Here is a 288,358-nt window from a genome sequence, read left to right on the forward strand (position 1 = left end):
TTACTGGACAGGCATTTAAATTCCCTCTTTTTTTTTTTTTTTTAATTTGAGTATAATTGACATACAATGCTACATTAGTTTCAGGTATACAACTTAGTGATTTGACAAGTTTATACATTAGGCTAAATTCCCTCTTTTCTTTCTGGTAATCTAGGTACTGTACAAGGGAGGGCTTGTGGTAACCCTTCATTGTGATAGAATTCTCAGTAGGGGTAGATATTCTATGACGATATGCCCCCAGAACACTATTCTTTTTTGGTGACTATTAATTTTCTCCATGTCCCCTAACTTTCTTCATCTTCTGCCACTGTCTTACTTTCTCTTTTTTTTCCCAGTGAATTCTCCAGTACTGTCTGCTTCACCTGATAGCCTGAAGGTGGGTCATTGGACCCCACAGATAGATTAGGTGATATCACCTTACACATTAGCATACACTGAATATAAAAGAACAAATCTACTCCTACTTGACCAGTTTTAAAGATGATGATGATATTCTGGCATTCAGACCTAAGATGAACCTGAGAATTTGAATTCATTCGATGAAGTTCTTAATGACCTGGATATCTGTACTAATAGTGTTCATCATTGAATGTTTGATTTCGGGCACATAGTTTCTTCTTTAAAAATTGTTCTTTTTTTTTTTTTTTTTTTGTTAAACCAAGGAAAGGAGTTATAAGGGATTGTTCAGGGGGATAGAAAAGGTCTGTCTTTTTAATACTTTAGTTTGGAAGTTAGAACTGTGGAAGCACTTAATAATTATTGCTTTTAGCTGCAAAATATGTTCACTCAAACCATTCTGGATCACCCTTTGGACACTGAAATGCAAAGACCCTGCATTGGAAGTCTTTGAAAGAGTTCATATCATTGACCAGTAGATGGCAGTCTTATACTATATTCAGAGAAAGCAAGCAGCAGAAGGTAAAGAAACATTTCAGAAATTTTGAATTATCCATTCACAGTGCCCTTCCTCCCTTACTGATCCCCCCCAAATTCCCTCCCACTTACTTTCTACCCCAGACAACTATCTTACCCACCCAATCACCTCTGTTTAGGTTCCCAGGGATCTCTTGCAGACAGTCTCTATTTGCTCACAAGAAGTATCTTTCACATTTATTCATAATCAGCCGACAGGAACAGGGCCAGCTACATAATTTGCAGGGCCCAGTGTAAAATGAAAATGTGGGCTTCTTGTTCAAAATCTATTGAGATTTTTAAGACAGTAACAGCAGCAGTTAAATCAAACACAAAGGCCCTTCTGAACCCATACAGGGTGTACGTGCAGGAAGCCAGCTATGCTTTCATGAACTTAAAAGATCTCTTTCTCTGCCCACTCCTCCCTCTGTTATTTCAGTGCTGTCCTGTTACACACACCAAAGGGCTAGTCAAAGGAAGAATCACTGAATGTTATTCAGGCATCATAAAATTTTCTTTCTTTCTTTTTTTTTTTAAGTAGGCTCCACACGCAGCATGGAGCCCAGTGCAAGGCTTGAATTCACAACCCTGAGATCAAGACCTGAGCTGAGATCAAGAGTCACATGCTTAACCAACTGAGCCACCCAGGCCCCCCAGACATCATAGAATCTTAGTACTGTGAGAGAATTAGAGATCATCTAGTCCAATTGCTTTATTTTAAAGATGACTAAACTAGGATACCTGGCTGGCTCAGTTAGTAGAGCATATGACTCTTGATCTTGGGGTCATGGGCTCAAGCCCCACATTGGGCATAGAGCCTACTTAAAAAAAAAAAAAAAAAAAAGATTGAACTCAATTCTGAAAAGACGAAGTGGCTCACCCAAAGTCCCCAACTAGTTGTATCACAGACTGGAGCGGAACTAAGAGTTCTCACCCACTAGGCCAACGCTCACTCTACCATATAGGCTTGGAGAGGGATATTTTGCGAAGAGTTGTCCTGTCTGTTCAATCTACCAAAGATTTCTTTGTTCTGTTTTCTCTCCAAGAGAAGGGTACAGGTTTCTATTACTTAGATTTATTGAATACCAGCTATATTCTAAGCACCATGTTAAATGTTTTATATATTATGCCTCAATTTAAAACAATTGCAGAAATTCATTACAATTTTCCTCATTTTTCAAGTTAAGAAAAAATTGAGGCTCAGAATTTGACTTCTAATAAGTAGGAAGACAAGAGTTTAAGCAGGTCTCTAGGATTCCAAAACCCATATTCTTTTTACCACATCATTCCTCAGTTCTAGGAATGCTGAGTCAGCCTGTAGTTCCTAACCCTTGCTCCTGTTTTTGGTCAGCTTAGATGATCTTGGAACTCTTTCTAGACTTTCTTTCTTTCTTTCTTTTTTTTTTTTTTAAAGATTTTATTTATTTATTTGACAGAGAGATAGTAAGAGAGGGAACACAAGCAGGGAAGAGGAAGAGGGAGAAGCAGGATTCCCGCTGAGCAGGATGCCTGTCTTGATCCTAGGACACTGGGATCATGATCTGAGCCAAAGGCAGGCACTTAATTAACCAACTGAGCTACCAAGGCGCCCCTCTTTCTAGACTTTCTGTGTTCTTCAACCTTACGTCTGAATACTGCCTCAGGGCCCTTGCTACAGGGTGTTCCCTCCATTTGGGATTAATCCCCTGGACAATCCATGAAAACAGGAATGCATGTCAGCTAATTAGGGGACCTGATCTTGAGCAACTGTAAGGAGATGGGCTTTTCCTCTGAATGAAATGGGAAACACTGCAGGGTTTTGTTGGAGTGGTATGATCTGATTTAAATTTTTAAAGGATGCTTCTGGCTGCTATGTTGGAAAGAGACTAAGGGGGTAAGGAAGGAGAAGTGGAAGTTGGGAGGGTCTTTCAGGGAGTTATATTAATCCTGGGGAAAGATAATGGTGATTCCAATCAAGGTGATAGCAGTGCAAGTGATAGGAAAGGCTTGGCTTCTGGAGTTATACATGTATTTAAGTATAATAATTTTAACTGTTGTGTTACAGAAAGTTTCAAATATACGAATGTCGGGAGAAAATTATAATGAATTCCCATGTTCCTACTAGGCACCCAGTGGAACTGTCTTGTATTAGGTAGTTTCCAACAGCTGTAATAATTGTGAACTTGTAACCAATCCTGTTGGACATATTACACCTCCCCTCCCCCGTCTCCCCAATCCTAGATTAGGGAAGAAGCAATTTGAAGCAAATCCCAGACACCATATTTCTTGTGTAAATATTTCAGCTTTTACTACTCCAACCACTTCTGATTGCCCTTTTTGCTTTCTGCTTGATCGTTCTTTGGCATACTTATGACTTTTTACTTATTGTCTGCCCTCTTTAAACCGTTCTCATTCCTACCGGTTACATATTTTGTATTCTCAAATTGAGACTCCCTAAAGAAAGATTTTTTCTTTTATTTAATGTAAGCTCTATGCCCAACATGGGGTTTGAACTCACAACCCCAAGAGTTGCATGCACTACTGACTGAGCCAGCCAGGCGCCCCAAGAGAGGTTCTTCTAAAGGTTCAGTTTGTTGTATCATTCTCTCTGCACAGAGGTTATAAACTGTTCTTGAGTCTGGCTCCCTCTCTTGGTCAGTCAAGTTGGCATAATATTAAGGTCAGTTTTTCAAAGAGGGGTAACGGCAATGGCACTCCATTAGCAAATGATAGGCAGATCTCTAATACTAATAAATAGTGGAAATGTAATACTAGAAAGGATATAAATTGTGAAAAAATGTGAGCCTGCACCAAAGCTAGAAAATGGTAAGTACCTAACCACTTAATTGCCATTATTTTACTGTCTGACTTGACTCATTTAGAGTGCTATTTCTGGGTGCCCCTGTGGAATTAAGGGGTGTTTTTTTCTGAAGGTGTTTTAGTTTATAACAGGCTGAGTAATAGCGAAGATCATAATGTACTGGATTGAAAGTCAAAAGGTACATTTGATTTCTGCGTTCATTATGGACTCTGTACATTAGACAAGCTAATAAACTCCTTTGTGCCTTAGCTTTTCTACTTTCAAATGAGATTAATACTTGCCCTTTTCTATTTCACATACATTGACAAGTAAGATTAGAGAGATAAAAGTGAACATTTATTTTTTAAAAAAGTGAACATCTAAGTAATTGCTATTTTCTGTGTGAATTTTTTTTTTTTAAGATTTTATTTATTCATTTGACAGAGATCACAAGTAGGCAGAGAGGCAGGCAGAGAGAGAGGGGAAAGCAGGCTCTCCACTGAGCAGAGAGCTTGATGTGGGGCTCGATCCCAGGACCCCGAGGTCATGACCTGAGCTGAAGGCAGAGGCTTAACCCACTGAGCCACCCTGGCGCCCCCATGTGAAGTTTTTAATGCAGTTATAAAACAGTGGATTTCAGTTCTTACTTTTGCAAAAGATTACATATTTTCTAATCTATTTCTTTTTATCATGTGCTCAAATGTTCTTCCCACACTGTATCTGCCATATATATGTACCACTTAAAACAGTGCCTGATACTTGGTAAGAACTATATAAATGTTAGCTGTTGCCTTCATCGGTATGAAAAAGAATTAGTCAGAACAAGAGTTCATAGAGTTAAATGCCAAAAAAGTTGACTCCCCTCTCTACTGTGTAATACCCACCTTCTTAAAATGTAATTGCTTGAGGTATATAACATAGTATACCATATGAGAATATGAAGAAAATAAGACTTTGGGGACCCTAGCTGATTGTCAGAATCAGTGTTTATGAAAAAAAAAAAAAAAAAGGGAGGAGGTGGTAGTTGAAGGTGACACTTTTGGTATCTGATAGCCCTTTGTTCTCAAAGACCCCAAGACCCACTTAGGAGCTTTCTGAAATCTCTGGTTCCCTTTGCAGAGATTCTATCTAGTAGGTTAACAGTGGAGATCAAGAAAGTAAAAAAAAAAAAAAAAAAAAAAAAAAGTTTCTCTGGTGATCTTGATTCTCTGCCAGGTCAGGAATCTCTAGTGTAGAAAAAGATAATAGAATTCCTTAACATAGTATATCATTTATTTCTTACATTTATTTGAAGTGGTATTTATAGGGAAATATATGTATCTACACTCAAGGAAGGGGACTAGGAAGATATCTATCAAAATCAGAATAGTGATGATCTCCAGATTGTAGGTTTATGGAAATATTTATTTTGCAATTGTTTTTCTTATTTCTGAGTTCTGGTTGAGCGTATGTTATTTTTATCATGATAGATGTTTCTAATGAAAATATTTACAACCAGTGCAAGATTTGTTTTTATTGAGGTATAATTGGCATACAGCATCCTATTAGTTTAAGGTATATATTGTAGTGATTCTGTATTTTTTATACATTATGAAATGATCCCCATAGTAAGTCTAGATTCTGTCACCATACAAAGTTCATACAGTATTATTGACTGTATTCTGGTTTTGTATGTTACATTCTTATGACATTTATTTTATAGCTGGAAGTTTGTCCCTGTTAATTCCCTTTACCTATTTTGCCCAACCCTCAACACCTCCCCACTCTGGTAATCAACAGTTTATTTCCTGTATTTATGACTGTTTCTGTTTGTTTTATTTCTTAGATTCCATATGTAAGTTAAATCATATGGCATTTGTTTTCCTCTGACTTATTTCATTTAGCATAATACCCTCTACGTCCATCCATGTCACAAATTACAAGATTTCATTTTTTTATGGCTGAGTAATATTCCAGTGTGTGTGTGTGTGTGTGTATGTGAGTGTGTGTGTGTGTGTGTGTACCACATCTTATTTATCCATTTGTCTATTGATAGGTTGTTTTCATGTCTTGGTTTACTATAAATAAAGCATAGTAGTGAACATGGAGGTGTATATATCCCTTAAAATTGGTGTTTTTGTTTTCTCTGGGTAAATATCAGGAAGTGGAATTGCTGAATCATATGGTAGTTCTATTTTTAATTTTTGAGGGGAACCTCCATGCTCTTTCCATAGCAGCTGTACCAATTTACATTCCCACCTACAGTATGTGGGGGTTCCCTTTTCTCTACATCCTTGCTAATACTTATTTTTTGTCTTTTTAATAATAACCAATCTGACAGCTAAGAGGTAAAATTGTGGTTTTGATTCGCAGTTCCCTGATTTGCATTTTCCTGATGTTGAGCATCTTTCCATGTGCCTGTTGACCATCTGTAAGTCTTCCTCTGAAAAACCTCTATTCAGTTTCCCTGACCAGTTTTAAATCAGGTTGTTTGGGCTTTTTAAAAATTTTATATTAAGTTGTATAAACTATGTTTATTTTGAATATTAACCCCTTATCAGATGTATGATTTGGAGTTATTTTCTCTCATTCATTAGGTTGTCTTTTCATTTTGTTGATGGTTTCCTTCTCTGTGCAAAAGCTTTTACTTTGATATAATCCCATTTATTTATTTTATTTTTGTTGCTTTTGCCTTTGGAGACTTGTCCAAAAAATATTGCTAAGATCGACGTCAGATGGTTTACAGCATATGTTTTCTTCTAGGAGTTTTATGGTTTTAGGCCTCACATTCAAGTCTTTAATACATGAGGAGAGATAGTGGTCTAGTTTCACTCTTTTGCATGTGGCTGTCCAGTTTTCCCAACAGCATTTTTTGAAGAGATTGTCTTTTCCCCATCATATGTTCTTGCCTACTTTGTCATAGATTAGTTGACCATATAAGCATAGGTTTATTTCTGGACTCTCCAGTCTATTCTATTAATCTATGTGTCTCTTTTTTGGCAGTACCGAACTGTTTTGATTACTATAGCTTTGTGGTATAGTTTGAAGTCAGGGAGCATAATACCTCTAGCTGTGTTCTCCTTTCTCAAGATTGCTTTGGCTATTTGGGGTCTTTGTCAATTTCAAATAAACTGTAGGATTTTTTTGTTTTAGTTCTATGAAAAATGCCCTGCTATTTCGATGGGGATTGCTTTGAATCTGTAAATTTCTTTGTGTAGTATGGACATTTAAACAATATTAATTCTTCCAATCTATGAGCACTGTGTATCTTTCCAGTTGTTTTTGTCAGCTTCAATTTCTTTCATCAGTGTCTTATAGTTTTCAGAATACAGGTCTTTCACCTATTTGGTTAAATTTATTCCTAGGTATTGTATTCTTTTGATGCAGTTGGAAATGGATTGTTTATATCCCTTTCTGATAAGTTGTAAGGGTATAGAAGTGCAACCGATTTCTGTATATTAATTTTGTATCCTGCAACCGATTTCTGTGTATTAATTTTGTATCCTGAATTAATTTATTAGCTCCAATTGTGTTTAGGATTTTCTGTATATAGTATCATGTCATCTGTAAACAGTGACAGTTTTACTTCTTCCTTTCCAATTTAGATGCCTTTTATTTCTTTTTCTGGCCTAATTGGTGTAGCTAGGATTTCCAATACTATGTTGTATAAAAGTGGCAAGAGGAAGCATCCTTGTCTTATTCCTGATCTTAGAGAAAAAATTGAATGTAATGGTATGTGTTTGTCCTATGTGGCCTTTATCTTGTTGAGATACATTTCTTCTATACCCACTTGAAGAGTTTTTATCATAAATGGATCCTGAATTTTGTCAAATGCTTTTTCTGAATCAATTAAGATGATCATGTGAATTTTACCCTTTGTTTTATTACAGTGGTGTATCATGTTGATCGATTTAAGGAAGTTGAACCATCCTTGTATCCCTGGATTAAATCCCTTGATTGTTTTCATGTGTAAAGATGTATGTGTAAAGGTATTTCACGTGTAAAGGTATTTCATGTGTAGAGGTATATGATCCTTTAAACATATTTTTAAATTTATTTTGCTGTTATTTTGTTGAGGATTTTTGTATATGTGTCCTTTAAGGAATCTATGCCTTTAATTTTCTTCTTTTCTTGTGTCTGGTTCTGGTATTGGGTAATGCTACCTTTGTAAAATGAGTTTGGAAGCATTCCTTCCTCTTCAGTTTTTTTTTTGGGAATAATTTGAGAAGGAAAGGTACTAACTCTTTTTAAATGTTTGGTAGAATTTACCTGTAACAACATCTGGTTCTGGACTTTTGTTTGCTGCAAATTTTTAAATTGCTCATTCAATTTCATTACTTGTAATCAGTCTACTTGAGTTTTCTGTCTTTATGATTTGGTCTTGCAAGGTTGTATATTTCAAGGAATTTATTCATTTTTTTTTTAGGTTTTCATTTTGTTGGTATAGTTGTTCGTTGTAGTCTCTTGTGATCCTTTATATTTCTGTGGTGTCAGTTGTAACTTCTCTTTCATTTCTGATTTTATTTGGGTCCTCTGTCTTTTCTGGATGACACTGGCTAGAGATTTATTGATTTTGTTCATTTTTCAAAGAACCAACTTTCAGTTTCATTGATCTTTTCTTTTCTTTTCTTTTTTAGTGTCAATTTCTCTATGTCTGTTAATATTAGCTTTATATATTTAGGTACTCCTATACTGGGTACATTAATATCTATAAATTAATTGATTCTTGGATTGCCCTCTTTATCATTATGTAATGTCCTTCTTAGTCTTTTGTGACAGTCGTTGTTTTAAAGTCTATTTTATCTCTGGGGCACCTGGGTGGCTCAGTCAGTTAAGCTCTGGTCATGGTCCTGGAGTCTTGAGGTCAAGCTCCACATTGAGCTCCCTGCTCAGTGAGGAGTCTGCTTCTCCTTCTCCTTCTGCCCCTCCCTGTGCTACTTCTGTCACTCTCTCTCTTACTCAATCTGTCTCTCAAAATAAATAAATAAAATATTTTTAAAAATGAAGTCTATTTTATTTAATATGCTATTGCTACTCTTTCTTTTCTTTCCATTTTCATGGAATATCTGTTTCAATCTCTTCACTTTCAGCCTATGTATGTCTTAGATCTGAAGTGAGTCTCTTGTAGACATCATATTGGTGGTCTTCTATTTTTATCCATTCAGCCAACTTGTGTTTTTTTATTGGAACATTTAGTCCATTTAAATTTAAAGTGATTATTGATAAGTATGTACTTATTGCCATCTTGTTAATTGTTTTCTGGTTATTTTTGTAGTTCTTCTCTGTTTACTTCTTCCTCTCTTTATCTTCTCCCCTATAGTTTGATGGTTCTCTTTAGTGTTATGTTCGGGTCTTTTCTTTTTAATTTTTGTGTCTCTGTTATAGGTTTTAGGTTTGTGGTTACTATGAGGTTTATCTCTGTTCATCTATTTATATAGCAGTTTATTTTAAGTTGATAGTCACTTAAGTTTGAATGAATCTAAAAGCACTACATTTTGTACCTCTTCCCATGTTTTGTGTTTTTCACATCATATTTTATATCCTTTTATTTTGTATATTTTTAAACTAATTAGGTGGTTATAGTTATTTTTACTATTTTTGGTTTTTAACCTTCATACTGGCTTCTAAGTGGCTGATCTACTGCCTTGACTACATATTTGCTTTACTAGTGAGATCTTTTCTTTTATATATTTTCTTATTTCTAGTTTTATGGCATTTTCTTTTCCAATTAATGATTCTTTAACAGTTCTTGTAAGGCTGGTTTAGTGGTGATGACCTCTGTTAGTTTTCGCTTGTCTGGTAACTCTTTCCCTCCCCTTTAATTTTGAATGATACCCTTGTATCATTGTAAGGTAGGGTAGGGTATTGTAGGGTAGAGTATTCTTGTTTGTAAGTTTTTCCCTTTTAGCACTTTAAATATATCCTGCCACTCTCTTTTGGCCTGCAAAGTTTCTGCTGAAAAGTCATGACCCATATAAGAGTTTAAAGACCCCTCATGCAACCTGTCTTTTTAGTTTACCAAATGTGGAAAAAAAAAAAAACCCAAAACCCATACAGTCTATCAATGTATATGTCACATAGCTTTTTTCTTTTCTTTCTTTTTTTTTGAAGATTTTATTTGTTTTATTTGACAGACAGAGATCACAAGTAGGCAGAGAGGCAGGCAGAGAGAGAGGGAGGAGGAAGCAGGCTCTCCACTGAGCAGAGAGCCTGATGTGGGGCTCAATCCCAGGACCCTGAGACCATGACCTGAGCTGAAGGCAGAGGCTTTAACCCACTGAGCCACCCAGGCACCCCCTTCTTTCTTTCTTTCTTTCTTTTTTGAAAGGATGAAGCTACTTATAAAGCATTGTGGAAACAAAGTTTATTTGTCCGTGTTAAAAAAAGTCACCAATTCTTTTAGAACACCAATACAGCAATAAATGTACATCTTAGAGAATGTAAAACAATTGAATCCTAATTAGCTTTTACTTGTTTTGCCTTGGTAAGATTAGAAATGTGAGTCACTGGTTATGTTTACAAAAGGACTAATCAGGGAGAGAAAAACAGTTTTAGTACAATATAGATTTTCCATTCATTTTGTGTTCTGGGCTGTGCTCCAAAAACAAAGCTCATTCCTTTTTGAAGATCCTCTTGGCTTCTACTCCTTCATATGTGAAAGTCTGCAAGGTGTTAACAAACATAGAAGAATTTGCCATTAAGATTTAAGGCTCCGTTAAGAAAAATATTAGTATTGTTATAGCTTTGAAATGATTATAATGTTTTTTTCTTAATCTTGATAGCAACGTTTTATACAGATAGAAGATATACCCACTTAAAAACACATTTTTTTATTTTTAGTCACTTACATTTTTAGGTAAAATAAGTAAGATTTATGAGAAAAGTGATAGTTTATTTGTTGAAGATATAACTCAGCAATCACAAATATAAAATTATTATTATGTAATTATTTTTATCTTTAGGAAACAGCTATGATCTTTTTACCACTCACCTGAACCAGTTCACCACCTATAATTTCTCGGACAGTATTCAGTGCATTTCCATTGTCTATCCGTTTGAATTTTCCAACAAGTTTATTTCCCTCTAGGTTCCAAGTACCCTATAAATGTAAAATAATAATAATAAGTAATAATAATAATAACAAATAGCTTTTTTTAGGATCTCACATATATCAGGCACTGTTCTGAGTTTTATAGGTCTACTTCTTCAATCTTCACAATGACCTTATGAAGTAGATATTACTGTCTCCATTTATGGTTGAGAAAACTGAGACACAATAATTCACCTAAAGTCATAGAGCCAGGATTGAACCTAGCTTTTGGGGCTCTAGAGTATATGCTGGTAACCCTTTTGCTTATCTTACTCAATTGTTTCCAAATGCTAAATTTTAAGGTAGATGAGCAATGCTTCCCTTTTCTAAATCTTTCATGTTAAAAAGAGTATCCTAAATTTAGTCATGGTTCAAGTTAGTTTCATGAAGAGCCTAACACCCCTGTGTATGTTGTAATTTTATAATTATTATAATAATTTTAAAATGACCATTAGGATGCCTGGCTGGTTCAGCTGATGGAACATGCAGCTTTTGATTTTGTGTTGCAGGTTCAAGCCCCATGTTGGGTGTAGAGATTGCTTACAAATAAAATTTTTAAATAAATAAATAAATAAATAAATGGTCATAATTGATAAAATATTTGACAGTTTGTCATTACAAATATATAATTTAACTGAAAAATGCTAAGGACAAAAAAGATTTTAAAAAATCAGTTGAAAAATATGACTACCTAAAATTTTTTATCTTAAACATTAAAAGGTATATTCCCAATGACCTACAATGTAGCATGCATCAGACTTTTCCATTTGGTCACTCATTCATTAACTAATTTATTCATTTATTTTATTATTTCAGTGTATTTATTGAATGACTATTATGTTTAAGTTAGATAAATCTAAAAGCTTTTGCTGCTACCAGGTATGTAAAGTTGAAAACACTGAGCTTTAGTTTTCTTTATGAATAATGGGTCTATACTTAATCATCCAGAGGATGTTCCTCTAATTCTTATTGATCATTCCAGATTATTTACAGATGTATGAAAATAAAAACATTAGATTTAAATATCCTGCCAATTTGTGTGATGTATAATGTGGATAAACTCTATTGGCTGCTTCAGTAAAATGAAGGAGGTTTAACATTAAACCATTCAGTGACAGAGAACAGATTATTTTAGTATTGTGTAGAAAAATCAAGAATGCATTGCTTATAAAAAGTGTCTTACACTGAATTCAGTTCCATCTGCTAGGCTGTAATTAAAAGTGACACCAAGCTCGAAAACAATCTCAATGGTACGAAAAGTGCTTGCTTCTTTGACGGTGAATTTATTTCCTTCTTGTGTAATAGTAAGTTTCAAATTGTCATGAGCTGCAAGCTTTCTTTTCACCATATTAATACCTGCAAAGCAAAAGATTTTGGAGGAAATAAAATCAAAATGCCATAGAAAGCGTTTATTTCAATATGTTCTGTTATATTTATTTGTTTATGTACATTTGAAGGGTAGGAAGGAAAACCTGATAGCATTGCCTTTGCACAAGAGCATTCAGAATGCCTCCTACAGAAAAAAATTCAAGCTTAATCAGATCAAAGGTAATGTTTCAAGCTATTTTTCCAAAACTTATGAAAAATTAAATGAAAAACAGAATTGTAGAATCTTAGAACAAGTAATTTAACATGATTATCAAACTCTTTGCTTCGGTGTTAAGTAAACTAAATTCCAGAAATGTCAAACAAAGGATTAAATATATTAATATATTTGTAAGGAACTTATAAACATAAACTTTTTAACTTTCCATAATAGCTTTAAAATTTAGAACCATATTCTCTTTGCTTTTTGTGGCATTTCCATCACAAAAATGAGAAAATTGGCAAATATTGCAGTCAAGTTCATTATTGTAAGAATGTGCAAATCCCATAAATTTCAATATGGAATTCTGGAACTATAAGATATAATGATGCAAATTTTGTTTTGGGGGAATGACTCCAATTTTTTGCACATCTCGGGCAGTGTATGAGCTGCCAGAGTATTGGAATAGATATTAAATTTATTAAATTAAAACCCACATAGAAACCACATGGAATCATGAGATTACTCCCAAAATTTTATGTCAGAGGAAATGAGAATTAAGTCTTATTTAGAGCTGGGAATCATGATAGAATTTTTTCCCCATTACTTTACTATATGATCTTTGTTTTTCCATCCCCTAGAATTCAACGTTTTAAAGTTTTGACATTTTCATTATGCACTTCCCTTTTTTACTCTCTAAACCAAAAAAAAAATTAAGTTTTCAATGACATAGGCCCAAGCAGCAGTTGAAGAGTGAATGAATCATACCTGAATCTTTTTTGTTTCAGAGAACTCAAAGAAACTTTTCCCCCACTAATGAAACTGTAGTTTTCCTAATAGAAGAAGTGAGAGTATTGTTTTCCCTACTTTGAGCCTCATACATTCTGGATCCTCACCACCAGAACAGGAACCATTCCCTAAACCCTGAAGTTTAGAAGGAATTAGAAAGAAAAATGTCTGTGAAGAACAAAATAACAAGCCACTGAAGAATTAAGCCCTTACCCATTTTTTCCATGAACTTGTCATAGTTCTCATTCTGGTCTATCTTCCAAGTACCGTCAAAAGCCATGATCTCCAGTTGAGTCAGCCTCTAAGCGATCAGAGATCCAGGTCTGTCCTTAGGAGACAATTTATCCTACTTCTTATCTTAGAACCAGCTTCATACTGTGATGTGGAAGTTTAAAGTTTAAAAGGTCACTTAACTACACTAATGCCCAACCATTGTAGTTTATCTTTCTATAAATTTCTTAGATCCTCTCCTGAAATTCAACTGAATTACAGTTGACCCTTGAACAACATGGATTTGAATTGCATGAGTCCAATTATATATGGATTTTTTTTATAAATACAGTACAATATTGTAAATGCACTTGCTCTTCCTCGTTTTTTAAATATTTTCTTTAGCTTTAGTGTAAGAATACAGTATATAATACATATGACATAGAAAATATATATTAATTGATTGATTATGTTATTAGGAAGACTTCCGGTCAACAGTGAACTATTAGTGTTTAAGTTTTTGAGGAGTCAAAAGTTATACAAGGATTTTTGACTGCATGGTTGGGGGTGGTGCCCCTGACCCCCCATGTTGTTCAGGAGTCAACTATAAAACTATAGTTTTATAAAACTATGAAACATGATGAACAATAGAATAGGTATTGTTTATTACCACCCCCCCCCATGTAGTCAAGCTACAGCTTGTGAGAACATTTATTTCAAAAACTAGAATGTGTGCTCTCTTAAAATAGGTTTTCTGTTTATAAGTTCAAAGTGTGTACTACATTGGTGGTAACACAATTTAGAACATACATCAAATAACATCTGGGAAATGAGACTATTAATGACCCATCCCCTTTTTACAATAGCAATTACCTTACAAAGTAAGATTTTATGACCAAATATGAATAAAAAGTTAAAGTTAATATGATATTGAGACTGAAGATTTGTTTATTTTACTAATATGTTCTTTTGCATTGTGCTTTTGAGTTGCCAGGAGTTTGGTAAATATCCTGACAACTGGTATAGTTCATGACACATAGGTGTTCACTAGGTTTTGGTCTTGAATGGTGACTGGCCACTGAGAAAAATTTTAAGAGGTGGAAATGTAGCTAGATAATCTGAAAACTTCCATTAGAGAAACAATCAGGTTTAAACATCCTGCTATGTACAGAGAAAACAAAAACCAGATACCAGCTATGCCATTAATTAAAACCATTCCTTTGTTTTACTCTTATTCCCTCTCTTCCCCAATCCTGATGCAATCAGAAGCTGAAACTCAATGTGTATGTGGGACAAGGCTATGGAGAATAGCTAAAAAGGTAAAAAGACAAGGAGGTCACCATATCTCTCCCTTCCCCCACTGTAGGCTTCTAGCCTGGAACAGAACTGAGCTGGTGGAGGAAACACATTAACTTACATGAAGTGCAGAGTTTTCATTATTAACTAATCTGAATATATCACTTGCTAAAAAGAGACCATTATTGTGAATAAATGTGACCAAAGAAAGTCTTCTTAACTCAGGGTCAATAGAGAAACTAAAGAGCATGCTTGCCCAACATTTCATTCAGAGTTAGAGGAAGGATATATCTAATGCATTTGAGCAGGAAATTGGGGGAAGAGAATTAAGTCTTTAATTTTTAATTAGGCTTCATGCTGGGGAATGAACTCATGGGGCTTGAACTCACAACTCTGAGATCAAAACTGAGCTGAGATCAAGAGTCAGACGCTTAACCAACCAAATCACATAAGCATCTCTAGTTTTTAATTTTGATTGTATCCATTGGGCACACTTTTTCAGTGGAGTTGCCCATTATTTTATTATTTTTTATTATTTTTATCAAGTAAGCACATTAAAAATCTAACTTCCTTCTACTAACTCCATTATTTCATTAAGAGAGAAAAAGATACCAGAACATAGAGAGAGGGAGAGGGGTATTGGGGAAGAGAGATTGTAATTTTAGAATAATAGAAGTCCTTTACATCTGTAACTAACTTTATGAAAAAATGGGTGGAGCCACCCAGGGGGGGACAAGATGGCGGGGAAGTAGGAGGAGGCGCCTTTTCTACCTGTACCCTAAAGTGAGCTGATTACCTACCAAAGAATTCCGATCACCCATGAAATCAGCCTGAGATCAGAATTATACACATCTGGATCTCTACAGGGGCAGAAGACGCCAGTGGGCAGGTAAAGCGGAGTGGGAAAGGCAGACTGATAACGGAAGATAAACAAAAGGGGGAGGGAGCCACCAGAGGCGACCGGTTGGAAAGTAATACCCCTAATACAAGCGAGAGTGCCCTGCATCTGGGGACCAGCATTAACTTGGAGACTGGTTGAAAGCACTCCAAAAGAGCAAAAGATCGTGGGGGGAAATTGTGGGAATCGGGGTGGCTAGGGACGGGGCTTAAGTCCCCGGTCCCAGGACAGCTTCCCCTGGCGCTGAGCCAGAGAGAGTGTGGCGGAGAAACCAGGTCTTGGTCCCTGAGCCGCCAGTGCACCGGAGATTGCATGGGTTCTGGCCCCTGTGAGGGGATGGGAGCCACGCCATACGGCAGAACACTCGAGCCCTGCTACAGAGCCTGAGGTGCGCGCGCCCCTCATCCTCCCCTGAGAGAGGTACAAAGGCCCAGCCGGCGCTCTTTGACATGCGCCATTGTTTCAGAGCCTAAGACGCGCGCCCCAAACTCTCCCCTGGGAGAGGTGCGCAAAGGCCCAGGCCTGGTGCTTTTGAACCTGCGCCCCGTTCTCAGAGCCTGAGACGCGCACGCGACCCACAGCCTCCCCTGAAAAAGGTGCGTGCAAGCCGGGTGCTCTTAGACCCAGAAAGACCAGGCACTCCCAGCCCGGGCCAGCGGGAAAATCTCAGTGTGTGATCGCTGCTTGGAACCTCTCTGGTGGTCTGGAGCTGCCCAAACAGTTGCAGCAGAAGATCCTGCATCCCCAGGGACCGCGACTCGGAACCTGCTCTGCCAGCCGCCGTGGGGGAATTTATATGGGCTCTGCAACACCCACAGAAGAACAGACTGAGGCTTCTCTCTGAGAAGGAGGTCAGGGTGCAGTTTGCTTTCCTCTAAACCTACAAAAACCATCAAAAGCGGTCAAGGCGAGAGGGGAAAAAAAAAAGGTGAACAAACATAAAAACCTCCAGAGAACAAAAGCCTGAAAAAACCGGTTTCCTCAGAGCCCACCCCCTTGAGGGGGGTGGGAGGACTTAACTAAGGGACCATCATTGACTGAAAACCCACGTGGCAGGCCCCTCCCCCAGAAAACCAACCAGGAAAAAAAAAAAAAAGACTACAAGAGAACCACCACCACTACTTCATAAGACAGCTTTTATTTTTAATTTTTTCCCACTATTCTGGCTCATTTTTTTTTATATAGATAATTTTTTAACCTATTTACCATCACAGCGAGCTGTCCAGTACATCAAATTCCATAATAACATTCTAACCTGAACTTTTTGATACATACACCTGTGTTTTTCTTTCGCAATTCTATTTTTTAAATTTCTTTTTTTTAATTTTAGTTTAGTTTAGTCTAGTTTATTCCTTTTTTATTTTTATTTTCTAATATTCATATAGAGTTAAACTTCAAAGTAATCCCTTTTCCCCAATCAATACTACCCCTATAGGTAAACCAATTTTTAATCCCCCTTTAGCATAGGAAAGTTGAGTCCTTTAACAAAGATATCAAGATACATCCAGGAAGAATCAAAACAACCTTCCTCACCCACACTGAGAATTTATAACCACTCTCCCATCTTTTTCTTCCACCAGTGTTTCTGTGTTTTTGTGTTTGTCCTGATAGTATATAAATCTTACACTTGGGGTTCTTTTTGACAAGGTTCTTCCTTTATTTGCATATATATATATTTTTTTCTCTTGTTATGTACTTGTATCAGTCTTTTTGTTTGTCTGTTTTTGTTTGTATACCTCATAAATCTTACCTTGGGGCCCATTTGGGCTGAACCTTCTCTTTCATCTTCCCTTTCTTTCCTGTCTCTCTCTCTCTCTCTTTTTTCTTTTTCTTTTCTTTTTTCTCTCATTTGGGTGGGGAATCTTGATTGCTCAGAAGTGTTCCAGGTTGCACCCAGACTGTACCACAGTCGATACAACCAGCTAGACCTGTTCAGTCAACTCTCACCAAAATGACTAGGAGGAGGAATGCCCCACAGAAGAAAAATACAGAGGATGGACCTTCTGCAACAGAGCTAATGGCTATCAACATAGACAATATGTCAGAAAGAGAATTCAGGCTAACAATTATCCAGGCAATAGCTAGGTTGGAGAAAGCCATGGATGACCAAAAGGAATTGATTAGGGCCGAGCTGAAAGCGACCAGACGGGATGTTCACAATGTTAGGGCAGAGCTAAAAGCTACCAGGGCTGAGGTTCACAATGTTCTCAATGAGTTCCAATCTAATCTAAATTCTCTCAAAGCTAGGGTAACTGAGACAGAAGATAGAATTAGTGATCTGGAGGAAAAACAGATAGAAAGGATCAAGAGGAAGCCTGGAACAAACAGCTTAGAAACCATGAAAACAGAATCAGGGAAATAAATGATGCCATGAAACGTTCCAATGTCAGAATTATTGGAATCCCTGAAGGGGAGGAGAAAGAAAGAAGTCTAGAAGATATAGTGGAACAAGTTCTTCATGAAAATTTTCCCAATCTCGCAAATGGAACCCGCGTTCATGTACTAGAGGCCGAATGGTCTCCACCCAAGATTATAGATTCCAGAAAAACATCAAGGAACCTGATAGTCAAATTGAGGAATCATAATTGTAGGTATAATCTCTTGAAAGCCGCTAGGACAAAGAGGCTCCTTACTTACAGAGGAAAGCCCATCAGAATAATGTCAGACCTGTCCACAGAGACCTGGCAAGCCAGAAAGGGCTGGCAAGATATATTCAGGGCACTAAATGAGAAGAACATGCAGCCAAGAATACTTTATCCAGCAAGACTGACATTCAAAATGGATGGAGAGATAAAGAGTTTCTAAGACCGGCAAGGCTTAAAAGACTATGCAACCACCAAGTCAACACTGCAGGAAATATTAAGGGGGGTTCTATAAAAGTGGAAAAATCCTAAGAATAGCACTGAACAGAAATATAGAGACAATCTACAGAAAGAAAGACTTCAAAGGTAACCCGATGTCAATAAAAACGTATCTATCAATAATCACTCTCAATGCGAATGGCCTAAATGCACCCATAAAATGGCACAGGGTTGCAGATTGGATAAAATGACAGGACCCATCCATATGTTGTCTACAAGAGACCCATTTTGAACCTAAAGATACACCCAGACTGAAAGTGAAGGGATGGAGAAGCATCTTTCATGCCAATGGGCCTCAAAAGAAGGCTGGGGTAGCGATTCTCATATCAGATAAATTATATTTTAAACTAAAGACTGTAGTCAGAGATACAGAAGGACACTACATAATTCTTTTTTTTTTTTTAAAGTAAAGAGACACTACATAATTCTTAAAGGGACTATCCACCAAGATGATCTAACAATTGTAAATATCTATGCTCCCAATATGGGAGCAGCCAATTACATAAGAAAACTGTTAATCAAGATAAAGAGTCATATTGATATGAATACATTAATAGTAGGAGATCTTAACACGCCTCTCTCAGAAATAGACAGATCATCGAAGCAGAAAATCAATAAAGAAACAAGAACATTGAATGACACATTGGACCAGATGGACCTCATAGATATATACAGAACATTCCACCCTAAAACAACAGAATACTCATTCTTCTCAAGTGCACATGGAACCTTCTCCAGAATAGACCACATACTGGGTCACAAATCAGGACTCAACCAATACCAAAGGACTGAGATTATTCCCTGCACATTCTCAGATCACAATGCTTTGAAACTGGAGCTCAATCACAAGGAAAAGTTCAGAAGGAACTCAAACACCTGGAAGCTAAAGACCACCTTGCTTAAGAATGCTTGGATCAACCAGGAGATCAAAGAACTGAAACAATTCATGGAAACCAATGAGAATGAAGACACTTCGGTCCAAAACCTATGGGATACAGCAAAGGTTGTCCTAAGGGGGAAATACATAGCCATCCAAGCCTCCCTCAAAAAAATTGAAAAATCCAGAACACAGCAGCGGTCTCTACACCTTAAAGAACTGGAGAATCAACAACAAGTCAAACCAACTCCACACGTAAGAAGGGAAATAATCAAGATTAGAGCTGAGATCAATGACATAGAAACCAGAGATACAGTAGAATGTATCAATGAAACTAGAAGCTGGTTTTCTGAAAGAATCAATAAGATCGATAAACCATTGGCCACACTAATCCAAAAGAAAAGAGAGAAAGCCCAAATTAATAAAATTATGAATGAAAAGGGAGAGATCACAACTAACACCTAGGAAGTAGAAACAATCATCAGAAGTTATTATCAACAGTTATATGCCAATAAACTAAGCAACCTAGATGAAATGGATGCATTCCTGGAAAACTATAAACTCCCAAAATTGAACCAGGAAGAAATCGACAACCTAAATAGACTGATATCTAGTAACGAGATTGAAGCGGTGATCAAAAACTTCCCCAAAAACAAGAGCCCAGGACCTGACGGATTCCCTGGGGAATTCTACCAAACTTTCAAAGAAGAAATAACACCTATTCTCCTGAAGCTGTTTCAAAAAATTGAAGCAGAAGGAAAACTTCCAGACTCTTTCTATGAAGCCAGCATTACCCTGAACCCCAAACCAGGCAAAGACCCTACCAAAAAGGAGAATTACAGACCAATATCACTGATGAATATGGATGCTAAGATTCTCAACAAGATCCTAGCAAACAGGATCCAACAGCACATTAAAAAGATTATCCACCATGACCAGGTGGGATTCATTCCTGGGCTACAAGGATGGTTCAACATTTGCAAACCAATCAATGTGATAGAACAAATTAATAAGAAAAGAGAGAAGAACCACATGGTCCTCTCAACTGATGCAGGAAAAAGCATTTGACAAAATCCAGCATCCGTTCCTGATTAAAACGCTTCAAAGTATAGGGATAGAGGGAACATTCCTGAACTTCATCAAATCTATCTATGAAAAACCCACAGCAAATATTATCCTTAATGGGAAAAAGCTTGCAGCCTTCCCGTTGAGATCAGGAACATGACAAGGATGCCCACTCTCACCATTCCTGTTTAACATAGTATTAGAAGTCCTAGCAACAGCCATCAGACAACAAAGAGAAATAAAAGGTATCCAAATTGGCAATGAAGAAGTCAAACTCTCTCTCTTCGCAGATGACATGATTCTTTATATGGAAAACCCAAAAAACTCCACCCCCAAACTACTAGAACCCATACAGCAATTCAGTAACATGGCAGGATACAAAGTCAAAGTACAGAAATCAGTTGCTTTCTTATACACTAACAATGAAAATACAGAAAGGGAAATTAGAGAATCGATTCCATTTACTATAGCACCAAGAACCATAAGATATCTGGGAATAAACCTAACCAAAGAGGTAAAGGATCTGTACTCGAGGAACTACAGAACACTCATGAAAGAAATTGAAGAAGACACAAAAAGATGGAAGACCATTCCATGCTCTTGGATTGGAAGAATAAACATTGTTAAAATGTCTATACTGCCTAGAGCAATCTATACTTTTAATGCCATTCCAATCAAAATTCCACCAGTATTCTTCAAAGAGCTGGAGCAAATAATCCAAAAATTTGTATGGAATCAGAAGAGACCCCAGATTGCTAAGGAAATGTTGAAAAACAAAAATAAAACTGGGGGCATCATGTTACCTGATTTCAAGCTTTACTACAAAGCTGTGATCACCAAGACAGCATGGTACTGGCATAAAAACAGACACATAGACCAGTGGAACAGAGTAGAGAGCCCAGATATGGACCCTCAACTCTATGGTCAGTTAATCTTTGACAAAACAGGAAAAAATATGCAGTGGACAAAAGACAGTCTCTTCAATAAATGGTGCTGGGAAAACTGGGCAGCTATATGTAGAAGAATGAGACTCGACCATTCTCTTACACCGTACACAAAGATAAACTCAAAATAGATAAAAGACCTCAATGTGAGACAGGAATCCATCAGAATCCTAGAGGAGAACATAGGCAGTAATCTCTTCAATATCAGCCACAGCAACTTCTTTCAAGATATGTCTCCAAAGGCAAAGGAAACAAAAGTGAAAATGAACTTTTGGGACTTCATCAAAATCAAAAGCTTCTGCACAGCAAAGGAAACAGTCAAGAAAACAAAGAGGCAACCCACGGAATGGGAGAAGATATTTGCAAATGACAGTACAGACAAAAGATTGATATCCAGGATCTATAAAGAACTCCTCAAACTCAACACACACAAAACAGATAATCATATCAAAAAATGGGCAGAAGATATGAACAGACACTTCTCCAATGAAGACATACAAATGGCTATCAGACACATGAAAAAATGTTCATCATCACTAGCCATCAGGGAGATGCAAATTAAAGCCACATTGAGATATCACCTTACACCAGTTAGAATGGCCAAAATTAGCAAGACAGGAAACAACATGTGTTGGAGGGGATGTGGAGAAAGGGGAACCCTCTTACACTGTTGGTGGGAATGCAAGTTGGTGCAGCCTCTTTGGAGAACAGTGTGGAGATTCCTCAAGAAATTAAAAATAGAACTTCCCTATGACCCTGTAATTGCACTACTGGGTATTTACCCCAAAGTTACAGATGTAGTGAAAAGAAGGGCCATCTGTACCCCAATGTTTATAGCAGCAATGGCCACGGTTGCCAAACTGTGGAAAGAACCAAGATGCCCTTCAACGGATAAATGGATAAGGAAGATGTGGTCCATATACACTATGGAGTATTATGCCTCCATCAGAAAGGATGAATACCCAACTTTTGTAGCAACATGGATGGGACTGGAAGAGATTATGCTGAGTGAAATAAGTCAAGCAGAGAGAGTCAATTATCATATGGTTTCACTTATTTGTGGAGCATAACAAATAGCATGGAGGACATGGGGAGTTAGGAGAAGGGAGTTGGGGGAAATTGGAAGGGGAGGTGAACAATGAGAAACTATGGACTCTGAAAAACAATCTGAAGGGTTTGAAGAGGTGGGGGGGTGGGAGGTTGGGGGAACCAGGTGGTGGGTATTAGAGAGGGCATGGATTGCATGGAGCACTGGGTGTGGTACAAAAACAATGAATACTGTTATGCTGAAAATAAATTAAAAAATGATAAAAAAATGGGTTATTTTGTCCTTGTTTTTCTCCCTTTTATCAAAGATAATGAAAACCACATCATTTGGGAACCACCACCCTAGTACACTTTCTACTTGAAAAGGGATTAGTTAAGTAAATAGCACTTGGACGCATGCCAACCTACTAACAGAATGGGGATGTTAAACTTTTCAGTCGTCTATTTACCAGTGGCAATATCCTAATTTAAAGTCAATGAGGAGTCCCTGTTGTCTGTAGCATGTCATCATTTTTTCAATGAGTAGATCAAATTTTTAACATTATACTTTTCCAGCTTCTCAGCTCTGTACCTTCTTAATTCTTCCCACTCACCTGGACCCCACCTAGAAAAGATTGTATAGAACCTATAGAACAAGTTCCCTGCAGATCTCTTCTACTAATGATACAATTGGACCATCTGGCTAAGGGCTGACCCAGTTCTTTGTTTTCTTCTCTGATAAAACTGGAAGACTTAGGGTCCTGCTGCTTGGGAGAGTGGGTGGATCGGGTTATATGTGCAGAGATGCTCTCTTTCTCTCTCTCTAGGCTCTTAGTCCCCATTAGTCATGGAGTGATATGGAAGAAATGGAAATCAACAGAAGCTCCTGGTGATCCATATCCCATTCCTGAAGGGGATTATACAAATTACATTCCTAACATGTCTTACGAGACCCTTATTCATATTTTCAGTCTCTTGCCATTTCTTACTGTATCCTTTAAGGTCTAACACTAAGCTGCTTTCAGTCTCTGCTCTCCTGATTGTGCATGTTTTCTGTTGCTTTAGGTCCCAGCTTGGTCATTGACTACTCTGAGAAGCTTGTCCTGAACTACCACGAGTGAGTGGGTCAGGTAAGCCTACTTCTCCCAAATGTAATGACCTTCTAAATGTCTCATAAAAGTCATAAAAGACAAAAACAGCTGATTCATGATAGCCAAGGAAATATTAGTATCATCATGAAGACGGAGACATCATGAGGAAGGGCAGTACAATGTTCCAAGCTCATCTCAAAGAAATAACTTTCTAGAGATCACAGAAATCCTTTCACCACATTGTTTAGTAGGAGGGAACATTTTCCAAGAGTAATTAAAAAATATATCATTTATGGAAAATGGCATTTCCAGGCCTGTTCTTATCACTTCAGAATTTCAATCCCAACTTCTTTAACTTTTACATGTCAGAGAAAACTAGGGTCTCTATTAGGCCCTTGTAAGAGAAGGATTTGAGGGACAAATTCAGGGAGCAACAAGAAGTTTTAAGATTATTGTCCAATCCCTAGCAGTGAATGGGGAATGAGAAAGAATTCTAGTGTTTGCTTACAGAGACCTCTTCATTCTGTTTTAACCGTAGTCTTCTAAATTTTAGAAATCTTAAGACCTGCTAAATTATGTCTTAGATTTTGCATCTGACATGGATGGTTGGTTTTCTTCCAGAAAGACTGTAGAGTTACAACAGTGCATAGCAGGACATCTGCCACTTAATGGCCAGCATGGGTTGCTGATTGTCCTTGATAACAGGACAGACTTTTATGGGACCTGCATGTGTCAGTTGAATAATCTTGCATGAAGGATTTTTGTTTTGTTTTGTTCTATTTTTTACTTGAGAGAGAGAGAGAGCACAAGCTAGGGGAGCAGCAGGCAGAGGAAGAGAGAGAAGCAGGCTCCCCACTGAGCAGGGAGCCTGTTGTAGGGCTTGATCCCAGGACCCTGGGATCATGACCTGAGCTGATGGTTGAAGCTTAACCAACTGAGCCACCCAGGCGCCCCTTGCATGAAGGATTTATAACTCCTTCATCTTCTGCTTTCTTTGTAGTCTAGGTCTATCCCCAAAGTGATCAGTCTCCCTCAAGCAATTTGGATGGAAGGTTACTCATCTCCTATGCTCCTCATACCACAGAAAGTGGAAGATGGGTTTGCGTTATCTCAGCTCTCCATGTCCCATCCAAACCATTATGTTTCTGCCCCTCTACCTTTTTTAAAGAAAGTCTTTTCTTTTGGGACCACTGTGGCTATCGCCTTCCAGCCTACTTCATCATAGTTATCTGCCATTTACCTTACCTATCATTATCTATCATCTGTCCCCATCTAACATTACTATCTACCATCTATCACTGAAGATCTTGGCAGCTGGCATCATCATCTGTGTCCTGCCATCATCCTGGATGACCTCAAAGTCCATATAGATAAATCATTTGTCATGCAGGCTTCACAGTTCCTTAATCTCCTCATCTCTAGTAACCTTTACTTCTGTTATACTTGATTCACTTAAATCCAGGATAATAACCTATGATTTGCAATTGCTAGAGTTGTTCCTTCTATAAAATTTAGCAAGGGACTCTCTGACCACAACTCTCCATTCTCTCAGCTTCTTTACTTTCTCCCAGATCTTGGGATATTAGGAAACCTTGGCTTGGAGAGAACATCAGTCAATTCCCTTTATTTTCTCCCAGATTGGAGCCCCTCCTGGTTTCTTTACATTCTCTAATCAATATCCTATCGCCAGTAAAAAAAAACAAAAACAAAAAAAAACCTCACTTGCACATTTTTCCTGCACCACCCCCTGTGCTATTACACAGGCATGGTTCCTAGTCTCAGCTGAATTGTCTGTACTGCCTGGCAAGACTTCTCTGTGTCCCAGTCAACTACCTCCTCATTTCATGACAGCTTCTTTAATAATTTTTTTTTCTAGTAAAAGCAGAGCTTTATTCTTTTTAAAAATTATTTTATTGAGGTCTGGTTAACACACAATGTTACATTAGTTTCAGGTGTACAACATAGTGATTCAGCAACTCTGTCATTTGTGCTGTGCTCAGCACAAATGTCACCATCATCTGTCACCATACAGCACTATTACAGTGTCATTGACTGTATTCCCTCTGTTGTGACTTTTATTCCTGTGACTGATTCATTCTTGAACTGGAAGCCTTATCTCCCCTTCACCTATTTTGCCGTCCTCCCAACCTCCTCTCTCTGGCAATGACCAGTTTGTTTTTGTATTTATGGGTCTGTTTCTGCTTTATTTTATTTTTTAGGTTCTCCATGTAAGTAAAATATCATAAGTCTTTCTCTGTCTCTCATTTCACTTAGCATGATATGACCTAGGTTTATCTATGTTGTCTCTAATTGCAAGCTCTCATTCTTTTTTCTGGCTGAGTAATATTCCACTATGTCTAGCCCATTATTATCTATCTATCTATCTATCTACATCACATCTTTATCCATTCATCATTCGATGGACACTTGGGCTGCTTCCCTATCTTGGCTACTGTAAATAATGCTGTAATAAACATAAGGGTGCATATATCTTTTCAAATTAGTGTTTTTGTTTTCTTTGGGCAAATTCCCAGTAGAGGAATTACCATATTGTACGATATTGCCTTCTTTTTTAAGGAGTTGTTTTTTTTTTAAAGATTTTTTTTTTTTTTAATTTATTTGTCAGAGAGAGAGGGAGAGAGAGCAAGCACAGGCAGACAGAATGGCAGGCAGAGGCAGAGAAGCAGGCTCCCCGTCAAGCAAGGAGCCCGATGTGGGACTCGATCCCAGGATGCTGGGATCATGACCTGAGCCGAAGGCAGCTGCTTAACCAACTGAGCCACCCAGGTGTCCCAGGAGTTGTTTTTTTAAGTGATCTCTCCACCCAACATGAGGCTCAAACTCACAACCCCAAGATCAAGAGTCACATGTTCTAACAACTGAGCCAGCCAGGTGCCCCTCATACGACATTTCTAGTTTTAACTTTTGAGGGACCCATACTGTTTTCCATAAGGGCTTCACCAATTTACATTCTCCCCCAAAATGCACAAGTGTTCTTTTTTCTACATATCCTCACCAACACTTGTTATTCCTTGTCTTTTTGATATTAACCATTCTGACAGGTGTGAGGTGATAATTCATTCGGTTTTGATTTGCATTCTCCTGATGATTAGGGCTGTTGAACATCTTTTCATGTGTCTGTTGACCATCTTCTTCTTTAGAAAATGTCCATGCAGGTCCTTTGCCCATTTTAATCAGATTATTTACTTTTTTGATGTTGGATTTAATCATTTTCTTATACTCTTCTTCCCTGGCCTCTAGCAGATGACCTACACATTACTCCACAGGGGAAATAAACCATCAAATAACAATTCCCTCAATTTTTGTGCCTTCTGATTTTCAATATTACCTGTTAGTACTTTCTTTACTTCTATAAATTCTTTTACCCACTTACTTACTCAATGAATATTAGAATTCCTACCATGACCCAGGCACTATGCTAAAGTATTAGAAGAAGAATGAATACATACAGTTTCAGTCAAGAGGAAGCAAGGCTTAAAATTGTAACAGTGAGGCACATGCAAAGACTTTTCCCCCCCTGCATCTTCATATTTACCCCTCCCTTTCTCTCTGATTTATTAAGCTGAGGTGGCATCGTCTCTCCTTCGTATCAAGATGGTCAAGTCTTTTCCATTTTAAGAAATGAAAAGACTCTCTGGATTCTTTTGATGTTACTAGAAACTATTCAGTCTTTCTCCTTCCCTATATAGCCAGGCTTTCTGAGAAAATAACCTATGCTTGTCTCTACATTCTTCCCGTCTATTAGCGCCTCAATCTACGGCAATATAAGCTTTCATGTTCACCACTCCACTGAAGCTACTCACTGAAGTCATAGATGAATTTTTTGTTGCCAAACAGTATGCACACATCTTGGCCTTTATTTTATGTCACTGCAGACTTCCAGATCATTGACTCTCCCCCCCTTTGAAATTTCTCCTTTTCTTTTCCTGACTTGATTCTTTCTTGACATTCAACTTACTTCTTGGAATGCTCCTTTCTAGACTCTTCCATGGGCAAATTGTTCCTCACCTGACTCCTTAAAGTTGTATCTTAAGATCTTTTTTCATTCCACACAGTCTACCTGGGCCATCTTTTTTGTTCCCATGTCTTCAGTTCCCATCTGTGTGATTCCAAATTCAGAGTTACAACCCAGATCTCTCTCCTACCAGGTACTTATTCCTTACTGGGTTTCTCTACCTGCATGCGTTATCAGGACCTCAAACTCCACACAACCAGAAAGGACCTTAACTTTCCACTCAGCCTTGTTCTCTTCTATTTCCTGTGTCAGTGATTGATTCTGCCATTCTAGGGATAATTCTAACATCTTTCCTCTCCTTTATTCTCAGCTTTCTATTTTATCAACAAATCAACTTTTACTCCCTACTATCACTTAAATATAACCCCTCTTTGTATTTTCTAGTAGTTGTCATCACTGACTTCAATTGCTACAATAATCTAAATGGTGTTCCCCTCCTCCGGTCTCTCAGAATCCATTTTGTCTAGAGAATTACCTTCATAGAATGCACATGTGGTCATGTCCTGTCTTTGCATATTATCATTCAGTGATTCCTTATTGCCATCAGCATACAATTCTATATTCTTTACCTCTCCTGTTCACCTCACTTTATTCTTCCCCTATCCAAGGTGCTCTGGTCTCTCCCATCTCTATATTTTTGTACATCTTCTTAACTCTGCATGTAAATCCACCCCTTATCACGTACTGTCCCAGCCTAACAGCCACTTAGACTTTCAGAGTCAGCTCAGTGTCACCTATCCAACAGACTGCCTTGCCTTCCCCTTTCCTGCTGGTCTGGGCTAACTCTTCTTTGTCTGTACTCCAGTATCACCATCAGAACCCTTTTACACTTACTGTATTGATTGTAGAATCTGTTAACTGTTGTTTCCTCTAAGAGATTTTCAGATTTAGGGGCAGAGACAATTCAAAATGGGTACAAAAAAGGCACAAAGTAAGCTTATGTATCCTAATTAAAGCCTTTGTTGCCTGGCTAGAAGTGCCATTTGTTTCCCAGTCTGGGTTCAGTGTGTGAGAGTTTGATCAGCTAACAGTTTGTTTAATAATGAATAGTACCCCACTGCCTTCTAATTTGATGCTAGGGTCATGGATTTATCCAGTGTAATATTTTGACTCCCTGCCTATTTTGCAACCAAATTGGGGAGCCTCCATCTGTAGGCTTTCCAAAGGAAAGTTAATTGCAGATCATAGGCTCCACAGCTATCTGGTTGGCAGAATACTACAAGGGACTTTGACTCCTTGATGGAATGAAGCAAACTTTTATCTCAGAGTGAAACAATAATGTTGCCAAAGCACTACTTCTCAGGCATGGCAGAAGTAATCCTGTAGAAATCAAGAAAAGGTTACCAATGTTAGGAAAAGCATCAGTTGTCTTTGCTATACCATAGCTTTACATCCTTGCCACAGAGAAACACACTTAGTGGGCAGACTATCATAACTGTGTATATCACTATAGAAAATTTTGAAAATAAAGCTCAGCTCAAAGAAAAGTAAAAGTTACTCAAGGTTTTATCTCTCAACGTAGTTGGTGCTAGCCTTTATATATATATTTATATATATAAATGAAATATAAATATTTCATCTATATTATAAAATAAACATAATATTATAATTTATATTAAATATATACTATAATTTATAATTATAATTTGTATTATAAATGTGGGGCTTAATTCACAACCCTGAGATCATGACCTGAGCCAAAATCAAGAGTCAGATGCTTAACTGACTGAGCCACTCAGGTGCCCCAAGAATTTTTTTTAATTAATGAGCAATTAATGCAGGTAACTTAGAAAGTACAAAAAGGCATAAAGAAAAAATTACTCAAGGACTTATTATCCCACCAACTGTACATAATTAATATTATGTTTGTATACAATTCATCTAGTTTTAAGCATGTTTGAATACACTGATGCATATATTTGTGTGTGTGTGTGCGTGTGTGTGTGTGTGTGTGTGTGTGTGTATTTCTATGGACCCATATGTATGTATATGTACACATAGGTATGTATATGTGTATACTCCTATAAGTTTGTTTGTGCATAGAGACCCATGCACATGACCCATGCACATATCTTCATTTGCTCAAGATTCATATTTTAGAAGGCTTCATTTGGCACCAAGTAGAGGAGGGATTTGAGGGACTCATCTGGAAAAAAAAGCTAATTAAATATTGCTATAACCTTGCTGAGAAATGAGAACTGAAAATAAGATGGTGAAAGTGAGACTGGAGAAAAGAGAAATACAGAGATGTGGGAATGCTCTAGATGGCTGTCAGACTAGATTAGCGGACAAGATAGCAGACGCCAGTTGTGCCAGATGTGTATGCTGTCTCCCAAGGGCATAAGGGCAGTCTTCTCTTTGCAGCGATATTATCTATATGGAAGACCAACCTTTGAAATACAGATAAAGTCCCTAAACAACCTCAGTCAGTCAGACATTGAAATTTGCCCCCAATGAATGTTTGTTCCTTTTTCAGTAGGCATTTGCTTCTTAAATCATTTCCCTGTTAAAGAAACAGATTAATTTAATAGAATCACTCTCTTTAAACTGAAATTGAACTTTTACAGTCTGTTTATTCATCCATTCATTCCTTTGCTTATCCTTCTGTAACTAGGGGTTGAATGAGCACAATTTATGGAGTTAAACTAAAATGCAGATTTATTTTTGTCTTCATCTTTCACTAGGAATTTTTTCCTGTGACTGCTTAAAAACCTAGGCAGTCCCTTGTGTTTTTCTGCCCATTCAAGTAATAAAATGTTCTATCAGGGCCTTGGAGTCACACAGCTCCAGGGGCACCACTTGCATTGTAGTCTTCGTGTATGAGTCTCCTAGAGTTTAGCTCCAGTAGATTCTAATGGGAATTGTGCCCCTGGAATTTTGCAACAGGACCTTGAGTTCTAAAGCCACATTTATATCAAAACCATAGCTTTAATTCAATATTTAGGAATGTTTTGCCTTACATATTAAAGAATACTTTACTCTTCATTCAAAGGTGAGACATATCATCTACACTCTACCTTCATTCCAGGGCCGGGCCCACAGGCAAGCCAGCAATCTTTTGGGGAAGAGTCTTCCATAAACCTTCTTGCTTCTGACCTCTAGGACTGGGTGGCAGAATGGAAGGTAGAGAGAGGTGGGGCCCCTTTTATTGCCCTGGCCCTCAGTCTAGCTCTCCAGATGTGGCAGTGCCTCATCCTCAGTGCTCCTCAACTTCTGCCTGCCAGCTGCTTCGTTGTCTTCAATCCTCTCAGACCATCCTCTTGGACAGGACCCTTTTTTAAATGACCCCAGGATAATATTCCTACCATTAGTTTTCATCTAGTTCCTAGAATTCCCATACTTTTGACCCACTCTGAGAGGAGCGTGCCATACCTTCCTAGTCACCTGGCCCTTTCCTGCTGTATTAGTGTGCTTTAACAGGCACAGGTAAGAGGCAGACATCATTACCTGGTACCCCTCACTCAGGACTGGGACTAGGGTGAACCAAGTTAGGCACTTGTCTTAAGAGCAAAATTAAAGGGGATGCCAAAATAATCAGCAAGGTAAATAATATTTTCATGAAACTTTTGAAAAAATAAATATTCATGGAAACAAATATGATGGGCAAGATATCAAATTTTATTTTTTTTTTAAGATTTTGTTTATTTGAGAGAGACAGAAATAACAAGAGAGAACAGGAGTGGGGAAAAGAGGGAGAAGCAAACACCCCACTGAGCAGGGAACCCATTGCAGGGCTTGATCCTAGGACCCTGGGGTCATGACCTGAGCCAAAGGCAGACATTTAACTGACTGAGCCACCCAGACACCCCAAGATATCAATATTTTACATAAAGACAGGGTTAGTGCAGGAGATAGTGAATTCTATGACTGTCTTGAGGTACATTGCAAACAATTCTGATCATTATTCACCCACAGTGCATCTATCTTTCCAATGAAATTGTCCTCAAAAAAAAAATTCTCACAATCCCGCCATGATTCTTTATACCTATGTTGAAATTTGAGCTCTGTGGTTTTAGAGCTCCCTTTGAAATGTATTTTGTGTATTGTTGTATTGGTCAAAATTTCCAATTTAAATTATAGTCATTCATCTGTCATCCATCTATCTACCCATCAACCCATCAGTCCACCCATTAATATACTAGGGTTGTATATGAAGGAAAATAAAGATGATCTTTGGGGGCACCAGGCTGGTTCAGTCAGAAGAGCATGTGACTCTTGATCTTAGGGTCATGAGTTCAAGCCCCACATTGGGTCTAGAGATTATTTAAATAAATACATAAATTTTTTTAAAGGACAGTTTTTAAAAACTAATGACTAATCCATTTTAAGAGACGGCTAAACTAATGGCTGTGAAATAGAAATATTTATAGTTACAAAGGGAATATGAAATTGGTCTGCCTCACCAAGTAGGCCCTGAGGCCATATTGATGTATAAAATTAAAGGGAGTCACAGTACATTTTACTCTCCTGTTAGAGATGTCCCTTAAAACATGCTTGTTACCAGCTTCCCTATTCTGCTTACATCTCCACCTCTACAGAGTCAGTTCTTATGGGCTCTTCTGAAACAGCTCATTCCGTACTTTCTGATCAGTTTGTTGGGAGTGTAAATAGAGACTCACCTTCAGAGGTAGAACGATGAGCTTGTATTGTTCAGAGGAAAATGAGGGACCTTCAAGCTACTAAATTGTCATTTCCTTTGTAAAGAGTGTTTTCAATTGTTTTAATATAGTGGATTAAGTCAAACTTTGTGTCAAAGAATACAGGTATGCCTGTCATTGTAGGCGCTGAGATTCTTTTGAAACATATTCAAAGTTTTTTTTTTTTTTAAGCTGACGTATCAAAGGGGTAATTTAGTCCATAAACAGGTGTTGTCTATATAGCTGACTTCATACAGAGCTATTGGCTCCAATGATTCTGAGTAGTTAGGAAGAAGTCTCTAAAATCAATTAAGGAACCGTTGGCCTGTTTGTGTAACCCAACACGGATTAGTAAGGTAGACCCTAGAGTCCAGCTGCCGTGTATGGTTCAGTAATATCCAGGTGTCAGCTGTCGTTGCCTTGGTCCGTTGAATGACCCTGTTCTGTAAACACAGCCTAAAATGCACCTGGCTCACTAAACGGAACTGTAATATGCTGGCCACAGAAAAGAGGATTTTGCAGAACTGTTCCTGCTTGGAATAACATAATTGAGAATTGAATTAATCATGATCCAAAAAATTGTCTTAGCCCATGGCATAGGAATTCTAAAACCCCACACGCCAAAACCTTACTATGTAAAAATAATACAAAAACAGACACATAAATCGAATTTCACAACATGTTGTTTTCCTAAAATATACTGTCTGAAGAGTTCTTGCAAATCAGTTCCTGCTGGTTTGTAAATGACCAGACAACAGCCCTCCTGCAGTGGAGGCCGGTTTGTTCAGAGAATGAATTAGGGCCCAGTGACACCAGGGACTCTACAGCCCCATCATGGCAAGTGAGCAGAAGGCCAGTGAAAATGAAGCATCTATGAAGTTCACATTTCTTTTTTTTTTTTTTTAAGATTTTATTTATTTGACAGAGACAGATCACAAGTAGAGAGAGAGAGGGAGGAGGAAGCAGGCTCCCTGTCTAGCAAAGAGCCCGATGTGGGACTCGATCCCAGGACCCTGAGATCATGACCTGAGCCAAAGGCAGAGGCTTAACCCACTGAGCCACCCAGGCAGCCCTGAAGTTCACATTTCTTAACAAACATCTTCCAAAGAACAAAATGGGAATTCAAGAAACATGTACAAGTTTACTTAATATTCTTAATTAACATGAGCATTGATGTGAAAGAACACATTATACATACATATTTCAAATAACCAAATAAATCCCATTTTAGCCACTTCTAATTTAAAAAGTAGAATAGTACCATAGGAGGCTTACTCTTTTCATGCTCACTATTCCCAAAAGCACTAATGGCTCTCTGCCCTAAGCCCCGGAGAGGCTTAGCCTACAGGCTTTCCTCTGGTTGAGAACCATGCTCAGTCTCGGCTAGCAGGGCCTGCTGGAGGTGCCAGGGAATGAAGCCATCAGGAGCAACCCTCAAGTAATAATGGGCAGGAGCTGATAGATATCTAAGCGTCTTTGTCCCTCAGGTGGGATGACTTTGACATGTATTCTCTACAGTGTTCAAGAGGTCCCCAGTGATACTGAGCCTTGGTTGCTCACAGTAATAATCAGCTTATAATTCACCCTGTGTAGACTTCCTTTCTCCTCCTTCCCTTCCCATGTGACTTCTCTACTCCCTTACCAGTACCTGCTGGGATAACTTCCTACTTACACTCAAATTCTTGCATCAGAGTTTGCTTCCAGGGACTCTAACAATTGCCAGTACTCTTGAAGATCCTTATTTTCATCCCAAATTTTAACGCTCTGTTTCTCTCCAATCAAGGGTAACTATTGCTTTGATTTTTTTGTTTGTTTATCACTGCTTTGCCTTTTTAATGGTTTAATTAGATATATTAAAGATATCAGTAATTGACAATACATGTTTAGGATTTCTTATTTTGAACTGAACAAATTTATTTCATAGTGTATATATCCTTCTGTAATTTTTAAAGAACTAACCATTATGTTTCTGAGACTCATCCATGAGTTACTTTTTGTTGATATGTCAATAAAGCTATGAATATTTCTGCCCATTGCTGCTGGTACACATGGACCAAGAGTTTACCTAGAAGTGAAATTACTGAGTAATAGACTCTGTGCATCTTTCTCTTTTTAAAGTCCCGTTTCCTAGTAAAGACAGTAGTTCTAATACATATATCTAATTTTGTTTCCTTTTAAGGTCTCACTAAAGCTTTTAAAAAGACAAAAATCCACAGAGATGGGGAAAAGAGATGAAGCAGTATCAATAAAATTTTTAAATCTGGACAGGACAGGAAAGGATGATGGATGAATGGTAAACGGCTTGGTAGAACTGAGAAAGCCAAACCTAAGTTAGGGTAAGGGGTGAAGGGAAGGAATCGGAGAACAAACTTAATTTACACTGCAGAATCTTCAGAAGACCCCATAATTGGTGGGATTAAAGGAGCTAGCTGAAATATAGTGAACTGATTGAAAGTTTAAAGAAGCAGTTAAATTCTCAAATCACCTTCTCTATGATAAGCCCGTGAGCAATTGTCCCTCATAGTCAGCTGAGTTACTCTCCAGAGAAGCTAGGACAGAACTGACTGAGGAAAAGTAGACACAGCTGAGGACAAAAATACTGTAAAGAAACAGGAAGATTAATTGAATGTGTGCCTATTAACTATTAAGAGATCTACCCTGTTCACTTTTAGAACACTGGAAGCCAGGCCTTTACTCTCTGTATAAGATTTTAGAAGAGTCTTCTCTGTGGGATCTGACCAGCCCACGGAGAAAGACCTGAAGAAAATGTCATTGCACTTTCCCCAATAAATGGCCCACCTAGATCCCCCAAAGTGAAGTTCATAGTTGACAAGCTTACCAGGGCTTTAGTCACAAACCTTGAAAAAGGAACATTTAATTAAGGATAAGAAATTTATTTGTTTTTTTTTTTAAAGATTTTAATTATTTGACAGAGAAAGAGTGAGAGATCACAAGCAAGCAGGCAGAGAGAGAGGGGTAAGCAGGCTCCTCAGGACCCCGAGATCATGACCTGAGCCAAGGCAGAAGCTTAACCCTCTGAGCCACCCAGGCACCCCAAAAAGAAATTTATTTGTGAAAAGAAATCTAATCTGAAAGAGAGAGCAAAACAAATTGATGAAATTCTTTTAGTTCTATGTTGGAAGAATAAAACCTCAAAAATAAAAGTAAGAGTGCAGGGCGCCTGCATGGCTCAGTTGGTTGGACGACTGCCTTGGGCTCAGGTTGTGATCCTGGAGTCCTGGGATCATGTCCTGCATTGGGCTCCCTGCTCAGCGGGGAGTCTGGTTCTCCCTCTGACCCTTCCCCTTCTCATGCTTTCTCTCTCTCAAATTAAAAAAAAAAAATCTTAATAAAAAAGTAGGAGTGTAACCATCATTAATATTTTCAGAAATTTAGGAGAATATGTTTCTTTGGAACAAAAATAGTATGCCATGAAAATCAAACAGAGAACCAGAAACCACTCTTAGAAATTAAAAATAAGATGGAAGAAATGAAATACTTAACAAAAGAGTTGGATGATAAAGAAACATCCCAGAAAATATATTAATAAGACAAAAAAAAAAAAAGAAAATTAGAGGAACAGTCTAGGAGTCATAATGTTTAAGAAACAGAAATTCAGAATGTGAACAATGGAAGGTAGGAAGCCATGTAGCATGTAAGTCACAAGAAAATTCCCCAAACTGAAAGATGATATTTTCCACACTGAGTGGGTCCACCAAGTACTTGGTACAGTGGGTGAGAATAGGACCACACTCAGGCACAAAGTGAAATTTCATGTATGTGGGGAAAAACAAATGATTTTATAAATTTCTGTGATTCTGGGGGGTAGGGTGAGGTGACAAGGACAGGTGCCATACACATCATAATCATAATGGGTTTAAATTTCTCAACAGCATACTGAAAGTTAGATGATCAAGGAGCATTGCTTTCAAAATGTAAAGGAAATTGTTGCTTACTTTTCTAATTTAGAATTCTATCCAAATTATCAACTGAGTATTAGGATGTTTTCCAGTTACACTGGAATATTTTCTCAAAAAATTTATCTCATAAACATCTTTTCTGAGAAGCTACTGGAGGACAAATGTGCATTTGAAACTTGGATTTAAAAAAACCCTTAAGACAGATTTAAAAAATAGGGGAAAAATAATACCAAATAACTTTTTCAAAGTGGTATATCAATGTCCCATCCATAAAACAGTGTATGTAAGAGTACCTTAGCCACATCTTCATTAATAATTATTTTTCCTCTAAAAATTTGATAGTGCTAATTGTGAATCTGTCAGCCTGACACATCATTTTTGTCTTATGGGAAAAGTTTTAAAAGAGCAATTTAATTCCTTTAATTATAATAATATATATAAAGATATAGTATAATAATATAATATATAATACATATATTATATATTATATTTAATACTCTAATTTTTACTACTATAAATACATATTTTATATTTTTAGTCCGTTTCAATCAATTCTTTGTTTCTAGATGTTTTTCTATTATCTGTTACTAAAATTTTTTTCACTAATATATAAAGTCTGTCTGTTTTGGTTTTGTCTCCTCTTCTTTTTATTTTCTTGGTCATTAAACATGAAATATTTACTCACACTCACTAAAACTAGAAAAATACAAATTTAAATAACAATGTGATAAAATATTCTTTCCTCCAAGTATCTCCTCTTCATTTTGTATGTTGTAGGTCACTCACACCTAAATGGCTATTTTCCCCCTGAACTTAATGACTCTAAGAAACTTTATATGTGTGCAACGTGTATGTATGAATCTATAGCTCTTACTACAGAAGTAATTTATGTTTATTGTTGAGAATCAGAAAATGCAGATAAGCAAAAAGGAGATAGGAACCTTCAATAATCCCTTCATTTAGGAATTGCCACTATTCATATTTATTTTAGGTTGGGTTCCCTGAGAGACAGACTTGAAGACAGATAACTCAGTGCAGCTTACTGGGGCACTCTTGGGAAAACCCCGGTAAGTGAGTGGAGGCAGCAGGACTGGGCAGTGGGGAGAAGCTAGTCTGCTTTGTCATAGCAACCAAGTCCTTAACCAGTCCTCTGAGGAAGTCTGGAACTGGAAAAGCCCTTCAGAGTTGTGCCTCACTTAGACGAGGGGGCTGGAGTTTTGTTCTGAACTCTCATTGCGCAGGGACAGGACACAGTTTGCCTCTGGAGAGAAGGTGCAACCAGGGGCTGGGCAGCTCCCTTAGGCCTGGGACAATTTCTTGGCCCAGCTGTAAGCTGACACTGGCAGCTGCCGATGGTCCCAACAGTGAGTTCCTTGAGCATATATACATGGTGTGGCATGTGTAGGGCTGGGGTGGAAGTAGATGGGGTGAGAGGTCAATCTTGTCAGTATATCCAGCATCCAGTAAAGTCTACCTCTTGCCTTATGTGGATCAACTTGCTTAATATAATAAGTCCACTTTATCTGGAAACAGTTCCTTGGGGCGCCTGGGTGGCTCAGTGGGTTACAGCTTCTGCCTTCAGCTCAGGTCATGATCCCAGGGTCCTGGGATCCAGCCCTGCATCGGGCTCTCTGCTCCTCAAAGAGCCTGCTTCCTCCTCTCTCTCTGCCTACCTCTCTGTCTACTTGTGATCTCTGTCTGTCAAATAAATAAAATAAAATCTTAAAAAAACCAAAAACAAAAACAAAAAAACCCAGTTCCTCGAGGATGCTGATGGGTCTTTCTTTCTGGGGAAATGTGGATGGTTAGTGTGGAGAGCTGTTAGCCCCAGGAAGGCAGCTCTCCTTGGGAAGATGACTGAGTTTATAATCTCTCTCTTCCATTCCGCATTCTAGATTTGCCTTGCCTTAGGAGATTTCCCCGAGGAGCCTGGGACTCTGGCTCACACTGTGGCAGCCGTACTTATCCATTTTCCTTCAAAGTTTAGGAAAGAAATACTAAAGGACTCTTCAGTGGATCATCAGGGTACCAAACCTATTTTTTCCTGCTCCCACAGTGCGAGAGCAACCCTATCTTCTGACACTCTGTCATTAATTATTCCTGCCATTTGGATGGTGACTTCTTTCCTTCTCTATTGGCCTCTTGGGAATAGAGCTCCTAATTCATAGAGGCCAGAGCTGGGCTGGGAAATGGTGGCAACAGGGCAACTTTTACTTTTACTCTTTATTTCTCAGAACCCTGTATTCTCCATGTTGAAGCCAGAGCACCATGTAATGGTTATTTCTAAGTATATGCTGTATCCCGGAGGCTGGTGCCCCTTTCTGCCAGTGTGTGCACATATCCATTCCTTAGGCAAAATTCCTGATTTAGATTTGATGACCAAATGCCCATAGTAAAATCAGCTCACACAGATGAAAGTACGTATTCCTTTCAAGGTCTAGGCCACGACAGAACACCCTGGGCCGTCTACAAATGCTCTCCGCCTATTCCATTCCAAATTGTTTGCTCTGCCTGGCAAGTAGCAGCCTGGGTTAGTTCTGCCCAGGAACCCTGCTCTGGAATGGAAGAATGGATTCTGATGTGGAATTGTCCTGGCAAATAGCTTGTAAAAAGAAGGATGTAATTGTAGCCGGGAAACGCAAAGGGAAACATCCGTTAATATCTCACTGTCCTATAATAGTTAAAAATCCCTAGTGGGGAATAATAAACTTTATATTCCAAAAAAATAAATTATATCTTCCAAGAAGAAAGGAGTCTGTTTCTGAAAGAGGTCAGTTTGTGCAACTTGAAAATGGTAATACAAACTTCAAAGAAAACAGTTCTTCCGACATAGGTAGCCTAATGAATGATTAACTGGCTGAAATGTCACTGATGGTTATGACTGTGCTGTCTATCAAGCTTGTTTAGGGCAAATAAAAGAGCACTTAGAGGATTATGCTGGAATAAGCAGATTCCAGCAAATGCTGTTTGTCCTCCTTTGCAATAAAACATTCACCTCAGCCTTTCTTTTTTTTTTTTTCCCCCTCACCTAAGAGATAACCAAAAATTGGTGATGGCTTTCTGTTTAATTGGTAGGCATAGGGGGTAACATGGAGGAAGGAGGTCTAGAAGGAGAAAGAGGAATAGATAGACTAAGTAAGGATCATCCACAAGAAAAACTCCCAGCTGGGCTGTCATTGGATCTCCATCCCCTTGCTCGGTGGTGGGAAAAGGGCATGCTGCTTCTCCAGCAGGACAGCAGAATGAGGATGTATGTTTGTGGGCCAACAAAGATGGTGCAGGTGATGTCCACACTGTGATCTCCATTGATCTGGGGTCAACAGCTCACATAGAAGGGCCTGAAGTGACCTTTGCTCAGAAACAGGTGGTGAGCCCGTTGGGGCCCTTCTGCTGTGACAGCACTGTCAGGGACTTTGCCGAAGGGACTTTGTAGCCAGACCAGAGTTCATCTTCTGGCTCTGCCAACTGCAAGCTGTATGGCTTTGGATAAGTAACCTAATTTCCTCTGCTTTGTTTTCTTGTCTGAAAAATTGGGACAAAATTATCTACATGATGAGACTTGTAAGGATAAAATGAGTTAGTGTATGGAAAAGGCCTGGCACATAGTTACTGCTCAATAAACGTTCACCTCCTTCTCTCCACTCTGCTAGGAGGCCTTGCTACAATGCAGAGGATGATTCTCTGGTAATTCTATAGAAGAGTCCTCCATAGGCATGAAATCACCTGCCAGTGGTGCCCAGGACCCAGGCATTACGGCTCTTGCGGGCCGACTAAGGTGCAGGGCTCAGGGCAGAAGGATGTTTACTATACCTGTGGCAGGGCAGTCATCAGGATCTCTTCCCTGACCAGGGTAGAGCTCTTCCCCTGGAGAGTTGGAATAGCCCTCTTCCCATCTGGAATGTACCCCAGGGTTTGAAGAAGCTCCAAGCTACAGCAACAAGGAAGGTACCTCTTCTTCTAAATCTCCTTGAAATGTTTGCTGTCTGTGATAGACATGAAACAGGCTGCTTTTCCTCAGGGACGCTTTTTTGCCTGTCTTCCCCAGGGCCTCTCTCGAAGCTGGACTGATCCCTTGGTTCTTTTTTTTTTTTTTTAAAGATTTTATTTATTTATCTATTTATTTATTTATTTGCCAGAGAGAGAGAGAGAACACAAGCAGGCAGAGTGGCAGGCAGAGGGGAGAGAGAAGCAGGTTCCCTGATGCAGGACTCGATCCCAGGACTCTGGGATCATGACCTGAGCCAAAGGCAGCGGCTTAACCGTCTGAGCTACCCGGCATCCCTGATCCCTTGGTTCTGATACTGAACAGTGATCGTCAGACCTGTGGTGTGGCAACCTGAGGAACCTTTGCCCTCCCAAATTGCTCCTGGATGTTGAGTCAACCCATCAGGACATAGATGATAAATCAGAACAAGAACCTTTGCCCTTACTCCCAGATCTAGAAACAATTTGGTGAATTACCAGTAAGCAATATTTATCACATACAGAATGTCAGCTCTCCCTTTGCCCCTCTCGGCCTAGGGCATGCCACATCCAATTTGTTTTTGTTCCAACCATGAGAGGACTTAATTTCATCGTTCTGGCCTGCTGCAGTTAAGTGTTCTCCAAGCATATGATCTATGAGGAGGAGGAAGAGGACTGATAGTGGATCTAATCTTTTAAGGTCTTTCTTAAGCAACTGTAGATAATATAGAAGAATAGGAAATTCTGGAAGCCATCATTTATTTATTTATTTATTTACCCCACAACTTATTTTTTTAATTTTAATTCCAATGTAGTTAACATACAGAGTTATATTAGTTCCAGGTGTGCAATATAGTGATTCCACGCTTCCATATATTATTCAGTGGTCATTAAGATAAATGTGTTTCGATTTCACCAATCCCCCCACCTACCTCCTTTCTAGTAACCACCCATTTGTTCTCTATAGTTGAGAGTCTGTTTTTTGATTTGTCTCCTTTTTTTTTTTATCTTTGCTCATTTATTTTATTTCTTAAATTGTAAGTGTGAATGAAATCATATGGTATTTGTCTTTCTCTGACTGGCTTATTTAGCTTCGTTATACTCTCTAGATCCACCCATGTTGTTATAAATGGCAAGATTTCATTCTTTTTAATGGCTGAATAATATTCCATTGTATACATATACTACATCAAAATCAAATGCATCTGCAAACAAAGGTAAAAACCAACAAAACTAGAAGAAAATCTACTGCATAGGAGAAGGTATTTGCAAATGACATATCCAATAAAGGGTGCAGAGCTTATGCAACTCAACACCCAAAAAACAAATAATTCAATTAAAAAATGAGCAGAAGACATGAAGACATTTCTCCAAAGGAGACATCCAGATGGCCAGCAGACACATGAAAAAATGCTCAACAGCACTCATTTTCAAGGAAATGCAAATCATAACCTTATGAGACATCATCTCCCACCTGTCAGAATGGCTAAAATCAAAAACTCAAAGCAACAAGTGTTGGTGAGATGTGGAGGAAAAGGAACTCATTCGCTGTTGGTGTGAATGCAAACAGTATAGCCGCTGTGGGAGACAGTATGGGGTTCCTCAAAAAGTTAGCAAAGAACTATCCTACAGTCCAGGAATTTGCACTACTGGGTAATTACCCAAAGAATAAAAAATTTGAAGGTGTGTATGCACCCCAATGTTTACTGCACCATTATTTATATTAGTCAAACTATGAAAGCAGCCCATGTGTCCATCAATAAATGACTGGAAACCATCATTAGCCTACTTCTCTCACTGTTAAAATTCAATCTTTTACTTCTCTCTTTCCTATGTAGATGGAATATGTTGTACTTTTGTTGAGATGAAAAATCCAGGTAATTAGAGAGAGGATAGAGTTTTCAACGAGTTGCTCTTCCAACTTCTAGGAGTCCTTCTAATAAACGTGTTCATCACTGAATCATTACTTCAGTGGCTCTGTGTGGCTAGGCCTTTAGTCTTAAGATCGTAAGCAGTTAGACGAAAAGAGCAATGTTTTAGATCAGTAATTCCAAAATTCAGCGTCCATCAGAATAACCTGGAGGGCTTATAAGAAACTCATCTTGCTCAGCCTGACCCTTGGCAGATCAGGCCCAGGGCCTGAGCATCTGCATTTTTAACAGATGCTGCTGGTGCTGAGGTCCGGGAACCACACTTTGAAAATTGCCGATTTATATAACAAAAGCCTGACCATTTGGAACTGTTAGAGAGCAGAACTATTTTGTAATGCAAAGTATGGCATATGTGATGGGGGCAGACTACTAATAATGAAGCAGCTGAGTCATTGAGACTCAGTTTCATCATCACGAAGTCAGGAATGAGAATAATGCCTGTATCACAGAACTGCAGGCAAGATGGGAAGGTCACGTGTGACAAAGAGCTTGGTAAATGGCAAAGCACAGTCTAAGTTTAACAGATCCTGGATGTGGCTTCAATAGTCAGGTTTTCTCTTCTTGAGAATAAAAGCTTTCATTTTAACTCCTGGGATAGAAATCTTTCATCATCACCATCATCGTGCTAATAGTAATGATAATCGTGGTCTTCTAGTCTCCTAGTGTACTTTCTGGGCTGGGCACTTAACACATTTTGTTTATAGCTTCCGAAAACCTTATGTATTTTATCATATAAATTTTTAATCATATTTTATCACATAAGTATCATATTTTATCATATAAATTTTTGCTTACTTAAAGGAATATAGACAGAATTTAAATTTTTTTCGAAGATGGAGGAAGAGACCACGAAGTAAGCAGCGCATGCAGCCAAAAGCTCAAGAGGGCAAGGAAGTGGCCTTTAGCAGGAAGGCAGCTGTGCTGACCCATTTTAGACTGTGGATCTCCTGTTTTAAATCCATACATTTGTGGGTAGGATTTTTCCTGCCAGTGACAGGAAACTAATACAATGTCTTTGCAAGGAAAATTTTAGAAAATTGAGTACAGAAGGGATGTTGACATATTTCATTGTCCAGGTGTACATGTGAAAATCAATGCCCACCGGTAGTGTCCAGGTACTGTCTCTTCGTGTTCAAGTTCAGGAATCGTCTGCTTGTGTTTTTCATTGTCATATGTGATTCTCCTCTCCTCCCAAATTTCATAATCTCTGCTGAGAGAAAAAGAGAGCAACTCTCTTATACTCACAGTGTTGTGGCTCTTTAGAACCTGTTTGTATGAAAATGGTATCTTGTTGGTTTTGCAGTTCCCTGACACCATTTATCTGTGTTGGTTATATTATTTCTCTAGCACCAGCACATCCCATGTACTGCTTACGCATCCCGGCTATCAGTGAGCCGACCGTCATCCGGGGGTGATCAGCATCAATGCAAGTCTTAGAATAGGCAGAAGAAAAATAGGAATGATAATTTTTGGTCTTGTTAAATCTGCTTTTTCAGAAATTGATAATACAAAATAGGACAACATATCTTACAACTACGTTTTTCCTGAATTCTTTAGGCCACATTTACTGCATTACTCCCTAAAATGGGACCTCATTCAGTGTTGACTTCACTCCTGCCTTCTCTACACCCACTGGCAGGTGAGTAAGAAGAATGTTCTGACTCGTACATTACGTCCTTCCAACAGCACAGCCTATGACAGACTCGGGAAAGCAGATTTACTGCACTGATCAGAAGCAGGAGAGGCCATTGATAGAAAAGGCCCATTTTGCAGAACGACAGTCTAGAAATACCTTCTAGGAGATAGGCACAGCACTCCGAAAAAACCTTGTGCTGCTGGCTGGTGTGGAGCATTGTGGAGATGGTTAGGTAAGTGAAGTGTTCGAAGCAAATGCAAAGGTTGGAGAACATGTTCTGGTTAAATGGGTTTGCTAACAATCCCTGCCTCAGCCCCTTCAGAAGCTTAGATCTTGAGACAGGCCGCATATCCAGACACTTACCTAGGATTTCGGACTTAAAATGGATCAGGATTAGAAAGGTAAAGAAAAGAAATTTCCAGCATTCACTGCTTTTTATTGGATCCATTTAAACCACTTAAGGACTGTGGAGTGATGTGGCCATCACTCTCCAATTGGGTGTCTGACTGAGTTGAGTGAGAGGTGGAACAAAAGGCTGAGTGTTGGGGCACCTGGGTGGCTCAGTGGGTTAAAGCCTCTGCCTTCAGCTCAGGTCATGATCCCAGGGTCCTGGGATAGAGCCCCACATCCGGCTCTCTGCTCAGCAGAAAACCTGCTCCCCGCTCTCTCTCTGCCTGCTTCTCTGCCTACTTGTGATCCCTCTTTCTGTCAAATAAATAAAATCTTAAAAAAAAAAAAAAGGCTGAGTGTTGTTTTAGGGGTGTTCCTTCATTTGGAAATACAAGAATGAAGTATTAATGATTTCTCCCAATAGCCTCCATCAAAGAGTTCTGTTGTCTGGATTTCTTGGGGATCTGATCCTAGTCTTGCGGTTTCTGACTTCATGCACTATGAATTGCTTCCTCTTGTGTTTTGCAGTTTTGAATTAGGAATTTGTCTTTAGTGGCATAACTTCTATAGAAATTTTATGGGTCTATTTGGGGTTATGTTCTTCCAAAGACAATTTACCTTTGTTTTTGCCTGGTATCTAGGGATATTACTGGCTTGAGACTTCTTTTGTGATTGTAATCTAATTTGGGTAGTCCTGGCTCATATTCAAATGTCAAATCTGTGTTAATGAGGATGGACCCAATGTTATTATTAGCCCAGATTAACACAGGCATGCTTCCTTTGTTTTTCTATGTCTCCAAGTAGATTTCTTCTGTCTCCCACAAGCCCCCTTCCACCTTCTTAATGTTCAGTGAGGGCGTAACTCTTCACATGTTTCAAGCCTTACTTGGAGAGCCAGTACCCAAATACTGTTTCCTTCTTGGGTGGGTATTAAGCCCCCTTCATGATTTGGTCTGCAAATATTCCTAGATCTGACATAATATCAGTTCATATGCTGACTGATTTATTTCTTAAGTAGCTTTATTTTGGTCTCTGGGGAGTTCTCTTTCTTAAGAGTTCAAATATACATTTATTAAAACACATTTTAAAATTTTATACACTTATATTTATGTATTATGTTATAATATTTATACTTAAGTATTATATTAATACTTCATAAATAGTTTAAATCATCATTCATAATTATAAAACATAATTATTTAAATAAATAGTGGGAAGACCTTCAACTTCTCTGGTCTGCTACATTTAGATTTTCACACATACTGTTTCTTTTGCCTAGAATGTTCTTCTTCCTTTTCATGTGGCTAAACCAGATATCTCACCCTTAAAGAAGTCAACTGTGAACCCTCAGGTTGGAATTAAGTACCCTCCACTCCCCACGCTCAGTGCACAGATGTAACTATCCATTGTATTTGGCCTCCACTGGGCTAGAAGCTCTGTGAGGCCATGCTTGTTTAGTTTACCCCAGCTGGATATGGAGTAGAGAATCAACTATTTGTGAATGAGTGAGCATCTTCTGCTTACTTTTGTATGCTTATTATTATTTTTATTTAAAAAATTACTTAAATTTAATTTAGTAAACATGTATTAGTTTTAGGAGTAGAGTTTAGTGACTCATCACTTGCTTACAACACCCAGTGCTCATTACATCCAGTGCCCTCCTTAATGCCCATCACCCAGTTACCTCATTTCCCCACCCAGTTCCCCTTCAGCAACCCTGTTGGTTCCCTATAGCTAAGAGTTTGTTATGGTTTGCTGTCTTCCCTGTTTTTTTCTTACTGTATTTTTCCTTTCTTTCCCCTTTTGTTTTTTAAATTTCTTAAAATTTCTTAAATTTCACATGAGTGAAATCATCTGGTATTTGTCTTTCTCTATTTCATTTAGCATAATACACTCTAGCTCCATCCATGTCCTTGCAAATGGCAAGATTTCATTCTTTTTGAAGGCTGAATAATATTCCATTGTATTTATATACCACATCTTTATCCATTCATCTGTTGATGAACTTCTGGGCTCTTTCCATATTTTAGCTATTGTGGGCATTGCTACTATATACATTGGGTGTGTGTGCCCTTTCAAATCACTATTTTTGTGATTCTAGGTATTTATCCTTTGGATAAATAGTTTTATCAATAGATACCAATAGACTCCTTTGGATAAATACCTAGAAGTGCAATTGCTAGACTGTAGGGTAGCTCTATTTTTAACTTTTTGAGGACCCTCCATACTGTTTTCTAGAGTGGCAGGAATAGAGAGAAAGGGGCACCTTCTTACACTGTTGGTGGGGAAGCAAACTGTTGCTTATTTATTTTTAAGTGTAAATCTTATCTCTTCTGTAAGATTACTGGCCTCTAGACTTTATGAGTTTTCCTTGGTTTGTAGCAATATGGTAAAACTGCCACTCAGAGTAATGACACTAATGGTTATCAATTTATTAATGAAAGTCTGATAGCTAACTTATTTTTCACAATAGAAAACAAATATTTTTTTTCCTAAAACTTGCTTTATTCAGCTTGTTTTTTCATCTTAAATTTCACTTTTTAAAAAAGATTTTATTTATTTTATTTGACAGACAGAGATCACAAGTAGGCAGAGGCAGGCAGAGAGAGAGGAAGGGAAGGAGGCTCCCCGCCGAGCAGACAGCCTGTGGTGGGGCTCGAGCCCAGGATCCTGGGATCACGACCTGAGTGGAAGGCAGAGGCTTTAACCCACTGAGCCCCCCAGGGGCCCCAAATTTCACTTCTTGTCCAACTAAGAATTTCTAAAAACTCTGTATTGATTTTTGTTTCCCTTCACTGGAATTACTTTCCCCTTTCTTTATAAGAAAATTCAATTTTATATCAAGTGACAAAGTATGGAAATCCATTCTTTCGCTCAATATTTGTTGAGTACCTTTAAAGTACAAGAAAGATGCAGAGATGCTGGTAACTTAGGAGGGCTGTGTGATTATAGCAGGTTTTCTTAGGGCCACAGGAGAATCAAATATGTTTGAAGGCCTGGGGTATGGAGCTAGAATAGAAAAGAGAAGCAGGGGTTTCAAGAAAAAGGGAATAATGATAGGACACAGTCTCCCTTTCATCGCCCAGGAAAATTTATAACTTATTCTAACAACCGAGTAGAGCACCGTTAGAAACCACTCCTATTGGTTTGTGTGCACGCGCGACGGAGAGTATGAGTGAGAGAGCATTTGTAGCTGAGGCAGTCGCTGACCATGTTTTATGCCTTTCCTTCTTGGTCTCGGCAGATCAGCGAGACCAGGGAAGTTCTGAATTTCAGAGAGCTGGTTGGTAAAGGGTGAATATTGTTTCTTACAGGCATATGTTAGATCGGTGTTATATAAAACCTAAAAACACTCCGGCTGGGTAAGGGGAAACAGTGATGAGAAGTGAAATATGTTTTAAAAGTAATTAATATTGGGGATATGAAGGTTGAAAGTTATTGTAACAGTCCTTATTTATTGCTTCTCCCCTGTCATTGGCCGTGGAAGCTTGTCCTTTACATGCAATTTAGAAAGAGAAATCCTAAAAGGTGCCATTGGGATTGCTGTCAGGTGATTGAGAATCAACTTAGTTTCTGTATATTTTGCGCGTGTGCACACACACACACACACACACACACACACACACACACATGCACACAGTTAAAAGGAGGCAAGTCAGAGAGAAAAAATCATGCATGCCATTTAATTAGTCAGATTTCTTTTAGTTTCAAATAATTATTTTGATTCCATGCATAACCTTTGTGAATGTTTATTTTGAAAATGTGGTTTGTGAACTGGAAAGGTAGCTCTTGTTTGTTTGCCAAGGCTGAATGTAGCTTACAATCAGACAATATTCTCTTTAAGTTCAAAGAGTTTCTGTTAATTTAATGTCATGTGCCTTAAGAATAGAAAATCATACCCTGACATTTGCATATATCAAACATAGCAATTCCTGTTTGCTGAGAAGGAAGCACAGCTAATAGCAAGAATGTGAATTCAAGAGAGTTGTCAAATACTTCCTTTTTCTACAGAAAGGGGTGATGTCTCCATGGTTGGAATATCGGAGACTTCAAGTGACCAGTTATTGTTTGGAGAACATCTTGATGAAATGATCACTGATCAAAGAGGAAGCAAGAACTAATTCTCTACTGATTATTCCCATTTTGCTTTTCTTTAGCTAGTAAAAATTTTTTAAAATGCAGTTTTATTCATTGTTCCCAGGAAGGGATTACTTCTTTAAATAATCAGGGACTCTGGCGCCCCCAAGTGGTCAGGAGATCTAAACTATTATTTTACATGAGCTTTCATTTCATTTTTGTCTTCGGTTTTGTGAATTAGGCATAGCCTAGATATTCTGTTCCACATGAAGAGGGCTTGTCTAGTGGCAAAACTGAATTACGAATCAAAAACTCGAAATTTAATTATACCTCCACATCTCTACATTAACAGCGGAAGCATGGTGGTATCTGGGGTTCTGTGAAGGCCTGTCATTTGCTATGATCAGATAGACTCCAGGAATGTTAACAGTAAAAACCCAAACAAAACCAAATCTGCTAGGTCAAGGAAATTTTACCTCTAATGCTTCTAGATAGTCCATTTGATCCACCAAGAATGGATCTAAGACCTTTTACAATTAAAATTCAAAAAGAGAACTAAATGGAATAAATACTTGCTTTGAAACTAGACGTGTCTGGACTCAAATCCAGCTCATGTCCTTTGAAGTATGGAACTCCTCCACCTTAGCTCCTCCTGCAACAGGAGACTGGGAATAATCACTCTTCATGGAGCTGTTAGGAGCTTGATGTGAAGAAGGTATAGAAAATTTTGCCCTCAGATTGGTAGCAAAGGATGTTAATACAAAGAAAACTATTACTGAGAGGGGTCTTGGTTAAGGAAAGGATTTGACTAAATCACATTTTTTTCAGCTAATAGGACCACAGGTTAGCTTGACTGAAGTCTCTCAAACCATTCATTGGGTCCGTTCTCCCTGCCTAAAAAATTCCCCTAAATATCACACAATACTCATACCTACTTGTTCATTCTTCTTTTTATTTTTACAAAGCATAGCAAAATGAGTTAACAACCGACAGGTGAAGAGTTTGCGCAACAGAAGACCACCCTGACCATCTCTTGATTTTATGGGCATCAGAGGTGGGGAGGTGTTCCTTTAAAGTAATTTTGTCATAGAAGAGTCATTGGAAATGGTTCTTATGGTGGGGGAGAGGAAACACATGAAATCAACAGTTGCAGTTATTTAAAAGGACTTAAAAGCTAAACATAATATACATAATAACTCCTTTATCCTAGTACAAAAATAGTGCCAGAAACTATATATTTGTTCAAATATATTGAAAAAGGTATAAGAATACAAATAGATATTAACAGTGGCTAGTGATGATTCATAAGGTTTTCTTTTCTTAAACTGTAATAGAAATTTATATTTTCAACTATTTACACTGCTTTCAACGACATTTATTAAGACACGTTTACACAGGCTTTTGAGAAACATATGGAAAGGTGAAGTTAGCTTTAGTACTTTCTTCCTTGCTCCTGTAGGGGAGCAGAAGGGGTCCAAAACTGTGCACAATTTAACAATCTAAAAGAACTCTGAGTAATCTCTACCTGGCTAGCATATGGGAAAAAAAACAAAACAAAAACCAAACTCTATATAGTAGAATACATGACTCCTTACATAATGTGTTCTTTATGCTACCAAGAGGGTAAATGATGCATATTTATAAGAAGACAGGATATTCACTGATGGAGTCTTAGTAAGTTCCAGGTAAAGAAGGTCCTTGGAAAACTGTCTATAATACATATGTTATAGATGACAATGCAAGTGATATAATGTACCCTATATTTTCAGGTTCAGTTGGCAGGATCAGAAGCTGGTAAGTCTCTCATCTAGCCCTTTTTGCAGACTGTGGGCAACTTGAGGTCACTGCTCTATTTCCACGGCGGAGTACAGTGTCTGTCGTGTCACAGGGACTCAATAAAGGGTGGATCGTTCCATGTCTGATACTGAGCAATTCAGTTATACCACCTGATTTCAACTACACTCATTCACAGGAGACGACGGCAATTTCACCTTTTCCTCTTCTCATCTTAAAATCACTCTTGTAATCAAATCAAAATAAAAACCAAAACAACAGCACTGCTTGTGATGACCTATCAAGCATTAGGAGTAAAATCTGGTGAAAAACACAGAAAACTTGAAAATCAAATCGGAGTATGTCTAACATTTCTGCTCTGTGCTGAAAATAAAGGCACTTTACCGCTAGGCAAGAACAGATCTGTGACCAGTTTCCTCCCAGATCCCAAGATTTCCAGTGTATTTTCATACACTTTCTAATCTCAGTACTCTTATCTAATAGAAACTATTCTTCACGATTAACAAATAAGTGGTGACAACATGACTCCCCAGAGTTTGTACCTTGAGGCAAGGTACTCAAAATCTCACATTCACTTGTGATCTGCATGAGAAACCAAATAAATGTATTATCTTTTTTTCAGTCTTTGAAACAGAGGAAGTGACATGTGGGATTAGATACCGTGCTCTGCAGCCCAATATCCCACTTCTGACAGTGGTCTCCAGGGCCCATTAGGGCTGCCGTGGTGGCTGCCTTCTGTGACATCCTCCATGAAGACAGAGGCTTTGCCCAAACATAACTCCTCTAATAACACTTCTTCAGGCACACAGAGGTTAAGTGACTCACACAGGTTCACAAAGGACTGTGACTGGCAAGGGCCAATACTGCGAAAAATATAAGGCCTGGCAATTTTATAGACATCTTTTAACGACTTAGTAAAATAGTGGGCACTTTTGGGGCTGAAAATTGAAATGATATGTCATCATTCAGCTATAACTATAACAACTTTAGGAAAAAAACAGCTTCTTACTAGTAATACAGATACATTGCAGGGGAGGAAGGACTATAAATATATTTTTTCCAACTTGGGAAGATACTGGAAAAAAAAATTCACAAGAACAAAAGCTTCGATTTGTGCCCATGTACCAGATAACCTATGTATGGAATGATTTTCCTAAAAAGTAAAAATTATTTGAACCATCTAACTGGTCCTAAAGAAGTATTCTTCTTGTAAGAACTAAAACTTCCTACAATAGAACAGGCATGGTGCTACCCAACTTCTTTCAATTGCTAAACTAGTAAAGTAAAATAAACCATTATCTAAAGGAAACCAAACAATTTCTAATCTACATAGAACTTCTTGTTTGTTAAAATGGCACACATACAAAACCTCCATACATACATCTCAGTGACATATTAGATGGGTCTAAAAAACTACTAAAGTACATGATTACAGATTTTAGCGTAACTGCTAAATCACAAGGTGTATGATAAAAACGTTACTAAAGACTGCTCTTCTTTAAACGATTTTTCTATACTAAAAAATTATGTCTGCATGCATGGGTGTATACCAGTATATAGATACATTATTTTAGTGACAGCCTGTGTAATTTACACACCAGCGCCACCAAGAGGCAACTTTACAGATCTCACCTATATGACGTCAATTAAAAACTGAATAGCATCCTCAAAATACAAGTTTTACAACAATTACACATATAGCAATAAACAGTTGGTAACTTCCTAGACCAGCATTTACCACTCTAAAGTAATGGCAAGACAATTTTTTTACATGAATGTTAAGAATAAAATCATGTTATGTAAGATTCACACTCAGAATTTTAAAAACGCAATGAGGATATTGAGTTTTAGGCAGTTGAGAGAAAAAAACAATATGAATAGGAAACAATGTTTAGTGAAAGTCCTTTGAGGATGCTGCACCATGTCCCCAAGAGATTTTCTACCCAATTAGTGACTGAAACTCAGAAACTTTTTTTGGTGGTTAACAAATCAGACAAATACTTCTCTTCCTACTTTCCTTGAGTCCAAACATTTCCGCATGCTTGGAACAGATTTTCCTTTCCCGAACCAGTTGCTTGATTCAGTATCTGCTTCTCTAATGATGAATAAATATGTATTTAGGGTACACATGATCAATGGGAATCCACTCAAATGGGCTCAAATCTAAGACAATGTTAACGTTTTCTAAATGTGCTAAAAAGCTATGAAAAGTATCAACAACCTTAAGCTCAGGGTCAGCATTTAGTGCACACACCCAGACTTCTGTGATTCTGAGTTGACTAGTCCTATAAACTGAAATATGGCAGTTTCTCAGGTGCAGACTCAATACGCTTAAGTTTTATTCAGGCCTAAGCTTTCCTCCTCTCCCGCTTCTTCAATTTAATTTTTGACCCGAACATCAAGGATAGCCCCTTTCTGTTTATACAATTAAAACTATTCTCTATGCTTCCTTTGACAAAGAAAAATAATGATTCATTTTACCTTTTATCTGCAGTCGTATCTTACCTCAGGTCAGTGCTCCCATGATCACTTCTATTCTCAGTTTTCTGTCGAGACTTAAACTGTTCACTTATAAACTACGGTTTGTAAGAGAAACGATAAGGAAGTTATTTAAAAGAGGAAGTTCAATATTCAAAACACTGACTCTCAGAGGACTCTTCCAACAGAATGTTTCTCTTCACTGACCGATAGATATGGCCATTCCATTTCTGGATCACACCTATCCCTCAGTAAAGTCAAGGACCATGAAGTCCATTAAATTAGTGTCTCCTCCGAAGGTTTTCCCTGCTTTCCATCAGAGAGGGTAGACTGCAGTGATTTTATGGGTAGTGTTTGGATAGAGATATGTACTAAAATGAAAGAGTTCTCCCCTTCCTGCTCACTAACAAAAACAGCAAATCAATTAACAATACCTTTTCTTTACCATACTGCCTTCTAGTACTTGCCATTTGTTTCAGAGTTTTACTTTTTTGTTGACAAATACTATCCTTTCCCCTTAAATCCACTAGGCCAGCACTTTTCTCTATCCTATGATAGAGAAACAAAAAAGATAGGTTTTAAATGTCACATAATACATTCAATTTGCTCCTAGACTATTTTTGAGAATGAAAAGATTCCAAACATTCTTTAAAAGACTGGTAATTCAGAAAACACAAAAACAATGATTTAAACCCCCCAAGCAAAAAACAAAACCCCTAAAATTCCCCCAAAATAAAACAAAAAAATCTCAGCACAAGAATTTAACTTGCACTTTGTAGTACACAAAATATCACAAACAGAGCTTCTTATCCATGTGCTAAGAGTGAGTGAGTGGGTGTCGTTGATAATCTCAGATCAGTGGCATAAAACAAATATACAGAAAATATGGAATAGTCCCCTAAAAACATTTCATGCTGTGCCCTTAACAGTTGTGCAAAAATAAAAATACAGCAGTGGCAAAGTATACACTAAACTCGTACAGTGTATAGCAAAACTAGACATACTGCAGAATACACGGTCTGTAAACTTGAACTCGGCGTGAACAGACCGCTCAGTTCCGCTTGGCCTGGCTGCTCTCCCCATTAATCAGCATTTTCTCCTGCTGTTCTGCGAGAGCCTGCCATTTTTGCCTGTTTTTTCTGCAGCCATCCAGCAAAGGGAAACAGTCCTCTGATACATGGGTCAGGGCCTAAAGAAAGAAAAAGAAAGCAAACAACTAGAAGGCATCCAGGAAATAAGCCCCCGCCTCGGGCCTATTCCCAAGAGCCACAATCTCACACTCATTTCACCAGCGGGCTCACCACAGGGGTTTTCACAAGCTGTGTGAACAAATATGCAGGTCATTTATGACTGAGTTCTCTTAATCTGTGCAGACAAGGAGTATGTGATGAGAGAGAGAGCAGACACATACATTCCAAAGTAACCGTATTGAGTTACAATAGAGACAGATCTGTAGGGAATCCACTTCTCAGGGAAACAATACATTTTGCTTTTTGGTAGTACAGATGGCTCTCCTGAAGCGTGATCCTATCAGGAACTGCTTATTTGTGTTCTCCTATAAAACAGTTTTATACAATGTACTTAAATAGACCTGTGTCAAAGATCATAATAAAGATTAACTTATTAATGGTATTATTTACCAATTATTAGTGGCACACATATTTAGATACAAAATGTTCACTGCAGGTTTCTTTGTAATACAGAAACTCTGAAAATAACTTTAAATACCCAACAACAGGGTTAGGTATACTATGTTACTATTTTGCAGCCTTTAAAAATATCACAGAAACACACATGACATGGAAAAATATACATTATGATGTATTATGAATTACAAAAACCAAATTTGCTAAGGGGAAAAAAATTCATAAAGTATATATACTAATGTATTAACAGTAGTTGTCTGAGTAGTGGAATTCTCTTAGTTTTCTATAATGACTCTAATAAATAATAGTAAAAATACATATCAATATTACATAGAATTTAACAACAGATTCAAATGAAGTAAATCCATGTACATATATGAAATGTAGGGGGAAAAAGTTACTGAATTGTGAAATGTCTGGATTAGAAGATTCTAGGGTTTCTTTGGGTCTTGACATTCTATGATAACTCTATGATAAATGTGCTTTTCCCAAATAATTAAAACTTAAGATGGTTTCCTATATAAACTTTAAAAACAAGGATAGTGTCTACTTTCTGTACTTTGGGAATAAGCATCTAAACTAGCAAACCGGGATGTTTTAGGGAGAATATCTTTACCTAAAAAAATAAAAATCCCAAGCCAGAAGGTGTAAGGAAATGGGAACTTATATTTGTCCAGTTATCTCCTTTACATCCTCATAGAAGTTTTAATAATATTAAAGCTACACTATACAATGAGAAAAAGCTGGATAATTTTTTTCTTTATTTAGGCCTAAACTTAAAAAAGAATATGCTGACATAGAGTATGCACAGTATCCCTCCTAAAGGTAACACTGACATATAATTCTTTTTAGTATTCTCACATCAGTTTGCTAGAGTCTAGCACAGAGTAGGCACTCAGCAGATAGTCATACACTGATGAATTAAAGTTTTTGAGAAAAATCAAATGTAAAATGTGTTCTTTCTTCAATGCAAACAGCATGTTCATCAGGGGGGAAAAACAGCCTAGTGTTAATCGCTTCAATTTACTTGAGGTTTTAATTCATAACACAGTCTAAATTTAGCAAGTCTGTTTTCATATACATACCTCATAGAGTTGCAAGCAGATGGCATCTATGAACCCAACTTGCATACTTGGAATTTTGTTTTTCTTCTCCCTGTTCATTAGATCCTGAAAATACAAACACAGAAACAGACAGACAGACAGACACACACACACACACACACACACACACATCTAGTTACTTAAAGAACACAATGCAAGTTGGCCCCCAAAACATCAATCGCTTTGTTAGCTGAGAAAGGCCAGACACAAGCCTATCTGTCTCTTTCCCCCTCGGTCTCCTGCACTCTGCTGGTACTGGGCTTAGGGAGACCCTGATCCTCTCTGGCTTGTTCATCCTGGTTGGCTTTTCCCACCCTACCCATGGCATTGATCACTCGTCTAGAGTCAACCATTGACCTAGAGTCGACCACTGCTATGTATTTGGAGAACAAACAGCTTTGAATCATCTATTGATACGGAGTGGAACACCCTCAGCTTTGTGGAAGAAGCCACTGAGGCTACAGCTGATTATGATTCAATTCATGCAGAGAGCTTTCTGAAGGATAATTATGCAGATGTCATCCTGCTTATTCCCAGGAGGTCATGACTGGAGCAGCAGACGAGCCCAGCACCGGCCATGGGAAGCAACGAGTCTGTACCGAGTGCTTGTTTAAAATGAAGCAAATTCCCCATTAGCTGTGATCATCACTTTGCTACCCACCACTTTCTAAGAAGGTTCTGAGCCTTGGAATGAGCCCACCATTACATCAGAAGACCGGGAGTAGCTGTGAAAGACTAGTGAGACACAGGATGTGCCCAGCTGAGGCTAAAGGGTGAGCAGAGTGGATGGAATTATACACGGGGAGGGGGTGAGGACCATGTCCCATTTAATATGGACTCAATAAATGTTCATTTGAATTGAAAAAAAAAAAAAAAAGACTCTATGCTTCATTTTCAGGGGAAATGTACTCTAAAAGCCAGAAATGGTTTGTGAAGACTCTTACTCTTGTCTGTGAGAGCCACACTCTATGTAAAAAAAGACAGTATGTATGAAAAACCTTTAAAAATCTGTGCCCTTCAACACAGCAATTCTGGGAATTTGTCCTAACAAGGGAATGAAAACTGGCATTAGCAACAAAGACGTTTATCAAAGTGCTGCTGGTCCTAGTGAACGTTGTAGACATGACACCAAGGAAGTAGGTAAACTGTGGCTCTGTCTGTTTCATGTGATCATCATAAATAATATGCATAAGAGTATCCATTAGAATGAAAATAGCTTACGATATTGAAATAGAAAAAACAAATTACAAAAAAGTAAGTACAATATGATGGCCCCAAGAGTCTTTTTTGTCTTCTTTTATTTGCTTATGTTTTTTGTAACAAACATATGTAATTCTTTTAATAAGAAAGATGTTTTAAAAACTAAAATGAAAAGAAACTGTGTTCCTAATATCCCACAGAAAGTGTAAGAAGTCTATACTAAACAAGTGTATTTGAATAATTCCTACCAACAAGGTCTCATACTTACAGCAGGCTCTATGTTGAGTTCTTTTCTCTCTCTGTCTCCTTGGTCAAAAAATTCAGTCGCTACAAGTTCTGCTATCTGAAATAAATAACCGATTAAGTTTTGGCAATTAAAAGCATACAACTCTATAAAATAGAGACTTTGAATAAAGATAATGAAATCTATCAAAGCTAGCTTTCAACCACTTCAGTAAAAAGATAATAATAACGAGTAATAGAAATTATATTTTATTTGCTTTTAAATATGTGCCTAATCACCAAGGCTAGAGTTTATAACCTGTAATTAGGCAGAGAAAAGCAACATGTTATTTCAACTTTAGCAATCAGTGGGGGAAAGGTGGAGTGTGCCTATCTGTGAGCTATTTGTTAAGTACCTGTTATACCAGGTGCTGTGAAAAACACGGTATCAGTATAGGGGCGTACATGGTGATTGATAGATATGCCTTTTAAGTTCATTTATTTACTTTTTAAAGATTTTATTTATTTGAGAGTCAAAGAGAGAAAGAGAGAGAGTGAGAGAGAATATGAGAGGGGGGAGGGTCAAAGGGAGAAGCAGTGATGCGGGACTCCATCCTGTGACCCCAGGATCACGACCTGAGATGAAGGCAGTCACTTAACCAACTGAGCCACCCAGGCGCCCTAAATTTATCTTAATCTACATGTTCCTCCTCTTTTCAAAAATTGTCCTTATCATTTTTGTTGTTGTCGTTAGGTAAACTGGGTTGTTTATCCTGCAGTTCTCCTCTATGTGGATTTTGCTGATTGCATTCCCATTATGTCATTTCATGTTCCTCTGTGCCCTGTATTTCCACACACTGCTAATAAGATCTAGACACTTGATTAGATTATTATTATTATTTTTTTTTTTGGCTGCTTCATAGGCATTGCTGTGTACCTCCATCAGGGGCCATATAAAGCCTGGCTGCCTCTCTTTTTGTAATATTAGACACCAGGAATGATCTTTGTCTAGATCCACTACTTTAGGGGCTAAAAAAGGTGATATTCAAAGCGATCATTTCTTTTTCTTTTATTAGTTGAAGTACAATAAAAAGAAAGTTCCCCATATCAATTACTTAGTTACTCTAAAGCACGATTCATATAAGAAAAGCAGGAGAAATGCTTTTTTCCACTTTAATTGCCATTTGAAAAAAAGCAACTTGGTTTCCAAGCAACTATCAAGGATGACCAGGGAAGGTTTCGTTTTATTATTTTTATTACTAATTCGAACTTTTAGATTGAAACATATTTAATGGATTTCAATCCTTATTGATGCTCAGATTGTCCCATCTCAGCCAGTGGGAACTTATTAAGTTGGCTTCTCTGTTCTTTTGAAAAACCCTACCAGTCTTTAATAGCTTCCCTGCTTTCTGATACAATAAGATGTTCTAGGCTCATTCTGTTCATGTCCTGCTTTAGAACTGCTATCAGCTGTTTCTTTTCAGAGCCCTTGTTCCTTTAAATTGAAGTACTTAGAAACCTCAATATGGGCACAAGGTTGGTCATTATTTTTAAACCCTTTTAGAGGATGGAGCTAGGACACAACAGAAGTCCATACAACATTTCAATTCAAATTCAGAACTACACCATTTCTGCCCAACCTTAACCACGTTTATCTTTCTACTTACACTGATGATCCCAGCTCTCAACACCACCAACACAGTATTTTTTATTTGCTTTTATCCCACATCATCTAAAGCAGTGATTGAGTATCTATGCAAAATCACCACTAATAATAAGATTACTAAAAACAGTTTAAAGCTTTTTTTTGGTAATTCCTTTTTGTTTTTAGGGTACACCCCACTACAGATTCATGGTCAAAGTATTGTTTTAATATCACTTGGAATGAAATAGTTCCCTTCATGTATGGTTTTGCAACCAAAATCAGGCTTGTTTCACTTACTTTCAAGGCTTATGGATACTTAAAATTCAATTTTATAATTTTAGAAATGATTTAAACCGTTCCAAAGTTTAATCTACAAAACTAGTACACTCAGCAACTCTAGCTTCCATTTCTGTTCCCTAAGTGCTATTTCCTCCTTCCCTTATAGGGAATCATTAACTTTTTTGTAGTTAATCCTGGGTTTTTAAAATATGAAGCAAATATGTACATATATTCATATTTTACCCTCTTCTTAGATAAATGGTAGAGTACAATATACTTTTTTCTATACCTTGCTTTTTTCACTTAAAAATACATTCTTGTAATCGCTCTGTAGCAGTATACAGATACTCCCCCATTTCTTTTTACAGTTGCACAGAACTCATTGTGTAAATGTGCTATAAATTATTCAGTCAGTACCCTACTGATGAATATTTGGGTTACTTCCGGTCTTTGCCATTACAAATAGTACTAAAGTGTGTAGCCTTGTATAAATATCTTTTTATATTCTTTCCAGTATATCTTTGGGATAAGATGCCTAGAAGTAATGGTAAATGAATATATTTATAAGCTTCCAAAGAGCTACAGTATTTTGCATTCCTGTTTTCCCTCAACTTCCCCAACAGAATATCTCGTGAAGTCTTTGGATTTTGCCAACTGGATAAGTAAGAAATAGTATCTCAGTGTTTGTTTGTTTTTAAATGAAGTAGAATTTACATACTTTGAATCGCACAGTTCATGAGTTCACTGTATTGACGAATGCATATAACCATGTAATAAATACCCCATCCAAGATACAGAATACTTCTATCACTTCTATGACCCTTCTCAGTGATTTCCTGCCCCTTCTTTCCTCTCTCCCGTCACAATCACTATTTTATTTCTTTCCCCAGAGATTAGTTTGCCTAGTCTAGAACTTCATAGAAATGGAGTCACAGAACGTATTCTTTTGCGTCTGGCTTCTTTTGCTCTGTATGGTGTTTATGAGACTCATCGTGTTGTCACATGTATCAATGGTGAGTTTCTTTTTACTGCTGAGCAGTACTCCACTGTATCAGTGGAAACACTACAGGAATAAATATTACACTACATAAGGAATATGTAAGGAATAAGGAATATACTACAATATTAAGTAGTTCATACAACAACTTGTATGAGTTATATGGAATACACTACAGTATGTTTAGCTATCCTCCTGCTGATTGACGTTTGGGTTGTTTCTAGTCCTGACCACAGTAATCTCCCTTATCCACAGTTTTGCTTTCCATGGTTTCAAACTCCGGTCCAGAAGCAGACGATCCTCCCACTGATATATGGTCAGAAGCCAACAGAAGCCTAACGCTCCATCCCAATGCCTGTATCATCCACCCCACTACCTCTCCACTTTATCATCTCCCATCATCACGAAGAGGAGGAGGGAGAGTGGAATATAATAAGAGAGAGAGACCCCACATTCACATAACTTCTATTATAGTCTACTGTTAGAATTGTTCTATTTTATTATTAGTTATTGTTGTTAATCTCTTACTGTCCTTAATTTATAAATTAAACTTTACCATAGTGATGTATACATAGGAAAAAACATAGTATATAGAAGGGTTCAGTCCTATCTGTGGTTTCAGGCATCCACTGGGAGTCTTGGAACGTGTCTGCCATATATAATACTACCATATTAGGAATGGAACTGTTATGAGATTCTTTTTTTTTTTTTTTTAAAGATTTTATTTATTTCTTTGACAGAGAGAGACAGCAAGAGAGGGAACACAAGCACGGGAGAGTGAGAGAGAGAGAGAAGCAGGCTTCCTGTTGAACAGGGAGCTCGACACCAGCTTGATCCCAGGACTCTGCGATCAGGACCTGAGCTGAAGGCAGACACTTAAGGACTGAGCCACCCAGGTGCCCCCTGTTATGAGATTCTATACAAGCTTTTCTGTGTCAAGTTTATTTGTAGTTCTTATGAATGAAGTTCTGAGGACCTCTGCAAATGAGTAAGAACCATTCACATTCCATCAACTTTTTGTTCAAAATTTTGGCCCATTTTTCTGAAGGATTGTTGTCATTTTTCTTCTCTATTTTTATGAGTTCTTTAATATTGGGGTATTAAATATAAAATGTAAGTTGTAAATATTTTTATCAGTTTCTCATTTACTTTTACGTTGCTTACAGTGCCTTTTGCCATGCAAAAGTTTGCTTTTTAAAAAATTTTTATGTAATCAAGTTTATCAATTTTTCCATTGTTTCTACATGTTGAGCCATAGTTAGGTAAGTTTTCTTACTCCTAAGTTATGGAAGAATCCACAGATATTTTTATTTAGTACTTCTATGGTTTAATTCTCTACATTGAACTCTATGCTCCATTTGGAATGTAAGTATGCAAAGTACATCCAATTTTGTCTTTTGGCATCTGGTTATGGAAGATGGGAAAGTCACCCTAAGATTATTTCATAAAAAGTCTCTCTCTTCCCCCAGTTATTTGAAATGCTATCTTTATTATACACTAAATGTTCTATGCAATTCTCAATGCTCTATTGTGTTCCACTGGTCTATCACCAATACCAAACTATTTTAATTAGAGGCTTTAAGTTTTTGTTTTTATGTCTGGACCCCCAACCTCATGGTTCTACCTTTCTGGGATCTGATTAAGCTGAAAGGATAAATGAAAAGACAAATTCTTCCCTCTTCCACCGTCTTCCCTATTTGGAAATGGGCAGATAGTCCCATTTATTACAGAGCAGGACAGTCCATGAAGACCATCTTTCTTGAGTGCTTACAGCACGTCGGAAGCTATGGTGCCTGCAGAGTCCATTTCTAATCTTGTTTTCTCAGCATTTGTGTTTTATGAGATGAACCTGTCACTGGCCTCCATGACTGTGCAGCTCAGAGCCCAGCCCTGACCAGCAGCAGACTGTCAACAGTCTCGAGTAGTGCACTTAGGATTAAAAACCAAAAGCACGGTATCTGCAGCACTGTATGTACAGCCGTCCCTTGTCTGAGCCCAGGGCCGTTACTGCCTCTAAGAAATGTTATGGCAGTTATTTAGAGAGAAGGATATATTTCTAGCCTCCCAGCCACAGGCCCTGATCACATCCTTCCTGACACCTTCTATCAACATTTCCTATATTTATAAGCCCCAGGACATGTTTAAGTTCTACTCATTAATGCCTACTTGGAGCGGAGGTATAGCCTGGAAGGCTAACCATAAAGAAAAATCATAAAAAGAAAAATAATTTGCTGCTTCTGTTTTTCAAGGTTATTAAAAAAATGTGCTAAAAACATTCCCAAGGGAGCCAGAAGTACTGGAATTAAAGATTATCAACAGCTGGATTTTTGCTGTGTTAATACAGGTGCTCTCTCTCTTACTGTATCTTAGAAATATTAGTACATGCTAAGGAAACTTCTAAAAAAGAAAACCTGGTTATGTCCAATTATCTGCTTTTAATACCACTTAAAAATTAGATAAAATACCACAAATACTCCCGAAGCTACTTTTAGAATACAGACTTTTCTTCCTTTGACTTTTTAATCCCTGCGTTTACTATCAGCAAGCAACATACCCGTTGTTGAATAGGCCAAGGTTTGGTAATGGCAGAGAGATCGCAAGCTGTCATCAGCATCGCTCTGTTAAGGGAAAAAAGAAGCACAAGGCTACAAGGCTACGATTTACTTTTTTTTTTTTTTTAATTGAATTTAATTTTTTTTAGTGTTCCAGGATTCCTTGTTTATGTACCACACCCAATGCTCCATGCAATACATGCCCTCCATAATACGAACCACCAGGCTCACCCAACCCCCCCTCTAAAACCCTCAGTTTGTTTCTCAGAGTCCACAGTCTCTCATGGTTTTCCTCCCCCTCCTTTTTATGCAAATATATATGCTTGGTAAATAGTTACTGGTAAAAAGTTTAAATTTAAACCCCCCCTAACCTATGTAGGATGGCTGCTTATAAAGACTAAAGAAACAGAAAAAATTTTTCTAAAGTTTGATTGATTCAGCAACAGCATTGTGTCACGGTTTTGGCTGTCCACTAAACTATTGGGATTTGCCCTGAAACTGCCTCCTTTCGCTCCAGATTGGCACAGGGAGAGAAATTACTAACCTTGGGCAAATGCTTGCCTGCTGTTACTATTTTTTTTCACCTTGGTATCCCATTCTCAGTGACACTAAGATGAAAACACATTGTCCACTAGTAAGTAATTTGCCATTAAAGGGTAACATCAGATATTCTATTGATAGAAGTTCTAGGAGAGCAAGAATGATGGTGGGTCATCCCAATGCTGACCTCAGCATATGAAGTGACTTCTTTCTGTGTGAAAAGCTCTGACTTAAACAGTATCTGCCAGAGAAAGGGGGAAATGAGAGGACAGTGCTCTTTTGTCTTTCTGTGGTTGAGAGAAGCGAAAGTCATGCTGGGCTCTGGTGTCGATACAAGGTGCTCTAGAAACCCAGTAGCATAACTGTCATTATGACAATGGCTCTGTACTTAGTGCAATGTTTCCCATCTTGGAGCCAGAGGCATGTCTGTAATAATTTCGTTTGAATGAAGAGGCAGAAAGGCCATCACTGTAATACAGAAACACTTGCGGTAAAGGGCTGTATCCCTCATCCCTGCAGGGAAACCCAACCTAAAAGCACGTTCTCCCTTAAATTTGTGAGGCAAAAAGGAAGTGGTTTGCTGCAGCTACTCAACCTCTTCCACCAACTCTCTTGGAGAAGTGGGTGCAGGAGAGATATCTGCAATCACTATAAACCCGCTGTCATGCAGGATTTCGGTGCTCATCAGTATAAACTGTCTGCCCCAGAGAAGACTATACCCCTCAGTGAGCTTCACTAAAATCTGAAAAATGGGTGCTCATGGGACATTGTGTTCTAGAAATGGGAGCTCTTCTCCGCAAGCGCGTAGGACCTGGCAGTGGGAGCAGCTGAAGACTTGGAACTGCCTTTGGATTTCTTTTTTGTTATTGGGACAAACTGTTCACTAACTACAGTAGCATGTCTATACTTTTTTTTTTAATTTTTAATTTTTTTATTTTTAAGTAATCTCTACACTCAATGTGGGGCTTGAACTTATAAGCCCAAGATCAAGAGGCATGTTCTACCGACTGAGCCAGCCAGGCGCCCCTACAGGTCTCTACTTTTCTAAGGAACTGTTATGAAAAACATTTTGAGACTAAGAAGTCAAGCATGATTGCGCAGAACAGAACAGACAAGCTGGGCATTTGTGCGTTGTTTCCTTAAAATTTGCATCTTCTTTTGCATGCTAAGTAGTATCAATCCATTTAAAGAAATGGTGATTTCAAAATTATGATAGAACTCTCCTAGGTGTTCTGAGTCATTCTTTTCTCTATGATTGACCGCCTGTTCTTTGTGATGGACCCGGTTCTTGCCGTGGCAAAGGTAGGAATGCTAACACCGAAGGGATGGTCTCTGCAGCTAGAAGGGAAGGACAGGTGTACAGGGGAGGGAAATGGAAATCTTGACGTTCTGACTGTGCTACTCTGCCATCACTCAAGAGAAGTGAACACTTCACAGCGACCTTCTTGCTCCCACAGTCTTTGAGATGCTATTTTCAGCTATTCCATTCCAAACAATTGGGAATATGAGCAAGGGAACCTTTACAGCTTTGTATTGATATTCTACCACATTTTAAAGGTCCTTCTAGGACAAAGGAGTGATTTATTCACTTGTATTGGCAAATGCATTTCTTTTCAAATAAATATTCATATTCAGCCCTTTATATAACACTCTAGAGAATTCTAACAACCTCTAAGATCATCACATTGTAACAAATAATTGCAATAAAATCTGATAGTGATAAAATTAATTGGGTAACAAGACTTCAGCTTTAAGGACAGGAAACCTACTTACAAAAACAATTCTTTTTGATGAGGATCTTCTAAGTTGAATTGATTTTTTCTTATAAGTTCAAAAAATTCTCCTCGTCTCCTTGAAAATAAAGAAAAACATTTGGTAGTTATGATGAGTCCCCAGGCTCTTATTTCTTTGGTTGACAAAGACCCACAGAGTAAATTTTTTTGGAAAAAAAATCTCTAAATTTTTTCCCCCACCTTAGAATCCAATATAGAAGTCATCATTTAAGAAACTAAAAATATCGGGGTGCCTGGGTGGCTCACTGGGTTAAAACCTCTGCCTTTGGCTCAGGTCATGATCCCAGGGTCCTAGGATTGAGCCCAGCATTGGGCTCTCTGCTCAGCAGGGGAGCCTGCTTCCTCCTCTCTCTCTGCCTGCCTCTCTGCCTACTTATGATCTCTGTCTGTTAAATAAGTACATAAAATCTTTTAAAATAAATAAATAAGAATTAAAATTAAAAAAAAAAAACCTAAAAATATCTCACTCTCCTCCCTTCTACCATTTTCTTTGGGTAAAAGATTATTTTAAAATTGAAATTATTTTCAAATTATTATTTCACTATGGCTCACAAATAATGGTCATTTCAATTCTTAAATATGATCTTTAGAAAATGAAACAAATATGAGTTCAAAATTTGATGCCAAGAATGACTTAAGAAATTTTAAGGGTATGGCATAATCAGATCTATATGGCTTCGGTTTAATTTCATTTATCTTACACATTATGGTATAGAGTAGAAAAATGTTCATAATTACTCTATATCCTATACTCAGTATAAAGTAGCAAAGGTCTTCTGAAGCAAAGACCAAATAAAGTGTACACTGATATTCACTCAGTGTCGAGTGATACCTCCTCTGTGCCCAGCACTTGTTAAGCATGTTGGGAAGTTATAAGGCATGAGCCCTTCTGATTGTGTTTAATATCTAGTCGGAGACACAAAACAAATGTAAGAAACACTTATATAGCAAAACGGACTGTATGTGATTAGAGTATCAAAAATGGAAAATAGGTTTCATTCAGGTTCAGAGGCAAGACCCATGTGGCCTGGAAAGGCTGGGAAGTCTTTGTGGTTACAGAAATTTTTAAATTCTTCATAATCTGATAATCTTTGTTCTGCAGTCATTTTAAATAAACTGAAGTTTGCTGTCTTCTCTTTCATCCTGATTAACTTTCAAGTGCTCCAAAATCCAATGACCCAGACCCTTTTAGATGCTGTTACTTTTAAATGTACAAGAGTGGGTGTCTGGTATGTGATTTTGTGTGTCTGTTCTGTTTTTACTTCTCATCAGAGTGGTTAAAGCCATGGGTGTGAATCTTTGTGTAGAGGGAGAGAGCACTGTGCTTCAAGGAAATCCCCTGAGTGTGACCTCCAGACTCCTCTCCCCTCACTCCTACACATGCAGCAAAGATCTCAGTCTGCATGTGGGAAACCGGCCTGCCCGAAGGCAGCAAAGGCTTTTCTCGCTTTTAGAAAGGCAGTTTAATTATAGGTAAATGCATACATGCATGACAAATATTACTCTAATGCCCACTTTAATTTTTGAGTCTGTGACTTCACTAACTAAAGTTCTATATTAATACTCTTCTGCCAGGATCAAATAAAAAGAAACAAGATTTATTCGTCTGGCACTTAGCTCCTTTTCCTGCCCACCTCGGCTTAGATGACAGTGTAAAGGAGCTGTAACACGGTCAGAAGCTGCAGGGGGGCAGTGAAGAAAGGAGCAAAAGCAAACAGACTATATCATCTTTAGGTTGCACAACCTAGCTTGGTATGACCTGGGTATGATAATTTACTTTGTACATCACTTCAGAGACATAGCAGTAGATCAACAGCACAAATAACTGTATTCTGGAACTTGTAGCATTAAGTGATAAGTCAAAGAAATAGCCTTTTCTGGCTTCCTTTAGGAAACTGCTTCATAGTTTGAAAAACAAGACATTTGACTCGCCAGGACATTTGTCTTTATAATCTAAAAATTTGCCAACATGCATTTTAAAAGTTTGAAACAGTGCAAACACTTCCAAGACCTATTTATCGCAGAATATTTCTTAGGACTTACTTAATGTACAGTGCTAGGTCTGTAGCTAAAATAGCTTGCTTGATCATTTTCAGCGTGGTTTTATATTCTTCAATGGAGAGGCCACTGAGGATCTGGTTGCCCTTTATAAAAAGAAAACCATCATTAGCACTCCACCTGGAGAAAGGGCTCACAAGAACAAAATCTGAAGATAGAGTGACGTATCTTAAACACATGCCCAGTGTTCTGAACTCATGAATACAGAGGACAGCTGCTTACTTCAGAGTAAATGCCATGAAAGGACGTTTGCCCTCTATGCTCCCACCTCCACCACCTTGTCCAAGAAGAAAAGACAGCTTCATAATGGTTCATCTGCCTACACATGTATGTCTTTCCAAATCTTATACCCCTTGGGCCTTGGGCAAGGCCTGAAATCTAATAACTCTACATCTTTGACCTTTGGGCAGGTGAATTGCTGTAACAGCAAGAGAAACCTTTGAAAAATCAAAGCCATGTTAATGGACATGAAGAATGGAGTAGTGAAACTTTTAAACAATTGATTATTAAAGAAATCAGTTCTCTGTGGCTTTTGTAATAAATCCAAAAACACTTTTTGGGTGCAAAGTTATATAATTTAACTTAATCAATGTCGAGAACACTGTGTATTCTTTAGGAACACGCTGATACAGATGGGTACAGGACATGAGCCAAAGGTGCGCTTACTGGTGATAAAAAGCAAACATGGGTTAAAACATCTATAAGAAATATTGAAAAGCTGGCTAATCCAGCTGTAAATAATGGAACATTTTTGCCATATAACCATTTTTTAAAATTTCTTATCTGTAATTTAAAGCATAGTAGTTCTCTCATCTTGAACTACAGAAAACATTCCTTGGGTACTCAGCATATCTTCAAAACAGTATCTGTAAATTAAGTGAGATGTGCTTCCTAAATAGCAGGTCCAATGGAAAAAAAAAAAAAAAAGACCCAGAAGTGTAGGAATGATATCTGGAGGCAAAGGATATGTTCTAAAGACAGGGAAATTGCTGAGTGCGGCAGGCAACACTGGTTTGAGGGTAACTAGATGCCAACACTGTGGTGTGTATCTAATTAATGAACCTGTGATTGTAACCATGCACACTGTTTTTAACTATGAAGTCATTTTAGATTCTAGGCCAGAAAGAAAACTATTTAGAAAATAACTTCTGGGGCGCCTGGGTGGCTCAGTGGGTTAAGCCGCTGCCTTCGGCTCAGGTCATGATCTCAGGGTCCTGGGATCGAGTCCCGCATCGGGCTCTCTGCTCAGCAGGGAGCCTGCTTCCCTCTCTCTCTCTCTCTCTGCCTGCCTCTCTGTCTACTTGTGATCTCTCTCTGTCAAATAAATAAATAAAATCTTTAAAAAAAAAAAAAAAAGAAAAGAACTCCTGCTACTTTTATTTAACATAAAACAACTTCAAGTGGAAAAGGAAGTATCTTTTGACGTTATGTTTTTATTTTCCATTCCCGAAAACAGTGACCATGAGTTCTTATGTTTTGGTGCTTACAAAGACAGAATATACACATGGTCTTAAAACATACTACTTAGTAAGCTATGTTATTGAATGACATGGGTACCTCTGATAGGGATACTGTTAAATATGCTTTAGGAAAAGGTTAGCATATTTTCTTTCTTTAAAACTGAACGGGATATTGAAATAAAAGTTTTATATTTTTAAATAAGGCACATAGATAGCAAACCCCAAGGAAAGTACAGATGCTTCTACTACCACACAATATGTGATTCCTGAAAAGTCTCTGTTCTGAAACCCTACACACTAAAAATGATATGGTTTGTGGGACAAATCGTGTTGGGGCAGCTTTGGTGGGCACTGAAGGAAGAGCAGCCTCCTCCGAGCCCAAAGCCAGTGTCCAAAGCAAAAGAGCAATGCCTTAGGTGCAAGTGACCTTGTCAACCTTCTTAATATAGGACAGAAAGGGTGCATGAGCAAAAGCCAAGGGGAGGGATTTTTTTTTTTTTTTTTTTTTGCTTTCTTGCTGAAGGTCAAAATTCAACTTCCATAATTGCGGTACCGTACTCAAGGGAATGTGTGTAGGGAAGAATACAACCTGTACACTTATGCTAATGTCATTTAAGCACCAACCACACATGAACTAATTCATATTAAACAATCACATACTTTAGCAATCTGTATGAGACTGTATGCAGAATCTATAATGAGGTTGCTGATCTGGTTGTGTAACTCTTTACCCCTCATCCACACTGAGATGTTTAGGGAGAGGTGTGATCATGTTCCCTGTCACCTCAGGTAAGAGAGGAGCATGAAGTCCCTACATATGTCCCCTGTAGCCTAGTGGGAGTGGGAGGGCCCGCAGTGGTCTCATGTCTAATTCCTGTCCGGAAAATCTAAAAGGCAAGACACAAGTTAACTAGCCACATTGACTTTGGCAGTAAAGGAAAGCTTACTACTATATGGGACGGCTTGCATTCTCCGAGTTTTGGAGGCGGGGGTTCATTTCCACCCTGTCCTTTTCAAGAGGGCCACAAAGAAGGCTAAAGAACCTTCGCAGAAAGGTTCTCAAAGTGAGTGATCTGACTTCAGGAGCTGAGGAAGGAGCCATACATAGAGCAGACAGAGATGACCATTCACATTAAAGAAACATCTGGTAGAAAAACCCCACAATAAGGGAGCCTGGCAGGAATCATGAACTTGCCCACAAGAAAATAACTTGGTTTAAACACCTACCAGACCCAAAGAGTGAGACATTCCTAACAGTACCAGTCTATTGAGAAGGTTCTTGCCCCTCTTCTTACTCATTCCCCCTTCCTACTCTCCAAGTCTGGAGGGATAGGAAACTACATGGGGTTTAGGAATGGGGAAGGAGTTAGAAATAACATAAGGTAGGGATGAAAGAAGCCAACCAGAGCAGGAAGGGGAGAGCCTGAAGACTTTAAACCAAATCCAGAATCCGGACTTACACAGGACTAGACATTTTGGTTTCTTTTTTCTTTTTCTTTTTTTTAAGAGACAGGGTCTGGCTACATGTTGCACTCAGGCTGGAGTGCAGTGGCTATTCACCGGTGCAATCCCACTACTAATCAGCACGGGAGTTTTGACCTGCTCTGTTTCCAACCTGGGCCGGTTCACCCCTCCTTAGGCAACCTGGTGGTCCCCCGCTCCCGGGAGGACCATATTGATGCTGAACTTAGTGTGGACACCCGATCGGCATAGTGCACTATAGCCCAGAACTCCTGGGCTCAAGTGATCCTCCTGCCTCAGAGTGCCAAGTAGCTGGGACTACAGGCGTGGGCCGCCACGCCCGGTGATATTTTGGTTTCTAAATTGAGACCTGTATACTATAGTTTGGGACTTAAGGTAATTAGAAGGCTTTTACTAAAAAAGAATGACCAGAAAATGTGGCGCCTGGGTGGCTCAGTCAGTTGAGTGTCCGACTCTTGATTTTGGTTCAGGTCACGACCTTGGGATCATGGGATCACAGGCTCAAGCCCTGCATCAGGCTGGCACTGGGCATGGAGTCTGCTTGAGATTCTCTCTCCCTCTGTACCCACCCCCTGTCTCTCTCGAAAGAAAAGGAAAGGAAAGAAAAGATAAGAAGAAAGAATGACCAGAAAAGTTATGGACCTCCTAAGTTTTGTTCTAGGGCTCAGAGAAGAGCTAGTCCCAGCGAGAAAGCATAAAAAGATGGAGGTAAAACTGCTTTAAGATTATATACCATGTTTTGTGTTTGTTCCATGTGATAGTTACAGCTTCACTTTTTTCTTATTATAAAGGCAATATATGCGTGTAGTAGATAGTGTGAATAATGAACAAATCAAAATGAGAACATAAAAAGTATTAATAATTTAACTAGGCTGAGACAACCCTTGTTAATGCTTTGGTGTACATTATTTGATTTCCCTTCACACAAGTTTGTCTAGCATAGCATATCATATGCTTTTCTGCACTGATAAATATTCGTTCTTAACCAAACTGTTGAACAGCTCTATTCCTTAACATAACAGTTTGTGAGTAGTCAGAATATTCAATAAAAAGAGGAACAGGCCTGGTTTTGTGAAAGCAAACCTCTGACAGCTATATAAGCCACTTCATTTGACCAAAAAAAAGAAAGAAAGAAAAAAAAAAAGAATTAACTGTGAGCCATAAAATACTAGTTTTGTTTGTTTCTAGTTTGCAAAAACCAAACTGAGGTGAGTAATCAGATATCCTTTATCAGGCAACATTGAGACAGTCTTGGTTGTGTAGAGAAACGAGGCTGGGAAGATCTTAAATGTTTTGGCTTTGCCTTCCTTACCCAAAAAGGAATAAAGCAGGCTCAAGAATTTATGGTGCTGGGAACCCATCCAAAACTTAAAAATAAAACTGAATTTATAAAGGTCTCTTTTAAAATTCTGCCGCCACGAAGTAGGTACTTACTGGGCTATTAAGAATCATCAGGCACTGGTCAAAATGATGGTGCTCCATGATCGAATGGCAGTAGAGCTGAGCAAGTGGGTGTTCACTCCTGAAACAGATTTTGTTGAAGGGAGAAAAACTGATTAACAATTACCCATTTCCCCAACATGTCAGTGTATTAGTGTCTCCTCAATACTGGTTAATGAAAAAAGAGGGTACTGCACACAATTAACCAAACTAACAATATTCTCTTCTTTTGCCGAGGAAGAGGTTGAATTATCTCTGGGTAATACAGAGTCAAATTGTTCTCAAATAATCAGTGTAATTAGTGCCAGTTCAGAGTATGAACAATTTCATTGATTTTAATATTGATAAAACAGTAGAAGGAATAAGGACAAAAGACTCATTCTTCTAAACATGAAAAAAATCTCTGAAATAATTGCACCAATTATATTTTTCAATTTCAAAACTGCAATTAGTTTAAAATCTGAGACAAACGTCAAGGTCAGTGTTTCCTCTGAAACAAGGCTGAAGGTCAGCATCTTCACGCATGCCTACATACCCAGAGAGAGTGGACTGAGATGGAATGATCAGGCGCGAGTGAGGAAAGGCACAGAAAAGGGGCAGAGTCGGCGCACATCCCCCTTTGAAGGCAGGAAGGAGACAGATGAGTCAGAACAAGTGCCCTTTGTGGGATCCAGCTTATTTCAGTGTAGGATATCCCACGAGCTCGTTCATTTGAACTTGGGGAAAACTGTGGAGATCATCTGGCTGAGTGAAGGGAGTGGGAAGGATATTCTACTCAGTTATTATATGTAACAGGGAGTCACAAATCAAGTTCTAAAGCATGATAAGCACCCTCCTCTGCCTCATATTTCTCATGACCCGTCACATGTGAATATGAAGCATAATTTTCACTATTTTTTTCTTTAAAAGAAGAAGTTAGAGTTCCTGCCAGTCTCTGTTCCTAAAATTTATAGGACAGGGGTTTATGAATTGTAAAGTACAACACAAGTGTTAGATAATACAGTTGACCTGTTATTTCTTTATACTACTATTTGAATCAATAATTTATGAATCATTTAATTTGAAGACCGAGAAGCTGCCCAATACTGAAGGAACGGGACACAGGAAGAAACTGAACAGAGTCAGAGATGCTTAAGGGAAAACAGAAAAAATAAAAGGGAAATAAAGACAAGAGAACGGGCAATCTCTTCTGTTCCTGTTGTATAATCTACCACTGATACCGCTGACCCCCAGACCTCCATTTTTTGTGCTGTTGTAACCTTTCCAAGTCAACACCTGCCTGCTTGTCTTCTTTGCTCCTTCCACGTTTAGTGAGTTGTATGATGGACCAGATACTGCCCTTATCATCAGACATCAGGAAGATAATAGATGAAGTAAAACGAGATTAAAAAGAGAGAGAGAGAGAGAAATTTGCTGGAATTAAAACTGGAGATGACTGGAAGTTAGTTAGGAGACTACTGGGAAGCTAGCAGTCCCAGTTCTAGTAATGTTGGTATAAGACAGCCCAGACTCGGGTGACGGAATCCTGCATATTGAGAAGCAGAATTACCTAAAAACTGTTTAGGAGGTAGTAGGAGTTGGCATGGATCCCAATGTGGGGACCCAGCAGGGATGTTCGTCGGGGGAAAGTATGCCTGCCAAGTGTCTGCCTTGTCATTTACAGACAGAGGGAAAAAGGGAGAGAATGATCAGGGATGGGAGGTGAAGGTGTCTAGTTGGGGGTTGGATCTGTTGATTTTAAGGTACCTGAGGTCTAGAAAGTACTTGGTCTGTAGTTGGGTCTGGGCTGGAGATGCAGACTTGGAACGCATCAGCCCACACAGGTAATAATCCGCATCACAGGACTGGATGGGCCGCTGCTGAGGACTGGAGGGCCCAGGGTAAACAGAACGATGGCTTCCCTTCTGTACGTTCTCTACTTTGGCCACAGCCTTTTCTCACCGTTCAGACCAGCTATGCTAAAGTCAGCTTCAACAGGACAATTGCAGCCTTCCCCATTCCCTTCACATCTAGAGTATCTGCTTATTTTCATTTATGTAAGAAATCCAAGGACATATGGTATTAGTTTAATGTTCATTTTGTTCTGCCTGTTGTTAGTTGTTTATACATCTATTACCTTGTTAGACTGTAAACCTCTTGAGCTTGGTCAGCTCTGTTTTCCCTAATGATAATAATTAACATTTACTGAGAGCCTCGAACATGTCAGGCACTGTTGTACTAAGTAGTTTATATTTAATTTTTATTTAATATGGGACATTTCCGTTCTCCACATCCAAATCCTCAGCCCATGTCTGACTCCAGCCACTGATGCAGTGTTGAGTTTCATGTGAGATTTAACAGACTCCCTGCAGGGGTCGATTAGAAGATGCTCTGCCTTCTAGAAGGTTCGTGGCCCCCCCACCGTGAGTCCCTCTTGATTCTGCCCGAAGTTCTCTGCCCTCACAGCTGGTGTCCACGGGAACTCTTGTGCTGCACCCCCATGTGTTGAGCCTAGGGATAGAGGAGTTAAGGTCCATAGAGGTCATCTTTGACCAATGGGGCACGGGAGCTTGTGGACAGCTGCCCCTCCCTGCTCTGTCCCTGTCCATATACAAACAGTTCTGGGTCTCATTTCCTAAGACTTCTCAAAAGCACCTGGCAGGACGGAGCCCCAGCTGCCTGGATGGGTGGACGGCTGGTAGCTCATCCTTCCCTTGGCGTCTCCTTTCCTGTTTCCCACCCGCCGGCCTGCATTCCTGCTCCCCGGGGACCACATATACAAATAAGCTGTGTGCACACCAGCGTTCATGTCAGGCTGTGCCCCCCCAGGGCGACCCAGGCCTAGACCGCTCTAAAATGGGCATTTTAGCATTTATATTTTAGACAACCAAGAGATCGGAGGGATTATCTAACTTGTTCAAGGTCAATATAAATGGCCGAGCTGGGATTCAAACACATCCCCTCACCACGTCATGCTGGCCCAGGACCCCACAAGTACTTTGCACACAGCAGCTGCTCACTGACCTAGTTAGAAGCCGGACCAGAAATGCAATTATGAGGCCGCAATGCAAACAAGTTTAAAATGCTGAGCGCACATCACATTTTTAGACAATGCAGAAAGGACTGTTTCATATTAGAAAAACTTCTCGGGGTGTGGGAGAGATGAATATAAATTATGTGTGTTTGTCTTTACTTACGTTCTAAAAATATGGATTTATGAATCAATAAAAGGGTGACAAATGCCCCAAGTTTCCTGTTTATAAAAATATTCATGGACACCCATGTATTCTACATCCCATTGCTTTCCACTCTTTCAAACACAAGGCTGTGCTTCTTTCTGTGAGATCCTGTCAGAGGGACCTGTGTAAGCCACCACCGCCACCGAATGTTATGCCCCCACTGAAGGCAGTGAGCAGTACGGACTGGACACCCTCCCACATTTTCCTCTTGTCCTGTAGTCGTCTGTCCATCTCTGAGAGTGGCGTTAGGATGCCAGTGCCCAAATCAGAATGATATTCTAGAAATAGAAAGCCTCAGAAATCAAAAGAAAGTGTAAGCTCTGTGAGAAAAACAATGCCTGCTGCCCTAGGATTCCTTTTTATAGACTCTTTACACACCCTGCTTCTGCTTCTCGTCCAGGTGGATGGCTCTGAGCTCGGATCTCTTCACTGCTCTTGGTAAACCCTGTCAGCTCCACTGAGTTCTTTACTTCCCACGTTCTCTCCAAATCATCACTGCTGTATTTGAGTGGCTGGGGGTCATTTTACCTTCACATTCTCTGTGATCACATTAGATGCCACAGATATTCAAGATCATGACTCGTTGGGTCTTTTGACCCACGTTCTTTGATTGCCTGGACCCCACGGATAGTCTCTGTTCACGGCAATGATACGTACGCCCTTCTTTGTTCCACAGCTGCTAGGTGCTGCCAGATGCAGTATTTCTGCTGTGGCCTGCTCCATGTCCCACCATGGGATGAAGCAAGATCCTGAATTCAAATGTATGTCCTTAATAGTATCCCCATTTGAAAATGCCAAGATTAGGGCACCTGGGTGACCCAGCTGGTTAAGTGTCTGCCTTTGGCTCCAGTTATGATCTCAGGGTCCCGGGATCGAGTCTCGTGTCAGGCTCCCCGCTCAGCTGGGAGTCTGCTTCTCCTTCTGTCTCTGCCCCAGACCCTGCTTGTGCTCTGGTGCTCTTTCTCATTCTCTTTCTCTCAAATAAATAAATAATATCCTTACAAAAAAGAAAAAAGGAAAGAAAATGCTAAAAGCTGTAAAGTATCTACTCCGTGCTGGGTACTGTTCCAAGTCCTTTACATTTATTTATACTCCTTAATCCTTGTTAAAACAAAACAAAACAAAACAAACTCCAAGACAGATACTGTCATTATTCCATTGCACAGAGAAGGAAATAGAGAGAGGGATATTAAATGGCTCACTCAAGGTCAGATGGAGTCAGTGTTTGCTTTTGCACCCAGGCGTCTGGCTCGAGCCAGCCTTTAACCACGGTAACCATCGTAGACACTGCAGGGTAGTCTAAGGACTAACTGAACTCATGTATATAAAGGACTAAAAAGAGTTCCCAGTGCCACATGGTAAGGGCCATATTAAGTGTTCGCTTCTATTATTATGATTATTATTAGCTAGTGACGTTAGGACTCCTTGAACTTGCAGTTCTTGTGTCTTGAGAGGCTCCGGTCTCTCAAGCCCTCCACCCTAATCGGGAGCGATCTCATTTCCGGCTAATAGAGACTCTACCCAGCTGAACTTCACAAATGGTGATTCCTGTGCTGTCTCCCCTGGTGAGGCCCTCGGAGCCCGCTGACCGTCTACTGTCCCCACGCGGGCCTGGACTCCAGCTCACTCCCATTCCTCTGCTAGAGTCGGGGAGACCAGGGCACAGACCCAGGACACAGACATGGTCTGATTATGGTTACCAGGAAACTCTTTTATTCTGGTTTTACGGAAACTTGGCAAAAAAGAAAAAAACCATTCCTTTAATCATTTTACCTCTTCTAAATACCACACTATTTATTATTTTCTCCTCATTGCCAACACTCCTCCCCCTTCTGCCCTTCTCGTCCCTTCCTCCCTAAGTACACACACATGCACACACTTCCCAGGTCCTCCATTTTCATCAATGGCTCCATCGCTGTTCCAGTTTCTTGGGTCACGAGTCATGATTTCCCCCTTCTTTCATGCATATTAGCATCTGTTTTGTAGTAAATGGAAAAGCACTTCTCCCTCATCTCTTCCTCCCTGTAGCCAGTATGTGAGAGGCACCACGTATGCGGCAGCTGTACCAGCCTCCGGGTTGAACTCCGTGCTCCCAATTATTACCCACTGCACCTTGTATCTGACGTTCAGTCATCCTTCCTTCCTCAGCAAGGTCTTTATGACTCACTGCAATGCTCCTGGTATCTTCACTCTACCACAGCTCGAGCTCACTGCTTAGTTTTATAGCTCTCCCTCCAAGGGGCCGCTACCTTCTACTTGTTCATGCTCTGACTCTCCGTTCTGGTCAGTGGAGCCTTTGGACTCTGCACTGGGCCAGCCATTGCTGTTCCCTGAGAATGCCTACCCACCTCCAAGTGTTTCTGGGCTATCTTCATTCCCTCTCCTCTCCAAATCTTACCCACATCTCAGGATCCACTTTATCTCACTTGGTCCTTTAACTGGAGAGGGACTGCACGGGTCTTGACCCATCTCCTCTGCTGAATGCTTACAGTCCACATTACAAAGCACCTCAGCACTTACTGGGTACTTTTCTTATATCGAGCACCACCATTTCATGAGACTATGAAAATTACTTAATTACAGGAACCACATTTTATACTTCATAGCTCTCTTTCTGCCTCACAAAATGCTGGGCCCTAGTAATTGTCCATTAGCAGGCTGCCTAAAAGGCAGGACACTTTCACTTATTCTTTTATAAAATATCAAACTCGAATCTAACCAAATAAATGCATCCACAACAGTCTTCTTATACTGACTGCCGGCCTAATGCAAGAGGATTCTCAACATGGGCCGAAGGTCACGCTGTGCTTTCTCTAGTAGATGTCTGTGACATTTTGTCCCCATTACTGCCTGTTTTTAAAATAACAATTTAATATCTATCAGAAACCACTCTCGGTTTTACCCACCCAAATGGGAGAAGAGAGCAAAGCAGTGAACACTTCCTCCAAATATTTCACTGGCATACTTGTGGCTCTCCCTCACAATGACAGTTTTCCTAATCAAGGAAGCCATCAAAGGACCAAATAATGGACCAAAACATGGTTTCCTATATATCTTACTTCAAATTAATTTTCTGAAAAGATGTTCAAGAAAAACGAATGACAGGGGAAGTTCAGTTTCTAACTTCGGTTCGACACGAGTGCTTTCCATCTTTTTGATATATTAGTTTCAGTTCTGTGCATTCTCTGATTGTAATGGTTTTCCTCACGTAGTGTTTGGTACTGACGAGACTGGACATGGTACCCCTTTTTACAAGTTAGCTCTACAAGGGAATGTTTATGGTACTCTTATTCCCCCAAGAGTCCCCCGGTTATGAAAATCCTCCTGAAGTATTACTCGTTTACCACTAAGGAAAGAAAAAAAAAAGCAATATCCCTGGAAAATTCTTGGTTTCCTCTACTCAAACCACAGAGATGTAGGAAGAAATAAAAATCTCTGAAACTCCTTTAACTTTTTTTCTTAAAGTTATTCTTACTTGGTGGAAGTCCGCTTTGTGGGGTGTGTGGAGGCAAGATTCTCCAGTCTATGAATTTTTCCCAGGACTTTTTTTTTTTTGAAGAGAAGATGACGTTTCTCCAGATGTTTTTCCGGGTAATTATTTTTAAATAAACAAAGGAAAAAATAGCTGAGTGTTTTTTTCACTCTAAAGCAGGGCAACATGGCATCTTAAAGCCAACCATACACTAATAATATTACGTTCAGCTTTGAGGTATGGAGGCAATATACACCACTGTCTTAGATCTTCTGGCTGTGTTTGACCCACACTAACATCTTTCCATGTCGTTTTTCCCTTTCGTAATTACTCCCGTGTCAACATGAGGCTCAGGAGCACGATCGCATGGCAGAACACATAGGACAAAGGACATGGCATCCAGCCTGTTCTCCAAAATGTTCCCTCTTTAAGTTCAGATCTTAAAGAGGAAACAGCCAGTCTCTGACAGTTGGGCAAGAGCTTGCCATCTTTTCCCATTAAAGGTCAGCAGAGGACATGGTGGCCACATCACTACAATTCTTGTTATATGAAGTTTTTCGTTTATTTAGATAAAGGGAATGTGACTCAAGAGCTCTCTGAAATTCCCTCGAGATATCAGACATCTGGAACTTCCTTAAGGGGTCTCCCCATTTGCTGCCTCACTTGCATACCTAAAGAAATGCTCAGTAGTAAGAGATTTTGCCATTAAGATGTAGGCTTCTCAACTATGTTGCTATGAGTAAATAAACATGTTCCAGTGGCTCAAAAATCTGACAAGTGATGTCACCTTTATCATCTCATTTGTCATTGCAAATGTCACTTAAGGATGGCCCGGGAGGGAGGAGCCTGAAATGCTTGTCTCCAGTTAGTATCTGCTCTGAAAAGCAGCCAAAAAGCAGGCTTTTGATGTCGACAGGACCATCACTAGCATCTGCTGCTAAGAATTAACACTTAAATACACAAGGTTCATTCCACCTGCTATCAATACATGTTAGCTCTTAAAACTCATATCAACCCTATGAGGTAGGTAAGCTATTATCGCCATCATACAGATTGGGAAATTGAAGCATAGAGAAATCAGCTCCTTTGTCCAAGGTCACACAGGAATCATGTGGCAAAGAGAGGGTCTGCATCCTGTCTGACTGCAGGCCCCAACTTGTCTTCTCTAAGACCAACAGCCTCCTTCTACTGAGTGCTCACTAAGTACTCAGGGTCGAGCTAAGCACTTTTCAGATATTATCTCCTCTATTTCAGCGTAAAATTCTATCTTTTTTGAACTCGTCTTAATATATCGTTTCCTAATGAAGCTCTTAAGCTGGGTATACATAAACCAAAGCAACACTCTTGGTAATTATCTCGTGAAAGATGATTCTCAACACAATGGTTTTTTGAATTTCAGGCCAGAAATGCTACCAGCACAATATTGGATTTAGTATTTTTTTTTCCATTTCACTTAAGTAAAACCAGAGTATGTTATGGGGCCTCAATTAATTGAAATCTGGTACCATCAAATTTTGCTGCGGTTTTACTTTAAAAAAGATGGCCCTAGGGGCGCCTCGGTGGCTCAGTCGGTTAAGGGTCTGCCTTCAGTTCAGGTCATGATCTCATGGGTCCTGGGATGCGCCCCGCCCAGGAGCTGGGCTCCCTGCCCAGCGGGGAGTCTGATTCTCCCTCTCCCTCTGCTCCTCCTAACTGCTCATGCTCTCTCTCACGTGCTCATGCTTTCTCCCCCCAAATGAATAGATAAATAAATAAAATCATAAATAAATAAATAAATAAGACAGCCCTCCGATTTAAGAGAAACGTTTTCTTCTTTAGCTGGGGAAAAGGCGCCTTACCGCTGGATGTAAGAGTTATTCACACCCCGGTGGTCCAAGTCGTGGCTGAGAGCGGCGATGAGAAGCGCAAGGATCTCCAGGTCAGTCAGCTTGCTCTGCTCCACCCGAGATGTCCCCGGAAAGAGAAAGACCACTTGGTGAGTTTCATGATTCTACCTCTGTTCACAAATCACGTGCTTGTTTTTCTGAGTGCTTTTCGCACTTAGGGTCACAAAGGACTCGGGCTAGAATCCTATTCTGCAGGGAATTAGCGGTACTTTGTCTTCATAAGGGGATTATTATAAACGTCATTTATCCACAAAAAAAGGGGAAGTGCCTCAAGCAATCAATCATCAGTCCACCTACAGTAAAATAGCATTAACTCTTCATTCTCTACATCTATGTGGCATCACCAAAATAAACTTTAACTAATGGCTGTCTCTCTGCCTTCGAGCTGCCTGCGGATTCTGCTGCCCTCGCTCTGCTGGTAGCTGCTGGATCCTCAAGGAACAGAGACAATGTGAACATTAAGCAAAACAATACATAAAAAAGAGGACTGGAAGTGAAAAATCTGGCCTTAAAAGGTTGCACAATATGTTCCAAAGCCAAATAGAGGTTATTTTGGTAATATGTCATTTGTATTATTTATCCTGCCGGTCTCCTTCATCAGTAAAAAAACAAAGTTGAACTCATTATCAGCTCCACTTTGCTGGAAACTCTCAACACTCTATGTAGTATGTTTATAACATTAGACAAAATCATCATTTTGTTATTCTTCATAAAAAGCACGGACAGTCTTCAGCTGTATAATCCTGATGACCTTTCCACAGCCCAAAATAAGTTGATCCCATTTTTTAATAAATGTTTGCTATGGCAGGGAAATACTACTATGGTATTTCATATGGCCTCTTAGACAACAATTCCTTCTTTTAGCTCTAGCCAGTTAAAATGTACTCCCTATGGAAAGAGAGACAGAGAATAACATTTTTAGAATTTACTTAAAAAAAAAAAAAAGCATGGAAGCTCTGAATGAAAAACAGTTATTTGATGGATGCCTGGAATCACTTACCTAGAAGAACTAGTCAATTCCCACTGAAGTTAACACCTAAGACAGAGCTATGGATAAAATACGGCCTGGAAAGGAACGAATTACTTGAATGCTTTCTGCGTTGATCTTCCTTGTACACAGTCTCTGGTCAATGTAGATGATATTAAAACCCTTTCCGTGAGATGTGACTTAACAAAATTTAACTGAGTGCTCCAGAGAAAATGTGATAGAGAACGCTGGAATTAGCTATGAAGCCACTTGAGTGGTTTTGGAGGAATTCTACTATGGAGCAGGTTGAATGGGAACATGAGAAATTTGATACTTTTTCTTATACTGAAGAAAATCTTCTGGAGAAACTATTTGCCCAAAGACTATTAAACTTAACATGAAGTTATTTTAAAGATTTTTTAAAATAGGCCATATATATACTGCATATGGAAGAAAATTAATAACTAAGTATTTTGCCATGCTAGTCTTCTTCAACTGACAAGATGTCATTTATTTTGTAAGTGGCAACAAATATTATTCCACTCATCGTACTGACTGCACACTAAAAAAAGAAAGAATACGCTGTAGATTTTACTACCAAAGCAAGAAGTCTTAAATATAAGAACGGCTCTAAAAAGTACCTGAATCTTGCCTGCTTTTAGAGCAGCAAACATGCACTGAGCTGTATTAAAGGCGTGTCTCCAATTATGATAGGCAACATTCTTCCGATAATTCTTCTTAACACTTAAAATCCACCTGCAAAGAACCTTTAGGAAACAAAGCATAAGTAGTAAAAATACTTGCTAATATCACATGTTTACTATGTTCCAGGCACTGTACAAAGCCTTTACCGCTAACCCTCAGGACTCTGGGGGAGGCACTACTACTCAGATAATTTCACAGATGAGGAAATTGACATTCTGAGTGGTAACTCGCCCAAGGTCACGATGCTTGTAAAGGGAGGGGCTAAAATTCAAACTTGAATAGTCTGACTTCAGAGCCCACCATGCTGACCACCACACTAACTAAACAAGATGTAAAATGTAAGAGAGCCCTAAGGAAGGTATTTTTTGCATAGGTAGGGAGGGCACTGACTAGATTTTTAAAAGATACCGTGTTCATGTGCCATCAGGAGAATCCAAATAGATAACTATGCATGGATTCACTTTTAGAGAGTCATGGAAATAGTGGCTCTCAAGTTCTTCTCACGTTCCTGGTTTTTAGTTCTTTAAAGGTATTGGGTGCAAGGCTGTGCAGATGGGTTGGGGGCTGAGATACAAAGCACATGGCCAAGCACAGAATGGAGCTCCCAAGTCCTGAGACAATCAGCAGGTCTTTTGTCCCTTTTAAACTATGTTTAAGTATTCAGGCAGAGTTACTGCTTGGTTACCAAGAGGTAATTTTTAAAAATATATATGCAAAATAAAGCCCTGGGGTCCCCGTAGAAAAGGTTTATTTTAAAAGATGGAAAAAAAAGGACAGACTTCAGAAAAATCTCAAAAGCTGGGTTTAATTCAACTTCTGAGTAGTGTATTCAACAAAATCCCCAGAGACTCTTGGGCCCTAAGCATGGTTATTTTTTGTTTGTGTTAGCATCAGAGTCTGTCTCTCTTCAATTCTGAATGATTTACTATACTTTGGGGGATCTGTAAAAATAAATATGTGCTTCTTCCTACGTATATCACTGGAGATACTTCAAACACAAAGAGCATTGCCCTGGGATATGGAAAAAGTACCAGGCAAAAGAACGTTGCTCTAACAATATGCAACACAGAATGACTGGCTGCAGAAGTAGGCTAAAAGCAAGGTTCCTTCTTTGTTGGTAGAAATTGCTTATACAGGATTTGGTGGAACATGAGTGCTTTCATAACCCTCTTTTCCTTTTTCGGTCTTTTTGTTCCTGTTCTATAACACAGTTCACAGGGAATTCTGGTAACAAGCAACTCGAATGTCCCGTAGCTCTTGCAGCTCCAAGTCCCCTTACTCAGCAGAGGTTTTCTGTGTGCCTAAGACTGGCGTCCGTTAATCCCAAGTCCACTGCAGTTTCTTTCATCATGACCATTTCTGAACAAAACCAGCTAGAAAGATGATAGTTCCCTCTTACTGGCAGAATTTAAGTAAGGGCTCTGAACTTGCTTTGATGTGCTTAGAAACTATAAAGTGTTATAGAAAATTGCTGGTGATGAATTAAAGAATCAAGGAAAGTAAGCAGGAAAACCCAGAAATTTAACCTATGAATATCTCTTTACTAATCATAAATCTGTAGATATAATTAAATGGGCACATATATCATATAATGTTAAATAATGACCAAAATGACTCTTTGAAATACTGATTCCTGATGGACTATTCTATTATGCTTCTAATAACATGGGCCTAAGAGGACTGGGTGATCCAATGGATATAGTGGTTAGGAACTAAATTTAAGTACAGTTTTGGATTCGATTATCAGGATAATCTTTTAAAAACATGGGTTTTTTTGAGTACAGTTGACACACAATGTTACATTAGTTTCAGGTGCACAACATAGCGGTTCAAGTTCTCTATACGTCGTGCTGTGCTCACCACAAGTGTAACTACCATCTGTTACCATACAACCCTATTACAATATCATTATGTTCCCAATGCTGTGCCGCTTTACTCCTGTGACCTACTCATTCCATAAGTGGAAGCCTGTATCTCCTACTCTTCTTCACCCATCTTGACCATACCCCCCCTCCCCCCACAACCTCCTCCTCTCTGGTAACGATCAGTTTGTTCTGTGTATTTATAGGTCTATCAGGATGTTAACAGCATTTAGGAAAATTACAGTCAGATCTCCTCAGTGCTTGGTGGATATGTCTGGCATGTTCAAATCCACAATACAGTCTTCTGTACGGGATTACTGAATAATTAGGCGCAAGGTGGGTGACGCTAGGGAGCATGCTCAACACACTGATCAATCTCCAACAATGACAAAGGCTCCTATGTCCTGAGGGGCAGACTCAAGATGCTCTGGGAGAAAGAGAAGAACCAGAAAACAGCTCAGTTTCTGTCCTCAAGAATCTCAATCAGGAGTGAAAATGATAAAAACGCACATATAAAAGGAATAAATAAAATCGAGACCACAAACTGTCAACAGTATTCTAAGTGGTATGAAGTCAAAACTAGGGTTGAGTCAGGCTCTGAGGAAGAGAAAATTGTGCTGTGGCGAGAAGTGGAGAAGCCTTGCAAGTGGGGCGGTCCATTCAGACTGTCCATTCACATCACATCACATCAGGCTGTCCATCCACATCAGAGAGGAATGATGTGAAAGACGGAAGGTGGAAATAAGCATAGCACATGCAGATTTGTTCAAGTAGAGTCAAGAGTCTGTTTCAGAGGTCAGCTGGAGCAATGGCTGCCATGTTTGTAGGAGAGTAACTCAAGATTTGGAAGACAAAAAGGGACATGAAGATTTAACAGATCTTTCAGTAGGAAAGATCCTTTGTCAGGGCAGCTTCATGATGCCAACATCCTCTCCAGCAATAACATTTTAATTTTATCACCCTTAAATTACACTGAGTATTATCTCAAATAAACACGACAGGAGAGTAACTAGGGCAGGAAGGCCAATCAGAATGACTGTGGTATTCAAGTTGATGTTGGCCAGAATCAGATAGCAGTTACTCAAAAAAAAAAAAAAAAAAAAAAAGGGAGAGTAAATGAATGAGACATTGAAGAAAAATACCTGTCTAATGAAAAAAATTCAAGAAAAGGTAAGAATAAAGATTGCTAAAGAATTCTGAGTGACTGGGGCACCTGGGAGGCTTAGTCAGTTAAGCGTCTGCCTTGGGCTCAGGGCTCCCTGCTCAGCGGGGAATCTGCTTCTTCCTCTCCTCTCTCTCTCCCCGCTTGCACGCATTCTCTCTCAAATAAATAAATCGTTAAAAAAAAAAAAAGAATTCTGATTGACTATCGTCATGTCCGACACTCACACGCGATCTGAAAACTTGCAGGTTTTTAAGAAATAAGAAATTAACTTCTAAAAACTTCATAAATAAGTATAAGGATCAGATTGCTTTGTTCTGGCTGGGCGCTTTCAACAGATCACTGCCAGTTTAACGTATGGGAAATCTCAGAACGGAAAGGGATTTGAAATGCTGTCTTGCTTTTTAAGGTCATGTAACTAGCAAGAAGCAGAACTGAGTTTCACATTTAGAACTGGCTCTAAGTGAGGTCTTTAGTCCATTAATAGAAAAGGCTTTTAAAAAGGAACCCTACAGCCTCCCGTAGAGAAATCTATGGGGTGATACAATAAGAAGCAAAAACATCACGGGAGACAGGAACACACGTGTGTACACCGCATACAGTCACATTGTGGGTGCGCGTGTCATTCTCACAAGACTGCCACTGGGGAAGTCACACCATTATCCCAATTAACAGACTGTGAAATGGAGACCGTGAGAGAGAAATCGCTTAAAGAAATAAGAGTGAATGAACAGTAGAGCTAGAACTCACAATCCACCATCTTTCTACTCTTCTCATGTTATCTGAATTTCAAACAGGGGCAATAACCACTGAGAAGTGTTCTTGAGAGCTTCCTGAAATAATCACATAATATGATGTCCCTCCATCAACATGAAGAGTGAGGTATTATGAGTCCAGAGACGGTCATTCTTTGTTTTCACCCAAGAGTCATGCCAACTTTGGCTACATTTAAGAAAGAATACCGCAAGAATTCCATCCATGGCTCTGTGTTCACCTAGCTACATGAGGCCTTCCTTTTCATTCCCAGCTGTGAGGCTTTTGAGAGCAGGGACAATTCTTTGCTGAAATGAAGACTTAGCACGGTGCTGGGTACACTGTATACATTAATAAAGCTTCATTTTATGAATCTGTGGATTGCAAAATAGTCGAGACCTTCAAGGTATTTACATTTCCAGACAGGAAATCTGTATAAGACTAGAAATCCGACGGACCAGAAAAAAAATTAATTTTCAAGCCAAATTACTACATTTTCTTCCCCAAACAATCCTTTCTCTTCTCCCTTATTCTTCGATGCTATACACATAGCTGTCCCCTGGGATCTCCAGATGGGTATTAGAAGATACTGATTGAAGTCCTGTTGTTTTCTGAGAGGTGACTAAAGTAATCGGCAGGGGTTAAAATCAGTTTTCATCCCCCTCCCAACATGGGTTACCCCTGTTCAAACCACAGGCTTGGCCTCACATCAAGCGCCTGGAGTCCCTCATTTCCAAAGGAGTTCACTGTGTTTTGGTCCTTCTCTGAACCATACCGTGTTATCATAACCTCTGGATCGGATCAGGTTACTTCCCTGTTTACAACTCCTCAATGACTCACCATTGTTTTCAGGATAAAATCCACATTCCTCTGACTAGCTCACAGGGATATATACGATTTGCTTCTTACTTTCCTACCCTGAGCCCCAGACCCAGCCCCACTCACTCCTCCTGCCTTTGCACACCCTGCTCCCACTGCTGGGAGTGCTCTCCCTGTTCTTCAACTTGGTGCTTGACAAATAGTAAGAACCCAGTAAATGTCGTTTTCTTTAAAAATCTCGGTAGGCATTAGGTGACAGTGTACTGATTAATTCTCTCTCTCTCTCTCTCACACACACACACACACACACACACGCACACGCACACACGCGTGCACACACACACACACACACACTCACTCTCTCTCTCTCTCTCTCCTCCAAAGGACACGACTGTATTCCTACCTCATGCTTCATCTGGAAGTTCTGCACAAGGTTGAGGTCAGTGAACATCCGGATTGTGCACAGTGCCGTTTCTAGGTCAGATAGCTCAAAGTCACTGAAGCTGAAGTCAGTAATTTTAAGTGTCTGAGCAGATGGTACCACAGCGGCCTTAGGTAAGAGAAGAACAAAATGAAGTGGAACTGTTAATTTTTTAAAGCAGCGGTGATTCACAAAGTTTTCTCACTTTACTACAGGGAAATAGCATAGGTTTTTAAGAAATAACCTTTTTTTTTTTTTTTTTTTACTTTATCTTTTTAAAGTATACCCTAGAAATCTTTGGATAAAAGAGCTACTTCTATTTTTTGTTTTGTTTTGTTTTAGAATGAGTCACTTGGGGGGTAACAAATATGGTTCCAGGTAGGTTATGTGGAGGAGAGAGGGTGGCTGCCCGGAGGTTATACCTAGAACAGTAAGCAGAACTAAGGACTCCAAGGATCTGACCCCTTCATACCTCCCCAGTCTCAGCCATTCAACAGATAGTTATGGAGGAATTATTCTGGCCTTAACCTAGTACTATGAGCTGGGGATCAGGTAGGGAGCAAGACAGTGATAATGTTCTAAGTATTTTCTGATTAATTGGCAAGACAATCTTACTCAGCAGAGACTCTAGCTCTATTTTTCAGGTACAGAAGCTTAAGCATAAGGAGGCTAGCTTACCCAGAGTGGCTCAGCTGGTTAATCCAGGCAGACTATCCTACTTTCAGATTTGACACAATCTCTACTGCGGAGATGAACAGAACCCACTTCACTCAAGCCTGATCATAAGACTCACCCAGGGTGCCCATAAAAAAAAAAAAAAAAAAACAAACTCAGTGATTCTGATTCAGTAAATCTGGGATGGGTCTTGAGAAGCCAGTTTTTATTTTCTGGAGGGGAATCTCTTTTTTAATTAATACCCTTGGTTTTGAATTGATAATCACTTAATTGTAGTAAACACTTGCAATTTCTTCAAATAGACCTCTTTTCATCACTGTTCATTTGTACCTCCGGCTTCTACAAAACACCTACTCCCTTCAACTGAACTGATGGACTCCTTTAGGGCACAGCTTGCATCCAAAGAAAGGTTAATTGCTCTTCAGTGCAGACCCCACTTTGGAAGTATCTGTTTAATTACAAGAAGTTCATTGTCAGGTAATTTCCTGTTTATCTGTCTCCTAAGTCCCCTGGGACCTATAGGCAGGACTGTATCTTATACATCCCTATATCCATCCATCAAGAATACTGACGGATACAGCTTTGATAACTGCTAACATGAAGATTTATTAAATGCGCAAGAGGGGAAAATCTTATTCCCCTCACTTAACATGAGTCATAAGTTCCAGTTTTAAGGTCCCAAAACCACGAAGGAGGGTGAAGCTCATGAACCTGAGTTGGAAAACTAGCAGACCTGGTAAGTGCATTCCAATCTGTTATACTATTTAAAAACTGGGAGATTTCAACAATGACAACAAAAAATGGATTTCTGGCTTCTGAGAAGTCAGGCCACTCTGAGCCCCAATTCTCATGAAGCAACACTGGCCAAGGCCAAGGCCAAGGTGCCTGCCTCTCTTGGATAGCCCAGAGGTGTCAGGCTTCTCTCTTTGATTTCCTGCCGGCCCGGTGGGCATTAGAACTTGCAGGAACCCCCACCCCCCTAGCCCTCTTGACCATTTTCCCTGCCAGGGCTTTAACTGCTTTAGCCAGATTGGGCTGCGATTCACCTGATGAAAAGAGGCTTTAAGTTGGTGCCAGGCAGAGGAAAGACAAACTAGGAAATCTGAACCCGGCTCCTTCCTTTTAATGTCTTTTCCTTGACTCCCTCCAAACCCCTGTTTTCCTAGGAGTGTCTAGGATATCACTACTCAGCTTTTCCTCCATTGTTTCTGAAGCAAAAAGGCCAAAGTAATAAAATCTTACTGAGCAATGCACAGCTTTCCCGTACCAATCTCAGGGCACTTGCCTATTCTCCTGCTCTCCTGACCTTCACATGGTACTTACATATATCGGACACGTTTAAACTTTAAAGTCACCCTCTTCATAGTCCAGACTAAGACTCTTTTCCCAAGCCCAACATTCACAAGAAAATATGCATTCTCTTGAGACCGTTCCACAGGCCTACTGCGTGGGCTGAAATGGGGAAATGAGGAGGATTTAACATGTTGAGATAAAGGGCTCCATTGTTTACAGCAGCCTCAGAGGTGAGAGCCCTCAACTGCTGGGCAAGCCGTCAGTGCGGAGGTGGGAATGAGCCCACCTTGTAACTCAAAGCAGATTGCAGCTGCTTCCCAAAACGGGCTGCGCTCCACAAGAGAACAGATGTTTTGTTTTTTTTTTTCCCTTAGGGCATCGTTATTCTTACAGAAGTTGTCTTTCGTTCCTTCCACAAAGAATATTCTAGATGCTATGGGATAAAGACAGCCAACTCAGCTTGCGCCTCTCTCCTTGACCCTCGAATTCCCAACCATGTTCAGTCTTGGGGCGTGTTCAGTCACCCCACACCATGACTCAGCCTCTCCGAGCAGACCCTGGTGGGGATGCGCAAATGTTTTCCTTGGGAACCTTGAGCTCAGTGATACAGAGGTTCAGCATTCTCAGAACTGATTGCTAGCCAGCCATGAGCACGTTGGAGGTCACTTACAGCCCTTGTAAACTGCCTCTTTGACCACTGCGGGGCAATTCAACTTTCTGTGTGTCTTGAAATGGCTTGGGATAAAGGTGATTTTAAATAAAACTTATTGCCTGTAATTCTTACCATTTCATAAAGCAAGAGGAAATTCTTCATTTAAGTCACCTTTTAAAGACCCTTTATTTCTAATACTTCGACCCCTTTACACCATTTTTGCAAAATTTCTTAAAACACAACCGACTCCGGAAGTGAAATTCATTAAGGGTGAAACTAAGCCTATCTTTGGGAGTAAGACTGGACTGGGCTAAAGGAAGCAGTATTCAGAGTTTTTAAAATATTTTAATTTCTTATTGTTCTTAACTCAGAAACAGTTGTTTTGAATGCCATCTGATAAGGAGCTAAATATTAAAGTGATCACAATTAGCTAGATTAACTACCACATTTACAGTTCAGCATTAGACAATGATCATAAAAGAACAATTTTATTTATTTATTTATTTATTTATTTATTTATTTTATTTTTTTTAAAGATTTTATTTATTTGACAGACGGAGATCACAAGTAGACAGAGAAGCAGGCAGAGAGAGAGGAGGAAGCAGGCTCCCCACTGAGCAGAGAGCCCAATGCGGGGCTCGATCCCAGGACTCTGGGATCATGACCTGAGCCGAAGGCAGAGGTTTTAACCCACTGAGCCACCCAGGAGCCCCAAAAGAACAATTTTTTTTTTTTTAAAGATTTTATTTATTTATTTGACAGAGAGAGATCACAAGTAGGCAGAGAGGCAGGCAGAGAGAGAGGGAAGCAGACTCCCTGCTGAGCAGAGAGCCCGATGCGGGGCTCGATCCCAGGACCCTGAGATCATGACCTGAGCCGAAGGCAGCGGCTTAACCCACTGAGCCACCCAGGTGCCCCCCAAAAGAACAATTTTAAAGCAAAGTGAAACACACGGTAAAAATGTATTATTTGTGGGACACTGAGTGGCTTAGTCATTTAAGGGGACAACTCTTGACTTTGGCTCAGGTCATGATCTCAAGGTCATGAGATCAAGCCCCACGTTGGGCTCTGCACTCAGTGAGGTGTCTGCGTGCCCCTCTCTCTCCCCTTTAGCCTCTCCCTGCCGCTCTATCGAATAAATGAATAAAATCTTTAAAAAAAGGTATGTTTGCTATTAAGGGTTCTAGTCCCAGTGTTCCACTGACTTTATTCACCCTCAACAAGACATTCAACCTCTCTGTTTTCTCATGTAAAATGAAGGGGTTGGGTTAAAGTGTCTCTGAGGTTTAATATTCTGAATTTACACTCTATTTATCTCTCTGATCAGAGGACTCCAGCATCTCTTATTGCCTCCTCACTGTGGAACGAAGTGACCACCCTGTAGGTGGCATCTGAATCTTCCCAGTGACTTCCCTGTATAGGGCTCCATCTCCTGTCTGGGACCCTCTCCTCAGTTAAGGGAAATGGGTGGGTACACCTTAGCTGTTACGTTATGTTATGTCTTTCATGCTTGATTCCACATTCATGTCACTGTCAGGCCTCCTCACACGAGAGTAGGGATCGTCCACAACTCCTGGCTAAATAAGGGCCACAACCTCCGCATGCGTGTAGAGGATTAGACAGGGTAGCATCTCAACCTGCTGCAAGAATGCTCTAAACGAAAATTTGAGTTTCCTGAAATTGCCATTTGTATTTTTGTGGGGAAGGGTAAAGGAGGAGGCCTAAAGTTTTCCCATTTGTTTTTTAGGTTAATTAATACTCTTTCTCACCTCCAGTCCTCTTTAACCATTTTTCCTCCTTAGAACGCACCACCCTCCCCAAGTTTTCATAAGCTAGTTGATCTCTCATCTTTCCTAGCCACACCAGGGAAACACTCACTGGGGTCTTTTGTGGTTCTGTGCAAATTTCAGAATTGGTTGTTCGAGTTCTGTGAAAAATGCTCTTGGTATTTTGATAGGGATTGCAATGAATCTAGAAATTGCTTTGGGTAATATGGACATTTTAACAATATTAATTCCTCGAATCCATAAGCACAGATTGATTTTTCCATTTATTTGTGTCTTTACTTTTTTTCATCAAGGTTTTATAGTTTTCAAAGAACAAGTCTTTTATGTCTTTGGTTAAATTTATTCCTAGGTAGTTATTCTTTTTGATATAATTGCAAATGGGATTGTTTTCTTAATTTCTTTCTAGTACTTTGTTATTAATGTACAGAAATGCCACAGATTTCTGTATATTAATTTTGTATCCTGTGACTCACTGAATTCATTTATTAGTTTTTTGATGGAGTTTTTAGACTTTTCCCTATATAGTATCAAGCCATTTGCAAATAGTGAGTTGTACTTTTTCCTTTCCAATTTGGAAGTCTTTTATTTATTTATTTTTTTGCTTGATTCTCTGGCTAGGACTTAGAATACTATGTTTAATACAAATGGCATGAGTGGGCATCCTTGTCTTATTTCTAATTTTAGAGAAAAACTTTTCAACTTTTCCATATTGAATATGATGTTTGCTATGGGTTTGTTATACATGGTCTTTATTATGTTGAGGTATGTTCCTTTTATTAAAAGGAACATTAAAAGTTTATTAAAAACTCTGTTGAGAGTTTTTAATCATAAGTGCATGTTAAATTTTGTTAAATGCTTTTTTCACATCTATTGAGATGATCACATGATTTTTACCATTCATTTTATTAATGTGGTATATCACACTGATTTGCAGATATTAAATCATCCTTGCATCTCTGGAATAATCCCAACTTGATCATGGTGATCCTTTTAATGTACTGGTGCATTTGGATTCTAATATTTGTTAAGGATTTCTGCATCTATGTTCATCAGCAATATTGGCCTATAATTTTCTTTTTTTGTGGTGTCTTTGCCTGGTTTTGGTATCATGGTAATGCTGGCCTCATAGAATGATTTTTGAAGCATTCTTTGCCCTCTTTTTTTGTGGGGGGTTAATAATTTGAGAAAGGTAGATATTAACTCTTCTTTAAATATTTGGTAGAATTCACTTGTGAAGCCACTGGTCCTGATTTTGTTTTTTGGGAGTTTTTTTAAATTACTGATTAAATTTCATCACTAGGAATTGTTCTGTTCAGATTTTCTATTTCTTTGTTGTTGGGTCTTGGAAAATTGTTGTTTCTAAGAACTAACCCAATTTTCACTTAACCAACTGAGCCACCCAGGCGCTCCAAGTTCCTTTGTGTTTCTGTAGCATCTGTTATAACTTCTCTTTTACTTCTAATTTTATTTCTAATTTTCATTTCTATTTGAGCCCTCTGGTTTTATTCTTTTTTTTTTTTTTCCTCTCATGAGAAGTATGGTCATAGGTTTATCTATTTTGTTTGTCTTTTCAAAGAATCAGTTCATTTCTTTGATGTTTTCTATTTGATTTTTTAGTTTCTATTTCATTTGTTTCTACTCTGATCTTTGTTATTTCCTTCATTCTACCAACTTTGGGCTTTGTTTGTTTGTTTTTTTCTAGTTCCTTTAGACATAAAGTTAGATTATTTTTTGAACTTTTTCTTGTTTCTTGAGGGAGGCCTATATGCTTTAACTTTTCCTCATAGACTTGTTTTTGCTCTGTCCCATATATTTTGGAATGTTGTATTTCCATTTTCATTTGTCTCTAGGAGTTTTTTTGATTTCCTCTTTGGTTTCCTCATTGACCCATTGGTTGTTTAGTAGCCTATTGTTTAGCTTCTATGTGCTTGTGTTTTTTCCACTTTTCTTCTTATAATTGATTTCTAGTTCCATACTGTTCTGGTGGAAAAAGATGCTTGATATATTTGCTTCTTACATTTATTGAGACATATTTTTGGCCTAACATGTGACCTATCCTGGAGAATATTCCATGTGTACCTGAAAACAATGTGTATTCTGCTGTTCTTGTATGGAATGCTCTGTATATATTTTAGTCCATCTTGACTAATGTGTCACTTAAAACCAATGTTTCCTTATTGACTTTTTGTATGGATGATCTATCCATTTGATGTAAGTGGGTTTTAAGTCTTCTACTATTGTTGTGTTACTGTCAATTTCCCCCTTTATGTCTGGTAATATTTGTTTTATGTACTAAGCTACCTCTATGTTGGGTGCATAGATATTTACAAGTGTCATACCCTCTTGATGGAGTGATCCTTTTATCATTATGTCTTTCTCTTGTTACAGTCTCTGTTTTAAAGTATATTTTGTGGGGTGCCTGGGTGGCACAATTGCTTAAGCATCCAACTCTTGGTTTTGGCTCAGGTCATGATATGATCTCAGAGCTGTGACTGAGCCCCACGTCGGGCTCTGCACTCAGGGCAGAGTCCTGCTTGTCCCTCTCCCTCTGCTCCTTCCCCGACTCTCTCTACAATAAATAACAAATCTTTAAAAAAAAAAAAGTCTACTTTGCTTTTTTTCCCCATTTATTTGCATGTGATATCTTTTTCCATCTCTTCATTTTCAGTCTGTGTGTATCTTTAGATCTCAAGAGAGTCTCTTGTAGGTAATGTGTAGATGGGTCTTGTTTCTTTATCCATTCAGCCACACTATTTCTTTTGATTGGAGCATTTAGTCTATTTACATTATTGATAGATATGTACTTACTGACATTTTGTAGTTTTCTGGTTGTTTTTGCCATTCTCTGTTCCTTTTACTCTTGCTTCCTTCTCTTGTGATTTGGTGACTTTCCTTAGTGTTATGTTTTTATTCCTTATTCTCAATTTTTTTATGTGTCTATTATAGGTATTTCATTTCTGGTTACCATAAAGTTCATATACAACATCCTAGGTATATACCAGTCTATATTAAGTTGATGGTCACTAAAATTTGAGCACATTCTAAAACATTAGATTTTTACTCCAATGTATGTTTTGTTTTTGACACCATATTTTACATATATTTTGTGTAGCCTCTAATTATTGTAGATGTAGAGGATTTTATTACTTTTGTCTTTTAACCCCCATAATAGTTATATAAATGGTTGATCCAGTACCTTTACTGTCTATTCACCTTACCAGTGAGATTTTTTCTTTAGTAATTTTCTTATTGTTAATTATGACCTTCCTTTTCCATTTAATGAAGTACCTTTAACATTTCTTGTAAGGCCAGTTTATGGTGGTAAACTCCTTTAGCTTTTGTTTGTTGGGGAAACTCCTTAGCTCCCATTCAGTTCTGAATGATAACCTTGCCAGGTAGAGTCTTGTTTCTTCCTTTCAGCAGTTTGAATATTTGTACAACTCTCTTCTAGCCTATAAAGTTTCTGCTGAAACATCAGTTGATAGTTTTGTAGGGGCTCCTTTGTATACAACTAGTTGTTTTTCTCTTGCTGCTTTTAACATGATCTCTTTAACTTTTGACACTTGGATTATAATGTGTCTTGGTGTTGTTATCTTCGGGTTCTTCTTTTTGGGGCTTTCTGTACTTCCTGGAGTTGGATGTTTCCTTCCTTCACTAGGTTAGGAAAGTTTTTAGACATTATTTCTTCAAACAGGTTTTCGGTCCCTTTCTCTCTCTCTTATCCTTCTGGGACCCCTATCTGAGTGTTAGTATGCTTGATGTTGTCCTTTCAACTATCCTCATTTTAAAAAATTCCTTTTCTTTTTGCTCTCATTGGGTGATGTCCACTCCCCTGTTTTAAGGAAGTTGATTTATTCTTCTGCATCATTTAATCTGCTGTTGATTCCCTCTAGTGTATTTTTAATTTCAGTTATTGTATTCTTTCAGCTGATCAGCTCTCTTTTTGTATTTTCTATCTCTTTGTTGAAGTTCTCATTGCATTCATCCATTCTTCTCCCAAGATCAGTAAGCATCTTTATAACCATTTCTTTGAACTCTCTGTCTGGTAGATTATTTACGTCCATTTCATTTATTTATTTTCTGCAGTTTTATCTTGTTCTTTCATTTAGAACATAATCTTCTGTCTCTTCATTTTGCCCGACTCTCTCTCTGCTTCTACGGATTAGGTAGATCAGTTATGTCTCCTTGTCTTGAAGGAGTGGCTTTATGTAGAAGGTGTCTTATGGGACCCTGAGGTGCAAATTCCCCTGGTCACCCACCCCTCTGGGTATGGCAGGGTGGAGGACCACACACCTGGTTGTTGTAGGGTGAGGTTACCTGGGGCTGTGCCATTGTCATGGGTCGGGGCAGTGGGGTGGAGTCACTTGGGAGGAGCACAGGCCAGGGTGGGTGGGTTGCAGGGAAATGCCAGGGCAGGGCAAGCAGTACTAGCACTGTAGATGGAGAATGTCAGAAATGATACCTGCGAGGCAGGGCAGCTTCTCAGGGTAGCCAGGTAAAGGGGAGAGAAAAAAAAAAAAAGGCATCCACTAGTATTTCTATCCCTGGGGAAGTTTCCAACAGATCTCCAAATTAGTTCCATGCCCTAAATTTAGTCAATTAAATTAGTCAATGAATGTCATTCACATGTAACACAAACACTTTTCAAACTGTTGCTTCTGCTCTGGGACTCAGAACAAGTGAGACTGCGCACAAGCCCTTTAATTAAGAGCAGAGTCTTAGTTTCCTACTGTCCTCTGGCTCTCCTGGACTTAAGGCCCACTGGTTTTCAAAGCCAGATGTTATGGGAGCTCATCTTCCTAGTGCAGGTTTCTTGGGTTAGAGAGCCCGATGTGGAGGTTGGGCCCTTATCCTTCAGAGACAGCCTTTGCAATTGTGGTATCCTCCTGTTTGAAGGTTGCCATCCTAGGTGGTGTGGGTCCTGAGAAGACTGCATCTCTGCCTCCCTTGGTTGTCTTGATGTGACTTTTCCTTTATATCTTTAGTTCCATAAAATTGTAGTTTTACTAGTCTTCAAGTCATTCTCAGAGATGTTTTATATGTAGTTGTAGTTTTGGTGTGTCTATGGAAGGCAGTGAGTTCTGAATTTTTATTGCAAATCCAAACATGCTATTTCTAGAAGTAGTAGCCAAAACCTAGATGCAATTTTATCCTGCAGGTTGCTGAATACAGTGCAGGATGAAATCAAAGACTTGCCACATCTCTTACATGAAAAACTACACATACCCCAGACCATTCATTCTAGAATGTCTCTATATTATGTAATTTCACAATGTAATACACTTTAAAGTCATTGCCTTTTGTTTCTGGCTATAATAATATAATATTGTATAATTATAGTATATATTGTATATAGCCCTACACTATTCAAGGTCTGAGAAGGTAGAGATTTATTATTTTTGTCACGTGGAACACCTAATATAATGCCCACACAGAGTCGGAGGTAAATACAAATGTGTAAATGAAAATCTTTTTGTGATCATCAAGCACCTAGCCAGTTCTCCATAATATTAAATTAAATTTAATTTGGCAAAGAGTTATAATATAAATGTTAACATTAATAATGAACCATGCTGTGTTAGAAATAACAGATATATGCTTTCTCATGCTATAGTTGTTTTTAATTTTATTTGCTTTAAAAATTTTTAAATATAGCTGAACACCTTTCATCTGCCCAATAAATATTTCATTACTGTAATTTTTTAAAAAATCGGCTTCAGTTTGCCTTAACTCTCACTAAAGTTTGATTCATTCATTCATTCCAAGAACACTGGGAATGCAGGATGGGAAAGCTAGGACCCCAATCCACTTTTTAGTAACTCTGGCAAGAAGTTACCTGTCAATCTTAGATTACTCCCCTCAAGTAGAGAACTGGTCGTACGGCATAAACAAAGGTTTACATTTGTTCTTATGACAGACACATGGTATTTTTTCCTTCCAGATTTTCCACCTACCTGTTCCACTTAGACTAATTTAAAAAAAATTAGTGTATACTTCCTTGAAGTGCACATTATTAGAATCGCTCAGACAAAAAGACATGAAACATGACAAGACACATCAAGATCTTGTTGCTGCTACTACTAGATTTTGAGAACTGATTTTCCTCTTGCCGTTACCACTACTAAAAATAACTAATACTTACTGGCGCATAAGGTACCAGAAACTCCAGTCCCTACAACTCTGCTAGGTAAATTCTTTTGTTATCCTCATTTTATAGATAAAGAGCCTGAGAGACAAAAGAAGTCACAGATTTGCCTGAGATCATGGAGCTGGAAGTTGAAGCTAGTTTTTCTCCAGACCCATGTGGCTTTATATATTTCATCAACAAATAAATTATTTCTAGCTTCATAATCATTTTAAAGAAAAAAAAGAAAGCAAAATCTTGTTGAATACTGAAGAAGCTTGAGTTGTGTATTTCATGCTAGAGTATAGGCTCTCTAAAAGTCTGGATTCTCCAAAATCTACTGATTGATTCATTCATACAATCATCTAACAAGCTATGTAAACCGGGTTCCTGTTAAGCAACCAGTAAAGGGTAGCTATGACGATGAGGATGGGTCAGGAACAGGCTGGTGGAGAAGACAGGCACATAAATAGTTGAAATACAGTTTTTAAAGTGATGACACAAGTATGTTAGTAGTTTGCAACTGAGCCGTAACAACACAATGACAAACAATGTAAGTACACATTTAACTACTTTTTTTAGTCACTTATGGTTAACTTTTTGTCTCAACTTGACTGGACAAAAGGTGCCCAAATTAAACATATTTCTGGGTATGTCTGTGACAGTATTTCTGGATGAGATTAGCAATGAATCAGTGGACTCAGGAGACTACCCTCCCCAGTGTGGGCGGGCATCATCCGTCCGTTTAGGGCTTGAGGAGAACAAAAGATGGAGGAAGAATATGCTGCTTTTTGCTCCCTATGGAGTTAGGATAACTCATCTCATCTTCTCAGGCCACTGGACTTGGATTTCAACCATCAGCTCCTCTGTCCTCAGGCCTTTAGACTCAAACTGAATTATACCACTGGTTTTCCTGGGTCTCCAGCCTTGCAGACAACAGACTGCTGGATTTCTCAGCTCCCATTAATTGTGTGAGCCAATTCCTCAGAATAAATCTCTCACCTACTGGTTCTGTTTCTCTGGAGAACCCTGGCTAATATAGTCACATATTTTTCTAAAGTCAAAGAGAGGAGCACCTGGGTGGCTCAGTTGTTAAGCATTTGCCTTTGGCTGGGGTCATGATCCCGGGGTCCTGGGATGGAGCCCTGTGCTGGGTTTCCTGCTCAGTGGGAAGCCTGCTTCTCCCTCTCCCACTTCCCCTGCTTATGTCCCCTCTCTCGCTGCCTCTCTCTCTCTCTCTCTCTCTGGCAAATAAATAAATAAATATAATCTTAAAAAAAAAAAAAAGTCAAAGAGAATCTATCCCTAGCATCATCAGTGCCTTACATAAGATGAATGACAGACTTTTTAAAATTCAACTATTTCTTATTATGAAGGCTTTTACGCAAGTGGAGAGGGTCCCTCTTTGTTCACTTAATAGAAAAATAAAACTTTATAGGAAATAAACTATTTATAAAGTGTACAGTCTCCTTGAAGCCCAAAAAGCATGTGTCCATAGAAAAATAATACACTTGGGTAAGGTAAATAAAAGAATCATTTAAAAATTATTGAGTTTCTTATTTTTGGTGGATGCCTCATGAAAAAGGCTTATATTTAGCCTGTGGCAAAGTCTCTGGTAACCTCAGAAGAAAATAAAGACATGTGGCTACATGGCTACACAATTTGCTCAATTGTATAATCTTTATACAAAAAAAGTCACACTGCTATCAAAGGCATTCTACCTGCCTTAGGTCTGAAGTATCAAATCTCAAGAGCAAAAATAAAATTATGAAAACAACTCCCAATAGTCACCTTAAGAAAAGGCTCCTTATTCAGTAAGTTATTTATTAAAATAAGTTTGAAAAGAAGAGCAGTGGGGCACCTGGGTGGCTCAGTAGTTAAGTGTCTGCCTTTGGCTCAGGTCATGATCCCGGGGTCCTGGGATTGAGCCCCGCATCAGGCTCCCAGTTCAGTGGAAAGCCTGCTTTTCCCTCTCTCACTCCCCCTGCTTGTGTTCCCTCTCTTACTGTAGTCTCTCTCTGTTAAATAAATAAATAAAATTAAAAAAAAAAAAAAGAAAAGAAGAGCAGAATACTGAACTTGGTCTCTCATAAAATGTCAGATTCTTCCAATTTGCTTCAGTGTTTCATGAAGGCATTGTGTTACATTACTCCTCCGGATGTTTATTCAATATAAATGTTAGGAAGAAAAGAGATTTTCTTTAATGATCCATTCTTCAAGGAAATTATTTTCAGGGATAAAATTAATGTAAGATAACTGACGAGTTTATTGGTAGCTACAAGGAAGGATCCTCAGTTAGGGGTTTGGGGCTCTGCCCATCAGTCCCTGATCCCTACCCCCCACCCAGTGGAGCACCATGTTACACAGAGTGGACCAGTTTGGCTTCCAGGTCTTTGAATAAAGCCGTTTGACAGCCATCACATTATACTTTACAGGAGCCTAATGTCTCTCTTCCCCACTTTTAACATGCACAGAAAATATGTTCTTAAAGAAAAAAAAAATCCACACCATTCAAAAACCTGTTAGAATTTATCTTTCTCTAAGAGCGAAGTGAATCCAAATGCATACAAGAAAGAAATCTACTTATATAAAGGGAGGTGAATATTCAAAAAACCAAATCTTACACAGAATAAAGAAGTGAATAAGGCAAAGCAGGACAGGATTAGCATATTTTCTTTAATAACTACATCAACATGTTTTATGATTTTTCTTTCTTTCTAATATTATATAAATGTAATCTTTTAAATCTCATGGTGAAGAGGCACAGATTGTAAAAAATAATGAGCGAACGGTTTGCCAAAACCATGTAAAGATGGCACATGACAATGTCAAGATTCTGATAAAATGTATATATGCTTTTAAGTAAAACCTTCAAGGTAAATTTCTGACTACAGTTAGGAATAATTAGCGCAGATCTGGTTAACATCTAGTTAGGATATAAGAAGTTCAAGAACGGCGCCACTATACTTTGGAGCTAAGATTACCGTTGGAAGTAATCCACTAGGAAAATCAGAGCAGAAAAGATAAGATTAGCTTGCCAAAGGAAAACAGGGAAGAATCAAACAGAATCTATTGCCAATGCGGAAAAGATATAGCCCAGTTAGTGTTATAGACACCTATAAAAAATGAATGTATCAACTGATGGCGAACAGGAAGTCCAAAGGACTCAGATGGTTTCAGGGTAATTCTAGCACCTGTTTGAGGAAGAGGGCGCCTTACTAGATGCCATAGGTTACTACAGTTCAGGGACACTGGTTATCGAGATCATAACGTCAACTCTTCTTTGTTAGTATCGGTTCAAAATTTTCCATTTGTAATTTGACTGTCCATATACAGATTTTCCTCAAAAATGAGGGAACGTGATGATCATCTTGATACAAGGAATTGGATCTATACTCTGACACTGACCTAGACATCAGTGATGTGGGTCAGGGAGCCAGGTTTGTTGTAGGTGACAGCAGGAACACACACACCTGATCAAGGGAGTTCCTGTGAAGTTTCTGGTTCTGAAAGATTAAGGTCAAGATGAAATAAATTCTGTCCTAGGAAATCCTGCCTGAGTGGTCAGCTTCTTCCTCTCTCACTATTTTGAAGCAGAAAACCTTTCAGGATACAAAAGGGTCTGTTTGCTTTTAGATACATTACGTCTGATCACCGAAGCTGTACGGACTGACCTGAAAAAGCACCGAGTCTGTGACAAAACTGAGAAGCTTATTTTAAAAAACTAAACTCTAATACATATTTACTTACTGCTCTTCTAACAAGAGAGGAAAGCAGAAAGGGCAATCTGTCAATCAAATATTCAGTTACTGGAAATAAATACTGATTACTCTCTGACATCTTAACTAATAATTTTCTAATAACCATAACCAGGTAGCTGGGGTCCATTTATTTTTATGTGATACAATTTGTGCCTAAAGATCATTAAATGGGATATGGTAGAAGCTGAATTTCTATTTCTGCTATACCCAATTTTAAGTCAAGAGAAATTAGATTAAAACCTCAGGTAAAACAAGGAAAAAAATAGTAAGGATTCTGAGTTTCCTGTCAACTTTGTTATACTTCTGTTGTAATTAGAGAACTTTTCTGGACACAGGCATAAATATTTAGCATCCTGAAGTATATTATTTAATTCAAGAACTAATTTGTAAAAAATAAAAGTTAAGAATACATTACACAGCTTTTCGATTTATTTTAGGTTTTGAATTGATGTAAATCATCAGATACATGACAAAGGCAGCAGCTTTGGTAGCTGCTGGATAATTCAGACACCTGTGTAGTTGGGGCTGTAAAGGAATTTTTATTAGATTGGTAGAAAACCAGCTTTGAACTCAGTTGCTGAATTTCAACCAATTTAAATAAAGTACTTGACCTACAAGCTTATAACCCTAAATTTCTCAATGCAGCTGCCAGAAATCTATTTTCCAAATGAAACAACAGATGGCTTTGAACAATACTGCAATATGGCAATTTTCAGTTACTGCAAAGGGTTTTTGTCTGGTTAAAATTATGAAAATAACTGAGAAAATAACTTTCAAATTTTTCTGAAGGACTGCTATTTTCAAAGTGAAAAGCAAAGTTTAATAACCTAAGTGATTTTCCAGCATTATCTCTAGACATTGCTCTATTTGCTAGTTTCTATTTATCTAAAACAACACATAGCAGATTGTAACCTTGCCCTCATTTTAGAACTAATTTAATACTCCTGCAGTGACTGCAAGCACTTCAAGATGTCTTTCCAAGTGATGATTTCCAACTCACAGTATGTCTTTAGTTCAAAACTTCATCATCCTGGGCCAATTAAGCCTGATGTGAAAGATATTTAAAACCTATAAACCTTTGTAAATAACTGAAAAACTGCTCATTCCTTCAAATACCTCGTGAACAAAATAAATACAGCCCACCGAACCTCGGAATAAGGCTAACCCCAAAAGAAGCAGCTTAACCTTCCAGGACAAATCACCTCAATTTCTGAAACTGTTCTTGCCAAAGGACTCCACTTCCCACTCACTGATTTAATTGAGAACGTCTGTAAGTTCTCCTCCTTCCTTCTTTTCCAGCTCAGTATACCTCGCCAGTGCTGAGCAATGGAGTGTGGGCTCTGGGTGCGCGGGCTGCCTGGATTTAGTACTTGCACCATCACTTACCACCCGGGAGATCCTGAGATCCTCTCAACTTCAAATTCCTCAAATTCCAAATGCTAACCAGTACTGACTTCATGGGGTTGCTGTGGACTAAATATACTAAACACATGCAAAGAACTTCAAAGATGCCAGGTATATGGTAAGTGCTCAATAATACTATTATTATGATGATCCCTTCCCTCTTGTCTCACTCAATGCTTAGGCTGCTCCAAGGTCTAGATCTCTTCCCTGCCTTGCACTCACTCAACCCCCTACCTTCACCCTCTGTCCAAGAGCATGCTGGTTTAGCTGTGAGCAAGCCCCGCACACAACAACTAAGCAAACCAAAACACAAAACTTCACATGGTTCAGCCAATACCCTTCATAACTACTTCTCCACTCCCACTTTTACATAAAACTTAACTTTAAAACTAGGCTATGATTCATTTCCTCCATTTTGTCACCATTCACTCTTACCTCGGGCAGTTTTACACCTAAAGTTGCTTCCTTACCAATCACGTGATCAGAGTCCAGCAGCCGTCTCTCAGTCCTGTTTCTCAACCTTCCTACCACTGATGGGCCCTCCTTCCCCTTTGAAACTCATCCCTTTGCCTTCTGTGCCACTGCCCTATCCTAAATCTTCCTCCCTGCTTACCTACCACTTCTCAATCAGGTTCCTTTCCTACTTCTTCCATTGAAACCTGATTCCCAAGAGTTCTGCCCTCAGTCTTCCATACCCCTCTCCCAACTGCTCCACTCCCATGGGACACCCCCAAACCCCGTGGTGGGACCTCCAAATCTGGTTCCACACCCCGCCCCTAGTCCTGACTCCACTGACTGTTGAAAATGTCCATTCTGGTGATTCTACCAGAGCCTCACACTTACCACATTCTAAGTCAAATTTACCACTTTCCCTTCTTAACATTTCCACTCTTGACAGTTAATGACACCATCATTTTTTGAATTATGAAGGTCAAAGCACTTCAATCATCTTTAATCTGCTGTCTCTCTAACAGCTCATAACAGACAGTACAGTGGTCTGTGCATGAGCTCTGGAACTAGACCACATGAGCTCGCATCCTGACTTCCCTACTTTCTGCCGATGTGACCTTGAGCAAGTCACTTGGCTTCTCTAGCTTCAGGGTGGCCTCCATAACACAGCTGTGCAGATTACATAAGGAAACGTACATAAGGCCATAGCAGGTTGGCATCTGGCAAGCTATGATGACGATGACAATGAAAAAGAATCTTAATCATCTGTTCGCACCCTTCTCATTCTTTACAGACTCTCGTCACATCTCACGTAGACCTTCTCTATGTTGCCCCAAGTAAATTTCAACTCAGAAGGCCACTTGCCTTTGTTGTCAATGTGTAAGTGTCTCAAATGATCTCAACCAAGACCGAGAGCATTTAACATTCTACTTACATATCAGGATTTTTTTTCTCATAGCATACTAAATAAAAAACATAATGAGCATTCAGGAACTGACCTTATTTGAACCCAATTTCAAATAACATTCCATAAGCCACATGGTCAGACATTAAAATCACTCTCAATTCTCAATAAGGCAGAGCAGGTTATTGGCAACAAACTACAAAATCTTTGTTGTCATTACCCTTACCAAGCCACCACCTCATGGTCACCAGGCCACATTTCCCCAGGAACTGAAAGGTAAGTTATGTTTTGGCCTAAGAAAGATGTAACATTACTGGAAAAAAAAAAATCAGAATCATATAATGTATTACAAAGTCAGTATGTTATCTTTTGCATTGTATCCTCAGTGACTTTGTAGCCTTACAAGAAAGTAGAATTAAACATTTTTATGAATGTCCATCTACGTATTTACCACATTGAATTCAACGGGATCATTGCTACTAGAAGCAGTTATCCTAAGAGAACCATGTTTATGTATTAATTAGATGTCGGCACTTAGTCACTTTAACAAAGAAAGAAAATTACCGCTAAGGACTGGAGTTCTCTTGTTTCTTCCTCTGCTGCTGAAGCATGATACGACAGAACCTACAGGATAAGAAACAAAGGAAAACAGGTTATCCAAGAGAGGACTACTGAATGTAGACTTTGACAGTCTTAAGCTTGAGATTCTGCTAAAACTTCCTAGAGACCAAACTAGATACCTCAGACTGTCAAATCTTGTTTCCTGCTTTCTTCAACAGAAAGAAAAATCCCAGATTTTGATTCGATTGCATGTTTCAGAAGACAAAAAGTTATACTCCCTACATTCAGAGTAAGTCTTGTCACTTTTATTCTGTACATCATTTATTAGCCATGCTACTGGCTCAGACTTGGCAGGAAATTTATTTTGTATTTTTTTTTCTTTTTGTGCTGCTTTTTAAAAAATAATAGTGACTTTAATTTTTTTTTTTACTTTTGTATTGAATTAAGAAAAAAAATCTTTGCATACACTGACATTTTAACATTGATATTTGGAAAGACAGTACAGAAGTGGCCCTCAGATGAGGCCCATAACCAGCGTAGAATTTCATAAAGAAAAATTGCATGGCTGGAATATAATGTCATACAGATTCAGGGATTCCTTTCCACTCATGTGTCAAGAGCAAAGAAGCATAGCCCTGGCCTGTAAACCCCTCTGTTAACATCTGAGGACAGTGAGGCACAGGTGTTCTCATGACTTGGTGGCAAGCTCACACTTAGTGAGAGGACAGGGAGGCCTGCTTTCAACTCCTACTCTAGTACACTTTCAGTTACCTGAGTAGAGTTAAAAAAACTGGCTTACCATTTTCTTATACCTTAACGTAAGAGTCATTAATTCCCGATTTCAAAAGTAATAACTTCAAAGTAATGGGATAATATTTTATCTGAGGTAGTGGTCATATTTAAAATGTCTACCATATTTTTAAAAAATATTTTTGAAAGTTCATTTTTGACAGAGACAATACAGATTTACTAAAAGCCCCAAAGATTTTAGTATGATTGATAAGAAGGCAAGACATTTTCAGATTTTAAATGGTGACCTGAGTAACTGAGAGGACTGAACTAGTTTTCCTTGAACCAGTCTTTAAAATTTGAAGCAACTGAAAATCTAAAATGGCGTATGTATCTCCTATCTTGTGATTCAGAACATTTATAATCCTGTACTACATCAGGTTTGTCTTCACATCTGAACCATTAAGCACTAGGAAAGCCTGGGAAACTTGGAGCTGCTGTCTTCTGCTTACATGGCATCGATGGGTCATGGCGGCTAATGCGTTGCTGCTGGGACCACAGAGCTAGTGTGTTGGGGAAAGTGCAGACTGTGGCCATACACTAGTCTGATATAAATAAATGCAATGCAACACAGATGAATGGTTATGGGAAGAACATGTCATTCTAAATTTAAAAAAAAAAGATTTTTGTCTCAATGAAGGTAAAAATAGCACCTTATTCATAAGGTCGTAAGGATTAATTTTGTTAATACAGGCATACCTCAGATATACTGCGGGTTTCCAGACCACTGTAACAAAGCCAACATCATAATAGAGTGAGTCAAATGAATGTTTTGGTTTCCCAGTGCATGTGAAAGTTATGCTGACACTATAGTGTATTAAGTGTGCAGTAGCATTATGTCTTAAAAAATCAATATAATACCTTATTTAAAAAATACTTCATTGCTTAAAAAAAAACAGTGAACCCATCACCTGAACTTTCAACAGGTCCTAATCACTATTACAGATCACTACAACAAATATAATAACAACGAAGAAGCTTGAAATACTTTGGGAATTACCAAAATCCTACACAGAGACATGAAGGGAGCAAATGTTTTGGCAAAATGACGCCAATAGACCTGCTCAACATAGGGTTGCCACAGACGGTCAGTGTATGAAAAATGCAGTATCTGTGACAGGCGATAAAGCAAAGCACCACAAAATGAGGTATGTCTGTACCTGTGAGCCTTAGAACACACAGTAAGCACATCTGATAAAGGTTAGCTATTATTATTGTTGTTGTTTTATTGTCATTATAATGATCATGGCTTCCAGGTCAAAATAATTCACCACCATAAGAAACCTGATGAGTTTGGGTCCCTGGCTTTTATCCAGTGCCTCATAAGAACAGGAAAATCTTTTTCAGGGTTAAACTAAAGACGACTAATGAGTACATGGGTGCTCACTAAGGTATTCTATTTCTGTATATGCTTGCAATTTCCCATAATAAAAAGTTTTACAAAAAGAGATAATTTCTAACTGATAACTGGCTTAGATTCAATTCAGTATAAAACTGTGGGAACTATAAAAATTTGATTAAAAATTATATACTTACACACACATGCACACACGTGTATATATGTATGAAACTACATGTGTACATATGTATTCTATAAGTGTAACTTGAGGTATGTGTGTACATATATACACACATATATTTGTGTATACATATGTATGCAAACATACACATAGGTGTGTGTGTATTTGAAAAAGATTTCCAATGGCTTATAATCCAAGATCTCTTATATACTATGGCAAAACTATTAGTGTTATATATTCGTTTTAGAAAGTAAAGTATACCATGTTGATTACTGGTAAATCTTTAAAATGTATATCTTTTGAGCTACTTAGGTGAGGTGTTTTTTTAGAGGATTGGAGTAAAAGTTGCCATATTCCAAAGACTGATACGCATTGATCTCAATCAACTAAGAGTAGGCAAACATTCAAATATATTTCATGCCAGTGTATGAATAAGACACTGCCCTTTTGAAGTCTGTCCTAAACTGGCCTCTGATGTAAGACATTTCTGTGTTATACAAAGTGGACATTTTCAGACAGTTCATGGAAGTCATCTGGAAAGGGCTGGCCCGGCTCAGGCAGGCTAGTCCAACGTGGGAGGGAGCCTGCTCAAGGTCAGTGTCCCAAGCCAGTAGCTCACTAGCTGCCCGCACATTCAGAATCACCAGGGGAGCTTGGAATAATGTCGATTCCTGGCCTCTCCTGAAGACTTAGGAATCAGGATTTTTAGAAGTGGGATCCGTAAATCTGTCATCTGAAGGGGTTTCCCATGCCTCACTTCTGATTCTCTGAGTGCTTCGGGTTCCTGTTTTTATCTTTTAAGATGTGTGACTACAACTGTTCACAAAGAGATGGGGAAGCTCAGGCAACAGGAAAGGGACAGGATGCAGGTGACAGCAGATGTCAGTGTGACTGGATTCTTAAGCCTGAAGGAGTAAAAGGAAAGCCAGTCTGAGTTCTGGTTTGGTCATATGACCTTTGGTAAGTTTCTACAATATTCTGGGTGTCAGTTTCTTAGCTATTTATATGAGGATTCAGTCTGATTCTCTGAGGAGACAGCGTCCCCACAAGTGGTTCCGGGGGAAAGGGAAGAAGCTGAGTGTGTGGCCACAGAGACGGGAGAGGGTCCCACATGTGCCAGCCCACCTCCAGTGTGACCATTTGCTTGGCCATGGCTCTCTCCACCGCTTCATACATCTGTGTGTTCTGGATCCCCAAGCCACAAAAGATGACAAAAGCCTCCAGGAACTGTTCATCATTTCGGTTGAAAGGCTTAACCTTGCCAGTATTCTCCTCCATCTTATTAACAAGTTGGCAAACCCCTATAACAATCCAAGAAATCTGAGTAAATATTATTATTAATTATTATAGTTTTTATTGACTTTAAAATCTGAGAACTTGTTTCACATAGTCCTAAATGTATGTTGCCCGTGTTAAAAAAAAAATCCTAGAGTACTATTTTCTTCCAGACTCGGTCACGAATTTTAGATCAGTTGAGTCCCCAAAGACACTTTGTCCTTTGGAGACTAATTGGATTTTTGTACACTTGCCAAGAGAACAATTTTGATGCACATCAGAATTTTGGGTCACACAGACTGCCTTTCCTGACTGAGAAACCAAAAGTTAAAAAACATAATTACATACAAAATAGAATGCAGAAAATAGGCAATTCACATAGACGGTCTCAAATTTCAGATAAGCACCTCCGTATCCAGGAGAATCTTATTTGCAGACAACTTTGGATACTACAAATAAATGCAAATAAAAATGACTATTTGTTTAGAAATAAAAGCAGAACGAATCTTTGAAGAAAATCATAACCACCTAAATCTTGGCTTCTCTCAGAAGGTCAAATGTAGAGTCAATATAAATGGAAAATTACATCAACATTATGATAAACCTTTGCTGAACTAGTTCTATGGGATTCTGAGCCTAGTGGCCTCTCTTTGAAGGGTCTGGTGACCTTCTACCTCTGGGTTTAACAAGTGTTGTTAAATCCTTATTTCTTCTGTCTCTGAATATATAATCACAGAGTTCTGTTCAGGACACATGTGATCTTTAGGCCTTACAATCTCACTCTGAGGTAGTTGTGACCATCCCTATTTCACAGATGGAAAAACTGAGTCTCAGAAAGGTTAAGTCATTTGCTCAAGTTCACTTAGCAGATAGGCTTAGATCTAAAATTCAAACCCAGCTTGGGCCAGTCCCTAAGGCCACCATTTCCCACACGCTGCTGCTCTGTGCCCTTGTACCTGCTTCTGGTCACTGCTGGTAGCATCCGCTTGCTCACACCTTGACCTGTGCTTTTCCACTGGCCTCCACTGCTCCCATATGCTCCCTCCTGTGATCCAGTTAACACCTCAGTCTCCTTCACCATAGCTCCTGGAGGTGGCCCACTTCTCTTTCCTTTGCCCTTAAGATGATCCCTCGGTATGTGTCTTTCTCCCACTGGCTTATTTCACTAAATTCTACTCCTGAAACCAATGTTAACACTATATGTGAACTAATTAGAATTTACATAAAAATTTGGAGAGAAAAAAAAAAAGATCACTCGGTGTATCATGGTGGATTTTATTCCTGACTCTCTTTCTAGGCTGCATGTATCGTGGGCCTAGAGATTTTATTTTTTCAGTTCCACTTCCTCAGCTAGCAAAATGCCTGGCCTATATAGCAGGAACTTGAAAAATGTTTACTGACTTAATGAAAATACAGGACTGTGGCTCTGACCCAAACTACTTTCATATGAAGACTATAGTCTATTATCTCTTATTTTTCCCAGTGCACAAAAGGATTTCATAGGGGCCACAGTGATACATGCTTGCTACTTTAAGTCCCTTTATCGCCATCGATGTGCAATTTATTTTTAACCTTACACATTAGCCATACTCTCATTTTTACTCTTTCTTGTTTGTTGTGGGAGTTCTTCTACATTCGACAGGAAAGACATCCTTATCTATCTGCCTTAGTACCATAAGGATTACTTCTCTAACACTCCATTATCAAGAAATACTTTAAACGAAACATAATGAATTTGGACACTGCAAACTCAGTGACAATTGGCATGATCTTAGAAGCACACGTCCCATGTACATGGTACAACACGGGGGTCCTGTCCTCCAGCCTTTGCAAATTCCCAAATTATACATGTGGAACTGTTTATCGAGATCTGGCTATCTTCCAAATCACATTTTCTTGAGAGCCCGTGTTTCATGCCTTATCCTCCCATCAAAATGGAATTGCCTTTCAATTCTGACTAAAGTTGTCTCCTACTTGATGGCCCCTTTTCATAAACAAGATTTTTCTTTTTAACACTTCCTAAGAATCACTGTACATCCAGAAAGGAAAGAACAGGAAGGGGTTGAAGCCCCTGGGCTTCTGACCTAGCTAAGTAACCCTCTTGCACGCCTTTTCCAATCAAGGCCTTAGGAAAAGTCACTAAATGTGCATTAACAAGTATTAGTTTATACCTCTGGAATTCAAAGGTATCAAAGTGAATGCCAAATGCATCAATATCAGGAGTTGGCTGTCACAACCACAGCTCAGAGTGGAACAGCTAAGGTGTGTTTGCGTTACAATCTACCAGACTAGACACAGATGTGTAGACAGAGCTAAGCTCAGTGCAAGAAAAGGGGTGAAGACGAATTATCTACTTAGGCATATAATTTAATTCTCCTTAGAAAGCAGAATGGACAGTGATATTTATATAGCATCCTGCTGACTTCTTTATACTCTTCAGAAAATTGAATTCTATGCAACAAAAATAGCCAAGTTAAAAAAAAAATAAGAAGAAAAAGGTTTATAATAAACAAACAGGGTCCCTTTATGGGAGAAAATATAAAGCCCGGACACATTTACAGATAGGGTTTTTAGAATTTCATTAACAACCTGAAGAGTAGATAAAGAGTACAATAATGCAATTTAAAACTAATCACTTGAGATGCCACATCAACCAGCATCCCTATAAAATCAGAATCACTTCTCTACAAAAACAAAGTACTTAAAGTAGAACCCAAAATAAAACGAAACCACTCAGCAAAAGTCAATTAATATACACAATCATAAAAGAAAATCCTCAAAAACATTAGGCGAAAACCAAGAGCTAGTGCAGTTAGCAAAATCTGTGTCACTGCCTATTATTAGAGCACATGAAGTACTGGTACTGACGTCACTTCACGCGGTCATCACGGCAGCTCTGAGAGCTCAGCTGGTACCAAAGGCATCTCCAGCAATCACGTGGAAGGGACTAGATGGATTTCTAAAATCACACAATTATGTTTCCTTTTCCATAATTCCAGGGATCAATGTTGCTACCAACCAGTTTTCCTCCTGGCTTTGTGGCAGAGCAGGGGGTGGTCACTGAGATCCTACTTAGTCTCATGTACTCTCTACTGTATGGGCTGGACTGCAAAGCCAGCATCCTGTCTTGCTATGTAAGACCTGCCCTCATCACCAATCTTGAGAGGTTTTTTTTTGCACTTGTCATTTGTCAATTATCTTAATCTGAGGTTTTCTGCTGTACAGCATCTTGCTTTTAAGAGAAGCCTCCTCATTTTAAGATTATATATGAATCTATATTTTCCCCTGGTACTTTTACAGATTCATTGTATTACATTTAATTTTTTTAATTCAACTTAGTTTTTTCCCCAAATTGCTACTAGATTCTTAAAATACTTGAACAGTTATCTCTTCTCCAATGATTTGAATTGCTACCTTAAGTATTAGGGTCATATTTTTTTCAACTACTATGTACTTTTTTCACATTTTAATGTTTTTGAAATCAGTCTGCATCCTAATCAACTGCCTGTCATAGTTTAATTGAAATCGTTTTTTTCTTTCTTGGAAGTACAGGAAATCAGCCAATGGCACCTTAGAAACAATGATCTATTATATACAATAATACTAATGTATACATATGTACCAGACTTGGGTCTGCGTTTACACTTTCTATTGTATTCCATCAACCTTTCCATGTTTTCTGGCACACATGATACTTTCCCTTTTTATTGTTGTTTTTGTTTTTAAGATTTTATTTGTTTGACAGAGAGAGCAAAAGAGCAGAAGCAGGGGGCGCAGCAAAAGGAGAAGGAGAAGCAGACTTCCCGCTGAGCAGGGAGCCCGCTGCACAGCTCAATGCCAGGACCCTGGGATCATGACCTGAGCCAAAGTCAGACGCTCAATGGACTGAGCCATCCAGGCGCTCTGACATATGATACTTTTAAATTATGTTACTTTTACAACATTATTTTAATTTCTGACAGAGCAAATCTCTATTCATCAACTCTGATTCTTTTCATATGTTATTCTGCCAGATGAGTTTTATAAATGTTGGTCAGGAATTCCCCTTCCCTCTGAAAAAAACTCTTATGAGGATATGTATTAAAATTGATATAAATCTAATCTGGGGAAAGTTGATGTCTTACAGAATAGGTTCTTATCATCGAGAAATGTTATGTCACTTCACTTACTAAAGATTTTTAAGTTACTTGGAGAATACTATAATTTTCCTCATAAAGATGCTACATATTTCTGGCTACATTTATTCTTTGCTACTATTATAAATTTTTTTTCTTTATTATTTTCAAACAAACTTGTCTTTGGCAGAAATTAAAGTTATTTCTCTTTAATACCTTGATAACCAGGAACTCTCTGTAGAGAAGTATTTTCAGCTGATTCCACTGGGTTTTCCACCTCACAATCTTAGTTTTTGGGAAGTTTTTTTATTTCGCCTTTTCTTTTTCTGTATCTCACATTGTTTCCTCTCCTCCCCTCTGACTGCTTTGGTTAGAATTTCCTTCGGGCAGTAGTTTTTTTGTTTTATTTTGTTTTTCATGACTTTAGAATCTTTCTCAATTACTTCTATGAAAAAATTATTTTATTTATTTATTTTACTTCTATGAAAAATTTAAAATTTGAGTCAGTATTGGTTATTACCAATTTTTATGGAATTTCTGCATTTCATCAAAATGTATTACCTTTTTGGTATACTGTATTACCTAACATCTTTTAAAATTTTTTCTGTATCTATAATTACATTTCCTTTCTCATTCTCACTTGTGTAGTTCTCTTATTATCCTCATTATCTGTGTTGCTGTTTATTATTATTGGGTTCCCTATTATCTCTTTTTTTCACTATCCCTTCCCACTTCATAAATTTATCATTTCAATTGCTTTTCTTTGCTTTCAATTTATTCATTTATTGGGGAGCAACACAGAAGGTGAGAAAGAGAGGTGCTATTTTTCCAATTACTTCAGTTGAATGGTTAATTCAAATTTTATTATTTCTTAATTCAGAAATGGCTGGTTTGTGTTGCATGTGTGTATCATCAATACTTGTAAGTTTCTGGTGGATATCTGACAGAAGTTTGTATTTGTAAATTATGAACTATAAATGTAAATCTATAGTTGCTAATTAAATCTACTTCAGTTTTTATATTAATTTATTCTAATGTTCCCTTGTACTTTAACCTCTGTGGGATGCATACCAAAGGCTCCCACCACGATGACTACCAGTTTGTCCCTTTCTCCTTGTTTTTAATAGCTTTGGCTTTTATATATCAATGATGTTAGTTTATTAGAAGCATTTATGACAATTATACTTTCTTGGTGGATTTTTAACTTTAATCAATGCAAAGCATCCCTTTACAGGATGTTTTTACCTTAAATTCAACTCTCTCTGATACTGTCATCACTATCTGAATTTGCCCATCTTATGTAAAATGTGCTCTTATGAATGGTATATATCTCATATCTTCCAGAAATTCCCTCATTGTTTCTAGTCCAGTAAAGGTAAGTTTCTGTTCTCCAACGCTGTGAAGTTCTTCTATTTTGTCAATCAATTCTTGAAAGTATAATTCTTTTTAAAATTATTATTATTATTTTTAAGATTTTTATTTATTAATTTGACAGAGAGAGAGATCACAAGTAGGCAGAGAGATGGGCAGAGAGAGAGGGGAAGCAGGCTCCCCACCGAGCAGAGAGACCGATGTGGGACTCGACCCCAGGACCCTGAGATTATGACCTGAGCCGGAGGCAGAGGCTTAACCCACTGAGCCACTCAGGCATCCTTTAAAAATTATTTTTAATTTAAATTCAATTAATTAACATACAGTATATTACTGATTTCAGAGGCAGAGGTCAGTGATTCATCAGTCTTATATAATATGCAGTGCTTGTGACATCACATGGCCTCCTTAATGTCCATCACCCAGCTGTCCCATCCCCCTACCTCCCTCCCCTCCAGCAACCCTCAGTTTGTTTCCTAGAGTTTGAGAGTCTCTTATGGCTTATATTTATTTTTATATTATATATTTTAACTTTTATATTTTAATCTTATTTCCTTAGTTTTATTTTTTTTTCTAATTTTCTTCCAATTATTATTGCCCCTACAGTCTTATTGCCTGGAGCTTACTATAACTAAGCATAATTTACAATTCTCTGGGGAAAAAAAGCAGATACTTTAAGCATTATAAGCAATGTGCTTATAATGGATGACACTGCACAGTTTAATTATACTTGCATTAGAAATATCCTAACAAATATTTTTATAAACAAATGAGCAGTTAGTGATATTGCCAAATGGCAACATTTATTATGAAAAATAATGTGAAGTAGCGTCAAATTTAAACATATAATTTTAGAATATTTATCTGTGGCTCAGAGTCAAATTGCAACACATAGAAGAGCAGAGAATTAGGATAGTAATCAGTTTAGAACATACATTCAGTAGGAAATACAACTGACCATGAACAACATGGATTAGGACTGTGAGGGCTCACTTATATGTGGATTTTTGGAATAAATACAATATGGTACTGTAAATGCAGGGTTTTTTTTTTTTTATAAACACAGTATAGTACAATAAATGTATTTTCTCTTCCTTATGATTTTCTTAGTAACATTTCTTTTCTCTAGCTTACTTTCTTGTAAGAAAACAATATATAATATATATAACATAGAAAATAAGTGTTAATCAATTGTTTCTGTTACTGGGAAGATTTCCAGTCAACAGTAGTCTACTAGTAGTTAGGTTTTGGGGGATTTAAAAGTCATACATGGAATTTTGGGTGCCTGGGTAGCTCAGTGGGTTGAGCCTCTGCCTCTCAGCTCAGGTCATGGTCTCAGGGTCCTGGGATCAAGCCCCGCATCGGGCTCTCTGCTCGGAGGGGAGCCTGCTTCCCCCTCTCTCTCTCTGCCTGCCTCTCTGCCTGCTAGTGATCTCTCTCTCTCTGTCAAATAAATAAATAAAATCTTAAAAAAAAAAAAAAGCCATACATGGATTTTAGACTGCATGATGGGGTGTCAGTGCTCCTAGCCCCACATTGTTTAAGAGTCCACTGTACATATTTCTCATACTTCATTGTGACAAAGGACTATAATTTTTGTTTTACTTTTTCATTAACAAAGAGATGAATATGTAAGTTATTTAAAGTGGAGACGTTCTCAGCACTTTTTTTTTTTTTTTTTTTTTTTTTTTTTTGGGATGGGAATGGGACTAATTTCTTCAAAAACTGTCCTGAAACTGGCATGGAAAATTGGAGTAAGAATTTCTGGTAAATATGATTTGGGGAAAAAGGCATATTTAGCCTAATAAATAGGGGAAATAATTGGTTAAAATAAATGAATGCTGAATGAGGAAAATATTTCCTTAATAGCACTGGAAGCAAAACTCTGGAAACACTCTGTATTAGCCAGAGCACTAAGAAAACATTTGATATGAAACAATACCTCGGGGAATACAACAGGCCCCATACTGGTCTAATGTCTATAATTTCATCTAAATGTCAGTAATGGAAAAATAGGAGGGGGAAGTAAGATTACAAAAAACACATGGGCCTGTCTGCCTTTCTGCATGTAGCTCTATGGGGATTCTCTATTAGAATTAGATAATAGAGGAATCTGGCCTGGGCTATGCAAGAAAAATTATCTACAGCCATGACATTTTCCATGCTGCATCTGTGGGCACAAAATACAGGCAAGAACTCAAATTTTCTCTTTTGTCACACTTTTGAAAGAGCAGGGAGCACTGGAGCTGTTTCTTCCTGTACTTGGAATCAACTTGAACACCCACCCAAACCCCCATTTTTTCCTTTCTTAATAGGGAGTTTTTCCTCTCTGAAAATAACATTTGCTTACTTTTGACTCTGTTATCAAGTAGGGTGACACGAAATGCAGGTCGAGTCTGATTACTTCAAAGGGTTTTTTTTTTTTTATGTTTTTTGCTCACTTGAAGGGAACATGACAGGATCATAGCATATGAATTTTGAGCAGAGCTGAAAGGTTATTTGGTTCAACTCCACAGAGGTGAGTCATGTGCTCATAATGTTGTAAATGGTTAAGGGAAGAGTAGAGCCAAATGGACACCCTGAGTCTGCTCCCACCTGGGGCTGTGTGCACTTCACTGACCCAGCTCGCATTTACGTCAAATGCTGAGGAAGGCTGATATGTAGCTTCCTCCAGTGACTCTCCATTCCCCATTATTATTCCAAAGAGATGCTGCTGAGGAAAAGCAAAAATGTGACCGGATGTGGTAAGGGGCCACTCAGTCCTCCTTATGAAAACTTACAAGGGAATAATGCATCCTTCTGGAATTTCACTTCACATTTTCAAAGGTCAGAGGCAGCTTTGTAGTAAGTCTTCATGCTTATATCAAAAAGCATTAAAATATATATTTATAAGGTATATTTCTAATGTAGTTTTCACCTTGCAATAAAATCTTATAGGAAATAAAATCTTATAATACAACATTTCCTACAATTTCCTTATTGCTTATGTTAGCAAACTGATGGGTGATAATCTTGATAAGAAAACCCCCACATTGCACACTGGTCAGCCTTTACTTTTCTCTCTCAGAGCTGTGAAGAGTGCAGGGGACCAAATAGCCCAGCAGCCCAGCCAGGAGTTGCCAGTCTGGTTTCTGAGACTTGACGACGCAGTTCACTAGAAGACCATGGCTGACGACTGAACCATCTCTCTGGGGCAGAGTCACAGTCACTAAGTTCACGAGGCTGCTCTCTAACACCAGAATATTCACGTGGAGACGAAACAGATCTGTCCCGGGGAACAGGAGCACGTGCACCTGCAATCCCATGGCCTCAAGCCCAGCTCAAACAATTGTCAAAGCAATCGATGTATTTCCAAGTATATGAGTAATACATTCTCCTCCTAGGAGTTAAGCTACATTGGGAAAAAATAATCAGAACAATGGAAGTCAGATTTGGGATGCTCAGTGGCAGACGACACTGAAATCTCACAGGAAGGACGTACACCAGCAAAGGGGCTGGAAATCATCGAGCGCGACAGCCTGCTACACCAGCTGTCCCCTGAGTGACGGCCTCACCACGCGGTCAGAATACTCTGCCCAAGCCAATACAACTTACTACATCTGTCTCTGCTCGAGGGGCAAAGATTCCCTGACCCCCAGACAGAACCTCAATAGGCACTTTCAATACCTGTCTTTTTTTTTTTTCTTTTTTCATTAATAATACCCCCTACCCCTCCCTGCCTTTCTGACTGATAGCCCTCCTTCAATAAAATTACAGTTAAGTCTTGCAACCTGGAAACTACTGAGACTTTTTAAGGTAAATTTATATTTCTAAGTCTCACTTCATTAGGGTTTCTAGTTAAAAGTTTGGCCTTTAGGGCACCTGGGTGGCTCAGTTGGTTGGGTGACTGCCTTTGGCTCAGGTCATGATCCTGGAGTTCTGGGATCAAGTCCGCATTGGGCACCCAGCTCCACAGGGAGTCTGCTTCTCCCTCTGACCCTTTCCCCTCTCATGTTCTCTCTCACTCTCTCTCAAATAAATAAATAAATCTTTTTAAAAAAAAGTTTGGCCTTTAGAAGGTCCTCCTGTATCCTCTATTTCCAAGTTCTCGGGACAATGTTAACAGTTCAGACTACTTTCACATGTCAGTCATGCATGACTGGCACATAAAACCTCAAAATTTCTGTACTACTCTTAATATAACCTGCAATGCCAAGAAACAAAAAATATATATATTTTTCAGAGGATGCATTCTTCCAACATCCCTAAGTAGGCATTTTTCTATTACCTTAATATAAGAATGTAAGCTCCTTGAGGGTGGGGATTTCCACTTTGCTCACCAATTTATTCCAAATCCCTAGAACACTGGAGTGCTCAATAAATGTTTTTGAACAAATGAATACAATCTAAAATGTGAACCCCATATTAAAAAAAATCAGAAGCAAGAAATGAGACTCTCTAAATCAATTCACATTATCAACTTGATGTCTCTCACTCCACAAACTATCAACACATTCTTCAACAAAAATCTCAACAATAATTGAAAAGCATTATAATAATTACTAAAATACATTATAGTTACGATATTTAAGAATGTCTGCTAACATTTATCAACATAAAATTACTTCAAAATTCTTTTGTTATTCCAATTTTTTTTTACACATTTTATTCCTCAAAATTACACTTGAAGGAAAGTGTCTGAGAACACATTTTTTTTTTTCTTTAGTAAGTGCAGATTAGAGGGTAGTAAAAGGCTTTACCTATCACTTTATTCTTCTTTCCATTTTTTATAGGTGTACAAAGCAAACTTCTAATGCACTGCTGGTTTATATTTCCTGTGTTTTCATTCTAAACAAAAACAAAAATAAAACAAAACAGGTACAAATTATGAAGAGACTGTTTTGCCCACTACGTGCTATATAAACTAGATCAGACATCTGAAACCCCTCACCTATTCATTTATCTTTTATTAGCTGTAGATAACATCAGAGTACAGAAAATGTATAAATTATAATGAAGTTCACGTAAATGCAATATGCAGCAGTTAGTCTTTACATTATAAAGAGTAATAAATATCCTATATTTCTTTTTTTTTTTTTTTCATTCCAAACTTTCTAAGCAGCCTTTGATAATATACAGCAAAATACTAACACAAGTATTTACTATGCCGGTGTAGCAGATGTCTCAATAACTTAAGACAGGCAGAATCCATAAAGCACTACACTACCTCGGATGCTACATGCTACACACTTGTCTTTCTTTAGGACTGCCACTGTTTCTATTGCCCATACTGCTGAAGTTCTAAAGAGGTCTTCTAGATACTCAAATAACAAAAATCAAGGCAGCTGCCTGAAAGTGCAATGCTTTTCCAGAGATGAGAGAAAAGACTAGAATTCAAAGTTTTCAATGCCTGAGAAACGGACTTCTGTAGCTTTGCTGTCAAAGAAAACATACTCGTTTCTCCACAGACTACTCACCGTAGTAGATTACCAGGTCTATAAGTTCGAGCCATATGGAACTTAATTTCTGAGGATAAACTCAAGAACTCCAGCAACACTATGTAAGGAATGGCATTGACATTAAGTAGGTGATAATTAAATTGTCTCATAAATTAGTTTAAGATAATTCATTATTATATATTACAGAGCTGAAAAGTACAGGGGAAAAATACTTGAGTACAGCTGACCACCCCTCAACAGATGTTATGAGCTATTTTATTTTCCTTCACCGGATCAGGGAAAGCACTGCTCACTCTGAAATATAGCCAGTTCTCGGGCCAGGCCTTCAGCTGAAGAGTCCCTAGAAGTACAGATCTGATGGGAAAACAGTGTTCAAGCTCCAAGTTTACAATTGGTTTACTTACTGTCCAGGGAAATCTTTTGTCCTTACTGACATCTGGGATATTAAGTGGTTCCATAGTATTTTTGACATACTGAGCATACATGTAATTGATTCTGTTTGCATCACGTTCCCTGTGGAAAAAACAGATATGAGTTCTTCCTGTGCAGTGAAAAAACAGGGGCAAAACAAAGTTTAAATAAATGATAATATTAGATCCACACTAGCCTTAAATCATAGGTTAAAGTGTGTCTCTTCATTGGAAAATGCACTTTCGATGTGATGATTTACAACTTTGTAGTTACTATAATTGAAATGCTTTGAAAAGACAAAGACCCACAATTCCTCAGCCATCTAAAACAAATTTTAAAATGCCGTTAAGTAATGTTACCACTCCCGTTAATGGGCATGTTGATTTTTATGCCATTTATGTAAAATCCGTAGGAGTTTTTCTTTTCATGTCTTCTTTTTTCATCAGATTATAGAATGACTAAGATCTAGTGCCTGTTTGACTTCCTCAGTTATTTACTTTCTCCACCACAATAGTCGTTTACACATTTCAAACCAAGGGGAAAATCAAGCATGCCTAGAAGAATTTTATTAAGTTTTTTTCTTTTTTTCTGCTTTGAGATAATTTATGATACTTTTTTAAATGAAAAATGTATCTTCTTCAAAAAATTTTCCTGAGGTTACAATTTTTTCCCCAGTTATTTCCCTGTTTCTTGCTTAAAAGGCTGAATATTAAAGATTAATTGGATGTTAGAGGGTACATAAGCACAATGCCAGGGCTGCAGCTGGGAAAACAAGATAGACCATGTTTTTACATCAGGAAACTTTGTATGTTCCCAGCAATGGGGATGATTTGGGCAAAGAGTGTCAGGTTGTGGAAATTTACTCAAATGATAAGGATATGCCTATCTTAACTATAATATCACTAACTGAAGAAATAGGAGAGTCTAATATTGAGAGATATTTCAGAATAAAATACATGCTTCTCGAAGTTCCAATATTTTCCCTATCTTCCATCTTCCTTCCCAACCCCTGCACCTCCAACCTGACCAAACTGCCTCTTGGGACGGATGTCTTGAGCACTAGTGAGTCCACCAAGACTCCTGAAGGCGGTGGCCTCATTCCTGACCAAGATACTTTAGCCTTTCCTTTCTTTGTAGTACATTTTAGTTTAAGTGTAATTTGGTCAAAATGGGTGAAATTTGACCCCACGTCCAGTACTGTATATAAGTGAAAAAGAATAAAGAGCAAATGACAATAGTCACATAGGAGTAGTACATAAATGCCAGCATGGACATTTACTGAGATGACAATGATGATCCAGGAAGGCATGCGGACTGTCCAACACATCAGACCTAGGACCTGACTCCTCTTTCACTCATTAATTGGGTGGAATCTAAAACAATTTTAAAAACTATTCATAGATAGCTAAAGTCTCAGGAAAAGAAAATAAGAAGCTTAATAAAGATAAGAAAAATGGAATGGTGGTTACAAGGAGAAAGAAGTACACTGGAGAAGATACCCTTGTCTGAATCTTTTTAAAAATAACAACACTGTTATGACTTTTATTATTTTTATCACCATCATTATGTTCACAGTGGGAACCAGATGAAACCCAAAATAGTTAAGGGACTTGCCAGAGATCCTAAAATCAGACCCACAGGCATTAACATAGAGAAGGAGAAGTAATTTTAATTACCTTTAAATTAATAGAAATTGATTTTTTTTAAATTTCCTGCAAATGTTCAGTTTTCTTAATGGTGACTTTAATGAAAAATAAGTATTAAGATTTATTAAGTTATGTGATACCATTTTGTTTCTTACTCTCTAAGAAATGCTGGTGAATTCTGAGTCCCTGCACTCAACACAGACTGAGCACCTGCTCCACAAGAGGCACCCTTGGTGTCACATGGGAGACAAGATTATGCAGGCCAGTAGCTGTCACAAGGAGCTTACAACCTGGCAGAGGCCACGACACAGCACAGACAATCCTTTCAGCTGCCCGTCCTGTTTGGGTAGAGTCCAGTGCCGAGGATGCCAGCTGTCCCTCAGTAACTCTCCTCCGTTCATCTTTATCTGGACACACGGTCACCCAGACTGTGCTGGCCAGCCACCATACTGGAAATTCTAGTCAATAGATGTAGGAAGACATATGGCGGCTTCTAGAAACCTCATGTACGAGAAAGCTGTTGCACGCTCTCTGCCTTTTCTTTCACTGCCCACCCCAGCCCCCCCACTCCCCTTTAAAAGATGGCTGCGACGAAAGGAGCTGCATCCTGACAAGGAAGGCAAGGGCCATACCTTAGAGACATGAAGTAGAAAGCCCCAAAGTGCCTGGGGGCCTGAGGCTTTGGGGAGCTCAGCTGCAGCACCCGAGCTGCTGACCTCTGGGCTTTTCGAGGAAAGAGTAATTAAACTGCATTCTGGTTTAAGCTACTTCTGTTTGGGAGATTTTATGATTTGCAGTCAAGCCTAATCCTCGCTAATGCAATTGGCAAAATGCAAGCGCCACACATGTGGAGCAGATCAATAGCTAACACCTACATGGAGTGGATTAGAGAAGAGGAAGCATTAGAGAAATGTGTAAAAGGCGGGATAAGATTTAAGGATGTGGAGAAACACATCAGGGATGAAAGGGAGGGGGTTCCAGCAGGAAAAAAAACAAAACAAAACAAAACAAAACAAAACAAAAAAAACCCTCAGCATAAAACACATCTTTGAAATGCAAGAGTTCTATCTATGGGTATTTGGGAAACACGAAATAGATTGTTAGGAATAAAGTGATGGTTTCAGGCTGAAGATGTTAGCCTGGGCAGACAGTGGATTATTCTGAAAGAGCAATGCAAAGAATATGGAACTCCTTCTTTAACTAACAGGACTATTATGGAGACATATCTTGAAAGAAGTTGCTGTGGCCAGTGTTGAAGTTGTTAACTGCCTATGTTCTCCTCTAGGATTTTGATAGATTCCTGCCTCATGTTGAGGACTTTTATCCATTTTGAGTTTATCTTTGTGTATGGTGAAAGAGAATGGTCAAGTTTCATTCTTCTACACATAGCTGTCCAATTTTCCCAGCACCATTTATTGAAAAGACTGTGTTTTTTCCAATGTATATTTTTTCCTGCTTTGTCGAAGATTATTTGACCATAGAGTTGAGGGTTCATATTTGCGCTCTCTACTCTGTCCTACTGGTCTATGTGTCTGTTTTTGTGCTAGTACCATGCTGTCTTGGTGATCACAGCTTTGTAGTAAAGCTTGAAATCAGGCAACGTGATGCCCCCAGTTTTGTTTTTCTTTTTCAACATTTCCTTAGCAACTCGGGGTCTCTTCTGGTTCCATACAAATTTTAGGATTGCTTGTTCCAGCTCTTTGAAAAATGCCAATGGAATTTTGATCGGGGTGGCATTGAAAGTATAGACTTCCCTAGGCAGTATAGCCATTTTAACAATGTTTATTTATTCTTCCAATCCATGAGCATGGAATGGTCTTCCATCTTTTTGTGTCTTCTTCAATATCTTTCATGAGTGTTCTGTAGTTCCTCGAGTATAGATCCTTTACTTCTTTGGTTAGGCTTATTCCCAGGTATCTCATGGTTCTTGGTGCTATAGTAAATGGAATCGATTCTCTCATTTCCCTTTCTATATTTTCATTGTTAGTGTATAAGAAAGCAACTGATTTCTGTAAATTAATTTTGTATCCTGCCACATTACTGAATTGCTATATGAGTTCTAGTAGTTTGGAGGTGGAGTTTTTTGGGTTTTCCATATAAAGTATCATGTCATCTGTGAAGAGAGAGTTTGACTTCTTCATTGCCAATTTGAATACCTTTCAAGATATGTCTCCAAAGGCAAAGGAAACAAAAGCGAAAATGAACTTTTGGGACTTCAGCAAGATCAAAAGCTTCTGCACAGCAAAGGAAACAGTCAACAAAACAAAGACACAACCCATGGAATGGGAGAAGATATTCGCAAATGACACTATAGACGAAGGTCTGATATCCAAGATCTATAAAGAACTCCTCAAACTCAACACACAAAACAGATGATTACATCAAAAATGGGCAGAAGACATGAACAGACACTTCTCCAAAGACGACATGCAAATAGCTAACAGACACATGAAAAAATGTTCAACATCATTAACCATCAAGGAGATTCAAATCAAAACCACACTGAGATACCACCTCACGCCAGTTAGAGTGGCCAAAATTAACAAGTCAGGAAACAACAAGTGTTGGAGAGGATGTGGAGAAAGAGGAACCCTCTTACACTGTTGGTGGGAATAGAAGTTGGTGCAGCCACTTTGGAAAACAGTGTGGAGATTCCTTAAGAAATTAAAAATAGAGCTACCCTATGACCCTGCAATTGCACTACTTGGTATTCACTACAGATGTAGTGAAAAGAAGGGCCATCTATACCCCAATGTTCATAGCAGCAACAGCCACAGTCACCATACTGTGGAAAGAACCAAGATGTCCTTCAAAGGACGAATGGATAAAGAAGATATAGTCCATATATACAATGGAGTATTATGCCTCCATCAGAAAGAATGAATACCCAACTTTTGTAACAACATGGACAGGACTGGAAGAGATCATGCTGAGTGAAATAAGTCAAGCAGAGAGAGTCAAGTATCATATGGTTTCACTTATTTGTGGAGCATAAGCAATAACACAGAGGACACTGGGAGATGGAGAAAAGTGAGATGGGGGAAATCGGAGGGGGAGACGAACCATGAAAGACTGGACTCTGAGAAACAAACTGAGGGTTTTGGAGGGGAGGGGGTCGGGGATTGGGTGAGCTTGGTGGTGGGTATTAAGGAGGGCACATATTGCAAGGAGTACTGGGTGTGGTGCATAAATAATGAATCTTGGAACACTGAAAAGAAAAATAAAATAAAATGGAGAAAAAACAAAACAAAACAGGAGTATTATGGTGGCCTTAAACACGTGCCTCTCAGAACTCCAACTATAGGAAGCATCTCTGATGGGTGTCTCTAGCTACTGAGCTCTATCTAGATCCCAGGACCCTGATGAAGACCACACCTCCCACAGCTGCTTCCAGATGAAGACTGAGCCCAGTGGGGATATGAAGGCAGGTCCCCTTCTGGGAGACCTGGGACTCTTCTGATAGGAGACCAGAGGTCTCCCCAGAAGTCTTGCCAAACTTTCCTCACAACTGCCCAGCTGTCCAGGATGCATCTACAAAACACTCCTTCCTTCTTCACCCACCTCCACACTCTCTCTATTGAAGTATAGTTGACACACGATGTTAACTTTGGTTTCAGGTGTACAACACAGGATTCAGCTACTCTGTATGTTGTGCTGTGCTCACAAGTGTAGCTACCATCTGTCCCCATACAGTGCTGTTACAATACGACTATATTTCCTATGCTGCAGGTTTCATTCGCATGACTTATTCATTCCATAACTGCAAGCCTGTGTCTCCCACTTCCCTTCACCTCTTTTACCTATTCCTCTGATCCCCTTCTTTTCCCTCTTTTTCACTCTAGGTCAGACTTGTGTGGGGGTCCACGGGTCCCCTAGCTCTGTCTCCTTTTATCTTTACAGGGGATTTCCTCTAATAAATTTCTTGCATATTTAATCCAGTCTTGGCATTTTTTCTTGGAGGACTTGGGCTAATTTTGACATCTAAAGCTTTTTGCACAGTGGCTATCAATGGAATGTACATGAGTATATCCTTGGAGAGACAGGGACATGGAGCTGGGGCTCACTGAGAAATTTTTGTGCTTTAGAACTAAATGGGAATCATTGCACGTTATATAAGCCAAAGACAGAAAAGTACATCAGAGTCACAGTAATAGCAGCCCATACTGACTTAATACTTACTATGTGCCAAAAATTTTCTGAAGCATTTTGTGTGCATTATCTCATTTAGTCCTTACTACAATCCTGCTATCAGTATCCCCATTTTACAGATGAAGAAATTGAGGCTTTAAGAGGTTAATTCATTTACAAAATGCCCCACAGCTAGTAGATGGTGGAACTTCAATTTCAATCAGCCTGACTTTAGAGTCTACACTCTTTTTCTACTCAGTATGCACAGTTGTTTTTTTTTTTTTTAAGGATTTTATTTATTTATTTGACAGACAGAGATCACAAGTAGGCAGAGAGGCAGGCAGAGAGAGAGGAGGAAGCAGGCTCCCCGCTGAGCAGAGAGCCCGATGTGGGGCTCGATCCCAGGAACCTGGGATCATGACCCGAGCCGAAGGCAGATGCTTAACGACTGAGCCACCCAGGCGCCCCTGCACAGTTGTTTTTAATACTACTTTTTACAGTGTTACTAGTATATATATTCCAAGAAGGTTTAAAGAATTAATTCTATGCAATTGTCATTTTATGATAAAGATGTGCATTTAGGGGCGCCTGGGTGGCTCAGTGGGTTAAGCCGCTGCCTTCGGCTCAGGTCATGATCCCAGATCCTGGGTTCGAGCCCCACATCGGGCTTTCTGCTCAGCAGGGAGCCTGCTTCCTCCTCTCTCTCTGCCTGCCTCTCTGCTTACTTGTGGTTTCTCTCTGTCAAATAAATAAATAAAATCTTAAAAAAAAAAAAAAGATGTGCATTTAAAAATTAACATCAAGGGACGCCTGGGTGGCTCAGTTGGTTAGGCAGCTGCCTTCGGCTCAGGTCATGATCCCGGCGTCCTGGGATCGAGTCCCACGTCGGGCTCCTTGCTCATCAGGGAGCCTGCTTCTCCCTCTGCCTCTGCCTGCCATTCTGTCTGCCTGTGCTTGCTCTCTCTCCCTCTCTCTCTCTGATAAATAAATAAAATCTTAAAAAAAAAATTAACATCAAGTTAACTGACATGGAATTACAGCACTAAAATATCATTTTTCCTTCTAATTGGGTGGCTCTTATGAATAGAGGCACAGAAACTCCACAACGTCCCGCCATCTGGAAATGAGCTAGTTGCCCTTCTGAAATTTGTAGGCAACCCAAGTCCCAAAACCTTCCTGTGCTTTATCTTACTAACGATATGGTTCTGATAATTATGTATAATGTTCACCCTGAATATTTATTTTTTAGTTTTACGCTTAACATTGCAAGTCCGTCCTCAACGTGTTATTTTAATTTATAAAGGATAATTAGTGGGTTGGTTGGACAAATACCAAATGAGTGATGCTTTTCAACTGAAATGGCTGGTCTAAAAGAATGATTTGCTTACTGCTGACATCATAGAATTGCCTAGTGTTTCATCTCATGGGAGAGTGTTTGGATTGGCAAAGTGTTTAAGAATGAGCATCGAAGAGTCCCGAATTCTAGCAATAATTTCAGCAAGGTGATAAAGAGTCTGCTGGTGAAGTGTCACTATCAGTTCAGTCCTTTGTCAAAATGCTGAAGGCACCACACATCATTTTTAATTCAGAGGTCTGGCAACATTAGGACTAATGTCTCATTTTTATTAAAATAATAAAATATATTTTTATCACTTAAAGACTTTTTATTGTATTATTAGTATACAGGCTAACTTTAAAGGGCACCTGGGTTGCTCTGTTGGTAAGGGTCTCCCTTCAGCTCAGGTCATGACCCCAGGGTCTTGGGATCCACCCCTGCATCAGGCTCCTTGCTCAGGAGAGCCTGCTTCTCCCTTTCCCTCTCTGCTGCTCTCCCTGCTTGTGCTCTCTTTCCCTCTCAAATAAATAAATAATAAAATCTTTAAAAAAATTTTTTTTAAAGGAATAAAATGTTTAGCTGATATAAGGCATTAGTGAATACTTTTCAATACTGTAAAATTAGTTAATGGATCAGTTAAAATGATCCATTAAATTACTCTCTTTTAAGGTAATCACACTGACTTATGTATCCTTTATAAAAATCTTTATACTAAGACTGTCTTGGAATGATTTTAAAAAATGGAAAAATACCTTTTGTTTTGTCTGCAGAGAGGGAACACAGTATTCATCAGAAATAAATGGAGGAAGACTACACTTTTTTAAAATGCATATTTACCAGTAGAGGTCACTATCACACCAAATGGGCTTGTTCAGGTACCATTAGAAATTAGAGGACCAAGCTGAATTGGTAATAAAATCAAAATGCCAGTACATAAAATGTAATTATGTAGACTTATGCTGCTGTACAAATATTCAAAGGTAAATGTAGATAACTCATCATTTTATACTTTTTCTTGATCTTACTTTTTAAATTCATCTATAACATACGGTGTTGTCTTAGTTTCAGGTGTACAATATAATGATTAAACAATTCCATATGCTTCTCAGTGCTCATCAAGATAAGTGCATTCCTAATCCCCTTTATCTATGTCACCCATACCCTAACCACCTCCCCTCTGGCAACCACCAATTTATCCTCCATATTTAAGGATCTGTTTTCTGGTTTGTCTGTTTGTTTGTTCATTTGTTTCTTAAATTCCATATATGGTCATTTTATATCATTTATGTCATGTGTTATTTTCATATTATTTATAGGCTTTAGCATTCCAGAATTTTGTCATACCTATGGATATATGTAAACACATTAAATATACATGTTTATATTTATATATGTAGCAATTCATTATGCAATCTGAAAAGTGAAAGAATCAAATATTTTATGTGAAATTATATTAATATAATTTTGATTTATGATGCTATAAAATTTTTGTTGCTTTTTAGAAAACATTCCTGATAAAAAGCAACAAAAATTTTATAGCATCATAAATCAAAATTATATTAATGTTCTTCTTAGGAACAAGAAACTTCATCACTGATTTAGGCAGGAGATACCAGCCTTTAAAAGGGATACACACATAATCACGAAGACATGGACTTCCTATCACATATTCAGAAAGGACTCAATACTAGCGAAAGAACTAAATGTCCAATATGCCAGAAAATACAATGGCACACAGAGGGGTTTAGGAAAGAATACACATGGAAATGGGATACTTGTCATAACCAGCAATGCCAAGAGGGAAGCAGACGTCGGCTATGCAATTCTAACTTTATGAATGAAAAACTCCAGGTAGTAAAAAAAAATCTCTAGAGAGAACATGGTTTATCTACTTTTGACTATGCACCCCAGGCCCAAGCCAGCAAAAAAGTCCTAAGTCAGGTGTACCATGAGTTAAATGAATTCCCTTTCTGCCCCCAAGTTACATCTGTCCCTTTGCTAATTCCTCAAATTCTTTTAATCAGATAAAACGTATTTCATTGTATCAGACTGTTAAAATAATAGTTTAGAAGGAATGATTCTTTATTTACAAAGAATCACTTAGCCATCTAAACTTGAAGTCACTGTGGTCAACAGTGTCTCCATCTTGCTGAGGGAAGACATGAGAAGATAGGACACATGAAAGAGAGGAGGAGAAGAAGGGGATGGAAGACAGGTATGCAGGCCTCACACTGATCCCAGGGGTCAGTCTTAAGAGGGTTTGAACAAAACCAGGTTGTGCACTTTAGTCTTGTGTTCTAAACTCAGACAACTGTGTTTTGCAATTCTGCTTTACATGATCTACAGAAATGATTTTCATTTCCAATTTTTTTAAAGATTTTGTTTATTTATTTGACAGACAGAGATCACAAGTAGGCAGAGAAGTAGGCAGAGAGAGAGAAGGAAGCAGACTCCCTGCTGAGCAGAGAGTCCAATGCGGGGCTTGATCCCAGGGCCCTGGGATCACGACCTGAGCCGAAGGCAGAAGCTTTAACTCACTGAGCCACCCAGGCGCCCCTTGTTTCCAATTTTTTATTACAAATATTTTCTTCAAATTTTTTTTAAATTTTTTTAAAAGATTTTATTTATTTATTTGAGAAAGAGACAGTGAGAGAGAGAGCATGAGCTAGGAGAAGGTCAGAGAGAGAAGCAGACTCCCCGTGGAGCTGGGAGCCCGATGCGGGACTCGATCCCGGGACTCCAGGATCATGACCTGAGCCGAAGGCAGTCGTCCAACCAACTGAGCCACCCAGGCATCCCTTTTCTTCAAATTTTTAATGAACATTTTGAAATATACAAAAAGGTTGAAAGTCAAATGAATATCCTACTCTAGATTCAACAATTTTAATGTTTTACCAATGTATTTTATCTATATGTTTGTGTGAATATACTTGTTTAAATATATGAAATTTAGATATATGTACTAATTTATCTTTGCCTGAACCATTTTTATTTTTTTTAAAGATTTTATTTATTTATTTATTTGTCAGTGAGAGTGAAAGAGAGAGCGAGCACAAGCAGGCACAGCCAGAGAGAGAAGCAGGCTCCCCGCTGAACAAGGAGCCTGATACGGGACTCGATCCCAGAACCCTGGGATCATCACCTGAGCTGAGGGCAGCAGCTTAACCAGCTGAGCCACCCAGGCATCCCACCTGAACCATTTTAAAGTAAGGTGCAGATATCCTAATATTTCATCCTTAAGTACACCAGGATGTATCTCCTAAAAATAAAAACAGTTTCCTACTAACCACAGTATCTTCCTATTTCCAAAGAAAAGTAACAGCAATTCCCCATCAACTATCTACTACCTGATCCAAATTTAGATTTCCGATCGTTCTCAAAAACTGTTCATTGATAGCTGTTTTAATGAGAATCCAACCAAGATTTATGCATTGTGTTTGGCTGTTATGTCCAAGATATTCCTTCCCTCCATTTTGTTCCATGATACTAATTTTTAAAAAAGATCAGGCCAGTTATCTCATAGAATGTTCTGTAGTTTAGATCTGTCAAAGGTTATTTTTAAAGCACTACCACCAAAGAGCTTGGTTACTGAGGACTGTGCTAATTGCAACACCGTCCACTAAATGAAATAATGCTCTAAAAGGCCAACTGTAGTGAAAAAAATGTGAAACTTTAATATCAGATAGTAAACTTAAGACAATGTTCTATTTCCATGGTCATAAAAAGCTTTTAGATATAACATCAATAATTAGGGATAAAGTAATTTCAGACAAACGATTTTAGGAAGTGAAATAATTGGTAACAAATGAACAATGAAAATTATGATAAACAGCACTATACCCAAGAATTCCTGCCGCTTTATCCTGGCAGATTTGTATTTCTTAGAATATTCTGTCACTTAAACAAACAACACCAGTTTTTTGCTAAGGGTGAAAAGGGAATCTATGAAAGAACATTTGGTAGTTTACTCTAAATCCTTTCCCAAGTTCTTCGAAAAGCACAAATAAAATTGGGGCAGTAAGATCTCTAACCTCAATCATATCAATACTTTCTATTATCCACGTGATAATTAACAACAACAAAAAATTAATACAAAATTCTTAAGTTACCAAAAAAAAAAAAAAAAAAAAGACAAAGAAATGACCTGCAATAGAGATCTGGTTTGATTCTAGCCATTGGGTAGATGGCTATTGGTGTGATGGGGTTCATGGGCTTCCTTCTCTTATTAATTAAATCCCCATGGCTGATTCCAAATCACAGCAGACTCGAAGAGAAGTTTGTTCAGAAGCCTATCAAATTTCCAGTGAGGGTCCAATATGCAATATGAATTGCATACTGGAATCCAACTATCCAATATGAAACATGTAACTGCAATGCAGAACTTATGGATCTTAAATGAGCCAGTTCACAAAAATAACATACCCAGGTCTATACTAATCTGAACACCATTCACTGTTTTAGCAATTTTCCTATAGGTCTCCTACCTATAGGTAGGAGAAAAGAACCCTAGAACTCTGTCATTAAATAGTTAAGTATTTTCACAAATAAAATTATTGATGGTCGGGAGGAAGCAGCATGTAGCTAGCTTCTATGTCTTAAATTAAACAGGTCATGAAATAACCATGTAGCCAGCATTACATATACTGGCTTAAACAATGTAGGGGCTTGGAGTGCCAACACCCCACACAGTCAAAACCCCGCAGATAACTTCTGTCTCCCTCAAAACTTTATCAATAGCCTGCTGTTGACAGAAGACACTCTGATAACATATAGCGTCAACTGGCATATATTTTGTATGGTGTATGATTTATATACTGTATTCTTACAATAAAGTAGGCTAGAGAAAAGAAAATGTTACTCAGAAAATCACTTAAGGAAAAGACATCTCTAGTAGTGTACTATATTTATATATATAAAAAAAAATCTCTCAGTGGACCTCACAGGTCCAGTCATGCTGTTCAAGGGTCAGCTTGCTTGTGATAAAGACAGAGAATGAGTTATTTTACCTTGTTAAAGTATCTGACGATTTTTCTAATTCCTCACACTCCATGTGAAACACACTAGAAAAAGAATCCTGAAAACAAAGCGACAACACAGACTGAAAAGTAAGTTTGACAATGTAACGAAATCTATCTAGATATACACACGCAAGTCAGTGGAATTGATGAAAAACACCAATACTTGTGATCTTTTTTGAACTTATTCTCAGACTAAACCGACACAAGTACTCACTGCCTGACAGCCTCAGGTCGGCTGCCCGTGTTCTTACTGTTTCTGAAACTCACTTGCAAAAATGCTCATTTGCGTATTTTTTTTTTGTTCTTCTAGCAGGTGTTAATGAATAGGTTAGCTTCAAATTTTCTTCCCATTTATTCAAAATGCTCATGTTTTAGCTTTTATGCATACATTGATTGCTGTTTTTGGAGCTTTTTAAAAGACATGCAATTCAGTAATTTTTATGAATATTTAATGAAAATAATTGTGAAGGTTTTAACAACATAGAGAGGTACTTTGGAGTTCATTAAAGTTCATTAAAAAATAAAGTTCATTAAAAAAAACAGAATACATATTCATATCCATGCTTTATTTACAACTGAATAAAGATATAAAACAATGATATTAGTTTAATTTGGGGAGGGAAGAACTGAGTACTGTATTTTTCTTGCTTACATTTGGATTTTTGCTCATGTTGTTGAAATAATTTTAATCAAAAAGTTATAGTATAAATGATAATCAAGACACTTGATTCCTAAAATCAAGTTAAAAAGTGAGCAAAATATATGAACTGGCATATAAGTGAGCTATACTTCAAAGCACCAATGATGCAAGTCAGTTGCTGCCACAAAAGATGTTAACTGGGGGGCGCCTGGGTGGCTCAGTGGGTTAAGCCGCTGCCTTCGGCTCAGGTCATGATCCCAGGTCCTGGGTTCGAGCCCCACATCAGGCTTTCTGCTCAGCAGGGAGCCTGCTTCCTCCTCTCTCTCTGCCTGCCTCTCTGCCTACTTGTGATTTCTCTCTGTCAAATAAATAAGTAAAATCTCTAAAAAAAAAAAAAAAAAAAGATGTTAACTGGTAAAAGCACGAGATGACTGTTAATGAAGGTGGCATTTACGTTGTCTAAAAAAGGAGTGTCTTACATATGACTTTCAAATATTAAATGCTAACAAACAGGTCACAGAGCAAAAATTGTGAATTGACTTGCTACATTAATGAATTCTGACCTGAACTTTAAAAGGATGGCTACTTGTAATCATCTCCATATTAAGGACTTTATAACTGATTGAATATATGAAATAATAACTATGAGAATATTGATTACCTTATAGCACGGTATATTCATTTGATATCCAGTGAATAAGAATTAGACACGCACACACACTCAAAATGACTGAGATAATGTTGAGTCATATACTACAGTCTTACTATCTAAAACAACTTTTAAAATTTTAAGTATTACATATTTTTTATTATTCTACTTCCCAAAACCCCATCAATTCAGGTATCATATATGGATTACAACTGACCACACAGTGGTGGTGATCCCCACTCTCTTTCCTAACCCACCAATGAAGAGCCTATTCTCAGGGTCTAAAGAAAAAAGAAAATAAACAATGACCTCAAAAAGAAATATCCCAGGAACAGTGGCTCATAGGTTAAAAAGGGAAAGAAACTGCATAAAGGAAAACTGCCGTAGGCTAGGAGCTCTGATTCTAACCGCAACCTCAACTGGCCTGTCTAGAAGTAACCAGCACTTGATGAGAACACTGCATCTTTCCACACACATCTGTTTCTTTCTGTTACACATCAATGGATTAAAATCTACCAAGTAGAACAGTTAGTGGTTTTCCATTGCTGGTAAAAGATTTAGGACTGATAGGCACCTTTAATAATACTGCCTCTCTTGGGCCATACCTTTTGGCTTCTAAACAATTTCTGATAAAAAGAAAAATTTTTCCCAAGCCATTCAGAATGGGGCTCTACTTGCTCAGAGCAACCAGGGCACCACTATCCCTGATCACGATGGGTCTGCATACTGTAAGGACAATGTATTTCTCCATCAAGGAAGTATGGCCATTGACAAAAACAGCACACAGACATTCCCAAGGTAACCACTCAGTGGAGGGACACGAAGGTGAAAGGGTGCTTTGAAGGCACCCTCCAACCTCCTGTCTACTCCTTTCAACCAGAACAGCTCATACTCTGATTGGCTTTGCATACACAACTGTATATACCTGGGGTTCAGAGACATCTGAGCTAACGTGAGGTTTAAAAGTGACACTTTAAGGAATATAATTGCTGTCTTTCTAAAAATAAAAAAGTCATACTCTGTACTCACGGAGCAATCTTCATCCACTATGAAAATGGTGCATTTCTGCACCTGCATGAAAGAGATAATAGTGGCAGCTATTTTCTTTAGAATTACTTCTAATGATTGTTGTTCTTCAAAAATTAAGCTAGCAAGGTCAAGCAGCACCTAAACAGGAAAATTTAGAGCTTATTACTTAGTAAGTATTTGTAATTATTAAAGCAATACAATGATTTATATGGTTTATAAGTTGTTTATTTATAATCTAACAAGTTATAGCCAAGTTTGCATTCAAGTATTAAATATGTAAGTCTCTATTTACTAACAGAGCTTCCTTCCATATTGACTGTTAGTACAGTGGTTACAATCACAGACTTGAAAACCAGAGTCGCCTGTTTCTAATCCTGCCTTCCCTTCCTGCAAGCTTTGTGATGTAGGGCCAGTTCCTTAAAAATGGGAATAACAGTAAAAAATAATACCAAATCACAGGACTATTGTGAGGACTAAATATCCAAACATTTATAAAGCATTCTGAACAGCATCTCATACATGAAATAACACTGACATTGCTGTTGTTCCCAACTTCTGAGATCAACATTTATCAGCATTTTCACATAGCACAGTAAATATTGTCCAAAACAAAGTTATAAGAGCTCCTTTTGAGTTTTTCCTGGTAATCTTACTTTCCTTTGAATTCCACAGAATTTATTCTAATCTCACAAAATATTTGTGTGATGAGGAGGAAAAAAGGGTATCACAGAAAATTGACTGGAGGAGATACTATCCTAGCTGAGGCCCGAGAGATAAGCAGGAATTGTTTAAATGAGGTGGGGGAGGGAAATACTTCAGTCAAAAACAACTGAACTGAGAGAAAGTAGCATACTGCAAATCTTAATCAAGTCTTAAGAGAGAATCTAGAGCATAAAGAGGAGAGCTGGGGAGATGGGATGGCAGAGTCAAGTGGAGAAAGACCCTCAAAAGCCCTGCGTGTCTTTAGAGGCAGCTTGCACGGTGATGGGACTGCAGGAAGAAAATGACAGCCTTGCAGCTATGTTTGTAAACATGGGGACTGGATTAATGGGTGGCAAGAATGGAGCAGGGACAACAGTTAGGGAGAAACTACAGTTAAAGGCAATGGAAGATCCAGTATCTTATTAACACAAGTTCAAGAAAGAGAAAATGGGGTGTGGGAGAGAGGGATTATCAAAGAAATAATGAAAAAGAATTATATAAAATGGAAGAGTTTGAGTCTCCAGGTGGAAAGGGATGTCCAGGTACCAGCATGATGAATGAAAAAAAAAGAGACTATAAAATTAAATTATAAAAGCAAAGAGAAAAATGATCTGAAAAGCTTACAGACAAAAACAGAAAACAAAACAGAAAAAACATCAACACAGAGTCAAGAATCAGAACAACAGGGATGTTAGTTAGATGACAAAGCACCACTCTAAAGTCTGAGAAACTGATTTTTCAATTTGGAATTTTTTACCCAGCCAAAGTGGTAGGATGTTACAACAGGCATTTTCACACTATGCAAGGACTCAGAAAACTTACCTGATCAATACTTTCTCAAGTAATTATTTGAGAATGTGCTGCAGTAAAATAAGGATACAAACTGAGAAAGAAAGAGTTATGGGATCCAGGGAATAACCAATGGAATCCTTCTGAGAAAGCAGTGAAGGAAAATTCTGTGATGACACCTATGCAGTAGGCATGGGGAAAAACAGCTTAGCTTGGAAGAGAAACAACAGAGAACCTCAATTTGGAGATCTCCAAGAAAAAGAACTCAGCAGGATGCCTAAATAATGGGGAGTTTTTGGGGAAAAACCAACCTACACTAGAGCAAACAGATCAAGGGGAAAAAAAAGAATGCAATTCAGAAACATCAGGAAAAACTAAAAGTCGTATAACAAATGTAATAAGAACAACATTTACATAGTCATGGTACTTATAAACACTCTATTTTAAATCACAACTCTAGAATTAAACTAGACAAAACTTACTAAAAGCTAACCATGATTGCAGTACAATATATATGTTATTGTCATGGGCAACAGAAAAAGTCCAGATGGGAAAAGCAGAGGTAAGGAGTAGCAGTTGGGAAGGAGAGATGAGGCATGCTAAGATCCTCATTTTACAAAGCATGGAATCATGAGATGATGACCCTAGTTGAGAGAGCAAGAACTAAAAGCCTTATTTAACATGACAAATGCAGTTCATCCAGTAACTTAAAACAGAAAACAGAAATAATGATATTGGTAGGATAAGGACAACGGCAAGTAAAGAGTGATATAAATCAAATAAATCCACATCTGTTAAGTTAATGAAATACTATCTAACAGTGAAAAGGCAACTGAGCATGGAAAATAGAAAATGGAAATAATTATTTCTAATTATTTTACAATTATCTAATTTATAATTATCTAATAATTATTTCTAATCCAGCTAAAATATTAACTAGATTTTTAAATCATATACATATATTACTTAGACAAAATTTAACAACTAAAGAAACAATTTCTATATTCTCTCTTTAGTCATCAGACTTGCCTGATTTCTCTTGTTCTCCAGCAGTGAAGTCTCATAGAGTTGAGCATTATGAAGAACAATACCACAAAATGCCAAATAAGCAGCAAAGTCCTAGAAAACAGGTAAGACAACAGCTAAATTAAGAAGTGTCTAGGGCGCCTGGGTGGCTCAGTGGGTTGAGCCTCTGCTTTGGCTCAGGTCATGATCTCAGGGTCCTTGGATTAAGTCCGCATCAGGCTCTCTGCTGCGCAGGGAGCCTGCTTCCTCCTCTCTCTCTTTCTGCCTACCTCTCTGCCTACTTGTGATCTCTGTCATCAAATAAATACATAAAATCTTTAAAAAAAAAAAAAACGTGTCTACTAACTGGCCTTGTTATATTGCCTGAAACACAAAAAGCACCCAAAAATGCTTACAGTTGAAATAAATATTAGAAATTCAAGGGGTATATGTTAATTCTGCACAAAATTAAGAACAAATGAAAAGCAAGTGCAAGTTAGCTAACTAGCACAACAAATAGATAAGTATGAACACAGTCTCCTCAAGTCCTACATTACTTACAAATTAAGAAGAAAAGGGAAGGGAGTAGGACACAGATCTCTTTATATCATTTGAAACTGAAATTCACTATATGCAAAATCTAGTGTAGTCTCTGAATGATATTAAGAGTTGGGTCTGTGCTGAGACCATATAAATACCTTGTAACTCATTACTGGGGCAAATAAAATCTAACACACTTACCTGAGAATATTGGCAATAGTAGCCTCATATAAAGTTGTATAAAATATTAGCTTAAATATGTTTTAACATGGATCTGTCATCCTCATTATACTATTCTAAGGTGATATGCTCACAATTATATTAATTATTGATTAAAAGAAGTCTCTCCATGGCAAACGTTATTCACAATCATAGATTTATTTTGCCAAGAGATGATACAGCCTAAGAACACAAATCCTTCAAGAGGACTTTACATTTATGGACTATAAACAACTGATGAAATATAAAGTCAATCTAGAACCATTTCTCCCACCAAATATTCTCAGGTGTCATTAACAGAATAGGAGACTAGATGTCTAGAATACTGATTTTAAAAGGTACTTGCTATGTTCTGAATCAATTAAAACATGGGGACCCAGACAAGTGCCAATATACAGCCTACAGCACGGAGACAAAAATAACTCTGTCTTGTTTGAATGTCGTCCAAAAGCTCCTATTAATTTTCAGGGGAGTGACTTAAATAGCAACAGGCTTGAATAAGAAGAATTCATTGGGCTCCCATGATATACATATAATTATGTATTCAAGAAGAGAAATAATAAAACCTACTGACAGAATGAAGTTAGAAACAGGTTTAGGGGCTTCCGTCCTTAAACGGAAAGCATGTCGACGTGGTGTATGGGATGTATTCCTTCAGCACTGGATGCGAAGAATAATAAAATAATGCTGACTGCTGCTCTTTCTGAAGCTAAATTCACATCACCCCGCCGGAATTCACACCTTGGCGCCCCACGGTCTGAGTGCAAAGCTTATAAAACATTCTGAAATTTGCTTCATCGGGAGGCAACTCCAATTTTTAGCCAACCTGGAGTGCTGAACTTGGAGCAGTGCTTCAAGGGTTTTTTTACTCGGGTTGAATTTCTTTATAGCAGCGATGAAAGTTAAATGGGATAGTTAAAATACCGTGTCACCCTCCAGATGGCCCCAACACGCACACAGGCCTCCAGGAGGCTTGGCAGCACAGTGAGGAGGGAGCTGGGGGGCTTCCAAGGACTGATACCACGAGTACTCCAAAGTTAGCACCGTATTTAGCTACAGGAAAAAGACACTTTTGAACACTTCAGATCATTTTAAAACATAATGGTTTTTGTAATCAACAATTTCACCTACAGCTAATTCTAGAGGTCTATACACTATAAAGAAAAAACATCTTCTTAAACTGATGTCATGTCAGACACAAGTTTTGGTACCTTTTCATCTTTTTCAGTGAATGTCCCACCATTTCCTGATTTCTTGTTGATGGCCTGGGCTACACCAACAACCTGGAATAGGAGAAAAAAGTGGTAGTTTCATTGGCTGTAATTATTGGTATAAATTCACCAAAATGTGTTTATAAATGAATTTCTATGTGTGCTTTAAAATAACAATAAGCTATGAAGCCAAAACAAAACACCTCAGCATTTGAGTTAGTTATCTATCATACATCCTTTTATGCTCCTAAGAATTCGAATGTTGTCAACTTCTTGGGTCCCACTATTTTTGGTTCTGTAATTTCACCCTGCTTTGTGAGAAGAGTTATTGGCAATCACATTTTAAGTGAATATTTTTCAAGATTTTTGGATACAAAATAAACCATCAATTTCTATCACACTCAAATTAAATATAAGATAAATGCTTTACATTGCCTTTAAATTTATTATTTCAAATGGGCTAAAAATGTTCTTTTACTAAAAATGAAACAGGACCCTGTGGCCAATTAGGGTAAAAAGAATTCCTAATGTAGTGGGGGTAGTCCAACATCTTTTGAAACCTCTGACCTTAAAAATTATTTTGCCTTCAATAGATTTGTTTTTGGGAGAGGTGGTTTCCTTGAAAAAACAAAACAGGAATTAGCAGGCTGAGTCTTACTTCAAATGGATCAAAGATAAACTATATCTTGAGGAGACTGGACTAAAACCCTGTCTGGGAATATGTTTTAAGTTTCCACAAAAGGTTTAGCAACACTGCAAGAATTTTCTCATCTTTCTGTATTTTACTTACCTGTGTACCAACTTCAGTTGGGTTATTGCCTTAGTGTTTTAAAGGCCTTCAAAACTTACTTTTCCCCTCTTTCTACTTATAAATTCTACTCTCTCCCTGCTTCTGTGATTTAACATCAGTAGAATAAGCTATTATTTCCTCCCTGGATTACACTTTAGGAATATGAAGTCCTTGGTTTTTTATATATATTGGTCCTCCTTTTTTTCCCCTCAGCTCCTTCTAAGTCCCTTGGCTCTAAGACTAGGATATAAAATTCCCTGTTAGAAACAGAAAAGGAAGGGGAAATGGGTTGCCTGATGTAGTTTCCTGGTCATCTCAACACCTTAACTCCATGCGCCATGCAGAATAAAGCGATGTTTTTTAAAAAAAAAAGGGCAGAATTCTCCATTTATCCTGTACCTTTTTAATTGTACTTAGTTCAACTCTCCCTTATTTTTATACTCTCTTTAGCTCTTGAAAATGGCTAACAGATTTCCAGATGCTCCAATCTCAATGACTAAATGCATACAAAAACTTCGGTCTAAGGTAAAAAACACCTGGATTGCAGATATAGTCACTTGAGTATAAGTGACAGGAGCCACTTGAGGGTCACTGGGGTCTGATATACAGTGGTACCAGTGTAATTTGGTTATTTCAAGTGTTCATTCATTCACCCAACAAATATTGAGGTGCCTACTATGTATGGAGGAATGATAAAAACTGGGAGGAAGACTACTCTAAGGAGGTCAGAGTCAAGAATTGGTGTCATAGGGTAGCTCTATTCTTAACATCTTGAGGAACCTCCATACTATTTTCCAGAGTGTCTGTACCAACTTGCATTCCCACCAACAATGTAAAAGGGTTCCCCTGTCTCCACATCCTCGCCAACATTCGTTGTTTCCTATTTTGTTAATTTTTGCCATTCTAACTGGTGTAAAGTAGTATCTCATTGCGGTTTTGATTTGTATTTCCCTGATGGCTACTGATATTGAACATTTTTTCATGTGTCTGTTAGCCATTTGTATATCTTCTTTAGAGAAATGTCTGTTCATGTCTTCTGCCCATTTTTTGACTGGGTTATTAGTTTTTTGAGTTTTGAGTTTGAGAACTTTTTTATAGATCTTGGATATCAGCCCTTTGCCTGTAATGTCATTTGCAAATATCTTCTCCCATTCCGTGGGCTGCCTCTTAGCTTTACTGACTGTTTCCTTTGCTGTGCAGCTTTTTTATCTTGATGAAGTCCCAAAAGTTCATTTTTGCTTTTGTTCCAGTTGTCTTTGGAGACATGTCTTGAAAGAAATTACTATGGCTCATGTCAAAGATGTAACTGTCTGTGTTCTCCTCTAGGATTTTGATGGATTCTTGTCTCATATTGAGGTCTTTCATACATTTTGAGTTTATCTTTATCCAGCAATTGTACTACTGGGTATTTACCCCAAAGGTATGGACGTACTGAAAAGAAGGGGCACATGCACCTCAATGTTCACAGCAGCAATGTCCACAATAGCCAAACTGTGGAAGGAGCTGAGATACCCTTCAATAGATGCATGGATAAAGAAGATGTGGTACATATACACAATGGAATATTATTTAGCCATCAGAAACAATGAATACCTACCATTTGCACTGATGTGGATTGAACTGGAAGGGATTATGTTAAGGAAGTAAGTCAAGCAGAGAAAGACAATAGTCATACGGTTTCACTCATGTGGAACTAAGCAATAGCATAGAGGACCATAGGGGAAAGGAGGGAAATCCAAAGGGGGAGAAATCGGACAGGAGATAAACCATGAGAGACTATGGATCCCAAAAAACAATCTGGGGGTTTCAGAGGGGAGGATGGGGGGAGGGGTGATAGGTATGAAGAGGGCACGTGCTGTGATGAGCACTGGGTGTTATACTTAACTACTGAATCACCGAACACTGTATCAAGGACAAATTATGTACTATACAGCGGCTAACTGAACATAATAATAATAAAAAAAAAGAACAGGTAATACCTAAACAAACACTTAAAGCACATGGGGTGAACAGTTTGATGGTACAGATGCCCACAAACTGCTAAGAGGCTGAAGAGGTCACATAATATGGTCAAAGAGGCAGCTTCTCAGAAATGATAACATTTGAGTTTTTATTTGTCTTTAATAGATGGTTTTATAAAAGAAGACTTAAGTTTTAAATCTTCATTTTAAGGAAGATAAGTATACAAACAGTTCAAAAGAATCTGAAACAAAACTTCTCAGATAATTATACAGTATAGAAAAGTATGTATTGGTGTGCTCTATGTACCTGGAGCTGTTTGAGGTAAGTACTACGCAAGAAAGGAAAGAGAAAGTTCCTGCTCGTTCGAAAATATAAAGACACAGAAAGCTAGCTGTTTATTAAATGGTCACCTATCAAACTATGTTGGCATTTTAGTCGATCATGATGTCACCATAAATTGACAGTGGGATGACAGTTAATTTCTAAGTCTTAAAAGAAAAGAGGAAGATCAGCTGTATTACATATTTTCTGGAATCAGTTCTAGTAGAAGTGGTACTGATGGTCTGTTTAGATCACTAGAGTCCCTTGAGAATGAGAGCAGAGTTGGTGCGGGCCCAAGAGTACACCGTGGTCCAAGGCTGCGGCTACAGATACCCTCAACCTAGTCAGTGACCTGCAGACCCGCCCCCTGCCCTAGGGTGGGAGGGGAGAGCTGGGAGAAGGGAGGAGATGTTTTAGAGGTGGGTCAGCGAGCAGACCAAAGCGTGGCCTGTTCCCAGTGGGTCTGCAGCTACTCCATTTAAGAAGAGCACTTCAAACAAGGCTTCTTTGTTACACTTGGATGATCCTTTCAGCTCTCCCTTAATTAGAACTTGCAGGCCAATTTCAACTTCGGTTTCAATCTGCATGTTTGGCACTCAGGACCGTTTATATGGTAGGCATTTTTCTAACTATGGGCTGAAAAGTTTTCTCTCTGGTTGAAAGAACAACATCCTTGAAACCATACTAAATATCAGCCATTATTCACAATGTTCAACCAACCCAACATATTCACACAGTTCAATAACAATTTTCCATTCTGGGATTTCTTTCTTTCTTTTTTTTTTTTTAAAAGACTTTATTTATTTATTATTTCAGAGAGGGACAGAGAGAGATTGAGAGAACAAGTGAGAGGGGGCAGAGGGAGAAGCAGACTTCTTGTGGAGCAGGGAGCCCAATGCAAGACTCAATCCCAGGACATTGGGACCATGACCTGAGCTGAAGGCAGATGCTTAACCAACTGAGCTACTTGGGATGGTGTGAGGGGCAGAGGAAGAGAGAGAATCTTAAGCAGATTCCATGCTGAGTCCAGAGACTAAGGCAGGGCTCAGTCTCACCACCCTGAAATCATAACCTGAGGCAACATCAAGAGTTAGAGGCTCAACTGAGAGCCACCCAGGTACCCTCTTCCTTCTCCTATAACTACCCGATGAAGTACCCGATGTCCTTCATCTCTTCGAACACACTTAATTTTGCCTGTAAGTTCGTCTTTAGCAGGGACTGTTTTGCATGGGAGTCCCATGTTTCCTGAGTCATGAAGTGTCCATGCACAATGACTTCCTGTTTGTCTTGGCACTGTCCTGGGGGTGTGACTTCAAACCCCATACCAGTGTATGGTACAGGCTTGTGCTCTTATGGTTCACAGGCGTCTCTTCTTTCTCTCACAGCAGCAGACAGGAGACAAGCTTCCTTGAGGCTTTCTCTGGCTGCTGGTGGGAGTTTGCTAGGCTGTTTCATGAATGGAACCACCGCTCATCTAGGCTTCAGCTCCCTGCCCCACCCTCTCACTCCCACAGAGTGGATACGTGCCCTGGCCTGCGGATGCTATCCTCAGACATTCATCTCCCTCCTGAATCTCAGACCTCCGTGACCCCATCTGGCCAATACTCCATGCTCACATTTCTTATCTTGCAGTCAAATGCTCTACCCCTGAGCTATACCCCCTCACATTTCTTATCTTGGGTTCCGCTCTGTTTCTGACACCTGGGGGCTTTCCCTTTCACGAGCTCATCTGCAATTTGTAAAACTGTTTTTGGTGAAATTTTATCTTCTACTTTTTGGCAGAATTGTGGAGGGAGATTCTTCTGCATCTATATAGTCTGGCAAACTGATGAGTCTTGTTTATAGGCTTTAAAACCCACTTTGTACCCGGTGAACACCAGATCTTTACTATATTTGGGATTTTTTCCCCTCCTAACATTAGAGCAAGATATTTACTTTTAGGCAATGTCATGGAATGAGGATTTCCAATGAGGATTTTTTATCCTTTCTGGTAACCAAATATTTCTCTAATAATTTTACAGATTTCAGATATTAGAGGTTAAGTTGTTTAACAGACAACTAATTAAATAAAATTGATTAAAAAATAGGCATGTTAGTTATTAGACCAAGTTATTAGACCAAGAAAATATATTTAATATGTAACATGTGCCTCTATCCCCAGATAGATGGGTGATATTTTAAAAATAGCACTGATAAAAACAGGTAGAAAGAGGAGAAAAGGCACAGTGTCTGTCCAAGGTCACATAATTCAGTAAAAGACCAAAAAGAGTTTAATTCTCTGAATTTCAAGGATCCTAAGCAAAACTAGCACCCTCTGCCCTCCTTGCATTGATTTTCTTCCTCTGTCATCTATTGCTCCTTTAAACAAATTAGCTCTTTGTCTTCAAGCAAAGTAACTGCTAACCATAGGTTTTTTACATGTCAATTTTGAAAGGCAGCTTTGATGACAAGTGTATGTCAGACCTCGTATCTGAGAGGCAAAGTCCCTGAACGTATCAGCTTCCCCACCGGAAAGCCCGGTCATACTGCCTACCTGCTGGCTACCTGGGCCCTCACACACCTGTACTCCACGCTATTTTTTTAAGCACAAAGAAGCTTCTGTTTTCTATTTTACTGGCACTTTCCACAGCATAAATGGATATTATGTCCTCACAGGGTCAAGTGTTCTTTTAGGAATGCAAAGGGCAAGACTTGACTCTTGCTGAGTGAACAGTGTGGAATGTGACAGCTGGTCAATTCAGGGGCAACTGATCATTGCCACAGTAAGCAATTTCTTCTTCAATCAGCAGCTGCCCAGACACTTACTGAGGCCATACATCAATCTCAATACACTTCCTCATTCCCAGTTCCAAGGGATACTCAGCATGGAGGCTAAAAGCAAGGGAGGAAAGGAAAAGACTCTACAAATCTTAGCTATCCCTCTCCCATCTGTGGAATATCTCCATCTATAACCTGAGCTGACATCTTACTTCACCAAGAAAATGAGAATTTAATATGTACAGGAGCCAGTGGAGAAGTCTCCCCAGTGCTCTACTGAAACGTTTTCATGACTCGGTCATTCATTCAACAAAAATTATTTTATTCAACAAACAATCACTGAGTCCCTCATGTATCATTGTTCTAGGCTACGAAGACCCAGTAGTGAACAAAATCCATGTCCTCATGGCCTGACATTCTAGTCAGAATTTTAGGCTTGGAAGAAAATCCCACCCGTACACAGCCTTCTCCTTCCATTTCACAAGAGAGCAAACTGTAAGTGACAGGGTTGGTATGACCAATCAGGGCTTTCTCATCTCTCTTCCAATTCCTAGGCAATTATCAAAGTATGGCCATAGTCCATGTGGTAGGCAAAATAAAGTTCCCCAAAGATGTACTCATCCTAGTCCCTGGAACCTGTCAAAATGTTACCTTAATTGGCAAAAGGAAGCTCTCCAGATGCAATTAACTTAAGGATCTGGAGATGGGGACATTATCCGGAATTATCTGGCTGGGTCCAACTGTAATTAGAAGAATCCTTATGAGGGAAAGCAGGAGGAGACAGAAGAGTCAGAGTCAAAGATTTGAAGATGGTTTGCCCCAGGTTTTAAGGAGAGTGGAAGGGGCCACAGACCAACGCATGTGGGCAGCCTCTAGAAGCTGGAAAAGGCAAGAGAACAAATTCTTCCCTTGAAACTCCACACAGGAACACAGCCCTGCTGACACCCTGATTTTAGCCCAGTGAGAACTATTTTAGACTCTGGCAACCAAAACTATAAGATAATACATCTGTGTTGTTTTAAGCCACTAAACTTTTGGTAGTTTTTTACAGAGGAAATAAGAAACCAATACATTCTGTTAGAATCATTCATTCCCTTTTCACTTTTCCTCATCCCATACTGTATCTTGTGTTTCACCATCTAAATCCTCACTTTCTTTGAAAGCCTTGACATCTCAATGCTAATTGTTTTTCTGCCTTCAGTTGACCTTTGACACTAATGCCAAATTTATCTTCTTGGGACACTGCTTTGCACAGACAAATTACCTTTTTACTCAAAATATTTTAATGTTCCACCCATCTACAGGATAAAAACTGATGACCAATTTCACACCCCCAATTTGAACTAAGATCACTTCAATGGCTCTCTGAATTAGAACGCTATAGTGACCTTGTTCACATCATTCCTTGAAATATTACCTTCCCCTTTCTCTTTTGAGGCTGAGCCTACAAAAAACTTCCCTTCAATCCCTTCTGAAATTCTGTGTGGCAGCTGGGTATGCCATACATTTCACAATGAGGTATTCTCATTTTTAACCTCATTTCCTCTACTCTCACCCTGGCTCTCCAACTAGATTGCCTTCTAAGGACGTGATTTATATTTATGCCTTATTGTAGCATCAGTACTTTGCTTTGTCCGGAATGCACTAAATGCTTGACAGATAGTTGCTGTCAACGATAATGGGAGAAGGGAGAGAGGAATCAAATATTTTTTAGGGTGATGTACTTACTCGACAATTCATATTCGAATAACAGTTAATTATATCTGCCCATTTTCTTTCTCTGCCATTTGCTTGATATTAAGTGATCTCTCCACATCTGAGAATTTTATGTAGCAGTAAGAAGTTTACGCTTTTAATAAGCCTTTGGCTATGGAGCTGGAACTTAAGAGCCTAGAAAGATTTTGGGAGAGTGGGAAAGAAAAGCTTAAGATTGATCATTTTAACACTGAATTTTAAAAATACAGAAAACCACAGAGAATAAGATAGTAAACATCCATATCTCTGTTGTTTACAACAGTGGCAATGTGGGGCTTTTTAAACATGGTTTGTTGGGCCTCACCCCAAGTTTCAGATTTAGCAGATCTGGGTTAGGGCTTGAAAATCTGTATTTCTCAGAGCTCTCAGGTGATGCCACAAGCTGCCAGCCCAGAGACAAAAGACATTTTGAGAACCACTGATAAAGAACTGCTAAGTGTTAATATTTGGGGATATTCCCTTTTTAAAATTAAATTAAGAAAATTAAATTGGACTTTCTCCTTCCAGCCCCATTCTTCTTCCTCCTGCCCTTCCTCCCCAGAGTCAACCTCTAGCATTGCATTTTTTTAACGTTTTAAGGTTTTTAAGGTTTGTCAGAGAGAGAGAGAGAGTGAACACAAGCAGGGGGAGCAGCAGGCAGGACAGGGAGAAGCAGGCTCCTGCTGAACAGGGAGACCAATGTGGGGCTTGATCTCAGGACCCTGAGATCATGACCTGAGCTGAAGGCAGATACCTAACTGACTGAGCCACCCAGGTTTCCCTAGCAATGCATTCTTAAGAAATATATGAATCTCAGCATAATCTCTTCTAGTCCCATCCATGTTGATACAAAAGTTGGGTATTTGTCCTTTCTGATAGAGGCATAATACTCCATAGTGTATATGGACCACATCTTCCTTATCCATTTGTCCATTGAAGGGCATCTTAGTTCTTTCCACAGTCTGGCAACCATGGCCATTGCTGCTATGAACACTGGGGTACAGATGGCCCTTCTTTTCACTACATGGAGAGGAGAAGGGAGTTGGGGGAAATTGGAGGGGAGACAAACCATGAGAGACTATGGACTCTGAAAAACAATCTGAGGGTTTTGAAGGGCCAGGGGGAGGGAGGTTGGGTGAGCCTGGTGGTGGGTATTAAGGAGGGTATGTATTGCATGGAGCACTGGTGTGGTGCATAAACAATGAATTCTGGTACACTGAAAAGAAATTAAAAAAATTAAAAATTTAAAAAGAGAGAAATATATGAATCTATAAACAAGACATAGTACTTTCATCTTTCAAAAAGGTGGCTCAAACAAAATCATATAATATGCCTAATTTTGCAACCCGTTATTGTATTCAATGTTGTTTTTCTTTTTCTTTTTTTTTTTTTAAAGATTTTATTTATTTATTTGACAGACAGAGACCACAAGTAGGCAGAGAGGCAGGCGGAGAGAGAGGAAGGGAAGCAGGCTCCCCGCTGAGCAGAGAGCCCGATGCGGGGCTCGATCCCAGGACCCTGGGATCACGACCTGAGCCGAAGGCAGAGGCTTTAACCCACTGAGCCACCCAGGCGCCCCTCAATGTTGTTTTTCAATCAGTATCCATAGATCTGGCTCATTCATTTTATATATAGTGTCGTACTACATACCAAATTTTGTTCATCTAATCCCCAAATGACAGATGCTTGAGTTGTTGGCAATTTTTTGCTATTAGAATAAAACCATCTACAACAAACATTTCTATTGTACACATATGCAAGAGCTTCTTTGGGGAAATCTTCAGAGGGATTACAGAAGTTATACCTTTACAAGCAATGCTTAAGTGTTTTTGTCAACCTTACATTCTAAGCAGCACCTGGTATTAGCAGGCTTTTACATCTTTGTCCTTCTAGCGGCCATAAAACTGTATCTCACTGTTGCTTCAGTTTGCATCTTCCTGATTACTAGAGAGAATAAACAACTTTTTAATTTTTATTGCCTATTCTGGTTCTCTTCTTCTGTGTTGCCTATGTGTATTTTTTCCAGTTTTGACCATTTTGTTGTTGTTTGGCATTTACTAAGAAATCTGAAAGTCGAGGGTTGATTTTTGAGGTTTGGTGAGACTATTTGGTTGTGCTTCAGTTTATCCACGTATAAGTAGAAGCACCACTGTTCCCACTGTTTCTCTCAAGAGCTGTTTATGGCTCTTCCGAGGTTACAGACAACACAAGTATGAACACAGAAGTGGATGTTTTTAGTTTGTTCTCCTGGCCTGGGAGGCTAGGAAGAGGCAGCCAAGTTGAAAAGAAGCTTCGAGGAAGTTGCAAAATGTAAACAGCTACTGCCTAGGATAACTGGCATCGAAATACATGACTAAGGGCCAATATCTCTAAGATAGTTAAAAATCTATTCCTAGCCAAAAAAAAAAAATTCACAATGCTAAAAAGTTTGCCATTTAAAAAAGGGAGAAGGAAGGGCCTGCTGTATTACAGGCGCTTTGTATCTGTTAATTCATTTAACCTTTGCCACAACCCTTTGAGGTGGATATTACAATTCTCATTTCATCACAGAAGTGGCGGACGTTCAGAAAAATTAAATAGGGGCCCCAGAATGTGCGACACAGATGCTCTGCAGGTCTGATCCCTAACCTGCATCTTTCCACTGCTCCTTCCAGCAGGAAAGTGAAACCTGCACTGTATAAAATACAGATTCTTAGGCATGATTCTTTAAAGGAATCATGAAGACCAAGGACTTTCCAGTACATTCAAAGGCTGTATACAAATCCCATATATATGCCTATCTTGTTAATGCATATTTTTACCAAAAAGAATGGAATAATTTCAAAATTAGAACTTTCAAGAAATAAAGACAAATCCAAAATTGCAGCTAAAAGTCATTTTTACTTCCATTGTAAATCTTATGGCACATCTTTATATCCAAGAATCTCTTATGCAACATAAAAAGGTCCTATATTTCGGGATATATAATGCTCTCTCAAAAACAAGTGGAATCCTAAAAACAACAACAACAACAACAACAAAAACACAACAACAATAAAAAAACCCCGCAGAATTAACCTCTGGTAACAGAAATCAGAACAGTGTTGCCCAAAGGTTGTGGGATAACTTAATTGGGGGTGTTAGTTACACAGATGAACACACATTTGTTAAAACTCATCAAATTGGACATTTAGATCTGTGTACTTCACTGTATATAAAGTTTAACCCACTTTTCAAAAACTATTCAAAAGTCTCAAAAGTAAATTTATAACTTCCGATGGTATATGCAAATGATGGTCCAAATACTGAGTTCCCAGCTGTCTTGGCAATGGTAAAGCAGGCAGAAGTTCTGACCGTTTGCTCTGTGCTGTTAGGCAGGATGGACGTTCCCCAGATAGGGCCAGGACAAATCCAGCCTCTGGGGGTCAGTAGCTGTCCTGCCCTGGGAACATCCAGTGGGAGTGGTGCCAACCCGAGACTGGGTTCCTTCCAGCCAAGGGGATACTGGGCATAATTCTTGATCCTGATGTTTATTCTCATCCCTTTGCACACAAAAAATTCCTCTTCCCTGCCAAATGCTAAACTCTGGGCCTCACTAGCTTTTAAGCGATGAGGTGAAGGTCCTAAATCTAGAACCCTAGGAAGCTTTTGCCTTCTTCTTAGACATTTCTGTCCCTCGGAATATAGAGATTTGGTCCTGAGATGAAGCAGCACATGGCCATTGTGCAAAGTCTCCTTCTGTGCCCTTTAAAAACATGCCAGAGACACAAAGGTTACATAGCAGAAAAGAGCCTGTTGTCTTTCCCACGGCAGGGTACGCTCAGCATTTACTGTCATTTAACTTTTCCATTCCTCCATGTGTCTGGCCTCCCAGCATTCTATAAAAGGAGGAAACAGACATTTTTCTAAACCTTTACTAGGTGAAGAGCTCTGTGGTGGGCACTGTCACATTCCTTGCCTCACTAGGATCTTTAAAACCACCCTGTGTGTTTGCATTTCATGTTGAAACTTTACAGATGAGTCACCTAAGGCACAAGAGGTGAAGAAAATTGCTCAAGGAATTGCTGATTGGAAGCCAGCAGCATGCAAGACTAAGTCGTTTTTGCTACAAATTCTGAGTCTCTCTTTCAAACAGCCTTTGCCCAATTGGGACTAAGTCCAAAACAGCAAAAAATATTACATACTCAATATATATTATATAATTGGAATTTGTATCAGAGTAAACCTAACACTGTTTGTGCCCACCTTTACACATGGCATTGCCAAAAATGACTTCAGAGCCTTGGGTCTATTTAATAACTGAGATTTATTTTCAGGGCGGTGTTCTGCATTCTGCCAGTGGCCGGTCTGCAAAGACCAGGCTTACCCCTGGATGGTGTCGTTGGATTTGGACTCTGTTAAACCAGGGTCAACTCTGTTCCGGCACTGCCCACACTTATAACAGGTCACCATCTCTACAGCTTGGCAAGATGCTGCACTCCTAAGGCTTCCTGATAATTACGGGGTAAAGTGGCGTGCCCACAATGTGCACAAACAGAAGAGAAATAACAGAAGAGAAATAACACAGTAGAAGTGGCAAAAGGCAAGCTTCATGCATCAAAACACTATGTAGGCTGAATCTCATCTACAAGCTAGAGCTGGCATCAAAGATTTTGAGAGAACATCTTCTCCATTAGAGCTGAATTGAGTGTTCAGGTGAGCGCTCTCACCTGTACTGGTCCAGCGAAGTACCTCATGGCCCTCAGCTAGACAGCCGCATCATTTAGCTCAAGGGAGTCAGGGCAAAAAGAGTGTATGTGCCTATTTATCATCTCTTTTTACATTCAGCAAATCCTTCACATAGAGAATACAGTCTATTATGTCATCAGAGCCAAAACATAATTTTATCTCTGTTTTCTCCTTCAAATGGAAAATGAGTCTGAGAAGGTAATCATATATGAAGCCTCAGATGCAGACATCTGTCTCACGAGCAAAACTCTGAACTGTAGGTGTCACCAGCAAAAAAAGACACGCCCTCCTCCACACAGCTGTGCCAGATAATACACAAAGAAATTAACAGTATTTGGAATCATTGCTTGCAACTCTGTATTTTACTATTAAATTATTCCAGTCCATAATTTGCATTTTCAAAAACTAAAATAGTAAAAGAGCTCGTTGGTAGCTTTTTCAGGTACAACCATTAATAAAGATGAAAGACGGTAATTACTTCATGGTAAGAAAAATACAGCCTTAGAATAAAGACGATGTGGATCTAAATTCCAGCTCTGCCACTTAGAAGATATAGAATGTTGGGGAATTTCTGTACTTGACCAAGTCCATATTTCCTCGTCTAAAATGGGGATGAGAGACCCGGGTGGCTCAGTCGTTAAGCATATGCCTTTGGCTTGGGTCATGATCCCAGGGTCCTGGGATGGAGTCCCACATCTGGCTCCCCACTCAGCAGGGAGTCTGCTTCTCCCTCTCCCTCTGCTTCCCTCCGTCCCCCACTTGGGCGCTCTCTCTCTCAAAAAATTAAAATCTTTAAAAATAAAATAAAATGGGGATGATAATATCAACAAAAAGTGTTATTACTGATCTCTAAGTATATCAGCATGAAGCCCCCAGCCCTACTGCTATTTAACATACAGCCTTGATTAAATTTCTACCTGAGATCATTTAACTTATCCATCTATTTTGGATACCATGCTTCAAGATGGCAAAGAAAAACTTCTGCAAAAGAAGTTCTTGGGTCAACCAGATTACTGTATACCATAAATGCAGTTTAAACGTCACCAGCTCTGTGAAGCATTCTTGTCTCATCTTGCTCTTGTGGAGGGTACAGTCTCACGAGGAGAAAGAGAAATATCCAGTAAGTTAATATGTAGTGTGCCAGATGGAGATTAAGTGCTCACATGTTATGGAGAAAACAGAGCAGGGAAGGAAGGAATAGTTGAAATTCAATAAGGATAGCTAAAGAGAGTCTTGCTGAGATATCATTTGAATAAAAGCCCAAGGGAGATGAGAGAGTGAACCATGTGGATTAACTAAGGCTGGGTAGGTGGCGGGGGGAGACTCTTTTAGACAGAGGGAACAGCACGTGCAAAGGCTCTGGGGCTGGAGCTTCCCTGATGTACTGCCAGTACGCTGGAGAGAACGGGGGTGGACTAATAGGAGGTGCGATCAGAGGGGCATCAGGAGCCAGACCATGTGGAACTTTCTTATGGGATGAGGTGGTAGGACAGGGTTCTGAACAGGGAGTAATGAGATCTAACAAGTTTTATAAAATTTGTGTTCAGAATTAGGAGTCAAAAGCCTCAAGAGGGTTACTACAGTGACTCACGTGCTACGTAGCAGTGGCTTAAACCTGGGAGGCGGGCGTGCAGTAAGAGCAGTGACTGAAGGGAAAGCCAACAGTGTTTACTGATGAATTAGAGCTCTCCTGTGGGAGAAAGAAAGAAGGCAGAGATGGCTTCAAGGAATTTAGGGTGAAGAGCAGGAATGAGAGAAGTTGCTGAGCGTGGTGGGGATGAGCACGGAGCAGATCTGGTGGGGGGGACGATCAGGAGCTTGGTGTCGGATATGTTAAGTTCAAGAGGCCTATCAGACATACAGAGGTAGAGAAGTAAGCAGCTGAACAGAAGAGTCTAAACTGAAGACACAGTTCGCTTGTACCTAAATGTACCTAACTGTACCTAAATCCATGGGGGCAGACAAAATCACTGAAGGAGTGAATGTAGTTAAGGGAGAGACAAGGGTCCAGGGCTGAGTCGCGCAGCACCACTGTGATTAGCAGGCACCAGCCAACAGGGCAGAGAGGAGGCCAGAGCCAGGAGGAAAACTGGGGAGACTGAGGTCCTGGAGAGTAGGTGAAAACACTCTGTCCTGGAGGAGTAAACAATCACCAACAATGTCACATGCTGCTGACAGGCCTGGTGAGGTGAGGATGAAGGAATGATCACTGGTTCCCTGTGGAAGTCATGGGACCCTGCCAAGAGCGGTTGACACAGAGTGGGGAGGGCCAAGGCTTGGATGGAGTACATTCAGGGGAGAATGGCAGGAAATGGAAAAAGGGACGACTCTTTTCAAAGATTTGCTCTGATGGTGATTAGAGAAATGAAGTGGTCTCTGAAAGGACACCTGTGGTTCAGTGGGTATTGGGCTTTTAAGATGGGAGAAATAACAGCATATTTGTATGCTGATGAACCTGGGTGATAGAGAGGGAAATTCTGGTGATCCTGTCCATGCGGGGGAGGAAGGGGACCTGCTGAGATGTGGCTTTGAGCAGGTGATACAGAAAGAGATCTGGTGCACACATGCGAGACTGACCTTTGTCATTTCACAGTTTGACAGTTTGACCCTAGAAGTAAAAGGGAGACTAGAGTATATGGACTCAGAGGCGCGGTGGTGGGGAGACAGAATAACTTCTCCCGCAGAAGTATGCTTTTAATTGCTTTCTTTACTGAAATCATAAGCAAGGCCATCAGTTGAAAGTGGCGGGATTGGGGCGGGGGCAAAACTGAGATTCGAGGAGAGAGAGAAAGTATTCAACAGTAAAATAACATGGTCAAAAGCCAGAGCTAATTGTTTTGATCCTCAGAAACCAATACTTTCTGTTGCATGTTTTACTTTAAAGAATATCACAACTCTCCTCTGTCAGATCTATCTAAAAAGCCTAGAATGTATTCTAAATTCTTCCGTCTGTTGATTTTTCCATTATATCAATCCCTCCACCTTCTAAACAGAAGTGTAACAAATCCACTTCTTGTCTTCTCTGCCTCAGCCTGGGTCCACTTCTAGCCTTGATTACTGCAAAAGCTTCCTTACCAACTTCCCTGCTTCTGGATACAGTACTTTCTCCATGTATGGACAAATATGGAAATTATTTACTTAGCAAAATCTATCAAGTGTCAAATTATGTGGCTTTGAGTCATATATTAAACAAAAAAACCCCTGTCTATCCTTAAAGCTGTGGCCATACAGATCTTTCGATAACAGCAAATATTTCCTGAACTAAAAAAAAAATTCCACACTCTCTCTGCATGACCCTGGAGGGCTCTTCATGATCTTGCCTCTGCCTGCCTGCATAGCCTCATCTCCAGGCTCTTCCCTCCTTCCAGCTTATACTCAAACACTGTGCCAAAGGACCACACACATTCCGTCTGCTTTTGATTCATGAGTAGACTTGAAAAACAATGGTGTAGAGAGATAGTAAGGACGCCAGTGAGTGTTTCCTGCAGGTATTTGGAGCAAAACATTTAAATTACATACAAATAGTGATCTCATGTAGACTAGCATTTGTGACATAACATTTCAGAAGCCTCTTCATGTCTCAATCACTTGCCACAGCGGAAGAAGCAGACATCTTCCTTGTTTCTCCTCAGTCTTCCTTTCTTTTAAATTTTCTGCTTCCTTTCTTCCCTTTAACTCATGCCAGCTGGGCACAGTATACATACCAACCCTCCACCTTTGTTTAAACCCAGCCTATGTCGCTTCTAGTAATTCATGTCACTTTTTAGTACATGAAAAGTTGAGAAATAATCATTTTAATTAATGAGCAGAATTCCTTGTTTATCCTTTGGCCAGTTTTAAGGAAGGAGAATAAAGCATCAGAGTACATCTAGTACTTCTGGTGGTTTCAAAATATCTCCTCAAATTCTTTGATACTTCTCTCTTCAAGAGGTGGAGCCTAATCCCATCCACCAACCTTGATTCTGGGCTGGCCTTGATGCCTGGCTTCTAGAGAACAGAATACCATGAAATGAAGGTGAACAGCTTTGGACGTTTGGTCAGACAAGGTACTGGTGCTTCCTCCTTGCTCACTCTCTGCCACATGGTGAGGAAACTGAGCGCCTTGTGGAGAGGCCCACTTAGTGAGGAACTGAGGCCTCTGGCTAACAACCATGTGAGTGAGCCCCCTGGGAAGTAGGTACTCAAGCATAAGTCAAACCCCCTGCCTAGATGCCTAGTGTCACCCCCTGCAGGGAGCCTGGGCCAGAACCACTCAGCAGGAATTCCTGAGCCACACAAACTGAGAGAATATATGTTGGTGTTCAAAAATCACTAAGCTTAGGGCAATTTGTCATGTTGAATAAGACCACAAGTACAATACTGATGATCATGAAATAATATGCAATCATCAAATAGATCTGGGATTCTAAATCTAGGTTACTTTCACTTTATTTCATTGCTATGAAGTAATGCAAAAAAGAAAAATAGGATTCAAAATTTTTATAAGATCATCTCTTGCTCCTTTTTTTTAAAAGATTTTATTTATTTATTTGACAGACAGATCACAAGTAGACAGAGACGCAGGCAGAGAGAGAGGGTGAAACAGGCCCCCTGAACAGAGAGACCAACTTGAGGCTCGATCCCAGGACCTGAGATTATGAGCTGAGCCAAAGGCAGAGGCTTCACCCACTGAGGTCCCCAGGCATCCCTCTTGCTCTTTTTTTAAAAAATTTTATTCACTTATCTGAGAGAAAGAGAGAGAGCAAGCATATGAGTTTGGGGTGGGGAAAGGGCAGAGAGACAAGCTGACTCCCCACTGAGCAGGGAGCCAGACACTCGATGGCTTAATCACAGGGTCCCAGGATCAGGACCTGAGCCGGAAGCAGGCGCTTAGAAGACTAAACCACCCAGGCACCCCTGCTCTTTGTTCTTTAAATCTTCTTAAATATAATAAATAAATAAATAAAAATTAAAAAAAATTTTTTTCTTGAGCCTGGAATATTCATTTCCATTCTCTGGTAGAAGTAAGTAGAGATAAGTAGAGATTTTTAGATGAGCATATAAGAAGGAATACAGAGTACTTTAACAGTTTACATAAAGCATTTTACCTAAGTGACTTGGCTCTTAAAAAGTGAACACAGATGTGTGCACCTGTATCTATTGAGAGTAGCAGTGTCATTGACAACACCTTAATTCTTTAAGAGTACATGAAGAAAATGAAAATTATTTAATAATTAAAGACCCCTCCAAGGGCCTAATTATGTAGTTCTGGGTTAGATATCCTACAAAAAAAAAATTGTTTATGCTTATCCGTAACTTGTTCCAGACCTCTAACATTCATTATTCAGGGCCTATATGAAACTCCTCAAAATTAAATTTATAAATGGTTACATTAAAAATGTAATGCATTCCAACAAGTGCTAGAATAGTTATTCCGAAATTACCAGTGAAGATAAACTTTATATTGAATAAAACACATAACCTTCAGTCTGGACCAAATTTTCTGTCCATTAAAGGTAAGATTTGGGGAAATACAGCCTATGGTGAATGTAATCATCAGCCTCAAGCCCTCATTCACCCTTTCTTCTCCTGGGTCAGCAGCGTGGCCTCAGGGATTTAGCCTATTAGCACTGGAGTTTTCATTGGCTGCTGTTAACAAATGTTTTTTTCCTTAGGGAAGTGGTTACCACCTTCTTTGTAAAATACACTTATTATTTAAAGGGCAATGTGGAAAAGCAAAGAGAAGAGATCATCATCATCATGACATCAAGTCCAGAACAAATGGAAACTTTGTGGACTACTTTTGTTTTGTTTCTAAAAACAAAGCTACAAGAAAGAGTATCGTAGGGGAATAAGTGCAATGAACACTTTAAATTTTTTTTTTAAAATCATAAAACTAGCCAATTCTTTAAGACTAAAATAGATCTAAATCAACTGACAGTCTGCAATTCAACTCTGCTTCTTTTTGTAGCTGCATTTTCATCTAGCTTGACTTAGAATTGAAGGATTATGCATAAAGCCATGATGTTTATCTGTTTCAAGCTTACTTGTCAAATTTAAGACCCAGTCGACACTGTGAGCACGAGATCACTGGCAAGCATCTACTCTGCCTCAGCCCCCTCATTAAAGCATGTATGTGCCTCCCTTTAAGGCTCTGGGATAAACAGCAAGAATCTGCCAAATGAGACCACAGCATGTATCTTTCCTCCGTAACTTCTTGAACTCTCAAAATCCAGTCTTTCCCTTCAAATTAGTGAGTTGAATAATGAACTCATTTAACATCTGTCTTGTTACCATGTACTGATAGTTAATGTGTGGTATACAACATCTAGAAGTTGAAAAAAAAATTCCAGCAAGTATCTTCTTTGCTTCATTTTTTTTTAAATCTTCACTGCCTAGACCAGGGTTCTACTTTTCTGCAGTGACTTAATAGTTACTTGTTCAAACAAGAGAATTCAGAGGGGGAAAAAAAATGAGATTACTTTAAAACAAGCAGAGAAGGTCATATAACTTAAATTCCAGAAAAAATTATGTTTGCAAATTGCAGCTAGAATTACACATCTGATTCCACTGCTTTATTTTGTGATTTTTAATATGCATTAAATTTCTTTGATTCATCAAAGTACTTATAAAAACTCATGAAGATTAGGTTTTTAGATATTTTTAGATTCATTTTGTCTTTTTTTTTAAACGATTTATTTATTTTAGAGAGAGAGCATATGTGCATGCATAGTGTGCATACAAGCAAGCTGGGGGAGGGGCAGAGGGCTAGGAAGAGAGAGCATCTCAAGCAGACCCTGAGCTGAGTGTGAAGCCTTGACATAGGGCTCAATCTCAGGACACTGAGACCATGACCTACCCTGAAACCTAGAGTCAGACGCTTAACGGACTGAGCCACCCAAGTGTCCTAAGATTTTCAGGTGTTTTTCTTTTTTTTTTTTTTAATTAAAGAAGATATAAATTTAGATAGTTAGCTAAAATGCTTCTTTATCACACTGGAAAAAAGTTATCATGTATCCTCTATTATAACTTATATCCACATTGGAGAATTATGGGTACATCATCAAGTACGATAAAAATCAAGATGCTAAAATAAAAAAAGAGGAGAAAAAAATCTGATTCCAAATTAGATTTCTACTTAGTAACTAGAGTTGACACACAACCAAGAACCCAGCCTGAAAGACATTAGTGGATGGGGCGCCTGGGTGGCTTAGTCGGTTAAGTTCTGCCTTCAGCTTAGGTCATGATCCCAGGGCCCTGGGATCGAGCCCCCAAATCGGGCTCTTTGTTTAGTGGGGAGGCTGTTTCTCCCTCTCCCTCTGTTCCTATCCCTACTACTGCTTTCTCTCCCTCTCTCTCTGTCTCTCATTCACTCTCTCTCAAATAAATAAAATCTTAAAAAGAGAGAGAGAGACATTATTGGATATAACCTCCAGCACAGATTAGTAAGAAATTTTCAAAGAACTCACATTACTTCGAAATAATGCCTTCTACTTCACTGGTGTAATGCCTATTAATACAAAAGAACATGTATCTCTACCATGTCATAATGAGCAATACTTCAGGGGAGGGCAGTATTTCAGAAATAGGTCATCTGTGTTAGAAAGAGTTGAGTTTCCCTGCACTTATTTACTAAACATAAAAGAATTGTCTCATTACCGAAATAACTAATGCCAAGTGACAAAAATAAAAACTGGTCTAAGTGCCCAGGTCCCAAAAATGCAGCATTAAGTATGAAAGAAACTTGACAGCAGCCCTAGAAACTCATACTTTGCTGCAACTTTTCTCATAATTCTTCATGTGCCTATCATGGTTCTCTGGAGCACACTGGTCCAGATTAATATGAAACACGCTCCTGTAACTCTTTTATCCCTGGTGAAAATTTCCTCCTGTTTACTGGACAGACTCCTCTTAGGATACTCTAGAGGATGTGACTCTGATCCCTTTCTCTAGCTTTTTAAAAAAAATTTTTTAATTAAAAATGTCTGTCTGCAGAATGGTTTAAACACTTATCATTAAAAGTCATCAGAACACTCCTTGTTTTCACCCTCAAATCCTGTCTCCATATGGAGCTATGCTAGATACATCAGTGTATCTCTCTCTCCTGCTTCCCCTGCTTGTGCACAGACACACACACTCTCTCTCTCTCTCTCTCTCTCTCTCCTCTCTCTCTCTTTAAAAAAAAAAAAAAAATCAGTGTATTTCCCACCACCTTCTTCAGCCCCCAAATAACTTAACTGCAGGGGGAAGAAAGTGGATGCAGACAGCAGAATTTTAAGAAACCATCCTTCCCCCATTATTACACTATAGCCAGATTGCGTAGTTTGTGTTGTTGTTGTTGAACATAATCAACAACATAGTTGGCCTACAATATTAGTTTCAGGTGCACAACATAGTGATTTGACAATTACATATGTTATGAAATGCTTACCACAGCAAATGTAGTTACCATCTGTCACCATACATAGTTATTACAATATTGCTGACTATATTCCCTATGCTATACTTTTCATCCCTGTATCTTATTTATTTTTTAACCGTAAGTTTGTACTTCCTAATCCATTATCACCTGTTTCACCTGCTCCTATCTTCCTCCCCTCTGGCAACTACCAGTTTGTTCTCTGTATTTATTTCTGATTTTTTTGTTTCCTTATTTTTTTTTTTCTAGATTCCACATATAAGTGAAATCAGATGGTACTTGTCTTTTTCTGTCTGACTTCTTTCAATTAGAGTTTCCCTAGATTTGAATCTCAGCTTTGCCAGTTTTTAGTTACGTGACTTTGGATGAGTTTCCTAAATGTTCTGTTTCCTCACCTATTAAGTAGGAACAAATAATGACTACCTCCTATGGATTCTTGGAAGATTAAATGAAGTAATATATGCCAGGTCCTTAGAATAGTTTCCATGGGACAGCAGTTATTTCCAAGGTCCTACCCCACTCTCTTCAAACCACTCTTATACACAGCCTGGGCTGGATCTCTTCTCTCCCTTGACCCTTCCTCTTCTTGTCTTCATTTATTTTTCTCTAGCCAACAGCTCTTTGACCTTTCCAAAATAAATTATTTTAGTCTCCTCAAGCTTCGCCAGTATTTTTCCCCCCGGACTTTTCCCATTAACCCCATTCTCTTGGAAGGGAGCAGGAAAGGGAAAGATTGTCAAAACTTACTCACTACAGTTCTTTTCAAAAATTTCTGTCACAGAACTTTAACAGTATCTATGATTCTTACTCCTAAAAAGGCACTGCTGTATCCATTACACTTAAGATTACGACATCAATGAAAAGAACTCCTGAAAATTTTTAATTAGTTGGAATATTGAACAGGAAGAAGATACAAATGAGATTATATGTTTCACTGAATCTTAAAAATCTTCCTCAATTTCCTGGACTATGTTATAGTTCAGACTTTAGCATTCAATATTCAGCTTCTCCACTCAAGCAGCTTTCCAGAGTCAGTGCCTATGTCTTAACAGGTCATTCAAAAGTACCAGGACATTTTTAAACAGCCAATGAAATAAACTATCGATTTGTTCATAAGATCACACTTAATTTTAGGTTCCCTGGTAGTTAGCTGGAATTGGTATTAGTTCACTCAGTAACACAAAGGGAAGGCACCAAATTCATTCTGCCTCATTTATAAGCAAAAACAATGCAAAGCATTTTTCTCTTTAAGCTGAAATTTGGAGGGTCACAGATCAGCTAAGTCAGGGACTGCACTCATTATCACTTGAGCCTAGCTGGTTGGTTATCGTATGGTGCTGATGATCTCTCCATGTAATTTTATCATCCCTTATCTCTCAGAAAAGTTCTCTTAGTTCTATGTCTCCTTTTAAAAAATAACATTTATTATAAACACAGAATGGATAAAAAGACCTCAACATGAGGCAGGAATCTATCAAAATCCTAGAGGAAAACATGGGCAGTAACTTCTTCGACACTGGCCATAGCAACTTCTTTTAAGACATGACTCCAAAGGCAAAGGAAACAAAAGTGAAAATGAACTTTTGGATCCTTATCAAGATCAAAAGCCTATGCACAGCAAAGGAAACAGTCAACAAAACAGAGTTAACCCATGGTATGGGAAAAGATATTCACAAGTGACACTACAGACAAAGGGCTGATATACAAGATCTATAAAGAACTCCTCAAACTCAACACACACAAAACAGATAATCATGTCAAAAAATGGGCAGAAGACATGAACAAACACTTCTCCAATGAAGACATACAAATGGCTAACAGACACATGAAAAAATGTTCATCATCATTAGCCACCAGGAAAATTCAGATCAAAACCATATTGAGATACCACCTTACACCAGTTAGAATGGCCAAAATTAACAAGTCAGGAAACAACAAGTGTTGGAGAGGATGTGGAGAAAGGGGAATCCTCTTACACCGTTGGTGGGAATGCAAGTTGGTGCAGCCACTTTGGAAAACAGTGTGGAGATTCCTTAAGAAATTAAAAATAGAGCTACCCTATGACCCTGTAATTGCACTACTGGGTATTTACCCAAAGATACTGGTGTAGTGAAAAGAAGGGTCATATGTACCCCAGTGTTCATAGCAGCAAAGTCCACAATTGCCAAACTGCAGAAAGAGCCAAGCCCTTCAACAGATGAATGGATAAAGAACTTATGGTCCATATATACAATGGAATATTATGCAGCCATCAGAAAGGATAAATATCCAACTTTTGTATCAACATGGATGGAACTGGAGGACATTATGCTGAGTGAAATAAGTCAAGCAGAGAAAGTCAATTATCATATGGTTTCACTTATTTGTGGAGCATAAGGAATAACATGGAGGACATTAGGAGAAGGAAAGAAAATGTGAATTGGGGTAAATCGGAGGGGGAGACGAAGCATGAGAGACTGTAGACTTTGAGAAACAAACTGAGGGTTTTGGAGGGGAGGGGCTGAGCCTTGTGGTGGGTATTAAGGAGGGCACGTATGACATGGAGCACTGGGTGTGATGCATAAACAATGAATCTTGGAACACTGAAAAAATAAGAAAATAAAAAGTAAAACAACAACAAAAAAAACATTTATTGATCACTTTTAGTATGCCAGGAACTATGGTAAACCCTTACCATACAGGAATGCATCTGTCCTTCACAACAAGGTAGATCCTTCCATAACACCCAGTTTGCAGATGAGAAAACTTGAAAATGGAAGGGATTAACCAATTCCATGCTGGCTGCTTATCAAGTAAGTGGTGAAGATGGGATTCAAGCCCAGAGCAAGCAGTCTTAGCAACTGTTCCCAAAAAGCCTTACTTATGCCTCTTCATTTCAATTTCAAAAGTTTTGTGAGAAAAAAAAAGAGTACTTCTGTATGTACTCTATACTTACAAAAGTAAACACTGCCTTGGGTTTGTCTACATAGCTATAAATTTTTAAATAATTCTGGAAGTCATATATTGCAACTTCTTAGTTGCCTTTGTTCTTCGTTAGCCAAATAACTTTTTTCTTTTCTTTTCTTTTCTTTTTGACGACAGCAGATTATGTCTATTCTTCTGTTTCTCTTCATTCCTTTTCTCTGAAGAAAATACTCAGAGGAAATAATCATGAACTGAGTGGTGCCAGTGTTGGGGGCAGGGGAGGGAGCAGGTGGGAGAAGGTTGAAAATGGGGAGTCAGCAAGGCCTCCCGTCAGTGATGTGACTAAGTCTCCAGTGAAGTTACTGAAGGCTTCTTTGTCCCATGAAATGCTCAGTGTGAGTGAATTTGTGGGGAGACCAGTGAAGAGCCCTGGTTTCCTATCCGGTCATTAGAGGGTGAAGAGGCGATAGCAGGAGGATGCAGGAACATGGAGGCAGGCCTCCCAAGGATTCTCAGTAACCCAGCTGGAATCTTAGGGGGAGTGCTGGACAATCACAATCTGGGGCCTACAGCTGGACCCACTGTCATCAGATCTAGAAGTGAGCTGACAGCCATTGGCTGAGAGTGGGGTTATATATTCATGTGATCAAATACGAATCACCCTAGGAGTTCCTGGGTGGTTCAGTCAGTTAAGCATTTGCCTTCATCTCAGGTCAGGATCCCAGGGTTCTGGATCAAGCCCCGAGTCTGGCTCCCTGCTTAGTGGGGGAGCCTACTTTTCCCTATCCCTCTGCCCCTCACTCCTGCTCATGCTGTCTCAAATAAAACAAAACAAAACAACAAATTCAAATCATCCCTACTAAAACAGCTAAAAGTTTTAAAAACCGGTAATACCACATGTTGCCAAGGACTTGAAGCAACTGAAACTCATATATTACTGGTAAGAATGCATATGGTGCAGCCACTTTGGGAAAGTCTTTGAAGCTTCTTACAAAATTAAACACCAACTATATGACCTAGCAATTCACCTCCTGTCTATTTACCCAAAAGAAATGGAAGCATTATGTCCACACAAAGACCTGTATGCAAACTCTGACAGTGGCTTCTTTCAGAACAGTGGCTTGTTTCATAAAACTGGAAGCAACTCAAGTATCTATCAACTGATGAATGAATGATCAAAATGGTATGTTCCCACCGGAGAATCAATCCCTTGCCAATAAGAAGGAACAAAGGACTGACACAGGCAACCACATGGATGAATCTCACAAATGTACAAAGGGAAGAACCCAGACACAAGACTACCTACAGCAGGATTCCGTTTACATGACATTCTAGAAAAGGCAGAAAGAACAGAGACAAAAACAGACTAGTGATTGTCAGAGGTCCGGGTTGAGGGAGGGCGAGGACCGCCACGGCTAGGGGTACACAGAAATATCTGAGGCGACAGAAGTGTTTTGTATCTTGATTACAGCGGTGGTTACACGACAGATGCGTGCACGTCTGTCAGAACTCATCACACGTACACTTAAAATGGGTGAATTTTCTCGTGTTAAATTATACTTCAACACAGTTGGGGCTGTTGTTGCTTGTTTAATTTAAATCATCCTCTCAGGTCGTCATACACAAACACATATGTGCTGCGGTCACTCTTACAGGAGGGGAATCCCACGCACTTCGTCCTGGTGATTTTGTTGCACATTCTCATGGGTTCCCCCGGGCCCCAGTTTCTATTTAGAAAGAGACGTTTAATCAGAGCATGATTCAACCTGGGCCTCTTGGCCGCTACAAGGCTGTTTTGTGGGCCACAATGTTACCATATACTTAACTAACTGGAATCTGAACGCTGTCTTCTCAAGTGAATAGAATCACAGCCTATGGTTTATACTGGGGGCTCTCAGATAAAATACAGGCAGGCTAGTCAAATTTAATTTCAGAGGAGCAAAAAATAATTTTTAGCATAACTATGCCCCCAATATTGCATGGGACATACATTTTATTTGTTATATCTGGAAAACTCATCATTAATCCACGCATGGCCTTTTCTATTTTAATTATTCATCTACCTAATTAATGAACCAATTAAATTAATCAATCTCATAATCATGTTTTAACTGCAGGTATTTTTAGTGACTTTGACTCTAACTTTCCTCTTAAAAAACCATGTAGTGGCACGCCTAGGTGGCTCAGTAGGTAAGCATCTGCCTTTGGAGCAGGTCATGATCCCAGGGTCCTGGGATCAAGCCCTGCACTGGGCTCCCTGCTCCACAGGGGGTCTGCTTTTCCTTCTCCTACTACCCCTGCTTGTGTTCCCTCCCTTGCTGTGTCTCTGTCAAATAAATAAATAAAATCTTAAAAAAAAAAAAAAAAACCATGTAGCAACTCCAAGGCACTGAGAATTTATTTTAGACTACTGAGAAGTGACTAGTTTAGGATCCTGTTAGTCAAATTGTGATCTGCAGACTTGGGGTGTCAGCATCAACTTAGTGTTTGTTAGAAAAGAATCTCAGGTCCCACCTGCAGCTATGGAATTCATAAATCCCCACAGGATTCATGTGCACATTAATGTTTTAGGTGCACTGGTTTAGAAAGCTGTGTTTCAGGAAAATTCCCAGGACATCTAGCAGGTTGGATTGGAGAGAAACTGGCTGCAAGTAGAGAAGCCTCTTACGAAAATATTTTTAAAGTTCAAGCATTACTGCAATATCTGAATTATGGCAGTAGGTAAGAAAGGAAAGGAACTGAAGTGAGAAAAACTCTGAATGGGAAAAAAATCAATGGGACTTGGAAAAGGACTGGAAGGAGGAGAGAAAGGAAAGATGTCAGAATGTGAATATAAGTCAAGTAGAATCATCAAAGAGCTTCTAGTATCTTTAGGAGTGGTTCTGTGGTTCTGGAACCTAGCTGCATGCTATAATCACCTGGGAGCTTTAATATACTGATGCCTGAGTCCCAGGTCCAGAGACTCTGATTTAAAGTGAAGCCTGGCATTAAAATTTCTAAATACTTTCCAGGTGATTCTAATGAACAGCCAAGGTTGAGATCCCCGAGTACGGGTGCTTTCAATCTATTTGTTTTCAGTTAGAGTAGTGATTTTTGCAACCTGGCAACACTTCAGAATTATTTGGAGAGCTTTAAAAATATATCAATGTCTATATCCTGCTCTTAGAGATTCAGATTTAAATGGTAATATTTTAGAAGTTCCTCATTTGATTGTAACCGGCAGCCAGAGTTGAGAGCATTTAACTGAAAGATATAATTTGATTGATAATTTATTAACTATTTTTTTAAGTAACTATTAATAAAGAAGGAATTCAGTGCTAACAGAATCCAAACTTTTAGTTAGGTGAAATATAAGCCCAAGCATTTTATTTGCTTGTTATAATTTCACAGTGAAACTTACTTGGAATTAGCCACAATTTTCATGTTTTCAAAATCTCATTTTGAAGTGCCCCAAATATCAGCTGATAACCATTAAAATTGAATAACCATTTATGAAATGAGCATTATTCAGACACTTCCAATATAATATGAAATAGATTCCAACCACAACCACAGTTACGCATCTTAGGATAAAATAAGGTCCTGGGTGGTGATGGAGGAGAGGAGGTAAGGAAATAAAATGTCTGAAATGTATTTCTAAGTCAACGTAAAGTCTCTATCAAGATTCAGCCCTATCTAAATAATAAAAAAAGAAAAAAGAAAGCAGAATATTTAAGCACTTTGTAATTAACTTGTCCCTATAGTATTATTTCATATCTATGCAAAGTAAAACTTTTTTTTAAAAAAGAGAATGTTTCCAAATGACCTTTATAAAACGGAAAATTGGCTTACCTCTTCCCTGTGATTCTTAATTGGCATACAAAGAATACTCTGTGTCTTGTAGCCTGTAATTTGGTCAACTTCTGCATTGAACCGAGGATCCTAGTAAGGAAAAAGAAATTCAATTTAATGACTGATCTGTTCAAAGATTGATTTGATTTTTCTGATTTATAAGATTAGAAAAATCTAACCTTCGACTTACCTTATTGCTCTGAATGACAATTTTATCATTGGAAGGACATCATATCATGTAAACAAATCATCTTTGACAAAGATAAATTTACGTTTTTTAGTAGCTAGTGTTCATGAGAAACAAAAAAATACAGACTCAAAATATGTTCAGAAATAAAGGAAATTCAAAATATTAACCAATTTAGATGGCATTCCTTAGATTCATGGAAAAGTGGCAACTCTCCACCACTATAATACAATTTGCCTATTCCCATCTCACTATCTGATTCTTCTGTGCCATCCAAAGGAAAGCATCTCTGCTCTGAAATTTTTCCTGTAAAACCTACCACTCCAAAACAACCTGCCTAACACTGACTTTACTTCCCTCGTAATTGTTGCTTATATATTCCCTCAGTATTCTGTTCTTCTATCCCAGGTTTTAGTAAGAATTTTAGATAATTTCATGTATATATGTGCATAAAAAAAGAATTTTAAATATTTTCATGTATATATGTGCATAAAAAAAACAAAACTGCATGGCCTCAATCAGACTGCAAACAACTCCTTAATCTTTGTACTTCTTTTCCCTTTTACAAAGTACGTCACACATATCCAATAATCACAAAGGACTTCTGAGAGTTGTAAAGGTTCTAATGTGGGTTGAAGAAAGAAAGATATAGGCTATTTTCCCTTGAACTTTAGATTGGGAAGATTAGAATTAGGCTGTAAATTCCAGGAGGGTATTTTTTTTTTGGTCCCTCACGGTATTCCCAATACAACCACAAAAACTCAAAAGCATTTGTTAAATAAATGAGGGAATTCATTAACAAATGATATCATAGTCATCAGATGTGATCATTTTTAGCTTATTATAGTTTAAAACAAAGACTGTAGGTAAGAAGGAAAACATGCTAGAGGAAATGGACAGATACTTCTATATGCAATAAGATTAGAATGGAAACAAACATACCAGAACATGAACATTTAAAGGAGTGTTGTTCCCCTCAAAGCAAAAGCCTTGGGAAGTTTACATACTCGACCTAATAATAGCAACACTGCTCTAAAAACTCTGTTTTTGGAATTCCCTTCAGAGAATATGGAATAGCCACACTGGAAAACCCTCATCTTTGAAGGTCATTTATTTATTTTTTAATTAGTTCAAAGTCACGCAAGGCCAAAGCTGTGAATGAAATAAATGATTACAGTAGATTCCGTCAACTGGGGTCAGAAATGAGGCCAATCTTCCCAGGAGAGCCACACTTGGCATTAAAGACAATTTCGAAAGGAAAGTTATAAAAAGGCAGAAAATCAGTATAAATATTTTATATTGTTAATAAATACTACTGCATTTTTGCTTTTTTTCTTGCAAACATGCTCAAAGTTATATTGAAATACAGCGAAAATGTTGGCTGAATAAATTTTTAAAAATTGTTCTAAACTAACATACTAAAAAGGCAGATAGGACACTGGTATTGATGAATTAAAGAAGTAAAACAACTATTAACTTATAGTTATTCTACAAGCTAATAATCAAAACATGAATAAAAATGCATCCTCAGAAATTATTTTGTTAATGAATATTTGAATTACAAACCAATTTATAAAGAAGAGGACTTAACTACCTAATCAAAGCAATAGAGTTTAACAAACTGAAATTAATAGGGCTTTCACAGCTTTGGGGGCATATTGGGAATTTAAAATCAACAGCAGCCCTGGATTCCATTTCACTGAAGGAGTGGGAGTAATGTATGTTTCAAATTCACTTTAGGTAAATTCTGGCATCTCAAAGAATTTTCCTAACAATGTATTCAGTGCAAAGGCAATATAGAAAACTTTTAACTCCTTTAGGTCCAGGAAACACCAAAGAAAAAATGGAGCAGTACTACTACTGTGATTATTCCTTTCACTATTTATGAGAACATGACAGTGTAAAACAAAAACAAAAACAAAAACAAAAAAACATAAGCCTTGGAAGTCCACTTGCTAAAATAAAGCAATTGGTACCAGATTTGCCCTCCTACTGAAAACTGTAAGACTAGACCAAATATACAAGACAACTAAATCACCAACCATGAAAAAGGGAAATAGATAGGACAACCACTCTGGCTTTCTTCCTGGGACCATTTTCCTGCTGGCAAGAAGGCAGGCAGTACCCAAGTGTATCAAGGCTTCCAAATGGAATTGAAAGGAATTTGGAGCTTCTAAAGTGGCTAATATTTGCAAAGAAAAATAACTAATAAGAAAGCTATGTTGGGGGATTAGAGGGAGAGATAAAAGGAGTGGTAAAAGACTCAGTGACTATTTGCTTCAGACATGTATAGAGCAAGACTCTTAGAGAACCAGCTAAAAATTATGTATTGAAGGCTGAAAGCAGAATGGTGATACCAATTAGAGAAAGGTTTTGAGACACTGGAGTTCTAGCTCAGCCATTCCACCTCAAGCATTCAGTTGAGACACAGAAAAGCCAATCCTTAGGAGTAAGAAACATTCCCTAGATTTGGAGGGCATTCCCTAAGACTGAATTCAAACTAAAATGAATCCACCCCAACAATAACACCAAGCCTGACAGGCCAAAAAGTAATTGCACTGCCTGAAAGAACAAATGTCAGCCCCATTTTAAAAAAGACGATTATGATCCAAATACCTTGCAAGAAAACATGTACAATGTCCAGCATATAATCAAAACTCACAACATGTGAAGAAAACAGGAAACTGTAACCCACAGTGAGGAGAAAAAGTAGTCAAAAGAGAATGACCCCAAGATGATTCAGATGTTGGAATTAAGAGACAAGGACTTTAAACCCAGTATTAAGGACTTAAAGGAAAATGTGGTAATAATGAATAGATGGTAAACTGTAAAAAACAAAACAAAACAGCTATTTTAAAAAACCCAAATGGAAACTCTAGAGCTGAAAAGTACAATATCTAAAATGCAAAGTTCATTGATGGTTCAACAGCACATTAGAAACAATGGAAGAAAATGTCAGTGAACCTAAAGACAGAGCAACAGGAAATATTTAATCAGAAAGACTGAGGGGGAAAAATACACTTGTAAAAATTAGCAGAGCCTTGGGTGTTTTCTGGGACAACATCAAGTGGTCTAACATATATATAATTGGAGTGCCAAAGAGAAAAAAGAGAACTGAGTGGAAAAATACTTAAAGACATAGATCAAAATTTCCCCAAAGTTAGTGAAAACCTTAACCTTACCCATATAGTATGAAAATGATACATAGCAAGAAACCTGTAAGGTGAAAATACAAAGGATAGCTGACTTCTCATGAGAAAAAGGAAGACCAAAAAATGTAGGAAAACTCTTTTTAAAATGTTGAAAGAAAACTACCATTAAGTGAGAACTGAACTGTCTATCCAGTGAAAATATCCTTCAAGAATACAGGCAAAATAAAGGCATTTTCAGATAAACTAAAACTGAATTTGTCACCACAGGTCTGTACTACAAGAAATGTTAATGGGAATTGTATAGCCTGAAGGGAAAGCTAACAGAATGTGCACAAAGGAGTTAAGAGCTCGGAACTTGGCTTAAACATATGCACAAAGATTAAGGAAGCTTGGGTCTTTATTTTTGGAGAAGGAACAACCCAACAGAAAAAGAAGGAATAAAACCAAATTGGACCTTGAGGTGTTAGATTGAAATTGGAGATATCAGTAAGAATTCACTGTTATTAACATAGGAAACTGTTATTAATATAGGAAGTAGATATAAAAATAAATAAAATACAGAAATGTGTATTTATATATTTTATTCCTAGTCCTGTCTACTGACATACTGGCAGCAACAAACACATACCAGAAGCAATGAATACATCTAGTGCTCATATCTTAGCTTCTATCTTGGTTACCATTCCCTCTAATGAAAGGAACCAGAGTTTCCTGGGAAAAAGAATGATTCTAGGGCTAAAAGGGAGAAAGTATAAATTAAGCATGGAACATATTGTTAAGCCAGTTAGAACTTTCAGCCCACAAGGAAGCAAGAAAGCCCAGAGTGACAACGACATATCAAAAAGACACAGGAACCTGGCCAATTCAATATAATTAGAGAATGTGAATAAATAAAGATAAAAAAACAGATCATAACTCATTATACAAAATAAAAATCCATGAGCCCACAGTGCTACTAATGAGTAAATGAATGAATGAATGAATCAAGAAGGTAAACTCCTCTTCACACGAGAATGCCAACTAAAAAACACAGAAGGTATGATGGAGTTAGAAAATCAGGGACACTAAAACTGGTAAATGTAGGTTCATGAAGAATAGAATATTTACACAATATCAAAGTATCTCATCATAAGATATTTATTGATTACAATAGGAAAACTGTAACTTTATAGTGGAGAAACCTAGTGGACACCACTAACCACGTTTTCAGAATAACATCAACAACACTGGGGTAAACTAACTTCACATGCCATACTTCCTATTAACATATGCTGAGAAGACTATGGTTATTTAATAAATTATATATTCAGTCTTTGTCCCAGGTTCCTGGCACAGAGCTCCTAAAACTCTCGTAATTCCCTGAGAAACAGGAAAGTTTTTTGATAGTCATAGCAAGCCCCTTTCAACCATACCTGACTTCATGCTAATAAGATGAGTCATAGGGGTGTGGACCCCAGGCGGCTTCCAGATGGGGACTGGCTACCAGAAAAACCAAACAACTTATAAGAGGGTTAGAACTTTGAGCCCTACCCTTAACCTCCACAGAAGGGAGAGGGGGCTGGAGATTGAAATTAATCACCAATGGCCAATGGATTTAATCAATAATGCCTACATAATGAAGCCTTGATTAAAACAAGAAGAAAAACAACAACTACAACAACAACAACTCAGAACAATGAGGTTTGGAGGAGTGTCTGGATTGCTAAAGGTATCTATGTGCTGGGATGGTGGTGCACCCCCTGGAAAGGGCATGGAATTACTGTGTCCCCCCCACCTTCCATTCCTTGTCCTAATACATGTCTTCCATTTAGGTGTTCCTGAATTGTATCCATTATAATAAAACTGTAATTGTAAATATAGTGCTTCCTTAAGCTCCTGGGTAGCTCAGTTGGTTAAGCCTCTGCCTTTGCCTCAGGTCATGATCCCAGAGTCCTGGGACCGAGTCCTGCATCGGGCTCCCTGATCAGTAGGGAGTCTGCTTCTCCTTCTGCCTCTCCCCGGCTTGTGTTTACATGCTCACTCACTCTCTCTCTCTTATTAAATAAATAAATAAATAAATAAATAAGAAAGTAAAATAAAATATAATAAAATACAGTGCTTCCTTTGAGTTCTGTGAGTCATTCAAGCAAATTATTGAACCCAAGTGGGGAAATCACCTAATTTGTAGATGGACATAAATATGTGAGTAGCCTGGGGCACCTGGGTGGCTCAGTGGGTTAAAGCCTCTGCCTTCGGCTCAGGTCATGATCCCAGGGTCCTGGGATCAAGCCCCACATCTGGCTCTCTGCTCTGCAGGGACCCTACTTCCTCCTCTCTCTCTCTCTCTGCCTGCCTTTCTGCCTACTTGTGATCTCTGTCTGCCAAATAAATAAATAAAATCTTAAAAAAATATATGTGAGTAGCCAGAGGACCCTGTTTGTGGTTGGTATCTGAACTAGGAACTGGGGACAATCTAGTGGGACTGAGTCTTCAGACTGTGGAGTTTGTGCTAATGGGTAGTAGTACAGTGTCAGCAGCTAGTTACTAGATGCTACTACTAGCATCAGAATTGAATTGGATTGTAGGACACCCAGCTGGTGTCGAAGAAGGGGAGAACTGACTGTTCTAGAAAATCAAACAAGGTCTCAACACTGACATCTGTGGTATTTCTGCCCAAAGTACCTAACTTGAATCTCATCAAAATGCAGTCTACAAAATAGTCTGTACTCTCAAAATATACATCAAGAATGATAAAGAAACACTGAGAAATTATTCCAGATTTAAAGGACACTAAAGAGACATGGAAAGCACATACATTATGTAATTTGGGATTAGATCCTTGATCAGAGGGAAAAAAAGAACTGTAAAGAATATGAGTGGGACAATAGACTAAATTTGACTATGGACTAGTAGGTAATAGCATTGTATCAAAAAAACTTCCTGATTTTGAAAAATGTACTATAATTGTATAAATGAATATTGTTAGAAAATATTCACTGAATTATATTTAGTAAAAATGTTTCCAACTTACTAAGTGGTTCAGAAAAACAGTATGCATAAGGGCACCTGGATGGCTCAGTGGGTTGAGTGACAAACTCTTGAATTTGGCTCAGGTCATGATCTCAGGGTCATGAGATTGAGCCCCTCATTGGGCTCCACAACCAGCATCGAGTCAGCTTGAGATTCTCTGTCTCTCTCTCTCATTCTGCCTCTGCCCCTTCCCCTGCTCATGCTCTGTCTCTTTATAATAAATAAAGTCTTAAAAAAGAGAAAAATAGTATGCATGTATTACTGACATGCATTGTATACAGAAAAAGAAAACGATAAAGCAAATGGGGCAAAACATAAACAACTGGAGAATCTGCATAAAGTATATATGTAAGTTTTTTTAAGTCTTACAACTTTTCCTTAAGTTTGAAATTATATAAAAATCAAAATAACAGAAAACAATACAGTACTCTTCCCAATTTATAGGCTAGTTTTCTTCCACAGAGTGGCATTTAATACGGTCCCTAAAGATTATTAGAACACTGAAAAAAGATATAGCAGTTCCCAAACTATGTTCCCTGGGGCACAATTAGATCATGACAGATTAATAGACTTATCAAGATTAAAACAATTGCTAGTGTTACTTCTTTCTCCTAAAATTCATTTTGGACATCATTTTATTCATAGGAAATTCATTTGAAAGAGCTCATATTTTTTCAGTAAAAAAATTTTGATAAAGTGAGACATGCAAAACGAGAGATGATAGAGACTGATTTATCTAGATAAGGAATACAAAAGGAGGAAGGAAGTCATCAGGGTGGGAAGAATAGTAGCTACATGGTAAAGGCTGCATGAATGGCAATGAGACCCTTCCCTAAAACCCTGCAAGTCTTCTCCCTAGTCCTCCGTTTCCTATGGAAACAGAACAGGAGCCCACGTTTTGCATTTCAGTTGACTTGGGACAGAGAAGAGTGTTTTGATCACATAAATCCTTTGACAGGAAATCTTGGGGAATCTCAAGGCTTCTGTAGGACATGAAACTAGGTGTTCAAGGCAATCTGTGATGGTCAGTTTTAAGTGTCAACTTGACTAAGCAAAGGAATACCTAAATAGGTGGTAAAACATTATTTCAGGTATGTGTGTAAGGATGTCTCCAGAAGAGATTAGTATTTGAATCAATAAACTGAGCAAATATCTTCACCAAGCAGGTTGGCATCATCCAAATCACTGAGGGCCTGAACAGAACAAAAAGGCAAAGGAAGGACAAATTCACTCTCTCTGCTTAAGCTAAAACATCTACCTTCTTTTGCTCACCTGCCCTCCAATGAGGTTCCTGGCTCTCAGGCTTTTGGACTCAGAGCCACAAACTTAACACCACTGGCTGCCCAATTCTTAGACCTTCAGACTCTAAATTACACCATGAGCTTTCCTGGTTACCCAGCTTACAAGCAACAGGCAGACTGTAGAACTTCCATGCCTCCATAATCAAGTGAGCTAACCTCTATAATAATCCTCTTCATATAAATATGTATGTATATGTATTTATATACATATATATCTACATATTGTTATATCTATATATATTTCTCTAAAGAACCCTAATATACAATCCATTCTAGATACTGGATAGTATCTAGTTTTCACATATAAGGAGAACACCAAACACATTTATACAGTTGTTCTGATCATTATGTGTTTATATCTTATTATCAATAAATGCTGTGCCACATTCAAGAAAGTTACACAAATGATGGGCTGATGCAGGAGGAGATGCTGTGCGATTTAGGCAGCAAACACCCTCTCACTGATACTTGTGGTCTGATTGAGAATCACTGGTTTAAGCTGTGGATCTTGTTTTATACTTTAAATATATGAATGTGCTATCTTATTAGTAATAAAATAGCTCAATTCTCAAATTTATATCATTCTGTCATAAAGTTTTAAAAAAATGAATCAAATGTTGACCACTTCTTACGAATGACTTATCTATGAGACTGCTACGTATTTTTAGCTTCAAACTGAACTCGATTATATTTCACAACCACCTCATGGTTTTCCATTGCTACACTGCAACTTTTCAAGGGTTCTGTGGTCAAACAGGCTTTAAGAAATACTGCTGTAAGGTGTTATTTTTACAGACGTATGTTTAAAGAGGTAGGATTCAGAAGACAGAATGCATTTTCCTATTCTGACTTCTCAAGAAACCACGAGTCACAATTCTTATTATTCAAATTATGGGTGGAGCTGAATAATGAATTATCCAATAGCCAACTCACTTCCACTGTCAACACAGATGCAAACTGTATGTCACAGGTCAGCTCCACACCTTAAGAATGAAATTCCTGGGACACGAATGACTTTTGCTAAGGCCCCTGTAAACATGGACAAAGGCTGCCGAGGGTGAAGCAGCACCACGAAGAATCCACAGGCTAAGAGGCTTCACCCTGGAAGCACTGCAAATCAAGGACATGGGCCTCTTTCTGACAGTAGCACAAGAATTAAGTCATTACTAACCGAAACAAAAATTACACTGTCCAAACTTTGAAAATGGTAAGCATATTCAGCCAAAATGCACATAAGTGAAGAAATCCTCAGAGTTGCAGAAACTTAGAACCACACAGACAAATGAAGGCTTTCTCAGCAAAGCTGAAGTATATTTATGGTCCTACTGTACTTGGGACTATAGTGCCATTGAAAAGCGGAAACCCAGCTGTCACCTAGGACAGGAAGGGAATTCTGCAAATTTGGCAGCAATCCTTCAGCTGTGTCCTTAATACCCCTGTTGTAGTCTGCTACGGTGTGGCGTTACTACAGAGCTCACAGAAGTCATGGAGATAGCTCCATGAAGAATCAAAATGGAATAGACTGCTCGTATACAGGGGATTCTGAAAAATATCTCATGATTTCACCTACCTAAACTATCATATCTCAGTATTACTCCCTTGTGACCATATTTATTCTCCCACATCTAAACCCTCAGTCATCCTCGACTCCTCTTTCCCCCTCATTTCCATCTGCTAGTGGCTGCCAACTCTGGCAGATTCCACTTCTTCACTGGAAATCCATTCCCTTCTTTTGCTCCTTAAGGCCAGTGCCCTGGTTCAGGTCCTCATTTCCTCACACCATTAAGTAATTTATCCTCCCAGTATCCAGTATTTTTCATTTTATGAGCACTGTACAATTCATCCTGCTAAATCAGTTTGAATCATACCAATTCCCCTTTGAAACCATCTTCAATTATTCCTCATGGCTCTGGACCACACACATACCCCTCAGCCTGTCATTCAAGGCTCCAGTAATCTGCATGCTCTGCCCCCAAAGCTCCTGAATGTCAATACCGACTGCTGCCCACACATGTCCATACAAGCACCACACGGTGCACCTGCCCTGTTGCTTCTTTCAACTTCTCTATATATCTGGACCTCACCATGCACACAAACCAATCTATTCAAATCTTATCTATTTTCCAGGGTTGGTATCAAGTACTGCTTCCTCAAAAAAACATCATTTCTCAATTCCCCAAGTAATGTTATCTCCTGCTTCCCTGAACTTACCACATTTTCCTTGGCATCTGTTATGATCTGCTCTCTATGCTACTTATCTATCTTACCTCCTAGATAATTTTCATTCAGTCAATATTTATTAAGACTTGACTATGTGCCAGGCATAGCATCAGGAATACAGGTGTAATGACTGTTTTATTAGGCATCAGGAATACAGGTGTGAATAAAACAGTAATGACTGCTTAAATTACATAGAGGAGTTGCAAGCTGGGGTTACCACGGAACATACATACATACATTTATGTATGTATGTATGTATGTATGTATTTATTTATTTATTTGACAGAGAGATCACAAGTAGGCAGAGAGGCAGGCAGAGTGGAGGGGGGAAGAAGGCTCCCTGCTGAGCAGGGAGCCCGATGCAGAACTCGATCCCAGGACCCTGGGATCATGACCTGAGGCAAAGGCAGAGGGTTAACCCACTGAGCAACTGAGGCAGCCCACCACAGAACATTTAGAGGGCATCACATAGTTGGCTAGATCAATTATTCTATCAAGGTGCTAGAAAACACCTGATAAACAAAATGTCATTTAGTAAGATGCCTTGTTTAAAAAACATAATTCTACTAATAAAAAGATCATTTTAAATGGGAAATCAGAAGAATTATATAGTGTGATCTTTAAGTCCATAATTAAAGACAAAAGTGGAATACCCAGGGGCACCTGGGTGGCTCAGTGGGTTGAGGCCTCTGCCTTCGGCTCGGGTCATGGTCCGGGGTCCTGGGATTGAGCCCCACATTAGGCTCTCTGCTCAGTGGGGAGCCTGCTTCCTCCCCCCCCCCCCCCCCGCTCCGCCTGCCTCTGCCTACTTGTGATCTCTGTCTGTCAAATAAATAAAATCTTTCAAAAAAAAAAAAAGTGCAATACCCAGTATTTCCACTGAAATATTTTAGAGCAACAATTTCTATTTTTTGAAGACATAAATTTATTTAACAAACAAATGAAAAAAGGATGAAAAGAAAGAAAATCAGATTTTTGTGTCAATGAGACTTCAAATAAATGAACATTATTAATCTGAATGAACAAATGAATGGAAAAAGACTACTGGTTTGGTTTTTTGAGTTTTTGGACTTAGCATTTTAGAATCTCAGTGAAATCCTCCAAAGTTCATGTGCAGACAATAGATAAGGATATGGATAGTCAGTAGGCAAAAACGAAGAGAATACAACTGTGAGATGAGCCATGTTAAATTATCATGAAGGAGAAAAACAAGACAAGATTTCTCTATGGCCCATATCCTTGACTAAAACACCAGTAAAGAAACTCATTTAAAAGATGGAAAAGTTCTGGGGCACCTGGGTAGTTCAGTTGGTTAAGGATCAGACTCGTGGTTTGGGTTCAGGTCATGATCTCAGGCTTGTGGGACCGAACCCTGAGTGGAACTCAGTGCTCAGCACTGGGTCAGCTTGAGATTCTTTGTTTCTCCCTCTCCTTCCCCCTACTCATGCTCTCTCTCTTTCAAATAAGTAAATAAAATCTTTCCAAAAATAAAAGATGAGAAAGTTCTTATCACACTTACCAGTTTTAAGTAAGTATGCAAATTCCTACATGTCAGTGATCCTATTCCATCTGACTTTGAAATACCCACCCTCCCCATCATTCACGGCAGGTGTCCAATGTTCCACCTTGTCCCACACCCTCTCCTCCTCACCCCACTCCCCCATCTCAATGATTCCCTATTTACCTCATAAGCATCTTTGATGTTCAAGGGCTCACCAAATGCTGCCACATGCCCCACAATGCCTTTGTTCCATTCTAAGCGGATACAGTTATTTGAAGCTTCTTCCAGTGTTGAACCTTCCGCAACATCAAACAGACGGCTGATAAGAAACTTGTCATTGGAGCTGTCCTCACAGACCAGAAACAGGGAATAGCGATCGGCGGAGATAAGTCCATGAATATGCAAGAAAATTTTGTGACATAAGGCTGTGACATCCAAATGACTAGAAATATCTTTCACTAATTCCAAGAGTCTTGAGCACTGGTCCCCTTCGTCATTATCAAACCTTCGGGGGGTTAGAGGCATCTGTTCCTTCTTTTCCGAGTCAGCGAGGAAGCTCACAGTGCCCTCGGAATCCTTGACGACAATGGGTCTAAGAGGCCGATCAAATTCAGAGGCAGAGATTTTCCTGGTTGGTGTTCCAGGCGCACTGCTGTCTGCACGAGGACTTGGCTGCGAGAGGCAAGAACAAGATTCCGTGTGGCTTCTGAGGCCCTCCTTGCACACGGGGATCGTGTGGACTCTCTCAGCAAACCAGGCATTGACCATTTCTCTGTAGGACAGAGTGCAGACTTAGTAAACATTTAAGGAACGTTTAGCAAACTGATTAGATAATAATTCAAATTTTCATAGAAAATAAAAACAAGGCAGTTTATTTAAGACAGTTTTATTTTGAAAAACTATAGAGAACAATTGCTTCAATAAACATTTTAGTAAAGTCTGATGCCTATAAAATAGATTTTTAGATATCTGATTTACAGTGCATAAAGCAGCAAGTCTTTTTCTCTCAAAAGCAGTTTACATTAGCATAAAAGACACTAAATTTGACAAGTCTTAGGAAAATATAAATATAAAAAATAACTCGCTGTCAAAAACATACAACTTGTTCTGAAGTTAAACGTTTGAAAATTTAAAACAAATATTTATCTAAATTTGGCTAGCTAATAATATGCTTAATTTTTTACAGTTTTATCTATATTGCTATATAGAGATTAGATTTAGAAGGGGGAAAATATAAACAATTCGATCTGGTATGTAGAAAGATTATTGACTTCTGTAAATATTATTCTAATAATGCTTGTTCAACAATGGTAACAATTATCTCTTCTTCCAGATTATCTACTCCTATATAAAGGAGAAAATTAGAAAGTAAGCAATACCTAATTTTAAAAATGTTGTCCAAGAAAATTTAAGTCATTTGTCTTAAATATACCTCTCTGTTAAAGAAATCCACTTGAGCTAAAGGCTTCATGGTAGGCGATTTTTTTTTTTAAAACAATCATCAGATCATATACATCAAAATGACTGTTCAGTTCAAATGATTTCCCTTGAAAAAAATGTAATCTTATACCAATTTACAGTGACATTACTTTAGACATTTTTGGGGCTCTTCTTTTGAAACTAACTTTTAAGAAAATTTATAAGGTAAATAAGGATATTAGTTTCCTCTAAAAGTTACACCTTGTTTTTCACTAAGCCCTCCTCTCAAAACTAACAAATAAAACCAAAACCAAAACCAAAACCAAAGCCAAAACAAACAAACAAAAACCACAAAAAACACCACACAAAAAAACCCTAGAGTAACAGCTAACTTAATATCTCTTATGCAGATTTGACTTTTCCCAAGACTCAAATTCACATTCAAAAGACAAAAACTAGCTATCACTGATGATATTTAAAAGAATTTGCCCATAATAAAAGCAAAACAATCCCCACTCTACAATGACATATTGATTATTTTCACTAAAAGGCCAGGACAAAAAGTTGGACAATGCACTATTTTGGAGAGTGTTGGTATACGGACACTCTTCAATCGTTTTGGCTGTAGTAATATGAAAAAGGAAAATAACACATTAGTTTTACACAAAAGAATGATAAAACTACATTTATAGCAAAATGTTTTGTGATTTTAATGTTAAAGGACTATTGTTAACGTTTACCTACAAATCTATACTGTCACTAAGATGCACGTTTAAGAGATTCAAGTTTGTTTTCTATCTTTCTTGTATATATGATGCATGCAGTCTTGAGACAATTTATTTTAAAATGCATTATTCATTCAATATTATGCTTTATTTGCATGCATGTATATATTAAATAGGATTCCTTTATCTGAGGGCCTTGGGTCCAGATCAACACAATCTTCTGATACTGAATGATGTAAAATAAAATTCCTTCTCTACCTTAAGAGACTTTTCCAGAAAAAAAAATCTTTTTACCACCTCGCTGGAGGTAAACAGGCAATTTCTAACAAATTTTCAAATGCATTTATCCTTTGTTCCCGAGATTTTATCCATGTGGCCAAAGAAGTTCCAGACTATTTATTGTAGCACCCGTTTGTTATAGCAAAGATAACAAGCTACCCGGACCAGCTGTTTAAATACATAATGATACATTTATACAATGGAATACTAGGGCAGTCCTGAAAAATTGTTGTATGAGCCGCTGTGAATAATCTCCACAATTTATTAAGTGAAAAAAGAAGAATACAGAGGGAAAAAGAAGAGGCTGACTTATTTCTGAATCTCTACTAAGTTTTCCATTTTTGAGATACTCTATTGATTATTTTGTTTTGAACAACACTGTATTATTTGGTAAATATCTATTACTCTGAAATAGTACCAGTCTAGAAAGGAATGGGTAAAAAAAATAATAACAGATATTATCAGAATGACCTCAGAATTTCAAGTGTTAGATACAGTTGTAAAAACCTTTCAAAGATCCCTTTAAGAAAAAACACATAACCCCCCAAAATTGCAGTAGCAGTACCAAAGACATTGATATCAAAAAAGCATGTGAAGCTGTCAAAAATGTACAGGAAGTTTCTGACTAAAATTGTTTTGTAAAATACAGATAGGGAAAAAGCTCTATGTCTAAATTAACATATTTTGTGTGATTTAAACATATGTACATGTAACTTAAATTGTTAAATCAATATAAAAGAGGCGTTTGAGTTATTTCAGCTACCATTATAAAATTAAGTCCAATTTATTTCTTATCTTCTTATTGGAAAATGGTGATCAACTTTTTTTCTAATTTTTAGATATTTTTAAAGATTTTATTTATTTATTTGACAGAGATCACAAGTAGGCAGAGAAGCAGACAGAGAGAGAGGAGGAAGCAGGCTCCCTGCTGAGCAGAGAGCCAATGAGGAGCTGGATCCCAGAACCCCAGGATCATGACCTGAGCCAAAGGCAGAGGCTTTAACCCACTGAGCCACCCAGGCGCCCCCGACTTTTTTTTTTTTTTTTTTAATCAAAATATCTACATGACAGATCCATGCAGCTATCTAAACAGACAACTTAAAATGGTGAAAACAGAATTCCTAATGCCCTACCCATCATCTTACTCCAATCTCACTCTCTGCCAGTTTTCCTCCTATTAGGAAAGAGCACCATCACCTCCCTAGTTACTCAAATCAACATGTAGGAATTACTCTAAATTTCTTTTTCCTTCAAATCTCATGTCCAAGTAAAGTTGCATCAGTGTGACTCCCCAAACCTTATATCCCAATCTGTTCATTTCTATCTCTTGCATTAAATCCTGGTCCAAGTCCATTGTGGCCACAAGCCCCCACTGGTCTCTCTATCTTATACTCGCCCCCGTTCAATCCATTCTCCCCACAGCAGTCAGAGCAATCTTTGAACAAAATATATCTTAACATCGTCAATTATCGTACTTGGCTTCTCAGTGAATAGAGAACAAAACCCAAAATCTTTTAATCCCCTACCACAGTTCCCCTTGGCCAGGCTGGCCTCCCTGGTCCTCCTCAGACACCCCAAGCTCTAACTGTCCCCAGTCCAGAATGTTCTCCCCTCACCTACGTCTGGCTGATCATAGCTTCTACGTTCTCCTCTCAGACAATTCTTCCCTGGTTATGCCCCCTAGAGTGGCCTCTGACACATGATGTTCTCACCTCCCAGCACCTAAATGCTTCTTACTGGATATTTTTCTTATTGGTTAATCTGTTGTTTTATTGTCTGTCCCCTCCAACCAGATGTAAATTTCATCAGAGCTACTTGTCTGTCTTAGAAAATGCCTGTCTCATAGTCTGTCTACAATAAATAATTCTTGAGTAAAGTGAATGGATCAAAAGTAAGGATCCTAAATTAACTACACCAAAAGGGACAACAGTCTTTGAATATATGAATGCTGGTATATTTGTTACAAGAAATCAACACTGTGGTTTAACTGTTAATATTCTTTACTTCTTGGATGTAAGTCTCATCCTGACTATGGTATGATGTAAATCTCAACTAACTATGGTTAATTTATTCTCATATAACCTGAAGGACCTACTATATGTCTTAAATGGAGCCAGTGCTTAAAAATACTTTGTTCTATGTTTTTTTATTACTGTATCTGCCTCACAAGTGTTTTTGTTCCTAGCTATTTTCTTGGTGAGGGAATTTAATATTAAATTATACAGGAATAGCAGATCTTGTACATTCACTCATTCAATCAACAATTTTTATTAACCACCAGTCATGGGGTATGGGGTTTCTCATGACCACATTATAATAACCACATTATTGATTATCTGAATCCCTGTAGTTATATGCTTATGCAGGAAAACATACGTTATCATAATATCAAAACACTCACTTAGGAACCAACCCACAAATAAAATTAAATCATTTCTCACATCTCTCTCTCATCACACATCCCTTAAAGTTTTGTAGTGTATGACCCAGGTGGCCATATGAAGTGGGCCTTTCCTCTTAAGACTATTAATCCTCTTCCGATAATTTTTAAATATTTCAGTCTCTATACAAATACAAATAATCTGCAAATCAAAATTAAAATTCTTATATAAGATACAGAATTTCTAGAAGTAGATCAATGTTGGAGAACCATTACAATATATATATTTTTTTACAATTACATTACATGACAATTATAATATTACACAATGCCACTAACAATTAAGGGCTATGCCCAATTAAAGATCAGCTAACAAATACAAAAATAATCAACAAGGAAAATGACATAAGTTACTTGAAAAGAGAATTTTATTTAAATAATTATTTTCAAGACTAAGAAATATCCTTGAAAAATCTGAAGAAACCTTCAAAATATTAATTTGAAAAACTATTTCTTGAAAAAAAAGAATCTCTCACCCTGTCATAAAAGTCAAACATGGAGAAGTTAATTGATTATGTAATAGTTTTGTTAAAAATTGTTTATTCTAAAATTTAGCATGAAATATTCATTATAATATAAATTTTATTAAATCTAGGACAAGGTTAATTTACTTTCATAATCTCTGGGTCCGTTTTCAAGATAAAGTTGTAATCAATCCTTTCTACTGATTTTTTCCCCATTTTAATTGGATTCATGCTTAAATATCATTTTTCTTACAGAATGAATTATTCTCCTAAGGTAAAGATCTGAGTGTGTCAGGCACTATGCTGCACACCAGAGAGTACTAAATTCCCCAGGCAAACCATTCAGTGACCACGCCTCCAAAACTGAAGTTTATGTTGTGTTCAGGAGTTAATTTATATACATATTGGATTTTGCCAACATATGAAGTTAAGTGTAAATGGATACAAATGAACAAAGATGGAAAAGACAACTGTGAATATGTCAGATATAAGGGTAAAAAAAAAAAGCATCAGATGGGATTCAAGAAACCTAGATGGTACTTCTGACTGGGCAAATCACTCCTGTGGATAGGATAGGTTTTCTATTTTCACTTCTCTTCCTTAATTTTTAGGATTTTGAAAAGTACTTATATGAATGATACTGGGAGAAAAAGGGGGGCACCATTTTATTTAAACCCGGTAAGGCAGGCATTAACAACCCTGTTTCCTAAATTATGAAGCTAAAAATAAATGGCTGAACCAAAGATCTCTATTTGATAGCAAAATCAGGAGTCAAATCCAGGTCTCCTTTTCCAAGTCTTATGGCCTGTAAGAATATAAATGTTCCCAGAACATTAATGCTTATCCCAAAGGAGGCACTCTGTAACTTCTGGCTGCATCCAGAAGAGTCAAACTCAAATTCAAGCATACAAGGCATAGAGAGAATAAGATCACTTAAAATAACACATTTTTGGGGCGCCTGGGTGGCTCAGTGGGTTAAGCCGCTGCCTTCGGCTCAGGTCATGATCCCAGGTCCTGGGATCGAGCCCCGTGTCGGGCTCTCTGCTCAGCAGGGAGCCTGTTTCCTCCTTTCTCTCTGCCTGCCTCTCTGCTTACTTGTGATTTCTCTCTGCCAAATAAATAAATAAAATCTTTAAAAAAAAAAAACACATTTTCTAACTTAATTTTTTGCCCTCAGATCATAAAAAGATTGGCATATTAAGCCATTGAGGTAAAAAATGTCTCAAAGGACTCAGAAAATAAAGATTCTTAAGGATTGTGTCCTGAAAAAATCCCAGGTCTGTTTCTCTAAAATCAGGTCGTGTTTTATAAATCTAAAACAATGCACTGAAAAAAAAAATGTATAATGAATGTGTTCAAGAGAACAGTGATTCTTAAGGTTGCTAGATTCAGCAAAGAAAAATACAGAACACCCAGTTAAAACTGAATTTCAGATAAACAATGAATAATTTTTAGTCTAAGTGGTATCTGAAATTCAAATTTAACTGGGTATCCTGTATTTCCTCTGACCACACCACTCATTCTATATTCCTTTCCCCAACTGAAATTGTTGGCAGATAGACAACAAAGAAAAGGTAGGTTCTATACAGCATACTAATGAGCTCCACACTATCAAAGCACTAACACTAATTTTACCATCAAAAGAGCACAAAGGACTACCACACTGTGATCCTTTGTATAATAACTGAACCTTTGGAAAGCTTATAGATTAATGATTTGTGGTATAAAATTTCTCTTTAAACCAAGTTCTTTCATTTTACTCTCAAAACCACACTGTGTATTTAATAGAGAAAAAACAAATTATAATTGACTCATAAATGAGAGGCTGACTAATTACTAAAAATCCTTGGGACTACAAAGCATCAAGGGGCTAAGTTTTTGGGAATCCTAAATTCTAATCTAATCTAAGGATTTCCTACAAATGAATTGTATGGCCAGAAGCAAACAATTTTCCTCCTCTGAGTTTCAACTTCATCTTCTATAAAAACAGGGAAAATACCACCTCTACTGACATCTTGATGAAGTGCAAGGTGCTGTCTTCAGCAGGGTATAAAATCAAGAATACCAAACAGGCCATCAGAAGCTATAAGACTACACAGAAGTGAGCCTGAACCATTTACAACTTTCTCTGGATTTCCAGTCTTTCAGTTGTAAACAAGGGCAGCTGTATTAACAGGCCATGAAGACACCCCCCACCCCCCCAACAAAGGCTTCCTTTCTCAACAGGCCAGTGGGTGATCATTAGGTCAGTCAACTCAATAACTTTTTTTTCCCCTCTCCACTTCCTCTTTTTTAAATGGGAGAAGGACCTCCTTACTCCTTCACTCACCCTGCAGGGCTGATACAGGAATCAAATTAGAAAACACTTGTAAAGGCATTTCAAAATCTCCTCCATATATTTAAGATTTTGCTATTTCCTGTACCCTAAGCACTCATTCCAATGGAGATGCAAGGCAGGGGTAGGAAGCGGTGGCTGTTCCTTTCTTCATAAAGTTCTAAGAATCAGAGAAACAATGAGGGGAAAAAAGGTGCTCCTGGTGTACAGAGGCTGAGTGGGCTAACAGGTCTGGAAACAGGCTGGCTACGGGCAACCTGATGACTCAAAGCCCTTGGCCAAAGCAGATACTACAGAATGGCATTCTTTTTTTTTTTTTTTTTAAAGATTTTATTTATTCATTTGACAGAGAGAGAGATCACAAGGAGTCAGAGAAGCAGGCAGAGAGAGAGGGGGAAGCAAGCTCCCCGCTGAGCAGAGAGCTCGATCCCAGGACCCTGAGACCACGACCCGAGCTGAAGGCAGAGGCTTTACCCCACTGAGCCACCCAGGTGCCCCCAGAATGGCATTCTTAATAGAATCCCACGAAGTTCTCCCTCTTCCAAAAAAATAAGAGTCCTATCATAACTCTATACAAGTTGCAGCCTAACTAACGGGCAAAAAGAAGGAAAGAGACACAGTTCTGCAAGTTATTCTGACCCAATGTACAAGCACTTAGGGGCTCTGCTTTCGTGGATAAGCATGTCCTTCCTAACTGCCCAGCAAAGCTGGCAGCAATTAAAAGCAGGGCGGCCCTCTTTAAATCTTTCAGTTGATTTCACTTTACAAGGCTGTTAAGGAAAGCTAACAGGCCCTAGACACTTGAAATAAAGCCCTGGTCAAGGGAAATGCTGTGAAAATCGGTGCCAAAAATTTACATTCAGTGACAAGATCCTGATGTTTAACATCCCGTCCAAATCATTCCTTCTCTCCATACCAAATTCCACTCACTTATATCCTTCCTTATTTTATGATACAAAGAATTTCTTACCTCATAAATGAGTGGTACTCATTTTAAATGGCTAAATTAAATTTCGTTTTGTGTGTGTTTGTTTTTAACTTTTACAGCATGTCTTAAAATAAATAGAGAAACCCTGGAGGGTACCAAAATCAATATTGGGAGTTATTCCTCTCAGGTAACACAATGTGAGTATCATCTGTGGTTTCAAACTTGTATACACCTTAGATGCTGCTCAGGCTCACAACGGGACACTTTCCCACACTAAGCAAGTAAAGAGCCCAAAATATTGATACTAATTCGATGACAGGAAATAAAGCTAAATGGCAGTTATCAAAAACTTGCCATGACTTGTCACAAATGTGACCTGAATTTTACATTTCAAATCCTTTTAAATATTAGTAAGTCCAATCAGAAGTTTATTTTCTTAATATTCTACTTTAGGGAAGACTCTTGCCGTCCAAACTGCTCATGCAATGGCAATTTGACTTAAAAATCAGTGTCATGAAGAGTAATGTTTAACACATTTTGATTTCACTGAGGTTCTTTATTAACACTACCAGCACTGCACCCTTTAAAATGGTGTTACAAAGTAGGTGGAGCACCCTACAAAACCAAATGAGTTCATGCACTCAAAAGGCCAGGAAGCCGGGTTCTAGCAGCTGCTGCAGGAAAAGGCTGAGCTGGATATTTCTTTCTTTCTTTTTTTTTTTTTTAAAGATTTTATTTATTTATTTATTTGACAGACAGAGATCACAAGCAGGCAGAGAGGCAGGCAGAGAGAGAGGAGGAAGCAGGCTTCCTGCTGAGCAGAGAGCCTGATGCGGGGCTCGATCCCAGGACCCTGAGATCATGACCTGAGCCGAAGGCAGCGGCTTAAGCCACTGAGCCACCCAGGCGCCCCTGAGCTGGATATTTCTAGTTGGACATTTTGAATCTTTAGTAATACACAGAGGGATGACCAAGTTCGTTCATTTGTGAATGATAAAAAAGATTAAAAAAACTCGGGGTAGTGGGAAAGCTTAGAAAATGAATTGTCATTTTTTACAGTGGTTATAACAGAGTTTATTTCCTCAAAATTATAAATGTGGCAGAACTCTGTGTGCTTATATTTTTCTAAGTTGATGAAAAGTGTATCATTCTTAAAATGGTAACATCAACTAACTTTATGATTTAATTTAATGGTTCAAACCTAGCCATACCTTTTTTATGGATATTAAAATAGACTTAAGTTTGTTTATTGAGTACACTTCATCTTCTTTCTAAAAATATTACAAGTTGATTAGTAATCCTCACTGAAAATATGAAAGGTAACCATAAGGCACATACGCTGTTAACAATCAAAACTTTTCCTCCTTTTCCAATTTTTCATTTTTACTCAAGATTATTAAAAACCTATCACAGGAAAGAAAACTACAATTTATAGTTTGTGTTCTAGAAATTTTCCACTAATCTAGATATGTAACAGCCTCCTCAAAATGCCTTCTATCTAAAAATATTAAGTAGGAAGTGCACAACTTACTGACAGAACAGAGAGATGTAAACTCTTGCATAGTATTTCAAATATGATTGGCAAAAGACACACACACACACACACACACACACGCACACAGGTATCTGAGTCCATAAGGACTCTATGCAGCAATAACTTAACTTTCTACCAACGTTGAAGTGCTCACTCATCTTACAAAATGAATCTTAAAAAAGACAGAAATGCCTTAAAATATGTATTTAATATTCCAGATGTCCTGAAAAGGGAAAATGATTAAAATACTTTGCCTAGGTTTTATATAACATTTCTTGGCATCTGGAAAACTGAGGAAAAAAAGAAGAAAAATTTACAAAGCAAAGTAAAATTGTGATATAAACACCGTAACTCTCTTAAGTTAAAAACACAATTAAATGAAACCTAATTATAGAGCAATAGTTTAATGTATTTGGTATTTTTGCCTAAAATAATGTATCAAAGGATAAAAATTCTTTGAAAATATACTGTACTTAGGGTATTTGTGTTCTAATACTAAAAATATAATTGTGATGGCCTAGTACCTAAATATTCAGCCATTCTATTTTAAAATGTCATTTGAGAGTTCCCACTTTTTATACTCTAAAATTATATATGGAAACTAAACCCACTTGGGCAAAGTCTCCAGGCACATTATTTAGTAATGCGCATGCACATTAAATGGCCCTAGGAGAAACCTGAACCTTTTCCTGCGTTAGAGTCCACATGACATTAAATCTATGAGCCTTTGCTTTGCTTCCCTTACCGCTGACACTAAACTCCAGTAGAGCCTGGTGGGTAAGCGCCCTACGTGGGACAAACTTGGGCTTCAACCCCAGAGCTACTTCTTTCTAACAGTAAAACCTTAAGTACATTATTAACTCTTTCCATAAATGAATGGAGATAATGACAAACCTCCCTCTGGTACTTAAGAAAACTAAAGTAGGGTGTCTTGTTGGCTCAGTCAGTCAAGCAGCTGACTCTTGATTTCGGCTCAGGTCATGATCTCAGGGATCCATTGATCCCTGTGGTGGGCTCCATGCTCTGCCAGGAATCTGTTAGAGGATTCTCTCTCTCCCTCTGCCCCTCCCCTAGCTCCCACATGCACACATACATACACACTCTCTCTCTCTCTAATAAATAAATCTTTGTAAAAAATTAAAGGAAATAATGCATATAAAGTGATAGCACAGAGCCTGGGACACACAAACTCTATGTCTAATACAATATTTAATATATGATAGTTATTATTTTTAAGTTAATCAAACATTATTAAATGGAGTGTATCTTCAAAACCAATTTTTTGTAAAAATAAAAATAATTTATTCAGTGGCCTTGTACGGAATAACTAGATGTTAGCCATTGCTTCTTTAGCTCCTACTTTGGAAACATTAATGTCTCTACAGAAACACATATGAAAAACATAGTTGGTTTAATGATAGTATTTTCTCAAATTAGAACTGAAAAAACATTAGACTCCCTAGTCTAATAACTCCACTTACATATGACATAATTTTCTGAACAATATATAAAAATAAAGAGCTGAACATTTTATTTTATTTTTTTATAATTTTTAAATTTTTTTATAAACATATAATGTATTATTAGCCCCAGGAGTACAGGTCTGGGAATCAAGAGCTGAACATTTAGCTCAGAACATTTAGCAAGAACGTAACTTGTTTTTCCATTATCACTTAAAAATTAATTTTTTGCAAAAATAAATTAGAGATTTAAAGATGATTTTTTCAAAATATCGAAGATAAAATATCTGACAACAAACGTGAGAAAATATATACCTAATTACCTGTAATGAAAACCACAGCAATATTTCATAATAACCATAATTCTAAACTAGAGAATGGTTTTATTTTTATTTTTATTTTTTAAAGATTTTATTTATTTATTTGACAGAGAGAGAGATCACAAGTAGACAGAGAGGCAGGCAGAGAGAGAGAGAGAGAGGGAAGCAGGCTCCCTGCTGAGCAGAGAGCCCGATGTGGGACTCGATCCCAGGACCCTGAGATCATGACCTGAGCCGAAGGCAGCGGCTTAACCCACTGAGCCACCCAGGCGCCCATAGAGAATGGTTTTAATACTAGACAAAATAATACTTTAACACTCTGCTACAGATTTGGGGACTGAAGTTGGTCCGTTTTAGTTCCTATCCTAAGGGGCTCATGAGGAATTTCTCTAACTAGGCTGAAGCCTGGGCTTCATGGAAGGCTATGCAGCAAGTCCTTGAGCAGCAACATTTGGGGAGATTTGCAGGGTGTCTAAGATAAAAGAGTAAAAAGTTGCAGGCCCTGAGTAATGCACAAAACACAATGCATTCCCATGTTTTTAAGTTTACTGTTAAAACATCATCCTTTTTTCTTTCTAGCCAATGCTTTTTTTCTTAACTTGTGTGAATTAATCACTTTAAAACCAGGATTAGGAAAAGTGTACTAATTTCCTGTCTAGAAAGGGATAGTTAAAAACTCATATGGAAATCTGCCAAAATTATCTATAGGAAAAGCACAAAAATTGCTTTTAGGTCCTAATTTTATAGTTTCAGTTATACCGCTTGCATAATTTGACCTGGATCCACTACTCGTATTTGGAAAGTAGTTAAAGAAGAAAACTACTGGGGCGCCTGGGTGGCTCAGTGGCTTAAGCCGCTGCCTTCGGCTCAGGTCATGATCTCAGGGTCCTGGGATCGAGTCCCACATCGGGCTCTCTGTTCAGCAGGGAGCCTGCTTCCCTCTCTCTCTCTCTCTCTGCCTGCCTCTCTGTCTACTTGTGATCTCTCTCTCTGTCAAATAAATAATAAAAAATCTTTAAAAAAAAAAAAAAAGAAGAAAACTACTTAATCTGAGAATCTGATAATCTGTTCTCCTTGTGAGAATCAAGAATGCTCAGAGAGGGGGTGCCCCAAGTGGTTCAGTCAAACAGCTGCCTTTGGCTGAGGCTGAGGTCAAGATCCTAGGGTTCTGGGATCAACCCAGTGTTGGGCTCCCTGATCAGTAGGGAGTCAGCTTCTCTTTCTCTCTCTCTCTCTGCAGCTCCCCCTGCTTGTGTGCTCTCTCTCTCACTCTCTCAAATTACATTTAAAAAAAAAAAAAAAAAAAGAATGGAAAGAGATTTTTAAACTCACTAATGAATTTCTCTGCCTTGATTCCCTACCCCCTCCCACTTGAAAGCTCAGGGTTATTGATTTGGGCCAAACTGGGCTGTGGACAACACAGGGAGGTCTGGACTCTCATTCAAATTCCCTCTCCAGAACTTCACACAATCCATAAATGGTTCTATTCAAATCATTAATTAATTTTCACGTAAAAAATAAGGTCTCTTAAAATCTATGAAATCACTGTTCATTGGTTCTAATTCCCACTACCAGAATAAAAGAACGACTATTAAAATATATAATTATATTTAAAGTGCTAATGATTCTCAAGGTAAAACAGTAAACTACTGAAATTCACTCTAAAAAAAGAGAAAGGAATATGCATTATCTCCTTTAAATTTCTTAAGAAGCCTATGAAATAAATGCTATTTACATTTTACAGAGAAGGCAGACAAAGCACCTAAGGTCATACTTTTTTAAAGAGATAGTTCTACAGTTGAAGCTAAGATTTTTCCCACCTAGGGCCCTTACCCACCATCAGTAGAAATCAATATTAAATAGTTCAAAATACTATGTTTTTAGTATTAGAACACAAGCAACATGTATGTAGTAATACGCCCTTGGAGGCACTTGCAAATGTGGAGCATAATGATGGGGGAGCTCTGGCATTTAATGTCTGGGCCACAGAGATGTTAAACATCCTGCAGTGTGTTGAACAGCCCCTCACAACAACATAAAAAGGTCACCACTGAATGCTAATAGCATCCCCCCAACTTTTCTTTTTGGGGGGCAGGGGAGGGGCAGAGGGAGAGAGAAAGAGAGAGAGAGAGAATCTTTTTTTTTTTTTTTTAAGATTTTATTTATTTATTTGACAGACAGAGATCACAAGTGGGCAGAGAGACAGGCAGAGAGAGGAAGCAGGCTTCCTCCTGAGCAGAGCCCGATGCAGGGCTGGATCCCAGGATCCTGGGATCATGACCTGAGCCCAAGGCAGAGGCTTTAACCCACTGAGCCACCCAGGCGTCCGAGAGAATCTTAAGCAGGCTCCATACCCAGGATCAAGCCAGATGCAGGGCTCAATCTCACAACCCTGAGATCACAAACTGAGCCAAAATCAAGAGCTAGACAGTTAACTAACTGGGTCACCCAGGCACCCCCAATAACATCCCTTTTGAAAAGCATTGGCTTAGATGACAAAAAAGATGACTATACTATAACAGGCTATTAAATGAACCTGGGAAGATTTGGAGCACGTCCAAGTGATACCCTTGAATAATCTCTACACTGAGTTTATAGTGATTACTTCTCCTGGATCTGCCATGGAAAGGAAATGAATGCTCTGCCTGAAGTTATTCAGTATTTCCAAGTTTACTTTAGTTATGAAAACATCTGAGAAGTTAACTGGGACCAAATATAAATAAAATACAGAATTGCATCTTATGGTTTTACATTCAAATTTGACCAAGAGTTGAACAAAACATGTTCTGTAATTTTCCGTGCATTCACAGTCACATGTGTGAAAAATATTCCTTAAAGGAAAACCTACTTATAGCTAAAAGGAAGCATAATAACTAACAGACACTGATGCTGTAAATACATAATCTGATTCATTTTGTAGCTGATATAAGGGAAGATTGCACTGGCTTCGCATTTTTCAATCTGAGGTATGTGAAAGCCTGAGAGTCCCAAACAAGTATGTCTTGAATATCTGTAATTTTTCTATGAAAAGGTATTAATTTTGCATTTTCACACTGATGATAATTAAAACAAAACAAAACAAAAAGGTGAAAGACATATACTTTAAAAGACTGGGATGACCACCTTAAAATCAAGCACTGTCCTGCAATTCTACCAGGTTTATACTTATGTTTACAATCACACTACAGCTCCGTGGTTCTAGCATAAAAGAGAAAATAAAAAAGAGACAAATTTAATATATGCAAATATGCTTTCAAATCAAGTGCAAACTATAAGCTGGTATGCTGTGCTATGGGAATAAAAGCTTGGTGACTGAGCAGACCCAGTAGGAGAAGTGAATCATCAGGACAACTGTAGCAAAGGTGAGCTGACCTCACCAGACCCTTTACTGGGCAGTCAGGGCCATCTTCACTCTGCCATGTTGATTTAATAAATGCTGTCAATTAGCATCTGGCTGGAGATGTACCACTTTTATTCACAGTTAACTTATAAATTTATTTTGGTATTATAATTGGGAAAATGCTGTAATTATGATTAAATTATACCTACTCTTAAGAGTTTTGCATTTAACTAACATTAAATAAAAGGAAGTCCAACACTAGGTGTGATAGATATCTGGAACTTCTGGGTGTGTCTGTATCACTTTCTTTTGGGAATTCCCTGTCCCCTAAAAGCATATCATCTTACAGGTTACCTGCCACATCAAAGTACTTAGATACCCCTATTCTTCTGGACACAGTGATTGGTCCAGAGCAGGCACATGACCCAAGAAAGGCCAGTGTAATTTTGAAAGGACTGACATAAATAACAAGGTATTTATCTAACATGAGAATTTTAAGACCCATAGAAAGTTGCCCTGAAAATAGCTTCCAGCATATAATGAAAGCATACAGAATAAAGCCAACACAACATAGGGCCCAAAAATGGATGGATGTATGAATGGATGGATGGATGGAAAGAAGGAAGGAAGAAAGAATGGATGGGTGGATGGACTGAAGGAAGGCCAGATAAAAAGATATAAAGACAAGCAGAATCTTGACAATATTTGATCAGCTGAATTTCACAATCAAAACAATCTCCAGGTACTTAATTATGTAAGTCAATTTTGTATGAATTGAAGTAGTTACGACCAAACACTTTCTAACTAATATACTAGAGATGAATAAGAATGTCTTTTTTTAACAAAGGAACATTATTTAAGTGTAAGAAACACTGGATTACATGATCCCTCTAATTCAAAAACCCTCTGTGTGTGTGTGCGCTTTAATTATTTCATCAGCTTAAAAGATTAGGACCTTTTCTTACAACTTTGGCATATGTATTCAAATTCAACAAAGAGTAGAAATAATGATTGCTATTTTTTATAGTTATCACTAGGGATATGATACTAGAGGGGGGATCTTTCTTCTCCCAAGTTTAGATTTAATAAAATCATTCAGAGAAGATAATTTGCAAAAGGTTGATTTTAAAATTGACAATCAAGGGAAAAGTCTTGAAAAATACAGAAGCTAAAGCAATGGCAGAAAACATTTGAAAAAGCATGTTGAGTACAAATTACAAACCAGAGAAATAATAAATAGATATCCTTAAGAGCTTTTTAGAAGTTTTTTAGAATACTTATCAAAATTAAAGATTTTATTTATCTGAGAGAAAGAGAGCGTGCCCGTGTGCTCCTGCACAAGCAGGGGGAGGGGCAGAGGGAGAAGCAGACTCCCCACAGAGGAGGAAGCCAGAGACAGGGCTCAAACCCAGGACCCGGAGATCATGTCCTGAGCCAAAGGCAGACGCTTAACTGACTGAGCCACCCAGGTATCCCTAGCAAAATGATTCTTAAGAATTTAACACTCAGTTTGCTTTACCTGCCTTAAACATTTGGTTAGCAATAAGTATAAATTCCTACCAGTTAAAGAAAATGAATAAAGCATTTATATCACTATATATATATATATATATATATATATATATATATATATATATATTTCAAATTAAATGGGAATACCAAGTCAATAAATAAGATTACAGGGCTAAATATCAAATGAATGACTCATGTTGGAAATACTTTCTTCAATTTTTATTCCTAGGTATGTAGCTCACAGGGACTTTTTACTGAACACCTGATATAACAGATATCTCCAAGACCACATCAATCAGCTGTAAACACGGGTCAAACTGAATCTACATCTGTCCAGCTAAACTAATTTCACAGGAAGTCCTGCAAAGTCAGTAGGTAGCCTGCATCCTAAATTCAGAAATTCAAGAAATTATCCTAAATTCATTTTTCAACCCTCCACGATCAATCCACTCAGTGATTTATTCAATTGCCCTGCAGTCCTTACCAAAGGCTTTCATCGTAGCAAGGGCCTGTGATCCTAAAACCAGCTCAGAGAACAAAGAACAAATATAACTCAACATAACAGTTACAGATTTAATAAATTATTAGGTTGAAAAATTATAAACTAATAAACACCAAACAGTTCTGTGTAGCCTTTTCAATTACAGAAGAAATCTTTCCTGAGCATTATTAAAATGCATTAGGAAGTTCAAGCAAAGTTCTAAGTTAATTTGTGTTTCAAATCTAAAGGAAGGGGAGTATCTTAGACATTCTTTGTAATCAGATAAGGATGAAGATACAGACTTTACCTATAAAACCTAAAAGCCAATTTCAGATATTTTAAATATCTAAATATTTAGGTGGAATTACTTTAAAAGAAAATTTTATTGCACAACATATCCAAAATGCTAAAAATTGTACACCTTGAGGTGTTGGAAACATGATCTTATGAAAATATTGGTGATTTCTACAGATCTGAAAAAAAAGTTACTGAATTGTACTATATGCCTACTTAAGTTTTTGTTAGCTAAGCAAATAGATTTATTTTGAGATATTCATCTGTGACTAATTGTCATTGCATTAATTCTACCACATTGTTAGGACTCATGACCTTGCACTGCAGACTTTAAAGTGGATCTGATTTTGAAACCTTGAGAACACTATCGTTGGAAGGGCACTGAAAAATATCATTTTAGGGGTTCCTATAACTTCTTCTAGGAGGAAAGAACTTGATACACATGAGTACTTTCAGGGCACTAAAAAACAGCTTAAAGTTGGCCAAAAGAACCCTGCTTATAAACCATACAAAAAGAAAAGGTCATTACTGCATCAGAATTACCATCATAAAAATATTATAAATAATATTAAAGTCAGACTGAGTCAATAACCACAGGGTTTTATTATCTTCAACACTAGTGACAGCTTAATAAAATATGCTTAGCAAATCATTTGTCTGAAATATAAAAATTATATTCCTATACAATTACAGAAACAGTATTTCTAAAAAGTGGATGGCAATATTTATTTTATATCCATCAACTGATTAGTATAAATATCTTGCAAATAAAAATGTTACAGTTTTTAGAGGTAAGAAAAAATGATGAAAAAAAAGAAAGAAAAAAGTAAGAAAGAGAAGAGAAAAGAAAAAAAAAATCCCAAATACAGGACCCAGAATGTCAACTAATTCAGCACAGTTCTGCAGTGTCAAATAAAAAGTCTATCATAGAAAGCTACATGGAAGTGTAAAACTTCTGTTTCTGGACTTTGATCCAAGCGGTCATAAAAACTTGTCCTCACTTAGTAACTCCTATTTCCATTATATGCCAAATATTCTCAAGCTCTTGCCTAGTACAAAACAAAGCAATAAAAGGTCAATCACGTTACCCCTACAATACTAAATGATCTAAAACATGCACAATGGCAGAAATGATTAGTTAACTAATGAAAGGTAACATTATTTTAATATGCTGTCAAAAACAACGACAGCTGTTAAAGTGGCATTAGCACCAAGAAGCCTTCATTTGCAAATGCATGAAGATTAGAGCCCTTAATTAACAAAGAATCTCAGGGGGTTAGAACTGCAAAGTTGTCTAGAATTGAGGGTGGGAGTTTCCATATGTTGTAGTTTACTAGTCTCAAATGAATTTTTATGCCAATAGATTGTTATGAATTGTTCAAGTGACACTCAAATTCACATAAACAGGCTGTGATTACTAAAAAGCATCTATGCCCCAAGCTTGCAGCTTTTAACTAGGTGCTTAACTCTGTATTTGAAGACAGTTATAGGAAACAACGTAGTATAGCAGCAGAACTTCTTTCAAGGTCAATGAAAATTCACAGGTATTTAAATGAGAATTAGGAATGCCAGAAACCTTCATTCTGTTCAATGACAACTACTGAGTACAGATCATTCAGTCCAGGGATAGGATAAAAAAGCATGCATGAATGTCCAAAGACAACAATTAAATCGAATAAAGTAGAAATAGTTCCATTAACATACCTGTTTACAAGCACAGATGGCCAATCTAAGTGACTCCAAATTTATTTAAAATTTTAAAACCTGTTAAATATTTCTACAGAACTATCTTGTTTCATGGGGTTCTGGATCACATACAGTACTCATTTTACACTTACAAAGTGTAACAAAGGGAAAAAAGCAGAGTAACAGCTTCCAGTTAAAAAAAAAAAAAAAAAAAGACCCTAGCTGTAGAGTTAGACCGTCTGCAATAAGTTTTTAGCACAACCATATGAATTACACTGGGTTTAGAAGTTTGGAATTTTTATAACCAACTACTGTCTAGTCTCTCAAACTTAAATCTCCAGTTAATGCCACCAAATATAAGCCCAAACAGGAACCTCTGACTATATTGGTTATATTCTTTAAACTGACAACTTTCCGCACTTTATATCTCCTAATGAGGGCCTGTACTCCTCTTAAATATTTTACACTTTCGTTTTCAACTTACACTCAACAGAAACTCTTACAAATATATAAATATGTACGTGTACACACATACATGTCATATTATCAACATCAACTATAATATAAAAACCATAGCCAAAAAGTCTTTAGATAGAGTTTCAGATGATCTAAATTTTACAGTGAACAGTGTAACTTTGAGAAATGAGGATTTTAATCGAATGCTACTTGGCAGAAAAAGTAAGGTGAAAAGAAAATTAAATTTAACCCTTTCCATTTAACTTCCAGTAAAATGTTACTTTCAAAGTACCAGCAGGCTTTGAGTGAAGTGTTCTTATGTATGACTACTTAGAAACGATCACCAAACTATCCCAAGTTTCCGTCTCTAAAGGGAGAGGGGGGAAAAAAGAAGAGGACACTGATGCTGATTTATAAGACAAATCACTTTTTTCTTTCAACTACTAATAATCTGCCTACAAAACACCTCCAAAGAACACCCGACACGCTGAAAAATATCAGCCCGGCTCTCCTGCCCCCTCCCCATTCAGTAAGGACAGAGAAGTGGAAGTGGGCAAGGGTGAAAGGAAACTAGGGACAGATGGTCTCGGGTAGCAGGTGACCTTTGAAAACTGGGGGCCCACAACAATCAATATTTCCAGATCTAGATGGCCTTAGTGCCTCACCCCAAACTCGAAGGAAAGTGTCCTTTGAAAAGAAATTATTTTTTTTTTTTCAGGGTTTATCCTCTGGTTGCTCCAGATTTGGGATTTTGAAGGAAGATTACCAAAGGGGGGTAACCGGACCTTGAAAGGAGGGCGGAGTAATTAAACGGAAGAGATAAGACTTGCCCTAAGCTGTCGCCTCAGTCCAAAACCCCCAAAAGTGATGAAATCGACACAAACTCGTTAGGAGAAACAGCCTTAAAAAGAGCCCCTTCACAGATCCCCAAGTAATTCACCGTAAAAGAATAAAGGAAGACAAAAATATCAGACAGTCCATTCTCAGTGAAGCATCCCCCCGCTGCTGTGCCCCGGGCGCCACCACCCAGCACCCAGCTCCGCGCCCCCAAGGGAAAGTGGGAAGTGGGGGTGGGGGCGATGCTGAAGGGACTACCTTGTTTTGTCTCCAAAGGGCAACATAGCAAACATGGGAAGTTGGAAGTGCAGACCATGCGGCCTTCGCAGACTCTGGACTCCAGGAGGCGCCGGGGGGCGACGACGTGCCCAGGTGAGGTGCTGACTCGAAGCCTGCTCCCTTACCGACCCCGCCACCGCGCCACCGCCGGCTGCCGCCCGCTCGCCCCGCGCTGCGCCGCCCCCTGTCGGGGAGCGCCCGGCACAGCGGAGACCGAGCGCCGGCGGGTGGGAGCCCAGCGCCCTGCCCTGGCCGGCCGCTCTACCATCACCGCCTTGAGTGCGCTTTCCGGGCGGCCAAGGCAGCCAGAGTCAGCTGCCCGACGGCCCTTGCCTGGACAAGGCGGCAGCGGCGGCGGGTTCGGGACCGTTCCCCAAAGAGGCACTTCCAGGAGTCGGCCTGAGTCCGCGTGAGGAATCTTGCCCGGGCCAGCGGCTTCTCACCAACTCCTCAGGCTTCGGGGGATCCGCCCGCCTCGCACTCTCTGCTCCAGCTCCTCCTTCCTCGGCTTCAGCCTTAATTCCTCCCCAACTCCACAGCGAGCGTTTCCCACGCGCGCCCCAACTGCCCCCCGGGCAGCCACTTCCCAAAGGACAGGCGCCCTCCTCCCCGCCGTCCGCAGCGGCCGCCCCGGCGCTTGGCTCCGGACCAGGAAGAGCCGGCCTCTGGGGTCGGCTGGGGCCGCGCGGGACCCGTCGGTCCCCCGCTGTCCGCTCCAGCCGCGCCTCCCAGCGACCTTTGTGTGCGCGCGGCGAACCCCTCCGCGGAGCCCTTTAAGCGGCGCCGCCTTGGGAGCAAGAAAAGAGTGAAAGGAAGGGCCCGGGCCAAGCAAGGGATTGGAGGGGGGCAAAAAGCGACAGCACTTACTCTGGGAAGATTCCTGCATGTTGCTGCTTTGGGCTCCTCGTGGTTTCGCCCCTACCCCCGCTTCCCCGCCCCGCCAAGGGCCGGAGCGAGGGGGGACAGGGGAGGAGCGGAGCCGCTGGGACCGAGTTGGAAATGGTGCTTCCGGAGCTGCAGGGAAGGGGCTCAAAAACTGTTTGGGTTTGGCTAAGGATATTTAGGGGTACCAGGAGGCTAGAGAAGGGCTGCGGGAAGGCCCGTGAGCGCGGACGTATGTAAATAATCATGCTCTCAGGGAATACCAGGGCAGCCGGGGTATGTGTATGGGGCTGGGGGGGGGGGGCGTCCTCATGTACATTTCTGTATTTGAACTTTGTGAGCAAGTTAGATCGAATCCCACACTTGGGCTTTTCGACTGTACTAGCCATGAAGCCGAGGTCTTTACACACTAACAGCTCCAAAGACCTACTTCAAAAGCAAAGGGCCTGGGAACAGAGGTTGTTTAATGGTAAAGGAAGAGGAATATTCAGTAAGGGAGAGAGATGCGCCCCCAGGTCACTCTCAGCGCCCCGGGTGGGTCTTCCAGGGGTCCTCTTCTTACCTGGTGGCTTTCCTAACAAAGTAAGAGAAGGTAAAGTCCCAGTGATCATCCAGCCACGCTTCCACGCAATCCTGGTCCCGCTGCAGCTGCGACGCCCCGGAGCCAGGGCTGGCCCGCTCCATGATCCGCGCCCAGCGTCTCTGCAGCTGGTTTGTGCTGTTTTCCACCCCAGCTGGGGTCCCTCCCTCGGAGTAGCAGGACTCTGCCCCGAGACCCTCCCCCTCCTCCTTGCTCCAGTCCCGCAGGCTTTCAGCGAAGCCGCTCCCGCACTTCGCCAGCCTCTCGCCGCGCCCCGCCTCTCCTGGTCCTCACCGCTCCCAGGTGTGGCGGGTGGGGGCAGGCGCAGCAGCCGCGCGTCCTCCCTGGGGTCCAACGCAGACTGGTCTTGCAGTCTGTCGGATCCCCAGATTCTAAGGCGGCGGCGGAGGCAACTGGCTAGCTCTCCGGAAGCTAAGTGGCCACGGCTGGAAGGAGGCCACGCCGCCGCTGGGGTGCGCTGTGTGCTGAACGGGTTCCAGTGGAGCGTGCAAGAGGTGACTGTGGGTGTGTTCGCAGAGTGCCCCACAGTAAGAAAGGGAGAGTCGCGATGTGTGCGCCCATCCCAAGTGCTGAAAGCTGGAGTTAGGGGAACTTTTCACCAAAAGTAAGAGGTGCTGGTATTCTGGCAACTTTTCCTCAGGCCTGAGTGAACAATGACCATCGCGCCTCGCTTTCCTCCAACCCAGGACTTGGGTCTGGAAGGTGCAGGGATAGACCTTCTCCGAGCCTAGCCAGCGCGGGGCCCGGTGGGGGGCGGTGGGTGGGGGGGAGTGTGTGCCGCAGATTTGCAGGCCCTGGTGGGTAACTTCCAACAAAGACATTCCCGTACTTAATATGTTAGTAATAACGACAGTAATAATTATAAACTACGTGTCTTTGCATCAAACATACCCTTTTCATGACTGGAACAAGACTTTCCGGGAAAAGAAAAAGGAAAACTCAAATAATCGTGATGGCTTGTGTATGAAGTTAGAAAACGGGCACCTCTGTACAATTAGGTTAACTTGAGAGCACAGGTGCTCCCCGGGTACAGTGCGGAGCGGGCTGGTTAGCCCAAGTTTAATTATATTTATATTTATTTTTTTTTAAGATTTTATTTTTATTTGACAGAGAGAGATCACAAGTAGGCAGAGAGGCAGGCAGAGAGAGAGGAAGGGAAGCAGGCTTCCCGCTGAGCAGAGAGCCCGATGCGGGGCTCCATCCCAGGACCCTGGGATCATGACCCGAGCCGAAGGCAGAGGCTTAACCCACTGAGCCACCCAGGCGCCCCTAATTATATTTATATTTAAATGGAATTAATACACACACCCCACAAAAAAAGTATCCGTTTCAAAGGGCTCAGCCTTTCTACTCTGTTTTGTCCTATCCCAATCATGTTTTACAAAAAGGAATTGGTGTCTTCCTTTTGCTTTGTTCTCATCTCCATCTCCTTGTCCCTCAATTTGCAGTTTTAATATGATAATTTGCAATGACCTAATTTGGGGACAAAATTAGATCTGGAGTTGTATGTTTCACAACGTGTGAATGACACCATTAGCGGTGATATACCCATAGTGATTTAGCTGACATACTTTTAACAAAGTCCTTTCAAAATATTCTTGGCAAGAATGTAAGACATTACTCATAGAGTGAGTATTACTACACAGAAATACATAATTAAATTGATAGTATAAGAACTTTAAAAAATGTCTTCCAATCTCCCAATGCAATTGTTTATCCTTCCTGCATTAAATAACTGTCCTTCTATATTGAAGTTTTTCTGAAACTTTACTGATGTATGCAAGTAAACAAACCAACAAAAAGCAAGCAAAGCAGTAGAATGTTAAATAACGTGTGATAAATTATATCAGATTTTAATGTGCAAGTTGTCTCTAATTTGATACTGTGATCCTGATGTGTGACTACAGTGCTCGTGAACTAGAGACTTTGTCCTCAGTGCTCAGTTTTTCCCTGTGGAAATCCATGTATTTCTCCTAACAGAGGGTCAATTACAATTTAAAATTATACTTTGTACAAAAATGGAGTGAATTTTTGGCTTGAATCGTTTGCTTCAGTTGGCTGCTGTTAAATAAACAAGCACTTCCTGTCCATTTTTCTATTAGACTGAAAGGGTTAAATTATCAGAAACCAGAAAGGTTTTTGAAAAGTTAGTGCAAGAAAAACAATCTGAGGATTCTGCCATTAATGAATCTGAATTCTGTGTGGTGTACATGGTAGTTTGGGGGTTCCTGTGAAGGCCTGTTATTTGAAGTGAGCATATCACAGGAGATTGGGGGATGAGTTATTTCAAACTGTCCTAGTCTCCAGAAATCTCAGATAAAATTTGTAACAAACTTCTGTAACTTTAAAGTTGTTTTTTTTTTAAAGATTTTTCATTTATTTATTTGACAGACAGAGATCACAAGTAGGCAGAGAAGCAGGCAGAGAGAGAGGAGGAAGCAGGCTCCCTGATCAGAGAGCCCGATGCGGGGCTCGATCCCAGGACCCCGGGATCATGACCTGAGCCAAAGGCAGAGGCTTTAACCCACTGAGCCACCCAGGTGCCCCAAACTTTAAAGTTCTTAAGGGTGACTTTACCCTGACCTCTTGTTTCCCAGCTCTGTTTTATTTTTTTATCCCTATTTGCTAGATTGCTTAATGTTTTAACTTACTGGTATAGATTGCACTAAGCACCTCCAATCTTGTTTTAGAATGAGTTGAAGATTGAGTAAATAATAAACATTACCAGAAAATAACTTTAAAAAAGCTGTTAATGGTGTTTACACAAACAAATGTGCAATAGAGGCCTAACAGAAAGGCCTCCAATTCCCATTGTACTAGAATAACACGCGAACTCTCTAAAGTAGCTTACAAAGTTCTGCATGATTTGACTTTTACCTACCTCTACTGTTGAGGTTCTGCTCATACAACTAGAAAAAAATAAATCTGTGATGATCAAATTCCTTTCCCCAAAAAGGAATGTGAATTATTAAAGTCATGAAACTTCCCTGCCTCGTTTTTTTTAATTCAAATACCATATATATTTTTATTCAAATACCAATATATTCTGTCCCCTTTGCAAACTTACAGTATATTCAAGGCTTCAGAAAATTAATATATTTGCATTTATAATGAGTTCCAATTTTCACACTATTGAAGGGAGAAGACTAGAAGATACATTGTGGTGTTGAATGGAATTGGAGGTTAAAAATTAAGTGTGTGTGTGTGTGTGTGTGTGTGTGTGTGTGTGTGTGTGTGTTATATCATGTGGAGAAATCCCACATGATGAGGAAATTCAGGCAGTTTCTAAAAGCTGTGGGATCCTCCAGCTGACAGCCTACAAAGGAGTTCCAGTCAGTAAGAAAATGAATCCCTCAGTCTTACAAATATAAGGAACTAAATTCTGTAAACAACCTGTGTGAGCACAGAAGTGGATATTTCCCCATTTGGCCCCCAGATGTGACCACAATTCCAGCCAATATATAGATTTGCAGCCTTATAAGATGCTAAGACATTTTCATAATTGACATCCTAATAATAATGAGTCCTATAATCCATGAACATAGTATATTTATCCACTTATTCCAGTCTTTTAAGATTTTCCCCAGTATTTTTAGTATATTTGTCTTACGCATATTTTGTTGAATATATTTCTGTATCTACTTCAGCTCTGTCACTGAGAAGTACTAGAAGCAATGACATTTCGGTAGCAGTGAGTACACTTATTACCCAGATTTTGGTTTCTAAATACCATTCTTCACTTTAAAAGAAATCAGAACTCTTTGGAGAAAAAAATCCAGATCTAGGACACAAAAAGCATAAGATATGCCTGGAAAATCTTGTTTAGCTAGAAAATTAGAAAGGTTTAAGATGATGGCAATAAATCAGAAGGGCAGATGATGTATCTTCAGAGAGCTTTCAAAGGATAAATCTAGAGCAATTGGAATATCAAAATATACAGTAATAGTAACAAATTTTAACAACTGACTAAAACAAGAAACTGTAATTTCACTCTGATATAAATAAATCACTAGATAAGTAAGTAAATAGGAAAGAAGAGAATGTCCCTTACAGTAGAATGCTAACTAATAAATACAAAAGGAGTTATGTAGTAAGAGAATCATTGATGGTTGCTAAAACTAATCAGGGAGAGTTTGATGATGAATGGGTTTTTACATAGTCTTAAAGTATCTCCTTGTAAGTTTTTTATTAGTTATCATGGGGAAATAGTATCTTTACAATGAAGAGAACTTATGGATACCTTTCTAAGCAAATGGTCTCTAATATTACTTATACTGGGATAAACCAAGCATACACACCTTTTAATAGGATATTCTGAGAAGGACACAATATCACTTTTATGTTATTCCTGAATCTAAATCTAAACATGAGGATCGGATTGAGGGATTTCCAAACAAACACACCTAGTTTGAGATTGAGGACCTAGTTATTTACTACTTTGTAACAATATTACCACAATATTAGTGGCTTGAAGCAATGCACATTTGTTATCTTCCAGTTTTTGTGAATAAGGAGTCTAGGCTCCGCTAAACTGTGTTTTCTGGGGCGCCTGGGTGGCTTAGTGGATTAAGTCTCTGCCTTTGGCTCAAGCCATGATCTCAGGATCCTGGGGTCGATCCTAGCATCTGGCTCTCTGCTCAGCAGGGAGCCCACTTCCCTCTCTCTCTCTGCCTGCCTCTCTGCATACATGTGATCTCTCTCTCTCTCTCTTTCTCTGTCAAATAAATAAAGTCTTTTAAAAATAATAAACTGTGCTTCTGCTCAGGGGAGGTCTCACAAGGCAATCGGGGGTCAGCCAGAACTGCAATCTCATCTAAGGGTCGGTGGGAGAAAGTTCTGCTTCCAAATGCACTCAGTCTGTTGGCAGAATCCAGTTCTTTGTGGTTGTAGAACTGAGGGATTCTTTTTCTTGCTGAGTTCTGGCTGGAGACCTAAAGGGCTATTGGCTGGGAGCCGCCCTTTACCTCAAGAAGCACCTTTGTTTCCCTGCCTTCATTATCCTAACATGACTGCCTGCTTCCTCAGAACCAGCAAGGGAGAGAGACCCCAGTGAGATGGGACTATAATCTTATGTACATAACCACACATTCACATATGACATACATCCCATCACCTTTGCCATATTCTGTTTGTTGGGAGCAAGTCAAAGTTCTGCCTTCACATGAGGGGAGGGGAATCACAACAGGGTATGAACACCAGAAGGATCCATGGAGGCCACTTCAGGAATCCTTCTAGGATAACACTGTGTCATAAAGCGTAGTGAGTGCGATGTAGCATGTGTCCAATAAATATTTGTGGGGGCAATTTGAAAAAAAATAAAGTTTTCTTAGATTACTTTGGCAGTATCTTTGTATAGTGTATGTAAATACATTAGTAATTGATCTTTAAGGAAGGGTTATGTCTTTTCATGGTCTTGGAAGTCTTATCACACTTAACAAAATCACCTTTTACTCTCAGCAGCCCTGGGCTCATGTGAAAGTTTTCTGAGGACAGTGTTGGAGTATATGCTTCAAGCTGTTGCACGGCTGGTATCAGCCCAGTATCTTAAATGCGTGAATTTAAATTAGATCATAATTTTTCATTTCAAAGACTGAGCCAGCTTATGAATAATGAAACTGTGTAACGGTGCAATTATTCCGATCAGTACATAGCATTTTCTTTCCCAAATCAAACATAGGGTTTTCTACTTAAGTCTCTTGTGGCAGCCCGGAATTCAGTTTGACATACAAAGGCTGATCCATGTGAAAAGACATTACATAGAAGATGGTGAGCAGCTGTTTTTTGTATTAGCGAAGGTCACACATAGAGGAAATGGACTTCCATGAAAACTGGAGGGATTTTGGACAGATACTAGACACACTTTCCTGACAGAGGGATGTGACACAGATGGATTTATGATGAAAAACAACTGTGGAATTTTTCCCTAGAGACTTTTACAAATGGGGTGGACAACCATCTGTTGATAATGCTTTGAAGTCCTGTATCAGAGACAGATTGATCTCAAGGGCTCTTCAGGTTCCTCACTGCCCTTTCACCTGCATATGGAGAGTATGTTAAACAGAGCAATTATGTGGTTTTCATTGATAAATAATATTAACCGCTCATAGAAACATAACATATATCATAAATACTCAGACCCGGAACATATCTATCCTCTTCTCATCCACTTTCCTATTTTTTTTTGAGTAATTTTTAAAAAAAATTTATTTTTTATAAACATATAATATATTTTTATCCCCAGGGGTACAGGTCTGTGAATCTCCAGGTTTACACACTTCACAGCACTCACCATAGCACATACCCTCCCCAATGTCCATAACCCCACCCCCCCAACCCCCCTCCCCCCATCAACCCTCAGTTTGTTTTGTGAGATTAAGAGTCACTTATGGTTTGTCTCCCTCCCAATCATCCACTTTCCTATTAAAAGAGAGATCCCATTCTCTGGAGAAAATATCCTGCACTAGTCAGAATGACTAAAAATAAAATAATTAGTTTTAGAAAGAAATAGCAAGGACTGAAACACTTTTAAGTCAACTACATCCAGGTGTGACACACTTAACTAAAAACCAGTTTAAAAGTAGGTCTTTTAAAATAGACTCTTTAAATGTTGGAGGAACAAAAATGTGTATTTTTAAAAGAAAATCTGGAGAAACAGAGATTTATTGATCTTGAATTTCTAGTCTAGAGAATCACTTGTCTTTTTTAAAAAATATAAATTACAGGTAAAAAATTTTCAGTTGATGTGGACAGTCTCATTTTAGAAATCTCATGTCTTTTTGTAGACACCATGGTGGAGCCTGCCTCTTCCCAAGTTTCTAAGGAAAAGTGTGGTTTAATTATTGAGCAAGAGAAAAAGAAGGAACCTCATGAACAGTGATAATTTTCATCTTTTGGGTAAACTTCTTTGAACTGATTCTCTTTTTTTTTAAACCTATGTTTTATAATTTAATGAAAATCAATTTAGCAAAACTCAAGCAGCCTTCAAAATTAGCAAAATTTTTCACTCAAATTTGATCCATGCCTTGAAAAAGTTGCATTTTTTAAATAAACAAAGGCTGTATAGAAATCTAGATTAAAATAGAAGTTCATTCTTCACAGATACAGTCACAGTGATTCCATTTTCCCATTTTTTTCTTATAGGGAAATTAACAATGTATTGAAAGGGAATAACTTGCAGCCATTCAAATCTAGAAGCTCCATGGCAAAATTTTCTAGCGATGCTCACAGAAAATGTTGTCTTTACATAATTGCAGTCCCAAGAGACATAATCAATAAATCAATAGAAAGAAGGAACTACATCCATAGAACAGACCCCAATGCCTTCAAGTTCATTTGTTTTCATTCTTCTCTACCGATGAAATCACTGAGTGCATCAATTAGAAGCTTCTCATAAGCTATTCCAGCATGAGAGTCCTGCATAATCTCTTATTTTAGGGCTAGGAATCTGAAAAATGTTTCAATAATGTTTTAAAACTCTAGAATTTATCAATGCCAGTGATTTTCTCTTTGCAGTAGCTACCTTGGAAGGCTATATATTTTTATAAACTGTGTTGCCATTGCTGAAAACATTTTGGTAAATTCCTCTTCAGAATGTTTTCAGAGACTGAATTAGTTTTCTTGTGTCTCTTCACTAGTGACAATATTTTGGTTTTTTTATTTTATGATGAGAGGGAATTTGTTTCTTTGTATATTTTAAACAGCCCAAAGTCACTCCTCCTATGGTCTGATGGGAAATACGTTTTTTCTTTTTATAAAATAAGAAATGATTATAAAGTAATGGGTCTGATTTTTGTTCTCTAGATTGGAAGTTTGTATCATCTGTGATATATTTGCAGCTGCAAGACCATAGGGAATTTATGTAACAACTTCAGTTGTTACATGCCTCAGTTTCTTTATCTACAACACAAGTAAGAGCAGCCCACATAGAGTTGTTGTGACTATTAAGTGATATAATAAATATACAACACTAATAATTAGAGTGCCCAGTGCATAGAGCTCAATGATTCTTTTTTTTTTTTTTAAGATTCATTTATTTGTTTTAGAGAGAGAGAAAGAGAGAGCCAGGGGGAGGGGCAGACAGAGATGGAGAAAGAGAATCTCAAGCAGACTCCTCACTGAGTGGGGAGCCTTATGCAGGGCTTGATCCCCTGACCCTGAGGTGATGACTCGAGCTGAAATCAAGAATCAGACACTTAATCGACTGAGCCACCCAGGCACACTAAGCTCTTCTTACTAATTCCTACACCAGGCACTCTGAACTCTTACTAATAATTCTTATTGAGAGAATAACTATATAATGGGGATTCTAGCTTCATTTTCCCATCAAACTCCTTCCTCCAAATCAAGCATGTTATTCGAAACTTACGGCAAATCTATCCTCTGAAATCAGTTTCCCCTCTTTGGTGTTACTAATTCATTTTGTAATTCTCTCTTTTCAGCCAGTCATGGAGTCCTGATATGAATGCTTTACTAGTCTTTGCTGAAGACGATATTAACTATTTGATTTCCAAGATAAACAAAAAAGTAAAGAGGACGTAGGATATAATTTTTAAGGCCTTCCCTGAGACTCTACCATTTCCGGCCCTCTACCCACAATTTTTTTTTTTTTTTTTTTAAAGCAAACTTCATGATGGACGAGGGCAGGCACAGGTCTAATGTTGCTAGACTCTTGAGGTATAAATGTACCGAACCCCAAGCCTCAACATACTAGCACATATGGACTGGCGTGTTGCTGGTTTCCCTAGGGTAAGACTCACTTTCAATGAGGGGATTCCAACCAGAGGTGAGACCATTTTTCCTGTAGGCTTTGAAAAATTGATGTACCAGGAATGGAGGGTGTATTCTGGAAATGAAATTCTAGTCCAAGTGAAAACTCCGTGTGAACCCTGATTAAAACTGCAATTGTAAATGGTACCATGGTGGGAGGTACAAATGAAGGTAATGGAGGGCTTACACCATTCTCTGTGTCCTCAGGGTCATTCCTATGTTCTCAAGAACATACTCCTACATAACTCTGGCACAGTGCTTGAAAGCCCTAAAGTAAGCAGTGAGCTTAGGAAAGTCATTGGACATACTGAATATCTTCTCTTTGTCCCCCCAGGTCCTACTGTGTTCCCGGGAAGCTGATCTATAAACATTACATCAGCAAGGTCTTTTGCCCTCTGGCTAGTGGTTGCCTTGTTTAACGGGGAACATCAGTAAGAAATGATGAGGTAGGAAGAAAATGAGCTCAGAATTTTTATTAGCCCAATATGGTGGACTAAACATGGTGGCAAATTTTTTGCTACTTCTCCCACTGAAAGGTAAAATCTGATTCTCCTCTCCCCTTTCATTGGGACTGGCCTAAAGATTGGCTTAAACAACTGAGTGCAGGACAGTGACATTTTGGGACTTCTGAGGCTAGGTCATTATAAGAAATCTTGTATCTCCCATCTGCTCAGGTCTCTTGGAGCATTCATTCTTGGAGATCTGATATATATCGTAAGAAATATGACAACCCAGGGGCACCTGGGTGGCTCAGTCAGTTAAGCATCTGCCATCTGCTCAGGTCATGATCCCAGGGTCCTGGAATTGAGCCCCACATTAGGCTCCTTCATCAGTAAGGGAGTCTGATTCTTCCCCATCCCCTGCTCACACTCTCTGTCTCAGTCACTCTCTCTTTCAAATAAATAAATAAAATCTTGAAAAAAAAATCTGATGAGCTTGCCCTGCTGGAGTGGACTGTAGGGAGAGACCCCATGGAGAGAAAGAACAATGCCAGCCATTGCCCAGCTGTTCCAACTTTTCCAGGCAGATATGTGAGAGAAGACACCAACTTGGAGGACACTGCAACCCCAACAGATCCAGTGTGTGAAGAATCGGGAAACCCAGCCAATAGCAGAACTAAGACCCCAAGCATCTGACCCCTACTGATCTGTTGCAGACATTTCCAGCTGTTCAAGCCACCCCGGCTGAGGCTGAGGCTGAGGCTCCAGGCATTGTATCTCTGTTATGACCTGCCAGGATTTCTGCCCCACAAAATGGTGAGCATAATACATAATTAGAGTTTTACACTCCTTAGTTTGGGGGTGTGCGTTGTTATGGAGCAGTAAATAAGCAGACACCTGGTAACCTCCCAGCTGTGTCATCACTGGTTGGCCATGTTTCTCTGCCAGAGTGTCTTCAAGGCCGCCCTCTCCATATAGCTATTCATGCTTTCTAGCCTATCAGATATAATGGCTCCCTGCTATCCCTAGCTCTACTAGCTTTTGTTTGTGACTTTCTTAAATCTTGCTCACCTTTTAAAGCTAGCCCCTTAATTAAACTATCCTGAATTACCCAGTTTAAGGACAGTGTCTGTTTCCTGTTGGAATCTCAGCTCATGTGTCAGACCTGTTACACATGTCTCAGGAGCAGGGGAGAAAGCTACAGACTATGGAAAGAGGCTCAGGATTATTCTTCAGATAGCCACAGAAAAATCTGCCTAGCGAAACAGTACATTTGTATACTTATATGAAGTAATTAGCGTGCTACTCTTTTTTTTTTAGATTTTTTTTAAATGTATTTATTTGACAGACAGAGATCACAAGTAGGCAGAGAGGCAGGCAGAGAGAGAGAGAGATGTGGGGGAAGCAGGCTCGATGCGGAGCTCGATCCCAGGACCCTGAGATCATGACCTGAGCCGAAGGCAGAGGCTTTAACCCACTGAGCCACCCAAGCGCCCCGTAGCATGCTACTCTTAATGAAATACTTTAGAAAAGACTAAGTTTTGAAGGCCATCCTTAAGGTTATCTGGATTCAGTAAGTCTTACCCTTTTGCTTTGTTTGTGAGGGAAGCCATTATTCTCTAACACACTGCATTATTTTCTTTAACAAGCATTTATATATTACACTTTCTATATTCCAGGCACTCTTCTTCTTCTTCTTCTTCTTCTTTTTTTTTTAAGATTTTATGTATTTGAGAGAGAGAGCGTGCGTGCAGGAGCAGGGGGGAGGGGAAACGGACTCCCCGCTGAGCAGGGAGCCCTTCTTGGGGCTCCATCCCAGCTCCCTGAGATCATGGCCTGAACCAAAGGCAGACACTTAACCAAAGAGCCACCCACATGCCCCTCCAGACACTCTTGTAAGACCTTTACAAGTAATGACTCATTTAATCACCCTAATAACACTATCAGCTCTGTGTTATTATCACCATTTTACAGAGGAAGAAACCAGGGGGTGTTGAAGTTACATAATGGGCCCAAGGACTCACAGCTAGTAAGTGGCTGAACTAGCACTAGAAACCACAATGTTCAGCTGTAGTGTGTGTGCTCTTTACCCCTGTTTCACACTGTTAAGTCTTGCCAGGAAAGACTTAGAAAACAGGAGAAATGAGTCGCCCCAGGAGCGACTCATTTCTGTGTGACTGCGCTCAGTGATTGCTGGGGCCTCCTCTTCTCACAGACATCAGAGATGATGGAGAGTGAGAAAGAGAAACAGACTGGGAGCTCCTGAGAGCACAAACACTAGAGAGGACAAGTGGAGTAGTTATGAGTTGCTGTGTAACAAATTGTCTCAAAATGTGGTGGGTTAGAGCAACAATAAATTGTTGTGTCTTATGGTTTCTGTGGGTCCGGGATTCAGAGAAGGTCCAGTAGCATCTCTAATCTGCCATATCTGGAATCTCAGGAGGAAGACATGGAGGCTGGGGTTGGAATCATCTGAAGACTCCTTCAGTCCCGTGTGGGCCTGGCTGAGTCTGCAACCTGGAATACCGTTCACCCTCCATCTGGTTCCAGGGGTGCTGAGAGGAAATGCCCCCCCCAAATGACATATGGTTTCATGTGTGGGAAGTACAATTTTGGAAAACCTAGCTTAAATGATTTTTTGTTTCATCCAGGCTTTCTGAAGAAAGCAGAGGTCAAGCTCAAACCTGGTAAAAGAATTATTATAAAAGCGTGAAGAGTGTTTAAAGAAATAAAAAAATAAGGGATGGTGTAGAACCACAGGACTCAACAGCAGAGAGCCATTGTCTCTCCCAGGACTCAACAGCAGAGAACCACTGTCTCTTCCAGGACCAGAATCCTGAGGGGAGCTATTTGTAAAGTTGTCTGACAAGAGCTGTGGCCTTTAGGAAGGAATGCAGATAACCATGGATGAGTTGGTAGAGTAGAAAGAGGGTGAATAAATACTCCTGTCTCATTGTCCTCCTGCCCTCTGATCTTCTACTTATCTAAACCAGGTGGATGCCATATGGCCAGACCAGTTCATAAAGGCCAGCTCCCCAGGACCACAGAGTAGAGTGATGGTAAGAAAGGTAGAGAATGGGCCTGGACAGAAGATACCCAACACATTAAAATATGACTGCTGGTAGGTGGTGGGGAGTGAAGAGTATTTTTTTTGGGGGGGTCACCAGACTTCAGGTGAATGCTACTGTAATTTGTAATGTCACCCTTATCAGACTTTATATTATGGTATACCATATGAAATTGCCATTTTTAAGGTTAAAACATTGGAAAAATTGGCAATTTCATATGGTTCAACCTAATATTCTGGGTACTTTCCAGTCAAGTTACAAATGAATAAATACATTAGATAATGGAAAATTTTGCTTCTCATTGTTTTATGGTTGACTATTTTCTGAGTCAGGACTGTCTAAAATATTTAAGTGGGCTAGGTACTCTGATTAGACTTCATCAAGCATTTTTCTTTTGGTTGTTCAGGGGTGAGCCAAGATAAAAATACAAAGTCAGCAAAGCTTTTGAGGTAGGCATGTTACTTACTATAGCTCATGGCAGTCTCAGTCTTAAGTAGTTTAACCTAACTACCAGTTTGCCCTTCAAAAGGTGGACAGTCTTGAATCCAAACAGAATTATAAAGGGTGTCCTGATACCTGAGTTTCAGGGAGGCCCAGCAGCAAATAGAAGAAACTTGGGATAGATCATGGGAATGGCAAGTTTTGAGTTTCATGTTCAAAGCATGCTGTTGACCATACTGCCCCCTAATCACACCTTATTTAGTAACTTACTGGATAAAGAAACTCTGGGGAGAAGTGAGTGAAGTTTAAAGGGATATACTGAGCTCTCCACTAATAAGTTTTGTTTTTACTGATTGGATTAATTGGAATGAAATAAGAGATATGCATCAATTTTTATTCTCTAGGTTTGTGGAGCAGATCACACTGGATATACATCTTTGTGTTCTGTTGGGAAAATAAAGAGGAAAAAAATTTCTAGGTTCCTTCTTATGTATTGTTTGGAATCTGAAACTAAACTACACCAATTTCTATATTCCTTTTTCCCCCCTCAGTTTCTGTATTCTTTATTGTTGCTCTTCATTAAAAACAAATCAAACAAATAATCTTGTAATTCTATAAAATTAAAGGAAATGCATTTATATGCCTCACCTTCCTATAACATCAGCTTCTTTAATTGGGAGATTCCATCAATGGGCATTTTCCAGAAGTTGCTTAACCTTTATGGATGGTCTACTTTATAGCACACATTATGATTTTACATAGCTTATCTTATTTAAATCTCCCCACAATTCAGTGACATAGATTTTATTTCTATTTTATAAACGAGGAAATATGTTCATAGGGTTCAGGAGTTTCTTCCAGGTTATAATAATAGTTGGATCTCTAACCATATTATTGCTTCCATAAGTGTTAATTAAGATCTTTCGTAAACCAAGTAGCAAGTGAAGGATGAATCTGAGTAGGACGCTTGAATGCATTTAGTGTAGTGACAAAAGCAAGACATAAACATAAGCTGTAATATAACAACAGTTTACATATCTCTTATTTTGTATCAGTTAATCACGTCAAACAAATCTTATCAGAAGCTAGCCCAGTATATCCCGCATAAACTTTACCTCCTTCACCAATTCCCTAAACTATACATATGCCAATAGCTAATGATGGATGGGTAAGGAGGCCCTAGCACAGTGCTTTAAACTGGGAGAAGGGCTCATTAAAGTTTGGTTGAATGAAGGTTAGCAAAAACATAGTCTGAAATGCACAGTAACACATGGGAGAGGCAAAGAAAGCGTTTGATACCATTTCCAAAGTTACAGCCTGATTTAAAAAATAGTAGCTATGAAATGACCAACCTGGTATATAATTCCTTTTGGCGAAAAGGATGAAAACACACCATGTATTTGAAAGACAGCATTGAAAACAACAACAACAACAACAACAAAAAAAAAACAAAAAAAACAGTCTCCTGATGATGATTCCAAAACTACAAAATAAACATTCTTCTTTACCTATGGAAGAGTAGTGCCCTCTCAGAGTTTTTACTTGGTTTTGATTTTTGGAGGGGTTATATTTTATATAGGATCACCCTTCACCATTTGAAATAGACATTTCTGCTGCCCATAAGCATTCATTTCTCTCTTCTTTCCAATAGTACCTGGACCTTACTCAAGCATCTTCCCCTTCCTCACACCTCCCATGGGCCTCAGGAGAACCTGAGCTCACTACACTCCTTCCAGGGTGGTTCTGTTACATCTTAGGTGAATGCCATCCCTAGAATAAGCCACGGGTGCCAGAGATGACCTATGATCTAATTAACATGAGGAGAGGTTCTCAAGGGGCAACAAAGAATGACCCATCATCACAATGACAGAGATTCTCAGAGTGACGCTCCTCTAGACATTACCATCATTCTTTGGTCACTGTGCTAGTACTCTGAAGAGGAAGCTTCTGTTTAGAGTGGGAAGAGACCTCTAGCGCTGCAGGATTGTCCCCTGGAAGGTTTCACCTTCTCTTCTAGTCAACTGCGCCCATAAATCTCTGATTGCTTAACTAGTTTTAGTTGGGTTTTCCATCATTTACAGCTGAAAGTATGCCAACGTATAAACCATCAAACATTCTATTCTCATCAACAGTTCTGCTATCAGTACATTCTGGCTTTGAGTCAATAAAAGAAGTAAAAAAGAGTTCTTCTCATGGGATCAATATGATGAGACTGTTGCAAACCCAGAAGTCTATACTTAGAGGTCCACAGAGCCATATACACACCCCCTAAAGACCCCATTGGTTAAAAAACTTGCCAACTCAAATATGCCCATTCATCTGAAGTCATCAAGTCTTAGTTCCCTGACACTGTACATTGTGTGTTTTGTGAAATTATATGTTTCCTGTGATAGCAAGAAACCCAAGTAATAATCTACCTGGCAAAGGACAGTGAAGAGTGAAGATGAGTATGTAATTTAGGTATGGAGTGCTATAGAACCCTTGCATATTTTTAACATCATGCAAAATGATTTGAATTAAAAAAAAAATCCTTACAGAATTTAAAAATCCAACTAATTAAGAAAATACCATAAATTATTTTTTAGGCACATTTAAAGAAAATCACTAAAATCAGAGCCATTACAATTTGTTTCAAGCACTAAGAACATTTGACACTTGAGTAGATGATAATAGTATACATGATTTTTAAAAACCATTCTGAATTTAAATTATCACAGAACTATCAATATAGGGTTTAAAATTGAGACTACCTCAAACAATTAAAATAATGTGTCCATCTGGTTTAAAGAACTAGAAGGAAAGAATAATTAGCAACTTATGAATTATCATTTTAGTTACACTCAGATTTCAAAAGTATGCTTGTGACTTGAATAAATATGCTCTTGAGTATAAAATAAGGCCCAAATTTACTTTAAAATCTTAAATGGTTTTATTTGTTAAGTGATTATTTTGGCCAATAATCAAATTATAAACTTAAAAAAATGGCATTTCTTATCTTGTAAAGAAAGATTATTTTTTAAGTTTGCTTGTTTTCCTTCCCAACTAGTATTTATGGCACATTTATTTGGAGTAAAGGGGTTAAAACAAACCCAACTCTTATGTAAGCTAGAGGATTGACGTTTGGAGTCTCAGAGAGATTTCTTCTTTGTATTTTGCATTTGCTTTGTATTTATGTATTATGCAAAAAACAGTAATTCTATTTTTTTTAATTGAATAAGTAGCAGGATATCTGCTTTGTTGCTCAAAATGTGTTTGCATATAATCACAGTATTGTCCCCAATTGATCATATAATAACTACCTTCCAACTGGAAAATGAACAAATAGTTGAGACATTTGCTTTGTATCCCAATTGCTTTATTTACAGTAAGGAAAACCTAATCACTAACTATATAAAAAAATCTAGTTGCAAAACAAGTTGCAAAACAGAGATAGTGATCAGGGTTATCATCTCAAACATTCACTGAGTATTACATTTATAAAATAATATTTCCTAATGCCTTTGGAACACTTTCTCACCTTGTCTGCTCAAGCCTCTTTCCAATATCCAATAAAAGCCTGACTTTTGTAAGTAAGTATATCCCTTATAGTATTTCTTTCAATAAAAACTTACGGATTTAGAGTTTATAAAACTATTTTTGCTTTGTTTTGTAGTTGCTTTAGTTCCCAAACTGGCACTGTTCTAGAAGGGGATATAAGTCATGAATAGAAGAATAATTCAACTATTCATAGGCTCTAGAAAGCTCCTCACTGTTTCTTCAAGGTTTATTCATCTATTCATGTATTCAGTGATAAAGGATTTTTGAATGCCCCCTAAGTAAAATAAATTGTAATTCCTCAAAAGTGTTCTCTGCAAGTATACCGTTACTGGGAGGACAGCTATTAGGCCATTCATTTTCTGTTTATTTTGCAAGGAAATGTACCCCTCTGAGCTTGTTTGATTTGGATATGTATTCCTAAAGTAAATATTGCTATTGATGGCTTCCTGTTTAATGTTAAGCTAGTCAAGTGACCCTAGAAATCTTCCGGTTGTGTTAAAATTTCTTTTACATAGATTCCAATGTAATTGCTTTCATATTATTTGGTACGTAAAAACCAACGACCTCCTGTATCCGAACTCTTATACCATTTTATTCTTACAGTTCCTAAGAGACAAATTACTTGACAAAAATAACAGTATTACTTTAAAGTAATGATGCTATTTAGACTAACATTTAATGTATGTCACATTAAGTTTAGACAGAAATTAAATTAGCTATGCTAGCTTCCTGGTTCTTGGGAAGTCATTTATTACTCTTTTTTCTTATCTGCAAAATTAAATTAAATTAAATTCCACCAATCTATCAATGTTCCTACATCTGGACCCAGATCCTCTGCTCTTCCTGCAGGAACTCGGCTCCTATCCTTTCATTTCTGTGTCAAATACAGTTCCTCCTTCACTTCCATGAGGTTCTGTGGACCCTTTCTCTCTTCTGCATCATCCTTTCTTCTGCAGTAAATTATTCACATCAGCATAAAAGCATGTTGTAATATCTTTTACCTTATTTTTATTTAAAAAAAAGCCCTCTTTTGACTCCACATCCCACTATAGTTCCGTTAATTTCTCTGCTCCCTTTGTGGTGCTCCACACTGATGCGGTTTTCTTCATTTTCTCCTTCTTTACTTGGATCTTTCACCCAAACCCACTTCTTTTTCTCCTCCACACCACTGTCTCTTGAACCCATTGCAGTTATGCTTTATTCCATATCCATTCCAGAAAAGAGTGCTTGTTAGGGTCACAAATGACCTCTATGGTATAACCAGTATAAAATTCTTAGTCTCATTCAACTTGGCTTATCAGCAGCATTTGGCACAGGTGACGATCCCTTCTCCATGTTCTTCACTGTGTTTCTAAGGCAACTGTCTGATCTCCCTTCACCCCAACTCACTGGCTGCTTGCTTATCTCTCTTAGTTGATGGATTTTCCTTCTCTTCCCAACAAGGATCAGTCTTCAGCCCCCATTTTATTCTTATTCATGTTTTCAGTAATTTCTTTTTTGAGCTGAAAACTTTCAAAATTTTATGCCCATCAATGCAGAACAAGACTGACTTTATTTCTAACTGTGACATAAAACTGGAAAATGGCATCCCTCTTTCCATGATTCCATGTTTATCCCCTCATTCTTGGGATCAAACATGAAGGTCATTTGTCCATTCATCTGACAAATACTTATTGAGCAATATGTGCCAGACCGTATTCTGGCTTATCCATAATCTAGGCTTCTAATGGTTTCTGGTCTTTGCCTTCTTCTTTTTCTTTTTTTTTTTTTTTCTATCATTTCTGCTTATTCAACTTTATCTGTTCCCAATACTTCAGATATGTGCTAAGGACCCTCCTCCCGATTCATATACCCACTACCTCCAAATACTTTCTCCCCAAAGCTGCAAACTCAAAATTCTACGCACTAGATATCTAAACCTAGAACAGACACTTCAAATTCAAAAATACAATTTAAATGCAATTGTGTTAGGAAAGCAAACAATACAAATGCTGAAGCCCTTCCTGTCTAAGCCAGACATGAATCATTCTCAATTCTTCCTCTTCTTTTAGCTTACCGGGCCTTTCTAAGTATCTCTGTAATGGTCTGCTTATCTCCATTCCTACTAATAGTGCTTCATCACTTGCCATGCCACAAGCATTTTTCCTGTAAGGATCTCTCCATTTCCATTCTTGTATTCCTCCATCTCTTGTCCACTTTGCTGCCAGCATCATTTACCTGATTGAAATCTGAATATTTCACTGCTCCGAAATAACATCTATGATGGTTCTCCATTTCCTACAGAAAAGCTCGCGGTATGATTCCTTGTAAGAATAAAACATGTGAACTTCATCAGCTCTTCTTAATGTCAAAGACTTGACATTTCTGGCCCAAAAAGAATGACTTGTAGGTCTATGAGGTGGACATGGTTTTTCTGACCTTTTGTCTCTGAATACGTTTCCACACCCTCTGTATCTGTTGAATATGTATCTTCCATCTAGACTCAGATCAGCTTGGGGTGCCTGAATGGGACAGTCAGTTAGCATCAGACTCTTGGTTTCTGCTCAAGTCATGATCTCAGGGTCATGAAATTGAGCCCCACATCGAGCCCCACATGGGGCTTATGCTCAGTGTGGAGTCTGCTTGGGATTCTTTCCCTCTTTCTCTCCCCCTTCTTTTAGTCCTCCCCTTTGCTCACGTGCTCTCTCTCAAATAAATAAATAAATGAATAAATGAATAAATAAATAAATAAATAACAGATCAACTTATAATGTCTTTGAAGGCCCTTAAGCCCTGACACTCCCCATAATTAGGTCATCTCTCCTCTGTGTTATTATACCTTGTATATACATCTTTTTTTTTCTATGTATTTCATATAGTATAATTATTTACCTGTTTGTCTGTCTACTTCAATGTACAGGGAAAACTATGCAGGTAGAGGCCATGTATTATTAATCCTATAATTTCAATTTTTTAATTTTTATTTCATCTTTTGTAAAGAACAGGGAACAGTTGATATGCACTATCATATAATGAATACTTTTAAACTGCAGAAGTTTAGATTATAAGACAAAATTTCTTTTTTCTAAAACAGAACTATTTTCCTAATATGAGTTTCTCACTTATACACTTATTTTTTAAATATTGAACTATAACCCACATCATAAAATTCACCCTTTAAAGTGTACAATTCAGTGGTTTTTAATATATTTACAAAGTTGTATATCCATCACTACTGTCTGACTCCAGGACATTTCCAATTCCATTTTCAGTATCTCCAAAAAAATTCTGACCCCCTTTAGCAGTTATTCCTCATCCCCACCCTCTCTCCAGATCAATTAATCTGTTTTCCACCTCTAGTGGTTTGCTTATTCTGGACATTTAGTGTAAGTGGAATTATGTAATATGTGGCTTCTTACGTCTGGCTTTTTTCATGTAGCATCGTATTTTTTTTTTTTTTATTTATTTGTCAGAGAGAGAGGGAGAGCGAGCGAGCACAGGCAGACAGAATGGCAGGCAGAGGCAGAGGGAGAAGCAGGCTCCTGCTGAGCAAGGAGCCCGATGCGGGACTCGATCCCAGGACGCTGGGATCATGACCTGAGCCGAAGGCAGCTGCTTAACCAACTGAGCCACCCAGGCGTCCCTAGCATCATATTTTAAAGTTTCATCCATCTTGTAGAATGTTTTATTATTCTTTATGACTGAATGATATTCCATTGTATAGATATACCATATTTTGTTTATCCATTTTCAATTGATGGATATTTCAAAAAGATTTCCATTTTTTTGGCTATTATGAATAATGCTTCAGTGAACATTCATGTACAAATTTTTGTGGAGGTGGACATATGTTTTCAATTCTCTTGGGTAAATGTTAGGGATGGAATTACTGGGTCATAAAATTCTATGTTCTTTGAGGAACTGCTCAACTGTCTCAAAGTGACTGCACTATTTCATGTTCCCATGAGCTATGTATAAGAGTTTCAATTTCTCTACATCCTTGCCAACATTTGCCATTGTTCATCTCTTTGATTACAGTCCTCTTGGTGGGTATGAACTGGTATGTCATTGCAGTTATACAGGGTTTGCTATCATCCTCCCATAAAAGGATTATAAAAATTTCCATTCTATTTAAAACCTATAATGGTGCACCTGGGTTGCTCAGTGGGTTAAGCCTCTGCCTTCAGCTCAGGTCATGATCTCAGAATCCTGGGTTCAAGCCCCGCATTGGGCTCTCTGCTCAGTGGGGAGCCTGGCTTCCCCCACCTCTCTCTGCCTGCCTCTCTGCCTACTTAAATAAACAAAATCTTTCAAAAAAAAAAAACCTTATAAGCAAATATTTCACTTTATATTACTCTGAAATAGATGGGAGGTAGGGTTCTCAGAGGATGGAGCTATTCTTTTTTCTTATCTAAAATATTTCATAGGACTCGGCATATGTTAAATTATTTCTTATTATTCCTAAAATACTTCCAAGATTCTCCTGCTTCCCCCCTCCCTTTTTTGTGGGGGGGCACTCACTATAAGACCTCCGAATGCTGTTAAGATTTGACTCATGTCGGGGCGCCTGGGTGGCTCAGTGGGTTAAGCCGCTGCCTTCGGCTCAGGTCATGATCTCAGGGTCCTGGGATCGAGTCCCACATCGGGCTCTCTGCTCAGCAGGGAGCCTGCTTCCCTCTCTCTCTCTCTCTCTCTGCCTGCCTCTCTGTCTACTTGTGATCTCTCTGTCAAATAAATAAATAAAATCTTTAAAAAAAAAAAAGATTTGACTCATGTTGATTTTGAGGGAAAAATACTTTCTAGCTCCCATCTATCCTACATTTAAACATTATATGTCAGTTTAAGACTAGGGAAAAAAGATAACACATTTATTTGTCTCCCTTGTGACTTTAGACTTTTTTTTCTTATTTTTCTTTATTCTTTTCTGATAACTAGTAATTACTTTGTTTTTGAATGCATTTAACCTACCCAGATTAGTATTATTTGAAATTTTTATAAACACACAAATTATAAATTCCTTTCTGCTGCACAACATGGGGATGGATATTCAGCATAGATAGTGCGTTCTAGAAGTTGGGTAATTTGTTTGAACATGCAGTAGTATGGAGTGACATTTGTTATAGTGGCTGTTTGTACCTTTACAGACACATTCCTTTGGCTGAGTCTTACGAATGAGGTGACTGTGATTGTGGCCAGCACTCCAGTCTCTAGTTGAAGAAAGGACTATTCCAGCTTTTGCAAAAAAATAGTGACAATGATTTGCTCAGATGGATTCCCAAGCTGATAAGATATGGCCAGATGATACAGGACATTTTCTGCAGCGTTAGAGCTTTTGAGAGACTTCTGTTGACATGTCCCAAATATATTCTCATAGGGTTGTTGCTCTGTTTTTTCCAGGCTCAGAAGAACATTCATCCAATGATCTTGTGTTCATGCACCTTAAGTATTTCTCACTTTTGCTCGGAGACTTTAGGTTAATTATTGATTAAATGTTTTCTTCATTCAGTCACAATTTATTCACCGTGGATCCTCAGTAGGGTGCCTGTGATTTTCATTATTATTATCACTAAAAAGATTTCTCTGACTTTTCCTTAAGATTCTGTGTATTTATGTAGCTGTGTATAACCTAATTGACCCATTCCATATAATCTTACCTTAAATAGCTCAGATCAAATATTTTAACTTCACTCTCATGTGAGTGCGTAGCTGAAAATTCAGCTTAAATAGTATCATTCACCTTCACAAATAGGCACAACTACACTTGACCACTATATAATTCACCTTACCAATTATGCACATTTATTTTATCTTGAAGCAGAAGTCAAAATTAATAAGCATCCATATTTCTGTCTGTACAGTGTATTTTTACCTATTTCTGTCTTACTATACAGTGATTTTTAAAAAGAAGGAAAGCAAATCATGTGGAATAATTTGTAACTGATAAATGTTTGAAAGTTATACTACCTTAAATATGTCTCATCAATGATGAGTGATTATGTCTCATTTTTACCTACTAATTCATTTTGAATATAAAATATTTTATTTTGAGGGACACCTGGGTGGCTCAGTGGGTTAAGCCTCTGCATTCAGCTCAGGTCATGGTGTCAGGATCCCGGGATTGAGCCCCAAATCCGGCTCTCTGCTTAGCAGGGAGCCTGCTTTCCCGCCCCTCTCACTGCCTGCCTCTCTGCCTACTTAGGATCTCTCTCTCTCTTCAAATAAATAAATAAAATCTTAAAAAAAAACATTTTGTTTTGTTTTTAATTTCTTTGTTACACTGACTTTTCCGAAGAAGGGGATTAATATTTTTCATTGATTCTTAAGGCTGATATTGGTAAGCATCTAACTTTTCTCTTCAAGTATATCTTTCTCACCAGTAAAATTTTTTGTTCTTATTGTTTGTACCTCTAATAAAATTACACTTAATTTATGCCACTGGGAATTCTGAAGATGGACGATAAAAAAAAGTGCCCTCTCTCCCCGTCCCCCAAGAATATAATGCTTATCCAACTAAAAATTTGAGGCAAATTAAAGAGCAGGAATGAGCAAAGCCATGTGTTTTAGAAACCAGAATTAAAAGAAGCTGAAGCTCAGAAACATATCCCATTTATCATGAAGTCTACATGGTGAGGAAATTTACCACTGCTATAATTAGCATGTACACCTGCAAAGTCTGGGACTTACAGGGATGTCTGTAAATGGAAAGTGTATGAAGAGTTTCCAGTTATGCAGCATTTGTTTCAATCTGAATGTGTAATTTATCATATACCCACAGTGTATAAACTTGAACAGAGTGTAGCATTGGGCTTGGACAACATGGTTTTATGGTTTCAGATGTTTTAAAATTTTTCAAATTTGCTTTGAACTAAGTGATCCATCCATCTTTTTTAGAATTGTTTTTCTTTTATTGCCAATTGTATCCATTTTATCTAAGGACAAAGAAGCATTTTGACCCCCAAATAATGAATTCTTATTGGCTTCTAAACTAGTAGGTGCTATTCTATATCATATCATCATATTGCTTTCAACAACTTTAAAAGTCAAGGATTTAACGTTCCTCTCTTCCATTTTGTTGATTTCATTGGTCAAATTCTTCTTATTAGAATGATTTTAGAATCTTAATTTTAGTAGCAATGCACTGTAGAACGGAGACTGGATGTTGCAGACTAGATGCCTGACTGTGTTATTGGTCAAGTTACAGATCCATGTAAAGCCTCAGTTTTCCTATATATAAAATGGGTAATAATAAAATAGGAGAGCCTCCTTACCCGTGCAGAACTCATACTGGAAGAAAAACCCATTTAAAATGAATAAGCTTCAAATACCATAAATTTTATAGCAAATTATAAGAAGTTTGTGAGTTCATCTTTAAACATTCACGCCAAACTATCTAATAATGAATTTATTTTAATTCATTGTTAAACATTGCAAAGATAAGCTATTTTTAGCATAAAGACAGAATGAAGCAGGTATTAATTTTTGGCATAATTTTGGAGGGGTAAAGTTATACGATAGCATGATAGACAATCTTCACTTCAGACTTGGCTTTTAAAGTGGGATCAAGATTTTTTGATATTTAAATTCCTCTTTTTTGAAAAACATAACCTGCCAACAGTTTGCTGATTTTCTTTTTCAGTTGTTAGCTGCTCTAAATTCTGCCAAGTCCTCATTTGTTCACGTCTTTGCTTGTGATTTGAATAGTGCTCCAACATATTTTTTTATCAACTTATGAAATACACATCTTTCCCAAAATCTACAAGTATGATTTGTTGTTGGTTTTTACTGTGTTTCTGGATGTTTGACTCAATTAACAAGAAACTGAAGGACAAAAACTTTGGCTCTTGTACTGGGATGCCGAAATTAAATGGAAGGGATGTTTGTGCGCAATTCATTCTGTAAGTGGTCAATTTACTAGTGAATATTTTGTGTTACAGTGACTTTTACTTTCTCTTAATATTTGAACTCAAAAAATGAATACTGATATAAGGGCGACCTAACACATCTAATTATATTATTGAGAAATGTAAATGCAGGGATATATGGACGATACTAAGCACAGTGCCTGGTATATATTAATCAAACAATACCTATTAGTGATTGCTACTCTTATGATTATTTCATAATCATCTTGTAACAAAGATAGTTGATTATATACAGTCAGTCTTTGGGATATCCATTTAACAGAATGAACTTAGCCGTCTAGCAATAACCCAACTGTTGAGGTCAACAGACCACTACTATGATTGGGGCCACCTATTCCATTTATTTAACTCATCAGAGTTTATTTCCACAAACGAACTGACAAAAAATACTTTTTAGAGACTCTGCAGCCCAATCCATTCATGCTGATTTTTCTCTTCAAAGGGAGGACACAGAAAGTATAGATAGAGAGTTTTGTCTTGTAAGTCAGAAGTTGAGAAGGAGCATGGATTTTGGCTGAATTAGTGGCAGAGTGAGAGATAAGACAGTCATGTCAGCTGCAATTTCCTTTAGACACGTTGTCTCCTTCCTTTCGCTCTTCCTTCGGTTTGTCTGCGGTCCTCTTTGAATTAAGATAGAAATCAAAAGTAAAAGGATCTAATCTTCATGATTTTTGTTTGAGACTGAGGAGAAAATAGACAAAAACTGGGATATGTGGAAAGATAAATAACCCTTGTCAAGATCACGCAGTGCCAAGTTCCCAAGACATGCAGTCAGAATGACCTTAGCAAAGGAACTGAACCTTATATGGGATGGTTGCCATTTCTTCAGTTGGACTCCCCCACCCCTAACCATTCTATCCTTCCTTCCATTCCTAAATTTATTTTTTGAATGTGGGTTGTCAGATTAGTAGGTACTTGAACTATCTGTTCCAGTGCTTCTTAAAATTAAAGTGCATGAGGATTCCCTGGAGATTTTGCACAAATGCAGGTTCTGACTCTGTAGGTCTGGGGAAGGGTCCAGGTCTGTTTCTAACAGTTCCTAGGTGATACTGCTGCTGGTCCAGGGCCAAGTGCTGGACCTGAGGAGCAAGAATGTAGTATATTCCCAGGAATGTTTGGTTAGATGAAATGAAAGGCCTTACTGATGATTGAAGAAATTAAATGTGAAGTTTTCCCTTTATCAATATTGCTTTGTCATATATCAGGAAATTAAATTGGTCTTTCTAAGCACTATTTGGGCTTACAAAGGCATGTTGGTTACTCTATTTTTGGCCCTTCAAGGACATTTCAAAACGATGATCTACTTTCTTCTTGGGTGTCAGCATTAAGCTGTCTCTTCTAATTTTGCTTTGACAACGTTGGGAAGGTAGACAGTCTCTTGTTTCCCAAGTTACCTCATGATCTCTTGCTTTCTCCTCCGCAGTGAAGCCTCTAAGTTTATTCCAATTAGAGTGTAAATAACTAATAATGATAGTGTAAGGCAGATGGGAAGGCAGTATGAAGTTCCTACTATGTGATGTAAGCTGTCGTAAGTATTGGAGACACAACGATGAACAGACATGTATGGTATCTAATTGCCTCCCCCCTTTACATGCACAGTGAATTAAGCAACGGCAGCAGTAACAGCTGGTACGGGGCAGCCCTGAGAAGTCAGTCCAGTTCTTTTTGTCTCCAAAGCTCCTGCTGAAGCTACAGAACTATTCTGAATAGAAAGTTGCCTACTCCCTTGCCTCAATATATGACTGGGGGTTTTGTACTGTCTAGCATCTAAAAATGTCACTCTATTTCTTTCTTTTATCCTTTCAGAGGAAAGTCGCTGACCCTACAATGACAGTTGCCTATCTGTTTTGTAAATAAGGATCCCATCTTCAAACCCAAGTAATCCGGACATATATTGGATTTTAAGACTGCTTTGCAACAAAATAGATGTTCTCATTTTAGTGCCATTTCCTTCTATCTCTTGTCCTGGATAATTGACATAATTGTTATTTTTTTCAAAAAGACAAAGGAAACTCCTACCATGCACAGGAATCAATTCGAAGTGATGTTGAAATCTAAATGTGAAACATGAAACAGTAAAATTATAGGTAACCCAGGAGAATGTCTTCATGAACTTGGAGGAGGGCAAGTCTTCTTAAGTAGGATACAGAAAACATTAACTATAAGGGGACATATTGTTAAATCATACTGTTTTAACACTTCTGTTGTTAAAAATATATTAAGGAAGTAAAAAGGCAAGCCACAGAATAGAAGATATTTACAATATATAAACCAAAAGAGGACTCAGAATCAGAATACACTTAAAAAAACATTCCAATAAATCATAAGAAAAAAAAATAGAAAGCCTATTAGAGAAGGTTGCAAGAGACTTACAAGGGTACTTCACCCAAAAGCACATCCAAATTGTCAGTAACATGAAAATGTTCTCAATCGCATTTGTTGCCAGGAAATACAATTAAAAGCACAAAAAGATACCACTCCACACTCTGTAGAAAATCTAAAATGAAAAAGATAATACAAACTCAAGGAATGCTTAGAGCAACTGGAACTCTTATACACTGTTAGCGGGAATGTTAATTAGTACAGCAACTTCAGACCACCTTTTGGCAATAAATATGAAAACTGAGCAAATGCACAGCCGAGTAAGGAATCCCACTCCTAAGTATATATGTAACAGATATATGGCCAAGAGAAAATCATATTTATGAATATGCATATTTCTAAGCATCATAATAGTCAAAACTGGGAACACTTCAAATATTTATAAACATAAAATGGATAAATAAATTGTGCTTTATTCATTCAACGGCATACTGGTCAGCAGGGAACAGCAATAAACAATTGCTATTCACAACAATGCGGGTGAGCTCTCATAAACACAATGTCCCGCAAAAGAAGTCAGACACAAGGAAGAACACATTGCATGGTTCTGTTTAGATCAAGGTCAAAAACAAGAAGATCTGATATCTAGTGTGAGAAGTCAGGATAGACACTTTTGAGTGGAGGGATAAGCAACTGGCAGGGGCATGAGGATGACTTCCAGAGTCCTGGAAATGTACTCTTTCTTGACCTGGGTGCTGGTTACCTGTGTGTGTTCACTTTATGAAAATGCACTGAGATGTATATTTATGTATATGCGGGCTAATGAATACACCTTAATATGCATGTGCTATTTTTTCAGTAAGAAGTAAAATGTTTGGAGTAAAATTATTTAGAATCTGTGTTGTTAATGTTGTCTGTTACTAGTTTTTTCTCCCTCTATAGCAAAGAAGAAATTTTTTTCCTAATTTCACTCCTTCACCTTGCGTAACTGAAATCTGATTTTTAAAAATTTTTTTTTTAATTTATTTGACAGACAGATCACAAGTAGGCAGAGAGGCAGGCAGAGAGAGACAGGAGGAGGCAGGCTCCCTGCAGAGCAGAGAGCCCGATGCGGGACTCGATCCCAAGACCCTGAGATCATGACCTGAGCCGAAGGCAGAGGCTTTAACCACTGAGCCACCCAGGCGCCCCTGAAATCTGTTTTTTAAACAAATTTCACAACACTTGTAACATACATCTTTATTACTGCTATTTTGTCCACAGGTTTTGCTTTTTTTACATCAAATTAATTCTGCATTATTATCTTTTTTGGAGTTCTGACCCAACCCTGCTTTTTGTCACTTTTCCATTTGCCTTTTATATTTCAGTAGGGTTCTGGTAATAATTCCATTTGATCTTAAGACAAAAGTACTATCAAACATTAAACAAAGTGCAGCTGCCATGGCCTGATGTGTGACTTCATCCCTTCTAACATTGAAGGAAACAGCAGCCCTCTAAGAATGATGGGACATTTTTTCCCCTGAGGATGTGAGGCTTATGACAAAATAGATGCTCTTTAAAAAAGAGCACAGAAGACGAGAGTATAGGGCGTGTGGGTGGCTCAGTGGGTTAGACCTCTGCCTTCACCTTGGGTCATGATCTCAGGGTCCTGGGATTGAGCCCCACATCAGGCTCTCTGCTCAGCTGGGAGCCTGTTCCCCCTCTCTCTCTGCCTCTCTGCCTACTTGTGAGATCTCTCTCTGTCAAATAAATAAATAAAATCTTAAAAAAGAAGAAGAAGAAGAAGATGAGAGTATAGAGGAAGTTTATCCTGTCAGAAGGGGAAAACCACTGTATCACCATGGTGTGCTGGGGGCTGCTTCACACACTGTCCACCACCATCACCCACCGCAGCCCACAGAGCACATGGTGGCAGTGGTAGAAAAGATGTGGGTTCCAAGGTCATCAGGTAGGAATTCAAACCCTAGATCTTACTAACACTGTATGCTTGATCATGCATTCAGCCTCCCCACTTAACCGACTTCTCTATAAAAATTGGAGTATAAAAAGCCTACATCACAAAGCTGTTGAAAGGAAATTCAATTACATGGATGTATAAAGTCTCTGACATAATATTTAATACATCTAGATGTTCAGAAAATGAACTATTTTCTCTTCTATATCCTCTTTCTTTTTAGGCCAAAATATGTTGTTAGAATACTTTGCTATTTTATTTGAGTTTTTTGTTATTGTTGTTGTTTTTTCATTAAGTTTTTAATTTTAATTCCAGTATGGTTAACATGCAGTGTTACATTAGTTTCAGGTGTAAATTATGGAGATTCAACAATTCTACATATTTCTCAGTGGTCAGATCACTCAGTGCTCATCTTGATAAGTATACTCCTAATCCCTTTCACTTACTTCACTCATCTCCTCTCCCGCTCCGTTCTGGTAACCATCAGTGTGTTTGTTCTCTGTAGTTGAGTCTGGTTCTTGGTTTGTTTTTCTCTTTCTTTTTTTTCCTTTGTTCATTTTCTTTGTTTCTTAAATTCCATATATGAGTGAAGTCATATGGTATTTGTCTTTCTCTGACTGACTTATTTTGCTTAGCATAATACTCTCTAGCTCCATCCAAGTCATTTCAAATGGTAAGATTTTATTCTTTTTAATGGCTGAGTAATATTCATACATATCCTATTATATAAAATATATATATATAGGATAGTCCATATGCAGGATAGCTTATATATAAATAAAATATATACACTTATCATGATAAGCACTGAGTTATGTGTGTGTGTATATATATATATATACACACACACGCGCGCACACACACCCCACATCTTCTTTATCCATTCATCTGTCGCTGAACACTTGGGCTGCTTCCATAATTTGGCTATTGTAGATAATGCTGCTATAAACATCAGAGTGTATGCATCCCTTTAAATTAGCATTTTTGTGGTTTTTTTGGATAAACACCTAGTAGTGTGATTACTGGATCATAGGGTAGTTCTATTTTTGACTTGTTGAAGAACCTACATAGTGTCTTCCAGAGTGGCTGCACCAGTTTGCATTCATACCCACAGTGCAAGAGGTTTCTCTTTTCTCTACATCCTCACAAGCACTTGTTTCTTGTGTTGTTAATTTCAGCCATTCTGACAGGTGTGAGGTGATGTCTCATTATGGTTTTGATTCCTAATTTCCCTGATAATGAGTGATGTTGAGCATCTTTTCATGTATCTATTGGCCATCTGCATCTTCTTTGGAAAAGTGTGAGGTTATGTCTTCTGCCCATTTTTAATTGGATTATTTTGGGGTGTGTGTGCAATTTTATTTGAATCTTCAGTTCACAGCAATCCAGTTTTGGACATGATAGGCTGTGGGATTTTTATTTTACAAATACAGATTAGATCTACACATCTTTTCATATAGACTTTTTTTCCCTTTTGAATATTTCAGATGAACTCTATACCGAAAGATGATAAGAAAATGATGATATTGTTAGTAAAATCCTTTAATGGAAAGAAAATATTTGATCTACTATCTATCTTAAAGGTAAAGAGAGGAATATATAAAAGAGAAGTCATTTTGTATTTCTAATCCCAATTTTAAATTCTCACAAATTTGGACAAATTTCAGTTGAACACATGGATATAATTATAGTTTTTAAAAACAATGCACAATTGGCTACTTTTGATTATAACCAGTTGAATCTGGCTTAAAAAACATGTTACCTAGGAAAGTTGTAAATGAAATAGCTGGAGAGAACATTAGTATTGAGCAATCTCCTCATTTTATATCTGAAAAATGTGGGGAAGCAAAATATTTTGCCTAAGGTGGCCATTGAAAGTTAGGAGTCAATGAATCATTCCTTCTCTTCTCTGAGTTCTAAGTGGTAGAAGGTGGACACAAATACTGGAAAAAAGAAAAGAAAAGAAAAAAAAATCAGAGTCAATGTATTAATGGCTGGTAATGCTGGATTACAAACCCAGCTGGGAATGAAGTTAGAATGGTAGTGTTCTGTAACTGTGCCTCAAAATCAAGACCATGGGGCTCTCTGCAAAGCTGACTCCACATATACCTGCCAACCCCATAGAGACCCCCAGGTCTGCCTGGCAAACTCAGACACTGCAGAGTGTGGTTTAAGGGAGAAAGATGAGCCCTGGTAACTTCTGCGCTTGACTCTTCTCAGATACACCCTTCAATTCCCTGAAGGCAGCATACCCTGCTTTTAAAATGCCAGAAAATATTTGAGATGCTTGGCTAGCTCAGTCTGTTGAGCATCCGACTCTAGATTTCAGCTCAGACCATGCTTTCAGGGTTGTGGGATCAAACCCCAGATCGGACTCCTCCCTGAGCATGGAACCTGCTTGAGATTCCCCTCTGCTCCTCTCTGGCATCACCCCCTCCTGCTTGTGGGCGCACACATGCATACTCTCTCTCTTTCTCTCAAAAATTAAAAAATGCCAGAAAATGTTTATTTTAAATACTATTTGCTCTGTAATCTTATGCAGAGTATTAACTTGTTTAGCCTACTTTTTTTGAACTACTTGTGTCATATTGGGGAAAATGTCCACCTACACCTTGTCCAAATTATTGTAATTCCAGATTATTATTATTCCTTCTTTTGTTGTTATCATTTTCTATATTGTTTGGCAGATTTATTCCTTAGCATCAAACAACTAGTATAATACCTCACAAATGAAAGTCCCTAGAGGATTATATAGAACAATGTATCTTCTGCTAATTCAAATTTATGTGGGGTGAGTTCTCCCAATTCTTGAGGCATTATTTTATAGTTTCTAATTGTAAAACAGCTCCATAAAATGCAAAGCCCAAAGAGATAGAAAAAAAAAAAATAAGTCACCTAAGAGCTAAGGACTATTTACTACATGGCTGTCAATATAAAAATTAGGTAAAAGAGTGAGTTTCTGGTATGAACAGCAGTTTATTCCCTAAAGTTAAGAAGCTTGTAGTGAAATATAAGTGGAAAACTATAACTACTAATTTATTAAGTCACCTCATTAGCAAATCAGTTTGATATTAGCGCTAGAGTAAGCATGGACAGGTTTGGAGGACATATTCTATTATACCCCCATCATGGCATAAAGAGTCTGAAGCAATTAAGCTGTTATTTGGAAAAGGACAAACTTTTTTTTTTTTTTTTTTTTAGGAACTTGGTACCTAACACAACTGTATCTAGCAGTGTTGATGTGAATGAAACATACAGTGAAGAGTCCAGCAAATAATTCACAGATGTGGTCTTTATAATTTGTTAAATCCTTCATGCATCTGGGAAACTCTAGGAACTAAAACAACTGAAAAGGCTGGGAGGGTTGACATTAAAAGGCACGGCGTCACATGTCTCTATGTGGACTCAACACCTCTCAAGAAAAGTACATGTTAATTTTAATTCATTTCATGGTCATGCTTTACCAAGCCTCTCTCATTGCATCCCTTTCTTGCTCCTTTCCTCTTGTTTTCTCTCCTCCAAATAAAGTCTTGTTTTTGAGCACAGTAAATTAACCTTCGATCTCTATGATTGTTTATCACAAATTAAAGTTGTGGAAGATATTTTGCCTTGTTTTAACCATAAGATATAAGTTAAAAAGGACATTCTTGTTCATGTAGTGAAAATGAGTATGTGGTTCTATCTTTAGCTGAGTGGGTGGCTTTTGTTATAATGGTACCTCTTCCCTTTTCTTTTCATGGGAAGTGTAACCGACACAGGCTGTAAGGAGGTACCCTCCATCTGCCCTTGCTCACTCAAGACTTCTATCTCTGTATTCTCTTGGAAATAGGTAACTACTTCCTATGGCTATAAATGCTGTCTTTGTTGAAAGAAGAAAAACAGCTGAGAGTCTGGATATGGCTTGGTTTCTTTGGGTCATGAATATTCTCCTGTTTTATCATGATGACACTGCCCTCATCGTAGCATTCCTATATTCCACAGATTTGAGTGAGCCTGTTCAGAATATAGAATATCTTTTCAAAGTCTTAGTTGCTCTTCAGTTTGTAAAGTGAAGTTGATGGTTCATCTGTTTCAATAGTTCTTAACCCAGGGGGCAAGAAGAGAATCACCTGCAGGGTTTTTAGAGAATATACATGATTTTCGAGTGGGGCCCATATGTCAGAATGTGTTTTTAACCTCCCACATCCCCTTCCTAAGATGCTGCTGCTGAGCCTTTAGGATTGGTAATCACAGACCTATCACACACCTGTTTTCTGTTGTCTCGAGAACTAATGCTACATTATAGTATAATAGACTCCATAGCTAGCCTGCCTGGCTTCGAATCCTGGCTGCTGCTTTTCACTGGGATGTCTTTAGGCAAGATGCTTAGCCACTCTGATCCTGTTTCCTCATGTGGAAAATGGGGATGGTATTAACAACAGAACATACATCATACATACAAAATAATCAGACTAGTGTAGTATGTTAATAAATATTTAATTCTACTTTTAGCGTTTTATGTTTCAAAATTGCCCCCAAATGTTAGGGTAAGCCTTATTTATCTGTATATAATTTATGCATTTTTTAAAGATTTATTTATTTATTGGAGAGAGAGAGTGTGTGTGTGCACGTGAGTGGGTGGAGGGGCAGAAGGAGAAAGAATCTTAAGCAGACTCCCTGCTGAGCTTGGAGCCCAACACAGGGCTCCATCCCAGGAACCTGAGATCATGACCTGAGCTGAAATGAAGAGCTAGATGCTTAAGCGACGGAGCCACTCAGGCACCCCATGATTTATGCATTTTAAGTGGTTAACAAGTCGATGTTCTAAGCAACACATTGGGATATTTTTACTGTTCCTTTGTTTCATCATCCCCATAATTACCCAGTGTGTGCTCAAGAAAGCCCAGCAGATTATACAGTTTCATTAAAATTTGATTATTTATACCCTCATTTTTTTCCAAAAGGGTTTTGAGCAGGTACCTTACAAAACACATAATATAACAAGTTATAAGAGATAAATACTAAAATCAGAGCAAAGGATAAACAAGGGCAGGAAGATAAATTAACCTTTTGAGTTTAGCTCTCAAGAAGGTACCCTATAAGGTCCTGTACTCTTCCAGCCCAGGCCCACATCACTCTTTCAGGGCTAAATTCATACCAAAGTGATATTTTATGTTATCTGTGCAATAGCTTTTCTGTTAACACAGGAATAGAAAAATGACTTTTATTATTGTTGTTTTCATAAGAGGAAAGTTAAGGTTCTAAAAATGAAGCAAGTTATTCCAGATACTTTTATGGGTTAGTGACAATGAAATACCAATATTCAGATGTTATTTGTTTTACCTAAAAATAGCTTAATTTATATAATGTTACAAGATAAAATATAAATGCTTTAAAAATACCTGCTGGGCATTACCACCCCATAAAAGACAACTGTTTACATTCAACTGTCCAAAGAAATGAGTCTACGGTGTGTGCCAGATATGGCATTTTTTTCCATTTCTATGATCCACTTTTATCGAAGCACGCAACCGCTTGTGGTTAGCTCTCAAGTCTATAAAAGGAGACTAATAAGAAGTTAAGCAGTTTGGCCTAGCGTTCACCCCCAATCTCCTCCTGACATCCTTCCCCTGTGTTGTCAAGCAGCTGCCACAAGTACACCCTACAGCCCGATCTGTAGGGCGTCCATCCCAGCCTGCAGGCAGATGGGCTGGTGTGCATTCCCTCAGCTTCCGGAGAATATGCCACGTTCTTGTGGACTACTCCACGAGGACAGGAGAACGACAACTGTCAAATCTGAATTCGTTAGAAACAGGCTTATTGCTCCACCACTTACCGCCTCTAAGCTTGATTGTGACAGCTTTTTCTTCTCTGTGTCAGAGGAGGCAGCTTTGAGATGGAGCACATCAGTCACTGATGACCTTAAACTTCTTAGGATTGTTTTGTTTTGTGAATCTATTCCAAGACTAAAAATTTCCAAGGATCTTCAAGGTTGCAGAGCCCCCTGGGACTTCCCAGGAAAAGCCACCTGTAGGATGTATGTAAAATATCCCTTCCCGTGTAGCTAACACATCTTAATCTCGCTGAAAATAATAGGTTGGCAGGGAAAGTGGAACTAGGAGGTGAATGCCTCCTAATTAATCCTAATTAATCTCCTAATTAATTTTAGTTTTGGTCTTAAGTTCGGTGGTGTCTTCTTATATTTCAGACTGATAATTTTTATCTTCATATTCTTACCAATCCATTCTGAAGAGTGAAGAATTAGATTGTAGAAACTCCATCTGTGTTTTTATTCAGAACATAGAAAATTACAGCTTTTTTTTTTTTTAAAGATTTTATTTACTTGACAGAGATCACAAGTAGGCAGAGAAGCAGGCAGAGAGAGAGGAGGAAGGGAGGAAGCAGGCTTCCCCCTAAGCAGAGAGCCCGACGCGGGGCTCGATCCCAGGACACTGGGATCATGACCTGAGCCGAAGGCAGAGGTTTTAACCCACTGAGCCACCCAGGTGCCCCAGCTTTTTTTTTTTTTTTTTAAGTAGGCTCCAATGCAGGACTTGAACTCATTGCTCAGATCAAGAACCAATCAAAGCTCAAGAGTTGGATGCCAACTGAGCCACTTAGGTGCTCAAACAAATACAGCTTTTAATTTCTTTTATTGGCTGAACTTTTACTGGTGGATTATACTTAAAAATGTAATTATCCTTCTTTATATTCTGCTCACTGCCTTATAGGATAGCTGTTATTACCAGAGCATATTCATTCATACATTGGTTACTATTGAGTGTTTATTAAGGACATGGTCCTGGGGTAGATATTGTGGAGAATATAGAGAATAACCCAGAAAACTTAGGTGGTAGTAAAAAAACAAACAAACATATATTTTCATGTCTGATCTGGGTTTGAATCTCAGCTCCATCATTAATTTGCTGTGAAAATTCTCAATTCTTTTCCTTTATCTGTATGTCTATCCTTAGGGTAGTTCCACACCATCTTGATTACTGTAGCTTTGTAGTATTGAAGTAGGGAAGCGTGTTTTCTAGCTTTGTTCTTTTTCAAGATTGTTTTTGCTATTTGGGGATCCCTTGAATCTCCATATGAATTTTAGGATCACCTTGTCAATTTCAGATAAAAATGTCAACTGGTATTTTGATTGGGATTGTGTTGAATCTATAGATTAATGTGGGGAGTATTTCCATCTTAACAGCATTTATTCTTTCCATTCAAACATATCTTTCCATTTATTTAGGTTTTCATTGACTTAAATTTTAATGATGTTCTGTAGTTTTCAGTGTACTTACATTACACTTCTTTTGTTAGATTTATTCTTAGTATTTTAATCTTTTTGATTCTATTATCAATGGAATCGTGGTCTTAGGTTCATTTCTGGTTTACTCATTTTTAGTGTATAGTAACATTACTGATTTTTTAAAATATTTTTAATTTAAGATTTCTACTCAGTGTCCCAGAATTCATTGCTTATGCACCACACGCAGTGCTCCATACATGCCCTCCATAGTACCCACCACCAGGTTAACCAAACCTCCTACCCTCTCCCCTCCAAAACCCTCAGATTGTTTTTCAGAGTCCACAGTCTCTCAAGGTTCGTCTCACCCTCTAAATTCCCCCAACTCCCTTCTCCTCTCCATCTCCCCATGTCCTCCCTGATATTCCTTATGCTCCACAAATAAGCAAAACCATATGATAATTGACTCTCTCTGCTTGACTTACTTCACTCAGCATAATCTCTTCCAGTCCTGACCACGCTGATACAAAAGTTGAGTATTCATACTTTCTGATGGAGGCATAATACTCCATAGTGTATATGGACCACAACTTCCTTATCCATTCATCTGTTGAAGGGCATATACTGGTTTTATATCCTGCAACAGTGCTGAACTCAAGTTATTAGCTCTAATAGTATGTGTGTGTTTGGCATAAAAATCATGTAACCTGCAAATGGAAATCGGTTTTACTTCTTCCTTTCCAATCTGAATGCTTCTATTTCTTTTTCTTGTCTAACTGCCCTGGCTAGTATCTGTGGTTTAATGTTCTGTAGAAATAGTTGAGATTGAACATTTTTTTCTGATTCCTGATCATAGGGGGAAATTTTTCAGTTTTATACCATTGATGACATAAGCTGGCTTTTTTTTTTTTTTTTTTGGTAGATGTCATTATCAGGTTGAATGTCATTATCATTGGTTGTGTGTGTGTGTGTGTGTGTGTTTAAGATTTTATTTATGTATTTGAGAGAGAGAGAGAGCGAGAGAACGAGCGCACACATGAGCAGGGGGCAGAGAGAGGGAAAGGGAGAAGCAGACTCCCTGCTGAGCAGGGAGCCCAATGTGGGACTCGTTCCCAGGACGCTGAGATCATGACTTTGAGCTGAAGGCAGACTCTTATCTGACTGAGCCACCCAGGTGCCCCTGATTGAATGTTTTTGTCATGAAAGAATTTTGAAATCTGGAATTTGTCAAATGCTTTGTCTGCATCTATTGAGAGGATTATGAGACTTTTATCTTTTATTTAGTTAATATACTATATTACATTGTAGTGTAATATGCAACATAGTATATTACAATGCTTGATTTTAATATATTAAGCCAACCTGTATTTCTGGGTTAAAACCCATTTGGTTATTATTATTATCATTATTATTATTTTTTAAAGATTTTACTTATTTATTTGACAGAGAGATCACAAGCAGGCAGAGAGGCAGGCAGAGAGAGAGGAGGAAGCAGGCTCCCTGCTGAGCAGAGAGCCCGATGCGGGGCTCGATCCCAGGACCCTGAGATCATGACCTGAGCCGAAGGCAGCGGCACAACCCACTGAGCCGCCCAGGTGCCCCTGGTTATTATTATTATTATTATTATTATTATTTTTTTTTTTTTTTTTTATTTGACAGAGAGAGAGATCACAAGTAGACGGAGAGGCAGGCAGAGAGAGAGAGAGAGAGAGGGAAGCAGGCTTCTTGCTGAGCAGAGAGCCCGATGCGGGACTCGATCCCAGGACCCTGAGATCATGACCTGAGCCAAAGGCAGCGGCTTAACCCACTGAGCCACCCAGGCACCCTGGTTATTATTATTTTTAAACCACTGGTCTAGAACAGTGTTTCCCCAGTGTAAGCAAACATTCCATAGGGATGCCAATAGCTGTTCCATGAAAAAAAGAGGTACATTAAGTAAATTTAGGAAATGCTGGATTAGAATTAAACAGGTATCTGTACAGCAGACTATCTCAGAGACTATAATATATTAACACACTTCATATCTCCAAGATGGAGGTATGGAGGTATGGTAAGCCATATTTTATAAATTTATCTGGCAAGAGTATTTTGTCCATCAAACATACCTTAAGAAATTTGGTCCCAAGAATTTTGATTAAACTTCTCCATCAGTTAGTAGTGACACAGAAAAGCTTAAAATTTATAGGATCATCAATGTTAAATTATGTTACTATGTAGAAAAATTCAATCAACATACAATAAATATTTATAGAATGTCTATTATGCTCTAGGTATTCTTCTAGGCACTGGAAAGACAGCAATGGGAAAATAGTACAAAAGAAATCTCTGCTTTTATGAAGCTTCAATTCTGGAAGAGAGGCAAATAATGAATATAAAAATCATGCAAATTATAAAGTATGTTAGAGAGGATTATATATTACATTAAAAGGAAAAATCAAGTATATCACATTAAAAAAATCATTAGCAATCATTTCTTGGATTTGAAAACAAAAGCAAAGGCAAAAAAAGCAAAAATAATCAAGTGGGATTACATCAATGAAAAAGTTTCTACACAGCAAAGGAAACCATCAACAAAATGAAAAGGCAATGTACTGAGTGGGAGAAAATATTTACAAATCATGTATCTGATAAGGCATTAATATCCAAAATACATTAAAAAATTCATACAACTCAATAGCAAAACATTAAAAATCCAATTGGAAAATGAGTGGAGCATCTGAATAGACATTTTTCCAAAGTAGACATGCAGGTGGCCAGCAGATAGATGAAAAGATGCTCAACATCACTAATCATCATGGAAATGCAAACCAAAACCATGATGCAATATTACATCATACCCGTCAGAATGATTATTATAAAAAAGACAAGAAATAACATATATAGGTAAGGATGTGGAGAAAAGGGAACCCTTGTACACTCTTGGTGGAAATGTAAGTTAGTACAGTCATTAGAGAAAACAGTATGGACTTTCCTCAAAAACTTAAAAATAAAACTTCCATATGACCCAGCATTTCCACTTCTGAGTATTTAATCTGAAGAAAATGAAAATACTAATTTGAAAAGATGTATGCACCCCTAATGTTCACTGTAGCATTATTTATAATAGCCAAGACATGGAAACAACATAAGTGTTCATCAATGGATGAATAAAGAAAATAGGATATATAGATACAATGGAATGTTATTTAGCCATAAAAAAATGAAATCTTGCCATTTGCAATAACATAGATAGGACTTAAGGGCATTTTGCAAAGTGAAATAAGTCAGAGAGAGATGAATACCATACAATATCACTTGTATGTGAAATCTTTAAAACAAACAAACAAACAAGTAAAAATGAGCTCATAGATAAAGAGAGCAGATTTGTGGTTGCCAGAAGCAGGGAGTGAGTGATGGTTGAAATGGATGAAGGTGGTTGTCAAAAGGTACAAATTTCCAGTTATAATGTAAATAAGTCACAGGAATGTAATGTACATCATAGTGACTACAATTAATATTGTATCCCATATTTGACAGTTGCAAAGAAAATGGATCTTAAAAGTACTTATCACCAAAAAAATTGTTTTTGGTAACTATGTAGATGATGGATGTTATCAAGACTTGTAGTTTTATTTTTATATTTTATTTAATATATTTAATATATTATTTATATTTATCTATTTTGTTAAATGATATTTGAAATTTTAAAAATATATTTCATATATTTAAGGCCATATTTTATCTGTATTTTAATTTTTATATTATAATTTTATATTTTAAATATATTATGTAGTTTATATTATAAAATATGTTATATTTTTATATATCTATTTCATATTATTTATATATTATATATTTTATTTTATTTATTTATATACTGTATATATTTTATTTTACATAGTTTACAATATATGCAAATATCAAATTATCACACTGCACACCTGAAACTAATATAATGTTACATGTCAATTATACCTCAATTTTAAAAAAAGAAAAAGGGAAATCAGTTTAAGAAGACTTGGAAATTCTGGTGGGGGCACTTGGATGGCTCAGTTGGTTGAGGGTCTGCCTTCGGCTCAGTTCATGCTCCTAGGGTCCTGGGATCCAGTTCTGCATCAGGCTCCTTGCTCAATGGGGAGTCTGCTTCTCCCTTTACTCCCCTCCCCTCCTCGTGATCTCTCTTTCTTTCAAATAAATAAATAAAATCTTTAAAAGAAAAAAAGATGACTTGGAAATTCTGGGTAGGAGGACAGGTAACACATTGGAATATTTAATAGGATGCTCAAGGGATAAGTCTTGTTTAGAAGGCAACATTGGGAAGAAAGATAAGAGAATATCTAGTTTGTGCCCAAACAGCAATGAGGTCATTATGGTTGAAGCCAACTGAGTGAAAGACAGAGTAGTAGGAGCACTTATTATTTCTAAACGTCATAACTGCAATAGCCTCCTAATTTCACTGCTTCTCCTTTTTCCCCTTCCTCCTCCCCCATGGGTTGAGAGTAGATTCTGTGTGTGTGTGTGTGTGTGTGTGTGTGTGTGTGTGTGTGTAAGAGCATGGAGGTGGTCATGGTGATGATGTTAGGTAGAAGTAGGAGCACTGAAATTATTTAGTGGTCTTTCTCAGTATCCAGGCAACAGAGGATGGGGGTTTGACACCGAGCAGGGAAGATGGGGAGAAGCACTTATGTTCTGAGCATTCTGAATATAGAGTCAACAGTATTTCCTGGAAGCTTAGATAAGATGTGTGAGAGAAGGATAAAAGTAAAAAATGACTCTGAAGTTTTAGTCCTGTGGAAGGGTTCAGATAGAGTTGCATCAGCAGAAAAGGGAAAGGATGTGTGTGGAGCAGGTTTGTAGAGGATAAAGTCAACTTTTCAGTTTGGGGACATGTTACATTTAAGATTTCTATTAGATCTTTTATGCGTGCCAGCTCAGCATAGGAATGAAGACATATGGTCTCTGTTATCGAATTAAGATGCAGCTTTCACCTAATACCAGCAGACACCTGCCTGCCACTATTTTACATTGTGAATAACTAGAGAGATGAGAAAAAACCAGAATTGAATAGATGCTATTTATAATATCTAGTCCTTAATTTGTATCCCCCCTCCATTTTCCAGAAAATTGACTGCTTTTCAGAATTAGCCTCACTTGTGGACTAAGGAGTTCGTGCTTAAAGGTTTTTTTATCCTGATTTACAAAACCACCCACAAAACAACATGCAACAAAACAAAACAACAACAAAACTCCTACGTGTGTCTTTTTTGAGTGAATAACCATTCTCTAGGCTTCTGTTTTTAAAATGCACACCCAGGGCTGACACGTTACTGTGAATTAATAATGAGTCAACTTTCCTCCTGCAATTGAAGAGATGATGGAGGCAGCTGGGAAAGCTCTAGTGACTGAGGAGAGGAAACTATACAGTCTGCAGGCTGGAGATTATTCAGAAGGGTAAGGCACAGTTGCCTGTCATCCCTGGCATATCCTGGGCTATATTTCCCATCTTCCTTTGCATGTGACCGTGTTTCAGCCAGTGGAGTATGAGTGGAAGGCCTGGCCCAGGAAACCTTTCCACCTGATGCTATTTATTCCTTCCCTTTTTGATTGGCTGTAGGCTAGCATGGCCATATTGGAAACATGTTGAAAAGAATGGAGCCAAAACTGAAAGAAGCCTAGGTCTCTGAATTTCTGCTCAAAGGAGACCATCTGTCAAAAAAGAACTCCCATTTGGACTTAAAATGAGGAGGAGATAAATGTCTACTGTATTTGAGCTCTCATATCTCTGTAAACTAATAGTCTCAAAGCTAATACAAAGAGGCATGCCTGTTTGGTGCAGTCTGTTGAGCGCTCAACTCCTGTTTTTGGCTCAAGTCAAGGTCTCAGGGTCCTGGGATTGAGCCCCGCTGAGCCCTGTGTCAGTCTCTGTGCTCAGGGGGAAGTCTGCTTGTGGGGGGGGGTTTCTTCTCTCTCTCTCTCCCTCTGCCTTTCCTCACCCTCCCGCATGAATAAATATTTTTTTTTAAAAAAAGCTAATACAAAGAGAGAAACAGGGGTTCAAAAGCACACTTGTCTACTGCCCACATTTCTCTATTTAGCTCTCCAGTTTGGAGCCAATTACTTCCTTCAAATCTCCTAAAAGCATACAGTTGAGGAATCAACTGGGGAATGGAATCCCAAGTGCATACCTTTGAAGGTAAGGTTTAAACTAAACTCGTGGAACATTTCATATACTATACTTCTGACTTAAGCATGGATTCAAAGGTCTAAATCCTGGAGGCTTGAGAAGTTGGCAGCGTTACTGACATGTTCAGGTTTCCCAATGTGATTTGCCTAGCCAGCTAACTGTTTACTGAGTGCATGGTGGCATTTAGAAATCTAATTCAATGCTCGATTTGAAAACTTCTGATCATGCTTTTGGATGAAAGCCTTTCACAAATACTGTATCTTTTCTAGGGCAGTATTCACTATAGAAAAGTCTTCTTAGGAGTTTTTTCCATTTTTAATACATCCGTTCTTTGGCTTTATAGGCAGATAGAATAAAGCCCCTATTTTCAAATTTCATGCACATGTCCTTCAGAGAAAAATGCACTTGTTTCAACATGGGGGACATATTTTGCAATAACTCTATGTCCAAAATATATTCTTCAAAACAAAGTACAAAAATTACAAAAGAGTATGGATTTTCCAATCTTGTGCTAAGAAGAAAAAGGTATGTAAATTAACATTCCCTAAGGAAATGAAAATATTTGGAGGTTTTATCTACAAATTTAGGCACCTGGAGCAAAAATCTTCCAGTATATAAATTCCGGTTTAGTTTTCTGTGAAAACAGATACTGTAATAGTATGTTGACATTGGTAAGCTCCCCCTTGTCAAATACCTCCTCTAAGTAGATGACACAGGGTCCCAAATGTATTTAGTTTACCTTGCAATATTCCTTGCAATTTTCTTTTTTTAAAAAAGATTTTATTTATTTATTTGACAGAGAGAGAGAGAGAGAGAGAGTGGGAGAGCAGAGGGAGAGGGGAGAAGCAGACTCCCGGCCTGATTCAGGACTCGATCCCTGGACTCTGGGATCACAATCTGAGCCAAAGGCAGCCACTTAACTGACTGAGCCACCCAGGTGCCCATCCTTGCAATTTTCATGAATCTTTTTATGTAACTCTCACAATGACCCGATGAAGAGATGAATATTATTTTCTACCTTCCCATGAGGAAACTGGAGCACAGGAAACTGAAGAACAATGACTTGTTCAAAGGCATTTCTAGTATGTGGAAGAGCTGGGAATTGAACAATCTTGTAGTTTGGCTCCACAGCCCATGCTCAATGTATCTGGAAGGGTTTCTTCTTTCATTATGTGCAAATCAATTCATAATTTTTATTAATGATGTTACATGTCAGGTGTTAACACCTAATGCAAGAAATTAGAAAAGAAACTCTTAGTACTTATCTTATATTAGTCCATATACTTACGGTTGTTTTTATGGTTATGTAAGTACAGTTAAACCTATAGTATTTATTATGGGAAATATAGTACTTATATTAGTATTTGTATTTATATTAGTACACTAGTGTTATCCACTATACACAAAACTAAATCATGCTTTAAATACTGGGAACATTTTAAACTAATTATTACCTAAAAATGTAGCAAAAACCTTAAATATTTAATATAATACACATATATTTATACTATACCATATGCTAATGTGTTATACTAAAGAAACAATCATATAATCACTATAAAGTACAATAAAATATTAAAAATATCTTTATTTTGTATTCATCTGAGAAAGGTTTAGTATTATTTATGTGAAAAATATGAAATATGAAACACATTAAAGTGATGGTGACATATTTAGAAATAAAAGTGAGGTTTTTTTGGATGCTAAATGGTTTAGTGTCCTTGCATATCTTCAAGGAGTCAAATAATTAATATTAAATTCTACTAAGCTAAAAGTATACATTTATTCTTTCGGGCAAAAATGGGCTTCTTCAGAGTAAGTTTTTTAAAAAAATAATCTTCAGTGTTAGTCTAGTGTTTGGCATGTAGTTTGACTAAATGCTTAAGTATATAAATATTAAGGAATTGTATTGGGTAGGGTTCTCCAGAAAAACAGAATTAAGGGGCTATATATGTATATATGCAAGAGGAGATTTATTATAGGAATGGGCTCACACTGTTATGGAGGCCAAGAAGCCCTATGATCTGCAGTTAGCAACCTGAAGAGACAGAAAAGCTGGTGGTATAATTCAGTACGAGTCTGAAGGCCTGAGAAGTAAGGGAGCTGAGGATGTAAGGGCCAAAGTTGCAATGTCCAAAACCCAGAAGCTCTGATGTCTGAGGTCAGGAGAAGAGGGATCTCGCAGCTCAAGAGGAGAGAATGAAAACTTGCCCTTCCTTCATCTTTTTGTTCTATTTAGGCCCTCAGTGGGTTGGAATATGTCCACCTGCAATGGTGAGGGCAGATCTCTTTACTCAGTCTAATTCAAATGCTAACCTCTTTTAGGAATACCGTCACAGACTCACCCAGAAATAGTTTTACCAGCTATCTGGGCATCCCTTAGCTCAGTGAAATTGACACATAAAATTAACCATCTCCAGAGTGTTTCCATGTAAGGGCTTATTTAGACCTGCTTCACATCAATGAATAATGAAAGCGATTCATCATTTAACAAATCTGCTATTAATTTATAAATGATTTATAAATAGTTTTAATGGCTCTAAATTAGTTTTTGTAGTTTCTGCTCTTATGCAACTTTTTATCTTAATCTGATTACCAGTATTTCTTTATCAGCCATTTCTTCATTTTTTTATAGTTTGAGAAGTCAGTGATAGAGAACCTCTTAAGTGGATTCTGCACTAAGTTTGGAACCTGACGTGGGGCTCAATCCCATGACCCTGAGATCGTGACCTGAGCTGAAACCAAGAGTCAGTCAGCTGACTACGCCACCCATGTCAAGACAGGGAGAGTTTTTAATATGAATCAGTTTTATTCATAGATAATTAAGATAGATAAAATAGATAATAAAATTCATTGATAATTAAAAAAAAACTTCACTTATGCTGGCAATTTCTTATTTTCCATAACCTCTTCCAGCAAGCCTCTAATAACATGGCTGGCCTAAATTTGAAGTCTTACCTTCCTCTAATTCAAGGTCTGGAGAAGGCACTAGCCATGGAAAAAGCATGCCTAAAAGAAGCAAGTTAGTGGGCACCAGGATGGCTCAGTTGGTTTAGTGTCTGCCTTTAGCTCAGGCCATGATCCTGGTCCTGGGATTGAGTTTGCACTGGGCTCCCTGCTCCGTGGGGAGTCTGCTTCTCCCTCTCCCTCTGCCTGCCTTTTCTCCTCTTTGTGCTTTCTTTTCCTCTCTCTCTGTCAAATAAGCTAATAAAGTCTTTAAAAAAAATGAAGGAAGCAAGTAGAAAAGCAAAAAGAAGCAGGATAATACACAAATTGCACAGTCAGCTTTTATGAGATCAAGAAAGTTGTCTATATTGGGGCACCTGGGTGGCTCAATGGGTTAAGCCTCTGCCTTCGGCTCAGGTCATGATCCCAGGGTTCTGGGATCAAGCCCCGCATCGGGCTCTCTGCTCCGCGGGGAGCCTGCCTCCACCTCTCTCTCTGCCTGCTTCTCTGCCTACTTGTGATTTCTGTCAAATAAATAAATAAAATCTTAAAAAAAAAAAAGAAAGAAAGTTGTCTATAATACACCATAGATAAGTCATTTATTCTTACAACCTTTGGTGAGTAAAGATTTCCTTAAAGGAGGTGTAATAGAACTATAGAGTCCTTTGTGACTAATCAGTTGGGTGACTAGCCTACAACCAAACAGTACAAATAAAAAAAGAAATTAGAAACTGTTAATATAAAAGGACATAGGTAAATTCCAAACCATCCAATAGCAGTTCAACTACTGCAGAGGAGAGAATTTTTCCATGATGCTTTCAAACTTACATTGTGGAGATTCCCAGGGCTTCCTTTCTTCTAGCAATCAGTCCCCTTCAGTGGGTTCTTGATGTCTAGGTTTCCAAACACAACCACTAGCTCTCCTCTACATATTAATCTCCTATTTGAACTTTTCCATCTGAAATTCCTTTCTCAAGCCTAACAACAACAACAAAAAAAAAAACAAAAAAACAAAGACTGGTTACATCCAAGTAGGTTTCCAAGGCAATGGTACAATATCAGCTATTTAAATGTTCCAGAAAATTTCCTATTTCTGTTATAAATATGTTCATTCCTAGCCTCTTGCTGACCCAGTTACGGTAGGTCACTGTAATTAGATCTCTTACAGTTACCATCCTCTCTTTTTTGAGCTGCATTTTAACCTGTCTCTTTTTAAAACACAATGTAATAAATATTAGATTTCAAAAATTCACAAAGACAAAAAGCAAAAGGTGTTTGCACATACGCAGAGAAATATATCTCTGCAGTGTTTAATCTTTGTCTTTTTAAAACAAACTCTAGCTTTGTGAGGAATACTGCAGGAAACAGAAAAGGAAACAATGTCTCCAATGCTTCCAAATGTAGTTGAGACATTCTAAATAAAATATTTAGTGATTTAACTAAAATTTTTTATCACCAAGCAATCCTGAGTCTTACGACTTACTTGTTCATACACTGCATTGTGTAAGACACATCAATTTCATCTTAAGTAGCATTAACAAAGAATATTTATGGGAGTATTTCAGGAAGTCTTAAATCATTTTGGTGGCTTATTTTGAACTGAGCAAAAAATAAACATTAAAACGTATAATATCTAATGGTACCTTCTTAAACTACTGTGTCTAGTCCCCTGCTGGTTGTTCTCTTGGCATAAGACATGTGCACGTCATATTGGGCAGATTCTAGAGAACTGTGAGCCTCCTGGAGTTACTTGATTTATGGCACATTTGTCTCTAATAGTAGGAGACACACAGTATTTTCAGAGGTAAAACTTACCATGGTGTTAAGCTTGGGAGTATAATAATTTTTCCAGAAAGTCAAGAAGTTATAGACTTGACAACATTTTTACTGAAATGGGGGAATAGATGAGATAATAAAATGACTGCTGATTGTCTAAAGCATGTTTATATGAAGAATTTAGGAACTTCCTTGGAAAGACATTAAATTAAAGGAAAGAGGAATTTAGATATGACATATTTATCTATGTAAAAATACCCTCATTATTGGAGATGAGTTTCAGTTTTGAGTATAGCCATACTAGTCTGGCTCCAGTTTGATTCCTGTAGGGAATGAGAGATGTGTTCTCTTCACCTCCAGCTTGCACTTTTTTAAATTATAAAAGTATTTATGAGATATGTTGGTGTTGGATTAAAGTGCTTTGTTGTTCCTTCAGTTGAGGCCCATAAGGTCAGTGTTATACATGGTCAAAGGAGCAGACAGAATGACATTTAATGTAGATAATCATCCAGTTCTTTCTTTTTCATGGTGGGTGACACCATTTAATAAAATCAGAGAGCGTTCAAAGCCCTTAGTCTGTGTATTAGGGATATAGTAGGAAGCATGACAGACACAGTCTCATCCATGAGAACAGTTATAGTCTCATGGAAGAGGCAGAACTCACAAATAAGTACAGCACTACATAATCACAAGAACGTGAGAACTTAAAACAGAAGGCTCTAATCTAATGGGGGTCATGGAGGGAAAGCCTCTTAGGGTGAGACTTGGGTTGACATCTGCAAGATAGGTCAAGTTAATCTGATAAATGGAGAATGCAGAAAGCATTGTAAGTACAAAGAAGGCCATGTGCAAAGATCCTGGGGGCAAGAATGAAGTTACTCTATCTGAGGAAAAGAAAGAAGCTAGTCTGGTTGTTACAAATAGATTGAAGAGAACGGGGTTGGGCGAGGGGTAAATCTGCAGAAGTAGGCAAGCGCCAAATCACAGAGGGCTTTGTCAGCCTTGGTAACGTTTTTAATTTTATCATAAGAGTAATGGGAAATCATAAAAGGGTTTTGAGTTGGAAGAGACATGATTAGAATTGCCTTCTACTTTGGCTCTTTGTCTTTGAATGGTTACAAAGTGGCCAGAATGGTGAGGGGAGCCTGTTGCAGTAACCAAAATTAAGAGACATTTGTGACTTTGGACTAGCGGGTAGCTCTCAAAGTGCTGTACAGGGACCCCTAGGGCACCCAGAAATCCTTTCACAGGGCCTGCAAGGTTAAAAGTTATTTTCATAATAACACTAAGATATTATTTGCCCTTTAAATTGTTTTGACATTTGCACTGACATGCAAAGCAATAATAGGTAAACTGAAAATTTAGCTCCCATGAAAGCTTACAGTTACTGGATTTTTCATCTCAACATATTCCTCATAAAAAAAACCCCAAGTTTTATTTAAGAATTTCCCTAGTGAAGTAGAAGTATTTACTAATTTTATTAAATCTCAATGCTGACTACACACCTTTTTAATACTGTGTGACAAAATTGTAAACCATGTTGCTGAAGTAGCTCAAGGTGTTTGCCAGCTTCCCATAGCAGAAGTTGTTTTCTCTTTGTAGTAGCAGAGATCAGATGCTCAACGTAGCAGAGGGCTAAAGAGAGACAGCATTTGAGAGTGGACACTCGAAAATCAAGAGAAGACAAGAGATAAAGACAATGGGAGCATAGGTAAGTATGCCCATGTGCATTTAGGAGTCATTCTGCAAAGCTATTCAGTCTCCCAGTTCTGCCTGTTTCATAGTCATAAATAGGCTCTCAGTCTTAAGTTGTCCAGTGGGTACTAACAATTATGTAAGTATGGCTACAGTGGGTTGATAATGAATCAGGAGAAGAGGTTATATGTATCTTTTCCCAATGCTGCATTCCGGGATGTCAGAATACAGCTTGAAATCAAACATGACAATTATATCACATTAATTCATGAATGCTACAAATCAGACCTCCTTTTTTTTTTTTTTTAAACCTGAAACGCCAGTTGTTAAACATTTACTGCACATTACTGATCCCAGGAGGTCTCTGAACTCTCTCTCTCTCTCACGTTCCCAAGGCAAATCATTCGCTATCTCTGTTAATCCCCATTTATTTAATAATCTTTGTTTTTTAAAAAAATTTTGAGATAATAGTTGGCATTGTTAAAATGTAAATGTCTGGCATACAATATGTGCCCACTAAATGTTTATTGAATGTTAATTGAATAAAATGTGGGTCAAGAAAAGGCTAAGAGTGTATTATCTTAATTGCTACTGATATATTTTATTGTCTGTCCTTCCATAGCACATATTGTGAATATAGCGATTACATCATATTAGAGTTATTTGTTTACATATAAATGCCAAAAATGCAGCCATTGAGACAAGCAATTGAGTTCCTTAGCTCCCTTACTTCCAAGAAAATATATTTAGAGAAAGAACTAAGATCTTACTTAATTTCTTTTCTTGGTGATACCATATTACTTTAAATATTCCTGGGGTTCACATCCATTTAGGGAAAAAAATACCGACTTGAGCATTTTGGGAGATCCTCTCTTCAACCATGTTTTATAATCCTCTGCAAAGCCATCCTTCTCTAGTCAATAACTGAAACAAAAAAATGAGCTCACTAATAATCAATTCTCAGTCATTCAAGGATTAATGCTATAGTTTGTGGAGTCATTTGTTATCTCCATCTTTGCATTTCTTTTCTTCCTGCCACTGAATCTTTGCATTATTCATGAGAACCTATACTAGTGCATGATTGAGGAAATAAAGGGCTCTGAAATGCAAATCTTTCTTTTACTGTTTGCTAGCAGTTCTCCAAAAAGTGTTGTTGCAGGAGGAGCAGGTCAAACAATTAACTTAGGTGAAATTTGTTTATATTTATAGGTTTCAAATATCTATTTAACATAAAAGTAGATCTGCTTAACTTTATACACTAAGGAGGGCCTAGAAGCACTGCATCAAGTTGTTGAAAATCTCTAAAAATCTTGTATTTTGTCCATTCCTACAAAGAATGAAAAAAAATTTAAAAATCAGATAATAACTGTTGCTCCTGCAAGAAAGCCTTCAAGTTTCACAATTTAAAAATGTATCTCCACAGCAGGTACTTTGTCATGATGAGTGCATTTGAGCACGTTCCTTGGAAGATAAACAGTGGAAGATAAACAAAATTTTGGGCTTCGGTTATAGCAGGGCCTTCCAAAAGAAATAGAGTGACTAGTTAATCCTTAGAGTACTGGAATTTGCTGGACTGTTAGCCAAATAAATATTTAGGAGATTGCCTATGCGTTTCTGTGTACATGTTTCAAAGCATGTGACTCTCTGGTCTGAGGAAAGAGCAGAAGGAAGACGAATGTAGGACCACTGATCTCAAAACAGAAGGTAAACATTGTAGAGAATATGTGCATAGGGGCGTTTGTGTGTGTGTGTGAGTGAGCAGGTGAGGATGAGGCAAAGAGGACAGCTAACTGTGGACACCACTTCCCTGGAGGCACTTGGGGTTAAGAAGCCAGAATCTCTAAGAGATTTTTCCTGATTTTCTCCAAAGCTGTCATGATGGAAAGAAACCTCTGGCCTGGGTGAGGTTTCAGGCAGTCTTACCCAAATAACATTTTTTTTTTTAAATTAATGATGATGCCAATCTCTCTAGTTTGAAGATTGAAATAAGTTTTATTACAACACATTTGATCTTTTTGCCTTGCTGCTAAGAGTGTGTGTGTGTGTGTGAGAGAGAGAGAGAGAGACTGTGTGTGTGAGACTGTGTGTGTGTGTGTGTGTGTGTGTTTCAGCAGTCTCTCAGGATATTGGAAAAGACCCAGGCACATATAAATGTCCATTACATTTATCATGCGACATCTCAGAGTGCAAAGACATATTGTTCTGGGCACAGAAGAGAAATCCAGCTCCCTAATCCCTCTCACAAACTGTATCTTGGTAATCAGGCTTTAAATGAATCCACATCAACCACATCCTTCAATTTCTTGTGTCTGCAGCAGCCACCCTGCTGGTTGCACTGAAAACTAGGGAAAGCCCCAGTGTTCACACTGGTTGGCAGTGTATAGCACAGTAGGAGTCAAGAAGCAAACCAAGACACTGAAGGTGCAATTATCAAGAGATGTAAATGCTGTGCAGTTCCCAGAAAAACTGTTTCCTGCCCTGGTGAGGTCACCCTCTGGAGTGATGTCTCATTTCCCTTCTTATGCCTATCATATGTTAGTCAAAATGATGAAATTCTTTTATTCTTATTTATCAGGATGAAAAATTTAAGCTTCATCCTCTTCGAAATGACATAAAAGTAATTTTATTTGGAATCTGGTAGATATTTAATAATCATTCTAATCACTTACAGATGTTAATTACAGAACAGGATTCCCAAATATTTAGTATGAATAATATTTTAAATCAATAAGCAGAAGTCAGCAATTGTGTGACTACTCCCACTAAAGCATTCTGGATAAGCAAGTAATCTCCATCTAGAATTACATTTTAATAACTGTTATCACAACCAGGTATTAGTTAATTAGTTAATACTAACTAATACTATAATGAATTAATACTAATACTATAATTAGTTAATACAAATAAGAGTTGATGTGTTTTCTCTCTTTCCTGAAGTGCACCTTTAAGTAAGATCCACCTCTGTGCCTCATACCAGCTGACCCATGAGGTCATGCAACCCCCGTTCCATACCCAATAATCCCACGACTTGCCACATGTTCCCATACTATTCCAGTTGCACCTCTTTGTTGCCCCTTGGATCACACTCTCACAGGCAGCCTTGCTCCAGACTGTGGTTCTATTAGTAATATTTGGTTTTCCCAGCTATGATTCCTTGTGTTTCTTAAGGACAATGGTTTGTACCCTCCATTTTCTTTCTGGATTTTGGCTCCTTCCTCTCGAATTCCTAACCTAGCTTTAACGTGTCAGGATCTAGTCCCTATGCTTTGTGGTATCTGGCCTGTGCCCCAAGTGAGCCCATTTAGTATAATGCTGTTATATATTTAAGAATGAATTAAGTAAGACTGATTGTAGTCGTGGTATAGGCATTCTTATATGTAAATGAGAAACCACTTTTCTGACATATTTGCTCCGAACCTACATTTATTTCTTCTGGTAAAGTCCTCTACTTACTTATAAGCAAAATGCTGATAAAAGTTACTTGAAATATGAAATTAGTTTTTTTCCTGCATTTTGACCATCCAAAGAATTTACTGATATTTGTAACTATTTGTGATTAAATGATAAATGGTAATGTATGTAAAAGCATTTTAAATAGTATTAAGAGTTCTACAGCTGCTTGTGGGGATATTATCATATGCACACCCAGTAATCTCAAGATAAACCAATGTTTTAGCTTATTACTAAATGTGTACTTGAGTCAGATTTCTGTGGGAAGTAGCTTTTCCACCATATGAACTTTTGTATATTAATATCTCATTTAGAAAATTATTTTATAAATGCTGTACAAAAAATAGTATCAAAATGAATTCTAAGAATAAATGTCACTTTCAAATATGCTTACCATTTTCAGTTTTAACAGTGTGTTTAAAATACCTGATTAAATACTGAAGACATGGATGAGGATTTTGTATTTTTAGAATCTCTTTCTCCATACCTCATATAAAAACAATTTCTTTTCAAATAATAACGTATTTTAGCAAGAACACAAGGTTCGCCAACTAATGCAGTCACATGACAATTATCTTGAAGAATAACATGTAATTTACTTAGCAAAAGAACCTGAATTTTTCTACATTTTAAAAGATAGGAAAATTAGATAAATATGGGTTTATATGGGATTCATATTATTCCATGGGGAGAAATTTGAATGCTCTTCAAAATATGGGTCAACTGATCTCACTAAACATTTTAAAAATTACATAACTTCCTGCCTTGCTTAGGATGTAAGGATCATGTCACTGTCCAGAAATTAAATTTATAACCCATGGAGGCCTGTATTCAATACATTTAGTCTTTGTTCTACCTAGTATACCCTTAAATGAAAACATTGCTCACTGGAAAAAAGTTGTTCATAACCATGTATTTTCTAAACCTAAGTGGACAAATATGTTGAAATCAAAGTCACATCACAAAAACTAACCCCAAATAATTTGCTGGAGGGAAGTTCATGTATATTCAGAACTCATGGAACTCTAGCTCTGGCTAAAGACTTTGTAAATAAATCTTGTGCAGAGCAGTGGACTGGGGTCTAGAGGCTATTTAGTATAAATAAGCAAAAACTGAGCTTGTATTTGACGTACCCTATTACAGAAGACTTTCCCTCAAGGTTTTCAAGTATTGGAATTCATAATAGAAAGCCAAATAGTCCTTGAAGTTTAATGGGTCTCATCAGTTATATGACATTTTAAAACATGTATATTCAGACCATGAGCTATGGACTATTTGAAAAATCTTTATGATTTGAAAAATCTTTCTGGGGATATGCCTGAAATTTCAATTCCCAAATTTGGATCTCATTGAACTTTATTACAGGAAAAGATAACTCCAGACTCTGTGCCAAGCAGAATATAAGGTTTTTCATTTATAATTTTCAGTTTTTTGTAACAATCAACAAGGTAGGCCTTCCACCCACAATTTGTAGATGAAGACTCTGTGACTCAGGCTCAAAGAACTAGCTTTGTGGGGAGTTCTCAAACTCATTCATTCATTTATCTATTTATCTTAAGCAAATAAACTAATGCTTCATTCATTGAGAAAGATATATTTATCTACTACAGATTATAAAGGAAATGGCAGAATTCCCACATCTGCAAGAACTCCAGGGATGATTGAGCATGTGATGGGCCATTGATCCAAGAAGCTCATTTCAAGAATGGGATGATGGGGCAGGAGTTTAGAATCTAGAAAAGAGGATCAGAGAAAGACTAGAACACAGACTTACGCCTCTGGAAAAGGTACTGTCTACATACTTATAGATAGAGATTTCACATTTTCATTTTGAATCTCAAAGCACTGAGGGACACCACATTCCTTAAGCTGGCTCCTAAGTAGTTACTCCACACTGAGGAGTCAGCCTGTTCTCCAGCTATCAGACATATACAGGTCCAGAACACCTGAAAGAGTTCTAAGAATCAGAGAAAATACCACAAACATCTCATTCTCCAGGGTTTTGACCCTCAAATTCCTATGGAGGAGAACCCAAGAGGCCCCTTAAATTCAGTTTAAAAGTATTAATTTTCTCACAAGACCATCTGTTATGCCTCTCTTTTTTTTTTTTTTTTATAAAGATTTTATTTATTTATTTGACAGAGAGAGATCACAAGCAGATGGAGAGGCAGGCAGAGAAGGAGAGAGAGGGAAGCAGGCTCCCTGCTGAGCAGAGAGCCCGATGCGGGCCTCGATCCCAGGACCCTGAGATCATGACCTGAGCCGAAGGCAGCGGCTTAACCCACTGAGCCACCCAGGCGCCCTGTTATGCCTCTCTTGATTGTGTTTTTCTCCCTTCTTCTGGGTTAACTTGAAAAACATAATAACTTCCACCTTTGGGAATTCTCCTCCTGTCTCCACCCCGTTCGAGGCAAAGATGAGATGAATGGTGCTTATATTAAATTTCTTATTTCAGTTTGCTTAAAGTCTTGACTTATTTGAAGCACTGACTCCCTTCTTTTAATTCCCTAGCCTGAGCAATCTGTTGACAATCTATGACCCAGCAGAAAACAAGATGACAGAGCTGGGGTTAGCAACATACAGTATGGAGACAAGAGTGATTTTTATCACCTTCAACATAGCCTAATATGCGTCATATCCATGTCCATCTGGTTCAGTATTTTATTACCAACAGAATATCTGAAGGGTATGGCATCAAGTTTAAAATTTAGGTTCATCCAGCTTCTTTTGGTAACATAAAATCATAATAGTTTAGAGCTAGAGTGGACTTCTGTTTCTTCATTTAGTCCAATGCTCCCAGTTACCTTAGAAAAAAATAAGGATAACTTCTGACACATGCCAAACAATATATTATATAAAGCTTTTTATACACCTATTCTCTATACACATATTTTATATTCTCTCAAATTCTTATACTAATTATTGGTGTAGAAATCATTATCCTTAGTTTATAGTTGAAGGCCCTGACATTCAGGAGATTTAGGAAGATTTTAAGATTTCTAAGAGTGGGAGAAACAGATATTAAAAAAACAAAAACAAAAAAACAATAACAAAAAAATACTCTGTACCATAGGAAAAAAATTGTCCAGGGAACAAAACTAGATGTGAGGAAGTCAGTTCCAGCTATTCCCCTTAGTTTCAGCAAGTTATGATGTTGGTCAAGACTAGAGACTGTGGTGATGCAAAGAAGGGGAGAAAAGAAACAATAGAAATTTAGAGTATAGAACCAATAGGATGTAGAGCTAAATTTGCTGTGGGAGGTGGGAGGAAGAAGACAGACCCCAATTTGACAACCAATTATTGGCTTAAAGAACTGGCTGAATGGTGGGGCCACTTGCAAAATACAAAGCCCTGACAAGAAGATTTGGGAAATGGGGGTGAAGGAGAGAACAGAGCAAGGGTGCAGGGAGCAAGGAGATCATGAAATGTTGACATGGTACAGGCAACTTCTTCAAGCAGTTTTTAGGATTGGAGATATGAGGATACATTTTCTACCAAATACCCTCTCACTCTTTCTCTTCCCTTTACCCATGTGGCAATCCAAATGGTACTTGGGCTTTGGTTTGAAAATACAGCTGTTAATGGCATTTCTGGGCAACTACAGAGGTTGGTATTTAGTAACTCACTTGATCAAAGACCTTGTGATCCTCTTGGATGTAGCTAGATTTCATGTAAGTTGGGAGAAAAGGGTACTGTCATAGAAGAATTACTAATATAATAGGGATCTCATCTCAACCTAAACTGGAATTTGAAATTTTGATATGGATTTGATGAAATGCACAGCCTAAAGCTCACAGAGGCTATTTGGGTAGAGTAGCTTACATTGTAGGAAAGTGTCTCCAAGAGTAAGGCACCTGGAGACAGATAATGGAAAGGGATATGAGTGGGCAGGGTGCTGTCTCTGTAATTAATGGATAACACACAGTGAGCAAACAGGGGCTGCAGGAAAGAATCTTAGGGTTCCGTTTTCATTGGCACATAATCACCTATCATGTGGCTTAGAAATCTAGGTGATGAAGGAGGAACAGGTTAAGGAAGAGCATCATTTTCTCTTGACACTACATATTTTGCTCCATTCTCTTCTTATTTTGCATGGCTTCTGAGAAGTCAGATGTCATTCTTCTCTTTGTTCTTCCTCAAGTAAGGTGTTTTTCTCCCCTCTGGCTTCTTTCAGAGTTTTTTTTTTTTTAATCTTTAATTTTCTGTAATTTCAAGATGATATTGGTGACATATAGGTAGGTTCCTTCCTTCCTTCCTCCCTCCCCTCCTTCTTCCTTCCTTTCTTTCTTTTCTTCTTCCCCCTCCCTCTCCTCTTTCCTTTCCTTTCCTTCCTTTCCTTTCCTTTCTTTCTCTCCCTCTCTCTCTCTTCCTGGCATTTATCATCCTTGGTGTTCTAAGCTTCCTGGACCTGTGGTTTGGCATCTGATGTTAATTTGGGGGAAATCTTCAGTAATTACTGTTAGAATATTTCTGTTTCTCTCTTCCTTCCTTCTTCTGGTATTTCCATCACACATATATTACACCTTTTGTAGTGTCCCACAGTCCTTGGGTATCCTGTTTTTTTTCAGTCTCTGTTCTTTTTGCTTTTTGAAGATTCAATTGTCATATCTTCAAGCTCAGAGATTCTTTCCTAAGCTTTGTCAAGTCGACTAATATGCCCATCAAAGGCATCCTTCATTTTTGTTGTAGTATTTTTTATCTGAAGCATATTTGGTTCTTTCTTAGGATTTCCATCTCTATCCTTACATTGCCCATCAGTTCTTGCATGGTTTCTATGTTATCCATTAGAGCTCTTAGCATATTAATAGTTGTTTTAATTTCCTTGTCTGATAATTCCAATATTCCTACCATGTTTGGTGGTAATGCTTGCTCTATCTCTTCAAATTGTTTTGTCTTCTGGTAGGTCTTGCAAGTTTTCCATGATAGTTGGACATGATAAACCCAATAAAAGCAACTGCTGTAAATAGGCTTTAGTAATGTGGTGCTGAGGTATGGAGGGAAGGAGAAGCATTTTATAGTCTTCAGACTGGGTCTCAGTCTTTGTGAGCCTGTGCTCCCCGGCCATGGAGGAGTACCGTTTCATCATGTCTAGGCATAACACAGCTTGAATCTGAGATGGCAAAGGCTGCTCAGGTTTGAGGGTTTGGCCTCTTGGAGAACCAGGTTAGGGGTCAGCACTCTGATCAAGTGTTAACTACCACTTTAAGTGGTTCTGCTCAAGAGACCTCAACAAGGGATGAGAAACAAAAAATCTGGGAGGAGTTCTTTCCAACCCCATGCTATGCATTTGGGGACTACAGAAATAGGTGGATGAGACTGTGCAATTACACACAGAGAACCATGAGTTTTCAGCCATTGTTGTTATTGTGGTTTTTTAAGAACAGAGTGGCCAAGCCTGGGGGAAATGTGGATTACATGCTTGTAATTCTGTAGTTTTTAAGATGTTCTTAAGATGTTCTGAAGAGGAAGTATGCTTCAGAACCACTGATTGAACTTATAAAAAAGATTCAGGCCCATGTCCAATTTTCAGGGTTTCTGATTTAAAAAGCCTAGGGTGACATCTTGGTAACTGCGTAATGAAAAAGCTCCCTAAGTAATTCTTGTGCTTATGCCTGGTTAAGAACCACAGAGGAAAAAAAAAATAGATTTTTGGAGGCATTTCCATTTTTGGATTCATTGTTTCATATCCTCATCTTTTTCTCCTCAGCTTTCCCCATTCCCATTAAAACAGCTTTCTTTCCCTGACGTTGGCTTTCTTTATTCCTCACTGAAGGCTTTTCTGAAGGAGCATTACTGAAAGATCCAGCCAGCCTTAGACTCTTAGATTCTTCATACTTGGACTCAGATGAAGGAAAAATTAAGAATGTAAACATCCTATTTTCTTCCTTAGAAGAAAATGGCTCACAATTTTATTTTGTTTGATCAGCTCAATGTTAAACAATTGTGTGAATATTTTTCTTGAAACATCCTCTCTCTTCTACTACTATTTCCACAGCTCACTCTACTGTTATTTTTGCTTAAAAGTTATCAGTGGAATTTAGACATCAAAGCACTTTCAGCTTCATTTCTCCACTCTGGCTCCACAGGCTACAACCACTACCCTCCAGAGTTGTAAGCCACAGAAATGATCCCACATCACACATTCTTTCATTCATTTCTGTCTAAGCTAGAAGAGATTGTCTTTCTTTTGTAGAAGGTATAGCATTGGAAATAAATTAGGTTAGTGACCTAGTTCCTGGTTAATGAGTCCTTTATTCCCTAATGTTAACCATTAATTTTTAATCCAATGGAATTCTTGTCTTCCTGAAATAAAGCTAAAATACAGTAACTGTGTAGTAATTATTTTTTTTCAGTGAAAAAATTCCAAATTCCCATTCTCTTAATTGAGCAAATGGTGGTCATAGTTAACCACAGGCATTAAACATATTTTTCCATTTACTCTCCAGGAATTAAAGAAGAGAAAACTGATCATGCTCCACTTTGAAAGAGCCACAATTAAGCAGTCTTTTTGAATTACTTCTCAGAGGAAGGAGCCTGAGATCCTAAAGAGAAGAATGATGCATTAAGTGCTGGGAAAAAAAAGGAGAGTTTTCAGTCTTGGGAATGTAATAACTTGGTGGTCAGCTGAGTGCCCTGAGACCGACTGACCCAATCAGCGGCTGGGAAAAGAAACACAACTGCTCTGCTGGAGGGACATACATTCTAATCAGATATGGTCCACTATCCAGGGAGCTTCTGTTATTATGAGAAAAGGAAGTGCTTTTCCTTTCAAGTGAGAAACTGTAGAATGTCTCACTCATCCTATTTTTTTTTTATTACTGTCTCCTTTTTTTTTATTAGCTTCGTGATAAAATTTCAATTTAAAAATTGATTATATAAATCAGAAGTGCTTCAAATTCATCTCTTTAGTATACATAGAGGACATTTATCTCTCTAAAAATTTTTAAAGAAAATTCTAATGTTCACTGCACAGACAATGAAATGGAAACTGAACCTCTTTATTACATTTTGTTCTTTATTCCTTGGCTTAGTATTTGGTTGATTTGGATTTCCTATGCATAAGGTGAAAAGAAACTCTATTCCCCAAAACTGTGTTTTCTTGGGTGACCAGATAATTGATTTGCCCTACCAAGTCTTGGTATTTTACTTGGACATTAGGAAAAAATGTGAGTACCTACCTATTATTATTTCAGAATGGACTTTCAGATAAAACACTAAGAATTTACTCAAACGTATTCCTCTGAACTATTTCATCATAAAACTAACCCCATACGTGATTAAATTAATACTGCTGTTTCAATGAACTCCTTTGACAACAATTGCAAGATGCAATTTGAGGAATTTTCCAGGCCAATGTTAGGGTTAGCCATACACTTTCTATTCCAAAATATCTGGTATCTTTGTATTATCCAGAAAATGTAGTGGAGTCAATGGATATGCCCTTGGAAATAAAAGAAAAAAAGAAAGAAAAGAAATGCCTTCTATTTGCCAATGCTTACTAATTTAAAATCCAAAATTTACTTACATTTTTCAGTGGAGGTATCATGTAGTTTAATACATAAAGTGCCATATGAATAGTGGCAACACCAAAGAGAGGCTCAGAGACCAAGAAGTAACTATGTGTAAAATATTGTAATTTAGAGATGGATAGAAATAAAAATTAGGCATGGCCCCAGCTTTCAACGGAGATTTTAATCTAGTGAGTATGACAGACTGAAGGGAGTACACAAATCAGATTTAGGGAGGGAACAAGATAGAGGTTGTGGGGAAAGTGCTGAAGGTGAGCTGCAAAGGGAAGGTTGTACCCCTGTGGTTCTGAGAACAGAAATGCTCTTGTTGGGATGTCTTTTAATCCCTATCCTTGAAGAGGGACCAATGTTCTACCATCTAGGTTAGAGGGAGGATTTGTGAAGAAATTCCACCTGATTCTGGAATCTGATAGTACTCATTAATCTACCCACAGTATCTAGAAGTTTCATGACATCTATACTTCAGTAGTTCTTAAACTTTGGAACAGCTTGTGTCCCTTAGAAAATGTGAATAAACTTTGGTTCCTCCTCACAAGCTGGGGTGAGGGGGAAGGAGAAGATAAACAATTTCAGGGGCTTCTTTCTAAAGTCTTTAGGCAGTCACCTGACCTCTGTGTGTCTCAGTTCCTCAATCTGTAAAATGGGAATGACAATACCTACTCCAAAAAGTAGTTGCAAGAATTAAACAAAATAATTATATGAAGTATCTAGCACAGATCCCAGAGAAAATATTCAAAGAATAACAGCCATTCTTTTGTTCCTTTTTCTTCATTTTGCTTTTCCTTTTTCCGGTGAAACCGTGTCTTTCCTGATGAGACATCAACAAAGCTTAGGAATTGAACAAGGACTGTTCACCAAGGAAGATGAAGGATGTAAAGAGTATGGATAGTCGAGTTCATGCCCAGACATAAAATATGATATAGTAAGGAAACCTGGGAATATCATAGGAAGTTATCTGTGGGAATGTCTAGGAGAATTCTATTAAAAAAAAAAAAACCCATGAAGATGTTGCTCTGTAAATATTTTATGGGATTAACATAATATTAATAGTATTAATTTCAATAACAATGGCAAAGATACATGTATGGAGAATTTACTTACTATAGGCCTGACATTATGCTTAGCTTAGCTCACACAGATCATCTCATTTAATCCTCACACAATATGGAATCATACAGTCCATAATACTTCATCTGAAATTTTAAAATAAAAAAAACTCTGAAAATTAAAATTTTGAAATAATTGATTCAGCAACAAAATCTGACCTAAACTGACATGTGGCTATTCTTAGTCTTTATTTATCTCACTTAAAATGAATATTCATACATTTTGCTATAGAAACCTTAATGTTTGGTCATGGAGTGTTTCTTAGACCCCACTCAGGTAATGCTCCATATTGCCATTATAAAAAAGTCTCCAAATTTCAAAATTCATCTGGCCTCCAGGCTTTTAGATAAGGTAGGAGAGACTTTGAAAAAAGCTAACATTTATTGAGAACTTGCTGTGTGCCAAGTTTGGGTCCAAGTTCTACTGATCTTAATTCATTTATCCTCATAATAATCCTGAAAGGCATATACATTTATCATCCTTCTGGCTTTATACTTGATGCACCTGAGTACAGTGAGGTCAAGGAACTCAAAGGTACCAGCTAGTATCTCAGAAACACAGAATTTGGATTCAGGCAGTGTGGATGCAGGAAGCTTTTGCTTCATTGCTACACATATTGCCTCATTTATATTATTGCAACTGTTATGCTTACTCTGTAAATGAATATTTTATAAATGAAAGATTAGTACTTTTATTCAAGATAGAGTGTCGGGGTGATCTTGGGCTGGTGCTGAACCTCTCTGTGCCTCAGCTTTCCCTTCTGTAAAATAGGGGTAATGGTAATACATAGGACATGAACTTGTTATTAGCGTTAAGTAAGTTTAAAGCATTTACAGCAGTACATACATAGACCAGTGATTATATACCTCACACAATCATGATGTTATAGCTCTTACTACTATTACCGCTAGGCCATGGGGATGTTAGTAAGGATGAGCAAGATATAAGGAAAGTTAATTCTCATGCAAAGACTTACTACAGAAAATACTTTTTTCAGGCATTAAATCAGTGTTTTCTTTACTTTTTGTTTCCTAGTCCTAGATGATTACTGGCTGCCTTAACTGTTGGATCAATGGTATTGCTTCAGAGTGAAAGTAGGTATAGAACAAAGAGTTCTTTTATTCCTCTTTGAGTCCTCAAGCTCGCTTCTTTGAATCCATTGCAAAAGTTTAGTCAGGAAGCCACGTTTTGTTAAAGAACAAGAGTGTTTTTAAATTCCAAAAATTTATCTTTACAATTGAAAGTCTGGGCTTGATTCACGCAATTCCTACAGTATTGTATATATAAGAAGACAGCATAAAGAGAATTGAGACTGGGGTGCCTGGGTGGCTCAGTGGGTTAAGCCACTGCCTTTGGCTCGGGTTGTGATCAGGGTCCTGGGATCGAGCCCTGAGTAGGGCTCTCTGCTCAGCAGGAAGCCTGCTTCCCTCTCTCTGCCTGCTTCTCTGCCTACTTGTGATCTCTTTCTCTGTAAAATAAATAGATGAAGTCTTTAAAAAAAAAAAAAGAGAGAACTGAGACTATATTGCAAAGGAAGTTTCCTTATGACAGGAAAGAAATTTTCCTTCACTAAGAAGAATAGGATTTGGAAACTAGAGAAAAAGGAGAGTATAGATATTGTGACCTTCCCACCTACTTGGGTACTAATGCCCCAGAGAGAGGGAAGATGGAATGCTATAAACTCCTTAGCAAAGCCTTATTATTCAACCTTGTATTTGTGCTATGTAGTCACTGGACAGAGAAGCAATATCTGAGGAAATGTTTGAAGGCTGCCTCAAAGAATTCTGTATACTGGGGCGTAATGAGGAAAATCAGCTGATGGTTCTTGGGTCTCCAGTGAGGATCACAGATTTGAGACAATCAACAGAACGGAAATGAGTCACTGTGGGGACGTTAGAATGAGGGAACATGACAAGATCCAGAGGCATTAATAGTTGTGACATCATGGAACACGACCAGACCAGTCATACCTCAGAAGGCACTGTTGTGGGTTATCCAGTGATGAGAGAAGGAAAGGAAAATTCCAGAACCATGTGGTCCACATTCAGCATGTGGACCTCCCTATACTCACCATGCTGGCGAAGACCCAGAAGCCAGTTGCAAAGGAAAGAAAGTTAGAGAAGATTCTGTAGAGGGGAGAAACAATTGTGTCTAATATTTAATTGACTAATTCCTTCTCCCAAATATTCTAAAAATCAAAAGAAGTTGAGTTAATTTTATTTGGCCAATTTTATTTTTTTTCCTGCTAGTAGGACTGGACTCCAGAGGATTTGTGAGATTAAATGACAAAGGCAGCTAACTTTTTTTTAAACAGCTGAATTTACATTGAATTCTACTATATGTCTAAGACACTAAATTACAGGATTTTCTAAAACCAAACTCTGTTCTAAGTTTTGTCAGAATTTGGCTGTAAGAGAGAAAAAAAATTTGTAATTAGTCAACCTCCATCCATAAACAACTAGAAAACTGGACAAAGTTCAGGAAATAACTGTTTTAAGAAATTTGATGATAGGCCGTACAGGACAATAATCTTGGAGGAAAGAGAAACACATGAGGTGAGCTCCACTTTTGTAGAATTTGTGTAATTTCTACTTAAGTACAGGAAGGGGAATACAAACAAAACTTGGGTATATCAACGAATTGAGGAGACAGAAATCATCATTTGGGAAAGCCAAGGCAATTAGAATTTGTGGGGCAGACTGCCTATAAGAAGAGGAAGCTGTAAATATTTTATGGGATTATGCAGAAGTGCTCCAGGTATTTTCATAGGAGTCCTGTCAAATCTTTGGCTGAATATCAATCTACAAATAAATTACTGGACATAAACAATTTCAGAGGCCAGAACAATTACCAGCAAGCTATATGCTGAACAATTCCTGGAGCTAGTAAAGGTCTGAGAATCATTCAAGTTCTTATAAGCCCAAGTGAAGAGACCTTCATGAATATATGATACATCTAGTAGACAGCCCAGAAAAAACTCACCTTAAAAGTGGGGCTAAATCAGCATTAGAGATATACTAAATCCACCCAAAAAGATATAACAAAATTCAGCATTCAAGAACACAAAACCATGATGTTCCGCATCCAACTAAAATCACTGCATATATAAAGAAGCAGAAAAATGTGAGCCATAACTTGGAGCAATGTCAGTCAATAAAACAGACCCAAATTAAAAAGATAATCAAATTAATCAACAGACGAGAACTTTAGCACAAGTCCAATATACATATTGGATAGTGATACAAGTGTCCAGAATGAAGCACAGAGAAAAACAAAGGTTGAAAAAAATTAGTCTTTAGTGACCTCTGAGACAATAACAAATGATTTAACACTTGTGCAATTGGAATTCCAGAAAAGAAAGGAAAAAAAAAATTTGATGAAATAATGGCCAAACTTTTTTTCAAATTTAAAAAGTTATAAACTTTCAAAACCAAGACAAAATGAAACCCAAGTCAAATAAAGATGAATCAAATCTGTCCAAGACTTATTGTAATCAAACTGCTGAAAAGGCTTTAAAGAAGGAATCTTAAAAGCATCAAGAAAACAAAACAAACAAACAAAAGCATCAAGAAAACAAAACAAACAAAACCATCAAGAAAACAGACACATTGCATGCAGAGAAACAAACTTAACAGCAGACTTTTTGTCAGAAAATATGCAAATCAGAGACAACAGGCTTCTCTCTCTAAAATGCTGAAAAAAATGTTCAAACTTATATATTCAACAAAGTATCTTTCATAAATGAGGCTAAGGAAAAATTGACAAGCTTATTATATAATTTATAGGGAAATTCAAGTGATCTAGAATTTGCAAGTGATTTTTTTTTTTTTTTACAAATAATAAAGTTGGAGAATTTACACTATTTGATCTCAAGATTATAAAGTTACAGGACCAAAGCAGTATAGGAATGGCAAATACACATATAAATGGAACTGAAATGACAATGCAGAAATAGACCAACAACTATATAATCAATTGATTTTCAACAAAGGTGTCAAAAATTCAGTGGGGGAAAAGATTGCCTTTTTTTCAGTAAACTGTGCTAGAATAACTGGATATACGTACACGCACAAAAATGGATCTCAGCCTTCTCATTACCCCATCCACAAGAAATCATTGAAAATCACTCCTATACCTAAACATAAGAGCTAAAACTATAAATCTTTTTAAAGAAAATATGGGAGAAAATCTTTATAACCTCTTTTGGGGCGGCGGCCCTGGGAATGCAGGAGGAATGACAAAATGGCCGCCAGGCCGCTATCCTCCCCTACCAGGACTTTCCCTCCAGAAGGACATCTGTCAGGACCCGTCACCCTGAGTAAACAGAAACCTATGCGAGAAACAGAAACCAGCCACTTTGGGACTTTCCAACCCCCAAAGTCTAACCTTACCAAATATGGTTATGAGCCCCCGCCCTGCCCTGGCCTAATAAAAGCTCACTCAACCCCTTCCGCCTGCCTGCTTCCCCCACTCTCCTCTCCTGAGTCGCGGAACCTCAGTCAAGGGCGCCTTCCATAAACCTTGCCTTGCGCCTATCTCGCCTGTAAAACCTTACAACCTCGAATTAGCTAAGGATTTCTTAGACAAGACACAATTGTAAGCCATAAATGAAAATTTGTTAATTGGGCTTCACCAAAACCAAAACTTTTACTTGTCAAAAGACACTATTAAAAATGAAAAGACAAGCCACAAAATGGGAAAAATATTTGCAAAACATACATTTGAGTAAAGGTGGATACACACACATAGCCACAAAATATACAAGGAACTTCTTTAACACAATAACGAGAAAAGCAACACTTCAATTAAGAAATGAGCAAAAGAATAAAGATTTGAGTACTTAATAAAAGAAGACACTTTGTGGCTAACAAGCTCATGGAAAGATACTCAACATCATCAATCATTAGGAAAATGCGAACTAAAATCACCACAAAATACCACTATCCATCCATCCCAACGGCTTACCTTGTAAGGGCTGACAAATTCAATTGTCGACAAGGATGCAGAGAAAATCGGAACTCTCTTGTGTCTCCCGTAAGAACGGAAAACACTGCAATCACTTTGTGTAACAGTTTGGCAGTTTCTTAAAAAGTTAAACATACACTTTACCATAGGATCCACGTATCGTGGTGTTTTTTTAAACAAAACATATGTCATAAGTCGACGTAAATTGTATGAAAATTTGGGCACAGAGAATTAGATAGGGAAATGGAAAATTCAGGTATGTGAATTAGCATAATATTATCTGAAGGATAACTGGGACTGGAGGGAAGAGGAAAGTGTCCCGAAGTCTCTCTTTCCTGGCTCCAAAAATGGTTTCGTCTCTCAAATGAGAAGGTTTTTCCTACGTTGCTGCCTCAACCTCCGTGCAGTTCTGGCACGCCGCAAGCCGGGGCTGTGCGGAGTTACCATCCTCTTCGTCTCTCCTGGCCTGCTAGGCTGCGTGGCACCGGCTGCTGGCTGAGGCCCCTTCTCCTAGCGCAGGGCGGGTGGGGGTATCAAGTTCTCCAGCCTCTTCCTCCTGTTCTCCTGAGGAGAGATCCCGTTTCCCAGGGCCCTTGTCCCTCGCTGCATGTCAGTGGGTCGCAGAGAGCTAGGTTGAAGGTCATGACGGGAAAGCCTGGCCGGGAAACTCGCGGGTGCTGAGAGAGCCTTCTCGCCATTGCGAGATGGGCTTGGGTTTGGAAGAGCACAGTCCATTTCACGTGTGGGACAGTCGCCTCCACCCAGCAAGCAGATCTGTAGACCTATATGAAGGGTTCCAGTTCCTGGCAAGAAGGGTTCTGGCTCAAGCTTGTTTTCTACCGCTCGTCAAAGGCGAGCGGGTTTGGGGCTGGGCTGCATGAGGTCTAACCCGCGTTCCGCTCAAGTGTACCGAACAGGCTCGGGTCCGACAGACTTGGACCGGATCGGACTGGCACAGGCCAGTTCTGAGGAGCGGACTGGAGGTGCACGCAAGCAGAGAGACTCACGGGAGCCGCCGCTGGCGGTCCGCAGGGCTGCAGGCACCCACGCCCACCGGCCGAGGAGCAAGGGCTCGGTAAGAGAGACGCCAGTGTTTCCAGCCCGTGTCAGAAATTCAGAAATTCAGATACAGAAATTGTGGCGGGGGAACCCTGTGAATGGCAGCCTGCTTGAAAATACCCGGCACTGCTGCGGGCACCTGACCCGGGCCACTGTTCTCGGCCTCCCCTTGCGGCTCAACCCAGGACGGCTCCCTCGAGACACTACCTGGGCTGCTGGCCTCACACAAACCACTGTGCCTGCCACACTCACCGGCTTAGTGCTTCCAGTGGCCACGGTACGTCTGGCATCCTAGTCTTGCCATCCCCGCATCCCCGGGGTGGGGCGAGAGTGGGGGTGGAATCAGAAATGTCTTTGGAACCACACAATGAGAGGGTTTTAACAAAAATTGGTGATGGGGGTTGGGGGGGGGGGTGTCTGGGTGGCTCAGTTGGTTGGGTGTCTGCCTTGGGCTAGGGTTGGGATCCTGAGGTCCTGGGATCAAGCCCCCAGTCCGGCTCCCTGCCTGGTGGGGAGCTGCTTCTCCTCACCCTCTGCCTGCTGTCCCTGCTGCTTGTACTCTCTGTGTCAAATAGATAAACAAAATGTTAAAAAAAAAATAAAAATTGGTGATGGAATGTTTTGGGGAGGATGGATAAGCGTGCAATGATGGGGATTTGTTTTTTGCAGAACATTTTTAAAAGTTCAGGGTATAAAAATGAATTGAGATAATGCATTCCTATTTAGATGGAATAAATTTACCTTAGTAAATCTGTCACATTAAAAAATGTTAATGGTGCTTAGGAGAATAAGAGGGAAAACTGAATTTCTGACAAAATATCAGTTGGTCATTACTACTGAACGTCACAGAACAACTCTGCCTTCTACTTTATCCTTCATTTCAGTGCCCTCAAATATAATCACAAGTTCAGGGGGTGAACTGCAGCTGTAAGAGGGTCCCTAATGCACCCTCATTCTTTTTAGAGTCTGATCTTTTTCAGGATTTTTGCTTTTGTCATTTAAAGTTACGCATGAGGTGGAAAGGGGCGGTGGGATAGGTGGGAAGGTCACATTGGTGTGGGTAAAACTCTTGCTTGGTCCATAAATAAATAAACTATTCATAAATAAATTATTATTTCCTGTTTTGCATTCCATTTTTAGCTTCTAGAAATCTTATCAACAAGTAAGTAGGGCTATGTTCTTCCTATTGCTTTAGTGATAGATAGCTTCGTGGTTGTCCTTTTATCTCATTCACTGAGCTTAAAGTACCAGAACTAGATAGAATGGAAATAATTTCAGAAAGGAACACAAAGTAATAGAGCATGTCTTGATTTATGTTTCACAAATGTAGATGTTTGTTAATATTATTTTTCCATAATGTATTGATATTTGCAATCATAAAAATAACAGTTTTGTATTCTCTGTTCTAGAAGTCCACATGAGTGGTTTACAATGTTGGTGAAATATTCTCTACAGTACCACAAAATGTCATCTTAAAACCAACTGGTGTTGATCAGTGAATTTGCTTCTTCAGTGACCTCCATGGACAGAAGAGGCTGAGGCATGTGAACAGGAGTGCTCAAGATTGTCGGGATCTCTGAGGTGCTTTATGAACACGTGAGGCTGCTCATCTGTAGCTCTAAGATGGTAGTTCACTTTGGTGGTGGGAAGATTTAAACTTTTCTTCCTTTTAAGAAGATTTAAATAAAGGTACGTGGAACATTGATTAATAGTGTACACAACAAGTCTTAGAATGAGATCTTGGAAAATTCCATATCCTGAATTTTGGTTTTGAGTAAAAGTCACATAGACTAAAAGTCACGTTTATTTGAATGGTATCTTGTTATCAAACAATTTGGATTTGCTGTGCAGGTCTTCATGGGATCCTGGATTGCACAGGACTGGAAGAGCCTTTAAGAAATGAGCTAGATATTATGCTGGGATTATACTGGAATTAAAAGAAAAAGAAGTTAACTATGTATGATAAGGGTCTGATCTTGATTGAGATCTCACCGTCTTTTCCAAAAAGCTGACATGGCAAAAGTAACTGAGTAAAGCACACATATGAGGGAATGCCTTTGCCCTACCTTTCCCTTGTTTTTAGAAAAACCAAAATGATCTTTTGGACTCCAAGGTCTTAACACTTGATATAAACGAAAATATACATAAACCAACATCATTTATCTGTCTGCAACAGCTAAGTACTATTAAATGCCTTCTAGGGAGAAAGAATAAAGATCAGAAGCTTAGCTGTGTCTTTAACTGCTTTCTCAATATCTAGTCTTTCCCTTCCAGGAAAAATCCAGAGCAATGTGCTAAATCAAAGCAAGTAATTTGATTACTTTAGCTAATGGTAACTTGAAAGTTTAGAGAGTTTGACTTATGTGGTTATTGTTTGTATAAATGACGTGTTTTATGAACCATAATGATATGTGATAAAATCTCATAAACACCTATAGAAGTACTCAAATCACCTGAGATTAGATAGTGGACTTTTAATGAAACTTCTCCACATTTGCTTATAGACTTCCTGGTTGATTTCTTAGAACCCTGGAACCTTCTGAGAACCTTTAGAACCCTGGAAGCTTCTGAGCAACAGTTTTTCCAGGACTCTGACATAGTAGTTATGTCATTTAAGAATCCAATCAGTAATTTTAACCTTATTCTGGATATGCTTGATTATAAACAGTTTATGAAAGTACAACCCCCCCTACACACGTGCACATGCATACATAGGTCCATACATAAAAGACACTTTCTCTTATAAACTTTTCTGAATTGCTTTTGGTCTTTTTTTCTTCATTCAAGAAGAAGGGCTTTCTTGCAGGGCTGGTTTAGTGGTCCTGAACTCCTTTAGCTTTTTTTTTTTTTTTTTTTTCTGCAAAACTCTTTATCTCTCCTATTCTGAATGACAGCCTTGATGGACAGAGTATTCTTGGCTGCATATCTTCCCATTCATCACAATCATGGTAATCTCATTCTTCTTGGTTGTTCATATCTTAGTAATAGGTATGATGCATTTCTAGTCAATGGGCTATGAAGTGGAATCTTCTGGGGGCTTAGGGAAAAATTTTGTCACAATTAAAAAGAGACACAAAAAGACAGTATTTTTTACTGGATAGTACCTTGTCTGGTTACGATATAAGATAGTTGACCTAATGATAAGCCTATATCCTAATGTATTATAAAGAAATGGAAAAATCCTTGATTATGTTGTTGAGGCATTGAATTAAGCCGCCCTGAAGCTGCCTCAGTGCAGAATTTCTCATATGAAATGATAAATTTCATAAGACTTCAGCTAGTTAGGTCAGGATTTTCTGGGGTATTTTGTAGCCAAAATCTTCCTAATTAATACACTAGGGGAAATACTTCATTAGTGAATGATTTACAATTAAAGGATTTATCAGATTATGTAGAAAGGTTTTTATCTCAGCCTATCCCACAAAACAAATTATCTTAGAAAGGAGAGGGAAAATTGGATGATTAGAAAGATAAAACAGAGGCGCCTGGGTGGCTCAGTGGGTTAAAGCCTCTGCCTTTGGCTCAGGTCATGATCCCGGGGTCCTAGGATCGAGCTCCACATGGAGCCCTACATCAGGCTCTCTGCTCCCCGGCGATCCTGCTTCTTCCTCTCTCTCTCTCCCTGCCTCTCTGCCTACTTGTGATCTCTGTCTGTTGAATAAATAAAGAAAATCTTTAAAAAAAAAAAAAGAAAGATAAAACAGAGTCAGTAAGCTTAAACAACAACAAACAAGATGTGGCAATAGCCTAGATCAGGAGTCAGAACCTATTCTAACACATTGTTTTGAATTAAAAATGTAAAAAATATATATTGTCAATGTATATGTATATATAAATGTTTCCTCTAAGGTTGTTCAGATAGTTCATATAGTTTATGCTTCTGATGAATCTTTTCATGTTTCTTCAGTTGCTAAATCTAAATTATTAACGTTGTGTTTACTCAACAAAGTTCTCTTATCTACCCATTTATTGCACGTAACTGCAATAAACTTTGAACATAAATTAAAGGTTTTTATGAACTAAGCTTCTTTTATGAAACTGATTTTTGTATCATCTCAGTATAAGCAATAGAAGTGAGTATGGCTTAAATAAAAGGCATGTAGGAATCCCCTCCTCTAGCCATCTCTCTCCCACAGCAGCATGGCCCAGGGCCCTGAGGCTGGGGTAAAGCTCTTTTCCCCAAAGAGGGAACCCTCTGTGGCTGTTCCTTCTCAATTGCTTGTGACCCACTAACCTCTGGAAGAAGGAAGGGCAAGATGTGGAGACTTCTATGTAACTTTCCAAGTTACTTGAAGGGCCAAGAAGGAGTACATTGCATATCAAATAGATAGGAATCCTGACTATATATTTAGAAATGCTCAGTATGGTTGGCTTAAATTTAGGAGCAAAGAGTTCTTCATTGTGATTAGTTTTCTATTCTTTTGGAGGCAAGTATCTTAGCTGTCTACCTGTCTGTCTACATACCTATAGCTTCCTAGGTCAGCCTCTCTATGCTATGCTCTATTCTGCCAATGAAAAGGATATAGTACACCATGACATCATTTGACAGGAACTTTACATTACAAGTTAGAATTATATAGGAAGGACAGAAATGTTTTCTAGGATAAGTTAGGTAAGTAACAGATAACTTCTCTCAAGGTACATAATGAGAAAATATAAGTAGGTGTTCAGAGTCTTGGAGAGAGTTTGTGGGGGGAGGCAAAGTGTTGGTTAAGCACCCTAATCTGCAGGCCAAATCCCACTGGCTACCCATTTTTGTATCATCCACAAGCTAAGGGAAGGTTTCAACATTTTAAAATGATTGAAAAAAAAATTAAAAGAATATTTTGTAGTAAATGAAAATGGGATGAAATTGAAATTTCAGGCTTTATTGGCATAGAACCATGCCCATTTATTTACATATTTTCTTTGGCTCCTTTTGGAGTTAGGAAGGCAGAGTCGAACAGGTATAACAATCTGGAAACAAAGGTTTAAATATTTACCATTTGATGCTTTACAGAAAGTTTGCTAACCCCTGGCCTACACCACTGCTCAACCCTTAATATGCATGTGAATCATTTGGGGATTTTGTGAAAATGTATAGTTTCTATTCAGTAGGTCAATGGAGCCTGAGTCTGCATTTCTAATGAGCTGAGGACCACATAGTAAATGGCAAGGCTCTAATGCAGGCCTAACAAACTTATTTTTTAAAGAGCCAAATAGCAAATAGTTTAGAATCTGCAGTCTATCCAGTCTTTTTTACAATTATGTACATCTTCTGGGTAAAGCAGACATAGGCAACATATAAAAGAACAGGAGTGTCTGTGTTCCAGTAAACATTTATTTGCAGAAGGAGGCATTGCGCTGGATTTGGCACACAGATTTACTTTACTATTTATTCACTGGCTTCAGGTGTTAGTGTTTGGCATCCTATAAGTAATAGACACAGTCCTACCCTCAACTTGCTTACTAGTTTATAACACATTCCAGTCATAATGATGATAAAGATAGCAGTTACCTTTTATTGGGTAATTATCATGTGCCAGGCTCTATGTGAAGCACTATGAGTCTTCTCTGGTTTAATTATCATAACAAATCCTAGGAAGCAGATACCATCATTATCCTTGCTTACAAATGAGAATACTGAGTTTCAGAGAAACAGAATTGCCGAAAGCTGCCAACAGCAAATCAGTGGTGGGCCTAGGAAAAGATGTAACTCATGCTTATTGAATGCCTGTTGGATTATTAGCAGACTGGGTTCAGTGTGTACACTCATGGGAGTTCCACAAGCTGGAGAACCAGACTGTAGCTGTACTGGCTTCCTTCATTGTGATGCCTGTGCTCGAAGACCTGAGCATAGTAGATGAGACCTCTGTTTAGAGGCAACATTAAGTGTCAGAAATGGAATGTTTGACTCAGAGAGGGCAGAGCTTTCTTTTTCATGATAGATTTACACCTTCACTGCATGTTCTTGAAGTTAAAGCACAGAGATCTCAGAAAGCACATTTTTTCATAGTCTTGGATTTTCCGTGCTCCAAAAATGAAATTGCTTTACTTTATAATAACATGTTATTTTAGGCATCAAATAGTATGGCATTCTGCCTTCCTTGTATACTTTGGAATTTTCAGTTACACAATAAATGTCCTTTCTAACCACAGTGACTGAAATTACATTTCTTTTTACAAATTCTTCTAAATTTTTTCCCCTTCTTTGGTAGCTACAGTTACTAAAGTAAAGAGTAGACCTTGATTCTGGCCTAGAATATAAGATTATTTTCCTCTGTCTTTACACTGTTATTTCCATGTGAATGAATGTTTCTAGATAAGATGCTTATCAGCATAAGTATATTATAATAAATTAAAAGATCACTAATAGCAAATATGTTGTAAATAAAAATGCTTTGGAAAAAAATTTTCTAGAGTCTAAGACATAATAGCCTTAGATTACAGATATCATATAGAGATTAATAGTTTTTTATGAATCCTCTGTTGAAAAACTTTTATACATTGCTTTGATGAATAATAATAGTTTCCATTTTATGAACAGTCAGTGCAGGTACAGGGTAAGGAGGAATATGGCAACATTTTCTAAGTCTTCAGAATCAATCATCTTAAGTTTTTAGATGGGGAAGGAAGCTGAAATATGACACTCAATTATGAAATTGCATACTTATAGATTCTTAAACCCAGACTTAGGATGTTCTAATATAGCCATCTATAAATACTCCTGTTTTTCTATGTAAGTCCAAATTGGTGAAGTGAAATCCTTAAAGTCATTTGCTTCTTCAACACAAATATATTGTGGGTTTTTTTTTTTTTTCTTTCTCCTGAATCTGGGAATATGTATTGGTTTCCTTGGGCTGTTACAAGAAGTACCACAAATTGGTGGCTTAAAACAACAGAAATTTATTGTCTCACAGTTCTAGAGGCCGGAAATCTGAACTCAATGTATTGGCAGGGCCACACTCCTCCTGAAGGTATTGGGGAAGAATCCTTCTTTGCCTCTTCATAGGTTCTGATGAAGGCCAGCAATTCTTTGCACTCCTTGGCTTATAGATGTATCACTCCGTCTCTGCCTCTAGCTTCATACCATGATTTCTCTGTGACTCTGTGTCTTCACATTGCTGTCTTCTTATAAGGACATCGTTCATATTCGATTAGGGCTCCACTCTACTCTGCTTTGATCTTGTCTTAACTAATGACATCTGCCTCAGCTCTATTTTTAATTAAGGTCACATTTTGAGGTACTGAGTATCAGGACTTTACTATAACTTTCTTGGGAGGGCATAGTTCACCCATAACAGAATATAGGGATGCAAAGATATTATTGTTTTCTACGCAGATCTTACAGTATAGGGAGAAGTCTTATATGTAGATTTATGAAGACACAGGTTGTAATAGTGCAATAGTCACAGAATGCTGTAAATGTACTGCATTGGGGAAAGCTACTTTTTTCCCCAAGTAAAATGGTAAATGAAGACTTTCAAAGGCAGTTGCCATTTGAACTAGGCTTTGAGGGACAAATGGGAGTTCGTTGAGAAAAGGATGCCAGGTAGGAGGAGCACATCAGCCAGAGAACTTTGGGTAAAGGCATGGATGTAAGAATGAGTTAAGTGTTTGCTGTGCTTAACAGCAATTATTGCTAGCTACTTTTTACTGAGTATCAGTATGTGTCATTTAACATTAACAACACCTTTGATCCCCATTCTGTGGATGGGAAAACTGAAATTTCAGAAAACGAAGTACTTTGTTTCAAGCTAACACATCTTGAAGGTAGTACTCTTGGGGTTAGAACCCTGACAGTCTGGTTACATAGTCTGTATTTTAGCCATTGTGATAAAAATTACAGTTTAGGGTATTTGGGAGTACATATGGATAGTTAGCCATTAGGCTGAAGAGATTGGTTTATCAGTTGATTGATTGACTTATTAGGGTTTGAACTATAAGGAATATAGACAACTGAACAATTTCCAGAGCTTTAAGGACAGGGGTCAAATGGCTACATTCCTGTGGAGTAGAGGGTGGATTGGAGGCCCAGAGGTAGAGAGGAGGCTACTGTCATGAGCCATGTTAGAATTCATGAAGGCTGGAACTAAACAGAGACAATGAGGTGGGAGGGGTGATAGAGTCAGAGACACTTGTGAGTCAGGGTCAGTCAGGTATTGAACCTGAGTCAGTGCCTCTGTTGGTTGGCCATTCCTGATCCTTTGACTCAAATGCTGAAAGTAGAGCTGTCTCAACTCAAGTGGTTAAAGCAATACTTTTTTTTTTAAAAGCAATAATTTCAATCCATAACCCTAACCTTAGAAAGAGTCTAGTCAGTAGGTGCCAATGCGATGGTTATATTAACACACATATAAATGGTTATATTATAGAAGATACAAATGTATCTAAAATTCCAAAGACTGCGTTAATGTATTTTATTTTATCATTTATTTTAAAAACATTTTATTTATTTATCTGACAGATAACACAGCAAGAGAGGAAACACAAGCAGGGAGAGTGGGAGAAGGAGAAGCAGGCTTCCTGCTGAGCAGGGAGCCCGATGCAGGGCTAGATCCCAGGACCCTGGGACCCTGACCTGAGCCGAAAGCAGATGCTTAATGACTGGGCCTCCCAGGCGCCCCGTATATTTTAAGACAAACTACATATAAGTGCCAGGAAATATTTTGCCATATGCTCTGATGCAATCTCATTGATCTGTATTAAGTTGTAACTACTTTCGATTACATTCATCCAAGTGTTATTGGACATATAGCCACACTTCTACAGCTCAGCTTATTCAACTAAAGCCTGGTTAATATAAAAAAAAAAATCTATTATTTCTTAAAAATAGCTTAATTGATTAGTGGGTTAATGTAACAACATTTAGCATGAATTTGAAAGCAAGGCATTAATCAAGGGCCTCAGGTTGTCTTTGTGTGGAACAGAGGGAACTAAGACTATGTCTCCTTGTGACTTATAGCCCTCATATGAAAAGCTGCCCAAACAATCATGAAGATCCAGCAGTATATTTATGGGATTTCCTAAAAAGATATCAATTACTAGAGAAAAGTTTATTAAAACAAGCTGCATTTCTCTTAAGTGAATTTTCTTTTATTTTGAGGAATTATTTTACGCAGGTATCTGGTGCCACCACAGACCGTTCCTTGTAACTTGCTTATCTTTAGTGACTTTTGGCTTGTCTGTGTGTACTTGGCAGCTTTCCTCAAACATTGGCCAGGGCCTTGTGTTACAACTGCCATTAGTCAGGCAAAAGCAAATATAAACAATGTGAATCTTTTTTTTCACTTTCAGCCTGTAAGTTAAAAGTATAATATCACAAATTTGGGGAAAATGAGACATAAGCTGACATATTCATACATGCTATATCTCGCTAGATGAAAATCTAGTAAGAAATGAAGAGAATGCTAAAAATTCTTTTTTTTAAACAATTCTTTTGAATTGGTTGTATCTTGCGCAGTGAAAGCTGACATGACCTGAAAATGGCATGCGTTCTTTCCCTAGTGTTCTTGCAAGCATCTGAACGCACAGAAAAACAAACCCTAAATTGTGTGGAAAAGTTATGTCTTTTTGTGATTGATTTTCAACTTGATATTTTGCATCATTGCTAGATTAAAAAAAATTTCCTGGAATGTTAATTTAGAATGTTGAGCACTAAATTAGAATTCAGTGTTGTAAGATTGGAAACATGCATGGCAATTAAAGGGTTTAAAATTCTTGTACTTCATCACTTATGAGAGACCATTCTTTTATAAATTTAAAAGTGTTTTGTAAAATAGCAGCCCAAAGGATAAGGAGAGGAAGAAGGAAAATAGAAAAACAGGAAGGCTTGTCCTTCTTTGTTCAGTTCAAAGGCACATCCAAGAAGAGTATTAAATATAAATAGTGAGGCAAAATGCTGACATTGCAAACTTAATAACATTGACTAAGCAGCACAGACACATTAATATTGTGATTTTCAGATTACTGGTAAAATTGTAATCCAGCAGGAGGGAAAAAACCCACAACTTTATTCTGGTATCCAAACTATTGCTGCCAACAAGAAGAAAAGCTGTGTGTTATATAATATTCTGCTGGGCTTACAATAAGTTAGGTTTGTGGGGACCCCTAGATCTAGTGTGTCAGCACCTGAAGGTGAGACCAACTGTGAAGGGCTTTTTCCTTTGCTTAAAACTCCTGGAACTTAACAGGGAACCAACCTGGAATCAGATGGCTCTGTGGGATTTGCAATGCCTTTTTCATAGTGAAGAGTCCAAACACATCTAGAGAATGACCATATAGATATGTGGTTCATATAGATATATTGTCTACCCAGAATTCCCTATCAGTTTAAAAATGGGTCTATAGGTAAAGGGGATAGACCTAGAGCCAGAACTGGAGCACTTTCCAAGACCACCAGTTCTCAGATCCCTGGGAAAGGGGCAGAAAGGGCTGGTTCTGTTCTGGTTCTCTCTGACCCACTCAGAGAGTCATTGAATAGGAGTCAGTCTGGATTAGATCACCTTGTACTTGGACACTCTGAAATTCTAGTATTATAATGCATGGCCTCAAATTATTCAAAGTCAATGGCACACGGTCAGGGAACCCTTGCATTCCTGTCCCTCCTGGTCACCTCCTGTTCACTGCAGAGAGAATTTAGCAGAGAATTGGCAGGTACCTGACAATTCTCAGTGCCCTCATGGACAATAAAAAATGGTGGACACATCCAGATTCACACCAACCAGTTCATAGGTTTCTTAAATGATTACACATTGATCAAGTTCATGAATATCACTGGTGAAAGCAGCAATGTTTCTGGTATCTGGTACATTCTAAGAAAAAGCCACTTGTCATTTAACTTTTCAGAGTTACAGTCATTGAAGTAGGATCTTAATAAAGAAAATTAATAGTGTTATATTGTTTACATTATGCAATTTTACAAAGACACTTGATTTATTTTAAAACAATTTAGAGAAAAATTATAAGTCACACCGATGATGTGAATCAGAGAAGAGGTAATAGTTCACTGATCAGGAGAGCTCGCCTTGAGTGACCTAGAAGACTTGGTTCTTAGGTGTTATGTGGAGTGTAGACCAAGTGCTCTGGAGAACTCGAGTCTGAATCTGCTGCCATGAATTTGGTAGTAAGCTTAGCATATTTGTTTAAAACAGTTATTTAAAATGAAACATTAGAACTGCTAGTTAAAGTTTCGGAAAAACCGTGGAAGAAGATAGTTTAATGAACAAAATAAATAGCGGGGATTTGGAATGATCTTCTTGAATCTATAACAAGTGGCAGAGAAAAAGGAATTACCAATTTTCCAGCTTTTTGGAATGAAACGACACTTTCTGGGATTCACATTTCATATCAGAGTTGTTTAACCAGCAAAATGGTGAAGTGATTAAATATGAAACCGTGAAGCTAAAGCTCAAGAAAACTGTTTGGTCAGAAATGTTTCTGGAATGAGCCTTTGGCTTTAGTAGTTATTTCTGTTCTTTGGTCAGGGATGAAATGTGCTATGATCAGCCTGCTAACTTATCCACAGAGGAAGGTTTACTTTGGTGGTTTGAAGGTGTCTTCTTTCAGAATTGCGATGTGGCAGCACATCCCTGAACCGCTCATTTACTGAGGGATACTAAGCAAGAGCCAAACCCAGGAAAAAAGAAAAGTTAAGGATCTCTCCCCTTACTGTGAACCCTTCCCATGTTGGAACACAGATGACTCTCCTACTTAACAATCTGGCTGAAACTGAACACTGTAACAAAAAGCACTAAATATTTATTATGCAGAGACCCAGGGCCCATTTTTCACCAGGAAAATAAGAGCTCTCTTTACCAGCATTGTGCTTTGCTCAGATGGGAAATTAATGAAACAACCTTATTTTTGCTATGACAATTCAGTTGGATTAAATTTCAATAGATTGATGTACAAACTGTATTAATGTGTTTTGACTGCATTTTAGGAACTATCAAGAGTTTAAGTCTTAATTACTAAAGCATGGTGTCTCTTTAGGGCTAGGTCTGGTCCTTCTATGCTCGAAGTCCTCCCTGGCCACCGCTGTCACCAAATAATGTTGGACCTGGGAAGCCGTCTCCTCCTCTGGGATTTTTGTATTTTACATTTGTGTTTACTCTGATTTCTTTTGATTTGACCACTGTCTTCTGACTTTTTTTGGTCTTACTTCAACAGAGTAATGTTCAATGACTAATTATGTAAATATATATTTTTTCATATATAAAGTTACTCGTAAGATAAATGCATTCTTAGGATGTCAAATTGCTCTATCAGTAGAGCTAAATCCTAGGAACAAGTGGGACAGCAGGAAGAGACGAATAAATGGAGAAACTCACTAACTTACTGGGTTTGAATAAAGTGAGCATATATCTTTGAAGGACATCATTTCCAACTTTAAAATAAGAAACAGAGTAAGCATAATCTAATGTGATTCGATTGGCCCATATTCTTTAAATTTAGTAGTAGTACCAGTTCTTGAAATTTTGAAATTATTGATTGAAAAAATAAACATAAAATGTTTCAGAAGCCTTTTTGGTCAAAGTTGTATTATATAATAGTTTTTATTTTCCTTGGCATTTTATGAAAAAGTCAAGAATAGCTCTGACTAGTGGTGTGCTAACTGGTAAATGTTTATTACCCAGCTCTGGAAATTGGGTTAGGGAAGTCCTGATTCATAACATTTGACAGTTAACATGGTTTAAATGCTCCTACATGGCCAGTTTCAGACTACCACTGGGATGTCAGTTGGCTTGAAAACCTCCTGAAAGTTTAATAATGAACTCTTACAAGGCAGAATGAGTCAGCTGCAGCATATTGGACAAGACCGAATTTGTACAAGCCATAAAATGATCTTCAAAACTTAAGAGTTTGTCAAATCAGTTTATCTAACATGGACATGGAACCTCAAATACTCTGACTTATGATCCTCCAAGTACCTGTGGAAAAACGGACAACATAATAGGGAGAAGAACGGGAAAATTCTACATATTTGCTATAGTTGAATCTTACACCAAATATATTGGAAGAGTATATTAGATGGAGTGAATAGTTCCTTAAGACTTTGGGATAAATAAATGTGCCTCAAAAATAAAGATTTTAGTAATACTTATAGCATGTTGTTGGATGTGTAATATCAATAAATGGACATGAATAAATGATTTGCTACCAGTCACTGAAACTTTCCCTTGAATTACTTTTTAATTTATATTCTTTCATTGTGTCTTTGGTATCCTTTTTCCTTCAAATTAGTTTCTGTGCACCAGGGCCAATTTATTTCACCAAAATAAATATTTTTATGAAAGCTCTTTGTCAACTAGACTGTTTACAATATATAACTAAAATGATTTTTTTCCTCCTTCAGCACTGGTCTTTATTTAAATGAAAAGGACATTAGATGGATATTGCTAATCCTGTGCCAGAGTTTGGGGAATTTTTTGAAAAATAACCTCTAAATAATCCCACCCTACCTGGAAATGTTAATAATTTAGGGAAAAGAGACTTAGTTGTTTAATCTGCCAGAATTAAAAGTTACAAGAAAAAGCTTCTTAACTTTGTTCATTTCTTTCAGCAGCTCAGGCCTGGGACTCAGGTGGTCAATGTTAACTAAATTCTTTGCTGCTTGAGTTTTTTTTTGTTTTTTTTTTTTGTTTTTGTTTTTAAATTGGCAGCTGGTAAGGAGTGCATTCACAATAAATGGATTCTAACATGGTCCTTGGGTGTGATCTTTCCTTTTTAGGTATGGCCAAGAAATAGATTTACCAAAGAACATAATCAAGTAATCTTTACTGAGTTTTTGTTTTTTGTTTTTTTAAGGGCTTAAATTTTTAAACTTGCCTAGTCCTTGGAGAAGCATAATGGTAATGCTCTAGAACAATGAAGAGGGAAGGTGGTTCTAAAAAGAATGATTAGATCAGAGAAAACTTGGAAAATGACACTTCTCTTTCCTGGGCTTTAAGAGGTACTCAGGTAAAGCAAGTAGAGTGCATTGATTTTTTTAGAATTTATTTTGTAAAGCACCCCTTTGCAGAAGGGCTGCCTTTAAACACACTGTGAGTGATCATTTTTCTTTCCACCTCCAAGGAAATGATTAATCCATGTTCTTCCTAACCCTTCTGCATTGGCTGTTTGTCATTTGGAAACATTGATAGATGAGTAGGTGTTAAAATAGCACATTTGTTTTAAAAAGAAAAACAAGCAGATACACATCTTACAGAGGTCACCAGTCACAGAATGTACTGTTTGGAAATTTCCGTTCACTTACATTTTCGTTTCTATATATATTGAGATTAAACTCTGATTCTTTAGGGAGCTGTTTTTCAAATTATCCTATTAAACAAAATAAAGCATCTCTCTATCTGTAGCTTCTTTGGTGAAAAAAAGAAGAGAAACAAAGCTTTTGCCTCTTGGTGGATGTTAGAAGGAGATCATGATGTATGGCCAACATAAATTTGTTAAAAAGAAGAAGGTAGGGTAAATTGGTACAGTAAACTAGTGAGTACTCCCCCGACCCAGAAACCTGGACACAAACTTCCTGAAGACTTTCCTGTCTTTGAACCAGTTGTCAAGTGTTAAATCAGCTTATCTTTTTTCCTTGAATTGAGTATATCATGGTTACTTAAAACTATAATCTCTCTACAATTTGAACCCTTCCCACCAAAACAAATAGTCAACAAACAAACTACCCATCCAAGGAGATTACTAATCTGGTGGTGACAGGTTATGTGATTATGTTTGTGATTTTGCTCCCTTTAATTTTCTTCCCAGATTTTCTGCTGTAGCATTTCTTTTTATTCTGTAAAGCCTTTTGAATTTCTGGTTCTCTCTGGAGTATCATCAGTTAGTGAAATATTATGTCAGTTTGTAACAGTTGGATCCTTTCTACTCATATATGCATAATGCAATAGGTTCTTGAAAATGGAAAGACTTCCATCCTCCTCCCTTTAAGGTATATAATATCAAAACAACTTGTGTCTTCCTCTTCCCAACCCCTTGCTCACCGTGAACCAGAGGAAAAAGTGTAAAAAGGACAGTCATTTCTAGGAAACTGTTAGTTCCTGATCTGAGCCTTTGCAGACTTCAGAAGAGAAAAACAATACTACAATTGAGAATATCCTGCTAAAGAATGTCTGTTTTCTAGGCTTACAATAATGGAAATTAAATGATAGGGAGAAAATTTCCTTCTAAGAAGAATGGTGGGATCGGGGGGGCGGGCGGGGGGTGCCTGCATGGCTCAGTCGGTTAAGCACCTGCCTTCGACTCAGGTCATGATCAAGGTCCTGGGATCGAGCCCCACCTCCAGCTCCTCACTCAGTGGGGCATCTCTTTCTGCCCCTCCCCATGCTGGTGCATGCTCTCTCCCTCTCTCTCTTTCTCAAATAAATAAATAAAATCTAAAAAGAAGAAGAAGAAGACAGCAGTAAAAGTGCAACCCTTGCTTTCAGCCAATATGTATCTAAGTTTATTGCTAAAGTCCAAAATGTATAGGAGTTGTCTGGTCCCAAAAGCTGGTCCCGGGCCTGCACCCTTGGTTCAGGAATAAAGAAGAGACATTTGCAGATCCATATGAGGACGGGCCTAAAAAAAAAAAAAAAAAGAATGGTGGGATCATAGAAAACAGAAAAAAAGAAAGGCAAATAAATAGTTGTCTTTGTTCTATGGATTTGCTTGAATATTGTACGACTCTGCATCTAGACTCATCTCTGTTGCCATCAGGGCTCTACAATTACTTCAGATTCTCCTGAAGCCAAATCTCTAGGCAGATCAATAGTTAAACTCTATGGAAAAACCACAGAAGGTAACCTACAAAACCAAACTCAACCCAAATTACCCAAACAAAAAACTATTTAATCAAGTGAAATTTTCTTGATTTCTGCTCTTCTGAGTAAGTATGTCATTACTTAAACAGGACGGTCCTTTGCATCGTTAGTGTGTATTTGATTGCATCTCTTCATCAACCTTAATCTTCAAATATGGTGTTTCCCTTAATTTAAAAGGTTTTCAATATTCCCATCCCCTTATTTTCTAACAGACTTGCTGCTGGGAGAGATTAACTGTTGCCCTAGAAACACTCAAAACATCAATTTCCCTGAAGCAGTATCTCACTAATCTCAGCACTCAAATCACAATGTTTAGTTAGAGCTTGTTCAGTGAGTACTTGAAGGTTGATTAAATGACTGTTAAACTTCCCAGAGCAACCAAAGTAAAAGCTCCAAAGCAGCAGGTCACCCATGTTGGAAGGCAACTCCTTCCATTCAGAGGAGATCAGTTGTGTCGAGACTGCCTAGAAGACACACAATTACCATTTACTAATGGTGACTACAGAATTACATTGGTGGTAATCCTATGCTTAACGTGGATATAGCTTATCTAAAATTTCCTAATATTTCTTAACTGTGGTGTTTGGTCAAAGCGTAAAGAAGGATTCACGTGTATATGCATGTGCATGTGTCTGTGTGTGCTCCTTGTGTAGATTATTTCTTTGATTTGCTTACCCTTTCACTTGTTGAGGTACCTGTCTTCTGTTCTCCTGGTAGAGGTTTGGCAGTTTAGTTTATGTATCTTGAGGGACACAGAGAGGACCGATTTGAGGATTTCAGATGTATTTCAAGGGTTTGATTTCATCAGGACGACCAGAATAAAACTGGGTGTTTGCAATATAGTTTAGAGATTAGATCATCTTCTGACAGAAAAACAGTGGTAAGAAAGATACAGTTTCAAAATATGCCTACAGATTAACACATCTACTCATAATAGTTCCTGGGAGAGGGAAGACCAAAACAAAAATAAAACAGAAGATGTAACACTGTCAATAACAGCAAAAGAAAACAAAAACTTGATTCGTAAATCAGGAATCAGAGATTTTGCAGGATGCCAGTAACATTCACATGAGTCACCAAGGGAAATGCCATTTCATCAGTTTTGAAATGATTTTCCATTAGACCATTGACAAGTGCTTCCAATCTAGCTTCCAGTCTAGCTTAGTGGAACATAGTCCTCGTCTGGGAAGGTTGGAGGGACTGTGTACGACGTCGCTGTTAGCATTCCTACTTCCTATGTGACACTGATAAAGGATTAGTCTGTTTCTTTGGGCTTACACAGCCCTCTGAAGCAAGAATATCCAGATGGGGAGTTAGGGGAAGGGAGTTGGGGGAAATTGGAATGGGAGGTAAACAGTGAGAGACTGTGGACTCTGAAAAGCAATCTGAAGGGTTTGTAGAGGTGGGGGGGTGGGAGGTTGGGGGAACCAGGTGGTGGGTATTAGAGAGGGCACGGATTGCATGGAACACTGGGTGTGGTACAAAAAACAATGAATACTGTTATGCTGAAAATAAATTTTAAAAAATGATTTAAAAATGAATAAATAAATAAAAGAAAAAAAAGAAAAATAAATAAATAATAAATAAATTTTTAAAAAGAAAAAAGAATATCCAGATGAATTCTAGAAGAACAATTACACTGAAGCCTATTTTAAAATTTGTATAATATTTTGAAATAGAAGTTCATTGGAAATTTGAGCTGTTATGAATGAAAATCACTCAGAAAATGAAATTGAGCTGTTATGAATGAATGAAAATTGAATGTCTGAAAGTAATTCATAAGGAGGCTTTGCTTTCTATACTTGAGGTTTCCATGTAAAATACATTATATTTATAACATGCTGTGCCTTATTTTTTCACATTTTTTGCTAGCCACGCACCTTTTGAAATAGTTGTGATTTTAAAAATGATAATCCTGGGGCACTTGGGTGGCTCAGTTGGTTAAGTGGTTGCCTTTGGCTCAGGTCATGATCCTAGAGTCCTGGGATCAAGCCCCACATCAGGCTCCCTGCTTAGCAGAGAGCCTGCTTCTCCCTCTTCCTCTGCCTGCTCTGCCTACTTGTGGTCTCTATCTCTCTAATAATAATAATAAAAAAATGATAATCCTGAGAGATCTGTTTCTATGCCTAGGAAAATATTTGAATACTCTTGCTGTGTCATTTCATTTTGTATTGGCTCCAGCTGCTAATTGCAGTCAATTTTCCTCCAGCCAGTGGCCATTGAGATGCCTTTCTAAGGTGTCTTAAATCCATGTTTTTACTTAAAATGTATGCTTTCAAAGGTGATCACCCACTTTAAAAATAAGACACCAAAAATAAATGAAGATACCAAGTTGTTTATTCCACTGAATATTGCAGCTAGAGGGAATGTGTGGGGTCCTGCAGTCTGAGCTCCTCATCCTCTCTTTTTTAAAGATAAGGATTCGAAGGCCTTGGAGGCCACATCTCTTGGCTTGCAGCTGAGACTTTCCCCACTGTATTTCAGAGAGACCATATTTAGGAAAGATTAAAATGCTGAAATTTTCTCTCCACATCTGTATTTTCAGTAAATCAGCCTTGGACATGAATTATACTCACCATGCTGGTGTTTATCTGCAAAGGTCTAGAGCTCTGAACATTTTGAGGTTTGCCTTTCATTAGCTACTTTGAAAATAATGAAAGAGCCAGTTCAACCTCCTGTCCTGAATGTACTGCTCCTCTCCGGTGTATTCTGTTTACAGCTGCTTTGAGCCTCTCTCTCTTGAACACCATCCTCTTTACCTTATTGCAGAGTTATTGGAAATTTGGGAAATCAACTGAAATATTTCATTGTTTACAACAATATTATTTAATGTTCACCATTAAAAATCACAAAGATAAAAATACTCATTTAGAGTCTGTCTTCTCTCTGGTTATTATAAATAATTTAAATAATGTTAAGATAGTGTTTCAAAGGAACATTTCAATTTTCAACACATGTGACATTTATCAATTTAATGCATAAGAAGAAATGCTTGACTCAAGAGGAATTTTGCTTTTTCAACCAGTAGGAAGCGCATTATCTTAAGTATTTGTATCTGCTTTGGTTCCCTTGAGGAGCAGAATAATAGTAATCATATTTTTCTTGAGTGCTTACAAGCTGCCAGTCTTGGGAATAAACACTTTATGTGCATTATCTTATTTAATTCTCATGGCTACCCTGTAAGATGGTTGTTACTGACTCCATTTTACAGATGAAGTAATTGAGGCTATGGGATTAAGATCACAGAGTTGATAAATGGCAGAACTGTGGAAAAATCCAAGCAGTCTCAGTTCAGTTCCCCAGGTCTGTGCCAGAATGTAAAACTCTCTGAGGAGGGGACAGCTTCCTAGGCCCAACATTATTTGGTTGCCTCAGTGGTTCTGGATGCAGTAATGGCCAGGTTGAGACCTGAAGAAAAACCATGGTTTCAACCTGGGCTGTAGACACACAGTGCTGATACTGGCATCCCTGCTTTGCTCATTATGAGGCTTTATTGTCCCTGTCTGTATAATAAGGAATATGTTTTTACATATGTCTACAGGTCTGCTCTGAGCATGGGATAAAGTAATCCATGTAAAGAATTTTGCACAATGCTGGGCATGTAATGTGCACTCAGAAAAGCTTAGCTCTGCATGCACTTGACTGGTAACAAAGACAAAAATGAATTCATAACCCATTGTTCATATCTCCAAACCATAAAAATAGTAAATACCCAGTAGTACAATTTGTAGGTCATAGGGTAGCTCTATTTTTGACTTTATTTTTTTAAAGATTTTATTTATTTATTTATTTGTCAGAGAGAAAGAGAGCACGCACACAAGCAGGCAGAGAGGCAGGCAGAGGCAGAGAGAGAAGCAGGCTCCCAGCTGAGCAAGGAGCCCGATGTGGGACTCAATCCCAGGACCCCAGGATCATGACCTGAGCCGAAGGCAGCGGCTTAACCCACTGAGCCACTCAAGCGTCCCTATTTTTTACTTTTTGAGGAACCTCCATACTGTTTTCCAGAGTGGCTGCACCAGCTTGCATTCCCACCAACAGTGTAGCAGGGTTCCCCTTTCTCTGCATCCTTGCCAACACCTGTTGTTTCCTGACTTGTTAATTTTAACCATTCTGACTGGTGTGAAGCAGTATCTCACTGTGCCTTGGATTTGTATTTCCCTGATGCCGAGTTATTTTGAGCACTTTATCATGTGTCTGTTGGCCATTTAAATGTCTTCTTTGCAAAAAATGTCAATTCATGTCTTCTGCACATTTCTTGATTAGATTATATGTTCTTTGGGTGTTGAGTTTGATATGTTCTTTGTAAATTTTGGATACTAGCCCTTTATCTGATATGTCATTTGCAAATATATTCTCCCATTCTGTCTGTTTTGGTTTTGGTGACTATTTCCTTTGCTGTGCAAAAGCTTTTGATCTTGATGAAGTCCCAAAAGTTCATTTTTGCCCTTGCTTCCCTTTCCTTTGGTGATGTTTCTAGGAAGATGTTGCCGCAACTGAGGCCAGAGAGGTTGCTGCCTGTGTTTTCCTCAAGGATTTTGATGGAGTTCTGTCTCACATTGAGGTCCTTCATCCATTTTGAGTCTATTTTTGTGTGTGGTGTAAGGAAATGGTCCCATTTCATTCTTCTGCATTTGGCTGTCCAATTTTCCCAACACCATTTCTTGAAGATAAAGAAGAATTTATGGTCTGTGTGTCTCTTTCTCTCTCATTTCCCCACACTCACACTTCCATATTCTCTATCTGGACTATCTCTCTATCCCTCCTCTCCCCACTCCTCTCTCCTTGCTTGACCAACCCATGTAGTCTTCAGGTCTAAACTTGAGGTCTTTCTTAAAAAGTCCTCTCTGACCATAGGCTGGGTTAGGTCTTTTCCTGTGTGTACTAATAACATCCTCAGCTTACTCCTGTCCAATCTGTTTTATCTATTGCCATGCGATAAATTACCACAAATGGAGCAGCTCGAAGCAACAAATTTCTTTTCCCCCAGTTTTTGTGGGTCAGGTATCTCCGATATTCTGCTCAGGAACTAAGGCTAAGATCAAGATGTTAGCCAGCTGTGTCTTTGTCTGGAAGCTCGTCTAGGGAAAATTAGGCTTCCAAGCTCCCTTAGATTGTTGGCAGAATTTATATCCTTGTAGCGATAGAATTAAGGTTCTTGTTTTTTAATAGCTGTGGGCTGCGACCTACTCTCAATTCAGGTCCTTACCATGTGGCCCTGTCTACAGCATGGCAGTTTGGTACTTCAAGATCAGCAGGAGGTCTGCTAAGATAGGAGCTTATTTGTAACATTACATAATCATGGGAGTGATATCCCATCGTATTCACAAATTCTGCCTTTAGTTAAGGGGAAGTCATCATACTGGGTGTGTCTACCAGAAGTAGGGGATCTAGGGAGCCCTCTCAGAATTCTGCCTACCAAAATATCCTTTATCACATTGCATTATAATTGCCAAATTGCTGAGATCCCAGAGAGACTTTTCTCGGTGACTCTAGCTTCTGTTTTCCATAGCACTTGGCAGATATTGGATCTCAGTGGATACTTGTCAGGTGCTTAGTAAATGTTGACAGTTCAGTTTGGATAGTAGAGAGTATGGAAGCCTAGGGAGAAAAGATCTTAATAACCAATACATTTAGTAGAATCATAGGTGAAAAGATGTTGCCAAATAGCAAAGAAGGACAGAGAAATTTTGAACTAAATCTAGAATCTATAGACTCTATTAATGAGGTATTTGGGAGCAAGAATTTCCTGTCCCCCATAGGTCCTTCCAGGTGGAATAAATCAAATTGATATGAGAACGATTCATAGGAGAATATCAAATTTAATTTCCTGTGTATGGAGAAACCACACAGACTTGGAAATTCTAAAGAGTCCAGCAAAAGGAGGTATATATGTCATTCTGAACTAAGGAAAAGGGAGGGTTAGGGTCTGGGACTTCAAAGGAAAGGTATGCAGTTCACAGGAAGATGTAAAAGAATAAATGTTTGGTTAACTAATATTTGCTAGGCCACTCAGAAAAACAATGGGCCATAGAGGACTTTGATCAAACAGGCCCTGCTACCTTCTTTCCTGTCTACCATATCTAGTTTATGGTATAATGTAGTTAGATCTGGTGATAGCTCTCCTCCTGGAGCAGGTTCTCTATCTAAACTATTTCTAGGCACCTGTGGGGGAGATAAAGAACTTTTCCTGAATCTACTGAGTTTTGATTGCTTTTTAACTCATAGTAATCTTCATGCCAAAGTTGCCCATCTTTGGGGTGGTCTGCCTTTGGCACTTCCAGAGGATGGTACCATCGTTGTGGTGATGGGGAAACTGCATGCTATATTTTTGGAGGTAGTGATTAAGTGATACTCAGTCAACAATGTTTGGTCCATTATATTGCATGTGGTATCGAATAAGTAAGAATGAACAGCTCTCACTAATTGTGCTGAAGTGTGGAAGGCCATCATGATAATCATTGCTTAAAAATACTTATTTGAGCTTTTCCTCTGATTGAGACACAAGGATAAATACTGTTGAAGAGAGTATAGCGGCTGAACCAAGAAAATATAGGAAATTTAAAGCAGGGAATTGGTTTACTTAGATGATAGCAAAGCTGAGAAGCCAAAGAAGGGACAGTGAGGTTAAAAAAGAGATTTGTGATGCCAGGAAGCCACTACTATCTGGGTTTCCAAAGGGAGGAGGTTATCATATAGGATCAGAAAGGAGGGTTAGCTGTCTCCAGTGATGCTGACTGACTCAGAGAAGGAGGAGGAATGCTCTGACTTCTTCCTTCCTCCCACCCTTCAACCTAGTGTCTCCTATTAGTTGAACCCAACTGGAGGGAGCAGGGAAAATGTAGGCAGCAGGCATCAGAAAGATTCCTCCAGTGTCTCCTGAGGGTGGTTGGTGGTGAGCATGAGAAATGGAATTGAGGGCCAACAAGCTCAGGACCAGCACAGGGACATAAAGACAAAAGACAAGAATTTGCCCTCAAGGGGCTTGGTAAAGAACCATGCATACAGATAACTGTAGTAAAGGAGAGATCCATACTTTCTGAAAAGCATGATAATTTTAAAACTACAAGAACCAAACAAAACACAAGTTCTGGTATTCAAAATGGAATTTGTACAAGGAATTAAATCAGATATTAATTGGACTTGTATTTTACCATGTAATTACCAAAAACAAAAAGTAAATTTTAGAAGAGAAGTTGGAATATATGTATAGCTAAGGGGAGAATATTTAAAGAAAATCAGAAACCCCAAAAGCTGTAAGATAGATGTTATTAATTATGCAAAATTTTTTAAAGAATGATAGGGATGCCTGGGTGGCTCAGTTGGTTAAGCAGCTGCCTTTGGCTCAGGTCATGATCCCAGCATCCTGGGATCGAGTCCCACATCGGGCTCCTTGCTTGGCAGGGAGCCTGCTTCTCCATCTGCCTCTGCCTGCCATTCTGTCTGCCTGTGCTCACTCTCTCTCCCTCTCTCTCTCTGATAAATAAATTAAAAAAAAATCTAAAAAAAAATGATAAAATACCATAAAACCATAAATAAAGTCAGAATTCATATGATAAATTGGGAAACAAAGCACAAAAAGAGTCAATACCTATAATGTGTCTACAAAGTAAGAAAAAGACAAATAATAAATAGAAAAGTGAGCAAAAATATTGGCCATTCACATAATAAAATCAGATAATACAATTCAATTTTTGTAAAGCAAGACATTAAATAGAAGTCCTCCATGGATAATTGATGAAAATGGAGAGAAATGTGAAAGGTGGCATAAATGGTTGGCTTCTTACCTTAGTTGCTGGAAGGGAGGACCTTGGAGTGTGGGATGGAGGACGAGGTAAGAGGAAAATAGAAGAAA

At 38.4% G+C, this 288,358-nt stretch overlaps 2 protein-coding genes across 6 annotated transcripts; both read right to left on the minus strand.

Annotated features, from left to right (window-relative positions):
- Window positions 1–10,017: 10,017 nt before the first annotated feature.
- FABP2 (fatty acid binding protein 2) lies at window positions 10,018–13,421 on the minus strand. 2 transcript variants are annotated; one of them, XM_047718333.1, is made up of 4 exons: window positions 13,288–13,421; window positions 11,944–12,116; window positions 10,662–10,769; window positions 10,018–10,332 (listed from the first exon to the last, which is right to left on the minus strand). In XM_047718333.1, exons 1-4 carry the CDS (start codon window positions 13,352–13,354, stop codon window positions 10,282–10,284), a joined length of 399 nt encoding a protein of 132 aa, XP_047574289.1. In that variant the 5' UTR covers window positions 13,355–13,421; the 3' UTR covers window positions 10,018–10,281. The 2 variants fall into 2 exon arrangements, with proteins under 2 accessions (XP_047574289.1, XP_047574290.1); XM_047718334.1 differs by lacking the exon at window positions 13,288–13,421 and adding an exon at window positions 13,054–13,076.
- Window positions 13,422–48,864: 35,443 nt separating this feature from the next.
- On the minus strand, window positions 48,865–198,784 carry PDE5A (phosphodiesterase 5A). Of its 4 annotated transcripts, none has more exons than XM_047718327.1 (21): window positions 198,336–198,784; window positions 176,286–176,874; window positions 164,733–164,822; window positions 137,329–137,400; window positions 135,383–135,472; window positions 132,863–133,000; window positions 130,533–130,600; window positions 118,410–118,518; window positions 117,307–117,394; window positions 106,932–107,107; window positions 103,501–103,560; window positions 85,869–86,015; window positions 80,806–80,931; window positions 79,150–79,244; window positions 70,616–70,703; window positions 66,225–66,325; window positions 64,162–64,239; window positions 61,851–61,914; window positions 56,422–56,496; window positions 54,936–55,019; window positions 48,865–53,393 (listed from the first exon to the last, which is right to left on the minus strand). In XM_047718327.1, exons 1-21 carry the CDS (start codon window positions 198,455–198,457, stop codon window positions 53,256–53,258), a joined length of 2,598 nt encoding a protein of 865 aa, XP_047574283.1. In that variant the 5' UTR covers window positions 198,458–198,784; the 3' UTR covers window positions 48,865–53,255. The 4 variants fall into 4 exon arrangements, with proteins under 4 accessions (XP_047574283.1, XP_047574285.1, XP_047574284.1 ...); XM_047718329.1 differs by lacking the exon at window positions 198,336–198,784 and adding an exon at window positions 197,759–197,872; XM_047718328.1 differs by lacking the exon at window positions 198,336–198,784 and adding an exon at window positions 196,871–197,675.
- Between the last annotated feature and the right edge of the window lie 89,574 nt (window positions 198,785–288,358).

Source organism: Lutra lutra, chromosome 2 (genome assembly GCF_902655055.1).
Source record: "Lutra lutra chromosome 2, mLutLut1.2, whole genome shotgun sequence".
NCBI classification, from domain to species: Eukaryota; Metazoa; Chordata; class Mammalia; order Carnivora; family Mustelidae; genus Lutra; species Lutra lutra.

Coding starts and splice junctions, on each gene's coding strand:
- FABP2 (XM_047718333.1), bottom strand. CDS start 13,354: ATGGCTTTTGACGGTACTTGGAAGATAGACCAGAATGAGAACTATGAC. Junction 10,770..11,943: donor CAGATGGAACTGAATTCAGT/GTAAGACACTTT, acceptor TTACATTTATAG/GGTACTTGGAACCTAGAGGG. Junction 10,333..10,661: donor TAGGTGGTGAACTGGTTCAG/GTGAGTGGTAAA, acceptor AACACCTTGCAG/ACTTTCACATATGAAGGAGT.
- PDE5A (XM_047718327.1), bottom strand. CDS start 198,457: ATGGAGCGGGCCAGCCCTGGCTCCGGGGCGTCGCAGCTGCAGCGGGAC. Junction 176,875..198,335: donor TTTGTTAGGAAAGCCACCAG/GTAAGAAGAGGA, acceptor TCTGTCCTACAG/AGAAATGGTCAATGCCTGGT. Junction 66,326..70,615: donor TGATGATTCTTAATAGCCCA/GTAAGTACCTAC, acceptor CTTTTTATAAAG/GGCAACCAGATCCTCAGTGG.